Raw genomic sequence first — 266,379 nt, forward strand, 5'->3', positions numbered from 1 at the left:
AACTCCAGATCAAGATCCACCTCTGCATCCAAGCTGTCTTTTTTCTTTCTGTTGCCTTGACTATTGTGAAGTTAGAATTATTGAATGCACTCTGCAGGAGCCTGCTAAGATCCAGAACTTAGTCACTTATATGCTTATTAAATTTGAGTTATCTTTTCAACAGTTAAACTTTTATCATTTCATGTTTCTGCAACTTAGTTAGGAATTTTCTCGCTAGTTTGCCAAAGCACCGCAGAATACAGTGACTTTTATTATAAGACCATGGACCTTTTTTGTTATTGGTTTATTCCTGTACTACAAAAGGCTAGTTGATAGTATATTTTTTAATGTGAGATTTTTTTAAACATAAAAATGAGAATTCTATGTACACTATACTTATTAATACTATAGCTGGTTTAAGACAAAATCTTAGAATTATTTTTCAGGGTGGGGGGAAATGGGATATGTAAAAACTCTATCAATATTTGAGAATATGTGCCATCTACTGAATGCCCCCTCTGGTCTGTCATGATTGCTTCTGCTATGTATTTTCCTGGTTTTACATATGTAATATCAAAAATATTCATGATTTTATTATTAATATATTTTAAGCTTTAAAAGGCACAAGAGTATGTGTGTAAATGCAACATACAAATAAAGGCTGAGAAGAAGCAATTACAAGAGGAAAACACACTCCTTAGATGGTGGTTTGGAAAGATTAATTTAAATAAATTGGTCTTGCACAAAACCATAATGATAATTTTTCCTATAAGGTAAAGCATTTGTTTGTTAGACCAGTGGCTTTCAAAGGTTTTTGTTTGGTTTGCTCTAAGTGAAATCTTACATGAATATCTGATATATTGAGACGATAAAAGTGGAGCTGCTGTAATTGATTTTGCTGTCTGTCGAGTTCCCTGGGAGCAGACTCAGAAGAAATTAGCATGCAGGAAGTTTCTTAGGGAGCGCTCTGGGAGCAGCACCTGTGAAGGACGGAAAAGGAGCAGCATTCGGCAGAGAATTATGCGATACAGTCACAGCAAGGCCTCCGCGACTCTACGGGGTGCTCTCAAACAGGGTGGGCCTTAAGGATGGACCTATGCTGGGACAAGGGAGCTCTCTTCAGCCAAAAGCAATTCCCAGAGAAGGCTGACAGCTGGGGGCCATCATCTAGCAGTACCCCCAGCAGTGGTCAGAGTAAACCCTTGGGTTCTGAAGGGAGGATCTGAGCAGCACGACGCAGCATCCACTATAGACCCTATTCTTTTCTCACCCCACCCTCCTTGATACCTGAGTCACTTCCAAAAACCTCACTCTTTGGAGTACATTGTGAAAAGGACTAAATAATAAATTCATTGGTCAAGATGGATAAAAAAAATTAGGGGTATAGCCTTTAGTCTGTTGTGTTGCCTGTTTCTATTATGAGATTCAGGTCTTCAATTGTGATAAAGCTTTAGTTGACTGAACAGTTTGCCCAGGGTTCAAAAAAGGCTTGAGGGTATTAGGAACAGGTGAACAAACGATTGACAGAAAAGCCCATGACTTACAACCAGGAGCAGGAATCCATGAGATTGGGTATACGTAACCTACTCAGGTCAACATTTAAGGCAGTAAGTCCCTCAGGGCCTCACGAGGCATCAGGACAAACCATCATCGGGGCACGTCTTGGGAGCTGGGCAGGTTCAAGCCTAGATGTCGGTGAATCTGCTTTGTGTTCTCTGGCCCCTTTCCCAAGTTCCAAGCAGTTTTAATCCCCAAACTTTTGGAGCATATTTAAAATAAGATTTTTAATGGCAGAGCAGAACTCACTTGTAAGGAAACCATCTCCCCCTGCCCTCAACACCCTAGTGCAATGGAACTGGCCCTAATCATGACTTTCCTGTTTATTTTTAGTACAAAAGATCTCAGCAGCCAGATTTGGTAATTCAGTAGACACTTGAAAAGAGCTTTCTCCAGTCTGGCTCAGAATATTTTGGGGACCTCTAAGAGTAATTTTAGCTGCTATTTTTATCCCTGGAATCTTAGGAGTGGGCAGTATCAAGCAAGACAGTGGCCCCAAGCCAATTACACATTAAAACTATAGCAGTATTTAGGCATGACTTCCCCCTTTGGTTATAGGAAAATATTAGAACAATGTACAAACTTCAAATAGAAGGATGTCTTTATGTCAGACCTGAATGTATGACTTGGTTCTGCCATTGCGTAACTACAATTTCTATAAGTCATACCCACATCCCTTTAAACTCTGAGACCCTCATCTGTAAAACGGGGTAATTGTTATGACTGAATAAATTATTGCATGTCTTATTGTAGTGTCTCACACATAGCAAGATTTTGATAAATGCTAGTCATCATTATTAAATATAAACATTCACACATAAGAGAGGACATTCTTCGCTATCCACGGAAAGTTCATATGTTGAGAGACATAAAAGGTCTGATTATTTTATTGTTGCCAAAAGATAGATAAATACAAGGGAATTCTATTACAGTACTGTGCTCCCAATTCCTCATGACTGAAATCTGTGTGAGTTCTCTTATTAATTACAACTGTTAGTGCTTCATGAATCAAAATGATTCTTATCCATAAAGATAAGGAATGAAGAACCTAAGGAGTTGATGAACAGAAATGAAATGTGCTCTGGGCAGCCACACCTTCTCTGATGAAAAGCTGTTTTCTTTAAACACCTACTTACCACAATGCCGTGCATTTTCTGTTGCTCCCTTGCCTCAGTAAACTTAGGTGCAGAATCACACCAATAAATACGCAATTCTGCTACGGATTTGAACAAGTGACAAAATGAAATCAATTCTGAAAATCCTTTTCTAAGTTTTACTCCATTGCATAGGCCAAGAGTATTATGTTATACTCATAGAATCATAAACAGTATCTTGCTTTGATTCCACAGTGAAATTTCAGACTAATCTGTTGGTCCAAGTTCTGTTATGTTTTCAATATGGACTAAAAACGATTCACCAAGATAAATATAATTATACACTAGTACTCTCACATAAAACATCCAGTGCATGCCAATACACATGGATACAGTCTGGATACAGGGAGTCAGTGTACGCTAGCAGAGGTTATTACTATGTAGTCTTTAAAAGAGTATTATTAATATGTTGATGAAGTCTTATCTTTTTAGTCTGTGAAAACATGCTAAAAGTATATTATGATCTTAATTAACCTTTATTTTAGCAAATCTTCAATTACATTGTTCCATCCTGGGTTCCTCTTTCATATTTCCTTTTCTTTCAAGTAATTCTCTCATCCGAGAAGTGAAAGTTTCTCAAATCAGATGTTTACAGATACGAATGTTTTATAATAAGCTGTGGCATATCTTTAGTGCCATCTCCTAGCGCGTTTCAAAACTGGTTCTCCCACATTCTCCTTAACTGTCAGTTTATGCTTTCAGATATTTTTGTAAGATGCTCAGATAGAGCTGATGTTGGCCAAATACAGCTCTCCTCAGGCATTTCTCCCCTTTTCAAGCTGTAAGGAACATTTCTTAGAGCTCCACGCCTGGCTAGTGATCGTCACCCTGGCTCCCGTCTGAAATGGAAATATCCCTGCCCCTCCCTCCCTCACCATATCACCGACACCCAAGTCGAAGACACAGGCTTTTTTCCACTCACCTGGCTTGCAAAAGCCCTGGGCTAACAAAGAAGACATTATTTTCGTAGCGCAGAAAGATTTAGACACAAAAAGACCTGAACGTTAAGACTCGTTTTAAATTCCAGGCGCTTCACTGATAACCGTTTCCGTACTGGGGCTGGGTGCTGCTGTGCCGTCTCTGCCACAGCACGTAGGACCGGCTGCTGCCGAAACGCCCTCTTTCCCAGAGGAGTCACTCTCTTCATCAACAACTTCAGGCATGTTTATACCAGGAAAACGGTACGAGGGAATCCTTAAAGTCTGTCCAAACTTCATATTTCATATCTCTGTTGCCATCTAGTCGAAGAGCAAAATTGCAGCTCCACCCACCTGCCTCTTCTGCTCTCCTAGTGTTTGCTGCCCTTCCAGTGCTCCGCAGCGCTTTGTTCCCGGTAGAACTGTGTCCTTCAATGCGATCTAACCTTCTGAGGAGGCCTGGAGAACAGACCATGATTTTCATAGTAGGTTCGGCACATAGAACCACAGCAAAACTGGAATGAAACTTGCTGCGAGATGGCCTCTGCTGCCAACTTCGTTCTTTAAATACAGAGCAAGGGGAGGGCCGTCCGGTGGCCCAGCGGTTAAGTGCACACGTTCTGCTTCTGCGCCTGGGGTTCCCCAGTTCGGATCCCTGGGGTTCGTTGGTTTGGATCCCAACTGCGGACATAGCACCGCTTGACAAGCCATGCTGTGGCAGGTGTCCCACATATAAAGTAGAGGAAGATGGGCACGGATGTTAGCTCAGGGCCAGTCTTCCTCAGCAAAAAGAGGAGGGTTGGCAGCAGTTAGCTCAGGGCTAAACTTCCTTAAAAAAAAATACAGAGCTAGGAACATCAGTACGAACTCATGTTTAGCTTAATATAAACACAGATAGGTAAATATAGGAATAAGTAGATATGTGTTATACAAAGGGTTAGGATTGAAGGAGATTAGGACATGCCACCCCAAAATATGCCGCTTTGGAACACTGATTATTTTGAGCTGAAGGCACCTGAAAAACAGTGAATGCAGGGAGAGGCTGTCTCTGAACTCCCCTTATCTGCCTAAAGACAGATCCTCCAAGAGGAATTCAATCGTCATCAACCCCCTCCCTGGGAGTCTCATCAACCAGGGAAGAGATGAGACTAGAAGTCGACACCACAGCCAGACAAACTGTCACAAACCATCGTACCTCCCATCTAGTCTTCTAAGAGCCCATCATCTTTCCTAAAAATCAGGTACGGTCCCCTCAATTGCCTACAGCCCCACTCCCCTTCCCCATTCTAATGGTATAGAAGTTCTCAAATCTTACTGATTTGGGGGAATATTCACTTTTTTTTTCCTGTGACGCTCCTGTGCATGTAATATTGAAAATTAATAAATTTGTATAATTTGTTCCTGTTAATCTGCCTGTTGTCAATTTATTTCACAGGCCCAGCTATCGAATCTAGGAGGTTGAAGGGAAAGTCTTTCCTCCACTCCAGCATACACTCATATATTTCCAAGCTGAGAGCACCCACAAGTAAAAACACCCCAGAAGTCACCAGCACCAGGCCTTTGTTTCTGACACCATCCTCTAAAAACAGGAGCCCAGGCTCTCGGGAGAAGTGGCCGATTCTAGGGCTGGGCAGGGAATAGACTAGATGAGCCTGGGATATCCTGCAGTGCCAGAAAGTAAGGAAGTGCTGAAATATCACTCACACTCACACACACAGATGGGGTATAGGAGCCAAGTGAAAGAGCTCCCCATGACCAAAGCTGGGATAATTGGAGCAAGAAAATATGTAAAGTAGTATTGGATTGTAACCCAAAGTATAAAATAAATATCCCTGAGTTCTAATATAAGTAAATGATCAAATTAATAAATTAAGGGAGGAGAATAGACAAATCTCCCATACAGAAGAATTCCAAATAACATGTAGATACTGCTCTCTCCAAAAGGTGGAGCATAACTCCCCACCCCTTAAACGTGGGATTTACTTTCCAAAGAGCATAGTAGGGGGGTAACTGTATAGTGGAGAAGCCTGACAAACTCCACCTCAGCCAGGTCGTCAAGATTAATATCATGCGTGATAAGTCATGCTGACAGCACGGCCCCTTGACAGGATATGGTGAGAATGTTACTTTCCATCTGTGGTCTTCCTCTCCAGAAACCATAACTCCAGGCTAATCATGGGAAAAAACAGCTGAAAAACCCAAATTGAGAATTATTCTACAAAACATCTGACTGGTACTCCCCAAAACTGTCAAGGTCATCAAAATCAAGGAAAGTCTGAGAAACTGTCCCAGACAAGTGGAGTCTAAGGTGACATGATGATTGACTGTAATGTGACATCCTGGAAAGGATTCTGGAACAGAAAGAGGACATTAGGGAAAACTAAGGAATTCTGAATAAAATATGGATTTTAATTAATAATGTATCAATATTGGTCCTTTGTGAGAAATGTACTATACTGTAAGCATAAATTTAAGACGTTCACAATAAGAGGTACTGGATACTGGATATACAGAAACCCTATGTACAATCTTTGCAACTTTTCCACAAATATAAAACTATTCTAAAATTCAGTGTATTTTTTAAAAGAGTAACTTAACAAATTCCACCTGAACTGTTAGCCAGGTAGTAACTAGGTATTATCCCCTTTACTATAAATGTAATTTGTGTTATCAGCCAACATGCGTTTCTAATGGCTTCTGCTTTTTCTCATCCTCTTTTTTTAATACATTATTTTACAGCAATTTAAAATTCATGTTAACTCACTCTCCTTCGAAAAATTATTGATCTGTAACTTTCCGTGTGAGCATTTGACTGTTTCATAATGTTCCAGGGGTGGGGGAAAGAATAGGAACCTAAATGTCCTAATACAAAGGAATTAGCTCACACTCAAGAGAGCCTTTGAGTTTGACATATACTCCCATACTTCTGGAGGTTCCGGCTGGGTGTGGGCTGTGCCTCCAGCACGCCCTGGAAGCAGGCAGGCTGTGACAGCGACAGAGAGCCTGCTGGCTCAGAGGTCCTGAAGAGCCTCCACACTGCTGAGTATTCTGATCTGCTCAGGACAGACCAAACTGAAACACTGCCCCCATTCCCCACTGACCCCCCAGAAGCGTCTTAGCCTTGGAGCCAGTCTACCCAGGAGAGTCCCTAGGCTGGAAATATCCTAAAAAGTCTTTCCAGGGCTGCTTCCCAGGTTGGTATCAGTGTGGCCCTGTGGCCTCAGAGGACCCTGAAGAGGAAGCATGAGGCAGGGGCGGGGCCTGCAGCCTGGCAACCTCCGTTTGCTGTCACGCCTGGCTGTGGGGGCATCCTCAATATATCTGCACTTCCCTAAGAGGCCCTCTCAGGGGAAAAGAACAGGTGCTGGGTGCTTTCCGGAGTGTAAGGCTTACAAGGTTTGATAACTGCTTCTGACAGCAGCACCTGTTCCCCTCTCATTACGAGATCTTCTGGCTCGTGTGAATTTGAAAACATTTCTGCCTGAATATCTCCAGGATGCTCTCTCTTACTTTTTGAAGGTCGGCTACTCTACCTATCCAATGGTGATTATGAAAAATGTCTGTACATTGAACAGGTGACAAAACAGAGAAAAAGGAATGGCACTTGCAGTCTCTTGCTGACTCCTGCCCTATAAGAATCAGGCTGCTCCCTGGTTTCCTGTTTGTAAATGCTAATTTAATTTCACTCTCAAAAAGGTAAAAAACATTATCAGATAGGGTTTAAAGACATTTTGACTTTCGTTAAATATTATATTTAAATTAATTTGGTTATATTTATATATTAAATTTATATATACATTTATTATGAATATTTATTATATTTATTTAATTTTTTATATACACTTTCCAGGCGATATAGTAAGGTGTCAACAGTGGTGATCTCTGAGTGGTGGGCATTGTTTCTATTTAGCCATTTTTGCTTAGTTTATTTTCTACAATGCACTAATAATTAAAGGCTTGTTTTTAATCTATGCTAATTTATACATTCAGTGTATTACATTTCTCTGCCTTCTACCTGTTCCCTGCCTGGCGGAAAAGTGGTTTTTTAAAGAATAATCTATTTAATGAAATAGAAAAGTTGGAAAAATACATACTAAGAATGTTAATAAACTGAGTTTCTATCAATCAATAAAATGCTTCTCAAAGTTTTCCATGAAGTGTTGGCTTTCGAGATGGAAATTTCCCAACTATTTTCACTTGCTACTATAAAAATTGCATGAGTGGTCAGGCCTGAACACAGGTGAGAAAACGTGCTGATACCTGGATGACAAAAAGGATAATAAGACCCAGATGGTGAGCTGTTTTCTTTACACTGCACCTGAGCCATGGGGCCCGAAGTGCTCCAAAGGCGATGTCATAATTGATTGTTGGGAAAATAAGCTTCGTGTCACGGAAAGGTCAGATATAACATGCAAAACGATGTGAACTGAGAACTTGTTACTTGAACTGCCAATTACTTTGAACCTAAATTTTATACGTTATTTGTTCAACTGTTTTCATACCTGAGATCAGTAATGAAAGTTTAAATTCTGGAATCCCCGAAAACAGGCTTCAGAATGTCCCCTACCCCTGCTGCTCCTCCACTCCCACCATAACAGGACGCCAGGCAGGAGAGGAATAATTCCAAACCAAGGCCAGGACAGGTGCCTTCTGAAGCCCTCTTGGGTCAGCTGCTGGAGCAGTCCTGGGTTTTTTTCCCTCAAATTGGCAATAATGCTTATTTTAAGCTAACTAATCAAGTAAAGATCAGGACCAAAATTCTTATTTCTTAAGTCTTAATTCTTCCCTCTGGGAAAATTCAAAGTGCCTGGCAGACCTGCTCGGCGAGACTTTGCCACATTCTGGATAGCCTGAGAGTTAGGTGTGGCAGCAGAAACGAAACCTGGCCCAGCTCTCCAGGGACTTGCTAAATCTCAGGGTAATGGCCTATCCACCAAACCCTATCACTGCTTCTCGCATTTCTTTTCATGTAAACTTGTGTAGAACTTGTTTAAACACTGCAAACATTAAAAACAAGCTTAAATACAGATTTTTAGAACTTTTTATAACTTTTTTCAACATTTTTTCAAAACAACGGTCAAAGCAAAATTTTCTCATCTATATGTTATCCAGGTATTTGCATACGGAAAAGAAAGAACCCTTTGGGACATGATTTGTGACTTCACATGGCATTTATCTTCTGTACTGAGATGTTTTGTTTTGTTTTGTTTTGTTTTGTTTTAGTTTCTTGGCAAGATTTGGGAGGTCTGCTTTTTCTGTTGAATTACTCAGTCCACAAACACTTATTAAACACCCATGATCTGCAAAGCAGTGCAGGCACTGCACGCTCTAAGAAACAAATTATAAGGCCTGGTACTTACTATCAAAGAGTTTATAATCTAGTTTATATCAAATAAATCTAGTTATATCCAATCTAGTTATATCAAAAGTAAACATGAAAATTTTAATAGCAATAGCAAGAGATAAAAACAGGTTGTAAATTCAATTTTGTGGTTGAAAATGATGAAGTTAGAATACTACAGTTATACCCCACATCACGATGTTTCAGTCAACAACAAACCGCATATATGACGGTGGTCCCATAAGATTAGTACCATTTAGCCTGGGTGTGCAGTAGGCTACACCACCTAGGTTTGTGTAAGTGCACTCTATGATGTTCCCACAACAGGCTCCCCTAACGACACATTTCTCAGAACATATCCCGTCCTTAAGTGAAGCATGCGTTATATGGGGGAATGACATTAGCAAAATGCTGACATAAGAATTTCTAGTGCTTGTCCCCCCTAGAAACATCCATTTGAACAATTATGCTGCACAAAAATACCTTCACAAGAGCCAAGGATTCCAGGTGATGGATTACAGCACCTGGGTGAAGCACAGAAATAAGAAAAGACGCACTGAGGAATAGGAAAGAGATTCACATTATCCCATCCCTCTTCCCTGGAGCCAGGGCTCCTGAGCATGGAGAGTGACACCCTCCCCGTGGAAGCAGAGTGAGTGAGCACCCAACTTTACTGCAGACCCCAGAGCCAGCCCGCCCCAGCAGCAGGCTGCCTCCCTCGGCCCTAGGTGTCTCCCTGTGGTTTCCTGTGAACCCAAGCCCCTGGCTCACCCCAGTGCCTACTCTCTCCAGCAGCCCCAGGTGACTCCTGAGCCCCCAGGCAGCTCCTGCAGCATCAGTCTCCCGCTCACCCCTGTGCCTGCCAATTCTCAAGTCCCAGATGGCTCCTGTGGCCCCACAGGCTCTCCATTAGCCCCTGCAAACGAAGGCTCCCAAATGGGCCCAGCGCCAGGCCAACCACCACAGACCCAGGCTTTCAAGCTATCTCAGTACCAGGCTGGCTCCGCGCCCCAGGCCCCAGCCCACTCCAGTGCCAGGCTCGACTTTGCAGACCTAGACTCCAGCTTACCCTCCTTGGAGACACTAACCTAGTTTCCTCACCTACTGTTAGAAGTTAGAGGTTTAGCTGCTCTCCTATGCACTTCTGGAACCAGGAGCCATTGCCCTCCTCATGTAGAATGAAGACACAGGTATCACCAGGTAGGGAGACAACGGGATATCTGCATCTGGTTTTTTGTGAGCCCAGAACCACTCACATTCATAAAGCTGCATAAATCAGCGTAGAGCAAGGACTCTCTAACAAAATAAACCTGGGTCTAAATCCTAGCTTTCCGAGCTCCTAATTTCTGACCTCTCCGTTCTCTTTGTTATATCTTGTTGAGATGTTCTGAGGACTAGAGATAATGAGCCTGGTTTCTTATAAATGCCCGATACCAGATGGGTATTATTTTCTCAGTCCTTGACCTATTTGCTTATGTCTATATTACCTGAACTCCACCAGATTTGCTGTTTGCAACCTCCTAACAGCTCAGTGAGACCCAGTCTTGACTCCCTACCAGCCAGTCCTGAGCTGAGTCTGTCAAAGGGGGGGAGATTAAGAGCAGGTCCTTCACTTCAGAGTCACAGACAGATAGAAACCGAAAGGTGCACTGTTATTGAGCTATGTGCTACTGAGCCAACAAAGGTAGGCAAAGAAATATGATGACCTAGAATCTGTCTTCAGAGCCAGCCTTGATGGTCTAGTGGTTAAAGTTTGGTGCTCAAACACTTTGGCGGCCGGGTGGCAGAACCACACACACATGTTGTCATGCTATGGCTGCAGCTCACACAGAAGAACCAGAACAACCTACAACTAGAAAATACATCTGTGTACTGGGGCTGTGGGGAGGGAAGAAAAACTTCCTTGAGCTTCATTTGCCATTAGTCATTGCATCTCTCCCCTCAGGGATCTTTCTTTCTCATTCTATCAATCTTTCTGAACTAAAATCATGGCCTTACAAGCTGAGAGGGACATTGGAGACTATCTAGTTCAGCTGCGTCATTTTAGAAGTGAGGAAAGTATGGTTCAAGTTACTAAAATAACTCGCCCAAGTGAACCCAGCTTCCTCTGTTCCAGATCTGAGGTTACCACCTAGGTCTCGAGGCTCCTGGTCACAGCTTGTTCCACACCTCCCCTGTGCCTTCATATCACAGCTGAAAAAAATGTCTACAACTCAGTGATATGCTGGGAGAGTGCTTACAGAATTTTTTGTTTCTTAGTATACGTGATAAAGATTAAGGATGCATTAAATATGATTGTCTTTATACATTTTAAAGACAAATGTCTTTTAAAGACAAACGCAATTTTAAAGAGAAAATTTTAAAATTGTAACAAATATTTAGATGATCTGTTTTTTCTAATCCAGACAGTGAACATCTAATAATTTTGTCAAGAAATTTCATTTTCTCTAACACCATCACAGATGATCAAATGTTACAGAACTAAACTACTGGTAAGGGAAATGGTACAATCAGAAAATTAATTTTGTGGGTAAAAATCCTCCTATTGTGAAAGGATGAAATAGTCAATAGTGAAAGGAAGGAAGGAGTAGAAAATGCTTACTTATTTCAGAAACGGTTTAACTCTACTTCAGAAAGATTTCACAGTAAAGTATCAGGAACAAATTCCAGAAAGTCAAATTTATCAGTGCAAACAAAAGAAGAAATATTCGCAATTTCTCTGTATATTTGTAGGCTACACGATACTGAGAGTGAAGTCGTTAAACATTAAGCCCCTAGAAAGTGTTAATAGTATTGCACAGTCAGGATAATGATGCTCATGATTCTGCCCCATGGAGAAATCCATTGTTAGCTAAGCCTCCATCAAGAAATTAGTCTTTCTGCCAAAAGAAACAAAATTTAAAACACCTTCTTCAGGGGCTGGCCCCGTGGCCAAGCGGTTCAGTTCGCCCGCTCCACTGCAGGCGGTCCAGTGTTTCGTTGGTTTGAATCCTGGGCGCGGACATGGCACTGCTCGTCCCACATGCCACAACTAGAAGGACCCACAACGAAGAATATACAGCTATGTACTGGGGGGCTTTGGGGAGAAAAAGGAAAAAAATTACATCTTTAAAAAAAAAACAAAACACCATGAGAGGCAAAACGTTCCCTTGTGGGGTGACTAGAGATCTTTTACAGAGCGTACTGCAGAAGGAAACTTTCTTAGGAAGGCCAGTTATAAAAGTTCAATAGTCAAAGTGAATTTGGAACATACAAAAAGAGACTGATAATTCTATAAAATAATAGGAAGAGGATAGGCTCAATAGAAGTGGAACAAACAAAAAAGAAAAATAAACCATATTTGACGAGAAAGGAACCATTGTCTTAAACCATCATGATTTACAATTTTCACCAATACCTTAAAAAGGAGGAATTTAAAACACTCACGCAAGTGTGTGTGTGAGTATCTCTGGAAGATTATGCCATACAGTGATAACAGAGGTTGCTTCTGGGTAGGAAAACCGGGACACAGGGGAGAGAGAAGTAACATTTCACTTTGTATGCTTTTGAACCTTTTTTTTTTTTTTTTTGAGGGAGACTGGCCCTGAGCTAACATCCGTGCCCATCTTCCTCCACTTTATACATGAGACACCTACCACAGCATGGCTTTAACAAGCAGTGCCATGTCCACACCCAGGATCCAAACCAGTGAACCCCGGCCGCCAAAGCGGAACGTGCGCACTTAACCACTATGCCACCCGGCTGGCCCCTCTTTTGAACATTTTTATTTTGTTCTATGTGTATGTATTAACTAGTTCTTTAAAAAAAAGTGAATAATTGGGGCTGGCCCATGGCCGAGTGGTTAAGTTCCCGAGCTCTGCTTTCTCTGGTTCGGATCCTGGCTGTGGACATGGCACCACTCATCAAGCTATGCTGAGGCAGCGTCCCACATGCCACAACCAGGAGGACCCACAACTAAAATATATGATTATGTACTGGAGGGCTTTGGGGAGAAAAAAGGAAAAATAAAATATTTTAAAAAAAGTAAATAATTTTTAAATGCATATATATAATATATAAAAGGATGCATACCAACATGTTAATAGTGGTCATCTCTGAAAGAGAGAGACTGGTTGTGGTTTTTTTCTTTTGTATTTTATAGTTTTCAAATTTCCTACAATAAATGTATATTAATCTTATAATCACAAAAATTCACATTTTTAAATTTCTGTAAAAACATGGAAAAAATAATGAGTAACCAATGAATCAAAATAAATAAAACCAGTAATATCAATATTCCCACGTTATAGTATTAGTACTTGCACATAATTTCACTTAAGTCAACAATATAGAAAACTAAATATAGTTCTCATAAAGCAGTATTCATTGTCAACTAACCTCCTTTGTCTTCTTCATTAATTCCACATCTTAACCCACCAGGTTTTGGTAAAAATACTTGAACTAAGTGGTCCCTACCCCTGGATATTTGGGTATCTAGGAGGTACAAAACTGAATATGCGGCGCTCCCCAAATGCTTTAACATGGCTAATTTCTGCATACTACCTACTCAGGACTGGCCCTAGAGAAGCAGATGCAGCGAATATAAGAATAACGCACAAATTATAATTTCACGCACAAAATATCTTTAAAACTTTCATATCTATACCTGCTAAAGTCTTGGATGAATAGATGACATGAGAAAGTTTTTAAGTTTTTCATTATGAAATTTATCCAAAGAAAATATACAAATGGCCAATAAGCACCTGAAATGATACTCAACATCATCAGTCATTAAAAAATAAAAATGAAAATCACGAGATACTGGTTCACGCTACACACGTTGGTGAGGACGTGGAGAAAGTGGGACCCTCACATATGGCTGATAAGAAGGTAAAATTGTGCAGTGGTTTGGAAAGCAGTTCAGTAGTTCCTCAAAAAGTTAAGCATAGAATTTCCATATGACCCAGCAGTTCCACTTCTACATGTATACCCAAGAGAAACGTAAACACACGCCTACGCAAGAACTCACACGTGAACGTTCACAGCAGTATTATTCATAATAACCAAAAAGTAGAAACAACCCAAATGTCCATCAGCTGATGGATGGCTAAACAAAATGTTGTATATCCACACAACGGAATATTAGCCATAAAAAGCAATGTAGTGCTAATGCATGCTACGACATAGATGAACCTTGAAAACATTATGCTCAAGAGAAAGAAGCCAAACACAGAAGACCACACATTGGATGATGACATTTCTATGAAACGTCCAGAGATAGAAGGCAGATTAGTGGTTGCCGGGGGTTGAGGGGAGGTGAGAATAAGAAGTAATGGCTAATGAGTACAGAGTTTCTTTTGAGGGTGATAGAAACATTCTGGAATTAGTGGTGATGGTTCCACAGTCTTGTGAATATGCTAAAAACTACTAAAGTGTACATTTTAAAGAAGTCAATATTATGGTATTTGAATTATATATCAGTTATTTTTTAAAATTTCATCATGAGCTCCATGCCCAAGGTCAGTGTATCAACTTGGTCAAGTTTATTGACCCCTGGGGTAGGGTTAGGGTTAGTCTTTGGCAGCTTATATGAACATGACGAAAGTCTGATTTCTAATATCCATCAATCCACCTCCTTCTATATTTTACACACAGATTATGCAATCTGTATTTTAATTACTATAAACTAAACATTATTATGACTGATTTTAAAATTAGAATCCTTTTCAATATACTGCATACTGTAGTTATTAAATTTGTATGTGTTATTGAAATATTTCACTGAAAACATCTAAATCCTCTTGGTTTTTCTCCTGAGTTATTTGGTTATTTGTTAATATAATATTGTAAGAGGACAGTAGAATTGCTGAAGAACAGCTCTTGACCCCTTATTTCCCTCTTCCTCCCCTACACACATGGAGTACTCATGGTTTTAATTAAAAGTGTTAAAGTGTTAATTAAAATGTTTTTATTTAGCATCTCACTAGGAAATTTTTTATGCCAGTAGACTTTATCTTACAATACTGAATTAGTTATCTACTGCTGCATTACAAATTACCCCAAATCATAGTGACCTAAAACAAAAACACATTATCTCATGGTTTTTGTGGGTGTGGAATTTCAGAGCAGCTTAGCTGGTTGGTCTGGCTCATGAGCTCTCGTGCAGTTGCTGGAGCCGCCTTCATCTGAAGGCCTGACTGAGACGGGAGGATCCGCTTCTACAATAGCTCACCTATGTGGCTGTTAGCAGAAGGCCTCAGTTCCTCACAGCACACAGAGCTATTTGATGTATTCTCAAAACCTGTTAACTTGCTTACTCTAAAGCCAGTGACCCAAGAGAGAGAATGAAGAGAAAGCCACAATGCCTTTAATGATCTAGTCTTGGGAGTCACACATCATCATTTCCACTATAGTCTATTCATTAGAAGTGGGTCTCTAAGTCCAGCCTGCACTTAGGAAGAGAGGCATGAGCTCCACCTTTGGAAGAGAGGAATGGCAGAGAATTTGTGGACATATTTTTGTCTCCACAATCCCCTTTGAAACCAATTGATCAGCATGAGTATAATTAAAGCATTAAAAATAAACCTCATGCCTGTATTAATTTGGCTCCAAATTTCACTTGACTAATTTTGGAAGTTCTATGATAGGATTCTAATTCTTTCATCTGGAAAGTTTTCTCTCTATTTCATATATCACTATTTCTTTAAGAAAAAGTCAAGGATTAACAATAAAAGCAATTTGACAGAGACTATTAATTCTCATCAAATACGCATGTACTTCTGTATATTTCACACCCTTTCCTACAGTTAGTTAGGTTGGGGCCATATATCAAGTTCTGGCCAATAAACTGTGAGTGGAAGTAATAAATGGCACATCCATGCTGAAACAGGAGCTGAGTTGCCTTTTCCTCGCCCTCTCTTCCCATTCCACAGCAATCTTGAACAGCACGTGTTGCAGTTGGTGGATCTACAAGAAGGAAGATGTCCCATCATTATACCATGTTGGGCATGAAAAGTAAACACTTGTGTTAAGCCATTAAAATGTGCTGACTAATTTTTTATCCAGCATAGCATAGCGTAAAGTGACTAACTCATACTGGTAACACTTCAAATATTTAAAAGTACAATTCTGTTATGTCCTAAGCAAACGTTTTTATCCTTATTGGAAATTAAGATATTCCCTTTCAAGAGTAAATAAATGCAACTAACACTAGAACATTTAAATCCAGTCAATGTAGCCTCATGCTGAATCCCAGTTAACTGTGATCTCATTGTAGACCCAAAGAAAAATAACCTCCGGTACGAAGAAACTTTGAGGAAGAATTAATGATGGCAATTCAATCTCAAGAAAGCCCGGAGAGGAAGAGAAATGGTAAAAGAAGTTCACGACTTTACGTTGAATTCATGCTAAACTGAAACTTCATAAAGCTGAATCTAAGACTTAAAAAATAATTCATGGAAGAAAATACCAGTTAAATAAGCATATCCCTAATCTTTGGAGGCTAAAATCTGAGATAGATAATGTTTTACGTATGACAAGACCTAGGGCTGTTTACATACTAAACAATCTAAAAAACTGAATTCCTAAATCCAATGATTATCATTTAGAAATCTCATCTCGTGTGTCTTTTGGTGTAACAGAAGACAGCTGAATAAAGGACTGAAGAGGGGGCCAGGTCCTGTGGCCGAGTGGTTAAGTTCATGTGCTCTGCTTTGGTGGCCCAGGGTTTCGCCAGTTTAAATCCTGGGCACGGACATGGCACCACTCACCAAGCCATGCTGAGGCAGCGTCCCACATGCCACAACTAGAAGGACCCACAACTAAAAATACACAACTATGTACCGGGGGACTTTGGGGAGAAAAAGGGAAAAAAAATAAAATCTTAAAAAAGTTTAAAAAAGGAGTGAAGAGGATGACGTTGCTCGAAAGAACAAATGAAACAATTGGGAATTAAGAAAACTAACAACAAAGGAAAAGCAGGAAAGACTGGTAAATTGGTAAGAGAAAGGGGGAGCCAGATTATTTCAAATAAAGAAAAGTAAGTACTGATAATGAATTCAATCCCATTCAAAAAGAAAAAAGGACCAGTGAGTTTATTTCGTGTTTTGCCTGCAGGTGGCAGCTCCTGCTAAATGCAGAATGGGACGTTCCTGAGTGTTTCTGCACTGTCCTCACAGGCAACGCTGAGAACCGAACCCAGAATCCTGAGAACCAACCCAGGCTCTCACTTGAAAAGGAAAAAGAAGCCAAAATTGTATTTCAGTCACTTCTTAGTAAAGTACTAAAGTAGAAATTTTTCAAAACAGTTTTAATTCTAAGAAAAATACATAACAAATATCTTCCAGGGGTATAATAGAAACAAAATAACAAATATATGTATATTTCTTCCAATATAGCAATTCTCAGTTACTTCCTGAACTTCTTGGGGTTGTATCCTGTTTTGCTTTGTTCTCTAGTTTTTGTGAGTTTTGAATTGTCGGAACTCACTTGTGTACTCTAGGCCAGATTGAAATGCCAGGATTGGGCGATGGCACATAACAGATACCAATCATATAAAAAATGTTAAAGATGCACAAAGGCCACAGTGTATTTTTCCAAGGAGATATATATATATATGTATATATATGTATATATAGTATATTTCAAGGAGACATTTATATATATATATAAAGTGTCAGGAGGGGTATTGGAAGGACATGTATTACACACATTGATTCTAGTGTCTATGGAGGAGAAGGAATGGGATTAGGGATAGAAGATAAAAGGAGGAAAATAAAGTAGATTTAGATTTACCCTTAAGTATTTCATAGTTTTTGTTGTTTTGGTAATTAGCTAATTTTATTTCAATTTCCAATTGCTTGTTGTTAGTATATATAGAAATCTGGTTGATTTTTGTATATTGACCTTATATCCTGAAATTTTGCTGAATTCACTTATTGACATTAGCATTTTTTGTAGATTCATTGGGATTTTTTAGGGACATGATCGTATCATCTTTCAATAAAGACAGGGAATGCCAATTGCCTATCCGCATACCTATTATTTCTTTCTTTTTTTTTTTTTTTTTTTGTCTTATTTCACCATCTAAGACTTTGGATTTCATAGAAATGGTGAGAGCTGACATCCTTGCCTGGTTCTTGATCTTAGCAAGACAGTATTCATTCTTTCATTATTTTTTTATTTTTATTTATTTATTTTGGTGAGGAAGATTGTTGCTGAGCTAACATCTGTGCCAGTCTTCCTCTACCTTATGTGGGACGCCGCCATGGCATGGCTCAATGAGCAGTGCCAGGTCCATGCCTGGGATCCAAACCCTTGAACCCCAGACCACCAAAGGGGAGCGTGCAAACTTAACCACTACACCACCAGGCCGGCCCCACACTCTTTCATTATTAAGTATGGTGATATGATGATAGCTGTAGGTATTTTATAGACTCTCTTTTTCAAGTTGTGAAAGTTCCCTTCTATTCCCAGTTTGCTAAAAAATTTTATCATGCATGGATGTTAAACTTTATCAAATACTTTTTTCTGCCTCTATTGAAAGGATCTATGGATTTTCCTTTTTAGTCTATTGATAGGGTGAATTACACTGATTAATTAGTAAATATGAACCAAGCTTACATTCCTGGGGTAATCCAACTTGGTTATGATGTATTATCCTTTTTATATGTTACTGGATTTGGTTAGCTAATATTTTGCTGAAGATATCTGCATCCATGTTTATGTGGTATATTGGTCTTAAATTGTCTTTTCGTGAAACATCTTTGATCTTGCAATCAGAGTAATGCTGGTCTCATGAAATGACTTGGGATGTGTTCCTTTTTCTTCTATTTTCTAAAAGAGTTTGAGTAGAATTGGTGTATTTCTTCCTTAAATATTTGGTAGGATTTCCTAGTGAAGCCATATGAGCCTGGAGTTTTCTTTGTGAGAAGGTTTTTAACCACAAATTCAATTCCTTTAATAGATAGGACTATTCAGGTTACTTTCTCTTCTTCAGTGAACTTTGGTTGTTTGGATGTTTCAAGGAATTCTTCCATTTCATTTAAGTTATCAACTCTATCGGCATAAAGTTGTTCAAAACATTCACTTATTTTTCTTTTAATGTTGGTGAGATCTGTAGTGATATCCTTTATTTCATTTCAGATATTTGGAATATGTGTCTTTTCAATTTTTTTCTTGATTAGTCTGGCTGGAGGTTTACCAATTTTATTTATCTTTTCAAGGAACCAGCTTTTTGTTTTATTGACTTTCTCTATACAGATGGTCCCCAACTTACGATCGGTCAACTTACAATTTTTCAACTTTACAATGGTGCAAAAGCAATACGCATTCAGTGGAAACTATACTTCAAATTTTGAATTTTGATCTTTTCCCAGGCTGGCAATATGGATGCAATACTCTCTCCTGATCCTGGACAGTGGCAGAGAGCCGCAGCTCCGAGACAGCCGTGCAGTCACGAGGTGAGCAACCAACAGACTTACGGATCGTTCTGTAACCCATCCAGCCATTCTGTTTCCACTTTCAGTACAGTATTCGGTCAGTTACATGAGATATTCAACACTTCACTATAAAGTAGGCTTTGTGTTAGATGGTTTTGCCCAACTGCACGCTAATATAAGTGTCACAAGCACATTTAAGGTAAGCTAGGATAAGTTAGGCTGTTCGGTAGGTTAGGTGTATTAAATGCATTTTTGATTTACCGTATTTTCAAATTTTATGATGGGTTTATGGGGATATAACCCCATCATAAATCGAGAAAGATCTATCTTTCTCTTTTTCTTTCTTCACTGATTTCTCTTCTTATCATCATTTCCTTCCTTCTGCTTATTCTGTTCTTCTTTTCTAGTTTCTTAAAGTAAAAATTTAGACCATTGATTTGAGAATTTTCTTTTTTTTGATAAAGACATTTAATGCTAAACATTTCTCTCTACCAACTGCTTTAGATGTCTCTTTTAGGCCAAATATAGTTGAGTCTTGTTTATAGATTCAGTCTAACAATGTCGGCCATCCATTTGGGGTGTTTGAAGCATTTATATTTAATGTACTTATTTATATGATTGAATTTTATACCTACCACCCTGCTATTTATTTCCTTTTTCCTCAGCACTGGACTGTCATTGTTTCTTACTTGATGGGTAGCTTATGGTGGGATGGAGAAGGTTCTCATTTCTCCTTGGCCATTCTCAGCCTTAGACAGGCCATGTGTGCCCAGGGCCTTGGGTATGGGCTTTCCCAGTGTTCTTGCCCCTCCTTGCTCCAGGAATCAAATTCTTGGGAGTTTTGGACTAGAGAGAGTTTTCTGCCCCTCCTCCAGAAGGATACTGCTCTTCTTGTTACTCAGTGCAAGACTCACGGTTGGGGCAGAGAGGTTTCCTGCTTTTCCTTTTGCTTTTACCCCTCCCTCAGCAGTATTTTACCTTTGCCTGGACTCTGGGAGGGAGTAGAAGTGTTTCCTGCCCCTCCCCCAGCAGTTTACAGCTTTTGCTCTGCGTGTGAGAAAAGTCTATAAAGTGGACAGACTTTCACGTCTGTGTTCCACCGAGGGGCATGCTCTCAGGTCTCCTGGATATCCTGAACCCAGTCTTTCTTGTGAACATCAGGAAGAGGCCAATGGAAAAGAATTGACAAATGAACAAGGACTCTAGTATTCCCAAAGATCCTAAACTGTCACGGTAGCCCACGCTCAGCCTTTAAGGATTTGTTAAAACTTTAGCTGCTTTCTTTTTCCTGAATTTATGGTGGCAACATTTTCCTTCTGTGCTCTGTGAAAGGTGAGACAGATTGTATGTACCATTTCTCCTTGGAGGGACTTGTCACCCTTTAGAATTTATCTGTTTGCCTTACAATCTCAGATCTCTCTGATGGGCTCAATAAGTTATCATTCTGTAGATTACCTCGCTTTTTCTGAGTGTTTGGATGGGAGCAGCATTTTTTTGTAGTGGGGGGATGTGCAGGGTGATAGATGAAATACAACCAGCAAAATGCTGATAATTGTTAAATCTGAGTAGTGGCAAGTGGCAATTCATATTCTTTTTTTTCCTAGTCCTATATGTGTTTGAAAAGTTCCATAATAAAAAGTTTTTCAACAATTGTCTGAAGATTGAAACACTTTAGAGATTAGGTTTCACATTCTAGAAATTGCTTTATAATTAATATATATGCTAAAATAGAATAGTCTTTGATAAACTGTGTTTATAAAGTAAAGGATGTCACCTCTGAAAGCAGACGAACATTAGAAACAGTAGTGAGGAATTTCCCCTAATAGTTAACTCATAAGCCGTAATTATTGCACTTGCATCCCCTGACCTCTGCACTTAGCAGTCTTCTTGTTGGCCAATGTTGTTAACTTCACTCAGTGTACAGAAGTTATTTTTCTTGCCAGATGAACTTTGAGTCTTTTTATTACCAGCTATTACAGATACTTGCGCAGATTTCAATCCTGGGAGAAAGGATCCCAATGACAAAGAAATTTTATGAAATACTCCAGCCCTTAATAAAAAGATTCTCCTATTTCTTAAACCTCTCTTTTTTTTTTTTCTTTGCACCCCCAATATTCCTCAATTGCCAATCCATTCTCGGTGGTGTAGACCATCCATAAGGTGCACAGTGTGCGCCAGGCACTGTGGCAGATACTTTTATATATCTCACCTTCACGCCACACAGCTCCTCGCCCATTTCCACAAGTTCTCTTGTTGACCTCATCTGCTGCTCTGCCCTGAATCTTAATACTGGTGTCTCTAGGCCTGACCTTTGTCCACGGGTCTAATGCCACATTTCTGATAGATTTCTGGATTCTTTCATATTGTCCACCCTTGCCCCTCAAATTTGTTATGTCTAACATAGAAAGCATACTATTTATGCCATTCCAGCTGATTTTATATCATACCAAAAATTGTGCTAAAAAATTACCATAGAAAATATTACAATGTATTTCAAGTCACTCTATTGAAAAAATTGTATATATCTCAAACCCTATAAAATTGTATTTTTTAAAGATGTGACATTTATTGCCTATGGGATTGATCTTGCTAAAAGGAAAAAGAAAAGTCTTACCTTTTGAGAAAACAGCTAAAGAATCATCCCAATATATATTAAGTACTCACTATAAGCTGAACGTATGAAAATGTAATTTCTAAAAAGGATGGGCTCTCCAGAACATGGGAGAAGAGATCAATAAAAATCATTCTCTGGAGGCCGGCCCGTGGCTGAGAGGTTGAGTTCACATGCTCTGTTTGGTTTGCCAGTTTGGATCCTGGGCACAGACCTATGCACTGCTCATCCAGCCATGCTGTGGCAGCGTCCCACATAGAAGAACTAGAATGACCTACAACTAGGATATACAACTATGTACTGGGGCTTTGGGGAGGAAAACAAAAAGAGGAAGATTGACAAAAGATGTTAGCTCAGGGCCAATCTTCCAAAAAACAAAAAGGTAAATGTTGGATGTTTAAAAAAAAAAAATCAGGGGCCAGCCCGGTGGCACAGTGGTTAAGTGCACACGTTCTGCTTTGGCGGCCTGAGATTCACTGGTTCAGATCCCAGGTGCAGACATGGCACTGCTTGGCAAAGCCATGCTGTGGTAGGCGTCCCATATATAAAGTAGCAGAAGATGGGCACAGATATTAGCTCAGGGCCAGTCTTCCTCAGCAAAAAGAGGAGGATTGGCAGCAGATGTTAGCTCAGGGCGAATCTTCCTCAAAAAAAAAAAAAAAATTCATTCTCTGAGCTGACATTTACAATGTTAAAGTGTTCCCCCAAATTCTATCAGAAAGACTATAACTGCTCCTTAATTTTATCAGAGAGAATAAATATAAGGATAACTTTTGATATTTTTTATTCTTGTCTACAATGGTGTCATGCTATGCAACTGAAGAGTAATAATCATTATGAAGTCTAAAATAAGAGAGTCAAAGAGCAGTGATTTACCAGTATTTATCCACAAGATACCACAGCAGAGGGTATCTTGGCTGACCAATTCAAACATTTGGGTCAGACTTGCTGTGTCTTTTCTGTGTGTGTGTGTGCTGAGGAAGGCTCGCCCTGAGATAACATCTGTTGCCAATCTTCCTCTTTTTGTATGTGAGCCACCACCACAGCGTGGCCACTGACGAATGGGGTATGTCCGCTCCTGAGAACAGAACCCTGGCTGCCAAAGCAGAGTGCACCGAACTTAACCAGCAGGCTGCCAGGGCCAGCCCTTACTGTGTCTTCATAGTAAGAGACTCTTTTAGTCTGATGATGACTTTCCACAGGCTCACCCAGCCACTTTCGGTTTTTGGTGTACCAAGTGGCCTTTCTCACTGAGAAGAAATGCATTCAAAAACCAACTCCCAGATAACTGAAAAATTGAATTCCTGTGCCGCAAAGCCAAGACCTGGGCCTTTAATCAGAGGCAATTGACCCATTTATGACACAGCCCCTCCCTATAGCTGAACGAGTAGAGTCTAGTTTCTCATTCTTCCTCTACGCCTCACAGTCAGCCTCGTTTGTGAAAAATCCTGCTTGGTAGGACCTAACAAAGTGCTCCAATTTTTATTATAACCCTAGAATTTTGCTCTTTATTCCAACAGTAAATACATTTACTTTTGCCTGAAATACTTGAATAAATTTTCCATAAAATATATTTTAAGAAAAACTATCCATGTCATCAAAATACTTGAAAGAATTTGTAAAATAAGAAAAAAACCCATAATTTTGTTATTTTAACACATCCATTATCATTTTTTGGTCTTCTGGTCAAATTGCTTTATGAAAGAGTGACAACAGGTGACAACCCAGCGAGGTATGTATACAGTGGTAAGTTTTTCCTGTAAAGGGCCAGATGGTAAATATTTTAGGCTTTGCAGGCCTTACGGTGTCTGAAGCAGCTATTTGACTCTGCTTTTGTAGCACAAAAGCAGCCATAGACAATACGGAAATGAATGAGTGTGGCTCTACGCCAATTAAACTATTTTTATGAACAATAAAATTTGAATTTCATATAATTTTCATGCATCACAAAATACTATTCTTTTGATTGTTTTTTCAGCATTTAAAAACCTAAAATACAGTCCTGGCTTGTGGGCTGTAGGAAAGTGGGTAGCAGTTTGGATACCCCTGGGCCATAGCTGGCCAGCCCTGTTTAAGACCGTATCTCTAGTTTTGACCTTTGTCCTGAGCTCCACAACCACATTTTCAGCTTTTTCCTGTTCCTCTTGATCTGAACATCCCAACAGCACCTCAAACGAAATCATTTAAAACCTAACTCAGAAGATATGCCTCATCCACACCGTCTGCTTGTCTGAAATATCTTCCTTCTGTTCACAGAACACGGTCTCCCAGTTATCCAGACCTGAAATTTCAAATCATCTTAGAATGATTCACTACCCTTGTCAAGTCCTGTCCTGTCTCAAATATGTCTTCAATGTGCAATTCCTACACCCAGCATCTGAGTTCATGCCTTCATTACTTAGCCTACATTGTTGCCATGGCGCTGTAATTGGTTTCCATGACTCTTAGCATCCCATACTCCAACATGTCTAACACGCTGCTGTCAGAATAATCTTTCTAAAGTGCTGCTCTAATTGTGTCTTTACACTACACTGTTTTAAAACCCTGTGTAACTCTATTGCTTACCTTATTAAATACAAACTCTTCAACCAGCATTCAAGGCTATCCAAAACACTATCCCAAATATCTTTCCAGTCTTGCCTCACTCTGAACCTTTCTTTATTCATTCAACAAGCATTAACAAGCACGCATTAGGAACCAAGGCACTATACTGGATACAAGGCTGAGTAAAAGCCACACGACCTCTGCCTTTCCAGAGTTTAAAGTCTAGTTGTGGAGAAGGACATTAGTCAAATAATCACATAAAAGGTACGAGAATAGGAGTTGGCCCCGTGGCCGAGTGGTTAAGTTCGCGAGCTCCGCTGCAGGTGGCCCAGTGTTTCATTGGTTCGAATCCTGGGCGCGGACATGGCACTGCTCATCAAACCACGCTGAGACAGCGTCCCACATGCCACAACTAGAAGGACCCACAACAAAGAATATACAACTATGTACCAGGGGGCTCTGGGGAGAAAAAGGAAAAAAATAAAATCTTTAAAAAAAAAAAAAGGTACGAGAATAAAACTGGCATGGAAGAAGAACATGGAGCAATATTCTCAAAATACTGAAAGAAAAGAACTTCAAACCTAGGATTTTACATAAAACTAAACTATTCTCTACGTGTGTGGCTGAAACAAAGAAACTTTCAGGCATGTAAAGCATCAGAATGTTCATGTCATAAAGAGCCTCTTTGAAAACCCTCCCAGGAGAAGCGCTCCAGCAGTAAGAAAAACGCCTCTGGAGACTTCGAGATCGGTGGGAAGTAAGTCTACTCAAAACGTTGACAGGCTGGATCGTGGCGGTATTTTACAGCTGCATACGTTTGTCAAAGCTTACAGAGTTGGACTTGAAATTGTGCAGCTGAGGTATGTCAATTGTACTTCAGTAAAACTGGCAAATATTTGATGGGAAAAATTTTTTAAAGGTATACGCACAAAGTAAAAGAATAAAAGAAACACCTGTGCTGCCAACATCTAGGTTATGAAAAAAAATCGCATAAATAAATGTAATAACATGGCTGTGACTAGTGCTATGAAAAAAGGAACGGGGAGCCTCAAATGACGGTGTTTGGCCGAGTCTGGAGGGCGAGGGGACGCCTCCCTGAAAGAGTCGTGCCTAGTCTGGGCACTGAGAGTCCAGTGACTGACAGCCAGCAGTCTGCGGCAATGCTACGTGCCGGGGACTGTTCGACGTGTTTTACAGATATCATTAACCCATTTAATCCTCACAACATTGCTTTAGGTTGGTTCTTTTATTACCCATCCTGTGATATTGTGACTTTTAATAAGAAATAGACATTTGGTCTTCGACCTCGTTTCTGGCACACAGCTCCTAAACCCTTGGGATTTCCTAGGTGATGAGAGTGATAAAGGTGTCTTTGCTGTGAATGAGGTGACTTTTGGACCCCACCTAAGGATGGGAACTGGGTGCCAGGAGAAGCAACCACGCGATTAGAGGGCTGGACCGTTCTGTCCTACCCCCCAACCTCTGGGGAAGGGAGAAGGGCTGGAGAGTGAGATCAATCGCCACTGCTGATGATTTAATCAATCATGCCTGTGTAATGAAGCAGCCATGAAAACTCAAAAGGACAGGGTTTCGAGAGCTTCCCGGTTGTAAACATGTGGAGGTGCCGGGAGAGTGACAACCTGGGGAGGCATAGAAGCTCCAGCCCTTTCCCTGTGCTTTGCTCTGTGTATGTCTTCCGTCTGGCTGTTCCTGAGCTATATTCTTTCACAATAAAATGATGATCTTGTAAGTAAAATATTTCTCTCAGTTCTGTGAGCCACTCTGGCAAATTAATCAAACTTGAACAGGGGGTCAGGGGAACCTCTGATTTATATCCGGTCCGTCAGAAGCACAGATGACAACCTGGACTTACGATTGGCATAGAGTTAGAGGCATAGGCATTGGAACCTATTTGTAGCTAGTCTGTCTGAAGCACAGGTCCAGAACATTCTGTGTCCCAAAGAGGAAATGTAGCCAGATAATAGGTTATAAATCTAAGTAATATTCACAACATTATGATTATGAGAATCCATGCTTAAAAGGATTACTTTTGTTTAGATTAAGATCTCAGCATCTTCACATTAAGCGTGGTGTTAAATACATTGAAGCTGGGAAGGTTTTCTGATATAGGCGGTGGAGGACCTTTTCTGCTCAGCAGCCTCTCCTTTGGCAGACCCTCACCCGTTCCATATTCATATTTTCAGTCCGCGTAAAGCATGTAGGACTGTCATGACAAGAAAAAGCAATCAAAATACTTCCAGATCATCAGAGATTTCCTATCTGGTCACTAGGAGGAAAGGGGATGTCTTCTTTTTCTGGAAAAATGACAGGTAAGATGAAGTAGATTTGAAGCCAACAATAGGCATCTTCTTATGGTATTCTTTTTCTGAGAATGAGGTCAGGCAGAGAAGGGCAATCTCAGTGATGGAGAGAGATAAAGAGTCCTAAGGACATCATTTCAACCCTTGTATCTACCTGTGCCTTAAAGCTCCAGCTCCACCACTGAAATTTCCACATATGCAAACCCAAAAAATACGTCTTGTACTTAAGCTTGTATGAGTTGAGTTTCTGTTGTTTGCAACCAAAAGGTCTTGACCCCTACATGGGGGTAGTACATAACATTTATTGCTATTATTATTTAACAATTATTCAGCACCAGCAATACATTGTACAATATAAAACATATGTTTAGCATCACAATTCCTATCATCTAGGAACTTATCATTTAAATTAGGTCATGAAAATGAGAAAGATATTCATTTGCCAGGATAGACAGTGAGGTAACCAGAAAGGGAAAGATTGCAATACCACACTGACCCCTGACCTGCTTTTCCTCAGACCTTGCCCTTACCTGTTTGGAGGACAATCTGCAGTAATTTTGCTAGAGTAAGTCAAGCATGAGAAGGTAGAATAGTGTCCAACAGGAGGAAAACTAAATTGCCACATCCTTATAAAACTAGAATTATACAGCAGTAAAAATAAATGAACCACAGCTTCACACATTCACATTGATGAATCTCAAAAACACAATGTTGAGTGATAAAACAATGTCAGAATACTATAAAAACATAAACACTTAACAATATACCGTAAGAAATATATACCTATATGGTAAAACTACAATGAAAAGTGAGGAAATGATAAGATCAATACTCAAATCAGTAGTGACCTTTGGTAGAGAGAGGGATGTGATTGGAGAGGGGTACACAGGTATTCTCAGGGCCATGGTTCATGTTGTGTTGCTTAATGTGGGGTTCTCACACTGGCACATTAGTTTCCATTGCTGCTGTAACAAATTACCACAAATTTAGTGGTTTCAAACAACACAAATTTACTATCGTACAGTTTTAAAGTTCAGAAGTCTGAAATGGGTCTAATGGGGCAAAAATCCAAGTGTTAGCAGAGCTGAGATCCTTCTAGGATCTAGGGGCAAATATGTTTTTCAGCTTTCCATCAACTAGAAGCTGCCACATTCCTTAATTTGTGGCCACATGGCTCCAACCTCTGCTTCTGTCATCCCATCTCCTCTGATTCTGGACCTTCCTGCCTCCCTCTTATAAAAGCCCCCGTGATTACACTGGACCCACATGGATAATCCAGGATAACCCCCCATCTCTAAGTCTTTAACTTAATCACAGCTGCAAAGTCCCTTTTGCCATATAAGGTAAGATATTTACATGTTCCAAGGATTATCATGTGGACATTTGGAGGGGGCATGACACATTATTCTTTGCATTTCTTATTTATATATTATATGATTTGTAGTGGACACTGTGGAGTGCCACTCAGTTGTCTGTTCAGACATAGGGCACTCATTCCCCAGCTTCTGGAATAATTAGCAGCTCACAGATCCCAGTTGAGTCCTCTCCGGGAATTACCCTTAACCAAAAACAGTCACCTCTCCCAGGGCCTTGTCCTTTCCACAGAAGCCGCCTGCATCCCATGACTGGCAGATACAGGAGTGTAAGGCCTGGTCTCCAGAGCTGCTCACCTGCTCCCTCCTCCCAATTTTACTTTCTTGCCTCCTCTTGTGGGTGTTGATCCCGAGAGCACGTCCCAATAAACTCCCTGAGCAGAAATCTCCCTCCCACAATGTATTTCCTGATCTAAGATAATATTATTTTGTAAAGACAAAATATTTCATGATTATTTAAAAAAATTTTAAAGACTACATAGGGTACTTAGCCAGGAGTAAAATAATTCAGAAACAAAAATATGATGAATTGGAGTAAAAAGAAACTGGAAGCACAAAGTCCAGTTTAGAATACTGTAGATATCTAGGGGTATTAAATGCTTGGAGTGAGGAGTTAGCAGTGGATTTTGAAAGAATTAGATCAATCCAACATTTCAAAATAAATTTTCAATAAGAATTAGCAACTGAACTGTTCAGGAAGGTCAAGGTTAACTCTCTGAAATCGGACTTTCAGATTTAGTTCCAACTCTGCTTCCTAACCCCTCTGGGTGTTGTTTTCTTACTATGAAATGAGGTAATTGGCTGCTAATTTCTAGTCTAAATAGTTCTAAAAGTCTTTTAATCCAGCTATAAGAAATGCAATTTATACCAATTAGAAGACCTGAAAAATGAGAGCAGGAGTAAACCAAACAATTTGACTTTGGAAAAAACACTGAATCTTTTGTTCTGATGGCTACCGGGTACTCAACACGGTCTCCACACTCTGAAAGAAAAAGCATGGAAGAGTCCAGCCTCCCATAGAGAGTGAGTGATAATTTAAAATCTGCATTTAAAAATATTTTCCTCCCTACTGACAAAAATCTGAACAGGTCCTGACTTTCGTATTTTACTTTGTGTAAATTTCAAATATAATGTAGTTAAAGAAGATTAACTCAATATACCTCCTTATCTATTACTCCATTTAAAATACAGCCATGCATTGCTTAATGACGGGGATGCGTGCTGAGAAACCCATTGTTAGGTGATTTTGTTGTTATGTGAACATCATAGCATGTACTTATACAAACCTGGATGGCATAGCCTACTACACACCTGCTCTCTATGGTATTCATCTTAGGAGACCACCATTGTATATGTGGTCTGTCCTTGATTGAAACATCGTTATGCAGCTAATGACTGTATTCGTGTCGTTTTGTAGGCCCATGAATGAATGGATATATTTATGTAATGCCCTATGTTAGAATAGTAGCTTTCATGTCTATTATGTTAATAGAAATAGCAAGTAAAATATTCTGTACTGTATATAGCTACAATCTATGCGCACAAGTGAAGATTTATATGGCTAGGGAAAATGCATTCTATGAACTGGCTGATGTTCCCTGCCATCACCCAGCCATTTGGTTTAGACTCAGCCCTGGCAGCACAGGTCTAAACCACCTCGCGCTCACGGATTGGAAAGAAGTCTACGGTGGAGTAAACACTCGTTCATCAGCAAGTGTGTACAGGCCAGGATGTGTGACAGACACTACGCTCGCATCTGGAAATCCAGCCTTGGCTTAAAACCCCAACACGGCTTTAGGATTCAGGAGGTACTTAGAACTAGAAAAATAACCAACCCAAAGCCTAAAAACCAACTGAAAGGCAAACCAGTCAACCAATCTCCCAAGATCAGGATAAGCACTGTTTCAGACCTGCGCTTTTGTTTCCCACATCCAGCTTGATGTTAGCCTCCCACAGCCACAAAGAAAAAATTGTCTCAAAATCATATTTAGGCCCAAATCATAACTTTGCCACACGTTAGTTTTGCGAACATGGATGACACCTAATTCTTTTAACTTCAGCTTTCTCATCTGTAAACCTAATTTCCCTCATTGAGAAAGAAAAATGAAATAAGCAATTGAAAGTACTTTAGGATTCTAAGGGCTATGCAACTGTGTTTGTGTTCTTGGCAGAGCTGGTGTTGATGGTGAGGGTGATAGTGTTACCACCATATCCGTAATTATTAGAAGAAAAAGAAAATGATACAATAGCAGCGTGAAAGAGGAGGCTGGTGGCATGCTTCCTTTCCACTCAGTAAATGACTTGCAAAGGCAATCACATTAGAAATAGTATTAATACTGGTCTTAGAGAGAAATCAATCCACCTTCTAGGCAACCATCCTATTTAACCAGTGACCCTAGCCCTTCTTCCCAGATTTGAAATCCATAAAACATGTCAATCCCATAGGAAACAGTGAACCAAGCTATATGCCCATTCTCATAGGTACCAGACCAACAACTAAAAACTCCAAATCGTTAACTTGATCTTCTCAAGATTGTGTTTCTGATAATTGCAGGAAAGTGCTAGGGACGAGTTCATCGCCTCTCTTCTTGCTAATGGTTCTTGTCAAGGCCATTGGTTCAAAAGCATAACAGATTATAGAAAAGGAGGAGAGGAGAGGCTAACTTAGAATATTATAAACGACAGGAGGTTAGCTGTCAGTAACCTGAATTCAAATGCTCGCTCTTCCACGAATTAACAGTTTTACTCTGTATGAGCCACTTTGCCTGACTGAGCTGCTATGGCTACAAATGAATTCGTTGTTCACTAGTTTGTTGATTCAACAAAGGTTTCGTGATCATATAGTAAGTTCCAGGCAGGGCATTAGTTGCCGGGGATGCAGTGGTGAGCAAGTGCAGATACAGTGCCTACCCTCGTGGAGTTAGCACTAAAACCTGCTTCACTGGATTAATGTGAGAATGAAATAAGTTCATACACTTGGAAAGACTTGGAAGTATTTCATTGCAATGGACTACAGGTAGAATCCAAAAGGCCTTAGGGCCACCACTCTTTAATTGTTTAATTTTTGAAGCATTTAGGGAAGTACAGAGGATAACATAAACCTGTACGCCCCCATCCTTCGGTCCTGGCCAATCTTACCATTTTGCCTATTTTTTTTTTTTCTCTCCTTTTCTTCTACTTTTTCCTAATCTTACTTCCCTTCTTCCTTCCCGAGATGTAGGGACTATCCTGAATGTTGTGCTTATCATTCCTTTGTGGTTTAAAAAAAAAAAAAAAAACATTTACTACACAAACCAGTACCTGTAAGGCAGTGCTAGGTAGACTGGAATTCCAGATAAATTGTATTACACTGTACATATCATTCTGCAGCTTGTTTTATTTCATTAAAATTTTTCTTGGAGATTTAAAAAAATATCATTATAGTACTCGTTCATGCATTTTTCAGTGCTGTAGAGAAAGGCTTGGAAAACTTTTTCTGTAAAAGACCAGATAGAAAATATTTTAGGTTGAGTGGGCCATATGGTCTTGCAACAACTGCTCCACTGTTGTGGAAAAAAGTAGACACAGACGACACATGATAAATGAGGATGGCCATGTTCCAATAAAACTTTATTTACAAAAACAGGCAGCTGCAGGCTAGAGCTTGCCCACCGATGCTGTAGAGCAGTGGTTTCAACCCTGACAGAACATTAGTATTACCTGGGATGCTTTTTTGAAATACCCATGCTGGGTCCTGAGACTAGACTGGCTAAATCACATCTCTCAAGGCGGCCCCTGACACTGGTGGCTTTTTTTTTCTCCCTTTGGTGGTGATAATTCTATTACCCAAATGTGTTACTATATCTTTACAGTGATGCCCGGCAAAGAGCAAGCACTATATAATTTAGCTCTCATTTTTATTATAAACACAGATGTTGTGTGTCTGTGATGGAGGATGCAAGCTGGGTTTTAACAAAGTCATCCCATTAAATAAAACCGAAAATCAGCTGGAAAATGAAAAGGGCATCCTCTGGCTCCAAACCATCCATATAGGTCTGCCCATCCTCCACGGCCTCATGTTTGTCATAGAATGCTTTCTGTGCTAGAAGAACTTGCAGCATCTGCCCAGGGTCAAAGGTTACTGCTATCAACTGATTTCTCTCTTTCTCCACGGCTTTCTCAGAGTCAAGGTCCTAAGGAGGTTACAGTTCCCACAAGTGGCCATTCAACGGTGAATCCGAATGTGTGTCAGGCTGTAGCAAGTGGCCACAGCACTGGGGAGGGAGCCAGACTGGTACGGGGCTTTTGCTCCCCAGGGCACAAGTACTGCTACCAGGGGGATCAAGGCCCATTTTGGCCAGGAGAACATCGTAGAATGGGAGCTAGCACACGGGCTACACAGCAACCTGGCGTGCAGGCCTGTAGGGTGGCAGGCACCAGCACACACCCTCAGTGGTGCCCGAATGTTCCCCCCCTCCCCCCACCAGGGCCAGGTCATAGGCTCAGGCAAGGAAAAGGTGGGTCCTTTGGGGGACATCCAATGGCAGTGCCTGGGTGGCAGGATTTGGCAGACAGGCAGAGCCCAACCAGTCAAAATAGACACCAATCACAGGGCCAGAACAAGGTCCTGAGAGCCTCTTTCCGTGCCAGGCATTAACCTTCAGTTGCTGGACTTTAGAGAGATGGGAGGGAGGGTCCTAAGGGACACCCAGAGGGGTTGGGGCAGCAGCTATTTACCAACCAGTGTGAAAGGATTCCAATATCTTGACCATAGTAAAGGCCAAAGTTGTGTGACTTTCTAGATAGCAGATATGACAGATACCTTTATTTTGCTCTCACTATAAAAGAATATTTTAGCTGGGTATTGGTTTATTTTCTGTCAGCACTTTGAATATATTACTCCATGGTCCTCTGTTGTTTTTCTCTGTGTATGTGTGAAGAAGATTGGCCCCGAGCTAACATGTGTTGACTTTCTTCCTCTATTTTATATGGGATGCTACAGCAGAGTGGCTTGATGAGCGGTGCTAGGTCCACACCTGGGATCTGAACCTGTGAACCCCAGGCCGCCGAAACTCAACCACTCCACTACCGGGCGAGCCCCCACGGTCTTCTGGTTTGTACTGTTGCTGTTGAGAGTCTGTTGAGGGTCATCACTCCTATAAATATACTATATTTCTTCTCTTGGTTTCTTTTTAAGATCTTTATGACTTGGATGTTTTTCAGTTTTCATATGATGTGTCTAGATATGGATTTCTTTTTATTTATTTTCCTCAAGAATTGTATTTTCCGAATCTGAGGATTCATATCTTATCAAGTATTGATGATACTTCAGATATTATCTTTTTGAATATTTCCAAACCCTATTCTTTCTTGCTTCTCCTTCTTGAACTCCTATTATACCTGACCACTTGATATCCCAGTCTATTAAACTCTCTTTCATATTGCCTCCTTATATAGTAAATTCTGGGCAACTTTCTCAGAATTTCTTATTAGTTCATAAATTCTCTTTTAAAAAATGATTTTATTTGTATCAAGGTAATACATGCAAATGGTTTAAAATATCAAAGAGGCAAGAACTTTAACTTTTTTTACTGATTCCTTTAGTCATAACTTTCATATCACTAAATAACATGCTTTTATTGCCAGTTGTAGATTTTTCAGATATAGGTATTATTTCTGTTATCTATTGCTGCATAACAAACCACCCCAAAATTTAGTGGCTTAAAACAATTTATTATTCCTCACAATTCTGTGAGGTGACAGGGTGGTTCTTCTGCTTCACATGATATCAGCTAAGATGTTGGAGCACTGGAAGGCCTGGATGACCTCACTCACATAGCTGGCCCTTGGTCCCAGCTGCCAGCGGGGAGCTCAGCTGGAGCTGGGAGCCAGGGCACTCCAGCAATCCTCCCCACGGTCTCCCCAGCCTGGCAGCGGGACTCGCAGAGCCAATTATTAGGTACATGCACAAGTTGGGATTATTGTCTTCTTGATTAATTTATCAGCTTATCATAATAAAACATCCCTCTTTATCACTGGTAGTCCTTGTATCAACATCTAATTTGTTTCACATTAATATAATCACACTGGCTCTACGATTATGATTAGTGTTTGTATCATTGTATCTTTTTCATCCTTAGTTCAAAGTGCATGTCTTGTGAATAACATACAGTGAGGTTTTTTTTTTAATCCAGTTTGAATAAAAGTTCCTACCTTTTAATTGATATGCTTAGCCCATTTACTTTTTTTTTTTTTTGAGGAAGATTAGCCCTCAGCTAACTACTGCCAATCCTCCTCTTTTTGCTGAGGAAGACTGGCCCTGAGCTAACATCCATGCCCATCTTCCTCTACTTTATATGTGGGACACCTACCACAGCATGGCTTTTGCCAAGCAGTGCCATGTCCGCACCCGGAATCCGAACCAGCAAACCCCAGGCCGCTGAGAAGCAGAACGTGTGCACTTAACCACTATGCCACCAGGCCAGCCCCAGCCCATTTACCTTTAAGGTGATTATTTATATGTTTGGTTGAAATCTACCATCTTGTAATTTGTTTTTCATTTATCTCATCAGTCCTTCCTTCTGTTTTTTCTCGTCTTCTGCAACTCTTTTGGATTGAGTTCTTTGTTTACTTCCTTTTACCTTTTCTATTTGTGTGTGTGTATTTCCTTTGTTGTGTGTCTTTTAGTGATTGCTCTAAGGCAGTGGTTCTCAACAGGGGGCAGTATTGACACCCAGGGGACACTGGCAATGTCTGAAGAAATTTTTGGTTGTCACAGTGTGGAAGTGGGGATGACTAGCATCTAGTGGGTAGAGGCCAATGATGCCATAAACATCCTACAATGCACAAGACAGGCCCCCATGACAAGAATTATCTGGCTCAATATGTCAATAATGCTGAGATTAAGAAATCCTGCTTTAGGGATTACTATATTCATCCTTAATTTACCATAGACTATCTTGAAATTACATTAAACCACTTCTCTGCTAATATAAGAATCTTACAACTGTATATTTCAACTTCTCCCTTCCTTTGTGCCGTTATTATCACATATTTTATTTGTACAAGCTACAACTCCCACAGTACGTGGTTGTTCTATTTGCTTTATAAGGTCACTTGTTCTTTTAAAATTTTTAAGAAAAAAATAGTGGTTTATATTTATCCACATTTCTAGTGCTCTTCATTCTTCCCTATAAATCTGAATGTCCATCTGGTATCATTTTCATGCAGCCTGATGAGCTTCCTGTAGTATTTTTGTAATAAAAATTTGTGGCATTGAACTCTCTCAGTTTGTGTTTATCAGAAAATGTCCTTATTTGCCTTATTTTGGACAGATATGTTCCCTAAATATAGAATTCTAGGTTGACAGTTTTTTCCTCTTTCAGTGCTTTATAGATATTCCAGTGGCTTGTGTTTGTTCTGAGAAGTCAGAGGAAGTCCTTATTGTTGTCCTCCTGTAGTGAGTCGGTTATTTTGCCTGATGTTTTTGGGGTTTTTTATTTTTAGATTTTCTCTTTATCTTTGGTTTCCAGCAATTTGACTATGACATGCCTAGGTGTGGATTCTTTGTGCTTATCCCGTTTAGGGTTTGTTGAGTTTTTTCGGATCTGTGGTTTGATGTTTTTCATCAAATGTAAATAGTGTTTTTGCCATTATTTCTTCTTTAAATACTTTTTTTTTCTACCCAATTCTCTCAATCCCCACTCCTTCCCCCCCAAATTTTGGACCTCAAGCACAAATGTGTTGAACCATGTGATATTATCTCACAGGCAGTTGACACTCTGATTTTTTTTTCTAATCCTTTCCTCTTCAGGTTAGTTAATTTCTACTGAACTATTTTCAAGTTCACTAATCTTTTCTTCTGAACTATAAATCTGCTTTTAAGCTCAACTGATACATTTTTAAATTTTTGATATTGTATTTTTCAATACAATTTTTAGTCCTAAAATCTGCTTACTTCTTTTTGATGTTTCTCTTTCTCTTCTGAAATGCTACGTCTTCACCTGTTATATCCATGTTTTCTTGTATATGCTTTTACATTTTATAATGGTTGCGTTAAAGTTCCTGTTAATGGAGTCTAATAGCTGAGTCATCTCTACGTCTACTTTTATTGACTAATCTTTTTCTTGATTATGGTCTCATTTTTCTGCTTATTTTCATGTCCATTAAAAAATTAATTTATAGACATTTATGTAAAACAATAATGAAAACTTAAGTGTAATTTTTGCTTTGTTCTGATTATTCCCAGAGAGTACAAGCCCTTTCCTCAGTTAGGGCAAGGGTGACTATTCAGATTCTTCCAAAAGTCACTTTGAACAGAGTCAAGTGACAAATAAAAATGGCAAGCAATAGGATATATTGGAGTATACGAGGAAGCCATTTGGTATAAACCTAATTCGGCCTGACTTTGTTTTTTCCAAAAGGGCCTGACTGTGGCCATTGAGCATGCATTGTATATCTGCTTAGACATTTTGAGATGAAGATGCAACTTCCCTCCCCCTCCCAACGTTGGCATCTCCTTAAAGATTAAGCATCTTTCTTTAGGCTGGGAACTGATTGCAGCACTCATCTGTGACCGCCCAGCTCGAGGCAATGGACCTGCCACCCTGCGGGCTTCACTTAGACAGCAGGCCTATCTGCTGTTTCCATCAGTCGCTGTGGTGACAGAGCAGCCTCGTGACTATTGTAAAAGAGACGTTTCAATCATATGTGAAACATACTCTTTGAGGGTATAAAACCACCCTGTATACCCCCACTTCTTTGGAGTGCTCTGTTCCTTTGCAGAAAGACTCTCCTGGGTTATAATCCTCAGATTTAAGCTCAGAATAAACTCACCCAAATTTTCATTTATGGATTGGTTATGGATTATTTTCATCGACACAAGTCACACTTGGTTTTTTAGCTTTAATTCACCCATAATTAGCCTAACTACCAACGCATTAACTCTGTCTTTAATTTTTTAAAAATCTGAGGTGGGAGGAGGTTGGGTTACCTTCAGATAATTTTGGCTCATCGTTAGACTCAACTCTGATAGGGCCCACAATCCAAGCACTGTGAGGATGCAGAGGAATATGCGTTCAATCTCTATGTCCAGGCTTTCCTCCACTGCTGCTTTCTTGGCAATATTTGGGTGTGAGTGGTATACATGGAGGGGAGAATTGTCAAGGTGAGTAATTTATTTTCAAATCTGGAGCTTATTCTGGTTATTTATTGTTCCATCATGTTACCCCAAATTTAGCAGTTTAAACATTTGAAATGAAGACATTTAAATTGAAATAAAACAATACTATTTGAAACAAAAATATTTTAGTACATTCAGGGATTATGTGGATCAGACTGAAGGTGACACAATGGCAGGGAGCAGGAATCCTCTAGAGGTGGCTCCAATGACACGCCTGCTGGTTGATCCTGACTGCTGGCTGGGAACTCAGCTTGGGATGATCCAGAACACCTCCACATGACCCTTCCTCACAGCACAGCAGCAGTGGATTCCTTACATTGCAGTCAGGGTTGCAAAGTCATGTCTCCCAAGAGGGCCAGGCAGAAGCTGTATCACCTTTTATGACTTGGCCTCAGAATTCACATATCATTATTTCCGCCATTGTCACAAACTTGACCAGATTCAAAGCAAGGATCATGGACAATACCATTCGATGGGAGGGAGGCAAATGTCACATTTTTGGAAAAAGAATGTAGGATGGGAGATACTATTAAGGCCATTTTTGGAAAACTCAATCTACTGCAGTCTTCTTCCAGATTCCAGTGCATCCCACAAGCCCACAGGCTGTCTACATCTTGGTTGGTTTCTCCTCATCTCCATCTTTGGCAGGCTAATTCTCCAGCTGCCCATATTTAGTCCAGGTGCCTACCCCAGTAGAAAACTGCTGAGTCTTTCTGTTCATTCATGAATGCCTCATTTCTCTCTAAAAATCAGTTCATCCAGGCTTTCTTTTCTTCATCCCTTCTTGCTAACTGTATAGAAAAATATGATTTCAATTTTATTGAGGTTTTTTTTGTTGTTACCACGTGTCTTTCATGTCCTTCCGCATCTTAACTGGAAGCAGAAATCTCTCCACTAATGCTTAATTTCAATGTCTTTTTCATTCCTATTAGTCGTTTTATTTTAACTAACTATTCTTTTGTATTTCCTTGCTTTCTTTTTTATGACCTTAACTATTTTAAACATGCTTATTTTACAGTGTCTATCTGACTCTATTTTCACTCTTCCTGTGTCTGCCTGTGTCATGGTAGTTTGTTTGTAATATGTGATTGCAGGTTCATTTTCAGTTTGGTCTTATATCTATAGGAATCTTGTGCAACCAAGATGGAAGGTATATTCCCCCCTAGAGTGAATTTGTTCTTGCTTTGCAAGACATCTCAAGGGCATCATTGCCTCAACCACTTTCTGTGTTAATTTCTCAGCCTGCGGTTCCAAGACTCTGAGGCTATTGTAAATTCCAACTCCTTAACTAGAAAGAAGACAAGCCTTTTTTTCTAACCTAGATCACATCAATATTAACAATCCTTTTTAACTCCTGTCCTCTTTGCCCTGCTTTCTGATGCTAGAACTGGATTCTGCAGACTATCTTTCCCCTTTCCTGGCAGGTTCTATGTTGGGATCTTCCAATAACGGTACTGGAGAAACACTGCCAGGCTGGAAGAAGCAATTTATTCTTTTTCTGCTGTTCTGTTCTCCATATGGTGGCAAGTGGATCAGCAGGAAGGAGTCCTGGCAGTGTCTACCACAGTGGCCACACCCCTCCAGCTTCAGTGGTGACTGCCCCTACCCCTAGAGGTGGGTTTGAGGGTGGGCATCTTTCCACCTAGCTTCTCCTTTACCACAGTGAAGGGGCAGCCTGTTTCTATGTCTTCCACCCTGTCCTCAGAGGTCTCAGTGTCTACCTTGTAGGGCCTTCCTCTAAATGTCTAAATTCCTTCCCTGTTCACTTTTCCTCAGTCCCAGGCTGGTGGCTGCCCCCTGCAGTAGCTATATCTGTTAGACCTTAGAGTTTCCTTCTAGCATTAACCACTACTTACCTCCTTAATGACTCCTTGTGTTAAATTTTCCCTGTTCACATTACTAGTGCGGTTTCTGACCAGGAAAGAGAGATCTGGAACAAACTCCACCAGGTGGAAACACTCCTTATTAATCATATAACTGTTCTTATTAATCTCTGTCTTTGTGAAATGTAAATATTGGGTGAGCCAATAAGGAAGCAAATCACTTAGTGTGTATTGTACTCTGTGATACTGACCAATTAACAAAGATCATCACACTCCCAAAGGTCAGAATAAATGGGGCACTGGTGATTGAGCCAAAAATTAAGTAATTTCCCCTTCTACATTCCCCTTTATCTTTAAGCACGTCTTTGCATGCCTTTGTTCTTGGAAAATCACTTAAATGGTCCCTTTAGCTTTTTAGTTACACAAATGTAAAGTAAAGGACCAATGCAGAAATCAAGCCATTTGCCAGCAGTAATTTTAAGGAGCTAAACCACTCTGTACAATAGTGCAAAGGTTCTTTGCATTGCAGGCAGAGTTGGTTCATTTGGACTTTTTTTTTTTGGAGAAATGTTTGTTTTTTAAGTAGGAAGTTAAGCCGTGATGTGCCCAGAGTGTTACTTACTCTTATGGCAGTATGCTTGTGTTTAAGGCATTGTTGAGCACTAACGAGGCTTGGTGCACTCACCTCTTGACTTCGCAAAGAGGTAAATATGTACAAAAGAGCTAGGCAATGCTGGGTCAAGTGAAACCTGGACCGTACTATTGGTCTTTCACACAGTATTACTTAAGGCTGAATAAATAAGACTTTAGGAACGATAATGACACTGAATTATTGTGTCATGATGAGATTGTTCTATTGGTTCCCAGGACAAACATCCTAGGTGGTAGGCGGTGAGGTCTCCCCTCCCCATAAGTCAGTGGATATTCTCATTTCCAACCATCCTGGAAAGAGGCAGACGGTGGGACAGAAGGGCGTGAGAGCTGGAGAGCTCTTTCCTCTACGTAGGCCCACTTTCACAGAACCCGACTTCAAGTAGCAGAGTGGAGTGCACCTGAGTGCACGTCTAAGAGGTAGAATTCTGAAAAAGCTAGTGTTTTTCACAGGATGCAAGGGATGGACTACAAAGCAAAGAATAATTTGGTGATGAAAATCCCCGTCAGTCTGTGGATAATAAAAGCTAATATTTATATTACATTTATGGTATTATAGATAATTATAGCATAGTATATATAATACATTATAGGAATTATACTGTAACAATATTACACTAAGAACTTGCTTTTATATTATACTAAGCACTTGATTAAGTGTTTAATCATTTATCCTGACAACAAAGCCATAGGTAAACGTTATTATTGTCTCATTATCTCCATGCTACAGTGGTCACATCTAGCATCCTGCGCAAATTTTGGTAATCTAAACTATGCTCCAATAAATTAAAAGGATGAGTCTATGTCCATGTTTGGACCAGTGTGATCATGGAGGGCACAGAATTCTTCCCCTAGCGGGGGCCCCCTAACCACTAGAATATGAGAGTAGCAATTGATTTCAAAACAACCCAAAGTGACTACTAGCTGACATAGAAGGAGTTCTAAGCAAAGAGATTCAAATTTGGACCCACATAATCTAGAAGACAGTTGGAGGTACGGATTGCATGCTGATTGACTCCAGAGCACCTATGAGAAAAACTCTTCCTTTGACTTCAGAATAAACTACTAGAGAGAAGGGAACTATGAAAGGGATGGGGAAGGAGAAAGGGCCTGTTACCCGAAGGTGGGCAGGTGGGGTCTCTCTAGCTAGCTGATGTTAAGAGGCCATGACTGTTGACAAACTGTGTGTCTCTCACTGGTATATTGAATATTCGGCCTGGCCCACTGCCATATAAATGGATGCTCTGCATGTAATGAATTAAACACTCAAGTCTTATCAGAATACACTTGACTATTGTCTTCACTGATTTCATATCCATGCCCAAGTGTAGAGTTGGGAAGCAATACTGTACCACAGCAGGAGCACATGCCTTGCTCTCAGGAGACCAGAGTTTTCTTCATTTTACGCCTTTAATTCATTGTATGACCTTGGGCAAATCATGCAATTCTTCTAGGAGTCTTCTTTTTCACCTGCAAAATGAAGGAGTTCATCTGCCTTACAAACATCTCTTCCAGTTATGGGATTTCTTCCCACTAATTCTGACTGATAGCAGATCATCACTCAACTGAATGTACAAAAAATGTTAAAGCTACATTACAACGAAGATAAGATTCTTGATGTCAATTTGGTGAAATACTGCAGGATAAATTCCAATAACTCTTAATATCAGCTCAGGAATTTAACACATTTCTAGAAAAAAATTAAGTAGCTCAACTCAATTTATTATAATCTACATTCAAGTTCTCATCACTTTCTAAATGTCTGCATTTGCTATCACACTTAACTGAACTGGCTATCAATTAATCCTTTCTGTTGATAGGCCAGATTAACAAATACTTTTTTCTGAATACAGAAGTATTAAATGGGGGCTGGCCCTATGGCCGAGTGGTTAAATTCATGCACTCCGCTTCAGTAGCCCAGGGTTTTGCCAGTTGGGATCCTGGGCACAGATCTAGCACCACTCATCAAGCCATGCTGAGGCAGTGTGCTACATGCCACAACTAGAAGGACCCACAACTAAAATATACAACTACGTACTAGGGGTCTTTGGGGAGAAGGAAAAATTTAAAAATTAAACAAAAATTTTTTTAAAAAAAGTATTAAATGATCATCGTAAAAAAAATTGAGAAAACAGATAAGTATAAGAAAAAATCTCCCCAAATCCACATCTTGAGATAATTACTGTTAATATTTTGATATTTACCATCTAGCCTTTATTTTCTCCTAGGAATATGTGAAAGAAAACTGTATATGTATATGTAAGAATGTAGATGCTTTGTTTTAAACATGATTTGGAACACATAATGTATATAATTTTCTACCTGATTTTTTTCACACAACATTATTCAGCAGCATTTTGATATGTTATTAAAGTTTTTTCAAAAAACATTTGATGGTTATATAATATTTATAAGAATATAGCAGCAAATTTAACCATCCTTCAATTTTTGAGCATTTAGTTTGTTTCTGATTCTTGATAAATATTTCCAAATGACTTTTCAGAATGAGTTTCTCCCCAACAGTTCAGAATAGAATTTCACTGGACCCTCGCACTGGTTCCAAGCAAAGACTGAACATTTCATTGGTAAATTTTTGTCAATCTGACAAGTGAACGACTTCTCATTGTGTTTTGATTTGCATTGTTTTGATTCATAAAGTCAATTTTTTAATCATTTGTATTGATTCTGAGGATTATTAATATCCTTAACTCAGATCAGATTTACTTTTAATAAAGGTTTATAAGAATGCCTAAAAGAAAATGCCCATCAAGTGTGTACAGTTGCATTTTTTAAATTAAGCTTTTTCTTTTGAGATAATTCTGTCAAATGCAGTTGTAAAAAATAATATAGAGAAGTCACCATATGTACCCTTTACCCAGTTTCCCCCAATGATACCATCTTGCAAAACTATAGTGCAATATCACAAACAGGATATTGACATTGATACAACCAAGATAACAGGTTTCCCATCACCAAAAGGATCCATCCCCCACTCCCTGACCCCTGGCAACCACATGATCTATCATTTCTGGATATAATTTTGTCATTTCTAGAATGTTATATAAATGGAATTATAGAATATGTTAGCTTTTCCATTCAGTATAATTTCCTGCAGATTCATTTAAGGCGAGTGTGGATAGTATGTATGTTCTTTTTGTTGCTGAATAGTGTTCCATAGGATGACTATCCACAGGATTCTTTAAAAATTATAGTTGAATTTTAAAGACCATTTCATGAATATATTTGCCTAATTCCAGGGACTCAAAGGGGGAAAGGAAACAAAGTCATTATTCAGGAAGTCATTCAGTCATTCCACCAACATTCAGGTTGCAGACTACTAGGCCAAAGGTATCCCTACGCACTTGATTACAAAAACGACTAACACCCAAATAAGGTCAAAATTACCTAAGTAGCAGTGCTAAGATTGAAACCCAGGTCGGTCTAGATTTCAGGAAGCAAGAAAATGAGTAGCCCAATGAACACTTTATCGTTAATAACAATTTTCTAAAATGTAACAATTTTCCTAGGTTAAGGAACACAGGCTAAAGATGGACATATCTGGTTAGTAAACCAAAGCATCCCATCTACTTACTGGACTAGGCGTTTACTAATCCACGCCTTATACCTGATTTTAAGGCCAGCTACACACAAAAACCGAGATTTACAGGAGCGCTTGAGGAGGGCGCCGAAGACCAAGACGCGTCAGAGTAGCTCTCTCCTCCATCTGCCACGGTTCTGGGCAGCGCGCTTGGACTGGTAATGCTGGTGTCCCTGAAAAACCCTAGCTGTCTCATTTCTTCTGGACCTCAACCCCCCATCCTAAATTATCTGAAGATACGACTTTAAGCAAAACAAAATGAGGCCAGTACGGCACCATTAATAAGTCTCCCTACAACACTGACAGTTTGGGGATTGAAACGCAAACTAGAAGCCGGAGGAGAACAAATTCTCGGTGCGTTCAAAACAACTTCCATCGGTCCCTGACTCTATCTGCCACTTAGGTGCCGTATTAACGAAATCCAAGCGCACGCCGCCCAGAAAGCGCCCTTCACACCCAATGACTCCCGGCCCGGGGCTCCAGGTGAGCCGCTCACAAGCCTCCGGTACGGGCTCGAAGGCTGAGCCCTGACGGTGCGACACCAGTGACGCTCGGGACACAGCGGCGCGAACTGCAAGGAGAAAAGGAGATTTCCCAGCCGGGTCAAGGTCCAACAAAACACACGCCCACACCCGGGAAGCAGCCCGCTGCAGGGACCGGGGCTGACCCCGCAGCTGGCGGAAGTGACGTCAGGCCCAGTCGCCGGAGGAGGCGGGGCCGCCGGGGGCGCGCCCTATGGGGGCCCCGGAGAGGCGGGGGTGTGGCGGCGTCGGCGGCGAGGCGCCGGCCGGGTGCGCGGGAGGGCGGGGCCTGTGCGCGCCACCTGCGGGGACTGGCCTCCTCCGGCTGCTGGAGGCGGTCACTGGCGTCGGGCTGAGCGGCTGAGGCGAGCTAGGGGCCATGCGGGCGGCGAGGGAGTCGGGAGCCAGCAGCCCGGCGCGCTTCCGTCGCGCGGCGGCGACCCTGCGGCCGCTGGAGTAACCACTGCCTTTGTTCCGACGCCGGTCCCTCCCGGCGCCCCAGCCTCACGCCGCCGCGCTCCGGCCGGCCCGCCCTCGGTGCCCGAAGCCCCCTTTGGCTCGTGCCGCGCGGATGCGGCTGCCGGGCCTGGGGCCTGGGCTCGGAGCGGGAGGAGAGGAGGGGGAGCGGCGGCGCCCGGGCGGCATGCGATGGGGAACTGCTGCTGGACGCAGTGCTTCGGGCTGCTCCGCAAGGAAGCGGGGCGGCTGCAGCGTGTGGCAGGCGGCGGCGGGTAAGACCCCGGGGGAGGGCCCGGCGCCCTCTCGCTCCTCCTCCCCGGCCCCCGGCGGCTTGGGGGGCTGCATGGGGGCCGGGCAGGTGGTCGTGGTGGAGGCCCGTGTCGGGACGGGCCGCCCCGGGAGAGAGCTAGAGAAGGGGGCGGGGTGCGGCTCCTGCGGCTCCCGCCAGGCTCCCCGGGGCGCGCTGTCACGCGGGGAAAAGTCACGGGAGGCCTCATCGCCAGGAAGCCTGGGCACCCTCCCACGGACGGGCCGTGGAACAGGCTCCACGGCAACTCGGACACACCCTGCGCGGAGCTGGGGTTTCATGCCAAGGGTGGTAGCTCCCTGTTTGGTCCTCTCTGGCTCTGACAGCAGGTGAGAATCTGGCTCCAAAAAGTTGATGCCTCAGAGCCATTTCTCGTAGTCGTTTGAATGCTGGAGTAAAATAAGGTTTCAGACATTTGAGTGACTCTTTGATATGTACAAAGACGTGCCGAATTACAGGGTTTCCAGTGGGCATTCGGATTCTTGGTGCTGATAACAAGAGGGGCAGTGTGTAGCTTTGTAATATTAACTTTTTGGAATTTCGAGAGGAATGCGATACCCTGATTGCTACCCACAAGCTTTGTAATATGAGGGAAATCACAGTCCTTCCGAACCTCCCTTCTGTTGGTTAAAACTGGGATATGCATAAGTTTTTCTACTCAGACCAGCCATAGAATAGGACAATTTAATAATCCGTTTTTGTGTTTTTTATTTCATAGGGTATTGAAAGAATTAGAACACATCCTTTTGAAGTTGGCTTTGTTGTTGTTAGATATCTCCCAAGAATTCAGACTTAGAATTGGAAATCTGAACCAAGCCACTTTATGTAAGGAATAAGACATTAATTTTGCACTTTCTGGAACAGCTGCTAAGTTTTCAGAAAGTGTCTTCTTTAACCATTATTAGATAATAAGGTGTTCAGCCTACACAAATTGAAGCCAAGTGATTTGTAATTTGGATTTTTTGGTGATGCAGATCTTACAATATATATGACTCACTCATTCGTCATCAGGTATTGTGTCACCTCTCTGATACACAGTAGCTGAGGTTGTACCCTAAGTATCCCTCCAATGAAAAAGTAGACTTCAAGATTTTGTCCCTAGTTTAGTATTTTGGTTTCCCTGACTTAAGGGCTGCTACAGGCAAACCTGGCAGCTGTTTTATCTTGTCAACCAGAGTCATCTAATTTACTTCTGATTTTTCTGTATGGATGCGCCCATGTAATCAAGCGGCTTAAATAGGCTCTCCTAAGGACTAGATGCCACAAAATCTTTGGCGTTGTTAATGTTTCATTTGTAGTTGGTGAGTGTTAAATTCTAACTCTAAAAATAGGGTCCCATACTCTAATTGGGTAAGCAAAAATCATTTATGTTTGACTTTAAACCTCATTGTGTGGCGTCTGTGGGATTTTTGTTTTGTTCTTTTATGGTGACTTTACAAATTAATTATGTTTTCCTTATAGTGTTAAAATTGTAGATTTTACTTTCTGCAGCATAGAGAAGGGACGGGGGATATCAGTGAGTCACTGTGAGTGTTAAATGTCTGTAGATAGGCCATAAAAACATCATGGTTGGATCTGTATCTTCTGGTTGTGGGCAAAACTCCTTGAACAGACGAGTCCTGTTGCAGCAGTGAAAGTCTGTGGGTTGTGAACACTCATCTAAAACCATATAATGGTGATATCGATCCTGCTTGTTTTAATCCATAAATGTAGGTTTGGACAGTTCCTTTACTTGAATCTTCTGATTCACTTTGGTATTATTTTGGGAGCTTCTAGTAAACATTCAGAGACAGATGCATATAGTTCATTGTTATTTACAGAATAAGGTTAAACTTTGCCTCTCATTTTAGTTGCTTTTTTTTTTTTAATCACCCAATAGTTCTGATTTTCTTTCAGGTATAGGTCAAGAGAGTTAACTAGTAGTTTATGTAAAGGCCAAAAAGTTTAAGAGTAATTACGAAAACTTGATATGATTTGTATTTGTCACTGTAGTGACCACAGGTAGAAGAATCCTGGGCGTTCTTAGGCTGCTTTAAGCTGGACGTTGCAACAGTGCTATATGATCCAGGGCCTAGTTTCCTAGCCTTGTAGATTTCCCAGGGCCATCTCAGAGTTAGACCACTCACTTTCCACTATCTAATTTCAGAGCCAGAATTACCAAGTTTTTAATTTATAGAATATTAGAGAATTCTAGCATTTTATATTCTAGAGTATCTGTGGACTAGTCAAATATCAATATCAGTGTTGAGGGATGTCAGAAACGTTGCTACTAATGACGTTATTTGGTGATTAATGCAGAAGGAGTTTAATGTCTTTGAGGAATAAAATTTAGACATCTTTCTTCACTATAGGGAGTTTTGCCTACCAACACATTCTAGAGGGCTCCATCTGCTGGTCAGTTCCCCTGTTTTCTTGGGCAGTACTAGAAATCTTTTGTATAGACACTGTGTTCTTAGTTTTTTCTTGCTGAAACTGAAGACCCAATTATGTTTTGTTGTGCTGTATTTTAATTCCTATTTTTATCTTGTGTAATTCCACACACTGGTTCCAGTTAAGATATACTATAGTTTTATATAAAAGTATGATCATATTTTGTATCTTTCTAGATATTTCACATTTGTTGGCCTTTTTGGCTCCAGCAGCAAAGTTGCCTTCAGGCAATAGTTTACAATAATTTGCTGTTTCCTTACCTGGTAAAAATGATTTTAATAATAGCTGCCAACATTCGATTACTTCCTATGTGCCAGGCACTCAAGTAAGTACATTATCTTATTTGTTCCTCACCACAGTCCTGTGAGGAAGGTAAGTACTATTACATACATTATAGGTTGAAAACTGAAAGAAAGTGTCACATGCCCAAGGCAGTGGAGGTGGGATCGCAGCCCAGGTCCCTCTGATTCAGAGCTTTTACCTTTAACCACTAATAGCTCGTGGCTTTTTATTCTGTAGATAAATATTTGGTTGCTCGCTCTCTCAATGCATTATCTGGTACTTTGTCACCGGAACATCTTTTGCTTGTGTCTCAGCAACTTGGCTTCTTATTCTCTGTGAGAAGCTCTTCTTTTCTTGAAACTGTGCGCTTGATCTCTGCAGCATCTCTTTTATCTTCTTCTTTTCCTGTTCCTGTCCTGGCTGTTCCTATTCCCACTACTGGAATTTTCCTCTGTCTTTTCTCTTCTGTATTTAGTTCCCTTCACACATATACCGACTCCTGAAGAAATTTCTTCCATTCCTGTGATTTCACCCACCACCATTTCCAATCTCACATCTTCTGAACAGACCTTCTCAGAGGTTCAGCTCGGTATTTTCAGTTGCCTGCTGAAGAGATACACTTGGCTGTGCCAAGGCTTCTCAAACCAACCTATCTAAAATAGCTAATCTGTTCCAAACAGTATCTCAAATAGTGTGTTTTCTTTCTCCCAGATTTCTTCTTCCCTGCTTCATGTATTCCCTAATTCACTGAACAGCTCCATTCACAGTTTTCTAAGCTACAAACTTCATAGTCCTCTTCCTCTCTCTAATCAGCTCTTCAGTCTCTCCATAATACATACTGAACGTTTCCTTCCCTTACTTCTACCTTAAAGTTTGTCTTTCAGATCACGTGGTCACTGGCTTCTAGACTGCTCTCCCTATTGTCTCTCTCACACTTCAGTCCATCTTCCCTTCCTGTCATTTTAAGCTTGCAAAACCCATGCCGGATCATGCCATTCCCTTGCTTAACGACTTCCATCTGCGTCCTGTTTTCTGCATCTATATTGCTCAGCCTTTTTTTCCTTCTGTAACAGTTGATGAGTTGTGTTGCATTCAGTGTGCAACATAACGTCCATTTGTGTACTCAGGATTATGTGCAGTTCTGCATTTGGGTGAAGAGTTGTAATGTCACTCTTGTTCTCTCATTCAGAAATTCATGTCAATGCAAATAGTGAGAATCACATTAAAAGGAAAACACTGAATCTATTCTAATTTCAAAAAACTTATTCATAAATCTTAAAATTTAAACTTTTTTGATAAATGATAACCTTCCAAATGAGAGTAGAATCAAGTTTAAACTCCTGACAAGATAACCTTAATCTGTTTTACCAGTCTAATTATGTTTTCTAATTATATTTTCCCTAGAGTATAGAATTAAAATTGTAGATTTTACTCCCTGTGCACATGAGCTTGGCAGCATAGGCAGGGGGAAACCAGTAAAGTGTTCTCTGCCATTCTTTCACTTGTCCAATATCCTATATACCAGATAGACTATCCTTGTTCCTGTTTCCTAAAATACAGTGTTCTCACATCCTGTGCCTTTATGTGTGATATTTATTCTTCTTTTCCTCTTCTTGGTGCTGCACCTTTTACTTATCCTTAAATATTACTTTCCCTGTGAAACCTGCTCCAACCCCTGAGACAATATTATTTCCCTGAGGAAATAATATTTTCTGTAGCCTTAAATTGCTGTATATCAGGGATTGGCAAACTTTTTCTGTAAAGGGCCAGATAATACTTATTTTAGGCTTTGTAGGCCATAAGGTCTCTGTTGTAACCACTCAACATTGTTTTAGCACGGAAGCAACCATGGACAATGTAAACAAATGGATGGATGTAACTGTTGCGATAAAACTTGACTTACAGAAACAAGCATTGAGCCAGATTTGTCCCCTGGACCATAGTTTGCTGACTCCTGCTACATACCATGAAATGGATTGAGAGATCCTCAAGGTCAGGGACTGTGTCTTATCTTTCCCTCTCTCCACTCTCAGTATCTCATGTTTATTGAATGAATAGCCAGAGAATATTATTTATGAACTTGTAAGATCTAGAAAACAGTGTATTCTCTTATATGTTTTTTTTGGTCTCTAGGTAATTCCTTAACTTTGGCAAAAACACCACTCATTCACATAAACACACATCCTACCAGTTCTATGTTAGCTTACTTTTTTTTTAAAAAAAAAAAGATACTATATAGAGCACTAAGAATTTAAAAAATATTTTATCGCAATATATATTGCTAAAATATAGTAATAAGTAGTGTCATTGAGAGATTCATTTCAGTTTTCTACATGTTTGTCAGCTTTGAAAAATATACAGGTGTAGGATGTTTCTGTTGAAATTTCAGAAGTTAGGAAGGAAAACAGTAGTAGACTTAAATGGATTTGAGTTTCTTGAACATTCTGTGTTACACCCTTAAGACTCCCCAGGGCTCTGTTCTGAACCTCTCTCTTCTTCCCTCATATATTTTCCTTCCTTAATGTACTTTCCCTGGGTGATGGCACGAAAACACCTGACTTGACTGCTGCTTGCATGCTAATGAGCTCAGTTGTCCCAGTCTGAGCTCTGAAATACCTAATTGCCTGCTAAGTATTTCCACTTGGGTATCAAACATAACCTCAAATGCAGTTTGTAAAGTTGAGCTCATCTTTCTTATAACCCTTTCCTCCTTCTTTTTTCTCTTTTTTAAAGCCCAAGCCATTTCTACTACTTTGTGTCCTGCCTTGTGAGTAGTAAGACAGTGTATAGTCACCTAAGTCGTGAACCTGTGAATCATATTACACCCCCCTTTCACTTACCTCCAAATCCAGGTTGTCAGGTCCGTAGATGATACTTCCGAATGGCTCCTACATCTTTCCTACCTCTACACCCTCCTCGCTTTATTAGAGATCCTTTGGTCTTCTATATTTGTAGCTCTCCCCTCTTGCCAATACCCATTTGAGCTTGTGCCTCTCTAATCTGAAAACCAAAAAGAAACAAACACTAAACCTTACGTAGACTCTGCATCTCCCTCCAGCTATTACCCTACCTCCTGTCTTTTCCCTTTAACACTTAGAGAATTGTCTAGTATTGATATCTCCACTTCCTCACTTCTTGCTCAGTCTTCAAAGCAAGCTAATGTTCACTCTCCCTGTCACTGTTCCCCTTCCTTCCCCCACCATCATAACATTAAAACATCCATCCTAATCCAGTGGGTACTGTTAATCCTTACTGTACGTGATCTTTTAGCAGCATTAGATGCTGTTGACATCTCCCTTAACTCCTGTGACTTCACAGTCCCTACATTTTCCATCTGCCTCCCTGGGTATTGGCCTTAAATGGATCTATCTTCCTGTGAATGCTCATTTTCTTCACCTCAGTCATTAAATGTTGGAGTTCTTCAAACTTAGACTCGACTCTTCTACTGTATTTTCTTTAAAGAACAGCGTGCATATAGTCACTAACCTAGGAGTATCTTTGACACTACTCCCCATCATCCCACATTTCTAGTCATCCCCAAAACCTAATTTTTTTGTGTCTCCTAAATAGATTTTCAATCCATCACTTCGCTAACCACTGCCACCTTAGTCCAAGCTGTCATTTTTTGCCTAGATTTCCAGTACTCTGTGTTAAAATAGCACTCCTCCTCATTCACCATTTTCTGACACTACTTTATTTTCCTTCACAGCACTTTCCACTCCATGACTATAGACTCTGAGTGTTTGTTTATTTGTCTTTTGTCTGTTCCCCCCAATAGAGTATGAATTTCATGAGGTCAGGGACTTTGATTTGTGTATTCCTACATATCCAGTGCCCTGACACTGCTTGCCACATAGTAGACACTCAATAAATATTTGTGACTGAGTCGATAGACTACCAGCTGGTCTCCCCATATCTGTTCCTGACCTTTGTCAGTTTATTCTGCACTCTGGAGCCAGAGTGATCTTAAATGCAAATCTAGGATACAAACACAGCTTAAAAGTTTTTACTGGTTTACTGTACTTCTAAGATATTGACCAAAATCTTTAATGTAACTTTCAAGGCCTTGCATTATCTATTCCTTGCCTTCCTTTTTTTTTTTTGGTCTCATCTGTGTCATACTTTACTTGATTCCGTTTCTTCCCTTTTTGCTTGGACAACTCCTACTCACTCATCTTCTGGATGCCAGCTCAAAGTTTATTTCCTACAGAAGTCTTCCCAAAGCATCTCGTACCCTCAGGGATAAATCCTCATACCATCAAGAAACCGTCTTCCGGGGCCGGCCCGGTAGCACAGCAGTTAAGTGTACACATTCTGCTTCGGCGGCCCAGGGTTTGCCGGTTCGGATCCCGGGTGCAGACATGGCACCTCTTGGCAAGCCATGCTGTGGTAGGTGTTGCACATATAAAGTAGAGGAAGATGGGTACGGATGTTAGCTCAGGGCCAGTCTTCCTCAGTAAAAAGAGGAGGATTGGCAGCAGATGTTAGCTCAGGGCTGATCTTCCACAAAAAAAAAAGAAAGAAAAGAAACCGTCTTCCTTTTCTTCTCAGCACTTCCTCAGGTTATAATTATACCTGAAATAGTAGGATTATTTGGTTAATGTCTGTCTTTTGCTGTCAGTGTAAAGGAAGGAGGAGTCCATACCTGTTTTTGCTTGCTGTTGAATACTCGGCTCCAAGCTGCATGCCTAGTATGTAGTAGATGTTCAGTAAATACTTGTGGACAGAATTAGTGAATATGGTCTTGATTTTTTCATTGCCCTTTGCCTTTGCTACCCACTGCTCCCTGAAACATTCCTTTCCACTACTTGGGGGCCTGATTCCTCCTCTGGCTGATTTTTGATGCTCCTCATCTGAATATATCCTTCTCAGAGCATGGTAGTTGTTAATTTACCTGTGTGTCTTTCCTGTTAGACTGTAAGCCTCTTGGGAAAATACATTCACTTTTGTATTTTAAATACATAGCTGTGTCTGTCATTCAATAACCCAGGGAAGTAAGAATAATTAGAACCTTCAGTATCACAGACGTATAAGTGGCGACAGTTTCAAAGAAGTGGGTGGTCAACAATTTCAGTTGCTGCACACAGATTGAGAGGATGAATGATAAAAACTAAAAGACCTCTAAGATCCCTTCTAGTTACTGTTTCCTCTAAATCAGGCTCCTCTTAAAGGGCAGTGACTTGTTCTTTTAACCCATGTTTTCTGTCTTTAACATAAATTAGCAAGATTTGTCTCTTTTCTTCTGAGGTATAAAATACATTTTCTGAACATCCATTCTTACTAAATTTGCCTTCATTAGGGAGGGGCTTATTAAATAGTAAATATTATTACTTTATTATTACCACCTATGTTGATGCTATCTCTACCTGGAAAATCTGTTGATGGATCGTCCTTTGAGATTTAAATGATTAGAGCTCCATTGAAGTATTTGATGCTAATTGAAAAACAACGTGTCCGTCATCTTCACTGTAACAGTTTTTGCCAGGCATCTGATTTGTAACCTTTCCAATTTTTGTTCAGAAAAAGAGTCTTGGGAAGCTTTTAATTTTTAATAGACTTTGGAACAATTTACCATGATTCTTCGTCATTTATTTATAATGTCAAACAGAAGATATAGGAAAAGACTTTCCTGTTTAATTTTAACAAATATTATACAGAAGAATATGAAGAAAAGGAAAACTCCATTGTAGGATTTGTGGGAATTTTTCATTTGTCTTTGACTTAAGTCACTTTGGTATAAAAGAGTATTTACCTGCTATGCAAAATAACATAGAGAAGCATAAAATACTGCATTTTCAGTCTATTCTTGATGAAACTGGTTTTATCCTTAATAAAAGATCGTCTTGATATCTGCCTTGATAACACTGATAAATATATGCTCAAGAGTCTCCACTTTTATACCACATTACTTTCAGACTTCCAAATTCCTTTACGTGCCCCATTGCTCAGAGTGGATAGCCTGTCTTTCCTCCCTCTTTTCTATCCTTTCGATGTTTGAGTCCACTTTCACATCAGCAGCAGTAGTAGAAGGGATATACGGCAACTTAGTTTACCTCACTTTGAGACTGCTCTCGGGACATAAGGATTATGTGTAAATGAATGTCCATGGATGACTCTGGGGAGATCTAGACTGTTTAGAAAGAGGGAAAATAGACTTCTGTTTTCTTTAAATCGTTGTTTGTGGAACTATTTCAGCAGCTCAACTTTCACCACAATTAATACACCTGAATACACACATTCTTGAATAGAATGGTTATTTCTCACCTCCTCCTTCCCCCAGGGTATATGGCTAAGTTCCTGAAAGTAAAATGCACACGTGATGTGACTTTAACCATTTTCCTCACAACTCAGCTTTTTTTGATGTGATCCTGGTGTGTTCCTAGAGGACTCTTCAGGCTTGTCACCTCACTTTGTCTTTTAGCCTTTTCACCCCCGGCATTTAAGTCTTCCTTCTTGGATTTGCCACATTTACTTTTCTCTTGTACCTCCAGCCTGACTCCTCCTCCTTTACTGTGACATCTCCACTGGGATTCTGACACTCCTCCCCATCGTCTCTCATTTTTAATCTACCCATTTCTCTTACAGCACTCTAGTGCAGGCTGTCATCATTTCTTGCTTAGACTCAAGATTAATTGCATACATTATTCATGTATTCACTCTCTATGCATTTATCCCCACTGATTTCTCTTGGATTCACGTGGTTCCTGGCACTTGCAGGAGCAGCTGCTTTTGTGGACTCAAGTTTACTCCTCTAAATTGAAGGAAACAATGATGGGTTTATTCCCCTGTAGTCACTCTAAATACAGTGAACATTAAGTCTTTGATTTAGGGTAGTGCTTCTTAACTGGAATATTCATTCAGTATTCCCATTTTCATACAGGTAGCTCTGACTCATTCATTTCTACTCCTGTGTAGTGTTTCATTATGTGAATAGGCCATAATTAATTTATTCTTGTGTTGATGAACATTTAGATTATTTAGAGTTATTTTGCTTTTACAAACAACTTCAGTTAACATTCTTATCAATGTCTCTTTGTGCACATCTACAAGAGATTCTTTTTTTTTTTTTTTAAGATTTTATTTTTCCTTTTTCTCCCGAAAGCCCCCTGGTACATAGTTGTGTATTTTTAGTTGTGAGTCCTTCTAGTTGTGGCATGTGGGATGCCACCTCAGCATGGCTTGATGAATGATGCCATGTCCGTGCCCAGGATTCGAACTGGCGAAACCCTGGGCTGCAGAAGTGGAGCACGCAACCTTAACCACTCGGCCACAGGGCTGGCACCTACAGGAGATTCTTTAGGTATATATACCTAGGAGTGGGCTTCCTAGGTCATGGCTCATGCACATCTTTTTATTTACTAGAAAATGTCAAACTTTCAAAGTAATTATACCAGTTCATACTTTTACCAACAGTGGATTTTCATTGTTCTACTTCCAAACACTTGGTATTATCAGATATTTTTCCAATCTGTTAATGTGCAATGCTATCTAATATTTGTATTAAAATTTTATTGTATTCCTATACACCAACAGAGAATAGATATTTTAAAAATTACTGTCTGTATTAGCAATGAAAAATATAAGAAGTTAGGACTAAATCAATAATGGATGTGTTAGACTAAAACAGCATTTAAAAATGAAAAGCTAAAATAAATGGAGGAGAATATCGTCTTCATGGATAGAAAGATCTCAATTCAGTGCAATTCCAACAATTCCACTAAAACTTGACAAGCTAATTCCGACAATTTTTATGGAAGAGCAAAGGACCAAAGATGGCCTGCAAATTTTGAGGAAGGCAACTTGCCTATCAGATAATACATTCTAATTATTGAAACCCTGTTGTATTGGCACATGGCTAGACAAATAGGTGAGCAGAACAGTGTGTAATACCCAGGCTCTGTAAATCAACCTGAGGTGTGGTCAGTATCTTCATTTTTAACAAGGTGATTGTTATGTGCCAAAGTCTGAGAATGACTGCTTTACCAGAACAGCTGTTAGCACTAAACACATATCATTGGAGGCATTTTTATGTATGGTGTCCAGTTCAGGGACCCATACCTTTTCTTTCTTTCTTATCTCTACTGTCAGAGGTATAGTCTCTTGTCAGTAATAATAACATTAATTATATTGATTTTTGCCCAAGGGTGGGCGATGGATGCCTCCCTGGATTTACTGTTGCCATTTTCTCATGTTTTCTGTAATGCCGCCAACATTCACTCCTCTGAGTATCTCTGGTCCATATGAACTTGGGAGTTTTTTCATTGAATTACGTTATCATTTATAAATAAGATTAATTTCAGGTTCAATACCTTTAGTCAAATGTTACAAATATGGAAACGAGTGTGGTTCTTAGCTTCCTATTTGTAAGCAATTATGTTTATATAATAGAAAAATCTTAAATTGTTCTGTACTGATTTACTTTATGGTGTTTTTAGTAAATTTTGGGAGTTTTGTATAGTATGACCCACTTATATGCTAACAATAGGTCTACAAATGTAGGATGGCCAATCTCCTTTATTCTTAGATTCTTTTTTTTTTTTTTTTTTTTAAAGATTGGCACCTAGGCTAACATCTGTTGCCAATCATCCTTTTTTTTTTTAAGGATTGGCACCTGGGCTAGCAACTGTTGCCAATCTTTTTTTTTTTTTTTCTGCTTTATTTCCCAAACCCCCCAGGTACATAGTTGTATATCTTAGTTGCAGGTCCTTCTAGTTGTGGGACGCCGCCTCAATGTGGCCTGACGAGTGGTGCCATGTCCGCGCCCAGGATCCGAACCCTGGGCCGCCGCAGCGGAGCGCACGAACTTAACCACTCGGCCACGGAGACGGCCCCAATTCTTAGATTCTTAAGAAGTTAATGATGACAGTGTTAACCAGATTTTCTTTTAATTTTAAGTGTCATCAGATTTATTTATCCCCAATATTTAGTGAAAAACTTTATAGGAATAATATAATAAATGCTTTATGAATAGTACAAACTTATTTTTTCTTTTAAGAGTATATTAAAGCATATATTGCAAGCAGCATTACATATAAAATCAGCACACTTCAATTCCCACCTGGACCCACAGTGTTGGAAGGTGCACAGCAGTGTTTCCAACTGCAGAACTGGTTCTGTTGAACTTGGAGGGAGGAAGAATTGAGGAAGACCTGAAAGAGACTTATCTATGTTTGATCATGGTTATATGTTGAAAAGAGCCTAGTTATTGGAGTCAGATATTTTACATTCTTTTTATTTGGTACTAAGTCTTAAAAATGCAGTGTGTATTTGAAATAGCCTTCTCAATTCAGACTAGCCACATTTCAAGTGCTCAGTAGCCACAGCTACTGGCTATCATATTGGACAATGCAGATATCCAATAAGATTACAGTACCTCATAGGATTATTGTGGAAAGGATACATATAAAAATTAAGCTCATACTACATATAAAACCTAGTCCATGGGGCCAGCCTGGTGGCACAGCAGTTAAGTATGCACATTCCACTTCAGCGGCCCGGGGTTCGCGGGTTCGGATCCCGGGTGCGGCCATGGCACTGCTTGCAAGCCATGCTGTGGTAGGCATCCCACATATAAAGTAGAGGAAGATGAGCATGGATGTTAGCTCAGGGCCAGTCTTCCTCAGCGAAAAGAGGAGGATTGGCAGCAGATGTTAGCTCAGGGCTAATCTTCCTAAAAAAAAAACAAACCCTAGCCCATTATAGGTACCCAGTAAATGAGTCTCTCTTTGCTCTCCATTATAGTAATAGCTTGTTGTTATACTTTGGTTTTTGTAGTATCATATATAGTTGGAAACTTCATGTCAATAAAATCTTGACCTTTTTTTTCAAGTTGAAGAAAGCAAAATGTTAGTTCTCTAAACTAAGCAGCAGTAATCAAGAGCCAGGCCTTTGCAATAGACATTGCTGCTTTTAGTGATTTTGTTTTTTATCCTTCCTTCTAAGATTTAACTTTTATTGAAGGTTGTTGAAAATGTACTTTAAGTACTTGGTACCAAGTTGCTAGTTTTATACTATGATTCAATTTCTCTTTATCTTGTTTTCTTCTGCTCTTTTTTAGTGGTGCTCCCTTACACACAACTAAAACTTCGTTCTTGAAGAAAATATTCTCAACCAGGATGTGTATACCGTTATGGAATGTTACTGCACAGAACGTGGGAGACTGGAATGAGACAGTCCTGTGATTTTTCCTGTGGCTAGTTTTGTTGTCCCATTGATTCACAGTAGTTTAGTCTGAACAACCACATGGTGATTTCACCTTGTCCCAGGCTCTCGCCCTCAGTCTTATTGAATTGGATATAGGAAACCAAAAGGCAGGGGCAGGCCCCATGGCCAAGTGGCTGAGTTCATGCGCTACGCTTCAGTGGCCCAGGGTTTTGCCTTTTCGGATCCTGGGAGTGGACATGGCACCGCTCATCAGGTCACATTGAGGCAGTGTCCCACATGCCACAACTAGAAGGACCCACAACTAAAACAATATACAACTATATACTGGGGGGATTTGGGGGGAAAAAGCAGAAAAAAAAGAAAGAAAACCAAAAGGCAAATTTAGCAAGTGAAAACAAGAACTATAACTGTCCAGGAACTATATAGTGCTTGTATCTTCAGGTAAGGACATTCTTTCACTGTGAATGCAGAATAATGGGATGGAGGTGCTTTGTGAATATAGATTCAGAAACCCCTGGCAGCTCTGTGGAGCTCTCAGGAGGATATTGTCCCTCTCTGGTCAGTTTCCGTATACCCTGCACCAATCAAATGAGGTCTGGGGGATGGCTGTGGTCTTGGTCAGATAATGAGATAATCAGGGAGTCGGAGTCATGCAAGAGCATGATTGTCCTCACTGCTGGTAGGTATGTATAGAGGGGACAGAAATGGGAGACATTACCAAGAGCCAGCACCTTGACCACCTACTAAAGTTAGCTGTGTATCTGTGTATAGTTGGCACAGAACGCAGTGCTCTGCTCTTGAATATAAGTGTAGTGCACCAATTGCTTCCCTTGGTTTGGACAGTGTACCACTTAGCTTTAGGCTTTGCTTCAGCAGTGAAGTCACACTGATGGCTTGTACTGAGATACTTAGTATTCCTGAACTTTATTTACATTATTCAGTTATACCTGCAAGGGGAAGTAAATTCATCAGAGACAGATTCTTCATTGAGGGAAGAGAGTGATGGTTGCAGGGTGAGAGCATATAGCACTTTAAGCATGAATCCTAATGACAGGACGCAGGGCTGCTGGAAGGCTCAACTCATTTTTGTTGTGTGAGAAACGGGGAAAATATAAAAATGGGAGCCCTAGATGCTTAGAGAATTCAGGGTATTTTGTTTATACTGAATATGTTCCATGAACTCTTAGATTATGGAACAACAATACCAAGTCCTCTGTTTCTTAGCAATGATCTCTTATTTGGGTGAGGCTTTGGTTACTTTGTTCTGAGCTGCTTCTGGTTGTATTTGAGAGCCTGCACTTTTCACCCTCTACTGCCTCTGCTCGAGGCATCGTCAGTGCCCCAGTGATCTCTTAATGGGCAGTAAAACTGCTTTGCATCCATTAGCCAAGAAAGATTATACCAGGAAAAATAGCACCTATAATTTCATTGCTCTTTTTATTGTTTATGATAATAAAAATTTATTCATGGTAATATAGCACTCTCTTTTACTGAACCATCTGCCCCCTCCACACTCGCATATCACCTGATACTCACGGAGTATTTTGACCCATCCTAACCCCGGGATTCTTCCCAGCTCTTGAGGGAGTGCTTTCTCTCCAAGAAATCTGACACGTTAGGAACTCTCAGTGTGATTTTGGATCCCATCAGGGATGGGGAGTCCTCTCCTCCATCTATTTAGGCAGCCATAACAGGAACCACATTATAAGTGAGTCTTAGAATCTCCTGGTATCTCCAGTAGTAAAGGAGTTTGTCTCTGTCCTATACCATCTTTCGCAGAGTATGGATATATCTTTGGAGCATATATAAAAAAACAGGTGCTTATTTGAGTACATGTAAGTTTCACTAGTAGGAATGGAAAAGTGATTAAATTTTTTTATTTCAGCTTTATTGAAGTATAGTTGGCAAAACTGTAAGGTATTTAAAGTGTACATCATGGTGACTTGATACATGTATACATTGTGGAGATAAATTTCAAGTCAATATTTGGCCCTAGTTGGGAAAATTAATGTAATGGATTATTTGGTTGATGTGTATATGGTTTTTCTTTTTCTTTCATTTGTGTGGGCATGGAAAGAGAACAAAAAGCACCTAACTTTGTATAAACACATGGGATCCCACCATCTTGAGAGAACTACTCTTAGCATATTGGAATATATATTTTTAGATTTTTGTTGTTTTGCATGTTTAACAAAATTCAGAACATACTCTTTATACATTATTTAAGACATCAGTATTTTAACAAGATATTTTTCTTGATACAGTAAAAATAATAATACATTTTAAAACTTAATTGTATTTTTCTCTCTGTAGTAAATATAACAAAGTCATACTACAGGTTTAGTAAATAGTAGCACTAATAGAAATTTTTGTTGACTAAACTTTTAAGCTCATAACTAAGTTTAAAAATCTGGACTATTTGTATTGATGGTTCCTTTTTATAAATGTAAGATACTATATGTTAGAGAATTTAAAGTTGCTCTTGAGGAAATGTTTTTAATGCCACTATATTAACTCAGTTTTAGAATTAATTGTGGGGGCTGCCCCAAGGCCAGGTGGTTAAGTTCGCATGCTCCGCTTGGGCGGCCCAGGGTTTCTCTGGTTCGGATCCTGGGCACGGACATGGCACTGCTCATCAGGCCAGGCTGAGGCAGCATCCCACATAGCAGAACTAGAAAGACCTATAACTAGAATATACAACTGTGTACTGGGGGGCTTTGGGGAGGAGAAGAAGAAGAAGGGGAAAAAATGAATTAATTGTGATTTTTAAAGTTATTTTTCTCCCCAGATCCAGGTATTTTAGAACATGCTCAAGAGGTGAGCACTTAACCATAGAGGTAAGTAGAGTCATGAATCTGATTGGATAAAAGTACCTTCAGGAACAACTTTGTTTTTTATTAAGGGGGAAGGATCAGGACCTAAATTTAGTATGGACTATTTATATTTCAATATTATTGCTGCTAGTAAAGAGGGAAAGAATTGGGGTGGTGTGGGGAGGGGTGAATAGGGAGAAGTTTGCAGAAGATTAAGGTCCTATTTTTCTAATAGAATTGCTATTTCCGCTTATGAAGTGGTATTTTTGTTTTTTGTTTCGTCTTTTTTTCCATCCTACACAACCCAGGGAGAGCGTGCTCTTCCATCGGTCGTGGTTCAGTAAGCAGTGATTCTAGAGACAGGTGGCTGGCCTGCCCCGATGCAGAGGTAGCTGAATCAGAGCAGCAGGTTGATTTTAAGCAGCTGCGCCGGATGAATCACTGAGTTGCTTGTTCTTTCTACGTAAAAGACAGTAATAGACTCTGCCATTCACTCAGTCCCTACTGTGTACCAGCTGCTCCCACACACAGTTGATGAATGTCACTGCACGTGATTCTTGTGACGATTCTAGTGAATAGGTGGCAGTCACCTCATTTTACGGGTGAGAATTGGAGGCTTAGACAGGTGAAGAAGCTGGGCTGTATTCCACAACCTGTAAGTGGCAGGACCTAAATCCAGTCCTCTGCTGTGTGCCTTCAAACTTGAACACCTGCTTCCTTGCCTTCTCTATGAAACAAGGAAGCATGTAAACTAGGAATTAGTTTTAAAAAAAATCACAAACCAATACAAAAAATAAGTTCAAGATAATAAGTTTAGACAGTTTTAAGTCATCTCTTTAGGTTCTTGTATTTTCTAAACCTTTTGGATTCATTGTTTTCTCCATTTTTAAACAACAAAACAATATTAACAATAAAACAGTTTCCTTTCTGTCAAGTGGTTATCAAATTATTTATATTTAAAATACAAATATTTTAATAATAGCAATGACTTTCATTCTGTCATTTGGCATAATAGCATTCATCATGTTATGATTAAATTGTTCACGTATCTCTAGAAAGACTCTCAGCAGTAGCAGCTACCATCTCGTAGATTTTCAGTAAATAGTTATATGAATGAATAGATGAATAAATATAAACATTATGAGAGAAATTCTTATTTGGGTATCTTTTCAGTCCCTGTTTCTTGAGTAATTTTCCTCTTATGACATTAAGTAATTTGTTCTGAACACAAGTGAAGTGGAAAATTCCGGCAGTGTCGGTTTGAAACACCATAAGAAATATTCAATCAGGTGAAAGTTTTAGTTTATAAATTTCTTATTTATGTAGAAAATTGCTTTAATTTTTCTTTTTCATATAAAGTCATAAATTATATGCTTGTCTTGGCTATCTTTTGGACTGTTGAATATATCAAATGAACTAATGTTGAAAAAGACACGACTTATCTTAAAAATATAAAGATATTTTATTTTTGAAGTGAAAAAGTGACAATTTTTTGTGAGATATGTGCCTTAGACAAATATTCTCCCTAACACTTACTTTCTTGTTCTTTCAGTTTGAGAATCTAGTAGAAAGTGATGAGGTAAGTATTTCCACAGTAGTGCAAAACCTGTATTCGTTCTCATTAGTTCTAACAACTGTTTTTAAAATTTTTATTTTATTATCTTCTATTTTAGAACTTTTATTCTTTGGTTTTTGTTTTTACTTTTCAGTCCCTTACCATTTTCTTCTTTTACTAATTTATTTTAGTACATAATTCAGAATTTTCTGCTGTAAACATTTATAATACTATATACATATATAGTATACTATAGATAGTTGCATATATCAGTTACATATATTATATCAGAGAGATAGATATAGCAGGTTTTTTAAGCATTTTATAGAATTCTATAGCATTTAAAAAGGGATATTTCTAACCATTTGCCATTAGGTAGGTAAAATTCCTGAGCAATCCAGAGCAGACCCATTCTTTAACCATAGTTTTCATAGATTTCTGAAGGTAGAATTTATACATGTTTATTCTACAATCACTTTTGACTACCCATTTATCTTTTTTATCAGTTATTCCTTGTGTTGGCTTTTTGTATTTAATCTCATCTAAAACTCAATTTTTTAACCATATTTTTATTTTTTTATTTTTGAGGAAGGTTAGCCCTGAGCTAACAGCTGCTGCCAATCCTCCTCTTTTTGCTGAGGAAGACTGGCCCTGAGCTAACATCCATGCCCATCTTCCTCTGCTTTATATGTGGGACGCCTACCACAGCATGGCTTTGCGAAGTGGTGCCATGTCTGCACTCAGGATCCGAACTGGCGAACCCCGGGGCCCCCGAAGCAGAACGTGTGCACTTAACCGCTGCACCACCGGGCTGGCCCCTTAATCAATTTTAAGATGCATCCCAAGTACAGAAATGTTAAAATATGAAAAAAAAAAAGTACTTTTTAGAATTATGGAAATGTGGTGTATATTTCTTATGCACTGATATAGTTCAAAGACTTTTAGTTTATATGTTAATTTCCAACTTCACTCAACTAATTATATGAGTTTGTGCAAAGTACACAATACTAGTCTGAGTGTAAATTAGCATATTTAACAGTTCTGAGAAGAACTATTAAAGAAACTTTTAAAGAAAATTACTTAAACTTGTTCAACCAAGCATTTCCAAATTAATTTGGGTATAAATTCTTTTTGAAACTAGTAATACATATTTATTACCATCTGGTAGGACACATTTGGGAAACTCTTAGCCTTTTGTTTTCCCAGTAAAATTTCTCCCAAATATTTTAACGTTTCATAGAACCTAGTTTCTTTCCCTTTTTAAAGGTCACTTTAATTCCATGTATTTCTTAAAACAAGTGTAAGCAAATGCTTAACATGATATTTTTTAAGTTTCTGACAAGTACTAAATGTAAGAGTTCTTTCTCCCAGCATCATCTGCTTTTTAAAAGAATTTGTGGTTTCATGTGTTTTCCTAAGGTGCTTTTTGTTTGTTTGAGTTTTTTGTTTTTGTTTTTGCTAACCAGTCTTTCCCACTCATATCATATTTCATATTTGTTTTAGTTGGACATCATCCTGTTTTGTAGTGCTATTTCCTACATTCTTTTGGGCCGTTTGGAATTTTATTCCTGTTGTTACTTAGTCATATATTTTAACTATCAGATGTGAATAGCTTAAATGTGTAAGAAAGATGTCTAAATCCAAATTAGTCTTGAAAGTAGTTATGGTTTGCTTTGGAGGAAAAAACTGTAGGTAATTTCATCACCCTGTGAAAGAAAACAAACACAGTTGCTTCTTCTTATTTGTGGTAGTTAAGTTCTATAAAATTGCAGTGAATGCTGAATTAGTGACTACCAGAACATTGCTCCTTGGGGAAATACAGAGTTAGGTTCCTGTGAGCTTCTGGTCACAACATGTTTGTCAACCGATCAGTAGATAACCTTGCTTCACGTTTCTGTTTGACACCTTATTTTAATATATATTACTGATTTGTTAAGTTTGAACTTACAGTCAACAGCCTATAATTCATGCCTGAACGAAGTTTATCTAACACGTATTTTCTGTATAAGGCACATCACAACATTCTTCGGATTAGGAACATTAGACAGCACTACACATGGAGGTCATTTTAAACAGTGAAATTACCAAGAAAAGAGCACACAAATGCAGAAGACCTGGTGCTAAATAGACTGTGACGAGGATGCAGCACGAGAGCTGAAACGAGCAGGCAGAGCCTTACTGTGTTCTCCCTCAGCTGGGACTGTACCTATTGGGCAACTCAAATTTTCTGGTGCTCTCCGCAAGTCTGAGAATGACCACAGAAGTACAGGGAGTATTGGTGTTGATGTTACAAATAAATTTGAGATCATAGGTGAATTTGCAAATAGGGAATCTGCAAATAACAAGGATCAACTGTAAATGATGAGGGCATAGAGAATATGTTGTCTAGTACCTCCTGACCCCAAAAGGTCATTTCGTATAGAATACATATTTGTTAGAAAAAATTAAGAAATGTCCAGCAATTAGTTGTTATATAGTTAAGCCAGATGTTAAACTAAATTTTGCCTTGGAGAAATAGTAAAATTTTAAGGCGTTTTGTTTAAAACACTTTTAATAATGAAATTTGTTTACCATGATAAAAAGAGATAAGCAGAAAATATTGTGATTAAATAATTTTATTGGCTTGCCTTAAATAGAATTCAGCTAATGAAATTTCTTTAATTGTTTAATTAATTTTTGTACAGGGGGAAAGCCCAGGAAGCAGTCATAGGTAAGACCATTTTTTAAAAAAGAACAAAACAACTTCTATGTGAACTATAAGAAGCCCTCTGAGAGTCCAGGCTCCGTCATTTGCTTGCTTTGAGGCATTAAACATCAGGACCTTAGTTTTCTCTTTCTCTAAGACTGAGGCAAATAATAACATATCTCCAAAGATTGTTTCAAACATTGAAGAATTTAATGTACATAAGTGCCTAGGTTCTTCCTGTTGAACCTAAGTTTTTATGTATTTTTAGTTTTTTAAAAAAAATTTAATATTGATAAATACATTTCCTTGAATTTTTTAAACATTATCTCCCTTTTCCTTCCTTATGACATTCTAAAACTTGTTTTACTAATAACATTTTTTATCTTTCAATAGTAACTAGAACCTTGACACTCTTAATTTATTTAAGCAGCCTCTTTATATTTTTTTAAATTACATGAGCTACTTGAAAAAGAACCATCTAAGTCAAAAGAGAGTTCTTAATATCAAGAGAATATTTTCGTATACTGTTTCATATTTTCAATGTATGTTCTTTACCTTTCTTAGTTTAGCAAAGATTTATTAAACAACTCTCATGTGGCCAGGCACTGTGCTGAATGCTGGGATTTAAAAAGCAGACATGAGGGGCCAGCCCCATGGCCGAGTGGTTGGGTTTATGCTCTCTGCTTCAGCAGCCCAGGGTTTCGCCAGTTCGAGTCCTGGGCATGGACATGGCACCGCTCATTGGGCTGTGCTGTGGTGGCGTCCCACATGCCATGGCTGGAAGGACCCACAACTGAAAATATACAACTGTGTGCCAGGGGGCTTTGGGGAGGAACAAGGAAAAATAAAATCTTAAAAAAAAAAAAAAAGCAGACGTGGTTCTCTACATTAGAAGAAAGAATATCCTGGTATGGGAGATAGTCCGTGGAGATGATAATTTCAATGTGAGGTGGGAAAAGCGATTAAATAGCAGTTATAAACACACAAGGAAAACCTAGAGGAGAAACCCTTTGCCCAAAATGTGTAAGAGGAGGTATGTCCAGGTAGACTTCTTTAAGGAGATGCACCTGGGTTGATACTTGAAGGATTGGTAAGTGGTAACTATCCAGAGGAGGAGAGCATTCCAGATAGAAGAAATGGCATGAACAAAGTGGGAGAACTGCCTGGAAGGAGGCAGAGGGGGACTTTGTGGAGTGATGGAAATGCTTTGTATCTTGCTTTGGGTGGCAGTTACATGAGTGTATAGTTGTCAAAACTTAATGAACTGAACACTTAAAATTTGTATTTTGTTTTATGTAAGTTATATCTCAAAAGACCAAAAAAAAGAAAGAAAGAAAGCAAAAGCCCTAGGCAGAAGTTAGGGCTAGAGGAGCAGAAGTAGGAGACGTTAGCTTACACGGATCTGGTTAAAACCATGATAATTATCAAGATCACCTGCCTGAGGTTGGGAAACAGGAGGAAAACAGCCAAGAGGCAATGGACAAAAAGAACCAGGAGAGCATGGAAAGCCAAGGAAGGAGGTGGGCAGACAGACGGAATGGAGGGGATGGTCAGCACTGTCACATGAAGCTGAATACGATAAGGACTTAAAACTGTCTATTGTGTTTGGCAACATAGAAGCCATCACTTACCTTTGCTAGAGTTATTAGAGCGATGAAAGTGGAGGTGGACTGCTGTGAGTTGAGTAGAGAATGGGAGGTAAGGACACAGAAGGTCGAAGAAGCACAGTAGTTAAGATTAAGGAGCTGGTCTACTTGGGTTCAAATTCTAGCTCTGCCGCCTAGGAACTAAGTGACTTGGGCATAATCTGTCTTCAGCTTATTTCCCTCATATGTATGATCTCTATACCTACCTTATAGGGGTGATGTGAGGACTGACGTTAGTTAATATATGTAAAGCACCCACAAGAAAGCCTGACACATAGTAAGTGCTAGATGTGCTATCAATATGTGTTTAATTTTCAGGAATTTTGGCTGAAACGAGGAGAGAGGGAGCGGTAGCTAGAGATAGATATAGGTCGAATGAAAATGTTTCCTTCTTCCTTTTTTCTTTCTTTCCTTTCTTCCCTTCTTACTTCACATGGAAGAGAGGTGAATCCTAGGCTAAAGATGAAAGAGAGGTGCTAAGTGATGGAGCAATATCCCAGAGAACTCTCTGGAGTGGCGGAGGGAAGGTGGCATCACTGGTGAATGAATCAAGAGTATCAGTGTAGCAGGTGGCCTTGAACGAGTTAAGGAACGCCACCTCTTTAGAGGGCAGAGGGAAGAAGAGGAAGGGCAGACTCACGTGGGAGGAGGAGTGGCAGGAAGTTGAGGGAATTGATGTTTGATGCTCCCCATATCTCAAAGTGGGGAGAATTTAACTTCTAAGGGAAAAGTTCAAATGAGGAACTTAAGGAGTATGTGAAGGTTTCGAAGTAGTTAACATAGGATGTGAGAGGGAGTTGCCCATGTATAAGTACAGGGTTATTGCTGGGGCCTGAGGGCCAAATAGATGTTGGATTTTCTCTAGCAGCTCTCAGCAGAAAGGGCTAATCACAGAAATGATCCAAGGTCAGAGAGTGAGTAAGACTTATTGATAGGAGTGCAAGAAAGGGAGTATATTGATAAGAAAATACTTCAGGTTTGCCATGGTGTCCACGTTAGTTTAGGTGAAGTGAGGCCAGGAGAGGATCAGGATGGATAGACTGGGAGGAAAGGAAAGGATCAAGGGCCTGGGGTGGCCAGAGTGACTGAGCAGGATAAATAGTGGGAATGAGCATTGAGGGTCCCAGAGGGTGTGAGGGCTGGGATGGCAGTGTAGCTTACTGAAGTTTTTATTTTATGATGAACGTTTTGGGATATGGTCAGATGGCTGAAGCAGAGCCAAAGTGAAGGTAAATGCAGTCCACATTTCTTAAAAGTTGTAGTGCTAAAAAATACGCTGGGAATACATCATCTTATTCAACTTATATCCCAAATTATATCATGTTAGAATGTATGCTCTTTCACTCTCACAATTGATATTATAGCATCAGATTGCTTTAATACATTTTTTACAGTAAAATTTCAGAATTTCACTGGTTTTATGAGTGTTTTATTTGGACTTGGATTCATCAGAAGTTTTTTTTTATTTTCTTTCTTTTTCTCCCTCATTTTTCACTGTAAGGCCTCTTACTGAGGAAGAAATTGTTGACCTGAGAGAGAGGCATTATGATTCTATTGCTGAAAAACAGAAAGATCTTGATATGAAAATTCAAAAAGAGGTAAATAGTCTTTTATGTTGCTTACATATATGTTATCATAAAACCTCTGTTTATAGGGGAAAGTTGTCATTAAATAATATATTGCATATGATCAGTCATTGGACTTATAGTTAGATATATACAGATGGAAATGATTTAAAAGTCAAAAAGTTATTCCACCCTATTATAACTTGTTTTAATTTATCAGAAATGAGATGCTGCCCCAAAATAAAGATAATGCATATTATAAAAATAATTTTTTAATTCACAAGTAGGGACTCTGACAAGATAGATCCACCTTTGTGTTTAAAACCAACTTTAAAAAATTACTCTATTTCACAATAAGTATTTTTTTTGTCTTTTTGTTTGTCTTGCATTTATTTATTCTTAGTAAGTGAATCAGGTACTTCTAATGATCATAAGTGTTATATTTATTTTAATATATTTATGGAAATGGCCTGTAATTACAGTTTTGCTATTTACTAAACTAAATAGAATCATTCATATTCCATTATACATTTAAAAATAGTCTATTTAGTACCAATTAGTGATTTCAATAGCATTAACTTAAGCTACACAAAAGATGCTAATATTAGGCTAAAGAAAAAAATTGTGTTGAAATTTGATTTTTCAGTTTGATTTGATATACAATAGATTATCAGTAAAGCATTTTGGATGCTGTAGTGAATGGCAAGAACTCAAATGTAAAGTACTTGTAAAGTAATTTTTTAATAGCCTGATAGTAAAATTCAGGACATGTGCATCAATGAGGTGTGGACTTTGTGAAAGCTTCCTGCACTGTGGTGGACGGTGACATGATTGGCCTTAGTTTTAAAGACCTTGGAGTTATCAGAACCAAAACCATTAAACTTGTCAGGGTGATAGGCATTGGAACAATTGTTGAGAATGAAGGTCATTGCATATTCTAAAGAAAGAAACAGTTTTATCTTTATGCAAATTAGAGGCTACTACAGCTTCTGAAAAATTCTGTAATATATTTGATATCATTTGAATTATTTTGTAAAAAGAGAAATTGAAACGAGATATCACAAAAATTTCAAATTCTGTTATGCTTTGTAGAGATCATTTTTTTAATAATTTATTTTTTATTTTATAAATAGAGACATTTTATTTTTAGAGCAGTTAGACAGGTTCTGATTTTTGTTAATCCTTATTGTTTTGTTCATGCACAGTTAGCCTTACAAGAGGAGAAGTTAAGACTAGAAGAAGAAGCTTTATACGCTGCACAGCGTGAAGCAGCCAGGGCAGCAAAGCAGCGAAAGCTCTTGGAGGTGAGGGAGAGGCCCCCGCGCACGTCAGGGCTGCTCTTCTCCTGATTCTTTCCGACAAAGCTTAGTTGGCACTTTTTTCCCCCTAAAATCAAGGGCTTCTTGTTTAACCACTAATGTATTGATGCATATATTCTTAGGAATTTTAAAGGCAAATTAGTTGGTCTTTCATAGCCAGAAATAACATCAAATCATGTGCTTGATACTGAATGCTGTTTAGCTTTAATTTAGCAGAAGCTAATTCTTGTTTATCCCAAAGATGAAATTTAGTTTTCCAAAACCCAGACTTCTTTTGGGAAAATAAATATATTCTTAGATGGAAACATTGCAAAACCAGCCTTTAAATATAATTTCTGTAGCATTTTTGAGTTTTTGTTTTAACAGTTCCTTGAACTGCTAGAATTCCTTGTACTTGCTAGAATTGGTAAGCCGGGCAATTTTGCTCCATAGAAATAGTGTATTTTTCTTTTCTTTATTCTTGTGTCTTTAAGAGATTGGGAGGTTGAGTCTTGAGAAATCTTTGGCATATTATCAGAGAAGGCAACACATTTATCATATCTTTCGTGCCATATGCTCATATTGTATTACCATAATACCATACAGCTGTTAATAATAGACATTTCTGGAGCCCTGGCTAAGCGTCAGGAACTGTTCTAAGTAGTTCACATGTTTTACCTTACTTAATCCTCACAGCAGTCCTAGGAGATAGGTTGTGTTTTTAATCCCCATTTTGTAGATGAGAAAACCAAGCGACAGAGATGTTAAGTAACTTGCTTGATCCTACAGCTAATAAATGGCGGAGCCAGAGTTCAGGCACAGGATTGCTTAGCCAGTATCCTGCTTAGTATCTCCCTCCGTATTTGGCCTGTGTGAACTCGCCACGGTAGTGTTAACTGATCATGTCACATAGTAATTGTTGTAACTTAGAGAAACTGAAAAACCGTGTGTATTATATTGCTGTGTGATTTCTAATGTGACCTGTGCCCTTTATCTCTCTCTCTCTCTTTTTGGTATTTCAGCAGATTAATTAGATTATATGGGGAGTATCTTTTTTTTTTATAGTAAGTTCTAAATAGTGGGAAAGTTTAAAATTAACTCACCTTCTACTAAGAAATAATATTTTTCTGGGTATAATTTAGACACCTCTTTTTACTATAATAAATTCTCTTCTGCTCACCTTTTAAAGACCAGAAGCATTCCATATGCAGCATCTGTTTGAGTTCTCTTGAGTTTTTTCTTCCCTGACTAAATATTGGTATAGGAACACATAACAAGTGTATACAACATACACTAACCACAAAGATACTCAGATACCTGTACATACATTTGGTTTTCCCAATAGCGCCGTGGGTTTGCTGGGGCAGTATTAGTATTACAGCCATCTGTAGTTTACAGATGAAGAAACAGAAAGTGAAGGACATGCAGGGACACACAGCTAATAACTGTCAGAGCCATAACTCTGACAGAGTCTTCTGAATCCTTTGTTTTTGTTATTTCTGAATTAACTCATCCAGGTCTTCTAGATCTTTCGTTTTCTTGCTACTTATTTCACCCAGAATAGAACTTCATTTACTGTTTTTAGCTATTTCTTTCTTGCCCCTCATCTTTCCAGTTATTAGAAGTTCTTAGGTGTAATATGAATGTTGAGTACACCAATATATATTTGTTTTAAAAGTTATTTTTAGTAACAGTATGAATATTCTGACCGCTTAAGGATCAGAAACTGAGAAATTCTACTCATAATTAGAGGATATAGAAGGGAGCAGTGATGCATTTAAGGAAAAAGACTAAAATAGAATAACTTTTTAAGTTTTATTTTTCTAGAAACTAGAAAAAAATCCTTTTCAGTGTTGCATGAATGGTTTTAAAAAATATAATTTTATAACAGAGTGATTTTGTATTGCCTTATGTTTCCAAAGCAAGAAAGGCAGAGAGTTGTGCAGCGATACCACCCTTCAAGCAATGGAGACTATCAAAGGTAAACCCTCCCTTTGTGGTAGAAAACGTTATTTCCAAAGAGAACACAGGTCACCTGGATGTTTGTACACGTATCCACATTCATGTTCCCTAAAATAGTACTGCTTTTCAAAGACATTGTCTTGTAAGAATACTGAGCACATTTGCTTTCTTTATGTTGGAAAGTGATCATGTATTTGAATTGACTTTACTGCATTTTTAAGAGTGGCCACATCTTCCATATAGAAGATCATGCAGCAGCACACTGAATGCCTTGATACATTGTTTATGCCCGGGTCCTTTGTGGTTGCCTTAGCCCCTCTCTTGTTTTATAAAGTTATGCGTGATCATTTTGGGGAAGACACATTTCAGATGTCACCTTTCCACGAGTGTTTCCTGCTCACTCAGAGAACCTCATTCATGCGTCATTATGGTAAATTGTGAAGTTGGGCTTATGGCTGAGCTTTGGATTTTGACTTCAACATTAAGCAAAATCTTACTGTTTTTAGTTTACGGTTAGCATTAAGAAAATTAAGACCTATTTTCATTAGATTATTCAGTTGTACAGTGATTATGAATTTGTGTTGGATAGACCTTCAAGCCAAAATGCCTTCATTAACTTAAGCGTGCATTATGTTGCATCTACTGTGAATATATAAAAAATTTATTTCACTTTTATTACAGTTCGGGACCAGAAGACGACTTTGAATCTTGTTTGAGAAATATAAAGTCACAGTACGAAGTTTTTCGAAGTAGTAGTAAGTCTTTTAAAATATCTGTGTAGGTTTTAAGTTTACTTTATGCTACGTGAAACAGATAATTGGAGATCCTGGCTCTGTTTCTATAGAAGAACTTCCTACCCTTCAATTCGTGTTGCCCAGATAGGCCATTAACTAGTCCATAATTATACAATTTTATCTTTCCTTTTTTAAAAGGAGTTGGAGCAAAGAAAAATCTCAGGCTATTTCTGTAGATCCGTAGAGGGAGTCAAGCACTCCTTTTTCCATTTCTCTTCTGAACCCACCTTTCCCCTCCCACAAAAAGAGAAGATGGGAGGAAATAGTACAAAAGTGTACTTAATTTACTTATTACAAACTGATTTATAAGATTAAAATGTTGTTCTCCAAGTTTCTAGAGTCAAAACTCCTATGCTTTCCAGTAATGGAAGTATAGTTGTGGTTCCTTTTGAAAATACAGATTGCTCTTTATTTGTTTTATCATTTTTATTTTTTCATTTGTTCTTTTGTCCCTCTTTGAAATTGACTATTAAAAATATTACCTAGACGGGGCTGGCCCCGTGGCTGAGTGGTTAAGTTCGCGCGCTCCGCTGCAGGCGGCCCAGTGTTTCTTTAGTTCGAATCCTGGGCGCAGACATGGCACTGCTCATCAGACCACGCTGAGGCAGCGTCCCACATGCCACAACTAGAAGAACCCACAACGAAGAATACACAACTATGTACCGGGGGGCTTTGGGGAGAAAAAGGAAAAAATAAAATCTTTAAAAAAAAAAAAATATATTACCTAGAGTTCATCATATTTGAGAAGTTTATAATTCATTTAAATTTGCATGTTTACTGTGCTAGATGACAAAAAAATTAAAACGAAAGAAAGGAAAAAAAGCCCTTCATACTGTTCCTAACAGAAACTTAGTAATGTAATGATTTCAATAATTGTTTCTTAGGATGTTAAAGGGAATAATAATATCTGGAGAGAGACAATTACTGCAAAATAAATGTTTGTGGTAAAAGAGTACAGATGGCCACATTTAATTGTATTTGGTGTATATTGTAGGACTTTCATCAGATGCTACAGTTTTGACACCAAATACAGAAAGCAGTTGTGATTTGATGACCAAAACTAAATCAACTAGTGGAAATGATGACAGCACATCCTTAGATCTAGAGTGGGAAGATGAAGAAGGTATTTCATATTCACAATTTTACCTGAGTTAATTTAATACCTAATTTAATTCAATCTTTGTTAATTTCTAGAAATCTACTTGGTATTTTACTTTATTTAAACTGAAATGACTGGAAGGCCTTGAAAAATCAGCATAAAAATTTCTTAGACTCTTATTATATTAGTGATTATCATTTGTTGATAAATTGTTTAGAAAGTTGCTTAGTTCTTAATGTTTTTGGAGATTTAAAAATTGAATGATGGGGCTGGCTCTGTAGCCAAGTGGTTAAGTTCGTGCTCTCTGCTTTGACAGCCCAGGGTTTCGCTGGTTCAGATCCTGGGCGTGGACATGGCACCACTTGTCAGGCCACGCTGAGGTGGCTTCCCACATGCCACAACTAGAAGGACCCACAACAAAAATATACAACTATGTACTGGGGGGATTTGGGGAGAAAAAGCAAAAAAAAAAAGATTGGCAACAGTTGTTAACTCAGGTGCCAATCTTAAAAAAAAAAAAATTGAGTGTAAATTTCTCATTTTGCGGTTTTGTAATCCAGCCCATGATACTGCTCAATAAGAATAATCACTGCCCCCTTGTGGGCAATGTAAAGCCGAATTTAGTTAACTTTGGGTTCATTGTAAGTTAACAATTTGTTAGTCTTTCTGGTAGTACAAAAGGTGTAACACACACATGAGTTTGAATTTTAGCTGATATGTCTTCGTAGCTGTAGTACTTTAGGTAGATTTCTTAATCTCTCTCAGCCATAGTTTATTCATCACAAAAAGGGAATAATCAACCTCCTTTAAAGGATGATTATTCACTGTTGTATTCTCAGGGTCTAAAAATGCCCAACACATAACAGGCAGTCAGTAAATATTAGAACAAATGAATGAATAAATGTTGTGAGGATTAAATAAAATTTATATAAAACACCCAGCACAGGATGTAGCACATGGCAAGTACTCAAAATTATAGCTAAAATGTGGATTTTTTTAAAGAAAAGTCTATTTCACTGAATAAGGCCCAAGTTTTCATTTTCATCTTAAGAAATCAGTAATCCAAAAAGGAAGAACCAATTACAGAACATAGGGCTTTAAGAACAATAGTAAGCATTAAGTATTTCATAGAATTTTGAGATGGAATGGACCTTAGATCCTCTAAACAAGCTATTTGTTTTGTCAGTAAAAAAACAGATATACAGTGGCCTTGAATAACTTTACCAAAGATTGCATCAACTTCCTTAAATCGTCTTCTCAGCTAAACACTGTTTCCCCAATCTTGTATTTAGATTATTGCATGTTTGGATCCCAGTCAGCAGACTTTAAACTTATTTTTATTTTAGCATCTGTTCAATTTGAACAAAGCCTTTCAGGTTTTTCAATTCCTAATTCTGCATCCACGCTGTATGCTGATAAAATGACTTTTGAGGTTATTATGCAAGTCATTAACAGAACTATTAAACTAGACGAGATAGAAGACACAGCCCACTAGAAATCTGTTTATAGACTGCTGTGCAGTCCAGCTTCCTTTAGACATAGTGTTACTCAATCGGATACAAGCCCACAAAGTTATATTAGCATCCAGCTATGTTTTTATCTCGTCTATAGGGATAACTTGCTTTGCTGGGTTGAGTCTTTCTCATTTTTCAGGAGTGACAGACAACAGTGCTCAGAAATTTAAATGTTCTTTTATTATTGTAGGATCTGATTCTTTAAGGTCAGAAAACAAAATTATTAAATGTGTCTAGGGATGTTATAGTCTCTTTTCTAGTCCTAGATTTTAATTGTTACCAATGTTGATTCTGTACTTATAAATTCCAGTTTCTTTTCTGTCATCCCTCTCTTCCTTCTACCAAAACGACATTTTTTTCTTCCAAGATTTTTGATGCTTTCACTGTACTGACCAATTTCTTTCTGTTCAGAATTAGATCCAGAACAGTTTTCCCTAGAATTGTCGCTATTCTGTTGTGGTAGAGTCAGAATAACAGAAGAGCACCGACTTCGGAGCCAGACTGAATGGATTTAGATTCTTGCTCCATCACTTCTGTAGCTGTGTGACCTTGGCCAGATCACATTCCTTTACCGTAGAATGGGGGATAATGACAGCACTGTATGTAACTTCGCAGAGTTGTTGAAGATCAAATCAGCTAATGTATGTGAAGTGCAAACAACATAACTGGAACCTAGCAAATGCTGGAAAGGTATATGTTGTTAGCATTAGCATTAGAGTTATATTATCTCTGGGAAATGAAATTGTCCTCTGGGCAGGAAAGGACTTTGGCAGACACACTGATTTGGCCATTTAAGACTAATAGCAATTGAAGTCCTCCATCCATTCTGCTTTATTTATGGCACTTCAAAAATTTCACCTTAGTAGATGCTCAGTGTTGCATCAAAACTGTCCTTTTGTGAATCTACAGGAAGATATATTTATACTGAGTCATGAAGAAGGAATATCAGTTAGTTGATGAAAGAGATGGGAGACAAACAGGGAGAGGGTAGCATTCCAGGCAGATAAGTATAATGCAGCAGATAAGAATGTTACAAATAATTGCTCCTCAAAAATTTTGGAGATGTTAGAAAAATATTTCTAAGTGGTTTGAAATATATTTTCACTGAGGTGCTCAGACTAACACACAGAAAATATTGTTTACTCCATTCTTTCCTTCTATCTTACATTCAGTCCATCAGCAGGTCCTATAGCCAACAGCTTCAAAACACATATGCAGTATGAGAATCTGATCAAGTCTCATCACTTCCTCTACTTCCATCTGGTTCAAGACACTTTTCTCTCTCACCTGTACTATAATAGTTTTTTAAATACCACTTCTCTGCTTCCAGCTGTACTATCAGAATGCACTTGTAGGAAGGCAAGTCAGATCATGCCACTGCCACTTTTGACCATCCCAATCGATGAATTCCCAACTGCTCTTAAAGTAAATTCCAAACTTCACACAATGATCTACAAAGACGATACATCCCTCTTGGCCCTCATCTCATCCTTCCCTCCCCACATTTATGATGCTTTAGTCCATCTGGCTTGTTTTTCTATTCCTTCAGCATACAAAGCTCATTCTGGCCTCGGGTCCTGGAGTATTCTGCTTAAACTGTCTTCCCCCAAGTCTTTGCAAGCTTCCTTTCTTCTCATCATTCACGTTTCTGGACTCATTCAAGCCTTCGATCTTTATCTCCCATCCAAACTTTTTACCCTCTTTCTGGGTTTTATTATTTATGATATTTTATTATTAATATTTGAATTTACATTACTTGTTTGCTTGCCTGTGTGGGTGTATACACATACACATGCATATATATAGAAGCATGCAAATAAATAAAAGAGGAACAGAGAGAAATATTCTTTCTTCCTCAGCAGTATCTAGTCCAGTATATGCTTGATACTTGTTTGATGATTGCATAAAAGTAAACCGTGTGTTTTGAAATGGCTTTTTTTTAATGACTACACTTTGATGATATATAGATTGTAAAATCATTATTTCATTAATTTTATAATTAAATAAATCACTAGTATTTCCCTTGAAATATATCTTGAAAACTACAAAAAAAAAAAAAACTGTCCTTTTGTGAGTATTAATGTTTATTTTTCTCCAAGGCACATTCTAGTATTAGACCCCAACAGTTCCCCGTCTTAAGGGGAATTCCCTTCTTAACTGACTCTTTAAGTCAATTCACAGATCAAATCTGATTATTAAATAAAAACTCTATTGTTAAATTGGAAGTCTTTTAATTAGCTTTTTTAATCTTCACTGACATTTCTAATAATTCTGCCCAAATAATAGGAATGAATCGAATGCTTCCAATGAGAGAACGTTCCAAAACAGAGGAAGACATTCTCCGGGCAGCACTGAAATCCAGCAGCAAGAGGACCGGAAGTAATCCGACGTCAGCCTCCGAGGACTCCAACGGCCTAGAGTGGGAGAATGATTTTGTTAGTGCTGAAATGGATGATAATGGCAATTCTGAGTATTCTGGATTTGTAAATCCTGTATTAGAACTGTCTGATTCTTGCATAAAGCAATCTGATGCAGATCAACAGAAACGATAGAGTAAAATTGTGTGACCCTGTCCGTCGTTATGACCAAATGTTAAAAACCAACTAGAATGTATAAATGGTTGTGCTGAGCCTTCTTGTAAGACGGAGGTGAGAAACTGTGTTGTCTGTGCGCATTAGAAAGGGATGGGGATGGCAGGCTGGTCAGAATTGCTACAGAATCAAGTGCAATTGCTTCATCTGCCTTCTGCTTTTCAAAACAATTTAATGGTTCTGTCATGTTAGCAATTAAATTTATTTTAACTTTTCTTTATATCATTCCTGTTTACTGTTTGTAGTTTTCACTTTTTAAAAAGTTTTATTGATTTTACTTTGAATGCTTTCTTAAGCCTATTTCAGCAGCTAACTGTAAAAATATTAAGGCTGTTTGTGTTAATTCTCAGCAGATGTGAAGGGAGCATGAGGGACTGCCAGCTTCAGATTGAGAATAGTGTTCCCTTTTCCAACATTATTTATTCCTGTGACTTATTTAAATTTTATTATCTAGAAGTAAGCACAAAGATGACCCTAAAGAAATGCTGAAGTATCCGTTTCTTTCTGCACTTACTGCATATCCTATTATAATAATGTTGATTCAGTCTGAACAAAGAATAGGATATGTTAAAAAAGTGTTCAGTTTGGATATTTAAAGTTGGTAATCAAAAATAATATTTAAGAAAATATATATACTTAGGTTTTTCACTTCCTTTTACATGCCACTATAAATATGAATATTGACTTTGTTAATTGAAATACCAAATTTCTAGCTGTCATTTTTTTTTAATTCTATATTTCCAATCAATGGTCTAAGGAAGATTTTACACAGAACATATTCTCTGTGCATGATTTATTAAGAAAGGAAAACCTAAAAAGGTAATACGGGTATTTCGAAGTAAATAAAATCCTTTCTGGTATGAAAGGATCCATTGATTTTGTTAAGCTTTCCTTTGCCTTGTAATACAAGGTGCTTTAATGGGATGGAACTAAGTATATCAATATATATAACTGCATTTTGTGATAGACCATTAACTCTTCTTTTCTCTAAATTTTACATATTAATGTAAAAGGCCAAGGACACAAGACACTCCCTAATTGCTTGTCTTGATTTTGCTGGGGATTGAGTATGATTTTAGTAGCAAACTGTTTTTCAACTTTTCCTTAGTGTTTTTTTCTTTTCTTTTTCTTGCAGCAATGACAGTGCATGTTCTCAAAAACATAGGAAGGTCCAGATATAAATAGAAATGTAAAGTTCTTGCTGTACTTAAAAAAAAAATCATGTGGCCCTTTCAAAATTTGAACTACTAGGCAATGACAGCTGTAGTTTCATTTCCTTTTTTATCTCGTAGAAATAAATATGACACTTTAAATATGTAAATATATATGTAATGCTATTATTTCTGTCTCCTGACATAATTTAAATTGTAGCTGTGTCATTGGAAATATTTTAAAGGTAATCTATATTCACATTGCCTGTGTTATGCTTTTTAAAGTTTGTATACATCAGATGTATATTTTTGGTTTGGCATAAGCTATGATTGTAATTTTTCTTGGCATTTTGTTCATAAAGAATTTTTTGAAGGAATGGTAACTTCTCAAGGATTGTGAATAAACACATTTTTACATTTAAAAATAATAAATTATTTGATTATTACTAGTTTTACTCCATAAACATGCAATAATTCTGACTCCTAACTTATAAAATAATTATTTTACTAAATCTGCTGTGAAGACAAAAAGGGGTGACTTAGGAAAGCACAGGATAGAACTAAACTTGAAAATGCTTGTATTTTAACTGCTAAGAAAAGGATATTTTCTTGATTTATATGTTTATAAAAAACACTAGAAATAACATTTATTTATTCAGCAAATATTTGAGAACCTACTGTGTCTGGTAGGGTGTTAGGGACACAGTAGTAAAAAGACATACAAAGTCCCTGCTCTTTGCTTACATTCTGGTGAGAGAGACAGACAATAACACGTGAACATATAAATGAGAAAACCACGATCACAATTAGGAAAAATACAAGAGGATCGCATGCAGGGTAGCTGGGGATGAGTGACTCCTTTTGACAGGTCAAGGAGTCTTCTGAGATTTGAGCTGAGACCCAATTGTTGAGCAGGAACCAGCCAGGTCAAAACGCCTGGTGAAGCATGTTCTAAGGGACTAGCAAGTACAAAGTTCCTGAGGCAAGAGACAGTGAATAAAAAGACCAGTGGGACTGGAGCATCGGGAGGGAGGGCGAGTGCCATGAGATGACATTGGAGGAGTAGGTAGGGGCCAGATCATGCAAGCCTTGTAGGCCATGGCTAAGAGTGAGTTTTATTTGATATATAAAAGGAAGCCACTGACATTTTGGAAGCTGGAATGTACGGTGATCAGATTTGCATTTTTCAAAAACTCCTTTAGCTGCTGTGTAGAGAATGGGTTGTAAGAGGGCAAGAGAGGACATATGGTACTCCTAGCAGGACATGCTGTGGCATGGGATGATGATGGCTGTAGGAATGCACAGCAGACTAACTTGAGAGAGAACCCATAAGATTTTCAAATGGGTTAGATATGGGGGCAAAAGAAGGAGTGGGATCAGAGACTACTGTAGGCAATGCGTCCAGTGTGGTATCCTGGCGACCTTGCTCACTGTATATACCCACATAGCAACACTCAACCATAGTCTGACCCAAGTCTTTACCGAGAGCCCTGTGATCCTCCCTGGAAAATGCCTCGACAGGCAGTCTTAGAGGAGCGGTCACGAGGCCATTTATCATCTGCATCCCCATCTTGGAGAAGGCTGCCATGAGGCAGTTTCTCATCCAACTGCCTGGTTCGGTGAGGCGTGGGATTTCCACCTCACGCTTGCTCAGATACAGATGGAGGCTGATACAACTGCTGGGCTGGAATTTAGAGTTAGCTCCTCAGTGACAGAGCTACCCTCCACTTAGGTCATCCGGCCACCCTGGTTCAGTGTCATCCTAGGGACATCCCTAGGGATCAAGGATGCAGGACACTGACTGCTGATCTTACTTTTGCTTGTGTGAGTAATAAACTGTCTAAATCTATTTGAGCTCATTGTCTCCCTTCTGGCCAAATCTATGGAATTGTGACAGCCAACCTAGCAGCTGCAACTACACTTGACAATAACTTCTTGGTATCTGACTTAATGAACGTAGTGGGAGGAACAGGTCTGGGAGAGTGGAGGAAATTAAGAGTTCTGTTTTGGAAAGTTAAATTTGAGGTCTTATGAGAAATCTGAAGATGTCAGGTGGGTAATGGAGTCAGTCTGCAGCTCAGAGAAGAGGTCTAGGTAGAAGTTTAGGGGTCATTAGTAGGTAAATGGTATGTTAAGTCATGCTAGCTGAGATCACCTCGGGGAAGCATATAGGCAGAGAAGGCATATAAGCAAACTAAGGGTTGACATTTAAAAGTCATGGGTAGAGAAATGCCCAAAAGAAGTAGATACAGGAGGAACGCAAGGAACCAAAGAGTGTGATGTCACAGGAGCCAAGAAGAGAGGAGTCAGTGACATCAAGTGCCATGGGGGTGTTGAGAGAAAAGGACAGGTGGCCAATTGGCTTGGGAACATGAAGACTGTTGCATGGTATTGTTTTTACAAATGAAGAAATGGAAACTATGGAGTATCATAACAAGTGAAGAATAAAGAATGATCAGAGTAGACTATTTAAAAAGTCGCTGTTAGCACAAAATGGGGTAGCTGGAGGGGAATGTGGAGTTATGTGAGGGTTTTATTTAAAATACTAGAACTTCTAAAATGGTATGACCTGGAATTACACCTGCTTTTTTTTTTTCAATAATTAGAGAAATATGTTTTTTTGGTAGAGGCCAGAATTTTATTTTACTTTACGTAAAGATGTTCTAATCATAATTTAAGAACACAGATGTCTAAAAAAGACTTTATATCAATTATATAGCATTTACTTGGTACCTCTGGTTAATTATCTGACAGTAAAGGAGATCACAGAAGAAGTCAATGAAAAACACAGATTTCCCATATCTGATTCTTGTATCTGCAGGAAATATTAAAGCTGAAAGTGAAATTAAATTAGGAAATTGATATTAAAATACATTATTTTTATTAATATTGCAAATTATTTAAAGATTTTTTTCCTGACACCCAAATGTAGCAATGTTCTCTGTAGTTCGATAATCTTTTATATGTGACCATTAAACATAAGGACTGCTTTTGCTCAGTGCTATTCACAATAACATTCCATGTGTAACACGGTGGTAAGGATGCTACATACTGTGTCTCAGGCGATTTTCACAGAAACCCTATGAGGGAGACGCTATTTGAATCCTTGTTTTTCAGAAGAGGAAACTGAAGCTCAGAGTTAGTGACAAATTCCCCAGGAAATGGTAGAGAAACCCAGGCAGGGGGTTCAGAGCCCACACTCGACACTACACATGCTTCCTGTCTATAGGAATTAGATCAGTATTATTTTTGAGGGTTTCTTGAGGTTTAGGGGTTTTTTGCTTAGCTGTTAGAAAAAATCTGGCTAAACTAACTTCGGATGATTGAAAAGTTGTTTTATGATATCAAAAATGATATTATAAAAAGGCACTTTGACCAAAGGTGAAGTTCCGCTGTTTCACCTTATCTTGACTGTCTAACCTCAGAAGTTTTCTGTTTTAAAATGCTACTGCCTTGATTTTGGCTTTGGGGCAATGATTTCACTTAGAGTATTAAGAAAGCTGTTGTGTTCTGCTTCTCACTTTCTCTTCTGTGCAGATGCTAGCGAGCAGTGCTAAAATGGTTCATCTCCAGGCCCTCAGCGGCCTTACACCAGCAACAAATGTTGACACCAGCAACAGAGCAGAAATCACTGCTTTCCCATTTTTTTCACCAGGGTCCCTGGCCCTGAATTCATTGCTTAAGAGATACAAGGACAGATAAATATTTTCACGAAGGCTGAATAGTGGAATGATGAGTGATGATGCCCTTGGGCACCATTAGTACCAACTAGCAGCCCAGCACATTCCATTGCACTTTTCATAGTGCTCATCCTTGATCACCACCTGAAATAGAAGCTCTGATTGTTTCAGTCAGGGTCCAGTTAGTAAACTAGTAACCACACCTGATATTTTATTTTTATTTATTTATTTATTTATTTATTTTGAGGAAGATTAGCCCTGAGCTAACATCTGCTGCCAATCCTCCTCTTTTTGCTGAGGAAGACTGGCCCTGAGCTAACATCCATGCCCATCTTCCTCTACGTTTACACGTGGGACGCCTACCACAGCATGGCTTTTGCCAAGAGGTGCCATGTCCGCATCCGGATCCGAACCGGGGAACCCCAGGCCGCCAAGAATCGGAACGTGCGAACTTAACCACTGCACCACGAGGCCGGCCCCCACACCTGATAGTTTAACAGATAATTACCATAAGGAATTAAACCCCTTTTAGAGAACTGAAAAAGCAGACAGGGCCATAAGATAACATGGAAGCAGCTACTACATCAACACACACACATACACATGCTGTTAACAATTGTTAGCTCCTGGTAGCAAGATGAGAGCTAATTTTTCTACAAGATATATTGAAACAAACGTGACCATGCATGTTAGAGCCTAAAGGTAATGCTGCTTCAAGTCAGTCCGTGCATTAGATAGTAGAGACAGAATCTTCTAGAATACGCTTATATAATCATGATATATGAGATTTCACCATTGAAAAGCACCACCTTGTCATAAAGTTGCAGGTTCTAGAAGACTGCCTATGACTAACACTGGCACCAATTAATACGCCCCTCTACTTAAAGAGCCCAAGAAAAATCAATTTCCTGGGACAAATGAGTCCTTAAGGAGTGTACTGAGTTTCACAACTTAGCTAACAGGACCCCATATCAAACACTAATACTTTTGTTTGCCTCCACCCCCATCCACTGTGGCCAGTTTTACAGAAAATGCTTTTCCTATCCATGTGGTCACTGCCTGGAGCAGCCATTACTTAACCTAACCTGAGGAGAGTTGATTGGTAGAGGGGTGGGCACCTGACCGAAGCTGCCCCTTCACTGGAACTGGAACTGGGAGATCATGCTCTTTCGGTGGCTGATGAATAACGTGCCAAACCTGGGAGCCACTGGTGGCCGTGTGCCACCATGGGGAGTGAGGAACAAATGGAGAATGGAGCCGGTATGCACTGGGGGGCAGAGCTGGAGGTGTGACAGCCCCCAGCATGGCCTCTGCCTGAGGCCTGCCGCATGCCTCCCGTAAAGCAGTCCAAGAACAGTTCTCTCCTGGGGCCGCCTGGTGGCACAGCAGTTAAGTGCGCATGTTCCACTTCAGCAGCCCGGGGTTCGCCGGTTCGGATCCTGGGTGTGGACATGGCACTGCTTGGCACGCCATGCTGTGGTAGGCGTCCCACATATAAAGTAGAGGAAGATGGGCACGGATGTTAGCTCAGGGCCAGTCTTCCTCAGCAAAAAGAGGAGGATTGGCAGCAGTTAGCTCAGGGCTAATCTTCCTCAAAAAAAAATTTAAAAAAAGAAAAAGAACAGTAGTCTCCTTTCTTCAGAAAGAGTTTCAAGGGAAATGTTTGCAGAAGGAAACTTTACGATGTGCATGGATGCTGTTAAAGCTTTGAATTCATGGAATTTAAAAATTTGTTGTACATAAAAATCAAATAATTTAAAACTTGGTAAAAAACCTGAAAGATGATCATAAACACAGTGGTACATTCAAATGTTTATTGGTTTTAGATGCTGTGTATACATAAAGAGAACTGTATTCTTGGGAATAAGTACAATTCTATAGAAAGAAAATCATAGAAAATCAAGGTATTATTGCTCAAATAAATCATCCCATATTAAAAACACAACGACACACGTACAATACTCCAAAACATTATGCTGTGTTCCAGGACACTGATACTATAAGTACCAACAGGCTACAACACCAGTAACAACTTGCCCGTAGTCTTGACCTTGAAAACAAATGACCGTTGTGAAATAATATGACCAAACCAAGAGAGAGTTCCTTACAAACAAAATTAAAGCATAGGACTAAAGTCAAGCATAAAGTGAGAATAATATAACCTTACTCTGAGAACACTCTTCCTTCATCACAAAGGAGATCTCTTGTACAATAACCCTCACAGTTGTACCCTTAAAATAATTCTTCATACATCCAGGAATGCAACAGGAGACCAAATCGATGACTAACACAATTTACAGACTTCAAAAGTAAAATACCAGATCCCAAATTTGCCAGCACAGCAGATAACAATAACATACCACAGTAACGAAGGGGCACCGATCGGCACCGGCACACCACTTCGTAAGCGGAGCGTCTAGAAAGCGTTGTCTACAGAGCTCTACGTCCTTCATGATTGTCCTCTTAGCCCTCTGTGTTCACAGTTCATTTTCGTCCGTTTCCATAGGAGAAGTGCTTTGGGGGGAAGACCATACAGAATGGCAATACTCAGGTATGGGATTCTGTGGGGGCCAGTCGTTTTCTTGCAAGAGTGATCTTGGAGACAAAATAAACTCCGTCTCAAAAAATTCTAACGACACTCCATCTTCCTTCTCCATCAGGATCTGATAGTCTCCGAATCTGATCATGCACCTGTCGGGCAGGTCCACTTTATGCAGGAAGTCCAGCGTCCTGTTGTCCACAATCAGACTGGTCCTCTTACTCATATTTTTAATTTCAAAAGAGAGAACTGAGCTACCAAACTTTTTAAACAGCTGCAGAGAAAACTGAACTCGGGAAACCTGTCTGTCCTGAAAGGTATAATTACAGACTTTGGAACTTCGGCCAAATTTCACCTCTTCCCTGGAGGGGAGTTTCTCCCGCTTATGAAACCCTATTGATTGGAATATTCCATTTGGCTGCTGGCCAGGATGGTAAACAGTCATCTGGAGACAGGTTAGCATCTCTTCTGTGTCCGCGTCTTCGAAACTGGACATGATGCGCCCGAGAACCAGACCCACCTGCGGCAATCACACCTGCACATTAGTTTACTCCCACACTCTAGGCCCTGAGGGCTTTGATCCTCACAATTTGACAAAAATCTTCTGATAGGTGAGTTATTTGAACTTTAAGAAAACCATACCTAGAATACTTTCCATTAACTAGTAGATATGTGAAACCTTATACTAAGCCCCATGAGAAGCGGTGTATTATGTTTGCCTACCTATTTTTCATTTCTAGCTTGACAATAAAACCATACATATAATCCAGACAATAACGAGGAATGGTTGTTGATAATCAAGTGATCTGGGGGGAGCATAAAGAAACTTCCCTGCCTTTCTCATTTAAATAGAGTGATTTGGGCCCAGAGAAAACACGACAGCTATACTTTAAAATCAGGAATAAAGACTTCCTTTGGTATGAATGCCCACAGAGGATATACACATAAAGAAAACCTACAGTTTATTAACTGAATTACAACTAGAGGTATTATGAACTGTGAAACCTGATTAAATTAAAAAATGAAAAAGTTGTAAACAACTAATTACAACAATTATCCTTTATATCCTTGCTTAGGTTTCTAGTAGGTAAAGGGTTAAAAACAGTGACGATTTAGGGACCAGCCCGGTGGCGCAGCGGTTCAGTGCGAACGTTCTGTTTCAGTGGCTTTGATCCTTACAGAAATTGTCTTTATACAAGATCCTTACAGAAATTGTGTGTGCACACACATATGCATACATTTCTACACATAGAGAAAACAATTTCTTACACAAATAGGAATACTGTATTTAGTTCTAGATCTTGCATTTTTTCAATTAATACTACAAATAGGTGATTTTTCCCCACATCTACACATATAAACCTACTTCATTTTTGAACAGCTGCACAGAATTCCTTTAATCTAGTGTGGTGGGGAAATTATTCCAAAAGAACGATGCTGAGGGCCCCATGCATTCCTCAAAGACTGTATTTGGGGTTTGGGGACCCATAGTCTTTTTTTTAAGCTTTTTTTTTTTTTAAGGTATGTTTTTTGGTGAGGAAGACTGGCCCTGAGCTAACATCTGTTGCCAATCTTCCCTTTTTTTTCCTCCCCAAAGCCCCAGTACATAGTGTATATCCTAGTTGCGGGTCGTTCGAGTTCTGTGTGATGCCGCCACAGCACAGCTTGATAGGCAGTGTGTAGGTCCACACCCAGGATCCCAACCCTCGAACCCTGGGTGGCTGAAGCAGAGTGCGTGAACTTAACCACTCGGCAACCCGAGCAGCCCCTGGGGATCAGTAGTGGTAAGTGAAGTTAATTTGTAGTTTCATGGTTTTCTGTCTGCCATCTATAATAGATGCTGGTGTCAGAAGTAAACTGGTTAAAAAATGCTTTCTTTTTCTTTGTGTGCTGATGTTTACTTTTGAGATACAATCTTTCCTTCCATTTTGCAAAGTTATGCTGCTAAAAATCAAACTCTCAATTTATTCAACTATTCAACAAACGACACAGCAAAGCAAAATTTCTTTTTTTATGGATTTGGAAACACATCCTTAATTTTAAATTTACTTTCATAATAGATTCTTTTTGGACATTATTGCATCATATTGCATTACCTATGCAGACGAGATATCCAGCTATAAGCAGAAAAGTGAGAGGAACCCTCAAAACACTGGCCAAAGGGTGGTAAAAATTACTATGAAACCGAAGACAGTAAGAAAACACACAATGGGTAGACTTGGTTAATCCATCCTACAGTGTGATTTGAAGATTCTTCAATGATGACAATAAAGTCTCATTATTCAAGAAGCAGACAGCATGAAAGAAAATATAACAAACCATTAGATGATGCAATTAGCGGGTGACAAGAAAAGAATTAGCTGTTAACAAGTAAAGAGCTTTAAAAGGAAGAGCAAGAATCTGTCCATGATCTCAGCCTCGTTTAGGGTACACTGCCTTCATTCTAATTCATTCTTGGACTTTGGATAATCACAGTTCCGTGATGTGTTCTGGATATAGTCTTTTGGTAACACCCAATTTTGTTTTTGTGTTCTTTGTATAACTTAATAGTTTAGGATTCAGTCTTTTGAGCAAATCTGCCACCATGAAAAGTTTGCCTCAAACAGGCTCTTGTGGCTGGTACCCAGATACAGTATCCACTGCAAGGGAAAAAATTTAGCACACTGGTTTATAAATGAGTGGCTATGAGCGTCTTGATGTGCATCGTCTCTCAGGGTCTCATGGACTTCCAGTCCATAACTGTGACCCTCCGACAAACACTGAGAGACTGTACCTATCAAATATTTGCTGCCACTCCCTACCAGGCCTACCCCGACGGCTCTGCTCCTTTAGAAGGATGATACTTCCCACTCTGTTGACAGCCATGTCAATGAAACACGAATGGAAGTGACAAGGAAGCTTATTTCCAAACAGAAGCTTCCGAAGCCACTGCATAGTTTCGCCTTTCTTCTTTCCTTCTGCCACATTGCCAGTCCCCAAAATGAGCAGCTCAGCCTCGGTCCCAGCGCCATAAAGGACATGTAATGAGGGCAGGAAATCAACCCCTCTTCCTGTAGGTCATCTTTTCCTAGGCCATGAGGTCACCGGCCATGTGCAGTGGCCCGTCTTGTGAAAGTATGACAGACTGCAAACCTGACACTGATATGGGCTACCATCACCACGGGCCATCCTGCACCAGGTCAGTGCTGCCCCTTACACGGACTGTCTTCCTTAATCTTCACAATAACCCTACGAATCACCTTCACGTAGGAGGGAGCTGAGTCTCAGAGGGTTCAGCTAAGTAGCGCAGATCACGAAGCCAGTGTCAAAGGCAGCATTCAAACAGAACAGAAACGTATCCTCTCTTACCCACTGCAAACACTGCTCCCTGTTACCAGTTACTTCAGAAAATAGAGCAGTTAACCTGTGGAGAACAGGGCCACAGAGGTGCATTAAAACCAGCAAGCCACTAGAATCTAGCGTTGGGGAGGGAAATACACTGTTCCTGCTGCCTCCTAAGAGGAAGGGGCTCTGAAGCTCCAGGTTACCGAGAGCACCCGTTATCCTTAAGCCTGGGTGTAGGATGTTAGCGTGGACCTAGGAGTCACTAGTAATTGTGGCGGGTTGTTTGGGGAGCTCCCAAGTTGCGTCAATCATGGTCTCTGAACACAAGGAACTTAGAAATTAATCTATTCGTTCATTTCCAAGGCTGCAGGGTCCCTCTACAAAATGGCCTGAATCTATGACATTTCTGAGAGGTCAGCAGAAAAACAGAAAAGACGCAAACTAACAGAAAACTAAAGTAATAAACTAAAAAATTTTTTTTAATTACTAGCATGCAAATGCTCAAAAGCAGCTTTTTCAAATCTGTTTGTACAAGTTATCAAAGAAACAGAAGACCAATGAGCCTACCTTTTGGCAACAGCGGCCACCAATGACCGGGAAACGGGAGGGGACTTCACTGCAACTGTGCCTTTGGGATTTTACACCACGTGCACGTAAGATCTCTTCAAACATTTAACAAATATTTTCTCTACAAAATCACAAACCATCTTATTTTTATGCAATTAATGGAGTTGGATATTAGCCAAGTATCTTTAAAGTGGTAAACTGTGATATCTGACATCAGAAAGTTGGAAAACACTGTGATGATGTCTGACATGTAGGAATATCTGTGTTAACAAACGAACCACAATAAACAGATAAAGAAATACAGAAATGAAAACGAGCTCTGCTAGCAGGACCTTTATCACAGAAAGCGTAACACAGATGGCCTGGGCGCTCGGCTCTCCAGGGGCAGAAGAGGAGTTAACCCCTCCTGTGCTGGACCCGAGAAGGACACACTAAGCCGGGACCTCAGACCCGGAAGAGAAGCACTCAACTCTGCGGTCGGCTTCTGACTCCTCTCAAAGGAAGGAAGGGTGGAAGTGTGCAGAGGTGTTAGGTGCAAAAACATCATCTCCACCCCGGCTCACACTCCCATCCCCCACTCCTGCCATACACACACCAGCCACTCCTCCCAAGGCCCTGCAGAGCCAGTGAAGAGACATACTACCCTCCCCCTGCAGAAGGCTGTTTGGCCTTCAGTTGTCATGAACAAAAAGAGAGATTTTTGCTACAAGGGGACAGGTGTCCAAGCACTTCAACAGCAAGCTTGGTGCCCCTGGGTCATCATGCATGCCAACAGGTTTCACATGCTTTCAATTTGTTTTTTAACACAAGCTCCATTGTGTAACAATGAAGTTTGCTCTGGGTGATGTGTTAAGGGAGGCATCCCTCTAAAATTTTTATTTTCATTTCTCCTCAGCCCCCCACCCTACTGATACTCCCGAGAGAGTATGTCTTTGCCCTGTTCCAAGTGGAAGTTTCCTATTTTATCAAAGGCTCTCTTCCCTGACCAACACCCAGCACCGAGCTAAGGGGAGGGGAAAAGAAAAAAGCACAGCAGAAGACGCAGTTGTCCTCCTGCCTGACCCTGTCACCACTCATCTCCCTGCGGGACTGTGAAGACATCTGTGACCGCTGCTGTTCAGAAGCATCGATACTTACCAAAGTAACAGGTGTCGCAGCAGGAGCGGTGAGAACCAAAACAGCCGGAGGAAACCCTTAGGAAAGCCCAATTGTTCTCAGACGCGGTGCCAGACCGACCGGTACCCAATCAGGCCCGCAAAGCCCAGCTGCTGGGTGGCTGCAGACATCCGCCGTGAGGGTCAGCGTGGATTCCGGCTTCCAGAGGATTTGGGAAGTCGCTCCTTTCAATCTGAAAACTGCATAAAGTCCCAGAAAACAACAGATGACTGTATTTTCCTAATGAACCAGCCTCAAGCAAGCCAGGCAGGTCCAGGGGCACCCTCTGCAGAAGAGGAACACCACGCTCCAGGGAACCCGGTCCCCAACAGGTGTTCGGGCAGCGAGGGTGAAGGGCGTTGAGGATGGCGAGGCAGGCTGTGAGCGACACCTCCTAAGTGGAATTCTCTTTTTTTTTTTCCCTTTTTCTCTCCAAAGCCCCCCTCCCCCCCCCGCCCCCCGCCCCGGGGACATAGTTGTATATTCTTAGTTGTGGCTCCTTCTAGTTGTGGCATGTGGGATACCGCCTCAGCGTGGTTTGATGAGCAGTGCCATGTCCGGCCCAGGATTCGAACCAACGAAACACTGGGCCGCCTGCAGCGGAGCAGGCGAACTTAACCACTCGGCCGCTGGGCGGCCCCCTAAGCGGAATTCTTGTTTTTCGATTAGGAAAAAGCCCGGGAAAGCACAGAAAAGCACAAAGAAAACACGCCCCGTCTCCACTATTTCTCTTAGGCGCTTCCCCCACCGTTGATAAATATTTCTCTATTTTGCAAAGCTGGGATCTCGCCCTCTATCACTCTATCATTGTTGGGGCGCCCACGCGGTGGTCCCGCCGGCAGGAGCAGCGGGCGACGACTCTTCCCAGAAAATCCGAGACGCTCACTGACGGAGCTTCCCCCTTGGGCGACACACAGAACAGACAGTCCCCACTTCACCCCCCACCCTGTCCGCAGGTACCTGGGTCCCCGAGTCCGTGAACTTCCCAGAACCGCTTTGCACGTCGCTAATGGAGGCGAGCTGGCGGAGCCTCGTGGGGGATGGCCACCGCACGCGCCCCACGTCCGCACCGACTCCGCGGGGGCGCCTGGACCGGCCGCAGCCACCGGGACGCGGGTGGGCGCGATGGGGACGCGCCGAGCAGGGTTGCGGGGCCCGATGCGCGCTGTGTCCTCCCCGCGCTGCCAAGCGCGCCTCCCGGGAGCCCTCACCGCCGGGGACTGCGCGCCCGCCGGACTCCGCCCGCCTGTCTCCTCCGCTGGCCGCTGCGCCCACGCCCCGGATGCCCGGCCCGGGACCGCCCTCCGCGCTCCCGGCCCGTGTGATGCTGCGCAGTGACAGCGGCGGCCAAGCCTCCGCAAACAGGAGGCCGTTCCCGAGAGGGCGTGACTTACCAGCTAGAGTTTGGAAAGTGAATGGAGTCGCTTCAGCATTAAGCGCGAAACCCACTCCCCTCCGCCCCAAGTGTTGGCCTGGGACGCGGGTGGGAGGAGGCAGGAAACTGAACCAACCTACCAAGCAAGCCAGGTGCAGGGCACGCGTCATCTCATCTCATCCTCGCGGCCAGGAGAGTAGGTCTCCCTTACAGATGAGTAAACTGAGGCCCAGAGGGTGGGTAAGGGTTGCGGCGAGCAAGGGCAGAGGCAGGATTTGAACTTGCTCCAGAGCTCCAAATCAGCCTGCCGCTGCCCAGGATGCCCCCACCTGACACCCAGCAGCCCGTGCGCTTCCTCTCCCTCCCGGTCCACCTGGGGGGCTTCCTCACTCGACACCCGGGGTTTGGGGGTCCACAAGTGAAGGCTGGTACTAGGTACAGTGGGAAACTTCGCCCTCCCAGGAGTCCTTTACAGCTTAGCATGAATAAGGCGACACTGTTTTTCTGCCTCAGGAAGAAGGTTTGGAATGAACTGAGGGTGGAGAGAGCCCAAAGAGGGCAGGAGGGAGAGTAAGGACAAAGAGGATTGAGAATGGCGGAGGGGGGACAAAGCTGGCATTGACTGAGGTCATACTGGCCCGCCTACTTCAGCGCTTGGGAAACGGCCCGCCAGTTCTGGTAAACGTCGTCGGATGGGAGCCGCTCCTTTGTCTGGGTTCTGCCTTTGACTTCAGCAGAGGGCTTGTTTATGAGTAAGTTTCCCTGGCAATAAAATGACATCAACGGCTTGCTGCCTCGCCATCTGATAAAGAAGTTCTGGGGAGGGGTCAAGTTTTGAACTCTCCGACTGAGCTATGATCAAGAACCGTAAACATGAGGAAGGAAGCAAGAAAGGTGCACCTACAAGTGAGGCAGATTCCCGTAAAGCTGCAATTTCATTCGTTAATCAACATTTATAGCTTCTTCTCTGAAATAAGACACAGCCAGTGTTATCTTCTTTCAGCTGAAGAACGTTAGAGTGGGTGGAAGATAAGAGATGGAATTTGACAATACCAACAAACTCATACAATAATACTACCCAAAGTGGAGTTTCTCATTTCTAACTTTTAAAATTAAGATGTGAAAATGCTTTATAAACTGCCAAGGACTATTTAGGTGTTGTTAATAACACTAATAGAGAAAATACAACAATTGCTAAAATTCATGCTGCTGAAGATTATTCCGTTTTTCTGTTTCCCTCAAGATGGCTTCCTGATGACCCAAACGAGATTTTGAATGTCTTCAGTGTCAATCAGAATCCAATATCAATAGTGATTTTCTCCCTCTGACTGACAATTGGTTACAAGTGAAGGGTCCTAAAACGGAAAATGGTTTGTGGACGTTGAGAAATAGCCAAGAGCGCACAGTTGAAAAGTTTCTGTTCCTTGAGGCTTGAGGGGACTCTGGCAGTGGCTACGTTGCCTGCTCCATTTGTTTCCCCTCAAAGTAGTAACTGAGGCACAGACATTGGCAACCTTGATCACCTTGACTTGGTGAAAACTGACAAAAGCCCCGGAAAACTTCTAAAAGTTTGGATAGGGCCAGAACCAAAAAGAAATTTGGTCATTTCTGTCTGTAATTTCAATTTTCTGAGTTTCCTCAGGATCCACTGGGGATATTTTAAAAAGAAGCAATTTTAAATCACTAATACCTAAACTAGGCAAAGTAATCTCTGTTTCTGTTTGTATAAAACCGCCAAAAACATTTTTAAATGCAGAGTTTATTTTACAATTTTACTACAGATTTTACTTGTTTTCTTGTTATTTAACCCAGCCGTGGTGGTCTAGTGGTTAAGATCTGGGGCTCTCACCCCCGCCGCCCAGGTTCCTTTCCTGCTCAGGAAACCACACCACCCGGCTGCTGGTTGTCACGCTGTGGTGGCTGCGTGTTGCTGTGATGCTGAACGCTGCCACCCATGTTTCAAATACCAGCAGGGCCACACATGGTGGACAGGTTTCAGTGGAGCTTCCAGATTAAGACAGACTAGGAAGAAGGACCTGGCCACCCACTTCTGAAAAAAATTGGCCATGAAAACCCTGTGAATAGCAGCGGAGCATTGTCTGATACAGTGCTGGAAGGAGAGACGATGGCGCAGAAAGACCCGGCAGGGTTCCGCTCTGCTGTCCACAGGGTCGCCAGGAGTCAGAATCAACTCTATGGCACTAACACCACCTTGTTATTCAACGTCAAAATTTAAGCAAACGAAGTAATGGTTTCATTTATAGAAAGACATGAGCATCATTCTTTGATAATGTTGAAGGAACACACTAGGACTTTGTGCAGTGAAAGTGTACTAGATATTACAGGAAGGAGTTTATACAGATATTCTCACCTCAGGCTATGATTTTTCTAAAAACAAGCAAATTGCTAAAAGGCTGTGTGAAAACACTTCATCCAAAGTAACACCAGGCTGAGGAAGGAAAGCTTCCAGTATGTACTACCATCAGCAGGCTGCTGCTGAGAACACGCCTGCTGGAAATCACTTTTGAGGCTCTTTTATTTGCAGATTTCCTTTTCGAAAAGGAAGAAAACAATTTTATTTTATTTTATTTTTATTTTTGGTTTCAGTGTGCTTGTGTCTTTTTGACAAACCCATTCTTTGATCTGGAAGTGGCAAAAACATTCTCTTGTGCTCAGAACTGCTCCTGGGCTGCTAATGTCTCTTAAAGCAGATGGAGTGTGGTTAAACTCCCTTCCTGTGAATTTAACAAAGGTGTTGGGTGGCTTTTAAACTGGGTTAACTTCACTTGATATAGCCAAAGGCTGTCACTGTTGTTGGGGATACAGACGTAAGCTAAGTGCTTTCTGGAAGGTTTAAGTACTATTCCTAAGCTGCTAATTTAGGAAGAGATTAAAAGGAACCATTCAGAGAAATGGTATCCCAAAAGTCAGGGTAGAATTGTTTATCAAAGCAAAACAGAAGAAAACTCTAGGTGTGTATATTGTTGATACAAAAAAAGAGGGATTTACCGTTTGAACTATCAGTGATGAATCACTTAATTTAAAAATAATGTAAATGCTGACAACCCAATATATTGTCATCTAGCTTTGAACAATTTGAAATTTCCAAATTGTATTAATGTTAAAAAATAAAGTAAAATTTTGTCTCAGCTCTCATACTCAATTGGTGAAGTCCCTTCAGTAACTGTTCCCCTTACTATCGCCAACCCCCACCCCCGTGACATGGGTCACAACACGATTCCTCATTCAGTTACTTGGTTGTTTGGAACTATAAAAATATTTGTCCGTGCTAAGAATCTTAAAAATAATTAAACTGATGTACCTGAAAGCCTATTATATTTCACTTAAAATCAAAAACAGAGGATGCTAATTTGTGGTAATATGATTACACACTATAGAAAAAAATGAAAAAGTGTTGCTTGTTTGTGTTGCTCGCTGGTGATGGGGTTACAGAATGTTCGCCTTCTGCTGAATGTGCTCCGAACCCCTTGGATGCCTGCTCATCTAAATCTCCATATTGTCCAGCACAGATGCTCAGATTCCGAGTCACTCAGCCCAGGGGTACCCCATCACCGCTGATGCTGTCGACCTGTGAAAACATTCAGAATCCCCTGTGACATCTCTCTTAGCTCTTTTTCCATAAAAGTCTCCTAAATGGGAGACAGGAGGAAACCCAAAGTGTTGGGATGGGAATGAAGAAAAGTTAGTGAGGACTTCTCTTCCTCCCTAGGCCTGGAGTCAAGTGACTGCAGTTAAAACAATTTAGATCTATGTGGAAAGATCTGCCGGATGCACCACTCAAGAAAAAACCAAAGCGCAGAACAAAAGTCCTACCGTTTGTGGAATAAACATGTCTGTAAATGCATGTACTACCTGCAAAGAGATCTGAGACATGGAACAGATAACATTGGTTAATCTCAGGAAAAGAATTTGGAAGAGAGAGGGCAGAAGGTGGAGGCAGGGAGTTATTTTTCGCTATGTACTTTTTCAAACTGTTTGGACTTTTGTCTCATTGGCATGCATTATGGTTACACACCAAAAAAGCTTTTTCAAGAAGAGGCAAGTAAGAGAAGTCTCCCAAGAGAAAGGTCTCACTTAGTGCTTTAATGCCTCAATATTTTTCACAGAATGGAGGATAGCAATAAAGCTCAGACTCTTAAGATAGTGGTCATTTGGTGAGGAGAACATTGGAGGCCCAGAGACAGGGCATCTGGAGGCTGGAGGGAGAGGAGGGGTCAGTCTGTCTCGGACCATCTGTTCTGCCCCTCCCTGGAGACAGCTGTGGCAACGTTGTTGTGGTAGCAGAATTCTGAGATGGCCCCCAAGATTGCCCCCCTGTGGTGTACACAATTTGTGTAATCTCCTCCCCTTGGTGTGGGCAGAACCTGTGAATATGATGGGCTAACACTCCTGTGATTAGGTTTCTAATTACTTGTCTTCGAGTTAATCCAAAGGGAGATTATCCTGCTGGGCTGGACTGGATCATGTGAATCCTTCAAAAGGACTGAGCCCCTCAGGAAGTCAGAGATAGACACGCCTGCTGTCCTGGAAGCAGACATCCTCGCCAGGAACTGCCTGTGGAGACCACATGGCAAGGAACTGCGGGTGGCATCTAGGAGCTGAGAGTGACCCCCAGCCAACAGCAAGCAAGAAAATGGGCGCCTCAGTCCTACAACTGGAATTCTGCCAACAACCTGACTGGGACTTGAAGGAGGGCCCAGGCCTCAGATGAGAACTGCAGCCTTCTCAGCTCTCAGGTGCCCACACTTCTGACTGGCAGAAGCCTTGACATAATACATGGGTGCTGGGGGTTTTTTGTAGATCATAGAAGCTTTATTATGTTTCCGCTGAATTCTTAAATACTTATAACATCTATGCGTTAGTTATGCCACCATTTATAGACATTTAAGATGCATCTTCATTTATAAATATTTTACATTTGGTCCATGGAGTAGATAATTTAATGAGTGCTGTTTTTAGTTGCTAAATTTAAAGTAATTTGTTACGCAACAATAGATCACTGATATAGTTTTTTTGTTGGAGAACCTCAATGATTTATGAGAGTCCCCAATAGATGCTGGTCCTGGAGCCCCCATCACCCATTATGAGAGCCGGATGCTGTGTAAGCAGGAAAAGAAGGGCGGATATAGGGCGGGCCTTATTCCTACTGATCACATGTCCTCCAAACCAGGTGACTTCATCTTTCCCTTGTTGAGTCTAAGCTTTGTCAAACAATGCTCCTTATCGGTGTAACTCTTAGTAAAAATGAAAACGAAACCAAAAACCTCCCTTCTTTAATATTATATTTAAGCATTTAGATTTCATTTGCTAGTGCTCCTTCATTAATTTTCAAAAATCTAGTGAATTACTAGCATCCTAACACATAGCATTTTATACTACTAATGAGGGTCAGAAGATATGCATTATTCAATTTATAACACAATAATTTAATTTTCTTGTAAAATAAAATAGAAAATATTGCCTCGGAGAAATGCCATACCTGGAATAAATTCTCTTTCTATCCTCCGTCTCTGATTCTCTCTTTATGTTTACCATCATTGTGCTGCCAACTAGGTACATAATTCCGAGAAGAAAGTTCCAGAATGACATTCTGGCCATTATCCCCACAGAAATATCACTATTCCCTGCTGTTTGTGGCCTTCAAGTTTATTATGTAATTAATTATATAATAAAAGGGTTAAGGTGGTCTTGAGATCGTCTTGCTCCAACACTGAAGGACCTTCGGAAGGAGGGTAACCCCTTCCAAAAGTAGGCTCCACCTGTATATTTTGTTTAAGCCGGGCTTAGACGGAAAGATTCTCTTTCTACTCTACTTCTTTATCTTACCAGGATTTTAAAAAGACTCCATCTGCTTTCTGCCACCTCTCCACTGAATGTGTTCTTATTAAAACTACCGTTGACCTACTTGCCAAGCCAATGGACGTTTTTTGTCCTCATCCTCCTTCACTTACTTCTCTGCATCATTTAGGACCGTTGACCGCTCCCACTTCACTGAAATGTGGCCCAGTTACTCCGTCACTCTCGCCTACTTGGCTTTTAGGAAGGGCTGGCTTCAAGAGGGTGTGACCTCTGCAGGCCCACAGGGTCCCACAAATATTTCTTTCCTTTCCTTTTTATTTCCACTGTTGCTCTCATTAGTTAAGCCCAGTCATCACCTCTCTCCAGACCGTTGCACTAGTCTTCCAACTCATTTTCCAGTCTTGCCTTCTAATCTATCCACTACCATGATCTCTGCCGGGTACAAACCTTGTTCCATAATCCAACCTTCTAACTACGATGAGTGTTCTTTCTAAAATAATTACACTATTTTATTACTATATTCCTTAAATTTTTATATGATTCCCCAGTGCTTTCTTTTTTTTTTAATAGATTTCAGTTCTGATTTTTGTGTGTATGTGAGGAGATTGGCCCTGAGCTAAAATCTGTTGCCAATCTTCTTTTTTTTTTTTTTTTGCCTCCCAAAGCCCCAGTACATAGTTGTATATTTTAGTAGAAGGTCATTCTACTTCCTCTGTGTGGGATGCTGCCACACCATGGCTTGATGAGGGGTGCAGAGGTCCGGGCCCAAGATCCAAACCAGTGAACCCTGGGCCACTGAAGCAGAATGCACAAACTTAACCACTCTGCCACGGGGGCTGGCCCCTCCCTGGTGTTTTCAAGACAGAAGTCCAAATTCCTTAGAATGATACACAGAGCTCTCATATTATGAGCTAACTCCTACTTTTCCAGCTAATCTCTAGCCATATCTCCACCAATCCATCTATCACGGCGATTGCCTTGAGGGTATTGCTTATGTGGTCAGTCTGAATCCAGGGCACCAATGGAGCACTTGGCACAAAATAAATGCTCTGAACGTGCTATTTGAATGAATTAATGATATCAGCTTATTTCAGCGATTTATGTTCCATATTATAATACCTAGGGTATACATCTCAATCACTGACAATAGTTGAGGCTTGTGTTATTAGATTTCCATCTCAAGGAATTTTTATCTTTGAAATCTTTCTAAAGCTCAACATTGTGATTATAAATGAGACAGTGCATCTTTACGTTCCACGGCTCTGGGAATTCTAGCGGGAATCCCTCCCTATTGGAGACAGACTTAACTCTTGTCCAAATGGTACGGAAGATGAAAGTCTCCTTATTGTATTCCTCCATAAGAATGGTAGCACTGTCAGTACCCTTTTTTCTCTCTACATTCCCAACTATCCAGTGCCCTCTTTTAGGCTCTAGAATAGTCAGTCCTTCCTCTAAAGCACTGAATTTCTAACATTTTTCTCACCTACCCTCAAACAAAATTTTACAAAAACAATAACTGTCTCACACATTTTAAAGTTGCTATTCATCTTTTATCATAACTTTAAATAGTTGCAAAGGATCTAAATCAGATATTTAATAACTCTTTAGATGTATCCAATAAAAATTATACGTGCTAGTGATTTGATGCCCCCTGTCATCCATTTAAAAACACACATACAAGTTCTTGTATATGTACAAGTTTAACAACTGGAAATTTTATATTATTCCCTTATCTCCTTAAACATCTATTTCCATTCCACTTCCTCCATAGAATTTTCTCCTAATATTAAGTAGTTTATTTGCTTGAAAGTTTTATTTATCATATTTCTTTATAATATAAACATGTGGATACTGAAATTAAACATTTTTATTTCCTCTAGCCATACATTTTAACTATTAAATTTTTAAAAATAAGGAATTATCCAAGAATTATGAATTCATAATGGATTATAAAGTCAAAAATAAATGATATATTTTGATGAATAACTATTAAACAGAATGAAATTTTATGGAAAATGCATTTCTCAATGAGATTTATGAGGTTTTAAAAAATTGGTTCATGGATGAACGTTACTGACAGCTGGAATAAAACAGCATCCCACAAAAAACACATACATGGAAAAGAGAAAGTCTTCACATAAACAACTGGAGATAAAAAGAGTTTTGTTATAGCAAAGTCATTTGCTTATTTGAGCTTCTTCTAAGGTCATATATTAAGAATTATGTAACGATCTATGGTAAAAATTTTTTAAGTGGTCTAAATACTGAGTATTTAGTACTCTAGTACTAGTATAAATACTGAGTGGCTGAATGCTTGAGTGTTTCCTTTTTCTATTTTGCTGGAAAGTAGAGTTGCAAACCATTCGACTTGCCAAAGGATTTGTTACCCACTTATTAGATTCATTCACTTTCCCAGTTTTGGGGGAATATACCCCAAAGGCTTTGCCCAGACTTATCAAATTACTACTCATGAAATCTCTTCCTCCTTCCCCCAGGAGGACACTTCCCTAACCCAGCAGAGTCAGAAAGAATTGAGAAAACTAAAATATTGTTGACTTCAATGACTTTTCCAAGAAAATGTCGTCAAACATTTAAAAATCTTTTCATGTACTTTTGATATTTTTTGTCAAAATTTGTAGCTGCAGATTTCGATTGTTCAATCAAAGGACGGTGTCCACCATGTAACACAAGTAGACAGTGCTCGTGTCAAACCAATCCACCTAATGAGATTTTCTATGAGGAAAACTTTAACGTCATTTTTCAATTCAAAGAAGCCTCTTAGCATATGTGTCCTTGTGACAACAGCTCGCTTTTCCACTCTAATTCTAAAGTAGATGGAGTGCTGAATGGAGCCTTAACATGAGTGTGTCTTTTAGCAATAGATCTGAACAATGTCATGTTATTGCTTCTTACTGACATTGTCTTTCCCTGCTTCTGAAGGGGCTGAGTCTCCTTTCTGACTTAGTCCAAACATGATTTTCTTGCACTTTCTTTAAAAGAAGGATGCTTTCTGGGGCTGGCCCCGTGGCCGAGTGGTTAAGTTCGCGCGCTCCGCTGCAGGTGGCCCAGTGTTTTGTTGGTTCGAATCCTGGGCGTGGACATGGCACTGCTCGTCAGACCACACTGAGGCAGCATCCCACATGCCACAACTAGAAGAACCCACAACGAAGAATACACAACTATGTACCAGGGGGCTTTGGGGAGAAAAAAGGAAAAAAAATAAAATCTTTAAAAAAAAAATAAAAATAAAAAAAAAAAAAAAAAGAAGGATGCTTTCTGTGGTAATACCTTTCACCAAAGCGGTTCCTAAAGGGGTGTGTCTTGTGGTGGGAGCTACTGAAAGTCCCGGTGTTGAATTACACAATCATATTCTGAGATAGTGACAGGCTTGGTTTTCTTTCAAATTCCTGCTTCCTGTAACCGAGGCCGTTTATAAGAAACAGGACATTTCAGGGAAGTGGTGCTAGAATGAACGTTTTTCAGAGTTAGATTTGCTGATCTAAAAATGTCTTTCCTCTTCTTCAAGATACAGGTGAGTGTCCGCCTTTAAATGACAAAACGCAGTAGCTGTGGGTACAAAAGAAGGCATGATGTATGAGGAAGGATTTTCTCTTAAATTGTGACCCTGTTTCCACCTCCTGATCTTGCCTATATTTAAATAAATTTAAAGCTTTCAGAATATTTTCACTTCTAGAAACTCCACAGAAAGGGGACAGGCGGGGGCAGGGAACTACCTACAACATTAAATTTAGGTTATTATGAAGAGGACAAAAGGAACCAGCTTTTAGAAGGTTTTAATAACAAAGTCCTTACGTGACGGGGCTAGCTAGACCTGCTAGTGAACATCTGGCTTTATTTGTCACTGAATTGAGGTTTGATTAAAGCCTTAAAGAAGCCAGGATTACTTGTGTGAAAAATCAACCCTACGACTTTTGCCTGGAGTACATAGGTAGTGATAACAGAAATCTATCTCTTTAGTGATGGCCTCAACAATTTTGCCAGGAAACAGGCAGATAAGGCTTGAGTATTATTTTTCTCATCTGAGAAGAACTGGCAGGAATTCTGGGTGTGGAGAACCGTAGAGAGAAAGCACTTAAAAAATTAAATTCTTTGTGTTTCTATTTCAAAGGGTCCTTTCATTAACCAATTTTGGCATTTGAACTTCTGGCTCTCGATTGCTTTGGAAAGCCACAAATTAGAGCCTTTAGAATTGTTTGGGATTCGAAGCTGGGTGAGGGTGCAGAGACGCAGGATCAGAAGAGAGGGGACTTGATGTCACAACATAATGGCACCCCTGTTCTTAGTATTTGCTTCTACCTCCCCTGCCTTTTCTTTTCTTTTGACTTAGTGCAGCTAGTACTCTTGTGAGAAACAATACCTACCTTTGGTTGGCTGATACCTCGTGGTTAAGAACCTTTTTAATTCCTTACACGTACTCACCGTTGCTCTACAAGTCTATACATGATGCTCCAGCGTAATCTCCGTGCTCTGTCGTTTCTCCTCTTTCCTCCTTGGCCTGAGATACGACTGAACTGTCCAGAGCACTAGTAATTGTACCAGGGAAGCTCTGTGCCCCTAAGTCTAGGGGGTGTGTCAGCAAATTACATGTCTGTACAGTGTGTATGATTTTGGGTGCTGGTGGGTGTAGGTTAATTTACCGCTTGAGAGACGCTCCAGACCTAAACAAATGCCAAGTCTTTATATCCACTGACCAAAATAACTTACTTTTCTCTTCCCACTTCCTCCTTCCAAACTCTCAATCTGCAGCTTCAAGAGAAGCAAAATACTAAAAATTATTCTCACGATAGTTTACTCTCTGCTTCAAATATCTTTCGAGTCTTCGATGAGTCCTCCCAGTTCTTCTCCCAACAGGAATTTTATTGTATCCTCCACTTGCACGAGTAAAAAGCCGATAATTAAACTTAAAAAATATATATTTTAAAATAAAAAAGCCATAAGTAAGTCAGGATGGATATTAAAAATTCTCATATAAAAATAATACTGTGTAATGAGCTTGCCTGACATGTTAAGCTGTAACAATCTCCCCTTAAGTGCTATGTGATCTCAGTTTGGGCTTAAAACCTGGAATTTTCCTTAAGGTTAAGTGTGTGCATTTCCAAATATTTCTGAAATCCCATGGCTCCTTCTGTTCCAAAAGAATTTCACTGGCCACTTTCTCCGAACACAGCACATGCACTACCTTTATTGTCCTTTAGTTTATTTTAGAGAATAATGGCTTTTTAGTATAAAATCTTCATCGTAAATGCTTTTCTTTCCTGAAATTTTAAGTGTCTACAGGTTCAAAAACTCTTACAAGAAGGTGCATTCCAGCTTTTGTTGTGAACTCATTCTGTATTTTTGTTACTGAGTTTGCTGCCTCTCTCTATGGGGACTCTTTCTTTCTTGTTATTGACAGTGGCATCTATTTTTGCAACGTGTTGTGATTTGCTTTGTTTGTGGAGTTCTGTGGGATAGGCAAATTGAAAAGGAAGAATATTATCTTGTGCTATCATTCTGCTATGTCTGAAGAACAGAAAGAGACAATTGTAGCTTAAATATTCATTATATGTGAATGCAATTTTCCCAAAGTATGTTATACCAACTGCTGATTTTAGGTAACACACGTCCAAACTTTGAAAACTAGAGTTATGCGTTTAGTCTAATGTGAAATAAAAATATAATTAGCTTGTAAACCTATGATTTCATGGATATTACTACTCAGGAAGATGCTAAGTAAAAAGAAAGTGAACCAATTTACTATTGACTTTAAGGAAATGATTAAATAAATAATATTACAGGCAATATGCAGCTTTGGTAAAAAAATTGTGAAGGCAGCATGTAAATGGCTAAAGTTGTGGAAGTGTTACACTAATGTGTTTGAGAAGTGAATATTTTCTGAACCAGTGCAGTGTCTTTGAACTTCACCTGTCCTTGGCTATGGAGCTCAACAGATAACACAATCTGTCAAATTTCTTAAATATAGAACATACAAAATATTTGATAGATAAAGAAATGCTTTATTAAACTTTTTTGGATGTCTATTAGGACTATTTTTAAATTTTACTTATTTATTTATTTATTTTTATGAAGGTCATAATGGTTTATAACATTGTGAAATTTCAGGTCTCTGTAATTATTTATCAGTTTCTGTAATGAACTGCCTCCTGCTTACCACCAGTAGTCTAATTTTTATCCGTCACCATATATATGTGCCCCTTTACCCCTTTTGCCCACCCTCAATGCTCTTCCCCTCTGGGAACCACTAATCTGTTCTCTTTACTCATGTGTTTGTTTGGAAGGGACTTTAGAGAACTTAACAAAACCCCCTAATTCTAGACATGAAGAAATTAAGGTCTAGCAGGGAGAGGGGACTTGCGTAAGTTCACACAGCTGGTTTATGACAGATCCAGGATTAGAACCCAGGTCTCCAAGTATGCGATGAATGGAAAGAGCCCTCGCCTGGGAGCAGGAGACTTACTGTGCAGTTGGGATCCAACATGAGGTGAACAGATCACAGACTGCGGGGAATTCAAGAACAGGCAGTATTTAAAGATCTAAGAAGCCAAGGAAGTAGGACTCTCCTCCCCACCCTAAATGACACTCTCAATCTATTCACCAAAGCTATATAATGATAGTTAATAATAACATTATAGGTATCCATTATTCATTAATACATACTTATTGTGCATGTGGCACGTTCTGTACGGCAGTCTTTTTGCTTTCGGGTTTATATACATTATCTTATTTAATACTCACGATAGTTTTGTGAGTCAGGTACTATTATTAGTAGCGTTTGCTCAATAAATGGTAATAATTATTATTTCTACCTCTTTGCTATTGTGGGGGACTGGTCTTGGCCACGCCAAGATATGTCTCTTTGGCATGAGGATTATTTGAGGCTGAGTGCTTTTGATAAACTGGGACAGGGAAGGAGGCTCTGAGGGGTGGAACTTGCTTGCCCTTTGTTAGGAGACATTTACATTGTAAAGGAACTCTCCATCTGTAAAGGTGCCTCCCTCTCTGTACCAGGAAGAAGAAAGGGGATGACCTTCTCTCTAGAAACTCTTAATCAATGCCAAAGGCAAGGACTTAAATCTGCATTTTGCTTACTGTACTTGTGTGGTAATCTCCCATGATCGACTCCCCCTCCACCCCCAACATCCTCCTTTCTCGTTAGCTGAGATGATACTTAAGGTGAGGGCTTCAGCCATTTTGGCAAGTTGCTCAGCTTGCCTGAGCCTCTCCCATGTATACATGTTATAAAGCTTTGTTTAATTTTCTCCTGCTATTCTGTCTCATGTGAATTTAATTCATTCTCCGGCCTGACAAACCCACAAAAGGTAGAGGAAATGTCTTCCTCCCCTACACTATGCTAAGCTATTAGCATGATTCCGTGACTCTACCTCACGCTATCTACTTCCTCCATCTCTGATTCCAGTCATTTACTAGAACTGTACTGATCGTCTGGTCACCTCTCCTTTGAGTGAGATGACATACCTGCCAGACCACTCCACTGAAACCCTCCTTGTCAAAGTCACTGATAAACTCTACATTGCTAAATGCAATGGTCAATTCTCACTCCTTGTCTTAGTTGACCTTCCAGCAGCATGTGACACAGACCCTCCCTCCTCCATTGCCTTCCAGGACACGGCACTCTCTTGGTTTTCCTCCTACCTTACTGATCACTCCTTCTCAGCCTTTTTGTCTGGTTCCTCCTCCTCTTCTAGACGCCATTGTGTTAGTCTCGGGGTCTCTTCCCTTATCCATCTAAATCCACTCCTTGGCGATTTCATTCAGTTCATGGTTCTAAACACTACGTATTGGTTGACAATCACCAAATTTCTATCTCCAGTCCAAACCTCTCTCTTGAACTTTTCAAATGCATATTTTCAACTGTTTATTTGATATCTGCACTTGGTATCCAATAAGCATCACATTCTCACCATGTCCATATTGGACTCCTGATCGCCTCAGTTCATGACTCCACCTTTCTGGGAGAGTGAAAGGAAAGGCCAACTCTTAGGAGAGAAGTGCATCCAGAAGAGGCTGAGTGGGAACAGACAGGGTGAGCTGAGGGGATACAGCTCTTGGAAAAACTTTGGCCAGGGAGATTCCTTGGTTCCCTCATGTCCACCCAGCCTTTCACTTTGTGTACATGCAGCTGCAGCCTAAAAAGCTTTTCCTCTGACAACTGTGACTCGGGGGAATGACCGTGTTGAGACACTGTGGGGCTTCTGAAATCTATCTATTGCATAATAGGTGATGCTTTCCTGTTCTTTCACTGTGACTTCCTTCTTCATACATGGTGGCTGCTGGCTTTCGAGTGAGAGGTATTACCAGCCTACTGGATGCTTGAGCCCATAGGCTCAATCAAGAAGTATTTAAACCATAAAAGTCTTGAAGATTGTGCCATAGATATCTCTGATATATTTTTTAGGAATCTGGAGTTTTGAAGCATTTTACCATTCTGAGAGCAAAACAGCATTATTGTAGAAAATTTAGAGAAAAAATATGATAAAAAAGAAAGGATTACCCGTAGTCCCACTAAGACATAAGCACAATAAATATTTTGATATCATTGTTTCTCTGCATAGTTATAATATTTATAATGACAAAGTTTTAAAAAGTGTAAGTTTTCAAAATTTAACTAGCTGTAATTTGACTATAATTGAGCAGTCTGATTTTTGCCTCTCAATTGAGATGCCTAGGTGTATTCAGAAGTGATTTAGCAAAACATTGTACATATTTTGGTGGCACTTCTTTCACTCATGCCACGGTCAGGCCCTTTTGGAAAGACAAGGTGAGGCTGAATTAGGTTTATACCAAATGGCTTCCTTATATTCTCCAATATATCCTATTGCTTGCCATTTTTATTTGTCAAGACCAAAAGAGATTTGTCCCGTGTCAAATTTTTCCCTTGTCAAGCACTTTGGACACCATCTGGTCTGCCTTGATGTGACATTCCTCCCCCTTGTGTATCTAAAGTAACAGACAGTGATGACCAATTGTAACTTCACTCTCACGTGGGACTCAGGAATGTGAACTTCCTCTTTTCTTGACCAGATGTTTCTGATAGCAAGCATAAAACAATGCCTATGGCATAATGCGGGAAAAAAAGAGTAGAGATCATTCCTTATTCTGCCTATTCTCTTATTATAATAAAGTCCTCTGTATTTAATGTGTTTTTTTCTTAACTAGAAAGTTCTTCTAAATCAGAAGTGGATTTAAATCTAGTGAACACAGATTTTGGGGTAAGTTTTCATTATGAGACTTTTGAACTAAATACTCTTTTCCTAATTATATAGTTATACATAGTTTTGGTAGAAAATATGAAAAGAAGGGGGAAAATAATCAAAAAGTATTACTTAGAGGCAAAGACTTAATATTTTGGTGTATTTCTTTCTGTTTATTTTCCATTTATTTTTTAAATTGTGGTAAAATACACATAAAATTGACCATCATGACCATTTTTAAGTGTACACTTTAGTGGTGTTAATTTACTTGCACATTATTGTGCTGCTGTCACTCCCATCCGTCCACGGAATTCTTTTCATCTTGCAAAACTGAAACTCTGTAGCGCTGAGCAGTAACTCTCCATTCCTCCCTCCCCAGCCCTTGGCACCCACCATTCTACTTTCTGTCTCTATGAATTTGACCACTCTAGGTACTTCATATAAGTGGAAGCATGCAATATTTGTCCTTTCGTGACTGGCTTATTTCACTTAGTATAATGTCCACAAAGTTCATCAATGTTGTAGCATTTGTTGAAATTTTCTTTTTAAGGCTGAATAATATTCCATTATTGTTTGGTATGGATATGCCACGTTTTGTTTACCCTCTCATCTGTCGATGGACACATAGGTTGCTTCCACCTTTTGGCTATTCTAAATTGCTGTTATGAACATAGTGTACAAATATCTCTTCAAATCCCTGCTTTCAATTATTTGAGCATATACTCAGAAGCGGAATTGCCGGATCATACCTTAACTCTATTTTTAATTTTTTGAGGAACCACCATACTGTTTTCCATAGCAGCTACACCGTTCTATATTCCAACCAACAGTGTGCTACGGTTCCACAATTTCTCCACATCCTGGCCAACACTTTATTGTCTGGGGTTTTTTTTCATAGTAGCCATCATAATGAATGTGAGATGGTATCTTATTGTGATTTTTATCTGCATTCCCTTAATAATCAGTGATGTTGAGCATCTTTTCATAGGCTTATTGACCATTTGTATCTTCTTTGGAGAAACATCTATCCAAGTGCTTTGATTATTTTTTTAATCAGGTTGTGTGTATTTTTGTTGCTGAGTGGTAAAAATTCTTTATATATTCAGGATATTAACTCCTTATTAGCTATATTGTTTGCAAATATTTTTTCTTTCCAAGGGTTTCCTTCTCACTCTGTTTATTGTGTCCTTTGATGCAAAGAAGTTTTTAATTTTGATGCAGTCCAATTTATCTATTTGTTCTCTTGTTGCTTGCGCTTTTGATGCCATGTGCAAGAAATCATTGCAAAATCCAATGTCATGAAGATTTCCCTTTATGTTTTCTTCTAAGAGTTTTATAGTTTTAGCTCTTATTTTTTTTTTAGTTAATTTTTGTTTATGGTAAGGGTCCAACTTAATTCTTTTGCACATGGATATCCAATTTTCCCACTATCGTTTATTGAAAAGACTGTCCTTTCCTCATTGAATGGTTTTGCCACCCTTGTTGAAAATCATTTGACTACATATGTGAGAGTTTATTTCTGGGCTCTCTGTTCTATTCCGTTGGTCTATGTGTCTGTCTTTATCCCAGTTCCACACTGTTCTGATCACTATCGTTTTGTGGTAAGTTTCAAAATGAGGAAGGATGAGGCCTCCAAATTTGTTCTTCTTTTTCAAGATTATTTTGTCTACTTATGGTCCCTTGAGCTTTCACTTTCTTTTTTCGCTTTGCATCATTCCCATGGGGAAGTGGTGTGAGCTCCACCTCCCAGGTTGCCTTCAACATTTACGACCTGGCACAAGAGATGGGGTACACACTGCTAACCGAAATGCGAGCAAAAAACTGTGATAGCAGTGAATTCTGCCAGATGAGAGTCAGGAGAAGCGCTAGAGAGGTGGCATTATAATCTAAGACTTGAAAACTGACAACTTCATTAGGCAAAAATGGGGAAAGCAGCATTCATTCGTTCATTCGTTCGTTTGTTCATTTATCCACTCACAAACCTGCTCTGAGCTTCTGCTGTGTGCTGGTCACAGCCAGCTCCAGCTGTGTGCTAGGGATTTGAAAGAGAATGAAGGAGACACTGATCACCCTCAGGAATCCCAGTCTCTTGGGAGACAGTCAAGCAGCTGATGTATGGCAGAGCTTTGTGCCAAACAAGTGCTGGGGGGCACGATTCCAGGGTCCTAAGGGCAAGCGCACGGTGGCAGGAGCTATGCTGTGTTGCAGCAGTGCTGAGCACAGCAGGTGGACTCTCCATGCCAAGTTCAGACACTTGGACTTCATCCTATGGGCAACAGCAAGCCAGCAGACATTTCTAAGTAGAGAAGTGGCACAGTACGTTTTGCTTTTAGGAGGCTATCTGGCAGTGCGAGAAGGATGGAGCGTGGGAACAGGGAAAGTGACAGGTGGCAGCAAGACCAGTCTGGAGGCTAATGGTCCAGTCTGGTGATGGAGAGGACCTGGGACAGGCAGCAACAGGAGAGACTGAGAGAACACAGGCCTTCTTTATGAGGAGAAGTTGACAGAATTCGTCAAATGTAGGACGTGTGGTGAGAATACAGTAGGAGTCAAGAGAACAGCCTGAACGAAGACTCAGGTGACGGATGTGTTCAGGACACTGCATTATTTGCAGGTGAAGGATTGGGGAGCATTTCATAAATAGATAATGTTCCTTTGGATTATCAGTATTTCTTCCACATGTTTAGTCATTCTAAAATACTCTAATAGTTCCAAAGATTTTTTTCTTCCAAGTAGCTTAAATATGCTGTGCAATGCTATATACTATTAATTTGGTTGGCAAACTCTCCATAAATAGTACAAGTGTGATTTTTATCGTTGTTATATTGAAACATCATAGATGTTGAGACAACAGATTAGTGAACTTTTTTCTATAATGAAATTCAAAGAGATTAATGAATTTTTACTGGACTTCAAAAAAGATTATTGGTCAGGTAAATAATATGCATCAATATTTTAATGTTTCCCAGAAGTTTTCAATTTCCTTAGGTCATAAATAAGTCTTGTAATTTATTTAGATTTTTTTGTCCTGTAGAGTGCCACATTTGTTTTCATTAGTAAGTAAAAATATACATCTCGTTAAAAGTGATCCCCTCTTATGCCTGTGCTATAACATGCCACCAGAAGAGGGCGGCAGTGAGACGATACAGAACTAATTTACAGGCCCTTAAATTGCAGAAAGGCGGTAAAGACCAGGTGACTGACATAAACTTTTGTTGAGCTGACGTCTTAATTAACTGACTGGTTTTCTGAGCCGGAGACTATGACATAAACGTTGTCACAGAATTTCCAGAAAATCTGATGATGTGATGTCCTTATACTACAATAAGGTAATAAATTTGTGGAAATTTCTGTTAAGGTTGATGAGGATAGACACTAAGAGAAATTCTGAAAACTTGACATCAGTTTCGAGGGAAAACATTAGAGGATGAATTAAAAGTAAGCATGTTTCTTGTCACTTCAAGAGCATAAGCAGAGAATTTAGGTTTGCAGAGACAGTAAAAGGAATCTTATTTTCTTTGAACATTACAGATATTCCTGAAATAAAAAGAGATATTCCGAACTTATCAAATATACAGTAAACAATGCATAGGATTAAGTGATAAGAGAGATTGACCAGAGTCAGCCAATATCTCTTTTTGTAAACATTTAACAACAAATATTTTTTTGAGTACCTCGTATGTGCTTAGAATTATACCAGGTACTGAATATTCCAGGCTATAGAAGGACACTCTACCACAGGGCCCCAAATAAATTAGTTTGAGCTCAATCCCAAAATTAGAAATTAAGTGAAATTGAAAATAGGACTCAAGAACAACTGGTCTTTAAGTTATTAATACTCATTTATATTATGTGGTTCCTTTAACAAGAAATAAAATAGATAAGGTAACACTTACAGATTTATGAAAAAAACATTGCAAAAGAGTATTTGAGTATTGATATGCAGCAGTAAAACATGTTGTTAGTCTGAAGTGTGCCTCCCTGACCGTCTCGACTTGACTGACGCCACGTCAGCCCCAACTGCAGCTGAGCATCTGTCCTCACTGGATCCACTCTGACCCCTAGATCCCAAAGCTGAAAAACACTTGTGTAAACATAATCCCCTACCTCATCTTTTCATTCGTCTTTACTGGCATCTCTGACATCCCCGATTCCCAGTTTGCCCAGGCTATGAGCCCACGTCTAGCCCCTCTGGCCTTCCTCTGAGTTTAGACCCCTGAGCCAAAAAGGTTATCTATGTTTTTACAAGCACTTTAGACTTGTGTTTTGTTCCTTTGACCTCCATTGTATACAGTTCTCAGATCTGGGCTGAATCATCTCTCCAGGCCAGAGCTGACACTATCTCCAGCTGACTCTGATGGGATCCATTACTGAAGAGCCATAGCTGGGCTCTCAAAGATGCTCATCGATTCTTTTATTCCTCTTTAATTGATTGTCTTTTCAATTCTCCATAGCTCCTGTTTCAATCCAGGCTCCCTCTTTTCAAGCCAAACTCACTCCCATCCCCCCAACCTCCCCTATTTCCGTCTGTTTGACGTAGGATACTGGGCTATCCATGGGGAACTCTCAGATTTTCTCTAAATCATTGGCCATTCTTTCCTCCTTCCCTTCTGCCTCAGAGGAACAATGCTCTGTCTTGTATGCAAGCCCACTCCTGTTTTCTTGAACCAACCCCCTTTTACCTCTTTTGGAATTTTTCTCATTAGTCATATCCACCTTCTTTCATCTTTTTTCTTTCTTTCTTTTTTTTTTTTTTTTTGCCTTATAACATCTTCTCCTTAGCCTACAAATGTGTTTAAATCTAATGATTCTTATGAAACATTCATTTCCCTTGAGACTGTATTCTATCTTTTTCCTTCCCTTCACAGCAGTGCTTCTCAAAACAGCAGTCTATATTTATCCCTTTCATTTCCTGTTTAACATGCATCCATCAACTTCTTCTGATCTGTCCTCTTCTGAAACACCTATTTACAAGAGCAATGAGAATTTCCCAATAACCCAATCTAGTTGCCTCTACCCAGTCTTTACCCTGGGGCTTTGTGTAGAACTTGTGCACCGTGCCACGTCTCTACTTTCCTGGTTCTCAAATTTCTAGCTGCTTCTTGTGCAGACCCCTATTCCACTATTTGGCTCCTGGGTAGAGACATTCTCTAGAAGTTCATGTCTTCATCTCCTACCTTTGCCTCCTTTAATCTCATGTAGTGGCTTCAATGACCACCCCCGTGTGGATGATTCCTCAGTTCATCCCCAGTTCTAATCTGTCTCCTGAATTGAACTCACATTTCCCACCTTGTGTAGAGAGCTGTGTTTCTCTACAAGGTTCCATGGGCACTTTAGACAGGACTGGTCTGAACTCATCATCTCCTAGTGGTGTTACAGACACCCTGGACCACCTGCTGACTCCAGTCATGATGTGCAGGGTCCTCCTGTGCCTTTGCTCTTGATGTGTCTCTGTCTCACCCCTCCTGTCTGAAGTGCATCTCTTCACACCTCATTCCTTGTTCCCCAGACCCTGCCTCTGCCATTTGCCCACTTGTTGGAGTCCTACCCATCCTTCAATGTTCAGCTCATAGTTGGCCTTCTGAACAAACAATAAATTAGCCTAATCTCCTCTTCTCCACTCTTTGCCCATTCTTTGCTTGGAATTCAACTACATCTGATCTCACTCAGTCTTGTGTTTGATACACGTCTGCGTTTGTCCTCTCTATTGAACCCTGAGCCCTAAAAGTGCTGGGACTGTGTCTTTTCATCCTTCTAGCCCCTGCAGACCCTTGCACACAGCAGAAACCTGGAAACTTTGGTTAATTTGCATTCCTGGAAGACAAGTGCCACAAACCTTAATTTTTAAGGATTTTTATTTTTGAAGAGCATGGAATTCATAATATGCAGGCTAAAAATATGGGAGAACGTAGAAAGTAAAAAAACAAATTTATGTCAAATAAAATTGACATTTTTGCCTTTGTTCTCTTTCAGTTAAGACAGATTTTTAGGGAATTACATAAAATTTCACTCTGCAAGGGGCTTATTTAGGGATGATAGAATTCTTGGAAATTAAGATTAAGTTTCATGGTCTAGGATTTTATTTTACTTTCCTTAAAATTCCTAAGTTAGCCTGCTACTGTTTCGTGGTTGCTGGCAGAAGACACGAGACTCTTGGGTCAAAGACAAAGGCTTTACTACTCAGAGCACGGCAAGCAGCATGAGCATCATGTTGACATCAGCTCCTCACGTCCTGCAAGTCCCAAAGGAGAGATGCTGAGTGGTCCAGGTGGATGTGAGGGGGCTTGTGTTGCAGCCAAGGAGCACTGAGCTTGAGGAATCCACCGCTTTTATAGCAAGCCTGTTCTTTGTCCCAGAGGGACATTACCTTGTCCTTCAAGATGGCTGCATATACAATCCTGATAACTAGCCCTGGCAAGGAGAGATTAGTCTGGCATTCTCAACGCACCCAGCCAGAACTCGCAGTCATGTCCGCAGCCCATGGTGGATTACTTCTCTCAAAAACATTCCGTAAGAGTAAGAATTATGGTTATCCTGGCACATCAGAGGGGTTCAATAAATATTTGTCAAGTCAAATTAATTAATTTGAAGAAGGGGAACCACGAGCAACTGAAAAATGTCAAACAGGGTGAATCTCCGGACGGAAAAGTTCCAGATTTCAGACCTGATTCAGGAGGTAGACTCAGAAGCGCATTGAGAACTAGGACTTTGTAGACTACCCGGCTTTGTAACCAATGCAGTTTCTAAAGGCCTTACCCCGGGGCAAGTGAGTCTGGGACTCACGTGCAGAATAATCGCTGATCAAGTCCAAATAGCCCGGGGCAATTCCTGCAGCTCAATTAAAACTGCAGCAACTGCAGCTTTTCACATCCACAGCCTTTTGCCACATACCAAATTTCATTGAAAGTTTAAAAAAACTTTAGACATTATGCCCATTTGGGAGCTTTTACCAGAAATGATTTTTACTTTCTCAAAATGGTAAGTTAAGCTACAAATCAAAGTAGATTACGGTAACAAATTTGATCAGAATTAAACACTTCCTTAGAAATTTGTAGTTGAACAAATGAAATGTCTTCCGCTCTCAGGATTCTCTTGAAGGAAAGGAATTAGCCTGAGATATCCTGTCTGAGTGAAAAGTTACGTACCTGAGGCATCCAGGTCGGAAGTCCAGAGTCCTGAGGGGATTTATTTTCACACTGAAGATTCTAACACCTGTTTCTCGGGACCGCATCAGCCCTAGTGGCTAAAAACCTTGGGCTACAGTCATACAAAGTTTTACTGTCGCATGTCTCAACTTTTAGCCTCCCCACTCCCCATGTTTTCTGGATGTTTTCCAGCCTTTACGAGCTACTGCTGTGGGTCTCTGCTCTCCATCTGCTGCTCTCGAAATCAGAGACTGATTTTCTCCAGGGTTCAAATGTTTCAGGCAACCTTAGAGAATCTGAACTTTTAAGCAGCTAGAAGTTTTTCAGATCTTCCAAGGAAAGCCTTGTTTTTAAGATCCATAATGCCCCACCCCCATCCTTCCCCTCCCAAGGAATGTCACCCAGGTTCCCTGAGGCGAGGTTAGAGGGCTTTGGAGTAACCTTCTGTTTCACTCAGACTCAAACCCATGTCCCCAGATAGGCCTTATGTCTGGGAACCCTTCCCGACCTCAAAGTGAGTTCTCAGCCTTCCTGAGGCTCTTTCCTTTTCTGTCCTCAAGTTTGTGGAAACTTTCATCATCCTTCTTGTCTTTGAAAATCTTCCCAGTAGGGATGATCATCATTGCCCTCCCCAATCAGATCCTCCTTACTACCATCCCGTTTTCACAGAATTTGTTGCAGTCTTCCCTCGTGGCTGAGATTGTCCCATGCAGATCCCCGCCCCGCCTCCCTCCATCACCACCACCAGAGTCATCGTTGCTAAACCTGATTGGACCGGGGGTGGAAAGCCCATGCCAGAGGTAACAAGTCATGGGTTGTGCTGAGACTTTCTTTGAACTAAGGATGCTGAGACTGAGATGTTTGATTGAGGGCTTGAATCAGGAGGGCACGTAAAGCTATGTCAAGTGGGTCAGATGGGGATGTTCTACAGGAGGAGTAAAGCAGACCTTGTCTGTTCTGCCACCTCTGTACCCTTTCGCCTAGCGTGGCGCCTGACAGAGCGTGGGCACTCTGTGAATTTTGATGGAATGCATAATCGGACTGTGGAGTGTGAGAGAGACACAGAGAGAGAGAGAGATTACTACTGCCTCCTACAGCTTTCCGTTTCCTGGCTCTAATCCCTCATGAGGATCTTCTGCATTTCCTGTCTTTATGTCCAGGAGATATCCCTGTGTCCATCCAATAAATTCCCCTGTATGCTAAAGCTAGTTTGGGTGTGTTCCGTTCCTAACAGCTAAATTAAACCTAAGAATCTCTTAATCCAAGGTTCCCAGTCGTCAGTCTCTAAAGTCTTCTTGTCCCCAGGGAGCTATGGTTCGTTATGCAAACCAGACCTCTTGGTGGCGTGTCCAGAAATCACCAAATTCCAGACGTGGGAAAGCCTCCACTTTGCCTAAGTGAATCTCACCTTTTTGGGGACAGGGAAAAGAGTAGAAACCCAAATTCAACCGAAAATTTAAAAATTACCTCCCAAAATAAAGCTTGATGGTTTTCTTAAAAGGTAACCTCTGAAGAAAAATGTAACAAAAACTCCAACTTGAGGATTATCTTGGAGGGAGGCTCCCGCCCTGGGCCTTGTTGAGTGAATGTGACTTTACTTAAAGTCCACGGGGAGGATGAGGTCTCATCAGGAGACACTTGCCAAGCTGAGCTCCAGAAAGAGGAGGAGCAGGTCACAGCTTCACTCTGACCTCTAGAAGCTGTTGGACTAACTGGGGACGCAGGAGATTTCTCTGCAGCTCCTGGTTGTGCCCTCGGTTACCACACAGCACGTCGAGAAGAAAGGTTCTTCTTTCCTGCTCGGTAAAACACAGGGGCACAACCCCTGCCTGGGAGGGTCCATGCAGCCCTCAATGGGGGGAGGAGCTGAAAGAGCTGCAGGCAATCATTCTACGTCTGAAATATAGAAGAATAAAATCCTTGGCGGCAGGAGGCTGGGTTTGTCAAGAGCACAGGTTTGAAGTGAGACAGATCTCCGAACCAGCTCTCCGACTTACTAACTAGCTCTATGTCCTTAGTTAAGCTGCCTAACCTCTCTTACCTCAGATTTCTCATGCACAAAATGAGAATGATAATATTTCATAAATTTGCCCCATTAAATTAGATAATGACTGTGAGTTCCTAGGCCAGTGGTACCAGCAAAGTGCTCAGTAAAGGGTAGGGATGGTTAAGATTGTTAGTGCTTTGTAATACAAGCATTAATGAAAAGCATGTTATCTTTATGTTAACCAGAAGGGAGAATGAATTTTTTTAAAGTTGGGAAATGGCACTGAAACATACACGGACAGTTCCCAACTTACCATGTTTCGACTTCCGAGTTTTTGACTTTATGATGGTGCAAAAGCGATACACATTCAGTGGAAACTGTACTTTGAATTTTGATCTTTTTGCAGACTAGTAATGTGTGGTAGAATCCTCTCTCGTGATGCTGGGCAGTAGTGGCTGCCATAGCTCCTGTCAGCCCTGCGGTCACGAGGGTGAACAGCCGATACACTGACAACCCTTCTGTACCCACCCAACCATTCTGTTCTCCCTTTCAGTAGAGTACTCAATCGATTACACGAGGTATTCAACACTTTATCATAAGGCATGCTTTGCGTTAGATGATTTTGCCCAACTGTAGGCTCATGTAAGTGTTCTGAGCGCGTTGAAGGGAGGCAAGGATAAGCTGGGATGTTCGGTAGGGTAGGTGAATTAAACCTGTCTTCAACTTACAATATTTTCAACTTTTACTACGAGTTTATCAGGACGTAACCCAATCTTGAGTCAAGGAAGATCTGGGTTTATTAGCTCTCCTTTGCTATTACCTTTTTAACATAAATCCCTGTGTGGTAGAGAAGTGTAAAAGAAGACTCCAGTAAATATCTAACAAGACAATAACTCTGCGGTAGATAGCCATCACTTGTGGTATCAGCCAGCAGCGGCATAAACTCCTTAAATTTGAGGCGTGCAATCTTCTCAAGACCTTAAAAGCAATTGTAAACTGTGTGACCTGTAGATGGCGAACTTGGCTAGGGTGACACTAAGCCATGGCTACCCAGAGAAGAAAGCAGTGGTTTTTGTTTTGTTGACAGGAAGACTAAATAAAATTGATACATTAATAAAGGCTGTAAACGACACCAAGCCAAAAGAATTCTTTGCGGACACACGGGGTTCCTTCTTCCAAGGGGACTGTCAACCTGTCTGTGGAAGTGAGTCCACCCTCAGTCGCGTGTGCTGTTGGGAGACAGGCTGCGTTAGCTTCTGGTAGAAGTGTTTGGTTGAGCATTCGAGCTGGCTGCTGGTCACTGATACAAGAGAAAGGAAGATCAAGTGGGGAACATGAAGGGATTTTTTGTAAGTCTCTTGAGGGGTGCAGAAATGTTATCTTCTCAGAATATCCGTAGGTAACACTATTTAATTATCTGAACCCGTGGTACGTGTCCAAAGTATCCACATCTTTTGATCTATATAAATAATTATATGCTCCTTTGCTCACTGATTGCCACTGTTGAGTGTTTGTTCTGTACACTCCCCAAGGCAATCCTTTAGAGACCAATTACTATCCTTTATTGACATCATTTCACTGGCTGACAGAGATTTCTAGACCACTGCGCTGGGCATTCAGGCCTCCTAAGGGAACTCTCTGGTACTTGGTATAATCTGTGTGCCCTACTGGAGAAACACTTTTTTGTCCTTAAAATTCTACTTTGGGCTACTAGTTTTACCCGCTCAGATCACAACTACATATAATCTGTGAGTTTGTGGGAAGATTAGTGTGACTTTCCAAAAAGGGTCCTGCAGTGGCCTGAGATGTCTTGTGGGTTCTTTCAGTTCTGAAAAGGCCCACAACTCACCCAACATGATAGATTGATGACCTTTTGCTGCGTTATAAAGCAGGGTCACTGTCCCCAAAGTGCCTCTCAGCTTGTGGGTCAGGCGAAGGGACATCTTTAGACTTCTATGGTGCCTTGGCTCTGTCATTTTTCACAAGGCTGTAGTTATTGTCTACACATTGGCCTCCCCACAACTATGTGCTTCTAGAGTCAAGAAACAGTAGCATATTTGTCTGTTTATCCTTAAACAGATTGTGTCTGGCACATAGTAGGTTCTTATGAAAATGCTGAATGAATTAAAGAGTAAATATATGTGCTTGAGAAGAACAAGCAGGCAGGAAGGAGGAAAGACCAATTTAGAAAAAAAAAAAAGGAAGATCAGCCAACCACCTATAAGGAATTGTACCTATATTAGACAGATTGATTCCTAAGGTAGAGAAGAAAAGAACAGTAGATTGTGTCCAGCCCAATCCACTTTTTTTTACCAACCAACCTCTCAAGAGGTTGACATAAACTAACGTGCTGTTCACTATTTCCAGTAGAGAACACATCTCGCCAGAGATGACAATGTTTGTGTCCAGCCGACAGCCTTGCCCGTGCCCCATTTCATGTATTTCACATCTTCATCTATTTCAAAACAAAGAGAGTCCCTAGCTCTCATGATGAAGTAACCCTAGTTTTCAGGTAGCTTCTAAAAGCTTCTAAAAGATTGCGGTTACTCTAAGATAAATAGAGAAGTTGTCAGAAAATTCAGAAATTGTAGGATCTTATCTGAGTGGATTTGGATTTATGGACACCCGCTGGTGAAAGGCAGACCCAACAGGGCAAGAATGAGGAACAATCAGATATAAGATCCCAAAAGATAGTGCAAATAAGAGGAGTCACATGTCACCCCAGTGTCACCCATAGAGTTGATAATGGGGCATATGACATGAAATAATAGAGATAGTCGAGGACCTGTGGATGGTGCACAGTGATGGGGAGTATAGGATGGTCATATCTGCACATGGTAAGCACTCGATAACTGCTGGTTGAATGGACAGGCCACTGTGTGGCTGCTAAGGGAAGCCATGAACTGCTTCACTAAAGGTAGGGCTTATCTATCTACTTATATATTTACTTAAGTACATATGAAAAGGAGTGGAAGTGACATGCACTATTAACATGTACATAAACCAGTGCAGGAAGAGTTAAAGTGAAAAGCACTGATCAGAAACCGTTTAGAAGGAAGAAAGCAACGTCCTGGAAACCTGAGGTGAGTAAATCATTATAATGGGCTTAATGGGTCGCTCTGAGCTTCCAGTCAACCAGTTCAAAAGAGACACGTGCCAGATCGTGCAGTTCTCCGTCGGTAAAGGGAAGTTTACAAATTCATCTGGAAATGCACACTTATTCTTGGGACTTAATTCTAGAAAGAATTTATTGCATGGACACTTAAGAGAAAGAAGAAGACATTTGATAGTTTTGTGAAAGCTACACACATGTTATTCATGGGCTAAACTATAGAAGTAACTGCCATCAATATGCCCTATACGAAATAACAAAGTGACAAGGAGAGGGGGAAAAAAGCAATAGGTTAATGTATGACCATATACACTGCCATGCAAGCAAAACAATATAAATATTACCCGTAATGCCATTTTTGAAACCTGTTATGAGGCTAGATTGATAACTTCCTTCCTGCACTGTCAGTAAAGAGAGGAGGGCAGTGGGAGAGGTTCCACTCCAACTTCTCCCCTATGATTCCTGGACCCATGTGATCTGTCCTTGGGTGAAACAACACCATATATTGCTTATTGATTTGGAGCATATACCATTTTCTCTGGACCAGCCTCCCTACTTCATACAATGTCCTCCAGCTGGCTCTGTAACTAAGTCTTCAATAGACTATTGCAGTGCCTACTAGACCAGCTGCTCCTGGGTTACAGTAAGACCAGTGAATCCTGTGGGAATCTTAAAGCCTCCTTGGCCAGAAGCAATGTGGTATGGATTACTGAGGGTGAATTAAGCTTTCAGTAATTCCACAGAAGGTATAGCTAATAGAAGCATCGCAGGGAAGTCAAATCTATATCCAGAACAAATATCCATTCTAGTGAGAGAAACTGCTACCAAGTCCACGATGAAAGGGGTTCAATATAATCAGTCAACAGGAGGCTGGCCATGCCCTTCCATCCCCCATACTCGGAGCTGTACGGAGGGCTCAGCATAGGTCTCTGCTGCTGGCATTTGAGGCATTCAATAGCGGTGGTAGCCAGCTCTGCCTTGGTAACGGGAAGTTCTTGTGGTTGAGCCAATGGACAACCTCCATCTCTGTCACCAGAGCTGCTTTGTTCTTGAGCTCATTGAGGAATAGTAGTCATTCTGAGGAAAGAGGACAGCCGACCTTTGCAGTGCTGGTCTTCTCACCCATCTGATCACTGAGAGTGTCCTGTGCAGTGAGTCTTTTGGTGAGCACTCACGTGGGGCACAAGTATTCTCACATCATGCACCTCTTTTGAGAAGTCCATACATGCACTTCTACACTAAACCTCCTTGCCATCCAACCTCATTCCTTTCAACTAGCTCACCTTCAAACCTTTAGGATCTATGTATAAATCTTCACTGTGAGTACTTTTCCTTCTAGGCAAAATGTGCAATTAGATGTGCTTCTCAAAGTTCTGCTTGTTGTTCCTAATTTGTCTTTCTGATGGCTAACAATGAGGAGAACTCTAATGCTGCATCAACTTATTTATGGCTAGTGCCAGTATATTATGCATAATCATTAGTAAATCAGTCTTAAATCTTTTCTTCCCTGCCCATAGGGAAATCCCCTTTATGTGTGCGTCTAGGGAGAGGTGACATTACAGCAAAATTAGGTGCCATGAGAGTTGGATCCATTTGCTCATGAAACTTTCTTGTGCCGTTAGAACTTGCTCGAGTGTGATCTTGTGTATGCCACTTCAACTTGATGATGGAGAGCTGCTCTGCACATCCGAATTTAAAAATAGGTCAATCAAATAGCACCTAATTGGGAAGGACAGCTCAGGTCTCATCATCAGTTCATTTTCCATGGCCAGATATTCAGTCTCTACCAGGACCCAACAGTAAAAACCAGGAGATGTTTCTCAAGGAAAATAGTTATTTGTCAAAGAGATATGGGTTTACTCTCAATTCTAGAGGTTGTACTATTATTCTCTTATTTGGGAGTTCCATAGGCTCGATGGTCTGCCACTGACAATTTGTGTACATTAGATTTCCTGAGTCACAAGATCTAAGCGGCAAGAGTGGCTTATTCTTTAAAGCAAACTCGGTGAAGAATATTCTTTTGCTTTGGGCCTTTCTTAAATATAAAAGCCTTATGGTTTATTCAAGAAGTAGGAAGGAGCAACACCAATGGGATATCATTTTTCCTCTGTAATACTAAAATCCCACCAAATGTGTGTCCTCTTTCTTCACGGAACTGGACACAAGGTGAAGCAAGTCATCTCCCTCTTTGGAGAGGGTACCTCAGTGTCTGCCAGATCTCTAGACTCGCTGAAACATCAGTGAATGAGAAGATCTCTGAACTTTCATGGATTTTTTTCTTATCCTCAGTCACATATGTGTCTTACTGAGGCATCTGATGTATTTGCTATTTTCTGACCAAATTATGACAACCAATCCCACCTACCGGAACCAGCACGAGTCCAGAATCTCTGGTAAATGTACTCATGTTAGTAATTTTGACCCAAAGGAGCCATGTTCGTTTCTTCCTCCCTGGTCTAGCATTTCAGAAGTCATTTTCACACATATTCCCCCGGTTTCTGCTCATATAAATTGGAAAAAAATCATGTTTTGGGGGGGGTGTTTTTGCTGTGTAAGCCTGCTCCTCTGGGGATAGCTTGGTCAGACTCTGCTTTTGGCACTTGGCTGCCTCAGCCCTGCCATTTCAAGTGGAAGACACTGAAGGTCCATAATTCTTATTTTTCTTTTCCTTTTTTTTCCTCTCTTTCCTTCCCTCTTTCTTTATTCTTTTGAAAAACAACATATATCAGCTTTATTTTTATTTACCTTATTTTATTTTTTAACTTATACAATAAAATTGACCTTTAGTTTGGTCTTTATTTTACAATCTTAACACTGGGTAGATCTGCATAACCTACACACAGTGGGGATGGATAAGAAAGTATCTGGACGATGGAGAGCAGGTTCGCTGACAGAGTGGGTAAAGTGAGACTCAGAACGGTGTCGTTTAGAAACTGGAGAACTGGTTGTTAAACATTTACCACCTCTAAATTTATCCTGTTAGTATGTTTTTAACTAGATTCATTCGAGGGACAGTAGTGCCCCTTAACTGCAGTTTCACTTTCTGTGGTTTCAGTTATCTGCGGTCAACTGTGGTCCAAAAATATTAAATGAAAAATTCCGGATAAAACAACCCAATAAATTGTGCCCCGTTCTGAGTAGCACAATGAAATCTTGCGTCTTCCCTCCTGTCCAGCCTGGGAGGTAACTCATCCTTTTGTCCAAAGGATCCAAGCTGTATCTGCTGCCCGCCAGTTAGGCACTTAGTAGCCGTCTAGGTTATTAGATTGACTGTCGCTGTATCACAGTGCTTGTGTTCAAGGAACCCCTACTTTACTTAATAACGGCCCCAAAGCACAAGAGTAGTGATACTGCCCATTCATACTGAAGCCCAAGAGGAGCTGTAAAGTGCTTCCTTCAAGTGAAAAGGTAAAAATCCTTTACTGAATAAGGAAAATGAAAATCACATGGTGAGGTTGCTAAGGTCTGCAGTAACTTTTATTATGGTATACTGTTATTATTTTATTTTATTTTATTATTAGTTATTATTGTTAATCTCTTACTGTGCCTAATTTATAAATAACTTTATCATAGGTAAGTATATAGGAAAAACACAGTACATACAGGGTTCGGTACTAGCAGAGGTTTCAGGCATTCACTATAGGGGGTCTTGGAATGTAACCCCTGCAGATAAGGGGGTAGAATTGTATGGATGATTTGGGAACAAACGACGTCTTTAAAATAGTTAGTCTTTGAATCCACGAATATTATTTGGTTGTTTGTTCTTCAATTCACATCAGTAAAGTTTTCTTTCCTCTTATAGCTCGAATCCAGTTATTAAATTTATATATAGCAGTTTACATTTTGGAGATATGGGTGGGCAACATCTCTGTCTACTGTAGTTATCTTTTTTCCATCGTCTTGGTCAGGTATTAACAATAGTGTTATGTCAGCCTCATAAAATAAACTGGGAATGTCTTTTATATATTTCTATCCTCTTTAATAATCTTAATATCCCGGAAATCACACATTTCTAAAAGATTTGGTGGAAATTATGATATCATCTGATCCTGGCAACTTTCTTGGAAATAAAAGAAATTTTTTTTCACTTAGTCTTAATTAGATCTTAGATTTTTCTTCGGTTTCAAGAGTATATCAAACTTGTCCTAGGAAATAAACACTTTTATGCAAGTGTTCACATTTTTTAGGTGGATTTGTATATAATAGTCTCATGTTTCTAAAATCTTAACTGTTAACGGTGTTTATACTACTTTTCCCATTATGAAAGGTTTCTTTCTTCTTTTTTCCCATTAGATTTTCCTAAAAACCAAGTTATTGGCCTTTTCAAATAACTACCATTTTGGTTCATGTACTATTTTATAAATCATTATTTTAAAATTTTCATGTTTCGGGGCAGGCCCCATGGTTGAACGGTTAAGTTCGCGCGCTCTGTTGTGGTGGCCTGAGGTGTCGGATCCTGGGCAGGGACATGGCACCACTCATTAGGCCATGTTGAGGCGGTGTCCCACGTACCACAACTAGAAAGACCCACAACTAAAAATATACAACTATCTACTTGGGGGATTTGGGGAGAAAAAGCAGAGAAAAAAAAAGATTGGCAATGTTGTTAGCTCAGGTGCCAATCTTTAGGAAAAAAAAAAAATTATGTTTATTCACTCCTTCTGCTTCCCTAAGACTTAGTTTGTTGTTCCTTTTCTTTAATATGAAAACACAGTTTATACAATTCATTTCTATTATAAAAAATTGTCAAGCTGTGGATTTTGTTCTGAGTAGAGTTTTGGCTTCATCCCCTAAGTTCGAAGACAGATCGGAAAAGGACAGTGAGACGACTTGTGAGAGCTACGGAAATTTTCAAGTGGGCTAATTACACATTTAAATTTTTTGTTATTAATTTAGAGCTTTTCTGCATTGTGGTCAAATAATGTTTTCCTTTTGGGCATTTGTGAAGTTTCTTTTGGGCCTACTATATTATTAATTTTTATAAATGTTCGGTAGTAATACACCTTCATGCACTTATTATGAATAAGAGTTGAAGGTCTGCAATTTTAAAATTATTTTGATTAATAAGCTATTTTATGTCATTTTTTATTCTTAAGTATATTCATCCCTAGTGTTTTTTTCTAGGAAGACAGTTTTTGAGTAAAATATCATAGACAATTGTAACCATAGCCCACTCTCGACTTCTTTTCCTACCTTTAGTTAGAAATACGGGAAGAAGGTGACAGTAAGGAGACGATCAGGAAGAGGCACAGAGAGAGCAGGAAAATCGCACAGAGGTGCTTTTATAACTCTTAAAGCGGCACAGACACTGAAGGAGGGACACCGCCAGGAAAGGTATTTGCTAATGTCTGGAGGACTGCAATAAAGTCTTTCAGAGTGTGTTTTACCCTGGAAATGACTGTAGTACAAAAACAAGCAGAGAATTATACTAACTATAAATGAGACTTCTGTCCGAATTTAGGTATGGCCAGCATCAAAGGGAGGGACCGCATGAAAACTTATAGCAAAGTTTTCTTTTAGTTTCTGAAAGTGCCGAAGTGGCCCATGGCAAGAGAAATAATGGGTCACCTGCCTCACGGCTTAGTCACCCCAGAAGAGCAGGCAAAATAATGCCTGCCACATAGTAGGTACGTAACAAATCCAGGCCTATTTGGCTCCAAACTCTGAGTTCTTTCCCTTGTGCCACAAAGCTTTTCTAGCTTAGGCTTATGAAGAAAATGGCTAAACTAAAAAAGGAATGCTATCATGGGCTGTATTTCAACTTGCACACACTTCCAAAAATATTTGAAATTGGCTATAATGAGACACATAGATGTGTCCAGTACTACACCAAGGGTAAAGAATGCGGACCAAGTACTGAAGGACGTGGGTTAGATGGTTTGTACAGGGTTATCTAGGTGAAGGACACCCAGGGAACTGATGACAAAATGTGGCTCTGAGTTTCCCGGAAGTAAAGGCAAAAAGGGACAATAAAGTGAGGTTTAGATCCTCATAATCTAATAAAAAGAAATACACCCATTTGGCATGAAAATCGAAGTGTCTCCTGCTTTAATCACAGGAGAATTTACTCTGTAGTCTAAGTAAAATAACATTAAGCAGTATGATGGACATCTGCAATAGCAACGTTTACCAAATAATGATTTTCAAAATTACAATGTATAAGCCGATTCTTTTTACAAATTAATTACCATAAAATAAGAAAAACAAGTAAGACCAGTTTTGTTTATAGCATAGCACTTTCCTTTAAAAAAATAATCTAAGCATTATTAAGGGGATATCATCAGTAGGATGATGGACTTGTTTTCCTTTGTTTTTAACTGAAAAATATGACCTTTTCTGCAATGCTGTATAATTTTTAGTTCGTTACACTTTACTGAAATTCAATACTGGATTTTCTATTCTGCGGTTTAGTTGGATACTGTCAGCTGAGTCACCTTCGTCTGTAGTAAAGCAAGCTGCCTATGAATTACTGCATCTAAATGTTTAACATCCCATAAAAATACGAATACAAGCAAAAAGACCTGTGACCTCGCTGAGTCTCTTTCCCCGATTATCCAGGATCAGATTCCCCAGAAGATGTAGTTAGCACTTGATCCTTATCAACGGACCAAAAATACTTGGATAGAGTTCATTTTAATCTTAGTTGAAAAGACTGTGGATAGACACTTAGGAAAAAGTGAAATCAGCATAATTTCTCCTCTTCAAGCGCAGTCCACTTTCAGAGCAGTAGCACGGATTTCAGCCTCCTCATGATTCTCCTTGATGAAAACAGGAAGATTTCACAGCACAGAAAGCAGCGGTTTACAAGGCTACGAGGCTGGGTACAGACGGACGCACAAGAGAAGTCTGTTCATCATCTTCAAAGTGATGCAGCCATGACACGGCTGCTGCTGTGGCCACATGTAAGACAGCCCGTAGTTCTTTACAGAGGATTAGCCCAGCGTTGGGAGCATTCAGCGCTGGATTTCACGTAGAGTAGGATATGCTAATGAAATGTAAATGTCTACGGCAAACATTGCGTAATATCGCAAACCCTCGAAACTAAGCTTTGTCTGTTGCACAGTGGGAAACCCAACTTTATCATATCAGAAGAAAAAGTATAAAAGAAACGACCTTATACTTTTCTTCCTTAAGTATCTGCTTCTATAAAAAGAGAATTTAAATATATATACATGCATATTTATATTTAAACTAATTACAAAGTCAGTAGAAAAACCAAAGTTCAGTCATTCAAAAATATCTTAACTACATCTATGCCCAGGGGTGGATGTGAAATAATTCATCTTTGTGGAAAAGGATATACATATAACATGGGTTTTTTAAACACTATTTTAGGATTACAAAAGGCTTGCAGGGTTTCCCCCATTTCACCTTAAAATTTTTATTTGCAGTTTTTACGTTTTGTCTGTCTAATGTCCTTCTGCTCAATATTGGAAAATGCTGTATCTTTATCATAATTTTCCATATAGTGCTTTTATACTCCATAGGAAGCCAATATGAGATTTGATCACTTTCTTAAAACTGCATGTGTACTCAATTAATATTAAAGTTATTTTCACAGATCTAGAATTTGAGAACATATTTGGCCTTGGGAAGGTGAATTCATTATAAAGCTGTGATTTGCAACCCATGTAACTGTGTGTAGCATCTTGGAATCTATACACATGGTTCGGAAAGACTGAAATCTCTCCAAAGATTTCATCTCAATTGCTGGGGAATAAAGATCCCAGCAAACACAGTGAACCCAGTGCCTGTGGCTGGGTTTCCAACGCGTGATCTTTCATTAGTTACCAGCATTTCACGACACTCAACCAAGTAGCTTAGGTTCTCTCAGTGTTTGTTGGTCAATGGTGTGTGCGCGTGTTTCATACCTCAGTTTTGAAGGGTTTGTCTCTGTAGACACCGAGGAATGGTCATACATATTCATGAAAGAGGGCTCTTTCCAGGCCCTGCTACCACTGACAAAGCCTTAGCTTGTTTCACACAGCAAGCTGACTGGGCTTGTGTGTGGGGGCTGCATGGCCAGATTAGTGCAAACAGCAAGCCCACTCCTGCTTGTTAGGCCTTGCCTTCCTGACAATTTCCCCAATTGTCGCTTGTGACAAGGCTGTCATTAGGTGATGGCTTCTTTTGGCTATTTTCAGATAAAGATAATTTCCTTAACTTCCATTTTATTTGACAACAAGCAGTTCGGGAGAGAAAGGAAGTGCTTCAGTAGTTTATGGATTAGGGTTTTGTCACTTCAAAGGCATCTTTGATCTAAAAATATGTGCTGTACCAAATTCATTATGTCTTTCCTTAAAGAGCTTTTAAATTTATTGATCTTCTCTTCAATTCTTCTCCTTTTACGTCCGATAATGCTGTGTGAGACGGTAGTGTTGGGAAAGCCTAAGGAGAGAGGAGAAAATGCAGCCAACTGGTCACTTCTGTGGCCACGACAAGAACGGAACAACAGGTGCTTTTGTTTCATGTCAATTCTCTTCTGAGTCCCTCTGTAGACAAAGGCCCCTCTGCTGTTCATTGCTCCACAGAAGGATGATACGACCCACAGGAGAAGACAAAATTATATTTGGTATTGCAGCCTAAACAAGATAAAACCTTCACAATTTCTATGAAAATTGTGCCGGTAATTGTTTTCATCCTCACCATAGAGTCCACGGGTTTCAAAAGCCAGCAAACGAGGACTGTGGAGAAAGAGCAAGGGACTTCTTTGTGGACCAACAATTTGGCTTCCCCTAGAAGCAATCTTACATTGTGCTGAGGCTCAGCTGGCTAAAGTTCTTATAACGGGATAGTTAGAAAGTCATATGGAGCAGAAAACAATAGGATAAGAATTCCTACGTGAAAATTTGCTTTAGAAACATGTCAGGAGGAATGTTTCCCACTGGGCACTAGGTTCTCTGGTTGGGAAGGCCCACCTGCACTTTTGGTCCTCCTTTGGCTGTTGTTCTGGTTCTAAACAATTGTCACGTGGACTTATTGTGTTTTAAACAACATCTAGGACCAAGGGGTAGTTCACGTCCAAACTGCAATGATTAACCACTGTCTTCTGAAACGTCACACATAGTGACCACACGTTTGGACAGAACAAGCTACTCACTTCCATTTCTGCAGCCAGGAAAAGGAGGTGAGAACAAATGGCTTAATTTCTTTTATTTACTTATGCATTTTTTATTTGTATTATTTTGTTAGCCTCTTAGCAGACCATTTTTATACCTTAGAGATATCCAGATGCTTTTGCTAATTAGTGAGTTCATTTTACCAAGTCATAATTTCAAGATCTTATCCACGAAAGGAAATACGTAATTTTATTTTATTTATTTATTTTTTAAGATTTTTTTTTCCTTTTTCTCCCCAAAGCCCCTCGGTACATAGCAGTATATTCTTCGTTGTGGGTCCTTCTAGTTGTGGCATGTGGGACGCTACCTCAGCGTGGTTTGGTGAGCAGTGCCATGTCCGCGCCCAGGATTTGAACCAACGAAACACGGGGCCGCCTGCAGTGGAGCGCGCGAACTTAACCACTCGGCCACGGGGCCAGCCCCATGGAAATACGTAATTTTAAAGTGTGACCTTAGGTTTCTAAAATCAATAAACATTGTTTCTTTTGAAAAGTCAGTTTTCTGAATTTCCAAAAACTGATAGCACATAATCCCTATCATTTTGAAAGACTAGTTTAGGGGTTCAGGACTCTACCCATGGGCCCTCAGTACTCCTCTCCATAATGTCAGGATAAAAACAGCCCTCAAAGCAATGTCAGAAGCATTTCCCATGTGTTAGGTTATTTCATCCTTATTAAGAGGTAGATACTTTTATTAGCTCAATTTCACAGATTAGGAAAGTGAGGCACAAAGAAATTCAGTAACCTGCCTGTTGTCTCACATCCAGTAAGTAGTGGACCCAGACTTGGGTACTTTGGATGGAAGCCTCTGGTCTTCATGCTAGAGCCTAGAAGACATAGGGCCTGGAATGCCTAAATAGCCCTCTCCTCATTGCTCCTGGTACTGAACAAGGAAATGTTAGTTCTTGTCTCCCCTCCCATCCTTCAGCTCCCCAGTCCTGGCCACTTGTTCCACACAATCCAAGAAAATGGGATGAAACAGGGCAGGAAGTGGGACAGAAGTGCAAGGGGGACCGTGTCCTCTGCCTGGGTTTATCCAGTTTTCCTTCTGCCTGCTCGTTAAACACAGGAGGATTGATGTGGTAATATCCGATAAATTCAGATGGTAGGGTTCTTGGTTCACTGTGCTGTCTTTTCAAGGAATCCTCCATCCCTTGATTAAAGATCTCCGATGTAATTTCTCTGGACTTTGTTTTAACCGGGAAACCTTGATTTTGACTTTGTCATGAAATCAGTAAATACCACATTGGAGGAAGAAAGACGTGGATTTTGAGGAAGAATGTTTTGGGGAAAGATCTCTGTATTGTCCTAGAGTTCACCTGCTTTGTGGCACGTGAACGCAGCACATAAACTAGCAGGCAGCAGCCCCATCAGCCTGCCTTGGAAGAGACGAAAGTAAACCCCGGTCTCAAAGAGACGGCACTGAAACATGATATCAGCTGCCAGAGAGGGCCATCTCCTCCGGTCAAATGAGAAAAATCATATTATCCTCACTGGGGTATACAAATAGCTTGTAAGCCACATTCTCCATTTGAATGATAACAATAAAGTGCTAACCTCGCGGCTGCAGGCCAGCCTGATCCCATCTTCAAACACAAACACTTCTGCCTGGGTTTGGCTGGGGGCTGTGCAGCGGCCTCCCAACCCCCACCTCTCCTCCTCCCTGTTAATTGGCTGAGACCACCAGAATTTGGAGGACACAGATGTCACTGATAGTTTTCCTAGGGAGCACATTCATGCCCATCTGTTGCAGCCTAGAAGGCTGTTCATATATCCACAAGGCCTTCATTTAATTCTTGTCAGAAAGTAATGTAAATCCAGTTTACCTCAGAGGTCGCAGCCGAGATTTATGCCAATGAGCCCCCTGCAATTTACACACACTGTAGTTGTATAGGATGAAAAGAAAGCCTTTCATGTTGGTGCATATTAACAAGAAAGCCTGCCTTCCGAGAGGGGCTTTTTGATGGAGGCTTCTCCTGATTTTAATACAGCCGATGCCAGTTGGTATACCCCACTTTAGAAAAAGGAAAAAAAAAATCTAATCTTTAAACTAAAGTTTCTTCTTTTATAAGAGGTAAAAGAGAAAGAGAGAAATCCCAGCAAGTGGCTCTGCCATGTCTTTAATTATCCGTTATGAGGCAAAACTCCCCCTAACTTGGGGAAGACAAGAGTGTGACAGCAGAGCGTGTTGTGGCCTGAATTACTGCTAGTTGAAGTCTAGAGAGAATTCAGCTGTAAGCAATTGTCTTTCCACCATGGAAACAGCAGGAGTGACCAGTTGAATTAGTCTCTGACTTTTCAGCTGTCTCTTGCTAGTATATTTAGAGGAAATTATGGAATTTGATTAACCTTCTTTGGACCAGGCTGGGTGGAAATGGATGCATTAGTAAATTGGAGGAGTACGTATGTGATATATACATATATGTTTATAGAATTATTGTATTGGAAGTCTAAGAGTACCTAAAAGGACTTCCATTAATCCCATCTTTCTATGTATTGATACATTGAAATATTCAGGACTGTGTCAGTAGGCTGGAAGGCCAACGGTTTCAAAAATTTCACCCATGGGGTCAAGGTCTTCTGAAAAATCTAAATATGCCCTTATCAAGTATGTGACCTTCTGCAAATTGCTTAATCTCCGTTACCCTCAACCTTCTCATCTCTAAAGTGGGAATAATAAAGCCTATGTTGTAAGGTTTTGTGTCTGGGCTAACTAGCACAGTACCTGAAGTATAGACATATTTGACCAATGATGCTTTCCCTCTCCAACCCCTCCTTTCGGTGGTGTCTGTGACAGCAAACTGTGGACTAAAAACATTAAACTTAGTTCAAAAACTCTAAGCATTCAAATCATCAGACTACTTTTTCATATTTACAAAATTTTTAGAGAGATGAAGTTGGAGATTTTCTTCCCACAGTTTGGCATTTGTGTTTTAAGCTCTTTCACTTTTTAGTTCTGTAGAAAGTAGAACAATACAAGTGTGCTACATAGTTTTGGTAAAAGCAGGCACAGCTCCTCTACTCATTCACAGTCATTGCCCGATTTCCCAAGGCAGTGCTAAGAGGGGGCGTGCTTCTCGTGTGGTATAGACAGTGCTCGTTTACCCGTGCTAATGGCTTTGAAGTATTTGGTATGATTATTTTTGCACCACATTTAACCTTTTGTTTACATTTTGCTTAAGATATTATTGAAATTCGGTTGTGATTTTGAAGCACATACTAACAGGGAAATGCAGCACAGTGGCCGAGAAGTATGACATGATGGGGATGTAGGTGGAACGGGACTCTGACAAAAAATACAATGTGTTGTTGCTAACTCATTAAGCAGACGCTCCAAACGCCCGCAGTCGCAGTCTGGCCTTAATTACGGAATGGGATGAAGCAGCAGCTTCCCTTCACAGAGTAGTGGTCGCATGAGGGAACCGAAGCCCAATTTTGTTGGCTGTCTAAACCGGGGACTAGGCAGGTTTAAAATAATTGCTGAATGGTTGTTTCCTGTTTTTTGGAGTTCATTAAGACCATTCCTTTTTGCTTACAGACCTCAAAACAAAATCTTTAAAAATTTTTTATTACGAAAAATTTCAGAAGTGTACAAAAGTAGAGGGGGCAGTATAAGAAATCTAATGTACTTTTTTTTTTTTTGAGGAAGATTAGCCATGAGCTAACATCTGCTGCCAATCCTCCTCTTTTTGCTGAGGAAGACTGGCCCTGAGCTAACATCTGTGCCCATCTTCCTCTACGTTACATGTGGCACGCCTACCACAGCATGGTTTGTCAAGCGGGGCCATGTCCACACCTGGGATCTGAACGGGTGAACCCCAGGCTGCCGGAGCAAAATGTGCAAAATTAACCGCTGCGCCACCAGGCCGGCCCCTGATGGAACTTTATGCAGCCTCAGTATTTAATGATCTATCACGAATCTTGCCTGATTTATACTCTTACTTTCTCCCCATCTCCATGCCCCAAATATCAACTTCATATAATTCCATGTGTAAATCTTTCAGTGTTTCCCTAAAAAGATATGAACTCCTTTTTAACATAAGCACAGAACTATTATCTCACTGGAAAAAGTAACACTAATTCCTTAATATCATTTATTGTGACTTAATTTTAGCAGTTGGAAAACGGGGACTCTTTTTCTTTTTTTAAAGGAAGTTGATTGTTTGGCTCTCACCTTACAAATTAGTAATTTTGCTTCCGCAACACAGCAATTTTGTGAATAGTCTTTTGTGATGACTTTCAAGGTGGATTTACGTGGTTGGTATGTTTTGTGGTATGTAGTGGTATCTTCCTAGAATGAGATTTTGCCATTTTATTGAAAAATATAAATTGCATCATTATTCCACTCTTACCCCACCTTCAATGATGCATTTGGATAAGTGTTTTCTAAACTTATCAGCGTCAAATGGAATTATACATGGAAGGCCACTATATAAACCGGATGGAAATGACATTGCCCTGGGGTCATGCTGCTGACCACTCATTTGGCCCATTCTGTCCCCATGTGGGGTCTTGCAGGTTTTGATATGTGAAATGCTTTTTAAATAAATGTATATTATTTTCCCATTTTGATTTTAGAGCAAGACAAACTTGCTGTGTGAAGCAGTGTAAAGAATAAGAAAGGATTGCATACATAGCTGAAATTTTAAAAAATTACAGTACAGAACTTAATTTTTAAGCTTACTATCATTAAAAAGAATGTTTCACTTAAAGTAATTAATGTGTATTGTAATGGGAAAAATCACTGTGCTCATAAATAATGACCCTGCTTCTCAGTGGACTATTCTGGGGCCTCCTGGGAGGAGCCGAACGTGGTCCCTGTCAGTATTAATCTATAATGCAATCGCCACTGAGACCTCATCAGTTCTTTCCTCCCCCTTCATTGGTCCTTCTGGAATTATATCACAGCATGAATCAGGTCAAAATCAGGATACTTTCTCCCCAGGAAAAACACAGCAATTATTATTTCAGTGCTTTAAAATTTGAGATTCAAGCCCAACAGTTGTTTCTTTAAACAGACCGGAATTTACATTTCTGTCATAGAATCAACAATCTACCAAAGAAATACATCCTGGTTTTCAGTGTGATTATTGGTTTCTTATCCCAAAGGACCCAGGACACAGAGTGGTAAAACCACAGTGGAATGGACATCTAGAAGCTTGGGTCTAACTCTTGCAGATAATCCCTGTCAGTTGCTGTTTGAACTGGACAAATCACCGAACTTCTCACTTTCTTCAAACAGGATCCATGCTCCTTGCTACCTTCCTCATCCTCACTGTGATCTTATAAAAGCAAGATAATCACCCCAATTCTTCTATGTTCTTTTGCCAAGACCCAATATGCATGCCTTTCCTTCTGTAACAGTGGGAAGGATCCAGTGAATTCTCCAACTTGTCTAACTTTAAGTAAACTCATCCTGTGGGTCGGACTGTGGCTTTGGAATTTTTCTTGGGTTGGGTTACATATTTACTTTACTTCCCAATGAGGTTGTCTCTGAGGGTTGGAACTGTTTATTCTATTTCTTGGTAACCTTTAAAAGTGTCAAGAACAGTATATAATGGATACTCAGTAAATGCTTAACTACCTTTCAGGAGTTTCAAATACAGTACATATTATTTTATATTTTAAACCTCTAAGTTAGTTATGAAGGCCAAGCATTAAGGAAATGGTGGGAAACAAATAATTATTTTTTGCCAGTCACGAGTTTTGTAAAAGCTAATGTATTTCACTGCCTCTTTTGATTTACTCGTTTAAAAAAAAAACTTCTGTATCACTGTTAGTTCTATACTGGCAAATATTCCTTCATTAGCTAAAAGCAAAGAATAGAGTTAACACTGAGTCTCAGATCTCCATCCTCCTTATTAGAGAAAGGAGCAAATGAGAGCCCTTCCGCTCCAGGAGCTACCAAAGAAAGTGAGTGAAGTGGCTGAAAAACCATAAAGTTATCCCCCAAATCAGGTGATTGACCCGCTCAGCACATTTGCTCCGTGACTGAGCAGCATTTGACTCAATAACGGAACTCTTACACAAAGTGTAGAATCCTGAAATTCTGAAACTGTCCTCATTTTCCAAGTCAGCCCGATGCAATGACGGCCCGGAAGCTGCCTGCCGGTTACCGCGAGAGCAGAAGTAGGCCTGGCTTCTGAGCAAGTCTTTTTGGCTAGGATGAACCATGTTAAGGACTCTGCATTTGCATATACTGCTTAGGAGCCGCATCAAGAGGTAAGTAAACAAAAACTTAAATGTGCCATCTTTTCTTTATAGACGTTTTTTCCCCCTTAAGATCCCACAGGAGTAGTAAAACCCTGCCGTGCCCGCCTCGTCCTGCAGAGCCCCTTGCCGCTGGGCCCTCTGTAGTGGTCACTGCGTTGCAGTGCTTTGGCGTGAGGGTGTCTGCCCCACTGAATGATACGTTTGCCTTTGGGCACTCGAAGAGTGCGGCTATCCGAGCGATTCTCCGTCACAGTCGCCTGCCACTTGGGGAAACGCAAGTCCACAGTCCTTGTTCCCAGGCCAGCAGGAGGCTCCCTGCCAAGACCCATGGTTGCCAGTGACACCCACACACTGTGTGAATCACATGGCCACATGGTGGACTTGCATTATGTCAGCCCGGGAGTGTGGTCGGCCAATCCCGGTCTAGAGGCCGCCCCCAGGGGCCCCGGATATTTTAAGTATGAAACAAGTAAAGAACTTTGTGTGTCTCAGAGTGAAGAAGACGAGGGGCTGGAGGTGTCTCTGATCTGTAATCCAGTGGACGCTCCATTCCTTCCCCACTGCGAGCTCGCTTTTCTGACACCTCAGACAGAGGGGCGGCTGTGTGCTGGAGGCAAACAGCTGATGGAACCAAGGGGCCTGGGGTTAAGGTTTTTTAAAAAGCAAATAAAACTCACATCTTTCTTCCTGCAAATGTCTAACAGGTCATAATATTTCAGTTCTCTAACAGAGTTTCTATTTGTCAACTGAATGTGTATCTGGAGAATTATTCAGGGGATAATCCCATTATGACCTGGCTTTATACGGGAAAAATAGCAAGGACCTGAAGACTTTGCATAGCCAAGCGATTTTCTTCCTAAAAACCATAAACACTGATGAAGCCAACAGGGAAACCGAGTCCAAATAAGGTAAAGTAAGGAGAAATTGGATGACCCTTTAAAAAACGAAATTTTATTTCTTGAAAGTTTTATTGATATCAGTAACTGACAGCTATAAAGCACTTACCACGTGCTAGGCAATGTTCTCTGTGTTTTACATATTTTAATTCAATTGATCCTCGTAACACGCTGTGAGATTGGTGCTATGATTGTCCCTTTTTTACGGATGAGGGAACTGAGACATGTTTGCCAAAGGCTGCTCAGCCAGCAAATAGCAGAACTGAAATTTAAACCCAAGAACCCTGACTGCAAAGTGCATGGATTTCATTTGGCTGCCTATGGATGACTTAGACAGCAAAGCTGCGATTCTTCATATCAATATCTCCATTTTCCTCCCCCAGCAATTTCAGAACCCCCTCGTCCCTTTTCTCCAAAATAGACTGCTCCTTTGTGGGCTGTCTCTAACTTCAAAATCTACATGGTTCTTTGCAAAATAACTTTCTTGGCTGTGGGAATTATAAATACAGATTGGGAAATATTTTGTTTCAAAATTAACCTTCATCCTCACATTTGCTGGCATTGTCAAAAGCATATAATGCTTCACAGCCCCGGCAATTTTACATCATAGTATGCTGCACGCCTTTTCCATATACATACCGCACATCGTCTGGACTGGCGCCTACTTCGTCCCTGGAGACAGCAGCTTTGCCATCCTGACTGCAGGTGTAAACAGAGCATTTCGGTTGCCTCCTCTGATGCAGCACAAACTACTCCATTTCTTCATTTAAAGACAGTTCTCTTTTTAAGAAGAACTATGTCTCTTTCAGCAAAGTGATGCTTACTGTGCTTTGCTCCAGAACTTTGATATCTATTTAATGGGAAGCCAACTGTGTTTTGAGGACAAGTCAGAACCCCTGAATTCTTATTGTGATCTCTGCTTGGGTCTTTCAGCAAGTTACTCAACCTCCTTCTGCCTCTTCACCCCTCTTCATGGCTCAAATTCTTTACCTAGAGTTTGGGTGAATAATAGCTGCTTCCCAGAGGATACTCCTCAGATTAAAGGCCCTTCAAAGTTTATAAAATAATTTTTCCTGCTCTATGAATGCTTTCCAGTATGATGGCGGCTCTGGATTTAGGGACATATGGAGTCAGTATATGTGAGTACTCTTCTCTCATTTGGGATGCAGAAATGCAAAGAAAACTCTCCTGGGAGGACCATTTGGAAGTCATAAGTACAGGGGCCTTGAGCAGGACCAGATGGCAAGCTTGACTCACCTTGACCTGAGATGTGGCTCTTCTAGCCATGGGGGCCCGACTCATAGTTCGTCAGATGTCACCATGGCTGATGGAGTGGGTAACCGTAGCCGGAGAGAATGAGCAGCCGTCCCCTCACTGATGGCCCTTTCTTTTTCCTCTTCTTTCTTCCTGAGGCGGGCAGGTAACCCATTTGTGACCCGGAACACTCTCATTGCACTTTCTTGCGCAGTCAAGTTTGATAAACAGGTTCAGCTGCTGGGGACTGGAGAGGGTGGGGCCCAAGGGGGAGAGAGACTGAGGGAAGGGACAGCTTTGGCCTCTGATCTCTCATTTTAACAAGGTGTGGCCCTCAGCCTGGAAATCTTGATGTGAAAGAGCCATAGCAAAGAACTTCATTTTCACTTATAGAATTCCCTAAAATCTGTTTTTCTTTTTTCAAAATCGTAGCACACTCCTTCATTTTCTTTATAATTGGAATGAAAAGATAAATTGAATTTCTTGGCAATCTAGTGTTTGTTAAACCAATACTTCAAACTGCCTGTCTCATCAATTATTTCAGTAGCCTCTGCTTATTCATGGATTCCCAACACAAGGTGAGGCTCTCCTCCTTGAAATCTCTGCTCCCCTCAGTCCCCAACTAGATTTCTTTTCCTGGCTTCCACCTTCAACTATTCCAGATCCTACCCCTTGAGAAATCGCTGTGCAAGTGCCCCTCCTTGCTCTGAAGTGCTCTGTCTTTTACTGTCTCTCAATGGAATCACTGCTTCCAATCTTAAGGGCAGGAACTGATATTTATTACCTATTTTGCAATACTCCTAGATATTGATGCAATACTCCTAGACTTGGCTTTCCATTTTATCCTTTTTAATTTTTTCATTAAATGTCGGATAGATAAAAATTATAAAATAGATGTAATACACACAGAACATGATGAATACCCACAGATCAACCAATTTAAGTAAAAGGATGTACCACTTACTTTGAAGTCTGGTGTGCACACACCTCCCTCCCGTCTTCTTCAGTCTCCCTTCAGTAAGTCCACCATTCTGAATTTTTAGTTCATCATTCCCTTACTTTTCTTTGTAATTTTACCATATATATTTGTACCCTGTAATAATATTAATATTATTATTTATTAATATTATTATTAATAATAATATTGTTTAGCTATGAATAATATTGTTTATACATGTATTCGTCTGTGACTTGCTTTTTATATTTCTTTTTTTTTTTTTTTAAGATTTTATTTTTTCTTTTTTCTCCCCAAAGTCCTCCGGTACATAGTTGTGTATTCTTCGTTGTGGTCCTTCTGGTTGTGGCATGTGGGATGTTGCCTCAGCGTGGCTTGATGAGCAGTGCCATGTCCGCGCCCAGGATTCGAACCAACGAAACACTGGGCCGCCTGCAGCAGAGCGCGCGCACTTAACCACTCGGCCTTGAGGCCAACCCCAGTGACTTGCTTTTTATATTTCTAAGATTCATCCATGTTGTTATACATAACTGTAATTCATTCATTTATTTGCTTATTCTATTCCAGTGTCTGAATATACTTCAATTTTCTAATCCATCCTCCCATTGATGGACATATGGATTGTTCCCTTTTGTTTGCTTGGTATTACAAACTGTGTCACTGTGAACATTCTTATGCATGTCCCCTAGACACAGGTCTAAGAGTTTCTCTAAACTAGAATATATACCTAAGAGAAGACACTGGGTCATACTGTGTGTGCATCTTTGATTTTACAGGAAAATGCCAAACTGTAGGATCCAACAGTGGTGGATGGGATTAACTAACCCTGACTGTTCTTGACAATTGTTATTCAACTTAAAATTTTTTCCAATCAAAAAGTTGTGAATGGAGGCCGGCCTGGTGGCGTAGTGGTTAAGTTTGTGTACTCCACCTCGGCAGCCTGGGGTTCATGGTTTCGGTCCCCAGGCGCAGACCTACACACTGCTCATCAAGCCATGCTGTGGCAACGTCCCATGTACAAAATACAGGAAGACTGGCACAGATGTTAGCTCAGGGACAATCTTCCTCAAGAGACTGGCGACGGATGTTAGCTCAGGACCAGTCTTCCTCACCAAAGAAAAAAAAAGATGTGAATGGTTTTTCATTGTAGTTTGAATTTGTATTTCCTGATTACTAATGAGGGTGGACACTTTTCGTATGCTCATTGACCATTCATGCTTCCTTGTGTGAAGTGTCTGTTCAAGTCTTTTGCTCATTCTTTTTCTTCCATTTAGTTGGTCCTTTTCTCATTGATTTACGGGAATTCTTTATATATTCTAGATGGAAATTCTTTTCCAGTTACTCATGTAACAAATACTTTCTCCTAGTGTGTTACTTGTCTTTTGCTTTCTTTATGGTGCCATTTTACTAATCAGAAGTTCATCTTTCCAATTAATTACATATATCAATCTTTTCCTTTATGACTTGCTTTTTTTGCAAGTGTTTAAGAAATTCTTGCCTAACCAAAGGCCATGAAGATATGCTTTTTTAAGTATTTTCTTTTAGAATTTGCATAGTTTTGTCTTTCACATTTAAGTCTTTAATCTTAGTAGTATTGATTTTAAAATAACAGTTGACTCAATGCCGTATACTGAGCTCTGTAATAAATCAAGTTTCCCTGTGTATGTGGGTCTCTTGCTAGACTCCGTCTTTTATTTAGAAGGTCAATTTGTCTATCCTAGTGTCAATAGCTTTTGTATCATTTAATGTAATTTTATACTAATTATTGACATCTGGTATGACTCTCTCTCTCCTCCCTTGTTATTTTTCATTAGGAATGTCTTGATTATTCTTGAACTTTGTTCTTCCACCTAAACTTTAGAATCGTCTTGTGAGGTTACACACAAAGACGTGCAAAGACGCTCAGAGCTGTTGAGATTTTGAATGGAATTGCGTTAAAGAAAGATTAACTTGGGGAAAATCCATATGTTAATAATATTGAGTTTTCCAGGCCATTAACGTGGGATACCTCCTCATGTATTTAGATTTTCATCAATGTCTTTCAATGAAGTAAGTTTTATGATATCTTTCTAAAAGTTTTGCATATTTATTAGAATTATTCTTAAATACTTTATATATACATAAATGCATATATATTATTTTTTATTATAACAAAATTTCATTCCATTGTTAATGGTATATTTTTATTCAATTGCATTTTTTAGCCATGTTTTTGCTGATTTCAAGGATATTTTGCACAAGATTGGATGTATTGGCTCACTGAATGTTTGGTAAAATTTTGCTGGTAAAAGTATATGTTCCTGGTGTGTTTTCTGAAGATTTTTCAACTACTGATTGAATTTCTTTAAGATTATAAGATCATATGTGTTCTGTTTCTTCTTGCTTTCTTTTAAGTAAGGTATATTTTTACAGGAATTGCCCATTTTATCTAAGTTTTAAAATATATTCGTATGAAATGTTTCTAATATTCTCTTATTAGCTTTTTAAAAATCTCTACAGCATCTGTAATGCCTCCCCCAAGATTTCTAATTCTTTCTATTTATTTCTCTTTATCTCTCAATCAAATTTGCCAGTAGTTTGTCAATTTCATTGGTCTTTTGAAAGAATTTTATTTTGTTGATCTTCCTATTAATATTTGGTTTTTGATCTCATTAATTTCTATTCTTACCTTTATTTACTTTCTTATACTTTCTGTTAGTTTATTTTTTCTATTCATTTCCTTACTTTTGGTTATGTGAGCTTAACTCATTAACTTTCCATGTTTTTTTCTCTGTTATAAGAATTTAGGCTTTAAATTTCCTTCTATATTCCACTTTAACTGAATTCCACACCTTTTGGTATATAATTTTTATCATTCCATTATAATATGTTCTAATTTTCATAATGGTGACTTCTTTGACCTGTTAGTTATTTAGAAGAGTATTTCTTTTTTTTTAATTCTAATTTTTGTTTTTATAGCAGTGACACTGGATTATAAGATTATATAACTTTCAGATGTACATCATAATATATTTTGAATTCTGGGTAGATTACATCATGTTCACCACCCAAACACGAATCACAGTCCATCACCACACATGTGCCTAACTACCCCTTTGCCCCTCCTTCCTACCCCCTTCCCCTCTGGTAACCACCAATCCAATCTCTGTCTCTATGTGTTTGTTTGTCGTTTTTATAGAAGAGTATTTCTTTTTTTTTTTTTAAACACCCCCCCCCCCCCGTACATAGTTGTATATCTTAGTTGCAGGTCCTTCTAGTTGTGGAATGTGGGATGCTGCCTCAACGTGGCCTGACGAGCGGTGCCATGTCTGCGCCCAGGATCCGAACCCTGGGCCGCCGCAGCGGAGCGTGTGAACTTAACCACTCGGCCACAGAGCCTAGAAGAGGATTTCTTAATTTTCATTTATATAAGGATTTTTCTAGTCATCTTTTTTGTTATTGATCACCAACTTAATAGCATTTTGGCCATACAATGTTATCTGTATATATTAATCTTTGAAATTTGCTGAGGTAGCTGTTAAATTCTTATAAAAGTTCCAGGTGTGCTTGAAAATAATGTATATTCTGCTATTGTTGGGTATGTTCCTTCATAAACATCTGTAAGATCAAGTTTGTTTGTTAATTGTGTTGATCAAATCAATTATATCATTACTCATTTTTTTTTGTCTGCTTAATCTATTAGTTTCTAAGTGAGGTGTGTTAAATTTTCCAATATGATTATGTATTTACATGTTTTTCTTTATGATTCCTTCAATTCTTGTTTCATATACACTGAAGTTATGCAACTAGGTGCATACAAGTTTAGAACTGCTATACCTCTCTAGTGAAATGAACCATCTGTCATTGTAAAGGGACTTTTTATCTCTGCTAATGCTTTTTGTATTAAAGTCTATTTTGGCTGATATTGATAAAGCTATCTATCCCAGCTTTCTTTTAGTTTTTTTTCTGGTGTATCTTTTTCCAGCTTATTCTTTTAACCTTTCTGTATTCTTATGCTTTAACTAAATCCATGTAGCTATTTTTTTAATCTAGTCTATGTCTTTTTTACTGTAGCATTTTGTTCATTTATATTTATTGGAATTACTGATATATTTAAATTTATTTTCACCATCTTATTTTGTGCTTCATATTTATCCTAACACTTACTTTTTTATGTTCCACTCTGACTGAATTCCACACATTTTGATATGTAGTATTTGTCATTCCATTATATTTTCTAATTTCCATAATTATGATTTCTTTGACCTGTGAGTTATTTAGAACTTTATTTCTTAATTTTATTTTTTTGTTGTCTTCTTTTAGATTGTTTTGTTTCTTTTCACTTTTTTCCTTCTACTAGTTTCAAAGTTATATATTTTATTTCAACTTTTTGGGATTATCTTAGAAATTTTATCACAGTCTAAAGTTAATGTCTCCCCTCCTCCTGACCAATTCAAAGACCTTAGAACACTTTAAGGTCAATAACTCTCCTCCTGACATAAACGTTGTTTGTGTTTGTCTGTGTATTTTTTTAACCCATAAGACATTGTTATTGTTGTAGCTTTATGTAATCAATGTTTGTTTATATTTTACCAATAACTTACCACTTTTGTTGTTTACTATTTCTCCTTGAATCTCAGACCCTTCATCTGTGATCACTTTCCTTCCATCTAAAGTATATACTTTAGAGATTTGTTTAGTAAGGGACAACTGATGTTTATTTTTAAGTATTTTTATTTTGCAGAGTTTACCCCCCAGCATGTTGAAGATATGCTTTCATTGTCTTCTAGTTTTCCATTGTTGCTTTTAGGTAGCCAGCAATAAATCCATTGTTATTTCTTTGAAGGTAATCTGTCTTTTCTCTCTGGCTATTTTAAAGATCTTCTCAAGTCTTTGGTGTTCCCTAGTTTCATTATATTTCTAGATATGGATTTTTGTTTATTTATCCTGCTTGGCGATTATGAGTATTTTGATTATTGTTTTTCTTCTGTTTTAAAAGTTCTTAGTCATTATCTCTCCAAACATTTCTTCTGCTGCCTGCTCTTCTTCCAATCTAGGACTCTGATTAGACATATGTTAGGCCTTTTCCAATAATCTCCCCTGTTTCTTAACCTCTCTTTTGTATTTTCCATTCTTTTGTCTTTTCTGTTGCATTCTAGGTGATACGTTCCAATTTATCATCCAGTTCAAAAATTCTATTTTCAGCCTGAGCTATATTTTGTCAAATATATTCAATTCATTGAATTTAACATTTTTAATTATTATATTTTTTATTCCTATAAATTCTTCTAATTCTTTTTCAATCTGTTTGTACCTTTTTATAGTTTCTTGCTCTTTATTCATACATTCAAAATACACTTCCAGTTCAAAACACGTATATTTTATAGTCTATATCTGATAGTTCCATTGCCTAAAGTCTCTGTGGGTCTGATTTTACCATCTGTTGTTTCTGCTTCCACTCATTGCTTCTTACCTTGTGCATTTTGTGAGCTTTGACCAGGAGCTCGTATTTCTTAGTATTTTATAGGTGGGAATTATTTGAAGCTTGGATTGAAGTCAGATTCCTTTAGAGGAGATTATGTTTCATTCCACCAGTTGCCTGAGAAAAGTAGAACATAAGATTATTTTAAAATAACTTACTTTAAAATAATCATCAACTAGAGGTTTTGTGGACCATGTGGCATCACATTCTCAGGAAAAATTTTTGTTTTCCTCCATGAAGTAGCATGTTTTGCCACAGGCAGTTTTCCTGGGAAGTTGGGGGAGAGAATGAGGATTTATTTTTAGCCCACACTTGCACTGTAGTGCAACCTTTTAGGATCTCAGTTTTATTCAGGGAGGCAGTCTCCTCTTATACTTCCCACCTTGGTAGGCCTTTGGTTTTATTTCTGATCCTCCCACACTCAAAGATAGTGAAAACCAAAGTTTCAGCACACAGTGTTTGGCAAATACATTCAAGGAAGATGCTAGCTTCTGTGTTGGTTAACTTTCTGGGTTCCAGCTTTTTTTTTTTTTTTTTTGCTGAGGAAGATTCGACCTGAGCTAACACCTGCTGCCAATCTTCCTCTTTTTTTTTTGGTATGTGAGCCACTGCCACAGCATGGCCGCTGACAGATGAGTGGTGTAGGTCCACACTTTGGAACCAAACCCAGGCTGCCAAAGTGGAGTGCACTGAACTTAACCACTAGGCAACTGGGGCTGGCCCTGTGTTTCAGCTTTTACTTGGTTTTTGTCTTCTGAGTAGTCCTTCATGTCTTGCCATTCCATTGATGCATTTTAGAGGTTTTTAAATGCTTGCCCAGCATTCTCAGTTGCTTTCAGCAGAAGTGTTGGCCAGGGCTTATGGTCTTCCATACTGTTAGAAATAGAAGTCTACACTTTATGTTTTTGGTGACTTAGAAGTTGCCTTCTCCTTCTCCCTTTTTATGCAATTTTAAAATGCTAACAAATGGCTGTTACCCAAAAATATCTATTCAAGCCCCATAGTTGTTTTACTCTCCAATCAGATTTCCCTTTCTCCTTTTGTTTCTCCACTTCCACCACCAATCAGTACAAGAGACAATAGGGTCAGAATTTGTCTGTGGTTGCTCAGGGGAGGATGAAAGGGTGCAAAAGGTTGGACTGTCATTGCTGGGGTCTGATTGAAGAAACATCTTCTTGTCCTTCTATATAGGAGACCAGAATACATTTTCTCACAAAAACAATATGATAAGTGATTTTGAATGTAGATAAAAACTTATTTTTAGTATAATTATTCATGTACATATGAATTAAATGAGCTCTGTGAGCTTGCTTATAAATATAACCAACCATTAATTGAATTCCAATAAAGATAACTTAAGTTGAGCTTTTGGAATATAATTGTAATTGTAATATGCCTTCTGTAGTTCATTTTTTATGTGTTTATCTTTTATTCCTCTGATTATATTGTAAACTCCTTGATAGTACAGACCATCTCTTATACTTCTTTATGCTTGCCCACATCTTCATGCTTAGGGATTCTGACTAGCTTGCTGGTGGATATTACAGAGGTGGCAGCCGGTAGACCATGGCCTACCTTTGGAGTTCTTTTATTTTCTCTCATTCACCCCCTAATAGAGGGACTAATTGTCCAGTGAAAAAAACACAAAGGCCAAAAGAAATGGGGCTTTGAATAATCTCCTGATTTCTTTATTTTTAATGATGGCTGATTTATCAATTGTCCTATATATAGCTCAGCCACTCAGCTAAATTCTGGGTCATCAATAAAACTAAAGCATACATATGTCAAAATCAAATACAGAATGTATGACCACATGGCCGTTCGGCTGTGTGTGTTCGTGTGTGTCTCAGGGAGTGCATAATTCTACTTTGCGGGGTGTCTAGTGTTATTCTGTTGTCTGTATGTTTGATTGCTTTTTCTGGCCTCTTTCTATTTGACTTTTAAGAAAATATATATGAGGGGGACTTTAAAATAGAAAAAACGATCCATAGATTACAAAAAGTATTGGGAAACTTCCATTATTCAATTTAGAAATAATGTACAGCTCACAGGGTGCCACAGTTCAGGGGGGCAAAAACTGATATGTGTTGAAATTGAAAATGATTCTTTCACAAGTGAAGCTGACCAAAATTTCCAGCAGTCCTGTTGCCTGAAGGAAAATTTCCTGGGCTCCAGCCTCTGTTATGCTAACAATGAAGCATACAAGTCTGGACAGATGGTTGGATTCCAAAGTGTTTCTCATGTTACAGTATTTTCTTCCTGTTGTCTCTCCTAAATTCTACAGGGAAAGGGGAAAATGCTATAACTTTCAAAAGAATAAAGAATATCATCTTCAGTACATTCTGGGGAGTCACAAGTACCAAACATTAATTACTGTGGACATTCTTCTGCCCTTTTAAAAAGGCTTTCTTGGTTAAAATCTGATTGCTTATTTTGGACAATGTGATTTATCTTCCTTACTTTCTTTATTGCTAGAAATACAAAATATAAGATGTATTTATGTCTTTCCCTAGAAGATCTCTTCTATGATCCCTGTCCCAAAGTAGCATCATCCATTGGGTTTTGAGCTTTGGTGAGGCAGAAATTTGGGATTCATCCTTAAGACCATTCATATCCACCAACACCAATACTGTATTTGCTCCCCCAAACTGCTCTCAAATCTGTCCAATTTTCCCTTTCTCTAATACTATCGTCCTGGTCCAAATTCCTGATATCTCTCACCTGGATTATTGCAATAAGTACCTAACAGATTCACCCACAGTCACCAGACACCCTCTTCCTCCCACCTCCAGTACATACTACAGCCAAAACAGAAGGATCTTTTCCAAATGCATATCTAGCCGCGTTACTCCTGCTTCTAGTAGTTTCCTAGCACTCTGAGGGTAAACACAAAATTTCTCACCTGGCATGCAGGGGCCTGTACAGCCCCTGCCTACCCCTCCAACCTCACTGCCTATCAATTTTCTCCTTTTATCTCTAGTTCAGCCGCCCTGGCCTTCTTTCATTCCTTCTGTGGTTCCTTCTATGTTAAGGCTGTTCCCCACCATTTTAAGTTCATTAAGCTCTGTTCCTCTTTCAGACCTTAATTCAGGTGTCACATCCTCAGGGAAAGGCCCCTTGACCTGCCCCAGCCTTACCCAAATGGTTAAGTGGAGTCCTGTCCTTTGCCCTCACAAAACCACACATCTTCTCTCTCTTTCACAGCACTTCGACAAAGGGAAGACATTTATGATCTGGTACACCAGGAATTGGGGTTTCAAGTGAGGAAACAAAAGCAAAGATGTATATTTGTTTAGTAATCAACCTCTAAGATTCAAGCCAACATTTCTAAACCACAGAGAAAACTATATCTAAAAGTATTATGCTTGTGTTCTCAAAAGAGCCAGGAATTTTGCAGTAAATAAATGCAGCAATAGACAACCTAGTCTATCAGGACAGCTCTGAGAACGTAATTGAAGACCTGGAAGGATCTTAACAACGGTTCCCACCAACCTCTCAAACAACAGATGGGAAAAGTGAATCTCAGAGGTGTCATAAATAGTACAAGATAGAGAATGAAGTGGAATTAGCCCACAAATGTCTGCTAAGCACTATTATGTGTACTAGTATTCCTGTTTCTAGGTTCTCTTTTCGTTACTACATACTGTCTCTGCTTAAAACATTTATAGAAACGGAGCAGTTAAAGTTTATTTCAATTTGCCAGTATAACGGAAGACTGCTTCCTACCTTAAGAGGATGATACAGAACCAGTAAAACATTCCTATAAGCCTCTAGACAGATGGGTGATGTGCTGTTAAAATTATATTATAATGCAGTTTTATTCCTTTGTGCATGAGCTCTTCTTATTTTCTTATTCTACCTCTCTTTCTATGTGAAGTCCTAAAAAAGGATCCCAGGAATGAGAATCCCCTTCTCACTCTAATTTAGGATTTGAAGAAAAATGAGTGTCCCACTCACCCACACTTGTCCCAAGCAAAGTTTATTCTTAACCTTCTCAACAATCAACTGCATTTCTCAGTCTCCACACTAACTTTCCATTCTAGCCCCCGGCTGCAGGTAGGGTGGGAATGGGATGTCATTGCTACATGGCCTCTTGCTCACTCTAGTCCCCTGTTTAGCTCCCTGATCAGCCCTTACTGCTTAGTTCTTTAGTGAGAAAGGCAAGCTAATGGCCACCTTATATCACAAAACATTGACTTATAAACAGTTGAGCTAAAAGCAACGTTGAAATCCATTTAGCCCAACAACCCAATGAATGCAGGAATACATTCTGAAACACCTAACCAGAAAAGAGATTAAATTTATACTTATCTTCAAATTCTTCCAGCACTAACTCTTCACGATCTCACTTATGTGAATGCTCTTTCAAGTAACAAGGATTTTGTATTCGAGAACCCTGCTTGTGTTGCTCATCAACAAATACATGGTTATTTTAATGAAACAAACCTGGAGCATCCTAAAACTTTGCTTTGGCAGTTCTGTGTAAAGCGTGTGCATGTTTGTACGTGTATTTTTCTTGTTTTTTGGGGGGGAGGTTGTTTTTGGCTTTTTTAGCTGAGGGAGATTAGCCCTGAGCTAACATCTGTACCAATCTTCCTCTATTTGATATGTAGGTTGCCACCACAGCTTGGCTGATGAGTGGTATAGGTCTGCGCCTGGAATCTGAACCCTCAAACCCAGGCCACAAAAGTGGAGCATGCCAGAATTAATCACTATGCCATGGAGCCGACCCTGTACATGTGCTTTAAAACTCAAAGCATACAGAATGTATCAGGCAGGCTAGAACGCAAAATACAAAATTTAGATAACACAGTTAGCTTGTCCTTCATTTTCTGTTCCTGTTAAGTCACAGAATAGAAGAAAGATAGAAAAAAAGCCTTTCTTGCTGTTTCAAATTCAAAAACAACTTCTTAAAGTGAAGTCATTGGGTAGTAAAGCACATTTTACTCCAACACCAACACAATAATTTACTACTTTAATATTTTCCATGATTACTTCCTTGCATGGAGAAGCTAGGAGACAGAAGGAGTAGAGCCATCCATATAATTATTACTTTCTTCCCTTTCAGATTCTCTTGCTTTGGTAATAAAATTCTACATGCCTTACAAGAGGGTCTAAACCAGACAGCAGCCCCACTATCTGTTCTGGCAAACTCAGAAAGAGAATAGCTTCCTTTGTTTTGTTCACAATGTACGCTCTTTAATAAAAGAAAGACAAAAAGACTTGTTAATCAAATAACTTTTTGGCATTTATTTGTCAGGCATTTTTGTACTGTCAGTGAGTGATTTTGTTCCTAAAATAACTGCAATAACTTAAAATTGACTGCAATAGTGCCTTCCAATATACTTGTATTTACGTAAGAAATCTCTCAACGATATATACGTTAGATGGGAACATATGTAGATCCATCCTTCATATGATAGGGCCATCCATATGATAGATCTAGGAAACTGGATTTTCTGGGTTATCATTTCTGTATTTTATTTAACACTGTGCCTGACAGTGAAGAGCTTTAAATTTGGCATCTGTCACTGCCTATCTTGGTCCAAATTGTATGATGCTAAATACCTTAAAGAATACTGCACAGGGGAAATCAGGAGTGGGTTATGAGAGGTAAACTTCATATTACCATGTGCTTGTGTCTGAATATTAGCGCTGTTAGACAGATGCTTCCTCTAGACGTCCAGAGAGGCAGAAAGTGTGGTGCCATTGGGATCCAGAGGCACCAATGTGAAGTAGGCAGAAGATACATAAGTCATAGGGTATGCTAATTTCACTTGGCTCCGTGCAATTCCACTGACTTCACCGTGGATAACGGGGTCTGCCCCAGGACCCTCTCCCTTCTGCTCTCCGATGCCTTCGAGGTGCTGCCCATCGAGACCAGGCCTGGAGTCATTTCACGCACTCCCCTAATAAAGTCCTCAGGGGCTGTCATGTATTTTCATGTGTTTGCCCTATTATCTCTCCCTGCTTGAGTCTTACAGATAATTGATGACGCTTCAGTTAATCATCTTTCCCCCTCTTTTGTTCACCAGGTACCACGGCCTTGAAGGGACTCTTTTATTGAGAATCGATGTCTTCTCCTTGGTAATTGATCACCGTAGACCCAGGGACACTCGACTCATCATCAGGGGAGGCTAATCATCATGAATAATCAGAAAGCTGTAGTTGTGCTCCTGCAAGAGTGCAAGCAAATACTGGACCAGCTTCTGTTGGAGGCGTCAGATGTGTCCGAGGTGGATAAGAGCGAGGACCAGCGATGCAGAGGTGAGGTCCTGATTGGAGGCACTGGGGGGAGGGGCAGCCAGCAGGTCCACTCTCCTCTCCCCAGCCTGAACGACACGTTCTCATCTCTGCCCTATTTTTCTTCTCTTGGCAGATGACCACCAAGAGATGAGTGGATTTCTAGGGCATGAATGGGACATGAGCTGCGGGCGGACGGGCAGGGGAGGAAGCCCACTTTGTTGCAGTGAATTGCTGTCAGTTCTAATTTTAGGCTTCAGTAAACATGAGGCTACAAGAAACAGTTTAGTTCAAGAAGAACAAAGGGTCCAAGTGGGCTGGTGCACGTAAATTTCAATTATTAAAAAATTGAAGCAACTTCTGAATGGTGGCACGTACTTTTTTACAAACCAGGCTTTTGTGCCTCATCAGTTTCCATAGACCTCTACGGTTTCCATAAATATGTCATCTCATCAGTCCAATCTCTTTTTTTTTAATCATCAATATATTTCTCGTGTTATATTCACATGCCATTCGTAAAATAAATCCGCTCATACTCATAAATACTTTCTGCATCAGTATCAGGGTTTAAGAACTTGTCTTTTTGCTCATTTCATAGTTTGTGCCATTCATAGTTTCAGATGAGTCATCGTTTAGGAAGTTTCAGTCACAGAGTTTAGAAAGTTAAAGCAATTCTTATTTCTTCGTTAGCCAGTTTTAGAGAGGCAATCTTTTTTCCTTAGATTTCTTTTTAGCATTTGAATAAATTTTCCTGCATTTCTACAAGTGCGTCCCTTTTATGTGCTTTTAACATTTTCCTCTTGTATTTTTAGGGATTTGTTTTCCTTTCAGAAGTAAGATTCCCATACAAAACATCCACTCCGCATCTCCCTTGTTGTCCTTGTGACTATGTGATGGGGAAGGTTTTGGACTCTCTTTTTCCCATGTTCTTATATGCAGGTGCTTTTAGGTGCCTATAGAAGTCTTAATCTTCTGCAACCTGTCATTCATGTAACCTGCGCTCCTTTCAAGATAAAATGTCCTGTGTCCCGTCGTTTCACCACCTGAATTTAGGTATTTTCTTTCTTTACTAGCCACATACACCAGTGTGTGACTTGACTTGCCAGTTACACGTGCTGGTCATCCTGAGCACACACTGGCGGGTGTCAGCCCTTTGTCGGGTACCAGCAGGTACACAGCACCCCCAGTAATGCTCGAGTGCTGGTCCTATTTCTCCCCAGAGGCAGTGTGTTCTGTTCTGTTACTTCCACTGAAGTTTTTCTCTTGTCCTTTTACTACATCGCATCCTTTGTCTTTTTAGCCCCAATTCCTTTAAGCTTTGTGTGTCTCCAGTGAAGACTCTGAGCCCCCAGTTGGGTAGCATTTTCTTCCCAAGTACCACAGACTAGGAGAAATAATCAGTTTAGTTCCAGAGAAGGCAAATCACGGCTGCAAAATCACTCAGTTAGCCACGGGCCTTCAGGCAAGCTGCTTGGGGAAGTAAGTGCTCAGAGAGGAAGAGGTGGCTCTGCCCAGTCAGGGCTGACCGAGGGCATTGGCTGAAGCCCATACACAGGCAGGGAGGAAACTCCTAGGCTGAGCCACAGATAGTCACAGCATTAACGATCCCCTGGCTGCTGCATGGTCCACCGAGCGCTACTGGCACAACTGGATTCAGCCCGAACACAGGTGGTTTCTGAGCAGCTCCAGGGGGCAGGTGGTGTCACCACCAGCTACCACCACATGTGCTCCAAGAGAAACACATTAGTACAGGGTCGTTTATGGCAGAGGGCAAGCTAGCAGACTCCGACACAGACACTGTGGTTTTTATCCTTTCCCCTCTTCCTCTCAACCCCATCTTTTTCCCTTAGAAATTGTCCTTGCCAGCATGGGTGACTACCCCTAGCAAGTTCCTCAGAGATAGACAAGGAAATGAAATCCAAACATAGATATATTTTCAAAACGTGTTTCAGAGGCATCTTCTATTTCAGTATGCCCCGTGGCGTATCCACATCCTGGCATGACCTTAGGAAGAGGGTGGGGTGGAGGAGGTAAAACTCGGGTGTAAAGAATAGATTTTCTCCATCATTATGAAGAAATTTGAAAATATTTAAACTACTCAGTGCCGAAGTATGGTGAATTTCTAGGAATCCAGAAATCACATTTCTGTTGTCATTTGACTACTCGGTTGACTCCTGAGCTTGACCCTCATAGACAGAGTGAAGGAATAATTTGTCAGTCAAACTGGGACACCTCTGAGGGCAAACAGGAGTGCCTTAAACTAGGACCACCTAGGACGGTCCTAAGCAAATAGGACTGAATCGTCATCCTATTCCTACCTATTTAGAAATATCATTTAACAATTTTCCCCTATATATATATTGGAAACATTTTCAGAGGTTGAAACTATGTCAGCGATGGTACGAGAGCCAGCCTTTCCAGCAAATGGTGAGCACATAGGTCCCTAACCCTGCAGCTCTGCTTTCATTGGAGGAGTGCTGTTGTGCACAGGTGCTCAGTAGCTCTGAGCTGCTGAATGGGGGTGGGGGGATGACTTCAGGGTGATATTTGTAAGTCATCCTCAGTGGTCAGTCCAGATCCCTTATTGGTGTGGCCCATATGATATCCCCTCAATGCCAAGCAGTCCCTCCCCATCAGGAGATTTCCTTACGTTTCTCCCTTCGCTTCTTTTAGTTTTTCACTATCTCTGACATCTCTTTTTTGCCCTATTTAGTATGTCTCATGTAGACATAAGACTAATCCTTGTTTTACTCATCATGGTGTGATTTACAAAAGTGATAAGACATGATGACTGTCTTCAGGGATCTCACAGCCCATGAGAGGCCAGATGTGGCTACAGAACAGTGTGATGGACGTTGAAAGGCGCCTGCACATGTGGGCTTGGGAGCACTCAGGAAGGGCATCTCAATCCCACTGGGAGGTCATGGCAGGCTGACAAGAAGTGGCCATGGCTGCATTGAAAGCTAAACTCAGTGGGCCTGAGCTTGGTCATGAGAGGCTGAGGGAGGGCAATGCAAACAGCAAGGACGGGGTGTGCAAAACCATTGGAGAATCTTATGCAGGGCCATGGTCTGCTCCATCTTATTTTTAGCAAAACAGGGATCAGCGATGTGGAAGATGGAGTGGGTGGGGCGAGATAGGGAGCAGTGATTCAGACAAGAATTGTGGATAATGCAGAGGAGGGAATGGATTTTAGGATCCACAGGATTTGATAACCAGTTAGGTTTCGGGAGGAAGAGAGAGCAAAAGTCCAGACTGACTCCCGAGTTTTAGACTTGGGTGACTCAGAGAATGGTAGCATTCCTCAAAATAAAGAAGACAGAGGGAAACGTTTAGAGAAAAGGTAGCGAGTTCAGTTTTAGATAGGTTGAGTCTGAGATATCTGCAAAAAAAGCACCTAGATTTGTAGCTGGCAGTCATATATACAGGTCCATAATCCCTTATTCAGAACCCTGGGAGTCACGTGTGCTTCAGAATTCAGAAGTTTTCAAATGTTAAGAAGATAATATGGTGCAATACTATCTGTTGCATTCACATTCCAGCAGAAGCTGGGGCAGCATCTGTAGGCAAACATTAAAATTTTTGCAGCAAAACCTTTAAGCAATATCACTAAGTAGGACAAAGAAGACTATAAACAGCCTCCAGTCAATTCAAGGCTGGTTTGAGTGCCAATCTCTAGAAAAAACCTTCTAGTTTCCAGAGCGTTTGGGGTTTCCTAAGTTTGGATAGGAGATTGTGGACCTGTTTAAGTAGGCTTGGTGCCCATAAAGAGACTGAATATGTCTACAATGTGAAATAAAGTCATTTCAGAATAAATTGATACCATTTCCAGTTTCATTTGGGTTTTTGTATTCAAGGTCTATATTCAAATGTAGTCCACAGTGAAAGTACGAGGCGAGGTGCGATCCTGGAGAAGTAAAAAGAGGTCGTACAAACCGACTCTGCGTCGCCCAGCTGCCACAAGCCCCACATGCCATCCATCTCAGCCCCTTTCTCACTTTACAGGGAGAATAATATTTCCTTCATTCCTTTCTCTGATTCTTCATGCAGACATAGTCACGGAAGTGCTTTACTTCCTGCCAAAACCCTTTCTTAATGCCTGACTACCCCAATTTACCTGTAGGGCACAGCAGACCAGGGGGCCACCCTGACAGATAGCTTTGCGCTATTATTCTGTGAGTCTGAACTGCCAGCTTAGAGCAGCCAGCGAGAGGGAGGAAAAAAATCTTGGCTGCTGAGGTGCTTCATCATAACATTGGTAACTCAACTGCCTTTTCTTTGACTGCAATTTCCTTACCTGAACTCTGACCTTTTCAGCTTCACTCCCCAGCGAGTTAAGGACCCTGATCCAGGAGGCAAAGGAAATGAAGTGGCCCTTCGTGCCTGAAAAGTGGCAGTACAAACAAGCCGTGGGCCCAGAGGACAAAACAAACCTGCAGGACGTGATTGGCGCCGGGCTGCAGCCGTTACTGGTAGGAAGAGCCACACCACCTGTGCCTCTGACTCCCCCCAAGTGAGGCGTTTAGCCTCTAAGTGGTCTAATAGATTAAATTTCTTAGAAGCATCAGACAGCCCCTACCCTTATGGTCAGCTCTGCCAGATTGACTGATGTGGGGGAAATAGCTTTTAGAAAGCGTTGCTTGCCCATGAGATCGTCTGTTGGAAAGCCAAATCAAGGAAAAGTGAAGAAGGGTGGTCAGTGGGTCTATGGAGCAACCTGTCATCCTGACATATTTACGGATCCCTGGTGGGCCAGGAGCAGTAGTGTGATTCTGCCTTGCCTCATAGCATTTTTATTTTGAAATGCTCCTTTCTAAAAGTCGGGTAGCTTAAAAAATAAATTCATCCCTGTTTCATCAACGTGACCTGCTGTTTAAGCTGTCAAAGTCTGGCATGTCCCTTCCCAGACCCGGGATCCTCTTCTCACGATGCAGGCTGGTCAGGGAGCATCAAGTCAGAGTCACTGAGGCGCTTATGCCTCAACTCTCTTATTGCAAATTCATCAAACGGACACCTCCTCCCCGATAAGAGTGGGCCCCAAGAATAGCACCTGACCTCGCATTTAGGCTTGGATTTCAGGCTTAGGCCCTGGGGATGCCCCAAGGAGTGCCGCTGTCCTTTTTGGTAGCATTGTTTTTTACCTACATTCTCTCAGATGTTTGTCAAGGAAGGGAGTCTAACAGCTTATATGTATTTTTTCTCACATAAAAATATGTATTTGTCTGGAGACCAGGCGTTATAAGCAGTGACAATACCCTACAATTTTTAGTTTATCAGTTTACATGGGAATGTGTTCTGGGATCATAGATATATGTATAGATATCGTATAGATATCGTCTTCGCCTGTCAAAACAAAAATTCAGGAGGGATCCCCTGATCTAAGTACACATAACAGTATCTTTAGAAACAGTAAAACCCCCACCTTTCCCACCCATCCCCCCCAAAAACTCCCAAACAGACTGGGGTGAAGCAGACTGGAAATTGCAGGCAAAGAGAATCAGATCCTTGGAAGAGTGCAGTGGAGAGCCAGGGGGCTTCAATAAGCGTGCTTGGTATTAGCGGAGCACTGGGATGGATGGGATAATGACTGTAATTTGTACATCTCTATGCAGCGTGCAGGCTGCCTGCACAAGCATCACCACCCTTAATTCTCAAAATAGCCCCCCAGTGATTGTTACCTTTATCACCCCCATTCTACAGGTGAGGAAATCAAGGTGCAGGGAGATTAGCTCTCCCAGGGGAACAGACCAGTGAGTGGTTTGGCTGTGACTCCTGTGGGGCCCATTCCTCTGTCCCACTGACAATTCTCCCTCAGGAAGCCCCAGGTGAAGACCTTGACAGCACAGGTAGAAGCCCTGAGACCTGTTTACTCTGAAGCAAGCTGTAGGCTGTCCAGTAGAACTTTCTGCAATGGTGGAAACGTTCTCTATCTCCGCTGCCCAATGCGTCAGGCCCTGGCTGCATGTGGCCCTTGAGAACTTGAAAGGTGGCAAGTATGACTGCAGAACTGAGTTTCTAGTTTTATTTCTATTTTTAATCAATTTCTATATACACAGCCCCACGTGACTGGGGCTGCTGTTTTGGTGGACAGCGCAGCTCGAGGCAGTGAGGCTTAAAGGGAGACCTCACGACAAGGGCACCAGCATCAGCTGGAAACTTGTTGGAAATTCAGATTCTTGCACCGCCTGCCCCCTCAGGTCTTACTGGATCAAAAACTCAGGGTGAGGGTCTAGCAGTCAGTGTTAGACAAGCCCTCCAGATGATTGTGATGCGTGCTGGAGTTTGAGAACTGCTGTCTTAAAGAAGAGACCAGTGTGCCCAGTGAGGGGGGAAGGTCAGAGGGGCTGATAGGGATGTGAGTGGAGAAGGGGAGAGGAGGAGGGGAGACTCCAGAGTGAGGGCTGCAGGAGACAACCAGAGAAGTCTCTGTCCCATCAATGCTGGCAACCGTCGTCTAGACTGGGGCCAATGCCACAGAGCCAGTAGTGGCTTCGCCTGCTTGGAAAGGCCTGTGTGATTCAGCTCATGGCACCTAAGAACTTCACAAGGCTTCCGAGAAAGGCGAGAGCAGAACAGCTTCCCAGAGGGAGGGACCCCTGCTTTGACCTTTGGCGCTTAGAAAGTTCCTCTGACTTCCGAGTCTAGGCCGAGAGGCCGAGATGCAGCGCGCCTCTGCCAGCCTCCTCTCCCTCCATCCTTCAGTCCCCACACGCCCCTGCCTGCGCTCAAAGCTGGTTGTGACATTTGCTGAAAAACTGGAGACGGTCTCTCAAAACCTTCTTCTTGCTGCATTTGGGGCTTCATGTGAGTTGGGAGACAAGCTGCTCATAGTTGTTAGACTCTTTTAAGAGTCCATTTTATTCCTTCTACTCTCCCTCTATACATTGCACGGATCTCACAACGTGGGGGAGAAATAGAGGCGCAGAAATTTGCGTCCAGCTTACAAGATCACTCAGTGGCAGCTCTAAGAATCAGTCCATTAGGCTTTTTTAGCCCCTAATGTATTTAACCTGGGAGCTTTTAGAACTGGGAGCATCGTTTTATTTAGCTTACCCAGCAAGCTGTAAATTAAGCAACCACACCTCCTGAAGACTCTCAGGATGCTCTGCTATTGTGTCAGACCCCAAGTGCACAATCGCTACACCACTCTGTTTTGTAAACAGACAGAAATATAGCACCCTGTGAACTCATGCTACTTTTAAAATCTTAGCTTGTCAAAAGCATCACGAGTAAATTCCATGATCAGTTTTTATCCCATTATCCGTTACTTTCAATATTATACTTTACTGAAGCCGGATGACCGTGTTTTAATAATCAATTAATTGTGAGATTCTGTTCTCACATAAAAAATAGCTAAAGGCTGCTGAGTTTGTCTTTTCAGTTGTCTTATCTCTTATTGTTTTTTCATAAATCTAAACTTTCCATGATTTTTTTTAAACTCCAAATGAATCCTTCCCATTAAAAGTTTCCCCTCCATTTTTAAACTTAGCATTTCACTTGGAGTGTAAGCGCTGTGCCTTTAAGTTGTTTCCATGAAAAACAGCTCACAGTTAAGCATAGAGTTGTGCTCAGTGCCCGAGTTGGTGAAATGAAGGGTCATTTATAATGTTACTCTCTTAGGCTGAACTGAAGGAAAATGATCTGTGTTTTGTGCTTTGCTTTCTCTTCTCCACTGCCTCCCCCCTTTCCTCCCTCCCTCCCTGCCTCTCTCCTCCTTCCCCACCCCCAGTCTTTTCTCCTTTGGTGTGTGGCCACAGACAGAAATTTATGGCAGGGGCCAGCCTCCTTTACACTCCACACAAAGCTTGCTGACTTGAGAGAGTTTGTCTGCTCTCTCCCAGAAAAAACACCTGCAGTACGCGCCCCGAGAAACCTGGAGAGATGGGAGATTAATGTGGCTGTAATGGCCGGGCAGCATTCGGGCATTATGCCCTCTCCCCAGGTAGATGGGTCTTCCCGAGACGATACCAATTATTTATTGCTGAAACATCTGTTGATAACTGCAGCTGCCCTGTGGAACAAAGCATATCGCGGGGTCACAGGCTATAAAATCCTGAAATCCTACCTCATGCTAGTTTTAGACTATTCAGTGACACCCTCAAGTCCATGGGTTACCATCGTCTGTAACGTCTCATCGCGCTGTAGAAAATACTTTGTAAACACTGCGCTGCCTGCCCCACCGGCTTTGAAGTATTATTCCATCCTCGTCAGTAATTTATATTCCAGTGCCATTGTACTGTGGGAAAAAGAGGGGGAACCTTTTTTGTTTTCCATTTAATTGTATATCTCCTGACACTTTGACCTGTATTATTAGTATTAGTCAGAAAAAGGATTTTCTCCCTCTCTTATTTAAAAATAAAATTTCAAGGGAAAGTAAGCGCTCCTTCAGCTCTTTTCACTCAAAACAATGTTTACACTCTCAGAGGGAAAGATGAAAAGCACAAGCAATTTTTTTCAAGTGTCGGAGAAGGGCATTTCAGTTTCTGAAAGAGAACAGTACGGCCCTTATAAATATCATTCAGCAAAACCTTTGATGGATTTTTCGGAAAGTACTGGAGGCATTCCGCCTTCGCTTCGGTTCAGCTTGGTTTCGGGCGGGCGCGGTGGATTCCAACCAGGAAACCCGTCCTTGCTTCTGAGGTACCAGGGAGTGAAGGCACCAGCCTCCATGTGGGTGCCACCTTTTGTAACTTTTTCAGCAACTGCCACACTTCTAAAAAGGACAATTTCTACACAACTAAAAGAAAATATGAAAATAAAGCTTTTAAACAGGAGATGAAGGGCATGTCTGCCTTTGCATGTCTGTGGCAGTTGGGAGCTGACCGGGTTGCAGGGCCAGGAAGAGGTGTCTGATAGACGCTGGTTTTGAGCATCCCCTGCAGAGTTGGGGGTGCTGATGCTGGTGGGGGCCAGCTCTCCCCAGCCCTGTTTCTGTGCAGGGAGGGAGTCTGAGTTGGGTGCCTCACCTCTGCAGGAGACACAGGGTAAGTTTATAGGTTGGCAAGGACAGTCCAAGGAGACGAAGCAGGCTCAGCATGAGGATATTTTTTCCATTTCCTTTCCAACTTTACAACCGTGAAAATGAGTAACCTGATAACTTTTATTCCACAAATATTTTTGGAAATAACTGTGCGACCTTGCGGGGATTTGACAAGAGACCAGAAAAATAAATGATTAGTTGTTTTCTTATGCTATCGTGGGTGAAAAACCTTTGTGGATGAGTAAGGTTTGATAAGTTCAGTTTTCAGAATATTTTTTCTAATACGTTTCTTCAGACAATCTTGCTGCCTTTAACTTATCGATATTTTTATTTTGGGACTACTTAAATATTAACAGGCCAAGAATTAAAACATAAATAAACATGGCAAAATATAAGAGTTGGTCATTACAAGATTTCAGGGAAATGGTTTAAAAACATGCAGTGCGATTAACCTGGGAGCAGAGAGGTGGAAAAGGGTCTTTAGCAGAAGATAACTAAAGTGTGAATTTGTTAGGAAATGAAATGTCCGGTTGAAGAAAGATGTGGCGTGAGGACGTGAGGACGAGGTACGAGATGAGATACATCTATGGGAACAATAAAATTCCCTCTATGAATAAGCGCTGGGTTAAAATATGTCCTTAAAACTAATTTAAAAACCATTTACTTCAGGCGCCGGTTTTCATATTAATAATAGAGAATTCAAAAGCAGTAACAGGTGTTTTTTAGATTATGATTCTTTCAGCAACTGATTTTCTCATGTGAGGTTTTCATCTTTAACTATGTGCTTTGGGGCTTTAATAGCTGAGATCTTTTTTTATCAGGATGCAAAAATTGAAGTGAGTGCACTTTGAGTGTTCACATGTGCCAGACATTTGATAGAGACATTGAGAGAAATGCAAAAGAAATAGAAGACTTAGTTCATGTTCTGGAAAAACTGCCAGAATGAAGAGCTAGGGCAACTCTTTGTCAAAGGCTGCTTGTTGGAACGGTTCCTCCTATTTATTGACCAGCTAAGGGGGCAGGTGCTCAAGACATATTCTAATTCTCACAGGCTTGGCCATGTAACGGTTTTAGACAATGCAATGTGGTTAGAAATGACATATGCCAGTCCCAAGCAGAAGCTTTATAAGCCATTGTGTAGCTCAGCAGTTGGAAGTTTTCCTTTGCTTCATGAACACCATAGGAGCTACTCCCTCAGCCTGGATCCTGGACAGGGCAACAGGAAGCAGCAGCGTCTCAGAGATGGAGCCAGACTGCGCCAATGTGAAATGTGAACCACAACCAAAACACTTGGCTGTTGAAGGCCCTGAAATTTGGGGGTTACCACAGGCTCACCAAGTGTTATGGGTTGATTTGTCCCCCAGCAAAATACATTGAAGTCCTAACCCTCAGTGCCTCAGAAAGAGACTTTGTTTGAAAATACAGTCATTGCAGGTGTAATTAGTTAAGACGAGGTCGGACTAGAGTAGGGTGAGCCCTTAACCCGATCTGAGTGGCATCCTTGTGAGAAGATGGCTGTGTGAAGACACAGAGACCCAGGGAGCAGGCCGTGTGTGACAGAGGCGGAGGTCAGAGTAATGCAGCCACAGGCTAAGGATTTCTGGCAACACCAGAAGCGAAGAGAAAGGCAAGGAACCTTAGAGGGAACATGGCCCTGCTAACACCTTGACTTTGGACTTCTAGCCTCCTGAACTTTGAGACAACACATCTCTATGTTTTAAGCCACCCAATTTGTGGTACTTTGTTACGGCGACAGAAAACTGACACACCAAGTAGAAGCCAGCTTATGCACATGTGGAAGACAATGGAGTAAGAAAGCTCTCAAATGACTTCAAGATTCTCAGCCTGTGATCCTCTGCCTCTATAGAGAAGAAGGCAAAAGGAACCGCAGTCCACAGTCGAGAACAGAGTTTCTTCAAAGGACCATTTCAGCAAAAATAGTTTCTAAAAGACAAAAAAAAGGAGGTTCTAGTGTCTACTATGTTATTTCATCCTTAAACATGACTGGAGAAAGTAGATGGGAAAAAGCATGTCACTCTTCTTATTTCAGTTTTGGGTTGTAGTGCAGTCAACTAACCGTCTCCGTTTGGGTGTCCCAGATATCTCACATCCAACAGGTTGAAGACTGAACTTGTCCTCTCGCAACTCGCTTTCCCTCCACCAACCACATTTTATCCTCCTCCAGTGATCATGTATCAATAAACAGTACCATGGACCACGCAGTTACCCAAGTCAAGACCTAGGAATCGTCTTTAACTCTATCTTCTCCCTCAACCCTCATATCTCATTGGTAATCAAGCTCCATTAATTTTACTCTTAAATATCTCTCAAATGCATCTTTTCTTCTTCTTCTTCTTCTTCTTCTTCTTCTTCTTCTTCTTCTTCTTCTTCTTTTTTGGTGCGGAAGATTGGCCCTGAGCTAAGGTCTGTTACCAATATTCCTTTTTGGCTTAAGGAAGATTGTCACTGAGCTAGCATCCGTGCCAATCTTCCTCTATTTTGCATGTGGCATGCCACCACAGTATGACTTGATGCATGGTGTGTAGGTCCACGCCTGGGATCTGAACCCACAAACCTCAGGCCACTGAAGCGGAACACGCAAACTTGACCACTGCACCACAGGCCGGCCCCTCAAATGCATCTTCACTTCTCCAACCCTACGGCAACTGTGCTAGATTATATACAACTCCTCTCCCTACCTCCCGTCATGTCCTCTGTATCAGTAAGAATAGTAAGCTTAGGCTGCAGAAAAAAACAACTCCCAAATCTTAGAGTTTAAAGCAATAAAGTTTTGTTCCTTCCTCTTGCTATGTGTCCATCTGAGGGGGGAAGAGGAAAGTTCTGCTTTATGTCACTCTCCCTCAGGACCCAGCTTGAAGGAATATCTACCATTGAAATATTGCTGGTTGCCATGGCAGGCAGAAGGAGAAATGATGAATTGCACAGGGGCGCAATTCAGTGGCGCCTATATACTTCCATGGAGAAGTGGCCATGGGTCAAGGTAAGCCACGTAGCCACAGCTCCCTTCAAGGAGCCAGGGAAACACAATTCTACCATGTGCTCAGAAGGAGGAGACCCAGAAATAGATTGGCAGACAGTACTCATCACCGCCATGGCTTGCCAGCTTTTCTCCACGCTGCAACCAAAGCCGTCTCTCTAAGATAGCAATCTGACACTTTTTCTTGCTTAAATCCCTGGGTTGGGTGTAGGGGGATCTCAGTTAATTAAAAAATAAATAAGGGGCCGGCCCAATGGTGTAGTAGTTAAGTTCTCACGCTCCACTTCGGTGGCCCGGGGGTTCACAGGTTCGGATCCAGGGTGTGGACCTAGCACCACTTGTCAAGCCATGCTGTGGCAGGCGTCCCACATAAAACAGAGGAAGATGAGCATGGACGCTGGCTCAGGGACAATCTTCCTCACCAAAAAACATTGCTAATATAAATAAATAAATAAGTAACATATGTATCTTACAAAAGCACCTAATGCTAATCCTGAACAATAAAATCTTCTAAATAAATCTGGATGAGCATTTTCATTAAAGTGGTAGGATTACCAGTTACTTTTATTCTTTATGTTTCTTTGATTCTTCACAATATAAAGGAAAGGAATTGAGAGAGAGAGGAGAGTGTCTGATGATCACTTGCCTTTAAATCTGGACAGGGTCAAACGCTTGAACACCTGAGTGAGGAGGGTGAGGCTTGGCTGCGCCACTTCTCTAAGAGCAAGTGCAGATATGGAACCGCGCACATCTTCACAAGGGAGAGGCCGAGGTCATTCACTAAATGATGTGGACATGCATCTTTTCACTGAGAAAGTGAGGATTCGAAACGCAATGTGCTTGTTTCCGAATCTTTTCTCTTCCCATGTGATGGCCTGCTATAAGCTAAGTATCATGGTTCTGCTGTTCTGTTTTTGGAGATCACACTAGCACACGTGCGCACACATACACGTATATGGAATACACATACGTACATATCTATATAATTGATATTCAGGAACACGTTATTTTTTAATCAAATGATAGAACATCAGAGGTAGAGGGAAATTTAGAGATCATCTATTTCAAGCCCATCATTTGACAGATGGGGAAACTGAAATGCAGCGAGAGTAAGAGATGGCTCATCGCAAGTCCCACAGCCGGTGAGCGGGAACGACAGGACCACCACCCAGGTGTCCTGACCCTGGGCCCGCCTGTGCTCCCTGAGTCCACAAGATCCGTCCTTTCCATGGGCTGGTGTAGGACTGGAGCAGCCCCACCTCGTCCAATCCTCTCCTCCCTGCTGCCCTAGACCCACCCTCTGCCCCTCTGTCAATGTGATGCCACGTGTTTACTCAAAGCAGAATTAATTAAGACAGAAACTTTATAATTCCACTTATCAACATTTAAAACTTTAGTTTCCTCTGCAGGACATTATAGTTCTTCTTTTGAAAAGGAGGCAGACAAAATGTTCATCAAAAATACATTTCATTAAATAAGTGAGAATTAGGCTCCAAGAGAATGGAGCCTTTGAAGGACAAATAGTAGCCCTAAGGCCTATGGATGTTAAGACTTTAAGATAGAAGCTGACCGGGGCCGGCCAGTGGCCAAGTGGTTAAGTCCATGCGCTCCACTTCAGCGGCCCAGGGTTTCACTGGTTCCGATCCTGGGTGCAGACGTGGCACTGCTCATCAAGCCATGTTGAGGCGGCGTCCCACGTGCCACAACTAGAAGGACCTGCAACTATAATATACAACTATGTACTGGGGGGATTTGGGGAGAAAAAGCAGGAAAAAAGTTTTAAAAAAAGTTAAAAAAAAAAAGATAGAAGATGATTAAAATCACCAAGGACTTAAACCCTGCTCTAAAACTGTGCCAAAAACTGCTCCTTTTAATACTGTACTTTCAATACAATGGAAGATCAATTAAATGGTGACTTGTCCTTATAATTCTACCAACGAAACTTTGGTTTCCACGGAATCACGCATGTGAGTTACCCCTTTGATGAGGGCTAACCCATGACGTGAACTTCTTGTCTCCCCATAACGAGGCCCAGAGGCTACGCCGACCCTCGGAGGAGTTGATCCAACTAAGAGGAGAGGGCACAGCAACCCAGCTCAAAATGCACAAGACGAACAGGTTGAAGTGTTGGGCAGACAGAAGATAGCAATGACCTTCAGAAAATGATGAATCCTGGGGACGCATTTATTCAGTCCTGTCAGCAAGTAGGGATAACATCACCTCCCACATCTTTTTATTTATTTATTTTTATTGAACGATGATTGACATATAATATCCTATTCATTTCAAGCATACATCATAGTGATTCAATAGTTATATACATTACAAAACGATCACCACAATAAACCTAGCGACCATCTGTCGCCATACAAAGTTCTTACAATATTATTGACTAGGTTCCCTATGCTGGACATTAGATCCTCATAGTTACTTATTTTATAACTAAAAGTTTGCGCCTCCTAATCCCCTCCCACTTCTTACATGTTATGTAAAAAAGGAGCTTAAATAATAATATTATCTCTAAATATAGGCCTCCATATGTCTGACACTGTTTATATTAGGTTGAACATTAGAGTTGTGTCTGTATGTCAACAAACCTCAGATGCTGGCACTGTCATAGGATTCAATCTGATACATTCTTCACAACATATCATCTTGATGACAGCCCTGCAAAATAGGATTGATTGTGCCCATTCTGTAGATGAAGTGCTTGGCTCAGAAAGTTGAAAAGACGTTCCCAAGCCACGCTGCCAAGTGTGGCTAAGCTGGACTGTAACCCCAGACCTGCCTTCCGTGCGCCTCCCTCCGTCTGCCACATCCTTTCCTGATGTGGAATCACCCACCCTCTTATTAAACCAACTTGCCTCAGGGGGCAGAAACCAAAAAGTTTTAAGCTCAACAAATTCATAGATATTTGGAATTTGTCCTCTCTTTTTTAGGATGTGTTTGTACAGCACGAAAGAAAAATTTGCATTCTCCCCACTGATCGATCATTCTGAATCAGTTGTCTTTAAATTTTTTATTGCTCATCAGTCAAACTTGAGCAAGCACCCTGATGAACATTTATTTACTTAATAAATTATATGCATGTACTATGCATTAGTGTGATATATATTTCTATAGCATAGACTTTTAAGAATAAGACAAAGATTAAGTGAATATTTTTAAATAATTTTTTTTTTGGAGGAAGATTAGCTCTGAGCTAACTACTGCCAATCATCCTCTTTTTGCTGAGGAAGACTGGCCCTGAGCTAACATCCATGCCCATCTTCCTCTACTTTATACGTGGGATGCCTACCACAGCATGGCTTTGGCCAAGCGGTGCCATGTCCGCACCCAGGATCCGAACTGGCGAACCCCGGCCTGCTGAGAAGCGGAACATGCAAACTTAACCGCTGCGCCACTGGGCCGGCCCCTAAAATAATTTTTAAAATTACATTATTGGCATGAGAATCTCTTTGTTTATATTAAGATTGTAATTGAATATGTTTAATTAGTTTTTAAAATCTTGGCTTAGCACAGTGCTCTGAAGATGTGGCCAGCACAGTTTATTTCAATACTTAGTTTTAATGGCTGTAATAGTTGAAAAACGATGTCTCAAAGATTTGTAGATCCGAATAAAAGAGGTCAGCTGTGATTACCAATTCATGCTACTCATACTTCAATCCACCCACCAATTATGAAAAGTCATTTGTTGAAGTTCAACCTGCAAATTTCAACCTTCCTTAGTGCCAATTGTGCGTTTCTGCAAGGTAATCAGAAGACTTTTTTTTTTTTAAGGAAGATTAGCCCTGAGCTAACATCTGCTGCCAATCCTCTTTTTGCTGAGGAAGACCAGCCCTGAGCTAACATCCATGCCCATCTTCCTCTACTTTATATGTGGCACACCTACCACAGCATGGCTTGCCAAGCGGTGCCATGTCTGCACCCAGGATCTGAACCGGCGAACCCCAGGCCACCGAAGGGGAAAGTGCGAACTTAACCCCTGCGCCACCGGGCCGGGCCCCAGAAGACATTGTTTTTTTAACAAAGGATATCAAAACCCATTCAAACTCTGTATTTAGAAGATTTTTAAACAAGATTAAAGTTTCTCATTTGTGTGAGGTTTCTTTATATGTAACATTTTATTTTTAGTAAGAAAATCACAATGATGAAAACACTTCCAGATCTCATCATCTGAAAAATATTTTTCAAAATACTTATTGGATGGCGTACTGTTGTCAGCCACTTGTCATCACAGAAAAGGTTGGCAAATTTGGAGCATTTGTCGGTTTCAATTAGCAATAATCGCGCCTCCAAAAAACTTCATTGGCTGCGATACTGCCACTGCACAAAGCCAGCACTTGTCTGTTTATAAAAGAAGCATGTCTAAACTCTTTGCCTTTGACTACTCTTTAAAGAACTCTGCCGTGAGATTTTTGTAGGCTTCCTCCCTCTTGTTATGAACTTTTTGGAAGTATCTGTGATTTGTAAATAATATAATCTGTAAATCTACTTAACTGGATATAAATAAAGGGCAATACACTAAGCTGACAACAGTTGAATGAGTGAGTTCTCATAGTCAGCCTCTCCAAGAGGAGGAGTTCCTCCTGTTCCATCTGTGATCAGTAACCATTGGACATACAAGCAAAATAAGGGGCTGGTGGCCATCCACTTTTTAAAGTGTCAGTAAAGCTAACAATTTCTCTCTCATTGGTAAACGTCAGTGGAAACTTTTTGAATTTTCTTTATATTTTTAGATCTCAGAGACTGATTCCACAGATCTACCCTCAGTCTGTTCTCAAAAGAATGAGTGATTTATTGAGCATCTGCTAAGTGCTGGGCAGTTTACGTATATATTTTTTTAATTTTCTCAGTAATCTATGTGATACTATTATCCTTATTTTATATATAAGAAAGTTGAAAGGAAAAGTTAAGTAACTAACCCAAAATCAAGTAGTGCCTCAGTGCAAAGTCCCATTTTTTTCCCACTTTTCCCCAAATCTCCCTCCAGTAACTAAGCTGACCAACTTCCTCAGGAGAATAGTCTCAGCAAATTGGCTTCTTTTCCATATCAACGGATAATGTGTCACATTTTGAAAGTGTTTCCAACTCAATTCTGGAATTTTTAATATTTATTCACCTTGCAAAGACCGGAAGCAAGACATGTTTCTTTCATGGTCATTGGAAACCTCTTATCGTCCGAGGCATGAATTATTCCCTCTGGCATCGTATAAGAAATGGAAACCTCTGGGCCTTCTGGAGTCATTATCACGTAGAACTTTCAAAGGGCTTAGGTGTCAGACTCCTAATCTTCTCTCAGGGACCCTCCCATTTTATGACCTTGAGCACAAGACTGTGGCGTCTTCTCCTCACTCTTTGAGTATGGCCATATCTTTGTCTAATATGTTCAAAATGCACATAACTTAGACCTGTCCATGGCTTCAGTGACTGATGCCAGAGAATCCCAGTACTGCTCCCGGGGCTGAGCGAATCAGGCTTCCTGGGCTGTGTGTGTGCTGGGGTGGGAAGGGCAGGCAGGAGAGAGGGGAGAAGGCCAGCTTCTAACAAATATATATTCCCAGGTCCCGCTACCCAGAGATTCAGATTTAGTAGATCTCTGCCGAGATCCGAGAACCCGTATTAATAAGACATCACTATTGATTCTAACGTACAACCTGGCTGAAGCACCACTGATTTACTCCCCCTTTGAAGTAGCTTATTATTAATACGTTTGTAATTGAGCCATATTTTAAGTAAATTATGGAAGCTCATGATTGAAGAATATTACAGTGAATCATGAAGACTACTTTGTGACGTGGATAACCATTCCTTAAGTTGGCACTTCCTAGTTTCGTAGTCTGGGATTTTTTTTTATAGGAGGTTTCATTAAGCAAGGCTAACCCTTATTGATTAAGCATTTATTTCTTCTGTCCTTAGGTGAATGTGATTCTGTTGGATTGTAAGATTCTAAAGTGACAAAGCAGTTCCATTTCTTTCCCTAAGTATGCTTAGCTGTTAAAATTCCAGCAGGCATAAGTAAGCTCTTAATCCTTTCAGTGATAATTATTACTTTAAAAACAAGTAAAAATCCCTACATACAACGGGATCCCGAGGGCCCAAACAGTGCTCTCTGTACTATGTATCTGCTGCTATTCTCCTGTATCGCTTTGGTAACATGGTAACAATGACAGGCTTTACCATTAAAATTAAGGCAGTAAAGGTAGAAGTTAAAGAAGCTGACTTGGGGGCTAGTTTGAATCCCAGGGCTGTTCTTTATTAGCTTTGTCATCAGGGGCAACTTATCTAAACTGTTGGCTTCCACTTTCCTACCTCTATAATGATGGTAATAACCGTACCTATTTCATAGATTGTTTGGAGGATTAAGTAAGTGGATAACACAGGAAGGCTCAGAACAGTGCCTGGCACTCGATAAATAGAAGCTATTGCTATCCTATAAGCTAATTGACAAAAGGACGTGGCTTACTGCCAGATGGGATTGTTATAGTTATGTGGTAAGACAGATAAATGCTAAGATCAAATAGAGGAATCAAGCCTCTAACTGAATTTTGCTATCAGGACATCAGACAATGACTGTGGTGTCTTTTCAGGACTGTCCATTAACAGATGTAGGCAACCTTTCAAATGCAATGCAATTGGAATGCAAACAATACAAACAACTCAACATTTCAAATAGTATGATAGTGAATCTGCCAGTTTGAACTTCTCCCTGAGAGCCCGTGCCCCAATACCCCCAGATGCTCACACCACCCCTATTTTCAAAAAAAGGAAGAGGTAATCAATGATGTAGTTGGAGAACCCCAGACTGCAGGCCACTGATTGTCATGCTAGCCACTTCCTCTGCTACCACTGACAGACACTGAGAAGGAAGAAGCTTCAGATAGTGGTGAGCCAATATTCTGGATTGTTCCCTGGAGTGCCTTTGGGGCCCAGCCTGAGACTTCATAGGCTTAACCCCTGATGGAACCCACTGATTATTAAGAGTAATATCCACATAGAGTGGACTTAGCTCCCAGGAAACAAAGGAACACCCCACCACTAGTTACAAATATCTTTAAACTCTATATTAGATAAGAAGGACTTCTGCCTTTGACCTGACTTGGTACTCTTTAGAGAGGAAGGGCATCTCCCCAGGAGCTCAGGTGGTTGGGATATGGGAGAAGACTGCATCCTTTTCTCCATCAGATAACTCTTCCTCTGGGAGGAAGAGTTGACTTTTTGACTTGCAAACAATTCATTGACTCAGAATAGAATCCTATACTTGTGGGCTAAATATTAAATTTGTATTGCCATCTCTGACATTAATCTGTTCTATATTTTCTGTTAGCTACCCAGTCCTTTTAGGTGGGGATTTTCATCTTCAAAATGTTTACAGATCAGATAACACTGTGTCTGTCTTTGTTATTATTGTATCTCCAATGTCTATCAGATGCATCTAGAAGATGCTCAATAAATATTTTGTTGAATGAATGAATGAATTCCCACTAAACCATGTGCCAAGAATCATTCGCTACATTATAAACTTTCAAGTGCAAAGTTTTCCCCTATTATTAGGGTGAATTGCAATGATGAGTTTCCCCTTATTTTTGAGATTAAGTTCATGGGCCCCAAATGAGTTAGTTCTGCCCACAGCAGAGTTTTACATCAACTAATACAGACTTCTGATTTTGCTTCTCATTTTATGGTTATTTCCATTGGAAAGTCCATCTAAGAAAATATAGTTTTGCTATGATTTTATAGGCATTTTCATAGTTAGAAAAGAAGGAATAAGAATCTCAGTTTCTCAGACTTCTCTAACACTTCTTTGTTACTGCACCTAATTATGACATTGGCATCACTAATAAATGTTTTCATAAAAATATGGACTCTATGCCCAATGTTGAAAGTCTATATTTTTAGAGCAAGCTAGCTTGGAAAACAAAATCCCTTCTGTCTTCCTTATCATCTGCTTTGATCTTCATTAATTATTTGGTGTTTTACTTCCTGAAAAAACTTTGACCTATCAATATTTTCACTTAGGCCTTATATAACAAATAAATCATGATCTAAAAGCTGAAGCAGTAGTAAGTCAGCCATGCATGCATATGGGAAAGTAAATGAATCGGGGAGACACCAGAGAACCGTGAGCTACTTTATTTACTCAACAATTATTTGTTGAGCCGCTCCCCAAGGCACTGAGGACGCAGCAGGAAACAAGACAAGGTGCATCAGCATTGTCCTTCAGTGTAAATGAAAAGCTTACATTTCGGTGGGAAGATAGGCAATGAACAGGTAAACATAAAAACATACATAATTTAATATTGGAGGGTGATGAGTGCTATGAAGACAAATAAAGCAGAGTCAAGGGACAAGTGATTGCGGATAATACTATTTTAGAGGAACAGTCAGAAAAGACTTCTTTGAAAGAGTGACTGAGTCCAGATCTGAATGGGGGAACCATACACATAGCTGAGGGAAGAGCATTCCAGACAGAGGAAACAGCAAGTGCAAAGGCCTAAAGGCACATGCTGGACTTACTGGAGGACGAGGAGAGAGGCTAGAGAACGTGAGAAATGATGAGAATGCGAGGAGAGGTCAGCGAAGCCGTCAGAGGAAATATTATACAGGGCCTTGCTGGCCATGATAACAGATTTAAATTTCATTTTAAATGTGATGAGAAGCCATGTTGAAGTTGAGAGCAGGGAATTAGCATTATTATTTAATTTACATTTCAAAGGGATTGCTCTGGTTGCCCCGTGAGAAATGGGGGGCAGGATGAGCAAGGAGACCGAGGCGGCGAATGCAGAAATTCTAGTTAGGAAGTGCTTGCTTGTGTCAAGCAAGATGACAGTAGTGGCTGTGACTAAAGTGGTTGCTCTGGAGGAGATGAAAAGTGATCAAGTCTTGTACATATTTTAAAGGCAGAGCCAACAGGATTTGCTGATGGATTGGATGTAAAATAAGAGAAAAGGAGAAGAGTCACAAACTTGGAGTCAAAACTAATTTTGTTCTAAGCAAATGAATGAATGGGTTTTCATTAACTGAGATGAAGGACACTGACGGAGAAGCAAGTGGAGAAGAGAAAATAAAGAGTTCTATTTCAAACATGTTAAGTTTGAGATACCTAATTGACATCCCAGTTGGGCTATTGTCTAGGCAATTTCATATACAGTTGTGAATTTCAGGAAAGAGACTCAGGAAGGTATTTAAATTTGGGATTCATCCACAGAAATGATACTTGAGACCATGGGACAGTCTAAGAGAGCGTACCTAGAGAAGAGAAGCAGCCTCAGGACTGGGTCCTACGGTCTTCAACATTCAGAGGCTGGGAAGAGAAGGATGCTCCAGCAAGTAGAGTGAGGAAGAGTAGCCTTAAGTAGAGAGAAAACCAGGAGAGTGTGACATGCCAGAAGTCACATGAATAGAAAAGGAGGGATTGATCAACTCAGTCAAATGCTTCTAGGAGTTTGAATAAGATGTGGATTAATACATGGTCATTGGATTTAGAGGTTGTTGGCAACCTTGAAAAGAATGGGATCATGGAGTTTTGAGGATGAAAGCTATAGATTTGAGAAAGAGTGAGATATGAGGAAATGAAGACAGTGAGTTTAGACAGCTCTTTTTTTTTTTAAAGAACAACTTTATTATTTCCCACTCCTTTTGTGTTTGTTTGTTTGTTTTTGCTGGGAAAGATTCGCTCTGAGCTAACATCTACTGCCAATCTCCCTCTCTCTTTGTTTTTCTCCCCAAAGCCTCAGGACATAGTTGTATATTTTAGTTGTAAGACCTTCTAGTTCTATGTGAGCTGCTGCCACAGCATGTCTACTGACAGACGGGTGGTGTGGTTTTGTGCCTGGGAACCGGACCCAGGCCACCAAAGTGGAGCATGCCAAACTTTAACCTGTAGGCCATCAGGGTTGGCTTGAGTTTAGACAACTTTTTTGAGATTGGCTGTGAAGGGGGACAAAGAAATGGACAGGAGCTGGAAGGAGATTGCTGTGGACTGCATATTTGTGTCCCCCCTGCCCCCGTGGAATTCATATGATGAAATCTTAACCCCCAAGGTAATGGTATTAGGAGATGGGGCCTTTGAGAGGTGATTAGGCCATGAGGGTGGAGCCCTCGTGACAGAGAGATCCGTGGCCCTTTCCGCCATGTGAGGACACAGAGAAAAGACAGCCATCTGTGAACCAGGAAGCAGATCCTCTCCAGACACTGAATCTGCCATTGCCTTGATGTTGGACATCCCTGCTTCCAGAACTGTGAGAAATAAATGTCTGTTGTTTATAAGTCACCCAGTCTTTGGTATTTCTGTTATAGCAGCCTGACTAGACTAAGAGATATATGGTCAAGGTAGGACTTTTTAAGATGGAAGACATTACAATATGTTTGTGTACTAATGAGAATGATTCAGTAGAGATGAGGAAATTAATGATGCAGAAGAGAAAGAGGGTGTTTACAGGCATAATGTCCTGGAGTAAACAAGAAGAGACAGAATTGAGTATTTAAGTGGAGGTTTCACCTTAAATCTACCAGTAGGAGGGTATGCAGGAACATGGGTCCAATAGGTAAATTTCAGTAAGAGAATAAGGAAGGTCTCTTCTCACTCACTGTTTTCTTCGTGAAATAAACAGCAAGGTCATCAGCTGAGAGTGAGGAGGTTAAGGGGATTGTGGCAGCTTAAGAAGAGAGCACAAGGTATAAATGTAGCTGGGATTGCCAGGCCACGCTGAAGGCCAACTTCAGATTATGGTCATAAATTTAAAGTGTCATGGTTGTTTGTTTTTCTCCAGCCATATTCACTTGCTTGGGTAGAAGCTTGGGTTAGGCAGAGACTTATATATAATTTGAGGATTTAAAGTGACAATAAATACCATTCATCTTCTCCCCCTGTGTTTAGAATCATCTGAAAGACAGCAAAAGAACAACCTTTATTATTCTAAAATGGATAGGAGAATGTAGCTTTAGGTATTCAGACAAATGGGTTGGAAAATTCTTCACTCCAGACCCATCTTCTTGCTGGCAGGCCCCTTCCCTTATTGGAGAACAGGCCAGAATGCACCCTCTGGAGGCCGGAAGATTTGAAGAGAGATGAGAGGAAGGTCTGAGCCAGGTTTGCCACTCCCAGCACACTCATTCCACCTCCAGCAGGGAGGAGAGAGTGAGGGGTGGAGAAAGAGGCGGAAGGTCAGGCTAGCTCAGGGGTTCTTTACTCTGCCTGCACATTGGAATCACCTGGGGATCCTTGAAAGAAACCGATGCCTGGGTACACTTGCAGAGATTCTGATTTAACTGGTCTGGGGTGCCATCTGAGCATCTGGATTTTTGAAAATCCCCTAGGTGATTCTAATTTTCTCTTAACAATACATATGGTTGGAATTTCCAGACAAATAAGACAGAAGCAGAGAGTGGCAAAGGAGTCAAGAATGCTGTTTAAAAAGTCATTATGGGGGCTGGCCCCGTGGCCGAGTGGTTAAGTTCGCACGCTCCGCTGCAGGCGGCCCAGTGTTTCGTTGGTTCGAATCCTGGGCGGGGACATGGCACTGCTCATCAGACCACGCTGAGGCAGCGTCCCACATGCGACAACTAGAAGGACCCACAATGAAGAATATACAACTATGTACCGGGGGGCTTTGGGGAGAAAAAAGGAAAAAATAAAATCTTAAAAAAAAAAAAGTCATTATGTTGACGTACCATGGAATTTAAAGAGGCAAGTGAGGATATTAGGGGATCAATGGCACAGCAAAACGTAGTAGGGTCAGTGGATTGTGTGGATTGTCTCCAAAGGGTTACAAAATTGTTGGGCTATTGAGAAAACAGCTGGAAGAATATGAAATAAAGATCAGAGAAACAAATGCTTAAATTGAGATCGTGACGCTGCCAAAATGGTGAGTTCTAGAGTATGATTGCCTATGGGAGCAGGTGACTAAGGTTGGGTGTAGAACAAGATCATTGGACAAGGAGGCCGTGGCAAGAGAGACCAGTGTGCTGAGTGAATCATCAGTGTGGATGTTGAAATCACCAGGAATGATGACTGGAGTCATGGTGGCCATAGCAACCTGGAGGAGAGGTCAGGCATGCGGTCCCCGACTCCCAGGGCATGAAATTCACCAGGACCCTAGTTTGGTGGTTATCTGCTTGATACTGCTTTCTTTTTCTTCTAACAAACAGCCAACTCCATTGATGGCAGATTTGAGAGAGGGAGAGTGAGAAAGCAGGAAGAGATGACCCCGCGGCCAGCCCAGTGGCTTAGATGTTAAGTTCTCATGCTCAGGTTTGGTGGCCCAGGGTGCAGAGGTTCAGATCCCAGACGTGAACCCAGACACTGCTCCCCATGCTGTGGCGGTGTCCCACATAAAATAGAGGAAGATTGGCACAGATGTTAGCTCAATGACAATCTTCCTCAGCAAAAAAGAAGAAGATTGGGGGCTGTCCCCGTGCCCTTGTGGTTAAGTTCATGTGCTCTGCTTCAGTGACCCAGGGTTTCGCCAGTTCAGATCCTAGGCACAGACATGGCACCACTTGTCAAGCCATGCTGAAGCGGTGTGCCACATAGCACAACCCGAAGGACTTACAACTAGAATATACAACTATGCATTGAGGGGCTTCAGGGAAAAGAAAAAAAAAAAAGATTGGCAACAGATGTTCGCTCAGGGCCAATCTTCCTCACCAAAAAAAGAAAAGAGAGAGAGCGAAATGATCCAAAATGTTATCTTTAGGTATCAAGATAGAGAAAAAGACTATTAGTATTTTCCAGAAGTGCTTGAATCTGCATGTTTCCCTGGTAAAACGAAGGACATGCCCCTGAAATGTTAACCGACCTTGGCCATAAACCTTAAGAAAGTTCAGTTTTTCTTCTCTCCTCCTTCTCACATTTCAGTGGGTGGACAAACATGGAGCATGCCATGCCTGGTCTTCCATTGACCTTCAGTGGTCTGGTTTGATTGCTTCGACTCTTACTCTGCTTTTATTGTTGATGCATAACTATGCAGGCGTCAATCACTTTTCATTTGTTTATTCTGCTAATTCCTCACCTCAGGACATCTTCCCCCCTCTTTCTCCTGCCTTTTTCCAATCTCCCAATTTGCTATGCAGCAATAATTTCCCTTTACACTGTTCCTGCCAATTGCAATGCCAGATGGCTTCGGCTCTGAGTCCCCTCACCCAGCCCCCCTTGAGAACAGCTGCCATTGTCATTGCTGTGAACACATCGCGGCTTTGAACCCATAGCTGGGACCCAAATTTGATGCTCAGCACCGGGAGGGGCTGGTGCTAAGGCAAGGGACCATGAAAACAGCACATGCTTTTCCTTGCTGCTGTTCAGCAAAAGCTCTTAGAAAAGACTCTTTAGCATTTTTTCAATCATCTGTGTATTGAAATCTCATTGTGGAGTTTAATTCCTTTACCACCTGACTCAGCTTCCTAGCCATGAAGTTCCCTTTGTGCCACAAACTCAATTAGACCCCATATTTCCCATCCTGAAAACAGATGTGAAAAAAACAACCGTGGGGCGTGTGTGTACGCACGTGTACACATCTGTGAGCCTGTCTCTTTAGAAATCCAGCACACTCCCTTATCTACATCCATATATTTTTATTTAAACATCGCTCAACAAGAAAAACACGATTTGGTGACTACTTGGACCATATTCCCTTGAAGTCAGCCTCTGAGGAAAGATAAAGGAAGAGAATTCCTGGTCCTGCTTTCGCCTGAGTTATCCTATGTTGGCTCCAACCCTAAAATTCTGTTACTGTGACACTACCTAAAAAGATCATATTTTTGAGTCCTCTGTGATGGTGGGTCAGTCATGGGCCTGAAACCCCAAACAAAGAGAATCCTGAATCAAATTCCATGTCGACCAATATGCATTTCAAAGGCACTGCCCATGTAGTTGGTGGGTTGGGGTTTTTGTGTTGTTTTCTTTTTCTTTCTTTTTTGGGGAGTGGGGGGAGGGAGAGGAGCTCCCTTTCATGTTAATCTAAGTGTGCATAACCCAGGCACATTTTACCGCGTAGGGAAACTTTCCCTTTAGAGTCCCTCCCTACCACACACTCTGCCCGCCTTTCATTCTCCCCTTCTGAAGTCACTAGGGCTCCCCCGGTGTCCATTTGGGGGAGATTCCCAGGAGAGTGATGTATTCTGCTTTGCTGCTGAGGAATTTACTATCCCCTCCCTTGGCAGCAAATGAAAGTGGGTATTAATTTCTCAGAGTGCTGGGAGAAACACGAGAGGGGGCAGCAGGAACGATGCCCACCGAAAACCGCATGAGGCGCGCAGCACGCCACCGCCTCAAAAGAGGGCGAGAAAAGACAATGACAAGAAATCAAAGATTCTCCTGAGTTGACTTCCCTGCATTTTGCATCGTTAGGTTTTGGAGAGAGATGCGAGAGGTTCGGGCCCTGAACGGAGTTAAATTATGCAGCTGCGGGGGATGCCAGGTCCTCCAGAATAGGATGCTTCGTTTAGATTTTCCACAATGCTATTGAAGTGCTTATTTTCCTCCTGAAGAGACACAAACAGATGCAAACTTCTGTAAACACTTTAGAAATGAATTCAGTGAGTTTGGCCTCTCAGCAGTGCTCAATAGCTGACAGAAAAATGTCTAATTAGTGCAAGTGGAAATAATAGGGCCACTTGGATTCCTTCCATCCTCCTCCAAGTCTACTTTTCCAAGGAACTCAAAGGGCCTTTGTCTGGCAGGTCACCCTCTCTCAGGCTTTTGTGCTCCAATCTATTAAGAGTAGAAGGGCGAAAAATAGATTAGGCAATGTTCTCTGCTCAAATATACGGCGTGTTCGTGCGGGATGCAGAATGGGGTGTTTGCAGCATCAGTTTACAGGTGCTGGGGAGGCATTCCTCCATTGGCGACAGCCAGAAGCAACGCGCACGTGCGTGCTGAGCAGACTCCCTTTCAGGAACCAGACTTCCTTCACCAATTGCCATGCAGCTCATTTTCCTTCTTTTTCACCAGTTTCTAATAACATCACTCCTCAGCCTTGGTGAGGGCTTAAAGGAAATGAGTTTAGCCATTTTCTGAGATAAGCCTCAGAGATGTACTATGCATGATCTGTTATTTCCTTTTTACGCTATTGAAAATGCCACTGACATTTATTTCAGGAGCCTGTCTTTTTGCTTGTTGTTATTTTGTCATACAAGAGAGTGGGCACACGTGGACTGACTTTTTCCCTTTTTTGCGTAGGGCTCCGTGTCATTGATCAAGCGCCCACAGTGTGCCAGGCTCTGTGCCGAGCATCTGACCCACATTTCCTCTACTCCTGAAAAAGCACTGCAAATAGACATTGCCCACAGTTCCCAGATGAGGGAACTGAGACTCAGAGAGGTTAAGTAACTTGACACAGCAAGTAAATGGTGGAGCTCAGAAACAAACTCAGATACCTCTGGTTTCCTCTCAGACATTATATTCTCTTACCTCTAGAGGTTTCACTTAGATCATTTTTTTTATATCCCCCATGTCTCTAATTCCACATAATTTTTACTCTACCTTCATGAACTTGTGAAATACAGTTATAATAACTGTCATTTTGGGGTCAGTTTCTACTGATTTTTTTTTTCTCTGTAATATGAGCTTCTTTGATGCCCAGTAATTTTTGACTGGATGCCAGACATTGTGAATTTCACCTTATAGGATAGTGGATAACTCATGTGCCTATTAATATTCTTGAGTTTTGTTCTGGGACTCACTCAAGCTAGGAAATAGGTTGATCCTTTCCAAACTTGCTTCTAAATTTTCAGACTGAGCTAAAAGCTTTCTTACACTAAAGTTAATTTCATGTCACTACTGGAGTAATATCCTTCTGAATACTCTACCCCACGCCCTGTGAATGACAAGGCCTGCTACCCTGGCTGGTGGAAATACAAGCTGCATGAGGCCTGGGGTTGTTTCCTCTGCTCCTTTCAGGTGGTTCTTCCCCCAGCCTCAGGTGCTGTCTTTCCCTACATGAGCCGATCACTATTCTGCTGAAGACTCAAGGGGGACCCTCTGCAGTCTCTGGACAAGTTGCTTTGTGCAGCTCTCTCCTTCTGATGCTCTGCCCTGTGAACTCTGGCCACCATGGCCTCCCCAGACTCCTAGAAGCTCCATCTCCTCAACTCAGGAGGACTACCTCACAGAGGGTCCACAGGACTTGCAAAGTGTCCTTACAGCTCCGTCTGAAGCATGCCCAGTTGGGGCTATCCCTAAAAACTCCAACTCTCGTCACTGAATCATCAGTTGCTCTCATGGCACCAACTTTCACTAAAGAATTTCAAAACACTGAAATTAAAGGCCATCTCCTGGGAAGTTTTCTTTCCTTTCTCTTCTTTTTAAATACATAACAGAACGCTCTTTTCAATTGTTTCTCTCTACTTTTGTCCCTGTTTTTTTCTTAGAATCTTCTCATAATAATAAGGGGTATGGGTTCCTTAGAGCCACTGTTTGGACATAGTGAGTGGTCAGTTCAGCCATAGCTCCGAAGACCCAGCTTCTTATGCCCAGAGTTGGCCCTACTCAAAGTCACCTTGGTCAGACCATGGGGGGAAAGCAGAAGGAAAACTGACCTTTAAGAGCCTTGAGTTCCTCGAGTGTAGGCCAAGGATATGGGAAAATAGGAACTCTGTGCATGGTTCCATTGTAAAATGGTGCAACCTCTATAGAAAACAGTATGGAGACTCCTCACAAAATTAAAAATAGAATTCTATATGATCCAGCAGTCTTATTGCTGGGTATACAGCCAAAAGCAGGGTCTCAAAGAGATACTTGCATACCATGTTCATAGCAGCACTATCACAATAGCCAAGAGGTTGAAGCAACCCAAATGTCCACCAACAGAATAATGGATAAACAAAATGTGGTAAATACATGCAATGAAATATTATTCAGCCTTAAAAAGGAAAGAAATCCTGTCACATGCTATAGCAAGGATGAACCTTGAGGACATTATGCTAAGTGAAGTAAGCCAGTCATAAAAAGACAAATACTGTATGATTCCACTTATATGAGATATTTAGAATAATCAAATTCATAGAAACAGAAAGTAAAATGGTGGTTACCAGGGGCTGGGGGAGGGGGAAAAGGGGAGTTGATGTTTAATGGGTATAGAATTTCACATTCGCAAGACGAAAATGTTCTGGAGATCTGTTTTACAACACTGTGAATATACTTAAGACTTCTCACCTGTACACTTAAAACTGGTTAGGGTGGTAAATTTTATGTTATGTATTTTTTACCAAAATAAAAAACATAGAGCCTGGAGCTCCTTCCTGACCTTGACCTTTTTGATTTTGTGATTTTGGAAAGTTACTTAAACTCTCAGCCTCATTTTTCTTATCTTAGATTTTACAGTTACTATAAATTTAAATAAGACAATGTGTGTGAATATTTTGCACCAACTAGATGGTGCTACAAAGATGGAAACCATTATGATCATGGAGGAAAGGGTGGAGAGTGGCCTCGGGAGAACAGCCTGCCTCTAAGCATTGCACCCCAAGTAGCTACTACAGTTATCCCAGAGCTGAAGTGGGGTACCTGTGAGAACAGACAGCAGATGTCGAGCATGCACCAACATGCAACCTCAAAGAGAGGGGACTCTCGGTGGCTTGCTGAGTATCCTCCGAAGTACACAGCCATGAGCAGGACGACAGGAATAAGGTTACTCTTTCCACGCAAAAGCTTAAGGGAGCCTAGTAATGGCAGAAGCTGTAAGTTCTGCAGACAGCAGCTGAGGCTGCAAACCCAAAGACTGTTCATGAGTACCAGGCACAGGCAGGACTCTTGATCAGGCACTGGCCTTGTTAAGGAGAGCTGAGCATACACAAATCCATCAATTTTCTTCTCTGTCTATGAATTTACATTTTATGAATGTCAGATGACTAAGTTGTTCTCACCTTAAAACGCATTTTTCAGATTGGTGGTTTATTTGACAAACCTCAATAAGGTTTTGAGCATTTTAGTTTTAGTTAGGCTTTTTCGGTTGGAAGGAACAGAGGCTCACTCAAGCAAACTCATAAAATGGGGTGTACACTATTATAAAGATACACATGGGACAATGAAGGAGATCTGTAACTCTAAGAACGACACTCGCAAAGAGGTGGATTTGGATTCAGGGCCGTCATTCTTGGATCCTCATTCTGATGGTGCCCATAAACGTGGCTTAGCTACACTCTACTTTCTGCTTCTTTCCATCCTATAACAACTGGCAAGTTCCTTCTATGTTTCTTAGTTCAGATTAATAAATTCATTTTTTCAAGTCTGGCCACAGAGTCATGGGGCCAGGTCTCAGGTGGCTACTCTTAGGTTAGTCTCGAGCTGCCACTGGGGTTGGGCGATGGGGTCAAGGTCAAGTAACTACATATCCATGGCTGTTTCAAAGTCAGGGGCTGTGGGCAGAGCAGTTTCCTTTAGAAACGGTTATGTGTGTCAGGCAATGATTAATGTCTGGGTCTTGGGGAGTATCCAATAAATAATACCTCTCTTCCCCTCCTGGACTCTGAGCAAACTGAGAAATATAACACAAGAGTTAGGCAGACAAGAGATTAAATATTACCGTTAATTCTGATAAAGGCTAAATTGGAAGATATAGCTTCATATTAGAGCATGGGGGTCTGTTGGATGAACCCCAGAATTACGTAGACTTCCCCAGCTAGTCACAGGAATTACTGGGCCAAGCAGAACACCCCACATAGGGTGCATTTCTAGATAAGACTTATGATACAGAAGACTAAAGAAGAACCCCTGTTTCATTCAGACAGTTTGTTCCCAAGAGAAAAAAGAAGAGCTAAGCCATGCATGCCCAGTTTCTTCTTCCCAATGACCAGTCAGATTAGTCACTCCACCTCCCCTGGCGCAGAGTCGGCAAAGGAGTGGAGAGAGGCCAGGAGTGCTACAGTCATTGAGCTCCCTTCACATGAAGGGAAACATCAAGAGGAGAGAAGAGATATTCCTCCCTAACAATTGGCATCTCTATCACAATTGGAACAGTGATTGGCTTAGAACAAAAGGATAAATACAAGTGCAAATTATCACTTTCCAGACTTAATAAACACGGTAAGAGGTAAAAAGCCTCAACAAGTTAAGAAAGCGTCAATTTGAAAAGAGAAGGGTTATTGTGCTGGTGATTGGTAGGTATTCCTGACTGCTGATGAACACCTATAAATATGAATGTTACATTCTCCATGAGCCCTGCAGATCCCCATCTGTCTATCTATCATTGGACAGATGGATACATAGATACAGAGATACGTGGATGATGGATATCTCTCAGAAATCAAATCATGTGAATAAGTACCATAGATGGAACCCTCAAATGGGCCAGATGTAAAAGTTTAGGCCAGTTTTACTTATAGACATGCAAGTGTCAAATTAAAACTCAAGAGCCGTTCTAGCTCTTTTGAAAAGTAGAGATTACTCTCTCCCAATTTGAATGCACCCTCTCTCACGTTCAAGTGGTTAAATTAACCCCTGCTCAGCCCAGCAACTGCAATACTATTGATTGCATATATGACATCTACTAATGTTACTGTAAGTACCAGATAATTGATATCCAAGGCCTCCAGTCTTCCTAATATAGATAGGCCTCTACCACATGGGTCTTGAGCAAATCCTCGCTCTTAATCACAGGTCATGTGACCTCGGTCGTGTTATTTAACCTCTATGATTCTGAGGTTTTCTCTCTGTAAATGGGGTTAATAATAGAATCTCCCTCTTAGGATCGTTGTGAGGATTCAATGAATTAATACGTATGGAGCATTTAGCTCTGTGCCTGGCACCTAGTTTTGCCCAGGAAGTGTTAGTACGTAGAGTAATATGGTGAGGAAAGCAGTGTTTGTGTAGTAACGTTGTGGCAGGAAAATGGGCGATGCTTCCAACGCTTTCTAGGCTTCACATGTGAGCTGACATGCCCAGAAAATACTCTGCTTGATTTAGTTTCGCAAATGGAGAAAGTACTACTGGGTGGTAAACTCATTTATGCTCTTAGCTGCAAGACTTTGAATGTCTTTGGTATAACACCTTAAGAGACCAAAAGATGATGTCTTTCCATAAAAGTTTGACTTATTTATCTCTACTTCTCACTGTTTATGTCACGCTGTCATTTTATGTGTTTCCTTCTTTTTCTTGCTTTATTCATTAACTAACCATGATCATATAAATCAAATTTAAAATGTTACCTAAAATTCTATATTTTTCCTAATTAAAATGCAGACAATAAATGAAGCTGAGTATAATGAACTGATGTGGAAAGTTCTCCTAGATGTTAGGATGACTGAAAGAACCAAGTGTAATCTCCTTTATGAAAGAGAGAGAGGGAGAGAGAAAGAAAGGAAGGGAGAAAGGAAAAAAGAAAGAGAAAGAAGACAAGACAAGGAATCAACGTCTAACTATGCAAAAAAGGGTAGAAGAAGTTCTAGAAGGATCTCTCCAAAACCATTATCACGAAGACTGATAGTGGGGGGGAAGGGAAAAGATAAGTTAAGAGTCGAGAAAATAAGGGGCACCTTTAATTTTTACTTTGCGTTGTTTGAGTTTTTTAAGAACAAGAAATATGCACTGAGCCCTCATATGATTTTGGAAACGTAATGGAGACACTGAAATGAAAGCCCTGTTACTTTATCCCACCAGTGAACCGGACTCTTCCTTATTTTCTTCCTTTTGGTTCAGTCGCCTCCTAAAGCAGGTGTCTTCTCCTAGCTCGAGGTTTGGTCGTCCCTGTCTTCATACAAACACCTAGCAGACTAAGCGGGGCCCCAGGACCTGGTCTTCCCCGCGGGCGCCTTTTCGCGGGCTCATTTGTCCCCATGTCCCCTAGGCGGCCCTGAGAGCTTCCATCCTCGCCCGGGACGGCACCACCGCCGCGGCCATCGTCTTCCTGAGCGACCGCCTCCTGTACGGGCTCGACGCTTCCCGGCCGCTGCTGCAGGTCGCCCAGGGGCTCCACCGGCTGCAGCCCGCCGCGCCCGTCGCCCCGCAGCTGGTGATTCGCCAGGCGCGCGTCTCCATCAACGCAGGTAGCGCCGCGCCCCGGCCGCCGGGCCGCGCTGGACCAGGCGGGAGCCCCGCGCCCCGCGCACAAAGGCCCCGGCGCGAGGCGCGAGGCGCGTCAGAGCCAGGGGCGCTAGAGAAAATTGTGAAAGGGTGTGGAAAATACTAATTGGAGCTTTTGTCTTCTAACAAATCTGTCCTGCTGCTTTCAAACAGGGGTATCTGAATTGCTCTACTTCTGACCAAGAGCCTTTAGAAAGCAGATTAGAATTCTACTATTTTCTCTTAGCTCCCCGTCTCCTTTCTGTAGGGCCACTTGACTATGCTAACAATAGAGCTGACAAACCCACTGAAGTAATCTGAGGGGTCTTTCATCGCTTGGAACACCGGTACACTACCTGATTAGGCCTTAAAGTATCTTTTTTTTTTCCTTCTGTCACTTTGAATGAAATGAAAAAGGAGGCTGACATTCTAACTTAGGACATAATGTAGAGGGGTTGGAGGGGAGAGGGGCCTGCTATGCCTTACAGCGAAGTCCACTTCCATGGAATTCATGAATTATTTAAATTCCCGATAACCATGAGGGTTAGCAACTGTGTGGCCTGGTAGTCTCAGTTCCAAGAGCGAAGGAATAAAGGACAAAAACAGAAGGGAAGTTGCTCCTCCCAGAATCAGGACTGGCTCAGTTTTTTAATTGGTTTTCGCTATTGTTATTAACAGCTCTGGTCGTTAAGAGGTTAAAATATCTTTACTGCATTTCCTTGAAAAGGAACTGTACTAACTATCCTAAATGGGACAATTGCTGGATGCAGAGAGGGGCAGAGATAAAAGGACATGGGAGAAATGGGCTTCTGGAGGTTAACGTTCAAAAACCCAAGTTCCTTCTCTTTCCAGTTCTTGCGGCTGTGCGTAAATTGAGCCCGCATCTTATTACTACTTTTCTAGAGGAACTCGGGGACAGAGTGGAACTTAGGGAAAAGTTTCTTCCTTTAAATGTCCCTCATTTGGGACATTTCATAATGTTTGGGGTGTGAGGGAAACCTAACAGCTAATGTTGCTTCTGATGGCATCAGATGGCAATGATGTGTGAGCAGAGCATGGAGCCGCAGGGGTACGACCCGGGGCCGAACGGTGAGGGCCAGGCGTGCACAAGCAGAGTTCTGATGCTGACTCTCGTCAAGTGGAACAGAGTCAGTGCGGCCTGTTTTATGATATACAGAATTGCTGTGGGGTGACATGGAAATTGAGATCAAATGGTAAGCAGGCATGTTGCTAGCTTTGCTTTGATACAAAGTAATCTGAGCTGGTTGGTTGGTTGGTTTTGTTATTTCTCTCGTGTCTCTAACCAAGGTGGGCTAGAGCTTTTCTCCTGATAAGGTGTAAGCCTCGATGTCATCGTGAGCAGTATTCTCCTCTGCTCACACGTCTCGTGTCTAAGACAAAGGTTCTAGATCTTACTCTCCGACAGTTGGAGTTGTCTTTTCCTCAGAGGTACTCCCAGAAGCGCCACAAGAAGACAAACCCAGCCTCAGAGTTGAGGGCTTCTTTGTAAGCTTCTGGCCCCAGACGTCTCTTGAGCCTCCGCCTGCACTGGGGGTCTCAGAGGAAGAGGGACTTAGAGCAGGGGGTGTCCTGGGAAGAGAAGATGGTACAGTGAAAGGCTCTCAATGCCCAGCATTGGGGGCTCCTGGGCGGGAGAAATGAGAGGGATCCATGATACTTTAAGGGCAGGGACAAGGAAGAAAGGTAACATGAGGGACAGCACAGTCTTCCTGTTGTCCCCTCTGACCCAGCCCTTCCTGGTGTCCACTCAGAACACCTTCCAAAGGGCAAAGCTTTCAGCGTAATGAGATTTCAGAGGTAAGAGAGGATGCCCTGGCCTGCCCAGCTCACTCTTGCCTGAAATTAAGAGACAAAACCTTTCAAGGCACAATCAGAGATACGGGTTCAGACTTCCAATTCCGTCAACGTGGAGGACTGAGCAAGTGCAGAGTCTTCTCCCATCACATCAATATGGTGAATTAAAGATTTCTTTAAGGTGTCTGTAACACGGAAGGCATTCAAAGTCAGAGTGGGGGATTCAAAAAGCAATGGTGAATACAGAATTTGGTAAATGCACAGGTTAATCTAAATAAGATAGAAAGAAAAGGAAATTCTAGGGCAATATCACTTATATAATTTATAAGATGCAAAAATCCTAAAATATTAGCAAATTGATCAGCATTATATTAGATTAATAATAATACATTACAGTCAAGTAAGGTTTACTCCAGATACATAAAGATAGTTAATATATGTTCACCTAAATTGATTTGAAAAGTATTTTATAAAATTTTAAACCTAGTTATGTTAAAAATACAAATTGGGGGCTGGCCTGTGGTGTAGTGGTTAAGTTCACATGTTCTGCTTTGGCAGCCCACGGTTCGCAGGTTTGGATCCTGGGTGCAGACATATGCACTGCTCATCAAGCCGTGCTGAGCCAGCGTCCCACATACGAAATAGAGAAAGATTGGCACAGATGTTAGCTCAGCAACAATCTTCCTCAAGCAAAAAGAGGAAAATTGGCAACAGATGTTAGCTCAGGGCTAATCCTCCTCACCAAAACAAAAAAATTACAAACTGGAGTTAAAGATGTTATCAGTCAGGTGCAATCAGGAGGCAGAAATCACACCGTAATTTGAGCAAGGAAAGTTTAATATAATTATTAACTGTATCAGGGGATTAGAGTAATGAGGGATGGCTAGTGAGATGTAAAGAGAACTCTAAAGAATACAGGATAGGTAGTTTTAAGGAGCAGCCACTATCCCTTGGACTGAGCTAGAGCGCCTGAGAAAGAGCTCCCAACCCCACACCCAAGTACGCCTGCACTGAGATCCAGACCTTGTTGGAGAGGGCATAGTCATGGCTCACTGGATGGCAAAGAAGTCAAGGTTCCAGGCCACAGAACTCACTGGAAATCCACCCTCTTGGGTTCTGGGGGAAGCCGTCCACAGAGAGGTGACTTGGAACTTACCATAAAGCTGCCTTTATGGAATGCCAGGGGGAGACGTCCATGGGGAGGTGCCTTACTGGCGACACGCCACTGTGAAGTCGCTTGACAGGATGCTGGAGGGAGCTGCTTGCCTCTGGGTGCTGCTGACCTTTGCACACTGGGCAGCTGGGTGCTGGAGAAACTGCCCGTGTTGCAGTAAGTCAGGCACAGGAGAAGCCAGGAACACTGCAGGAAGCATGCATTAGAGAAGCTGTATGCACTGCAAGAGCCTGGCAAGAGAAGCATACAAACTCAGGAAGAGAAGCACCTTCCCCATGGGTCCTTCCACACCATCTAATACAAAGCTGGCAAAGGAGAAGTGCTTACAAGGTCCAGACCCATTACCGCAAAGCAGGCCATGAAAGGTTCATTTGGACCCGAAAGGCAATAAGTTGGTAATTGCACAAGAGGGAACTTTCTCAACTAGATAAAGGGAAACAACCAAAACCTTCAGCAAAACTAATGATGAAAAGTTAGGAGTATTCCTTTTAAAAGCAAGTCAAGAAAAAACGCATCTTGTTACCACTTCTATTCGATACTGACCTGGAAACCTTCCCAATGCAGTGAGAAGAGAAAAAGAAACAAGAGGTATGAAGATTCGAAGTGAATAAACAAAATTAGGATGATTTGTAGATAGTATGATTGCCCCCATAGAAAACTTGAAGAAATCCACAGATTATTAGAATTAAGAAATTCAGCACGGTGGGTGAATACAGTATCAGCATATGTTTAAATGCCCATCCTTATGTATCAGCAAAATCTGATTAGAAAACATAACTTTTGGGGCCACCCTAGCGGTGCAGTGGTTAAGAGCGCAGGTTCTGCTTTGGCAGCCCAGGATTCGCCAATTCGGATCTTGGGTGCAGACATGGCACCGCTTGGCACGCCATGCTGTGCTAGGCATCCCACATAGAAAGTAGAGGAAGATGGGCATGGATGTTAGCTCAGGGCCAGTCTTCCTCAGCAAAAAGAGGAGAATTGGCAGTAGTTAGCTCAAGGCTAATCTTCCTCAAAAAAAATAAATAAATAACTTTTAAGAAGAGAGAGCTTTGATAAAATGCATTCACACAGGTATTTCATGTTATTGCTCTCTTTTTGAATACATTCATATGAATGAATTTTAATCAGACCCTAACTCATTATTTCCGATGCTGATTTTATTTCTTCTTCCTTTTGACAAATATATGTTGAAAGCCTCTGTGTGGCGGGAATTACAGTAGGCCTTGGAGATACTCATAAAGATGATCAAGACGTGGTTCATGATTTTCAAGTAGCTCAAGTTAGGGGAGGAGACAGATCATAAACAACTACCAAAAAGTGTAAAACAATGTGGTTTAAAATAGAGAGAAAGTTAGAAAGGAAAGAAGGAAGAAGGGAGGGAGGGAGAGGAGGGGGAGAGAGAGAGAAAGGGAAGGAGGGAGAAGGGGAGGAAAGAAAGGAGGAGCTCAGCAAATTTAAAAAATTGGGAGGAAAAGGTAGGAAATTGGAAATACTGCTTTGTTTGAGGACAGAAGGAGACTGTGAGCAAAGAAAATTATATCCTGCATGGCCAAAAACAGGCCTCTACCAAACTATCATGTTGGACACTGATCTTAAACGCTGGTGACTCTGGGAAGCAGCTTAGCGCAAGAGAGAGTTCACATGCTTTGTTCAGATGGATGGGTCATGTTACCAGCCTCTGTGGGGCCCATTTCCTCATCTGTGAAATGAAGATCATAAAAGTCCTGTGTATACAGTAGTGCCTCCTCATCCTCGGGGATATGTGCCAAGACCCCCACTGGATGCCTGAAACCGAGGACAGTACCGAACCCTATATAATAAATATAGTATACTATATTTTTTCATACACATACATACCTACAATAGTTTAATTTATAAATTAGGCACAGTAAGAGATTAACAACAACTAATAAAATAGAATAATAATAACAATATACTGTAATAAAAGTTAGCCATAGATCTTAGCAACCTCAACATATGATTTTTTTCCCTTAAATTGAGAATTTCACTTTTTCACCTAAAGGAAGCACTTTACGGCTTCTCTTTGGCATATCCGAGTTGCCAGCATCACTCCTCTTGTACTTTGGGACCGTTATTAAGTAAAATAAGGGTTATTTGTGCACAAGCACTGCGATACAGCGACAGTGAATCTGATAACAGAGACAGCTGCTAAGTGACCAAGGGCAGGTAGCGTGTATACAGCATGGATCCACTGGACGAAGGGATGAGTTATGTCCCAGGAGAGATCAAGCAAGACAGCAAGAGATGTCATCAGGCTACTCAGAACTGCACACAATTGAAGACTTATGAATTGTTTATTTCTGGAATTTCCGTTTAGTATTTTTGGACCTCAGGTAACTGAAACTGCAGAAAGTGAAACCACAGATAAGGGGGGACTACTGTAATTTAGAACAATGCCCAGCATATAGCATGCACTTCATAAATGGTGGCTCTTACTATTATGACCTTGAAGGCAGGGACTCAACCTTGTTCATCATTCCATCTCCAGCTGTCAGCAGAGTCCCTGACACTTTCAAATATTGTTTGGATGAATAACAGACATTCACTGAGTATCTGCTATGTGCCAAGCATTGTTAGAGAGATACATGCGACAGAGCAGTGCATGCAATGGACAAGACCCCCTACTGTTTTAGAGTTTACATTCTGACCACAACAATTCACATCCCTCCCACGTGCGATCTAGTCTTACCCCTCCCTGAGTGTCATCCCGTGAAGGCATCCGGCCCTAGGTTCAGGATCTCGTCCTCTGAATCAAGTCTAGGGACAGACAAGACAAGTCTTCTCAAGTGCTGCTTCTAGGGCACAGAGACTTGTGAACTAAAAGTCAAGTTTTCTACCCTCCAACACAACCAGCATAAAATGGGGAGATAGCTTTGAACACTCCTGTCCAGAACAGAGGGACATGAGAGTCCAACAGCTGTCACTATGTCCATAGTCATCTAAAATCCAGCCAGACATATGTCCCAAGTCTTCCTTCTGGGGACGTTAAGACTCCCGTCCTCTCTTTGGGAGTGGGTCCCCTCAGCTCTTGGACTTGTCCTCTCAGTCATCCTTCCTTTTCCATGGGACATTTCTTGTGAACATTTCTCAGCCTGCTCCATGCTCATAGGAAGGTGGGGTCCCAGTTGGGTTTCATTTTGAGCTATCACTGCCCTTCTTAGACTAAGCTGATACAATTCCTTTAAATACGTTGTAGCCTTTCAATGCATTGAATTAGACAAAAGCCATGCCTACAATTATCTGTGAGCTCTACCCTGGTTTGAAAATCAAGGTGCTATGGAACAGAACCCTTAAGATTCTTAGGAGCTCTTTTGCCTGGTCAAGAGGGTCTGAGGTCTTGGCAAAGGGTTTAGTAGCCACACCCTTGATCTGATCTTGGCTACATCTTACTGCCAGTACCCGGGATTTGATCTTTACCCCTAGGTTTTATTTTGAAAATGTCTTACTGGCCGGAAAGGCTATTCTGGGCCTTTTATATTTCTTCTAAATCCTTCTTAAAAATCAAATAGTTCCTTCTTTAGTGCCCCTTTCTTCCCACACTGCATCCTAGGTGCTAACAGAGGTCAGTTTGGTACTTTCAGCCTCTTCCTGAGTATCTCCTTTCTAGATACACAACTTCATTGGTTATATTTTCTATTTTCCCCATTACTACTGGAGACCATGTTGCCCAACTTTCCACCACTTTATAACGTGTGCTGTCTTTTCTCAAACCTCCAGTAACAATTTCCTCACTGCCCTTTCAGTCTCCTCAACGTCTCTCAAGCTTGCACCCGACCCTTAGTTCCTCAGCCGGTGCTGGACACTCTGTTTCTGCTACAGTTGTATCCCGCTTTAGGCACCCAGTTTCTGTTACCTATTGCTGTATTACAATCCACCCCATAACTTACTGGCTTAAAACAATAATAATTTATTACTTCTCATAATTTTGTAGTTCAACTGGGCAATTCTTTTATTTTAAGTAGTGTTGCCTGAGAAGGTGAGACTGCTGGAAGGTCCAAAGTGGTCTTGCTCCCACAGCAGGCACGTGATACTGGCTGCCGGCCAGGAGCTCAGCTGGGCCATCAGGTGAGGGCCGCAGTTCTCTCCTGCCTGGGCCTCTCCTTGTGGCTGCTTCGGCTTCCTCACAGCATGGTGGCTGGGTTCAGAGTGGTGAAGGTAGAAGTTATAGATCTCTTAAAGCCCAGAATAGAAAGGTACACAGTGTCCCCTCTGCCACATTCCGTTGGTCACAACAGGTCACAGGGCCAGTTCACACTCGAGGAGAAGGGAAATAAACTCTAGATTCCACTTCTTGATGGAGGAATGGCAAGGTGACCTTACAAAAGAGCACGTGGGATGGAAGATATTGACGTGACCTCCTTTGGAAACACAACCTACCACAGCCAGGTGTATGTCTGTGGGTGCAATTTGAACTAGGCTGGTCAGGGAAGGCCTTATGAGACAGGGACATCTGAGCAAAGACCTGAAGAAGAGGGGGCGCAAGCCTTGGAGATATTTAGGAGAGACACATTCCAGACTAAAATAATTGTACAAAGACCCTGATGTGGGAACAAGCCTGGAGGGTTCAAGAGACAGCAAGGAGGCCACTGTCCCCAAAGAAGAGGGAGTGAGAGTCGGGGGAAGAATGCTGGAGATGATGCCAAAGAAGTCTCAGGGGCCAGGTCAGGTAGGGCCTAGAGGCACCTGGAAGAAGGGATGGATAAAAGGGTAAATTATTGCATTTCCTCCTTAGAGAACAACAGCTGTCCATAGATTAGGCCCCTCCTATGTGGTGGTCACCAAAATAAGTGAAAAGTTTAGAAAGACCCACCCTACCCCTTCCCCCATCAAAATCCCTTCTTGATAATTCTGTAAATAGTCCTGTTCATGCGCAACTCTGTTCCACTTCTTGAGGTGCGGTTCTCACAGCACGGAAAAACAGCCTTTTACAAGGTTTGCCTTGAGTTCTCAAGCCTTACTCTGTATCAATGAATTATTTATTCACAGGAGTGAGTTTATGTATTTATATATATGAATCTAATTGCCATTTCAGATCCTGTACAACTCCCACCTTGCCAATTCCTGAATTCATCTTGTTTCTCACTTTTATAAATGATGTACTTATTGATGTTAAACTCTAAAATAGAATGTTTCCAAGAGAGGTTATGGTCCCTGTTAAAACGTGTTAATCTCAGAGCGTGAACTCCTCATGGTATTTAAAACACATGTTCCAAACTAATTGTGTGGCGTGTGGCTGCTGGTTTTCAGGGAAACTTTTGAAAGCAGAGTATATCCTGGGCAGCCTGATCAGCAACAACGGAGCAACAGGTAAGGAGCTTTCATATCTCCACACGACCTTCTGCCTCTGTCCCCAGCAGCGTCCTAGTTTAAGAACAATTTACTGACGTAAAGGACACTGTAACTAGCCGTTCGCAGAACGACCTGGGACTGGCTCTGCCACTGATGAATGAAGTCACTTTGGCCAAGCAGCCTACTTCTCTGTGTCTCCATTTTCTCTAATCAAAAACAAAAACAATCAAGGCTTCTAATATTTCCCCGCTTCACTGTAGTTTGTTATCTAATGAGCCATAGTGTTAAAGCAGGTAGCTCTCTGGACCTCAGAAAGGGCTCTGTAGTGAACTTGAGAAGAATTTTGAATGGGAATAAGACTCTGAGTTCAGAAGAATACACATATGGCTTTATGTATTTAAATGATTTGGAAAGTAAATTTGATTTGCTACATAAGAACTTCAATAAGAACTTATTTTGAAACGGATTTCTTTCAATATTTAATCACATGTAAAAGGAATCAAGTCCTAATAGTTCAGTAACAAATCATCTAAGCCTTCAGATACCTTGTCTGAATTTCTGGGCATTTAAGTCAACACCTTTCCCGATCAGTTGAACACAATTTCCAGTAGACTCTTAAGCTCAATATGCTTGGATGTAAGGTCCCAAGCTCCAAGAAACTTGTAGATGTTTCTAGTGGGGAGGTAGTTTGGAATTTAAATCTTTTTTTTTTTTTTGAGGAAGATTAGCCCTGAGCTAACTTCTGCCAATCCTCCTCTTTTTGCTGAGGAAGACTGGCCCTGAGCTAACATCCGTGCCCATCTTCCTCTACTTTCTATCTGGGATGCCTACCACAGCATGGCTTGCCAAGCGGTGCTGCGTCCTAACCAGCTGATCCAAACCAGCGAACCCCAGGCCACCGAAGCAGAATATGCAAACTTAAGCTCTGTGCCATGGGACCAGCCCCTGGAATATAAATCATGACCACACACCCCTCCTTTGTGGCCACCATCACTAACCTACAATATGCACTCTTCTCATCTTCTACACCCTACATATGCATACACACACACACACACACATACAGTAGGATTAAAGGCTAGGGAGAAAATAAAGAGGGCAATGTGACAGAGAATAACGGGGGGGACGTGTAATAATAAATTAGACTCTACTTTTGGTGTTTCACCACTGACAGCTTTCAGGTCTCAGCATTCCCTATGCCTTTTGCCCCACGTCTGGACGGGCTGATTCATCAGTAAACCCTGGCTCAGCTTGCGGGAACCTTTACTCTGGCCCCACACTCTAGTCACAATAAAAACCAGAGCCACTCACTGCTCTCTTCATTCAAGTCAGACAGACCAGCTTGGTGCCTGCCCTGCTCTCCTCAGAAAGGCTCACTGTGTGAGTAGTAAATCTTTTCACACCCTCTTGGTGCCTATGTGGAGTCATCAGTTTTCACGTCCAAACCAATTTGGGGTGAACGGGATGTATCCCACCCTCCATGAGGCAACCCCAAGACAGTGGGGTAAGACTGTAGGTAAATCAACCCGCGGAGGCCATTGAGGCGACAGCATTGAGGCTGAGACCTGAAGTGGGAGAAGGAGCAGGTCTCCTCAGGAGCCAGAGGGAAGGGGTCCCAGGCAGAGGCAAGGCAAGTGCAGATGCCAGGAAGCCAGAGACGGCTGCCACTATCAGGAACACAGATGAAGCGGCATGCAGAGCACGCGTATTAAGGGGAGAGCTGGAGACCAGGCAGGAGAGCTCCCGTGAAGCCTTGCAGGTTACAGCAAGGACCTTACTCTAAATGTAGAGAAGAGACCGTCTCTCGAATCTGTATCCTGTGTGCTCCTGATGGCTTCTATGAAAATAATTTTATTTTACAGACTATTTCTTAAATAATTCAAGGCCAAAAATGCTTTTCTTTTCCCCTCCTTTTATTGTAGGTACCTGGCTGTACAGAAATGAAAGTGACAAGGTCCTGGTGCAGGCGGTCTGCATACAGATCAGAGGGCAAATTCTGCAGAAGCTAGGTACCGGCATGAAACATTAGCTCCTCTCAAGGCTCCTTGGCACAGTGTGGCTACGAGACTTTACTGTGGAATGTTCTTACTGTGTCTGGTTAAAATTGTTAATCCCCACTTCCCTTAGTTTCCTATAGAATTATATACATATAATTAATACTTTAAAATCCAAACTAAAGTGTTGGAAAATTTTTAACAGAGGATGATAATTGTTAATCGTGTAAATAGTGGAGATAATTATGTATATATTAATATATATTTGCATAATCTATAATAATTCCTACTGTTTCCCTGTGAAAGGGAAAACGCATCTGTATTAAACCAACTGGAAAACAGATTGCTGATACTCCAGCAGATCGTTGTCTGTTGATTGCTACCAGTCTAATCCCGCCCTCAACTTTCCTAACAGCTCAATGCATCTTCTTCCTGTATTAGTTTGCAAAGCTGTTTTCTAACACAAGAGCACAGATACTGGTGGTTTTTCCATCTCCCCCTTTTTTTCAGGGATGTGGTATGAAGCGGCAGAGCTAACGTGGGCCTCCATCGTAGGCTATCTGACACTTCCTCAGCCTGATAAAAAGGTTGGTTTTTGGTCTAGTGCTTTTTTTCTCCTTTCCTATGTTTGTGTGTGGATGTTTATCTCCTTACGGCACAATTCAGTTTATCGTTGAAGAGTTTTGTTGTCCTGTGTTTATTGAGTCTATGTGGGCGTAGGACGAAGAGCATTTGGTAACTTCCTCCTGTGTCTCGCTCTGTCCTCGCTCACTGCTGGACTCCTGGCACACATGTAGTGTCTCTAAATTCATTTGTAACTATTTATATATTGCAACTATTTATATATTTACTTCTACTATCCATTTGTCCATCTATTTCGTCGTATATTTAGCCTTTATCTGACTCCATAGCGAAGTCGAGATGGCCAAGTAGCTCATATATAAAGTCATTTTCCACAAGTTGAGTGAGCAGAGACATCAATTAATTGTTCACGTAGCATCTTTATTCAAGAAACTGAGAGGCGGTATTCGCTTTCCTACCTGGTGTTTTCATTCTCTGTATCTCTGTGGGTATCTTCTCCTCATGACCTGAAGCATTGGGTTGTCACCTTTCCCTGAGCTGTGTTAGCAGCACTCTTGCCTACTGTCCTTTTATGACTCAGACAGAATGGACGTGAGGACTTTTGCTGGGCCAGTTCTTCAGCCCTGGCAGTGTGTTAGGTTAGTTTTGGTGATCCAGCGAGGCCCAACTAAGAAATGGCTGCGTTTACTTGAGGTCCATGTCCTCAGGATGTGATGATCTTTCATGCCCCGTGGTATCTAGTTTAAAAGCATTTCTAGTGTCATAATTGTAATAATAAGCAATGGCTCATATGGAGAGCTAATTATTGCCTTTGCGCCTTGAGATGGAGTCCTGATTTGTTTTGTCTGTCTTTTCCTTACAGGGTATCTCCACATCACTAGGCACCCTGGCAGACATCTTTGTTTCCATGAGCAAGAAAGATTATGAAAAGTTTAAAAACAATCCACAAATTAACTTGGTAATTATCACTCGTCAAAACTAGGTGGCCGAGGGACATCACCTACAAAGTTGCCACCATTCTCTCGGAGGTTGGTTAGCCAATCCCACTGTCTTTCCGGGGTCAGGAAGTGGTGTCTCCCCTCTTTGGATAATGGGAGCAATCCCAGGGACAGTTCCTATGCTGTCCTATTTGGCTTTATTATCACAGCAGCAGACATACAGAGGGTACTGAAAAGTGACTGGTGAGTGAATGAAAGAATATCATCAAAGTGATAAATGCTTTGAATCCCACTTATTTCCTTTCAAATTATCCTGAAATTCAGTTTCCACATGTGAGCCATCTCAATGATAAGGCAAAGGGGTAATAATTTTAAAACTTTAATTCCCATCTGTTCAAATCAGAGCATCAGTCACCTGTCCAGGCTCTTATCCTTAATAAAAAGGATTACTAACATTTATACATGGCTTTACAATTCAGAAAGGTTGCGTGTATATGTATACGATCCACATAAAATCCTACCAGCTAAGTGGAGCTAAATGCATTGTTCCTATTTTAGAAGAAAATAAACTGAGGTCCAGACAATTAAGTGACCTCTGCAGTTTGCACAACCGGTAAGAGAGAGACCTGAGAGCAGAACTCAGGTCTCTGACCAGCCCACAGCATTGGCACAGACATTGAACTGCTTTCTGCACTGCACTGAAATTGCGATTTTAATGTTATCATCAATATTGCCATTTTTATTAAATACCAAACTGACGTTTGTAACTGTAGGCAATACTAATTATTGTAGCACAAGAACACGAACAACGTGCTGCTAGTAATCTGAATTTTAGCAACATGGTGCTTTTGCTCAGACCAAAACACAGGGAAAGGGTCACATCCTTCATTCAGTGACGTTGTCCCTGCTGATCATTAAAAGTGCAAACTGTCTTCCCACCCTGGACCTCCCTGACCGCTTCCCCACTTTATTTTCCTCTGGAGCACTTATCGCCATCTCAATTACTATGCATTTCACTTATTCTGTGTATTGGCCAATCTCTTCCCCTCAGTAGACAGTAAGCTCATTGCAGGCCCACTGTGTGCTTTCTCCTTCGTGTCTAGAACAGTGCCTGGCACGTGGCAGTACTCAATACATATTTCTAGAATGAATGAATGAGTCTTAATTGCTGTGAAATTGTAAATCAAAGGGCTCTTTGCCAAGAACAATGCAGAAATCATCAATCTGGCTGCAAAATATGCAGAGTTCCTGTGAACAAAGAGCTGCCACAATCCTCCGAAGAAACGTGTCTGAATTCTTTTGCACTGGCGGGCATTGTGAACTTGTGCACATATTAGGCCTCTGTGGGGTAGGGGTGGGGCTGGATAGTGTGTGGGTGCTGGGGGAGAGGATGGCCAACGCCCTGGGGTCCTTGGACTGACTTACTCTGTCTTGGCACTGTTTTGAAATGGTTATAATGAGGGGCCGGGTATCCCTCAGAGTCCTGACAGAACAGCAAAGGCATCTCCTAGCCTGTCTTTTGCTAATGGATAAATAATTGTCCACACTACACTTGGCTTCTGTTTCCTTGCAGAGCCTGCTGAAGGAGTTTGCCCACCACTTGCTGTCAGCCGTGGAAGCCTGCAAGCTGGCAGCCGCCTTCAGTCCCTACACGCCCCTCTTCGTGCTCACCGCTGTGGTAAACAGAGGGCTGCCCTCGCTGGACCTCTCCCCCTTGACACAACACTGGGAGGGAAAGGTCTCACCCTAAAGCAGGATTTGAGCACATCAATGGATAACCGTGATCAGGCCACGTGGAGGGAAAGGTCTTAGCAGTCAGGATGATGCATCCTGGTGAAAGCTAAGTTAACTCAGCCTGATGTTATCGGCTCTAGAACAATGGCTCCCCAGCACATCAGAATCACCCAAGGAGCCTTTTCAAAGTACATAATCCTGGGCTCTACCCTACATCCACTAAATGCAAATATCTGCGATTGGTGCCCAGAAATCTTTGATTTTAAGATACTGCCCAGGTGATTCAAATGCACAGAGGTGTTTGGAAGCCACTACTCTATTGTTTTGGCTATTGAATGATGTGTTTATATGTAGCAACCTTATTTGCATAGAGACACTTGTTATGTCCATGTCTCCTGTGTAGACTCTGTTTGCTAAAACCACCACCAGCAACAAATCCATCGTCTGTGATCAAAAAGTATCAGGGCCACAGTAGACTTGTGGTTAAAGCTGATTTCTTCCCCTTCATGCCAGCCAGTCACAAACATCCCTTCTCCTGATTCACCAAAAAGACCTCAGGTCATTAACTCAGTTTTTGATCGTGCATGTTTCTTAGAATATCTGTGGCACATATTTGTTATATTATATTTCTAATGACCGTCCTCCAGGAATGAAAAGGTTTTCCCCATTCACCTTCAGTTTCCAATTCAATGTCTGATTTTGTGTTTGGTATTTTCCTCAGAATATTCGTGGCACGTGCTTGTTGTCATACAGTAGTTCTAATGACTGTCCTCCAGAAATGAAAAATTTCTATCTGTGTGAAGCCAAAGAGGCCTTTGAAATTGGCCTCCTCACCAAGAGATGTGATGAGCCGGTTGCTGGAAAGCAGGAGCTTCACAGTTTTCTCAGAGCTGCTTTTGGTCTCACCACGGTGCACCGAAGACTCTATGGGGAGGCGGAGGCGGTGCAGGCAGCGAGCCAGCTCTGTCATGAAGCCATGGGAAAGCTGTACACTTTCGGCACCTCCTCCAGAAGTCTGGAGCGAGAAGCCCTCTCTCAGGACATCATGTCTATTATCACCCAGGTGAAGGATCGTTTGCAAGTTCAAAGCTTCTCAAAGTTAGATGACAAGTCTTATGTTCCAGAGGGCTTCAAGTGTGGGCTGGATAAACCCCTCTTGCATGGGCAGGTGGATTTCCAAAAAATCCTTCAAACCTATTCCCAGCACCATACTTCAGTGTGTGAAGTATTTGAAAGCACTTGTGGAAACAACAAAAATAAACAGAAATATACAGAAACAGGAGTCTGTATCACTGCTCTAAAAACAGAAACAAAAAACATAGATACGGTGAGTACCACTGAGGACAAACCACGTTTTCAAAAAGGCTTGGGAATATCTTCCTCCCAAATGGCTAAGAATGGTCAAGAGAGGCTTGGGAGAGTAGGAAGGAGAAACTGGACACATTCTGCGGCTTTTCGAGTCTCCTTGGACCAAGATGCTGAGGCTGAGGCTGAGGCACCAGACCACAGCGATGCTGGGGGAGCTGTTTTGAACAAGTCTCTGAGTGACAGCCAGAGCTCCAGCTCCTGGAGCAAGTTATCAAAGTTTAGTTCATCTGCGAGCTGGGAGGAAGTGAATGATCATGCTGCTGATAGGTCAGCCAGAAAAGAGCCTAGCAAAGAACATCTTGTGGACACTCAGTGTTCCACTGCCCTGTCTGAAGAGTTGGAGGTGAATGGGGAAAGCAGAGATGTGCATTCACTGTCTTCACAGCTTCAGAGTGTCTCTCTCCATGTGACATCCAAGGATGACAGTTTAGAGTCTTCCCAAAATCAACCACACAAACACATGCCCTTGACAGCCTTCCCTCCTCACAGCACAACAGGCACTTTCTTGGCCTCTGGTGCAGGGCATTTAGAAGGAGCTCCAGAAGGTATGCAGGAAGTCAGAAATATGGGATCCAGAAATACTTCTGCTCATTCCAGACCCTCGTTTGCTTCTGCTTCTTCATATTCTTCTGATTCTGGTTGGCCCAAGAACATGGCCACATATCCTTCAATCCAAGAAGAAGAAACCTTTGAAATAATTGATCAGTTTCCAGAAATCAACTGTAATGCCAAAGACAGGTATGGGGAAGAGAAGGGAGGAGAAATCAAAAGAGGCACAAGCCCTACATTTAAAGACAGCCCCTCCTGGGTTGACCCAGAAGGAGAAACAGCAGAGAGAGAAGAGGATATGCCCTTAGACTCTCACATGATCATGGATGATCCTCTGGGCAAAAGTCCCCTGATGGCAGGTTTCACTCCTCACTGGCCTGTTCAAAATCCGGACTCAGGAGAAAGTGGTGGCTCAGTCAGAGAGCTGGGCATCGACCCTGATGCCTCCACGGTGGATGAGGAGGGCCAACTGCTCGACAGCACAGATGTTCACCCCACGAGTGGACGTGGCTCTCACAGACTAGGTGCTCTGAGGCAGCCGCATGGTCAGGGAGCCGAGACCCCCAATTGCTCTGTAAGCAGCAACATTCCCTTCCCTGTGCTCGGCGAAGACTGCACTACTACCGAGGAAGGAAAGGAACCTGGACACGTGCTCAACTGCAGCCAGAACTCCAACTCGTCCTCAGTGTGGTGGTTGAAATCACCTGTATTTTCCAGCGGTTCTTCTGAGGGGGAAAACCCATGGTTCTTTCTGAATTCCAGTGGAAGTTCTTTTGTTTCATTGCCAGGAATGATGAGGCAAGAGATCCTTGAGGCTCGCACCCTGCAGCCTGAAGACTTTGAAAAACTCTTGGCAGGGGTGAGGCATGACTGGCTGTTCCAAAGACTGGAGAATACGGGAGTGTTTAAGCCCAGTCAACTCCACCAAGTACACAGTAAGTGCCACCTTCTCAGTAGCTACAGCCTCAGGAAGCATCTCTGTGTGTTTGAGGCCCTTTGAAGAGCTTGTTATGTAGGTCATTTAAAGCTCATTGGTGACCTAGGCCCCTGTTACGCCTTGTGAGCGTAAGGCAGGAAGAACTATCCCTCCACCCTCTAGGTCCTTCTGGCTGATCTAAGAATTAAATTGACACGAGACAGAATAACAGGAGAAAATCAAAGTTTAATAACACGTATACATGGGAGCACCCCAGGGAATCTGCATAACTTGCCAAAATGGTGAAAGCCACTACCTTAAATGCCATCTTTGACTAAAGACAAAGGAGGATGTTGGGGATAGTGGTTTGGGACTTCAAAGGGCAGGAAGCCAATTTACAGGGAGACGGAAAAGCAAATGTTTGACAAACACATGTTTGCTGGGTCATCTATAGACAATGAGATTCAAGAGAGAACTGTGATAAAAATGGGCTTGCTAGAGCCTCATCCTGGTGATTCCAATTTAATGGGTCTGGATATGGGTCCAGGCATCGGTGTTTTTTAAGAGCTCTCTGATGAGTTCATATAAAGCCAGTCTTGAGAACATCTGCTTCAAAGTATTCCAGTGTTTTGCCTGCCACCTTGAAGTCAGACTGAAATACAGATCAGGCTGTTATCAAAAGAAGCAAAATTTTCTACCAATAGGGTTTCCCTATTTACTGTGAGATTCCGCAGGTTCAGAATCACAGTTCTTAGCATTAGGTAACTGCTTTACCGCTACATCTGTGTGCCAACTTATGGGTGAAAAACCACTTTGGAGGAAGTGAGGCCCAAAGTCAAGGAAACAGAACAAACTATACATTTCCTCCTATCTTCTTCCCCCAACTCATTGCCCTTCCTGTGTGTGCACGCAGCTCACCTTCCACTTCCATCCCTAGCTTCTCTGAGTGAGTTGCCCAGCCCTGGTTACATCTCCCCCAGCCCCAGTCACCTCCAACCCCCATCCCCTTCCCCTTTATCTTACTCTAAGTTCTTCGTCTCCCAATTCTCCCGTTCATGCATCCATTATCACATCCTAGACACAGGACGTCCTTGTTCTGTTCGTTTTAAGTTGGATCCCACCATGTTGCATTTCCTCCTCAAGGTTCACGTTGGTCTTTCCACTCAAAGGGATGCTTTCCTGCTAGCACTGTCTTCCTTTCTCTGAGGTGGAGACAAGTCTTACTTTTTCCTCTGATCTTTTCCCTTTTCAGTTGAGTTTGCATCTTTGTACAGTAGCTGTATTTTCTCAAGTAATTCCTGGACTTCCCCAACTTAAGCAAAACAAGTAAGAGAAAATTAGGGTGCACTTTAATATGTACTCAGGATCCCTGGAGTCATCAGGAACCTCTGAGGGAGAATTATGTAATTTAATTCCATCTGTGTGATCTGGCACAGGGAGTACCCTCCATCATCTGGGGCCCCGACAATTAGAAGAGCTGCAAGCATACATAAGTTCTTCCAAGATGGTCTTTCGAGTTTGCTGTTTGAAAAGCTCTTAATTTCCACTACTTTCATGCAGAAACTCTGGCCTTATCTTAAGCCCTTGCCATCACGAACAAGAGATTTTGTGAATCTTCATTGTGTTTGCAAAGCTTTGCTTGGTGATTGGACTTTACTAACCTCTTACTAATAGTCATAGAAGAGGCTGAACTTGGAGAAAATGGATAAAGAAGTTGATGATTTCAGATGAGCTGGGTTAGGTTCTATGTCACTTCAACTTTGTTCATGAATTGTAACATCCTTTTGAAAATAAGATCCATTTTCATCTTATCTTTTTTCCAGATGCTCTTTTGTTAAAATATTCGAAGAATTCTGAATTGTGGACAGCCCAGGAAACTGCTGTGTACCTGGGGGACTACCTGAATGTGAAGAAGAAAGGCAGACAGAGAAATGCTTTCTGGGTTCATTATCTCCATCAGGAAGAGACTCTGGGGAGGTATTGCTCTAAAACACCCACATCACTCATGTCAAATGGGCTGATTTTGCCATTCTATTGATTAACCATTTGTAATATTTTGAAAGGGGTGAAAAAGTTGGCCAAAATGTGTGTTTTCAGATTTCTACTCCTTCCTTCTCCTCATTAGCTAATTAATAACAGTTACCACATATTGACCAACACTGTGTCGGCCATTTTGCATAGATACACGTGATCTAAAACCCATTAGGGAAACATTCTCATCCCAATTGTAAAGACAAGAAAAATAGAGTTGCTGGCGCTATGGCAGGCAAGAGAGGCTTAAACACTCTCCGTAAAAATGCTGGCAAAAACTCTAGCTAAACTATGAAAGCCACTCTTAAGTAAATGAGTGAGCCTGCAAAAAAGGCAAGGAAGTCATCTGAGGCCAGAGATGAAGCCTGTGCAGGGACATCAGTGACCACTGAACCCCTGAGACACCTCCACTGGAGTCCTGGGCAGGGGCGGATGAGGGAGCAGCCAGAGACAACAGTCACACAGGGAAGGGAACGAGTTCAGAGAAGACCCATAGAAAGCAGGGATTCAGGAGTGGCTATATCCTCAGGGGAAAGGCTATCTTAAAAGATCCCACCCCACTGAAGCAAAGACCCACTAAACTTCTTGTTTGGCCTTAGTTCTCAATGACAACTTTAAGCAAAAACTCACCTGAAAAATTAGTGACCACAGGTGGTCCTCATTGGGTTTGAGGCTGAATTTTACACTATCTGTGCATTTAAAAAAATCTGTAAGTCAAGAATTTTAATTTAAAGTAGACCCTGTTCTTTACCCAAATGCAAGTAATGTAAGAAATAAATAGGAAGAGAGGAGAAAAAAAAGAGACAGAGAGAGAAATTGGGTGAATCTTAAACAGTAGAACTACATTTCTTGAAAAAGTTGTTGATGATAATAACAGTAGTAAACATGTAAATGGACTTATCATGTGCCAGGCCCTGTTTTAAGTGAGTTATATAATAATTTAATTAATCCTCACAAAACACTGTGAGGTAGATATTATTATTATCCCCATTTTACAGATGAGGGAACTGAGGCACAGAGACGTTAAGAAACTTGACCCAAGTCACACATTGATGTGGTGGAGCTAGGTGTTGTGGGTGGAAAGAGTTTCTTAACATCTCTGTGCCCCTCCCCAAATTCATGTGTTGAAGTCCTAACCCCCGTACCTCAGACCATGATCTTATTTGGAAATAGAGTCATTGCAGATGTAATTAGTTAAGATGAGGTCATATTGGAGTGGGGTGGGCCCCTAATCCGCTATGAGTGGTATCTTCATAAAAAGAGGAAATTTGGAGATAGACATGCAGACAGGGAGAAAATTGTAGTTATGCTGCCACAAGGAAGGAAGTGTAAGAAGCTAGAGAGAGGTTGGGAAAACATCCTTCCCTGGCACTTTCAGAGGAAGCATGGCTCTGCTGACACCTTAATCTTGGACTTCTAGGCTCCAGAACTGAGAGAGAATCATTTTCTGTTAATTAAGACCCCCAGTCTGTGGCACTTTGTCACGGCAGCCCTAAGAAACTAATACACCAGGATACATCATGGAGGGTCTGAGAGGGGAAATATAAGAGAGAATAAGAGTCGTGGAAGATGGAGTGAGAGGGTCCAACACATCTGATCAGAAAAAGGTAGCAAAGCGAAGAGTAAAGAATTACTATTTGAATAGATAATTTCTGATAATTTTCCAGAATTGCCTAAATACATTAATCTTCAAATGTAGGAATCACAGTGAATCCCAAGTAGGATAGAAAGGGAAAGAGAGAAGAAACTAGAAGGAAGGAAGGAAGGCCATCATAAATTAATTTCTAGGTACATAGTAGCCAAACTTCAGAACCAAGGACAGAGAAGCAATCTTCAAAGCAAAGAAAAAAGAATTTGCTGCTAACAAATCTTTACCAAAGAAAAATGATCCCAGCAAAATGGTTCAAGCTGCCAGAAGGAACGACATCTGTTTGTGGATTGATGATCCTCTGGCAGAATGTCCAGGAGACGCTGAACCAGCACCCACAGAGTTTGCTCAAAGTTCTGAACTGGTTCAAAGCCTCTGCAGACCCAGGTGTCTCCACAGCACTTTCTGATCCCAGGAGTGTGAATGGCCAAAACTGCAGCCAACTTGGATTCCTTTATCTTGTCGGACTCAGAAATTTCTGCAGAGTTTTCTCTGGTTGAGGTCTATGACTGTGACAATTCCCTTTGATTTTTGGAGGTCACTCTGGACCCAAGTGAATTACTCATAAATTCACACCAACTTATAGCAACTGTAAACTGCAGTGTAGTAATTGCTGTTTTGCTCCCTTAAACACTTAGTTGTTTACTGCCTTGTATCTTTGTCCCCAACTATGCATAAGCCCTTGAAATATACAAATCATGTTTCACACTTTCTTCAAAACACTCAGCACTAGCTGAGTGTCATGCACATAATAGATGATGATGGAAAACAAGTATTTGGAGAGATGAAGTGATCATAAAAGGAAGGGAACGAAGGCAGCTTCTGATGGATTAACTGACCTGTGTAAGGTCACGCAGTAGGTAGTGAAAGATCTGGCCCCAGAGTCCTTGAAATTTCCAGTCCCCACACTGGCTCCCTTGGCGTACCAAAGAAGTCTGGTGAACTGCTACATTAACTGGACACTTTCTCTTTATGATCGATGTTGTCCCAGGTCAGTGTGTTAGTCAGAATTCTCCAGAGAAACAGAACCAATAGGATATATAAACACATATAGACAGAGATTTATTATAAGGAATTAACTCACACAATTATGGAGGCTGACAAGTCTCAAGATCTGCAGTTGGCAAGCTGGAGACCCAGGAGAGCTGACGATGTAGCTCTAGTCCCAAGGGGTCAGCAGGTTCAAGACCCAGGGAAGAGCGGATATTTTAGTTCAAGTCCAAAGGCAGGAAAAGACAAATGTCCCAGCTCAAAGGCAGTCAGGAAGAGGAATTCTACCTTACTTGGGAGAAGGTCAGCCTTTTGTTGTATCTTGTCCTTCAACTGATTGGATGAGGCCCATTCACGTCAGGGAGGGCAAGCTGCTTTACTCAGTCTATTAATTTAAATGTTAAATTCGTCCAAAGACACCCTCACAGAAACACCCAGAATAATGTTTGACCAAATATCTGGGCACTCTGTTGCCAAATCAATAGGACGCATAAAATTAACCACCAGTCAGCTAGATGAATTGTGTTCCATTGTTCCAATGGCTCTTACAAAATTATGTGAGTCATGAGAGGTCAAGATAATTAATAGTGACTGTGTAAGGCAGAAAAAGAGTAACATCTTCCAAGCGTTTTTTCACACCTCTTTTGATCGCCTCTCTCTTACTCTATCGTAAGATCACTTTTCATTTCTCTGTGTGGTTTTCTCCATTCATAGGTATGTTGGGAAAGAATATAAGGACCCGAAGGGGCTCTGGCACCACTTCATCGATGTGGAGAGGCAGATGACTGCACAGCACTATGTGACAGAATTTAACAAGAGACTCTATGAGCAAAACATTCCAACACAGATATTCTACCTCCCATCCACAATATTACTGGTGAGATTAAAGAAACCAAGGGTTTAGTTAAACAGGCCTATAAATATGTATTAGGTTAGATTTCTATTGCCAACCTACCATCCATCCACCTCCACCATCATTCTGCTAAAATCCAATAAACTCGGTTACCAGCCTGCCTTCTTCTGCTTTATCTGCTCCATCTACTTAGACAGACAGGTAAGAAATGTGACCTCTGGACCCCGAATGCACCATTTAGATCATTTAGATCAGATTAAATATCTGTTGTTCCTGGTTTCTGGTCCTACATGGTCAAGTTAGCATTTTTAGTATACTTTTCCTTTGTATTGTCTCTGCACTTTCAGAGAGAGAGAAAGAACCCTAAGATCATATCTAATACAGATTATCCTCTCAACATGATGCATAAATGCCTTGTTTAATATCTGTTGGTCCCCACTCCTCACAACCAAGGGGTTACCAAGCCATAGCTTAAACACCTTCAGTAAGAAAAAATTACTATTACCTTTTTACCTTCAAATAATTCTAATTGTTGGAGCTCTTAGATTTGACCCAAATCTGTCTTCCTCTAATTTCTACATTATTGGATGTGTGGATTACAGTTCTGCCTCTGGCACCACTGAGACCAGTTTCTCTTCACTAAGATGTCTCCTTAAATATGTAAAGGCAGCCATCCCCGCTGGCTTTTCTCTTCTTTGGATTAAGGCTACCCCGCTTCCCCAAAGGTGTTTGATCCTTAGCTCATTCACACCTAAAGGATTTTTTTACTTTGGCCAAAGACGTTCTTAGACCCATATTTTATTACTTATAATAACAATACCTTGCATCCATTTTGCACCTTTTCTTTATGTCAAGCAGCAGTCTGGGCGTTTAACAAGCATTAACTCTGACCTTTGTAACAACTCCGCAAGTCCAGCACAGGGCACAGAAATGCTTGAGCTGACGTTCCAACCCCGAGTCCCCGTGCATGGTCCAGCTGCATGCCCCGGCCAGCTAGCCCCTGGGGTAGGGCACTTCATGGCCTCATTTTTATGTGCACATTTTAATAAAAGAAGGAGAGTACTTTTAGGTTCTATTATGTGCCACATACCATGTTCAGCACTTTACATGCATTTTCTCATGTAATCCTTTCAACAATTCTTTAAGATAGCTATTATTATACCCACTTTACAAATAAGGAAACCAAAATCCAGAGAAGTAATAAAGCTCCTAAGTGGCAAAGCCTGGGTTCTGAGCGAGGTCTACCTGACCCCATGGCCTATAGCCTTCACCATTATGGTATACTGCCTCCTGTTTTTATTTTTCAGATTTTAGAGGACAAGACAATAAAGGGATGTGTCAGTGTGGAACCTTATATGCTGGGAGAATTCGTAAAATTATCCAATAACACGAAAGTGGTGAAAACAGAATACAAAGCCACAGAATATGGCCTGGCTTACGGCCATTTTTCATATGAGTTTTCCAACCATAGAGACGTTGTAGTCGATTTACAAGGTATGTGAAACTGTAAATTACATTTTACTTTTAGTGTTATTTATATGTAAATGTGAGGGCTTCAAACTAGCTCCACCAATCTTTCCTTACTGGATTGTTCAGTCCACAGGCCAATATTTGGAATTAAATTTATCAATTTTACTGTATGTGGCAAAAGATCTCTGAAAAAATGTCTAAAGCTTCCACAGTGTCTAAGGTGTCAAGTAATCACTGAGAAGATAGGGATTCTGTTGGGCTTGATTCTAGAGCGAATCCATAACACCTTTTTTATTTCCCTCACGTGGATTTGAGTGATGTCGGTTACCTATGATCACATTTTAATGTCTCCGAATCTTTTCACACGTCCTTTTCTCCAGCCTTTTACCCTTATTACAAGTGTGATCTTGGGTTTCATAATTGGGATCACTATGGAACAGGAAGTTGTATGTGCTTGAATCTGACTTAAGATCCGCATTAATATTTTCATTTTGTTTCAGTTCATCTAGTATTTTCTTTATCAGAATTAGCCAGTATTCTAGACTTCGTTTAAATGATCAGCGAGATTTATTACAATTATTTCTAGTAATGATTCTATGACCATCCTCCAAGGCCTTTCCATTCCCCTTCCACGCATTTATCATCAACCTCTCTCATATTACATGTTTCACTTACTTATATTGTTTAATTCATCTGTCCCCTCCACAAGAATGTTAGCTCAATGAGTACAGAGATTTTTGACTCACTTGTTCACTGCTATATCCTCAGCACCCAAAACAGTGTTTTTGTACAGTGCATGTGCTCAGTAAATATTTGTGAAATGAACAGATGAATACACAGATTAATGAATAAGGCACTAAAGAAACTTCTGAATCCTGAAAGAAATATTCAATATTGCGATTTTAGTAATTATACTAAGTCCATTTTATTGCTCTCTAATTCCTTGAAAAATGGTGGTCAGGGTATGTCATATTTGACAAACAATTACCCAATATTCAATTCTCCTTCTTAAACCAATAATTGGAATATGCAAGACCAAATACCTTAACAGAAATTTGTCAAACATAAACCACAGGATGGCCAAGTTTTTAAAGTGTCTGTTTAAGTATATATATATATATAATGTTTGTTTTGCTGAAACACTTTACTGACATTTCTAGAGGATTTAATTCTCAGACACGTTTATCTCTCTTTTAGGTTGGGTGACTGGCAATGGAAAAGGGCTCATCTACCTCACAGATCCCCAGATTCACTCTGTTGGTCAGAAAGACATCACTACCAATTTTGGAAAGAGAGGAATTTTTTACTTCTTTAATAACCAGCATGTGGAATGTAATGAAATATGTCATCGTCTTTCTTTGACAAGACCTTCAACTGAGAAACTAAATAAGTCATAGACCTTCTGGAGTGGCCATGCCATAGCTTAGGTGCTGCTCACTGAACACAGGTTCTCCTCTCCTTCTGGGCACACAGATTGTGTCACCTTGTCCCTTTGGGCTTAGGTGGAGCAATGCGACTGCTTCTGTCCAGTGGTTTGTGAGAGGAATCAAGAGTCATTTCAGGCCCATATTTAATTGCCAGTGCAAGACCCTGCAGAGTCTCTTTCCTCTACCACCACCAGCAAGACCACATCAGGAGGCAGCTGCCTATCATCGTAAGTCCAGCAGTGAGGACAACATGGAAAAGAGCCCCATGACCCACGATGGACACAAAGACAGATGAGAAATAAACTTTTGTGGTTTGTGGCATCAAGATTTCGGAGCTTTTTTCACTATCTATCAAGACACATACTACTGGTGTTTTTCTTAGTTATTTAGGAGTTCTTTACATATATTAAAGAATTCACACCTTGATGATATGAGCTCCAGGTTTTTTTCTTTTGTATTTTGACATTTGACTTTGTATGAAACTTTTTTCCATGCAGGGTTTGTTTTATATAGCTAAACTCATCAATCTTTTGTTTTATGGCCTCTAGATTACACGTCATATGTAGATCTCCCCTAATCTATCTTCCTTCCTTCCATCCTCCCTTCCTCCCTTCCTTCATTGCTTCCTTCCTTCCTTCCTGCCTCCCTTCGAGGAAGATTAGCCCTGAGCTATCTGTGCCAGTCTTCTTCTACCCTGTATGTGGGACTCCTCCACAGCATGGCTGACGCAAAACCTTAACCACTCAGCCACGGATCCGGCCCCAGGGTTTCTTCACTTTTAATCCTTCCATATTCTCTTCTAGTGCATTGACATTTGTGAAAGGTATGAGGCAACAGTGGTGCATTCTAATGGTCACGACAGTCTGCCACTTGCACCACACAGGTCAGCTTCTTCCGACAGGTTTGGGGAGCAGCTGCTCCATGGTCTTCTGAAAGGAACTTACCAAAGGGAGATGGTGAGATATTCCCTTGCTGCAGTTAGTCTTTGGGACTGCACTGGTACTCACTCTCCCTCCTCCACGATTCGTTCTAAATTTCTCTCCCCCTTAGCCATTACCTCCACAAGTCTTGGTGGCTGACATACATACATGAAGGTTCTAAATACTTGATTGTTCTACTTTTCTCAATTTGGGGTTACTGCACATGTCTGCTCACAATTGCAATTGGAGAAAATGAGCACCATTCAGATCTCTTGCTGTGGGGAGCAGAGTTGACCAACACCCCCAGCTTTCTGGATCCACCACTGTGTTCACAATGAAGTCATGCTCCGCCAGTGTGCCCTCAGCCAATGATTAAGCAAGGCAAGGATACCAGGCTCAGAATATTTCTAACAGGTGACTGCACACAGTATTCCCAGTGGGCTGACCAAAACCTTCTTCAAACTGTGCTGTGGTCGGAGCCTCTTCCTGCTGGATCCTCCTTGTTTGCCTTCTCCTTTCATGGCTGTCAGCCCTGCATGCTGGCCTCCTTGCATACTCCTGTTCCCTCCCACTTAGACTTTGCCATCATTTACCCCCCAAAATAGCTATATGTCTAACCCCTTCTTGGCATCTGCTTCTTGAAGAAACCAAACTAAAACATGTTTATTAAAGAAATGAAAAAAAATTCATCTTATTAACAAAATAAAGGGGGAAAATCATATTATAATCTCAAAAGATGTAGGAAAATTATTTAATAAAATTGAAAATCAATTCATGGTAAAAAAATTCTTTGCAAACTAGGCATAATGGAAAACTTTCTAAATCTGATAAAGGGTTTAAAAAAATTTTTTTAAAGAACAGCAATATCATAATTAACAGTGAAGGAGTTAAAATTTTCCATTTAAGAAAGGAAATAAATTTGTTCACTACCCCAACTCTATTCAACACTTGTGAAAAAATACAAAATATATACATTTTGGTCTCTGACTCTGGTTCTCAGCACAGAGCTCCTAAAACGCATGTAATCTCCTAACTTCTAAGAGCATTAGGAGTGTCTTTTGCTGTAATATTTGGTCTTTGACCATGGGTCTTGACACACAGCTCTTAAATCCCTTGGAATTTCCTGGGTGACAGGAGTGTCTTTTGTTCTAATGTGGTGAGTCTGGGGGGGCTCCTAGACAGCTTCAAGATGGGAACTGGTCACCAAAAAGACCAAACCATGATTAGATGCTTGGAACTTTGGCCTTACTCCCATCCTATGGGAAGGGGTGAAGGGTTGGAGATTGAATTAATGATTGATCATGCCTACGTGATGAAGCCTCCTTAAAACTCCCAAAAGTACAGGGTTCAAGACTCTGGTTGCTGAACACATGGAGGTACTGGGAGGGTGAGCGCCTGCAGAGGGCACGGCAGCTCTGCGTCCATGCCTCTTCCCCCATACTTTGCCCTACACATCTCTTCCATCTGGATGTTCATCTATATCCTGCATCATATCCTCTTATAATAAACCTGTAACAGAAGTACAGCCATCCCTAGGTATCTGCAGGGGATTTGTTCCAAGACCCCTGCAGATACTAAAGTTTGAGGATGCTAAACTCCCTTATATAAAATGGTGTAGTATTTGTGTATAACCTACGCACACCTTCCCACGTACTTTAAATCATCTCTAGATTACTTATAATACCTAATACAATGTAAATATTATGTAAATAGCTGTTATACTGTATTGTTTAACAAATAATGACAAGAAAAAAAGTCTGTACATATTCAATACAGATGCAACCATCATAGGCCTTTTGATCTGCAGTTGGTTGAATTCACAGATGCAGAACCAGCACATACAGAGGGCCAAATTGTAAGAGTTTCCCCAAGTTCTGTAAGTCATTCTAGCATATTATTAAACCCAAGGAGAGGGTGATAGGAATTCCAGTTTATAGCCATTCAGTCAGAAGCACAGGAGACAATATGGGACTTGAAATTGGCATCTGAAGTACAAGCAGTCTTGTGGGACTGAGCCCTTAACCTTTGGGATCTGATGCTAACTCCAGGTAGACAGTGCCAGAACTGGATTGAATTATGGGACATCCAGCTGGTGTGAGAGAATTGGTTGGTGGGGGAAAAAACCCATAAATGTGGTGTCAGAAGCGTTGTGAGTGTGGTAGTAATGTATGTGAGTAATGTAGAAACATGAAGAGTTTTTTTCCTACAGAATATTATAGAAGAATTCCATCTAATTAACATAGAAGGAATGACAGAATTAAGAAATCACCATGTTGCCTCCCTTAATGAAATAATGGGCCTGGGGAAAAATCATTGATAGCTGCTGAAACGATTAGGAGAATGGTTGATGGGGAACTTTGTAATGGAAGAATCAGGCTAATGCAACTTATATCTCAGTCAATTTTATCACTAAAAGCGGGACAATAAATCAATGATAAAATAACACTTTTGGGAAAATCATGGATTTTTATTGTGGACCCGGTGTTAGATAAAATTAGTGAAGTGATATCTTAAAAAAATACTAAAGACAAAAAAAAGTGGAAGAGGAAGTAAAAAAAGCTTGGATCTTTCTTGATAATGTTGAAATAGGGAAATGGGTACAAGAGGACTCATTATAAAAGTTTTTCTCCTTTTGTATATGTTTTTAAATCTCCACAAAAAATTTTTTAATGTAAGGTCATAGAAAGGAAAAAATACCAAGGGAAATTCAAAGAATGGGTAGGTAGAAATGATGAAAACCAAGATTTGTATAAAAAAATAATAATCAGAAGAGAATATAAGAAGGAATGTTCAACAGTGTAAATTCCTGTGGAAGATAGAATTGTGTATTAGGTAAGAGACTGAGGACAGTGAAAAGAGATTGCTGATGGCAAAAGGAGCCATTAACTGACAGAATGACCTTTTGGATGTTATAGAATAAGGAACAGCAAACTATGGCCCATGGGTCAAATCCTGCTGCCATGTGTTTTTGTAAATAAAGTTTTATTGGAACACAGCTGCACTCATTCAGGTATGTATTGTCTTTGGCTGATTTTGTGTTAAAATGGCAGAGTTGAGCAGTTGTGTCAGAAACTGTATGTCTCACAAAGTAAAAAATATTCACTATCTGGTCCTTCACGGAAAAAGTTTGTCAACCCTTGTTGTAGAAGATGAAATCAGGAATAAAGGTCAGCATATTTACATTTACAAAGAAATATGGGTATCTCTACCAACATAAAAGAAATGGAGTAACAGTGAGTGAAGAAATTGAAAATTGGAGGTGGTAGAGAAAGAAGTTGATGGAAAGCATATGCTAGAGCACACTTTTCTTTGTGAAGTCAAAAAGCTAGGATATGTACTGAGTGAGATGTGGCTAGCCAAGTCAGGAATTTGAAAGGAGGAAAAGATTTGAAACAATGCACATCTCTGTATTATAAAGGGCAAAAATAGTACTACAGAGAAGAATTTGCAGGAAATTACATTTTTTAAATCTTTGTTACTTATTTACATCAACACTCACATACTCAACAAGTAGCTTAAGAAACTAAATGTAATACTACTGTTGAAGCCTCCAATGGATCCATCTCTGATCTCGACTCTTCCTCTACCCAAGAGGAATCACTATCCAGAAATCATTGGCTATCATTCCTCTTAATGTTGTTACACATTTACTTTTACTTAATGTTGTTACACTTATATTTTGTGTAAAAGTAACAATAAAGAGCCAGCCCTGATGGCCTAGTGGTTAAAGTTCGGTGCTCTCACTGCCTCGGTGGCCCAGGTTTGTTTCCCAGTGGTGGAACCATGCCATCCGTCTGTCAGTTGCCATGCTGTGGCAGTGGCTCACACAGAAGAACTAGGAATTACAACTAGGATATGCAACCTGGGAAAAGCACTGGGGCTTTGGAGAGAAGAAAAAAAGAGGACGATTGGCAACAGATGTTAGCTCAGGTCGAATCTTTAAAACAAACAAACAAAAAGTGACAATAAATATCCAGTATTAGTTTTTTAAAAAATACTTTTAAGCTTTGTATAAATATAAAAAAGACCAGATAGGTTTAAAAAGAGCCAAACAGACTTTCTCAAAAATGAAAAATATTGTCACTGAAATTTATAACTTAACAGAAAAATTAAACAGCAGACTAGGCATCGTTCAAGAATAGATTATTGAATTGGTAGGGAAATGTGAAGACATTAATCAAATGTAGCACAAAGATAAATGGATAGAAAATACAAAAGAGTGAATAAAAGATTAGGAGGAGAGAAAAAGAGGATCTAACATCAATAGTGGGAGTTCTAAAAGGAGAAAAAGAGAATGAGAGAGAGGGAACCTCCCAATCAAGTGGAGAAAATGAGTCAAGGAGGGCATGATCAGTTGTGTCAAATGCTGCTGATAGGCGAGTAAGATGAGGACCGTGAGTAAACTGTTGGATTTAGCAATGTGGAGTCCCCTGGAGACCTGAGCAAATCTAGTTGAGTACTGGGGGTATAGCCTGAATGGAAAGGTAGTTAGGCTTCTACTGCTGTATAACTAATTATCACAAACTTAGCAGCTTAAAACAAAACACATTTATTATCTCACAGTTCCTGTGGGTCAGAAGTCTGGGCACAGCTTAGCTGGTTCTTTGCTCAGTGTCCCCCAAGGCTGTGATCAAGGTGTTAGTCAGACTATTTTCTCATCTGGAGGCTTGACAAAGGGAGGATGCTTTGCCAAGCTCATCAGGTTGTTGCAAAATTCATCTCCTTACAGTTGTAAGACTGAGGTCACCATTTTCATACAGGCTGTAGCTGGAGGCCTCTCTCGGCTCCTGGGGGCCATCAGCAGCTTCTTGGTATGGGAACCTCTCACAGGCCCTCTCATTGGCTGAGCTTCTTCAAGACCATCTCTCTCCTTTCCAGTAGGCCAAGAAGGAGTCTTATGTAACAAAACCTAATTAAGAGTCTATTCTATTGGATAGAAAGAAATCACAATTTCCCCTCCACATTCAAGGGGAGGGAATTATACAGGGTGTGATTCACTGAGGGTTACCTTAGAGTCTATCCACACAAGAGCGTTTAAGAGAGAAGAGAGGAAAAGAATTGGAGGAAGAGCGTATGGAACACTGTGAGATTTCCTGCAATAGGGAACAAAGAAATGGCATGGTAGAGAGTGGGAGAAGTGGAATGAAGAGAGATACGGGAGATTTTTTATAGTTGGGAAAAATTACAGCATAGTGATGGGAGAGTTAGAGAAGAGATTGAAGAAATGATGGTATAGGGGAAACAGAGTGGAGAATTGTTGGTGCAGTGCCCTGAAATAGGTGAGAGGGATAGAATCCAGTATACAATGGAGGGAATGGCTTTAGACTAAAGCATGGATAGTTTCCCCATGGCAGCAGGCAAGGAGGCAGAGGCCCGAGTGCAATGCACATGGGCATGAACAGGTGTGTAGGTGGAGATGAGTGGAAATTCTCCACTGAGTCCTTCAGTCTACTCTGCTTAAAATCACTCTTTCTCTGTCCCTACGAACAGAACCTTAATTGAGGTCCATGGGATCTCTGACTCTGCTGTTGCCCCACATCCTCCTCTGAGACAATGGCGATCTCTCTTAAAACAAATCTCGTGTCATCAACTTGCTTTAAATCCTACCATGATGGCCAACAGGCACATGAAAAGATGCTCAACATCATTAGCTATCAGGGAAATGCAAATCAAAACTACAATGAGGTATCACCTCACTCCGGTTAGAATGGCTATAATTAACAAGACAGGAAACAACAAGTGTTGGAGAGGATGTGGAGAGAAGGGAACACTTGTTCACTGCTGGTGGGAGTGCAAACTGGTGCAGCCACTATGGAAAGCAGTTTGGAGTATCCTCAGAAAATTAAGGATAGATCTACCATATGATCCAACTATCCCACTGCTGGGTATTTATCCAAAGAACTTGAAAACACAAAGGCATAAAGATACATGCACCCCTATGTTCATTGTGGCATTATACACAATAGTCAAGACATGGAAGCAACCTAGGTGCCCATCAAGAGACAAAAGGATAAAGAAGATGTGGTATTTATACCTGATGGACTACTACTCAGCCATAAGAAATGATGAAATCTGGCCATTTGTGACAACATGGATGGACCATGAGGTATTATGCTGAGTGAAATAAGTTAGAGGGGGAAAGTCAAATACCATATGATCTCACTCATAAGTAGAAGATAAAAACAATGACAAAAAAAACACATAGCATTGGAGATTGGATTTGTGGTTACCATTGGGGAAGGGGGGAGGGGGGAGGGCAAAAGGGGTGATTAGGGTCACATGTGAGGGGATGCACTATAGTTAGTGTTCGGGTGGTGAACATGATGTAATGTACACAGAATTCGAAATATGATGTACATCCGGAAAAAAAAAATCCTACCATGAAACACTAGCAAAAAAATAAGAAGGAAAAATAGGCAAAGGAGGTGAACAATGATTTACAAAAAAGAAATATTATTTTCACTCATCAAATTGCAAATAGGCTAAAAAGTAATACTTAATTCTGGAAAGATTGGAAGAAACTCTCTTATAACTGATGATAAGAACATAAATTATGACACCCTTTATGAAAGGAATTTGGCAATATCTAATCTCCATTCCAGGACCCAATAATTCTACTTCTACAAATCTCTAATGAGGAAATAATCAGAAATATGAACAAATGTTTATGTATGCAAGTATTCTATCATAACCTTACTTATGGTAGTAACAAATGAAATAACTTAAATTTTCAAGAGCAGCGGAATAGTTTTATATATTCTAATTTATCAATATGGCTAAATATTATTCATCCATTGAAACTGCATATTTTCAAAAATATTTACTTATATATAAACTTTAAAGTAAAAAAAAAATTTATAAAATAGCATTTATAGAATTGATCCCAATTTCAGTATATATGTATATGTAAATAGAAAAAAATAATATATAGTACATTGAAACATTCATTGTGTTTTTCCCTGGCTAGTGAATTTGTGGTAGTGGATTCTATTTTCTTTATAATCTATATTTTCCAAATTTTCTGCAATAAGCATGCATTACTTATATCAAAAAAATAGTATTTAATAAGAAATTCAAGTGATTCTCTTTTCCGATAGAAAGTTCACATTATTAGATGAGCATATAGGGCTTTCTCCTCTAGCCCATCACTGCTCCCAGTCTCGTAGTACACTCTCCAGAAACTACTCATGGTGTCGACGTGTAGTCCACCCCACCTCCTCCCCACCCCTGACCCCACAAGATGCTTTGTCACTTGGTGACGTTCTCATGTTTTTCTTTTACCTACAGGGACCATAACCCCTACATCTTCTCATCCTTGAAGACTCACCTCAACCAACACCTCTTTCAAAACATCCTCTGTGATATTGTTTATTCCCATTCCCTCCCCTCCACTACCTAGGTAAGCTATCCCTCCTTTGATCTCCCAAAGGAACTGTGCACCTATCACTGCACGGTTGTCATGGACGCTGTTATACACTTGTGTCATTATCTACACTATAGTTGAATTATAATTATCTGTTGTATTATTTATCTATTGCTGAATGACAATTACCCCAAAACTTAGAGGCTTAGAACATTTATTTATTATCTTGCAGTTTCCGCAGATCAGGGACGTGGCATTGCTGGGTGGTGCTGACTCAGAGTCTCTCTTGGGGTTGCTGTCAAGCTGTCAGTGGGGCTGCAGTCATCCGAAGGCTTGACTGGGGCTGGAAGGTCTGCTTCCAAGCTCTCTCCCATGACTGTTGGACAGAGGCCTCTTCCACGCTGGCTGTTGGTAGGAGCCCTCAGTTTCTTACCATGTGGCCTGTACACGCAACATCACAGCTGGCTTCAGCCAGAGTGAAAAATCCAAGGAGAGAGAGGTAGAAGTCACCATGTCTTTTATAACCTAGCCTCAGAAGTGACATACCATCACTCCTTCTATATTTTATTAGTCACACAGACTAGCCCTGGTGCAACGTGGGGGAGACTAAAAGGGCAAGAACACTTGGAGGCAGGGGTCACTGGAGGCTGTCTTGGTGATGACACTATCCCACCAACCTAAACAGAGCTTGTGCCTCTTTGTGCCCTCAGCACTAGCTTATTATCGTGTCAGCTTAACAGTTGGTGCTTAGTTGATTTTCATGTGCACAAGTGAGTAGATGAATGAGACGTCAATGCTGTGCATTTTATATGCTCAATAAGTCCTCATCGGCCAACTACCTCTTGCTACATAAGGCAAGAGGCAGTGAGGATCTCTGTCTCCATTACAGAAGTAAAGTGTTTTTGAGCTTTTCAGTCCTCAGAGAGTTATTCTGCAGCAAGGCGGGAGGTGGGTAGATAATTGGATGGAAAGTTGGAAGGAAAGAAAGACAAAATTTTCTCAGTCCACCTCTAATTTATAAGGAAAATTTTGTTGCTCTCTCATGTTTAAACTTTTCTAATTTCCTCCCCCCATTCTTTAATGTTTATTTCTCACAGCAAAATGGATACTGGGAAATTTTCAAATAACTTTTATAAAAACTCCATTATCATTCTTTGGTTTATGAAGTAAATAATTAATTTTTATTTTAATCTTTTGTGTGTAGCATTGTGAAATGACAATATATAAAAAACTAAGCTTCAGGAGTTGAGTTCAACTTAAGGAGACTTAATTTTTGTCTCTTCAGACATCACAAATGTCAGACTTTTGTTACTCTTTCAGCACTGCTATTGTTTTGAAGATGATGTTTGTTCTGTGTAGTTTGGACATACAGATGTCCTCTGTCCGAACAGTTCAGTAAAACTAGGTGTAAGTGTAAGAAGCAAGAGAGAGAGAGAGAAAAAAAAAATAAATCTCTTTATTATGGTGCATAAACCTTCAGTGTGAGGGAGCTTTGCAGCTGCGCAAGGAGAAAAATGCATTCAAAACCATAATGCCAGTGTGAATAATCCCTTCTCGAATGCTGCTCACAGACTGCTCCAGCTTTGTCAGGTGAACTTGAACCGGGCCATCAGATTTGCCCCCATTCCCATTGCACACTCTGTCTATCACCCGGGGGCATTCACCATCTTGACTGTTGTTTAAAGAGAACAAGCAATCCATCATTGAACCAGGGAGTCAGTTTCTCATAGAAAAGTAAAATCAGCATGCGACACTACTCAGCCCTAGCGTTTTGCAGATTAAAATGATACATGGCGACTCACGTGTTCCTAGGAAGATTAAGTCGGTTATCTTGTTCCGCTGCTCAGACAAAAGAATTCCCCTCAAGCAGTAAGTGGGGGCTTGACAGAAGCTGAAAAAGTTGGACTCAACTATACGGAGGTAAAATAGAGAATTTAACAAGAAGACAGAAAAGGAAAGTTACTTTACGTCTACGCACCCTCCCTGCAGAAGATGGTACAAAGAAGAATCGGTCCCGAAAGGGGAGCTGTTCGTTTGTACACGCCTCTGCTGTTTGAGGTGCCAATTTTATTACCAGAGATGGACACACAATTTATTGTCTGCCTGCCTCCACAATTGATTTAAATATGGTGAAATAAATGAGCAGCCACTGGCCCTGGGGCAGTTCACTTCATGAGAATAGGCTGCAAGTCCTGCAGCTACAGGATCGAGTTATTAGCACTGTTACTCCATTGTGTGGTCTACACAGTAATAAAATGCTAAATGAATCTCACACAGAAATGAGCTCACAATGGAAGCTTTAATTTACCAAGCTGAGGCAAATATTCACCATATTGCAGAAAACAGTATTTTTAAAATAACTGAATCTGTAGCGGCATATTTGTTTTTAAAAGTAATTTTCAATTTTACGCATGTTAAGGAGAAAGAATTCTGTGTTTTCTTTTAGGTTCTGTTGAATTTTAGGCAACACTGTTGTTAGAAATGGCTTCATTATTCACATTTTGCCCATACTTTGCCACTCCAAATTCCTTCTTAAAATACAGATCATTTTTCTGATCAAAGGGATTTAAAACCAAAGAATGCCTTATTTTGTTGTTTTTAATTAAATTTTCAAACATTACTTACCTATAACCAGCTGTATGTTCTATAAGTGTGCTGTAGGAGTAAATGACAGCGCTGGAATATGTAATTTTTCTCTGCCAAGAACAGACACCAGATTTAACCCTCTTTTCCTACACAAATCACCAAAAAGGAGAGGGACTGTTTAAACACTTTTGTTAGACATTTGACATGGTCTTTTCCAAATAACAGAAGGACCCACAGCGACTGGCTTTGAAGGGCTGTGTTCCCAACGTGTTTTCAATAGAGAACATTCTCTCTGGGCTGAGCACCTGGATCATGTGCAGTGTTCCCTTGGGCTGGACAGCAGTCACTGAGCCACCTGCATCAGAGAGGATGGTAGATGAGGGACAGGAGCCTCTGGCCAGCTGTATCCTTCCCCAGCCTCCGGGGCATGTTTGTGCAGAAGCCAGCTCCGGACAGACCAGCACACAGGCATCCATCTGAGTCGTCAGCCTCTTTGCCCAGCCAGAGACACGTTAGCAAGATCCTTCAATGGCTATAGATAAAGGTTAAGAGCGATGGAGCTCAGGAGCCTTTGAAACATGCCTCGTGCAGAGACTCAAAGCCATAAATTGTTCTGACAAAGGCAATTTAAAATACCAAAGTCCTAAGACTTTTGCACAAGCACCAAAGAAGATGACCCGAGATTGAGCTGGATATTAGCGAGAGCTCCATAATTCAGCATGACCTCAACAACCTCCCGCAAAATACATAGACCCGAGCTCCTCCCCTCCTGCATCATCCCATCCCTCCATCCTGGCAGCACAGCCTCTGCGCTGTCTGAGCTGAGCAAGGACACACACCCAACAAGCAAAGCTTATTCCTAAGCATCCTGAGACGACATGATCACATATAAAGGCGAATTAAACTTGGCATCTCTAAAACTGCATTGCCAGGTACAAGCTTTTATTACATTATTATTATATTCAGCTCTTGGTTACCAGAGGGCAGGGAGAAAATGCAAACAATCAAAAAGATCCATCCTTCATAGGCCAATAACTTTTTTTTTATTGTTCAGTGGCTACATAGTAGCCAATGATTGGCAGATAGACAGCTCCATATTGCCCTGGATGTCAGGAGAATGCCAGACTTTGTCACCAAGCACTTAAAACTTAAATTCAAATGCAGATCAAGATGAATTAAGTGCTTGGTCATTTGGGGTATAGCAACTGCTGTACTCCCTTGATGGTTTTGAAGATGCGCTCAAAATGCTGCGGTTAGACCCATCATCTACCAACCAGAGTGTATCTCAAATACTACAAAGATGAGCTGAAAAAGGCACTTGAGGAAAGTCAGTGTTCTATAAATTTAAAACATCAGTCCAGTTATCAAGAAAACATTGTTTTCAGGAAGCATTTCATAGTTCGGTACAGCTGACTCATGCAATTGCTAGAAAAGAGAGGAGACTCTGCTAAGACGTGTGCCTATTTCTTGCAGTACTTTTCCATTGGAAAGATTAATTATATATTCTGCTTTGTGGAAAAGGGCTTCTCTTCTACCCCTGCAAAATAACCCTAGAGTTATTTTCTCTTTCAATCCTAACAAAATCATGTTTCTTATGAAAAAAGGCAAGACTCAGACAGCCACAGGCACCTAAATCTAAATTCAAAAGGATGACCTGTAAGGAAATATATCTACTTTTTTTTTTTTGGAGAAAACTGTTTAAAAATCCAGACTATGAATGGCTGCTTCTCAGTTGAAGAGGTCACTTCGAGTGCACTGTCCACAGCATTAACTAGAAACGACCCTTGTCATCACTCTCAGCATGTGGGACAGAAGAAACAAATGAAAAGACACACCAGAAAGATGGTTTCTAGAATAGGCCACTTGGATAATAGATGAGATGCTGTGCTCATGGATCACGTGGCTCCCAAGGCATTGTTCCCACTGCGTGTTATAGTGTGCTGGGTGGCTTCGAGACACAAGGCCGCAGGGAACTGCTGCATCTCCTCTGGACAGCCACCCAGAGTGATGGACACATCTAACTTTAAAGTCTCCCAACTCACAACACTCCCTTAGTAAACTGCTTCACATTTGGATGTTGTATTTTCTTGATTACGTACTCCTTTCCATGCACATTTTTTAGGGGCATAAATCAAGGAAAATGTTTGCATCAGATGATATCTACAGAGCTTTCCCCCCTGCTATGTAACTGCTGGCTGGAAGGACATCACTGAGCAGAATGTGCTTTGTTCTCGCCACAGTAAACAAAGAGTTAAATGACAGAGCCAGCTGCTGGCTTGCCAGGGAAGTTGGAGAGGAAAGAGCTCCCTGCCTTTGCTTTTCTTCCCATATTACCAAACTGCTTCCTATATACCCCCAACCCCCTCCCCTCTTCTCCCTTCCCATATCCCTAAGGCCAAAAAGATTAAATGAAAAAGCAAGGACTTCCGACACTGGAGTAAGTCGTGGGGCTATGCCCACTTTCCGGTCTTTCCTCTTCTGGGCACTAACTTTTAAACACCAGCTGGTGGTCAGGTCCCTTCTGGTTCCACCTACAGTCACTCACATTAGGCCTCCTGGAAGGGCAGTGTTTGGCACAGTCACAGCTCTGCCACTTCCTAGAAGAGAGGCACGGGACCCCTCAGAGCCTTAGAGTCTCCACATGGACAGTGGGTCTAAAAAGACACCCTGGAAGCATAGTGAGGATCAGAGACAAGGCATGTGAAGGACTTAGCACAGTGGCTGGCACATTTTGGTGTTCAGTAAAGAATAGGGTTTTATTATCGTTGTTAGCCAAGCTCTTCCCCCAACGCAGTCCTGCGGAATTCACTTTCCCAGTCCCACACTCACTAGCTTCGGTGGCCAAGACTACGTGTCTGCATGTAAGCTCAGAATCTCCCCCAGACATGCGGAACAGCCTTGGTCCTGGGGAGCAGCAATTTCTGATCGGGGTGGGGAGAGAGGAATGCAAATAATAACAACAACAACAATAGTAGTAGAGTCTGCTCACGTGGTTGTTTACTGATGCTCATTCATCATTATTGTGTCACCTTGAAATATTATTTAAACCATATCAATTTGCTCTTTAAGTCAAAATAATATGGGAAAGTTCAACGTAATTAATATTCAAACATGATCCTCTCACTCTCCATCTCTCCAGCCTTGTCTCCATGTGGTCCCACACCCTCCCAGCCTTTCCTGACTGCAGTTCCCAAACACCACATGCCCTTCCACAACTATGCTTCCCAAGGCTCCGTCCTGCACCTGGCATAGCGTCCCCCGCGCCCCCTGGGAAGCTCTTACTTGTCCTTCAAGACTCAGCTCAAGCGTCACCTCCCAAGAGAGAACTTCTCTGACTCGTCTCCCCCCTAGTAACACACACACATGTGCTCATTCACACGAACACACCTCACGCACACACACACACAGGCGGGTTCCATTACACAGTCACAAACCCTTATGGCGGGACCTCAATTGCACAGTAATTATGAGTTTCTGTAACTGCCTCCCCCATTAGGCTATGAGCACGTGAAAGCAGAGACTGTGAGTTCACTTCGTAAGTCCCAGTGCCTGGCCTAGCACTTGGTTCTTAATAAGACCTTGTTGAATGAAAGAACTAAATCATTAAAAATCACAAGATTAATTAAGAGTGTAGTTTTATGATTGGTCCGTTGTGGTATAACTCTTGGTGTAATACAGTATTTAACATTGTGTCGTGCACAGAGCACGTGTTCCATAAATGGTTGTGAACTGAATGAATGCATGAATGATGGCAGGTGAAAAATCTCTTAATTAGATCCAGAGGGTCCTCTTTATTTGTACAATCCAAATAAGAAAGGCGTTCTCAGACACTGAAAAATACTATGCCGACATCTTTGTCTTACAAAAGACTCATCTGAATGATAATGAGTGTGGAAAATGGATTAGCTGCTGGGTGGACAGGCTTTTTTTGTTTGTTTGTTATTTGTTTTGTTTTTTCCTCTGGGTGAAAAAGTAAAAATGCTTGAGTGCTTCATCACTCAGGGAGATTCGGTCCTCTCTTATTTTCCATGATTTTGATTTTAGTGTTTTTCTAATTAAGAAAATTAAACTACTTGTAGTACATGAATTAAAATTGGTAAAAATAAGGATGGCTTCCAGTGTTGTATTAATGTTGATTTTTATCACTATTTTATATGTCTGCAATCAGATAACTCTGGAGAAACTGATTACCGTCAGTTCTTGGACTCTAGCCACGGGCATGATTATCTCCAGAGCACTATGCTACCGTGTGGCTAAAAATGCGTTGGTAGTCTACTTTTTAAGATAGTCAATAAATGTTGCCAACCCACGTTATATATATTATTACGTAATATGCTTCAGATAAAGCATGAACTATTTTAAAAATAAGCAATAGGGGCCGGCCCAGTGGTGCAGCGGTTAAGTGCGCATGTTCCGCTTTGGTGGCCCCGGGTTCGCTGGTTCCGATCCTGGCTGTGGACATGGCACCGCTCTGCAAGCCATGCTGTGGTAGGCGTCCCACATGTAAAGTAGAGGAAGATGGGCACAGATGTTAGCTCAGGGCCAGTCTTCCTCAGCAAAAACAGGAAGATTGGCAGTCGTTAGCTCAGGGGAAACCTTCCTCAAAAAAAAAAAAAAGAGATAAAGAAGATCTAATTTACTGGCCTTGACTCAGAAACCAGGTGTTTTTAAGTGCATTAAGAAGGGTATTTTTCAAGTTTCATGAATTAAAGAGCATGGGTTCTCCTTTAGCCAGAGCCGATAAGCATTACTGAGATTAAGGGCACATCATAAAGCTAATACAGGCACTTCAACTTCTGTACCCAAATGCTGCCCTCCTTTCCTGTTTTTATCCTCGTTAATCTCAGAGTCATTCTTCATTACCACCAACCGGTTAAAAGAAGATTAATAGTATTGCCCTCAAAGGTTTTGTAAGAATTAGAAAGAGCACAGGAGAAGTTGCTACAACAGTGCCTTGTGCAGAGTAGATGTCCCATACATGTTGCTGTTGCTGTTCTTTTGAGAATCATCATTATTATTTATCCACCATATTTTATTCTCTAAACCAAAGCAGAGCCACTGTTGTCAACCTTAGTTTTGTCTTCCACTTGAGCTAAGGCTAGTTCCTCTATGAACTCAAGTTGCGTTAATTCTTGTTTACTGATAGAATCTGCTTCCTGCAAAGTTACCTCCCCACTCATTCAAGTGTTATTTCATGCTATTTCCTCCATGTTTTCTATGGTTCAACTTCTGCTATAAGTTCATTCAACATGAAGAATCTTGCATCCTGATCATGAAAAAGTGCCTTTTCGAATGTCTCTTATTCTGGTGATACATGATCACAAAATTATTTATGATCAGGGCTGCAGCACTGCACAGCTCCAGGGGCTTCCATGCACCTGAAATCAACGTGTATTAATTTTCTGTTGCTGCGTAACAAACTTAGCATCTTAAAACGACACCCATTTGTTACCTCACAGTTCTAAAGGTCAGAAATCCTGGATGGTGTAGCTGAGCTCTCCCCTCAGGATCTCACAAGGCTAAAATCAGTAAGTCAGCTAGCTCTGTTCTCATCTGGAGCTCAAGCTCCTTTTCCAGTCCCGTTCCCATTACTGGCAGAATTCAGTTCCTTGCAGTAGTAGAATGAGGTCCCCATTCCCTTGTTGGCTATTAGCTGGGGATTGCTCTCAGCTACTCATGGCCACTCTCTGGTCCTAGCACAGAGGCCCCTCCACCTTCAAAGCCAACAACAGTCCACTGAATCCTTCTCATGCTTCCAATCTCTGACTTCTGCTACCAGCCGTAGAAAACTTTCTACTTTAAGAGGGGTCACCTGATTGAGTCAGGCCCTCCCTGGATAATCTCCAGATCTTAAATTCGACTGGCTTAGGACTTTAACTACATCTGCAAAATCCCTTTACAGCATTACCTAGATAAGTATTTGAATAATCAAGATACGAGAATCTTGGGAGGACATCTTTAGAATTCTGCCTACCATGCAATTCAAGTTCACTCCTCCTGATTCTGGGATACTGGGTTTCATACATGTTTCAAGGTTTTTAGTTGGAAGGAATGGACACTTCTTTAAGGAGAATTCATTTGGGTACACGTGAGATAGTAAGGGAAGTCTTCTCACATGAAAATCCAAGACCTAGAGCAGACATAGACCCACAACTGTGTTAGTAAACCTTTGCTCTGGTGATTTGCCATTAATATAACTTAGCCACTCTCCCTGATTGGCTCCTTTCTGTCTTTCAAGTTTAAATTTCTAGAGTTCTGCTCCTACTTAGGATGTAGAGTGTCAGAAGAGAAACATGGCACCCATCTCAGCAACCAGAAAAAGCTAGAAAATCTACAGATTTTCTGGAGCCCATAAGAGAGCTGATGTTACAAGGCAATCAAATGAACTAAGTTCCAAGGAATGGCAAGCTCTTCCAAGAAGATATAGGAAACACAAACTCTTTTTCCTTTGGCAGAGCACAGAAGAAAGAGATGACCACCATGGAAGCCAGTAAGAAGAAATCAGCTAAAAGTTTAATGAATTCTTAAAGGCCAAGTGTGGACTAAAGTACTAGTTTGGAATAGCTGAGAGTCCAAAACACAAGGGGACTTTGCCTTAATTCACAAGCTCCTTTCCACTGGAAGCTCATGAGAAAAACTACAAACAAACTAGAGTAGGCAGGCAGGAGGTGATCAGTGGGATGGGCATACAGGACATTTCTGGCTGCCACTGGGGCAGAGGTATGAAAACTCACCCACTGACCTGGATCCTCCTTTCATAAAAAGCAAAAAAGTCTGAAACTACTGGAGGAAGGGTCAAACCTATTGCTCTTAGGATACAAATAGAAGCAAAGCCCCGATGTTCCTGAGGAAAAGCAGGAAAGGCTCTTGGACTCAGGATCCTGCCCTGAGATAAGGAGAGGTGTACGACTTCTGGGAATAGACAGGAAATCCTTTCTATCCATGACCTACAAGTGAGAATTCAGCAGGCTTTGGGAGAAGAGGTAGCAACACTGAGAAAGCACTGTTCCTGAGAATCAGGCACAGAGAGTCTGCTGAAGACTGAAGCCACACCAAGAAAATAAAGATCTTCTCTTCCCCATCATGAGCCTAGCACACAGTAATAAGCATCAGTAGCTGACAACTGGAGGAGGACAAAAGACATGGAAAGAGACTCCTCTGTGGTACAGGCATACAGGGAGTACAGTAAGCTGAAGATGGAGCAGGAGCTATAAGGGAAAAGAACCCTGCATTGACCCAGGCCCACTCCACTCTAAGCATGGAGAACGGCAGCCACCACTGAAGGAATGTAAGCTTTCACTGCAGTGAAGAAAATGAGAAGAACAACGAAACCCAAACCCAGCCGAACTTCTGACCAGACTAACTCAACTCTCAACATGACAGCCCAAAAAAAGAAGAAGCATGCCCATTTCCAGATGTAAATATTATTCACCTCAGCTGCTATTGTTTTTATACAAATAATGTCAAGCCTTCATTCAAATGATACGATACTTTTAAAAGCAGGAAAAAACCAATCCATTCTTAAGAGATAAAGCAATCAACAGAACTAGAATAAGAAATGACTCAGATGTTGAAAGTATCAGTCAGAGACTTTAAAATAACTCTAATTAATATTTAAAGGATTTAATTAAAAAGATTGATAACATGTATGAACAGACAGGGAATTTCAGCATAGACATAGAAACTATTAAAAAAGTCAAATGAAAATGTTTGACATAAAAAAAAACATTATCAGAGATGAAGAATTCCCTAGATGGGCTCATCAGCAGGCTGAACACAGCTGAAAATAGAATTGGTGAATTTGAAGATAAATTAGTATCTACCATATAAAATGAAATGCAAAGTCAAAAAGAGAGAGAGAGAGCCACTGAGAGCTGTGTAGAGATACCAAAAGAACCACATACATGTAAAGATAAGAAGTATAGATTTCTTGTCAGAAACTATACAAACCAGAAGACAATGGAATAATATGTTTAAATTACTGGAGGAAAAAAAGTTAAACAGAATTCTATACCCAATGAAAATATCTTTTAAAAATGATGATAAAGACTTTCAAATAAACATTAAGTGAAAGACTTCATCACAAGAAAAACTATGCTGCAACAAATCTTAAAGGAATTCCCTCATGTAGGAGTATGATACTGGACAGAAACCTGAATCTACAAAAACTAAAGAAGAGTGCCAGAAATGTTAAAAATTTACTAATTAATTAATGATAAATAAATAAATTTATGTGTATATAAAAATGATTTTCTCATTTTTAATCACATAAAAAGATAATTGCGCAAAAGTTGTAATCGTAAATGTAACAAATAACTATTGTAAGTTTCTTACATTATATATGAAGTGAAATGATGTTATTTGAAGACAGACTGATAAATTCATGATAGATATTGTCAATCCTAGAGCAAGCATTATGAAAAAAATTAAACAGAAATATAATTACAAGTCAACAGCAAAGATAAAATGGAATCATAAGAAGTACTCAATCAAAAATAAAACCAAAAAAAAGGAAAAAGGAGAAACACAGAACACATGAGACAAAGAGAAAACAACTAGAAAGATGGTGGATTTAAATCCAACCACATCAAAAATAGTGAAAAGAGATACCACCAAACATTAATGAAAAGAAACTTGTAGGAGCCACGTGAGTATCACACAAAGTAGACTTCAGAACGTAGATTACTATCAGGGATACAGAGGGATTTTAATGGGGAGATTATTGAGTCTGTGGATCAAACTGGGAATCTAATAAAGGGCCTGACTCCATTTTTGATGTTTGATTGTTGACAGCTTTGAAGCCCCACCACTCCCCCTCACCTTTCTGCCCCACGTCCGGACAAGCTCACCAGAAAGCCCAGGTGCTCTCTCCTTTGGCACCAGCAGGAAGTTGAAAGCATGCAAACCCCAGCCCATGAAAAGCTCTCTCCCTCTAAACACCACGGAACCCTAAGCCCACTCTTTCAAGATATTTTAGACTTGCTTGGGAGCCTGCCTTCTCCCCAGAGAGGCTCATTACGTGAATAATAATCTTTTCATGCCCTTTTGGTGCATGTGTGACATCATCAGTCCTGAGATCCAAATTTTGGATGGGGCAGGGGAATCCATTTTGTATCTGCAGGCAGACCACAATAGGGGAAGAATGGAGTCAAATCCCAGTCTGGCATGTGCCAAACAAATATGCACCTTAACAGAACCTTAAAGCCTTGTCTCAACCATACTTAATGTGTTCATTGGTTCTTTTTAATTACCTGGGTGATACAAACTTACAAAATTTCGTACTCTGTTGTATCATATACGGTACAAAGGAAAAGGGCCTCCCTCACCCCACCATCAAATCCCACTCCCCAGTGGCTACTATTACTATTTGTTGTGCACCCTTTCATGTTTTTCTTTGCTCATATGAACATGTGGAGATAAATAAAAATATGTTGCTACTTTTATTAAAATTGGATGATTCCATACATAATGTTCTACAACTTGATATTTTCATTTATTAAAATATTGTGGACAATTTACCTCTTCCCAATTTTGCCCAAGGTAGACCTCCCCAGGAATAACGTAACGTAAGGCACTCCCATAGCTAATACAGCCCCCCTTGCAAAAGAGCCCTCCGAAATTATATACGTACACTTTAACCAAGGCCATCTGGAAAAATCCTCCACGTTCGTCTTTATTGTCTTACTCCGCACTTCCTGAATGCTGATCCCAGAACTGGCGCCAAGCTGGCTGCATCAGAATCATTTTAGTTTTTTAAAAAAAAATACAGATTCTGGGCTCCAGCTTCAAAAAGTCTCATCCTATAAGTCTGAAGAAGGAGGTAGGACTCTATAAAATATAACAAAGTGATTCTGATGATCAGCCATGACTGAAGACAATAGAACCATCAATGTTTCCTGGAGAGCGAATTAGCAGGAACAGTAGTGGAAGATGAGCTTCTGGTCACCCTGGCAAGTCAGTTCACTTACAATACCCCATTCTTTTATGGTGGTGTGTAGTATTCCACCACGTGAATGTGCCATGCCTTATTTAACTTATTCCCTACTGATGACAAGTTAAATTGATTCCAAACTTTCTATCGTACAAGCAACACTATAATAAACATCCGTGTGTGTGTGTATAAAGACAGAGAGAGCGAGAGAGTTTCTATAGGATGGCTTGCTAAAAATAGAATTTCTGGTTCAAAGGGCATATTCTTTTTAATTTTCGAAACACACTACCTAGGCTCCTCTCTTGCTGCATGATACATTATCAAAGGATTAAGTATTTTGTTTCACCTCTCCAAAGGATTCTATTAACTATAGCTATTAACTATAAATAATGCCACTCTGAAGTCAATGGAATGTACAATTATCCTAGAATTTTACTAATCTGAATTCTCCTTTGATATGTCACTAAAACTCATGTTATTTTTGAAATAACAAAAAATCTAAAGCCTGTATAATTTTTATACTTAAAATACTATGTACCTTTACTACTCATCTGTTTCAAGAAAATACTAAAATAACAGCCATTTGGGGGGACTGACTTTGTGCCAAGTACATTACATGTATTAGCTCATTTAACTCTATTTAAAAATAGGGAACTAAGGCCAAAATCAGGTGCTTATGACCATAGGGCTAATAACTATTAGAAGTGGGATTTGAACCCAAGCCCAGGCATGTAATATTAAAATTTAACTTTCCTATTTGATTGTGATAGAGCAATGTGAATGGAAGTTTGAGTATATTACAAGACTTATAGAAAGGCATTACTATTGCCTCTTAACTCTTCAAGCTATTGTGTTCATACAGAATATATTCTGAACCCCTAACTCCCACCTCATCTACCTGGCAATATTGTTGCAAGTATGCTTTTCTCAGCTTTGGCAGAGTCTCGATGCAGCTTGAAAAGATGAACTATCATTTAAAGAAGAAAAATGACTGTTTAGGCAGACCCATCTATGACCACATCCATCTATGACAGAGGTTGGGAGAAGGGTTAATATTTGAACAAACTACATATTTTCTTCTTAGCAAGAAAAAAAGGGTCATTGAGATATGTCTTAGTTGAGTATGCATATAAACAGCAATTTGGAACTGATTGTTCTTTGTCTATTAAAAATTCCTTCGCGGGGCCTGCCCAGTGGTGTAGTGGTTAAGTTTGCATCCTCTGCTTCAGCAGCCCCGGGGGTCATGAGTTCGGATCCTGGGGGTGGACCCAGCACTGCTCATCAAGCCATGCTGTGGAGGATTCCTACATACAAAATAGAGGAAGATTAGCACAGATGTTAGCCCAGGGACAATCTTCCTCACCAAAAAAAATTCCTTCATTCTTCAACAATAACTCAACAAATATTTATTGAGCTCCTACTGTGTGTGTTGGAGACACTGTTACAGATGTTGGAGATAGCAGCATTGAATAAAGCACACACACACACACACACACATACACACGTCCTCCAGGACCTTACATTCTAATAAGGGGAGACAACATAAACAAAATAAGTTAACAAGATAGTATACTTATTTGTTGAAAAGTGTGAGAAAAACAAAGGTGGCTGGGCATTTCCACAGTGGAGTACATCATCACTGGAAAAAGAGTGAAAAATCATATATGCCTTCAATACATAGTCTCTAACTGAATTAATATCTAAAAATAAGCTATAAGCTTATAAAGGAAAAAGATCATTTGTTCACTTGGATCTCTCAAAGTCTCTGTATCAGATAAGGAAAATCAAACCTTCTTACTGAAAGATCAATACTTTCATTACTTTTCATGAAGTTCAGTGACAGAGTAGTACACTTCATCCAGCCTTTGGGGAAAAAACTACTATTCTAAGATCATGCTAGGAGAACACTAGTTCCTAAGAAGGAAGCAAACTTCCCAGCCGCCATGCTTGGTGCTGGATCTTACCCTCTGCCCTCCACTCCTCAGCTCCCTGCTGCGGGGCCCACCCTCTCCCCTCCTCAGCAGACCAGACCATCATGTTAATAAGAGTTGATTTGTAAATAGCGTCTCCCTCAGCCCATCTCACCCCCCTTTGGCCAGGCTCCTACTTTTCTGCTCAATGGCACAGATGCGGCTTTGAGCTGACTGGGACCAGGCAGCTATTAGCAGCAAATCCAGTGAAGGAAATTAATGAAGGGGACAACTAATAAAAGACAGCTCAGGACAGCCGGACTAACTTGCTCCGAGCAGTAATTAACTTTTTTTTCTTTTTTTTTTTTTGCTCATGAAGGTAAATATGCCATCGGCACTGGTCCAGTCTAACTCTTCTTTATTAAAAAGGAGAGAGCAGAGCTACTATTCATGGAGAGCTGAGACTTAATCTGTTTTCCCCCCAAGAAGAACAATTTTAAATTACTTGTGTGATGTTTATAGATCCATGATACCCAATCAAGAGACACCTTTAAAGATGAAGGAGAAAGGAGGCAGATGAAGGAATATAAGTCTCTGAATAAACAAAACAGTCATCCTCTGCCAGGAAGCAGCTGAAAAACGAGAAATCTTTTTTAAAGGTTTGCTTTTCTCCCCCACCTAAAACGATTGGCTTCTGTGCAGTGCAAGGGCTGAACTGAAAACAAGATCGGATTCAGGGTGCGTGACAAGTGTTAGATGTCAGTGGTAAATATCAGCCTAGCTTGAGGGGCATGTCACTTGCCTTCTTCAAGCTTCCAGTTTTCATTTTAAAGACACACTTATAAAAGGCAACTTACAATTTGGTTTCTCCATGTATCTTTTGAAAATCAATACGGCTCTTTTAAAAATAAATCTTTCTGAAAATATATCAAGATAAAATTGTTAGGTTTTGTCCAAAAGTGTTGCTAAAAGCAAACCTATTATATTTCATAAAAACATTGAAAATCAGAGCTAGGAGAGACTTTGGAAATATCTAGTCTGACCTTAGGCCTCTCACGCTAAGAGACTTTCTCGTGGTCATACAGCCACTCAGTAACCAAAAGGACTCTCACCACGAATTCAGCCTCTTGACCCAAGCCAGTGCTCTGGCTTCACCAAAATGAAAACACTTCATCACATACTCTATGTTAATAAACTAATGATAGCACTTCAGTTAAATGTGTAGGTTAACCAGACCGTCCCCTTACAGGCTTGGGTACAACAGGATCAAATGACATTGTCATGGTGGGTTTTATCCGTGGTGACCCAGGAATCAATCTGCTCTTCAAACTGGCCTCCAGAGCTTATCAAACCACCTCGAGCGCATTCTGGATAGATTGGGGCAAAAACATAATTACCTGCAGGCTCTCTCAAGAATAGATTGCTTCATTCAAGAGGGACAAGTATCGAGATAAGAGGTGCCCTCCTGCAAATTTGCCCTCTATCAGTCAATAACACTATACAAAGGAGAGTACAGCTCCATATTATTAACTATTTCCTGCAAGATAGCAGAAAGGCTAGGTGTGGTGAATGATAAAACAATGCATGCTTACTTCTACGTAGGCAGGGTGGAGAAACAAAAAAGTTTATTAAAATGAGATAGAGGAAAATGGGCGCAGGGAAACTACACGCTTTAAAAATAAAAAGGGCTTTTATTATATAAGGTGTATAAAGCAGTCAAACTCATAGAAACAGAAAGAGCAGTGGTTGCCAGAGGCTGTGGGGGAGGGGAAACGGGAGTTGTTGTCTGATGTGTATAGAGTTTCAGTTTTGCAAGATGAAAACGTTCTGGAGATCCGTCGTACAACAATGTGAATATACTTAACACTGCTGAACTGCACACTTAAAAACGGTTAAGACAATTTTTTTTTCTTGAGGAAGATTAGCCCTGAGCTAACATCTGCTGCCAATCCTCCTCTTTTTGCTGGGGAAGACTGGCCCTGAGCTAACATCCATGCCCATCTTCCTCTACTTTATATGTGGCATGCCTACCATAGCATGGCTTGCCAAGCGGTGCCATGTCCGCACCCGGGAGCCGAATCAGCGAAAGTTGGGCCGCCGAAGCAGAACGTGCGCACTTAACTGCTGCGCCACTGGGCTGGCCCTGACAATTTTTAAAAATTGCTTTGAGGATAGCTATAGACTTCGCAGTATTAAAGCTTTCTTGCATGGCCAAAAATAAAAATGGCTTTTACAATACAAACTTCAGAGGTAAGCCACCAAGTTTCGGTCAAGAAGACTTTTTTTTTTTTTTTTGCTATAAATAAGTTATACAATCCTCAAATAAATATACATCCATATTAATCAGAATATGCTGTAATGATGCAATAACAACCACTGAATCTTAGTGGCTTTTAATTCATACGTTTTTTTCTCCCTCATGCAACATAGACTGTGAGCTTAGGTGACTCAGGAGGACCACTGCTGTTTATATGGTCACTCAGAAGCCCAACCAGCTTTAATATTTTGGCCTCACCATCTTAAGACAAGAAGAAGATAGACAGCAGATTGGGCCCTACCCAATTGTAAGGGGACTGAGCATGCCAAGAATGGTTATAACATCAGATATTGGTGGCATCTAGGGACATCCTCCTCAATGTCCAGCAGAAGGGCTTTGTCAGATGGAATGAAATGAAATAACAGGCTTTGAATAAGAGTTGCAGTGTTGTGTAAGGATAGTACCAAAGAAATTATGTTTGCTGGAACACGCAGGAATACTGTCTAGTGGATATGCGAGGCACCGTCCAGACAAGAAATAGTTCTACTCAATGATACAATGCTGAAGCACAACAGCTGATGACCGAGTGTTACAGGTTCAGTGCTACACAGTGAGGAGACTGTGTGGTGTCCTCGTAACTGCCTTGTTGAAGACCACTTTGAGACTCCTAATCCCTTCAAATACACTAACAAAATTTCTAAAATTCGAAAGTGTGCCATGAATACAAAAAGGTTGAGGAGTCTAATGTTTATGAATACTTTCCTTCTAGTCCTTTATCAAAGATGTCGTAACATCACTTATTTAGCTGTGGTAGGAAAAGGGAGCTATTGAAGAAAATTGAACTTTGGTCTCTTCCAGATGAAAAGATACAGAAATAGCAGTTATCTGGAGAGCTCTGACCAGAAGCTGCCACCATAAGGATTTGCTCCAGCCTGCTTTGTAATGGATTATCGGCATTACCATCATATACATGTTGTCATGGAAGACAGGAGTGTCCAAGAGATTCAGAGGGGCAGGAAGGTGAGGTGTGTCCCACTGGTGAGTGCCTTCACCTTCTGTAGGTTAGACCATTTTGCTCTGAAAAAACTCTAGGAAGTGTAGAAAACTCTCCCCAGTGTAGGAGAGAAGAAGAGTCTAAGATTCCAGAACAGTTTCACTCAAGTAGAACTGAAAGCCTTTTTAAATTACTTGCTCACAGAAAAATAAAACTCGTTTTTCACCACAGCCTGATACTTCCCAGACTGAGATGTTGTCAGATGGGCTGTCCTAGGTCTGCTGAACACGGCACGAGCTGCCTTTGCAGAGGCCAAGGAGCGTTCCACTGGAAAGGCCTGTCTGTGCACACGGCCGCTGTCATGCAGACGTGGTGAAATTATTTCCGTCTAATTTATGGAAAACACTGGACTTGAACTCAGAACTTTTGATGTGCTTTACTGCTCTCCCAGCAAATTATGTTTTCTTATCTATTTCCAAGCTGCTGCCACAGCAATTCTAAGAGCTAAGGAAAATATTTTTCATCATATTTTAGGTACCATGATATGAAAGAAGTATTAATGCATTAACACAACACTTTCCTAAAGTTTATGGTTAGACTTTCCTCCATATATTTTCAAAGGCATGTTCAAAGTTTACTTCATTTGATTTCTTTTCCAAAATTATCTGGAAAGTAAGGCAAGATAATAAATTAAGTATATCCTCCCATTGAATCAATTTTCTTGAATTTGTTTGCATGTGGTTGTTTCAGTAGATGTAAAAGGTTGAAAAAACACAAAATCAAATTAAAGTTATCCCAGAATCCCTCATTTTTTAATTATTTCAATGCAAAGCAAGATTTATGTATTGCAGAAAGAAAGCAATGGCAAGCCCTTGGGGTTACTCTTTTGTCACCCTGGCACTAGTTCGGCTTCTTTCTGCTATGCATATACCAAGGAGGCAATAAACCCCCTCGAGAGTCATAGAGTTGCCCCGGGAGCCCTGACAGTGTAGAGGGGCTTTTATGCCAAAATACAATGCACAAAGGGATCATAAACACATTTGAAAAGGAAGATGACCTCTTTGTCACAAGGAATTAGGCTTTATTGCAAGCTGCTGCCATGGAAACCAGCCCCCAGTTCTCTCTGCTTATTTTGAAGGTGCCTATTTCCATTTTACATAGACTTCAGCACTGTCACAAATTGTTGCTGGATCAAATAAACTAGGTGAAAGGTTTTGGTTCTTTGCTCCATTGTTCAATGTGTGCAGGTATGCCTCCAGGTACTGGAGTGAAGAGAACAAAGAGAAGGTGATGATGGAATCGTTAGAAAGGAAGGAGAAAGGAAGAGAACATTGGTGACACAGTCGGCTCTACAATTCGAGAAGATCAGGAAGATACACACACGTTGTTGAATCTTTGAAAGGCCAGCTTCAGTCCAAACAGCCTCTCTTGGAGATGTGTCCTTTGAAATAATTTTAACTTTTATAACTTTAACTTTTGCCTCATGATTTCCTACATCCCTGGAATTCAGTGTCTACTAAGTAACGTGAATCTAAAGCGCGGCCCGCAAAGTCCAACCACAATTGGAAAGCACGCTTCCACTGGGAGGAATCTGGGATCCCAAGTCCTTTTATAAGAAATAGGACTTTTGTGACAAACTTGACGTGAAGAAAACCTAATGCTTATGCAGTTACAGCCTTGAAAAGCAAAAGGAAAAGATAAGTAAAAAGGGAATTGATAATGAGCTGATCACTGTTGAAGCTCTGCGATCCAAAAGCTGGTGGCACACCTGAAGAATGGCCGGGGGTCAGCTCGGCGAGATGCGGGGGCAAGGGAGCGGGAGAAGGAAGGCGGCTCTGGACCGGCAGGTGCTTCTCCCATCCTCCTCCTTTCCCGCCGGCATCTCCCCGCCTCCAGCCCTCCGGGATCCCTGCGCTCAGGTCGGGGGAGGCTGAGCGTCTCTCCCGCAAGGGAGGTCTACACAGCTGGAGCGCGGAGCAGGCGCCTGTCGGGGTCCTCAGGAAGCCCCGGCCTTTCACGTGTCGTTCATAGTCAATAATCCAAGTTGACTTTCCCCTCTTCGCGCTTGAGTGTCTGGAGACGCCCAGTGCGAGTGAGAGCAGACAGGAGCACTCCCACCGCCCTCCCTCCTCCCGCCACCCTGGCACCCGGAGGAAAAAAAGTCGTTTGTTGTAGCGCACACACCATCAGGATTCTTTCCCACTCCATCCTCCCGACTCACGCCACCTTGCAGGGAAATAATAGCTCCGGCCACACTGGCTTTCCCCTTCTGCTTTCCGGATGACTGAATTTCTTTGCTCCTCTCTCGTATCGGGAACCTTCTGAAACTGCCCCCAGGATGCGTTCCCAAAGACCCCCCCCCCCGCACCCGGATTCCACTCGGGGACCAAAGAGTAGCTCACTTAGGCGTCCTCTTCCATAAGACGAACCCATCCAGGCTAGATAAACAAAACGGGGAAAAGAAAAACGAGGTGCGGGGGGGCCGAAGAGGACCACTCCTGCAGCCCTCGCCCCTCCCGGGCCGGGCGGACCCCTGCCGGGGCCCACTGCGAGCCACGTGGGGAGGCCTCGAGGGAGGCGCAGCGCACCCCAGTCCCCGGGGGCTTTGGAAGAGAAACTGCCGTGAACAATGAGTCCTGAAGGACAGGGAGAGGTGGAGCGGGGTGAGAACCTCGTCTTTCACCCCCTCCCTCCTTTTTGGGGACATTCCTTAAGTTTAATCATTAAAAGTGGATCCTTAAAAAAAGGAGGCAGCAGCTCAACGCCGCCGTTTCGGACAATCTGCCCCACACTGTCCGCGAAGTGAAAGATCTGGTTAGAGCTTTGTTGCTTCGCTACCAATAGCGGACTTGGGGACACCAAGCCTCCGATTTCTGGCCACATCAAAGCAGTGATTATGCAAATACCCATTTTTTTAGGAATAAAATGGAGGGGAATTATTTATCACACAATGAGCCCCCTGCCAGGGCGGGAAACAATAGATCAGACCAGATAGCCCTTCTAGCCCCGGGCTGGGGGAGCGGGAGGGGCTGAGGAGCCCTCACGTTTTATTGGTCTAACCTAATTTCACTAATTCTCTTTTCACACATTTTCTTTTGCGGATTCGAAGGCCGGGACTTTCACGCTCCCGGGAGCGCCCTGCATTGGCGCGATTCAGGGACTGCCCGCTTTATTTAATTAATACATTCAAAGCTCGCCTGGAGCCCGGGGCGGGGGGGAGGGTGGGATGAGGACGAGGCGCTTTTAACGCGTTCCAGGTGTCGGTGCCCAGAGTCACAACCTGCCCAAGGCTGTGCGATGCAAGGGGTGCCCCCGGCCGGAGGCAGCCCGGAGCCCCTGCGCCCCGGACCTCAGCGTGGCGCGGCTGGAGCGGGCCTTGGGCCTGGATGCCCTGCACGGATAATGGGCTCAATCCCGGCCTTCCCATGCCCTCGCCCTCGCCACCCATCTCCTGCCCCGACTCGGCTGGGCCGGGACCGGGCGCGCGGCGCACCCCGCGGTCGGCAGCCCGCCTCTCTGCTGCCCGCCGCTTGTTGACCCTCAAATGGACTTCTTTAAAATCTGGAGAGGGGAAAAGAAGCCTTAGCAAGGCCTGGGCAGTGCAGAACCAATGCATACAACCAGCACCCGGGCCCTGGCGGCGCCGAGGCCGCGTCTCTAACCGGGACAGGACCCACCTGCGCACCTTTCCAGCGCTGGAAAGATCTAGAAACTCTGGCGCTGTGAAGTGTCATGGGAAGAACATCTCCAGGGCCTTGTTTGAAACTTTTTCATCAGAGAGCTGCCAGAAACCGAGTGGCTTGGCTCAGTCGCGCACGAGCCGGCTTGGTGCAGACAGCCCGGCCCCTCCCAGCGCGGGCACTGGGTGGGAAGGGAAGCGGATGAAGACGAAGAGCGACTGTCGCCCCCCCTGCAGAAGCTGTGGCCTCGCCCTGTAGTTTTCATTATGGCGGGGGAGGGAAGAGGACGACAGGGCCCCAGCCCACAGGCTGTGGAGGTTGCTGTGGGGTGGGGAGGAGAATTCCCAGCGCGAAGTCAGGCAGAAAGAGCATTCTTAACCGCTTAAAGAGATAAGATGCCATAAAAAATAATTGCGTCAATTTAGTGTAAAATAAGGTCTGCTGTAGATGGGGTCGGCAAAGCCTGAGTGTAGATCACAGATGATAGACGGAATTCCTGCCATGTATGACGTGGTGCTGATGTGTAGGGGGACCTGCCAGCGCCTGCCCAGAGACCGGGAGAAACTGTAGGGGTGGCTGCGAGATTTAGCTAGGTTGTGGGTTAAGTCGTTAGCTGTATACCCTTACTCAAAGCTGTGATCATTAGACCATCTCCACATCCATGCCTCTCTAACTAGGCCATTAGGGTCACCTGTTTACGCGATCGCCTCACCAAATGAGGTTTCCCGTAGTCTTGGAAGAGTGACTGCACCTGAGGGTTTGCCGCCACAGACCTGTGCCGTGGACTGCGACTTCGCAAGTTTCCCAAAGAGCCGTATATCATCAGCATCGTCATCACTAGAAGAAAGTGGTATTTCTCCTATATTCACATTTATGTTTCTAGTGTTTAAAAAAGCCAAGCCAGCAAGCAAAGCAATTGTAGTGTGAGAGTTTTAAAACACTTTGGTTTGAGAAGTGAAATCCATGCCCCCCTCCAAGGGGCTTAGACCTAGGACGTGGTCAAGCTTCACTTGGTCATCTTCACCCAAGGCCAGTCAGATGTCACTCATTTCTGCTTTGGAGATTGAGGTGCAAGTTAGAGTTATGTATCTTGAAGATTAGGAAACCATTTTCACTTTTTCTTTGAAGTTCTATGTAATTATTTTGACAAAATTGGAAAGCTGAGCTATTTCTTTCAGATACTATTTTATTCCAGCTCCCTCTGAATATTTTTTTCCTCTGGGATTGTGCTTTTCAAACAACAAACTTGTTAGAATAGCTGATACAAAATCAGCTTCCAATGATGAATTTATGAGCCCTCAGTGACATCACACATGTTAGAGCTGGAAGGGGCCCTTAGTGATGACTATCCAATCTAGTCAGTTTAAGGGAGTAAGAAGTTCAAAGAAGCATAAGAACCAAATTTCTACACACTCCAAGATATTTCAACTTCATTATTTTCTAAAATCAGGGTTTCTGAACTTTGGAGCTTATCGCAACTTAATTATCATTAAAATCTCCCCCTCTTTTTTTTTATACTAATCTTATTTGCTGAGAAATTGATTTCTTAAAAACCAAGTTTGGTTTGTATTGAGGGTTACACTCTTATGTCAGTGTTTGTGTCTCAGGTATGATTCCGCTTCTTGTGATTTCTTTGACCTTATGTGTCAGTGAAATTCTACACATAGATGTTGGTGAAAAGTACAAGGACTCTATTCAATCTGATAGAGGGATAATTTCAGAAAAACACAACTCATTCTTCTAAAACCATATAAGTAGGAAAAAGTTTTAATACAACATACAAAAGTTACGAAAATTAGATATTTTATTTATAGTTTAATCACAAGAGCAATTTTCTTGTTCTCCAAGACGTAAATACATACTAGAATAAACTCTGTGGAATATACAAAAAATACATATTTTTCCCATGAAATTTTCTTTATAATAAATAGAAAGGAACACGTGTGTGGCTGATCCCAATAATGCTCCGTGTCTGCTTAGGTTCTCAGTCTGTTGATTTATTTTTAGTCCCTTGAAAGAATGGGGAAGTTCCTTCTCCCCTAAAAGGTCGAGATAAATAATGCATGAAGCCAATCCTCCCTCCTGATTTTTCCCTTTTCCTCCACATTTTTCCTTTTGATAGAGAGTTCAGCCTAAATTTCCACGCTTGCATTCAGTCATTACAAAGCCTACAAATTATACAATGACTTCTAACCTGGTCCTCTAACAAAACAACTTTTTCCCCTTATAAATCATAAGAGACAGATGGCAAAATGGAGAAGAAAAAGGAAAGAGAAGGACGGGACAATAGGCATTGTGACGAATCTGGGAAACAGAACAAAGTGCACATCAGAGGGAAGTTTGGTTTGACAGGTGAAATTCCCACAGCCCGCAGACAGCAATGGGAAGAAAGCAGATGCCAGCCATTGCAAATCTGTGGATAATATTATTACCGATAAAATCATTCAGATGCTAAGATAACGTTTCTTTCTACTCGACATTAACATCTCTATGTAGAAGCAAAGTTGGAGAGATCACAGGAACCAGTTGCATTCCCCCTGGGAGAGTCACACGAACTGCTCCGAGTCCTCTGGCGTTACAGAGAGGGGAGGAACGTCAGGCCCCACTGCAAACTCTTCAGACATGCCACCTTCATCTCTTCCCAGCATCCTTTTAGCCGTAAGAAGCGCCCCCCAAACTCCACCATCCTCTTTGACAATAAGCTCCATCACGCCTTCAATAAATTAGAGCCCGTCTGAAGGAAGGAAACCCTTAGCCAAGGAAGGCAACAACCGAGGAATCAGAACGGCTACATCTGCTCTGTGAAGTGAGATGGTTTCCAGGGCGTGGAAAGTGGGGGCAGGAGAGGGGTGGGTGGAAGGAGGGCTGGGTCGGGGACAGGAAAGGAAACCCACTAAGGCCTGGCCCGGGTAGCAGAGATGGCGGCTTTAGATACAGTCCCGGACTATGGGGAGGTGAGGTGCGTAGCGGTGCTTGTCGGGAGGCGGGGGCTGCCAAAAGTCCATGTCGGAACCCGCGGGGCTGGCGGGAGATAAAGTGCAGCTGTAGGGGGAGGTGGAGTTGGAGGACGCGGAGGAGGACGGCGCGGGGCTGTTGGTGCAGCTCCACGTGGAGGCAGGTGACGGGCTGTCTCCGCTGCTGCTCACAGCGGCGCTCGCCCCTCCCGGGCTCAGCAACACGGCCTCGGAGAAGAGCGCCCCCGGCAGGCCTGCGCCGGCGCCCCCGCAGTGGTCGGCCAGGCGCAGGGTCTCGGTGAGCGCCCAGATGTAGTTGTGGGCGAAGCGCAGGGTCTCGATCTTGGTGAGCTTGGCGTCCTCGGGGAAGGTGGGGAGCACCTCCCGCAGCGCGTCCAGCGCCGCGTTGAGGTTGTGCATGCGGTTGCGCTCGCGGTTGTTGGCCTTCAGCCTCCGCGTCTTCTTGATGCGCTGCACGGTCTCGGCCGTCTTGGCGCCGCGGGAGACGGCCCGCGCCCTGGAGGGGCGCCGCTTGCACTCGTGCGCCAGACCCAGCAGCCGCGCGGGCCGGCAGCCCTCGGCTCCGGCGGGCGAGCCGCCCCGCGCCCGGGGCCCGGCCTCCGCCCCTCGCTGCCGCCGCGCGCCGCCCGCCGCGCCGCGCTCCTCCTCCTCCTCCTCGTCGGCGCTGGACGACAGTGGGGTCAGGGCCGCCGAGGCTGGGGAGGCCGAGCCGAGCAGCACCAGCACGTCCTCCTCCTCCTTCAACTCCAAGGTCTCGGATTTGACGAACATCCTACCGAAGAAGCAAGGAGGGAGAAAGAACCAAACGAGGTGTCAGTATAGACGCAGAGGCGCCTTGTTGGGGTCACCGGGACGTTCTCCCGAAGGCGCCCGAAAGGACTGGCTCGGAACCTCGCCAAGGAAGAACAGTTAGGAAGGAACCCCCACCCCTGCTCTCCGAGCTCAGGAGCGCCCCCGGCTGTGGCTGTGACCCCGCTGCCAGCCAGCCGGGTCCCGCACTCTGCGCGCCGCCCTGGCGGCTGTGTTTCCGCCCGGGAAGGGACTGCGGCCCGGTGACAAAGATTCTGCTCGAGCCAAGGGCGATCGGAGGTGTTGGGACGGAGTGCGGGAAACACCCTTCCAGGTTGGCAGCCCCAGCCGGGAACTTACTTAGTTCGCGCTCTCAGTGCGCCTCGGCGTCGCTGCTGCTGGGGCGAGCGCGGCGCTTCTGCGCGCAGCCGGGGGCGCCGCGCGGCCTCCTTCTCCCCGCCGGGCAGCAGCGGGCCTGGCGCTACTGCGGCGCGGCGCCGCGGTGGCCCTTCGACCCGCGAGTCTGCCAAGAGCCCCGGCGGCCACGGCGACCCGCCTGGGTCTCGTGTGTTGTGGTGGTGGTGCGTGTCTGTCTGTCAGTCAGTCCCAGGCCGTGCGGCTCCTGGCACGCGACTCCCGGGCACTCCAGTTAAAGCGAAGCTGCTTGTGGTTCAGTGGCTGCGTGTCTGGCACACGACTCTCCTTAAAACCCCTTATATACCACCAAGAAAACAATCAGCGCTGCCCCCGGGGCCCCCAGCTCCCCCCACCCCCGGCTGCCGCCTCCTCCTCCCCCCTGTGCCGCTCCCCTTCTCCCCCGCTTTTCCCTCCCCCGGCTTACTCTTTTCATTGCATTATCATCATTCATTTCTTTCTCTTTCTTCACCCACGTCCCCCCTCCCCTGGCCCTGCCATCCATCCTCCTCCCATCGCCCCCGCCTCTCTTTCCCCCCTTTATCTAATCAGCATAAAATGGTTCTAAAGCTCCTGTTGGAGCTCGAGGCTGCGGTCGCAGCGGCAGAAGCCCTGGCGGCGGCATCGGCTCAAGCTGCGGCTGTTGTCGCCGCCGCTGCCCATTGTGATTGGTGGCTCGCGCTCGGCTGGAGCGTGCCGCTAATTTATTAATGAATGGAGGTCGCGAGGCGCAGCTGGCCAATCAGGGCGCCCCGGACTCCGGGAGGCCTGCGAGCCACGCGCACCGGAGCCCGCTCCCTTTCAGCGGCTCATTAGGGGCCGGGGCGCTGGGGGCCGGTGGGGAGACCGAGGCGACCGCCCCCGCCCCCGTCCTTGCGGCCGCACCCCACCCCGCCCGGCGCGCGCGCATGCACTGCACCCGGCGCTGCCGGTCCCCCTCGCTCCCGGACATCGGGATCCGAGGAATTAGTTAATGGGGGTCAGCATCCCGGGGACAGCAGACCTCTGGTGCTGCCGGGCGTCTCTTGGCAAAGCCTCTTAAGAGCTGTCTCAAATAGTAAACGATTTTAAAACGCTTTCATTCGGTTAAGGGAGGACTGGGGTGTGGGTGCCGAGCGGTGGGTACACCCTGGGCAAGCGTGTTTAGGTTCGAGGGAGACTAACGGGAGAGGGTGAAGGGAGAGGACGTTGGCGGATTCACAGAGGCGTCTCTTGGACGAGGAGATGGGGTGAGGGCAGTTGAGGCTGTGAGAATAAAAGCACTCACATGTTAGAGTTGAAAGGGACCTCCTCAATTTACCTGTGATAAACTGAGGCCCCGGGCACTGACACTGGTGGTATTTTCCCGGGTTAACCCCAGTTTACGGCAGAGCGTGGTAGGCAGGGACTTCCCGCCTGGGCTGCGGCGAGCAAAGCAGGAGCAGCGGGCGACTTGCAGCTCCGCTGAGTGAAGGAGCTGTGCTGACATTTCCGTGACCTCTGCTCCGCGCTGGGCGGCGTTGTAGGGACATGCTGCCGGTCCTCCCGGTTCAATAGGAAAAAAGCTGAAGGGCTACCGGACTTGAGAGGAAACTTGTTCTGAACTGCACGTCCGCCCTCCCTCTCTCCTCCCCACGCTCACGCCCACCGTCTTGTCGATGTGGCTGACTTTCCCCAAAGATGGAACCAGAGCCCCCAGAAGTATGTGCTGGGCCGAGAGTTAGACCGTGCGTGAGTAGTGGGGATGGATCTGAACTCCAGCAGACTGGAGAGGGTCCCTTGAGATCCTGTTTGCAAATTAAGTTTAAGCAAGGCGCAATTGGAATATTAGGAGTTGAAAGAGAAAAAGAACATTGTGTGCAGCTCTCTGTCTCATCCGGTTTGTAGGAATTGGAAACAAGTTGTATTTCAGAGAAGAGGACGACGAAAGTGGTTGTTAGTGTTCTGGCATGGCTTTAATGTTTTCTGCAGAGAGGTAACGAGCAGGATCGCAAGGCACAAAGTAAAGAAAATGGAAATTAAACCCTGTGAGACTGTCACCCGCCTCTGCTCTCCAACCTCCAGACTTTCCTCCACGATTTTCACTTTGCTACTTGATATTTGTGTTTTGCATCTCCTCCCCTTTTAAAATAAATTCGCTAAATTTAAAAGCATTATTTCCCCAGTTCCCTCCTCAATCCTCTCAGAACAGCTTGATTTCATTTGTTAGCGGTGCAGAAATTTCAAAAGAAAGAAGAGACTGTCTCTCTGGAATGCAGTATCTGCCTTGCTCCCACTTCTTTCGGTCTCTGTCTCTGTGTCATGAACCTGCAGAATCAGAAATTAATACAAGAGTTTGCTCAGTAGTGACAGACACCAGAACTGCTTTCCTTGGTTGCATGGACCCATTAGCATTATTTTATAGGTGGTGGCCACTGATACAAACAAACAAGTAAATACTCTTCACGATCCCCTAAAAGAAAACCCTCCAAGGCCTTGGCTAGCCTGGTACAGACTGAGGAACATGTGGGAGTGGATGCAGGATTTTTGTGTTAATTTGAATGAAACAGAGGATGAGAAGACTGGGTTCTGAGGAAAGGATCAAAGACTGCTAAAAATAAGTACTGGACTGATGGCAGGAGCCGTGGGGTATCAGTCTTTAGATAACTACATCTCACTGCAGGAGGAGCCTGCAAAGAAAGACAGGCCAATAGATTAGTGTAATAGAAAACAAAGGAGGGTTTCTGTTGGCATCAGCACAGACTGACCTTTTCGGACAGGTGGTTTCAAAATGTTGGTTTGGCTAGGAAGTGCTGGCTTGATTTGATGATAAAATATATTTGGAGGAGGAACAGAATTGGAATCCAGTTAAGTCGAGGCTTAAAGGAAAACCTGATGAGCTTTGTATAACCCTGAACAAACACCGAGATCAAGCTGGGGCTAATGCTCAGTGCTCGTCAAGCACACAATGGATTTCTTTAGTTGATTGTTAACAGTATTTGGGCCTCTGACTCCCCAGTTTTTATGTTCTCCCAAGATTTTATGTTTTTATGATGCATTGAAAGGGTACACACTTTCCTTTGTCAAAACCCAGACCTTCTAGGCTGCCTGTGAGTGAGGATTTAATAATGCGTATTTAAGTGTATCCTGTGCAGATATTTAGTAATGGTAAAATATTATCAGGGTAAATTGCACATTCCTGATTCCAGAAATTTCCTTCAAAAGGAAAAAGTATGCCAAGAAACTTAAGGTTGTGAACACATTCTAACATTGACACATCAATCTCTATGTAAATATAAAGATATCATGGAGTTTACAGAATTTTATTTTTAAAATAAGGGCTTCTTGGAGTGTATGCTAGATTACTGTGCAAAGTACAGGCATTTAAAAAATCACCCTCTCTGTCATCTTGGAATTCTGGAATTTTGGTTGTGTGTATTGAAGCGTCACTCTTGATAGCAGAACGCTTCTGGAAATATTTCTCACCATGAAGTGTATTACCTCAAAAAAGAAACAACCCTAAGAACAAAATAACAACGCTAGTGTGATCCAGAAACCAACCGTTCACAGCCAGTTGCAGAAATCTGTTTGTTCAGCATTTTGCTCGGTTTTGCTGAAAGAAAGCAATTTCGATTTGTACTCAGATTTGCAAAGACGTGACCAACACCAAATATCCTTAGCTGGACTCTTCTGGCACTCTTTTAACTTAAATAAATTCAAGAGGCACTTGTGTGGTCTAAAAGATTGTCCAGATGAACCGGGGCTGAAATGTTGCGCAGAGGGGGAGGGGAGCGTGTGAATAGCATCAGTGAGGAGGGGACCGAGGGCCGCTGCTGTCCACCGCGTGAACTGTCCCAAAGGGTCAAACTGTTCATCTTCAGCCCCTCTTTCAGTGTGCAATCCTACTTACGAGAACAAAAGCTCAAAGCGGGCAGTTATCAAGAAATGGGAGCACAATGATTTAGACTCATCCCCAAGCCTTAGAAAGAAAGGGGCCGAGTGCGTGTGGCGAGAGAAAAGTGACGCGAGGGGAGGGATGAAGGGGAAGAGATCCTTAGAAAGTCTTTGTTCCTCCTAAGAAGCTTGAACTTTGAGACGACCCAAAAGCCCTAAAGTTTAGGGTAGGTGTTGCTGTGGGGCCATAGGCTACATCCCATGCACACTTCGACCCCACAAGTGGCCAAAGAGGACAAATGGTCCCCGCGCCAGACTCCTGCTCTCGCAGGTGAATATGGGGTGGGGGTGGGGGGCGCTGTCCCCGGAGAGAACGAGAGCAAAGTTTGCCTGCCCAGCGAGCCTGTCTCCCGACTCACAGTCAACCACCCTGCCGGCTAGGGGAGGGCGCGTCTCCGCTCTGCTCAAGGGACAGGGTGACGTGCCTGCCAAGCGGGGCTTTGTAGCCTAAATCCTAATCCTCAACGAAAGGCGGAAAGATGGCGAGGAAAAGTTAGCCAATCCCAAACATCTTTAGTTCTCTGCTGGGGGCTAGAAACCCAGTTTCCCGAGCCGGGGAGGCCGCGGTGGGAAGGATCCGCTCTCCCCCTGCAGGGGGCTCCTCGCAAAGCCAGAGTTCGTCGTTGTGACGGTGAGCGCTGGGGGAGCTCGGAGTTTGGGGCCGTCCCCTTCGGGGAGCCCAGGAAGCCACGAGAAATAACCAAGTAAACTCACGCCCCACCTCGTACTGGAGCCCTGCACGGAATTCTCAGTCTCACCCTGGCTTTTCCCTCGGACCCTGTCCGGGGAGGATTCGGCGTCCCCCGAGTCCTGGAGAGGTCGGAGCCCGGGCGCGCGGCCGCCTCCCGCCCAGCCCCGCCCCGCCCGCTCCCGGCGGCTGGTGGCGGCGGCGGAATCAGCCAGCGGAGACGCGAGCCCGGCAGGGTCGGTCCCCGGCGCCGAGCCCCGTTCCCCCACCCTTGCCCCAAGGCCGCACAGCGCGCTTTGGTGCCGCAGACCAAACATTCGGGGACTTGAGCCTGACGCACAAGGTCGTCCTGACGGCGGCGAAGTCTGCCAGGCAGGTGCTAGGAGGCTCGGTTCCTTCCGCCGACCCTACCCTCTCCCACCCGCTCCGGGAACGCAGCGCCCCGCCCGCTTCTCTTCACCCCTGTGCCACCCGCTACCCAAGCGCCCTTCTCCTTTCCCACGAAGGAAAGAAATCACTGCAGGAGATTTTGCCAATCCTAGCCAGCTTTCTGATTGTTTTCCTCAGGTGAGGGGAAAAGAACAGCCGGCGCGTGAATGGGGGGCTGGGGGCCCACTAGGGAGAGAAGCCCCCCCCCCCCACGCAACACTCTGTGCCTGCAAAAAGGGACATTGGCTATCCAGGGGAAAGTGCAAGAAAGAGAGCACTAATCGCTGAACCAGGAGACAAACACGATTACCAGCTCCGAGCCTTGAGTCAGAAAGTCTCATAGACTTTAAGATGTTAATCCCCAGCATAATCCTTCCTTTGGCGTGTAGGAATAGTGCAGCCACAAGAGTTGTTTTGTTATTTATATTGGCGTTTAATAAAACTCAGCCAGTGGTGAATGGGCTGCCCACTCTCCAATGGTAATTAATTCCCTATTTCAGTGACCCAATTGTCCTGGGACAGAGCGGTGGGCCCGTCCCGGTGCCCTGGTCCCCCTTTGTGCGGATACACGGCCCTCGTGCTTCAACAGCTATGGAAACTCATTCTTTTGATGTCATTCAAGGAGTTTTCCTTGGGCATCTTCTAAACTTCAAGGACCCTTTTCTTTCTCCGTCTCATGAAAAGCAGTGTGAGCTTGACCACCTCTGCAGAATTTAATGATTTGGTGAAAGGGCCCTTTGGGGTTTGTATAAGGAGTTAGACGGAGAGAAAGGAAATTTGGCAGCCTGCTCCCTCGCAGGACAGTCCTGAATCTGGAAAACACAAAACTTATTGAGAGCAATGGATCCAGATCTGAAAACTGGTTTTTCCTCTCTTCTCCACTAAGGAAAAAGCAAAACCCCCCAAAACACTGAATTCTCTTCTGGAAATAAAGCTATTGTTTGTTGTTGCTGATATAAGGCTGAACTTGGGGGATAAATAAGTTCCAAACTTTAGCAGAGAACATTCTTTAATCTGTACCTTTGGGGAATAGGATATCAGTTTACTACTTTCACTCATTCGTTCAACCATCCCTCCTTCCTACATTCCAAATACACTTAATGAGCACCAGTGTATGCCAGGCCCTGTACCGACCCCCGGGAACGATGCCACGCAGGAGGCAGACATCATTCCTACCCGTGGAGAGCTTACATTCAAATAAGTAGACCAAAAAAAAAGTCACATAAATCAGAAAACTGTGTGTTGCATCGACACAAAAAAACTGTAATATAATAGAGAGTGTCAGGAGAGCACAAGGCTAGGTTTTATCTTCAGAGATCCAAAGGGATACTTTAGAGCCCAAAACATTTGGGGGCGACCCTAAGAGCTAACTTATTCATTCTTTCATTCCTCCAAATATTTCTCAAGCGCCCACTGTGTGCCAGGCGCCGTGCGGGGCGCGGAGTGCGCCCCGCCGGCGAGCAGACGGCCGCGGCCTGGACGGCCGGTCCCGCGGGTGATGCTGCGCTGGCGGACGCCGCGGGGTCGGGACTCCAGGCCGGGAGGGGGCGGCCGCGGCGCGCGGGCAGCGCTCCCAGCACAAGTAGCTCTTCTATGTCTTTATACGCACTTCCAAAAAAACTTCGCAAGTCACAGAAACAATTCAGAATTCAACTAAGAAAATACAGAGTGAACCATATGGCCTGGGTGGCTCGAGTCGGCTGCATTTTCCTCTAGACAAAGAAGGGATTGAGAGTTGAAGGAAAGGAGAAAAAAACCAACTTTCCGGCTGATGAAGCTGTTGTCTGGAGGCAATGATCCCAAATCTGAAGGCTTTATTCCGGCTCCGACGGAGACGTGATATGTCATATGATTAGCATCTTTCATATTTACAAGAGTGGTACGGGCTGCCAGTCTGGAGAGAAAGGCGAGAGAAAGAAGGGGGCATATGCTGAAATGGATTTAGCATTTGAAAGAGAGAAAGGAGATCGGATAAATACACTTAAACGAGGATTTCGTTTTACTCCTGTTGAGTTCTAATGGATTGTTGATTGAGATTTTAGGGGCCTGGAACCGAGGTGTCAGCAGTAATTTAAAGAAGGCATTCAGTCCCCAGCGCCTCTTTTCTCCTTGTCCCCCTCCCTCGCCTCCCGCCCTCTCTCATTTGCGCCTTCAAGCAGTCCGGGGGCGGAGGAGGCTTTTAAAACAAAACACAAAACAAGATCTTACAGAGGCCGAGGCCCGCGGGAGCCGGAGCGCCGAGGGGTCTGCAGGAGGCGCCCCTCCGGCCGGCGGCGCCCCGGGCTCCCGCTCCCCGCCCGCCGCACCTGGGCGTCCGCGGGGCGCGCGGCGAGGGCCTGGCGCCCTCTGCCGGGTCCCCGGGCCGCCCTCCGGGCCTCCACCTGCGGCCGCCGCGGAGCCGAACGCACGGGCAGGCCGGACCCTCCGCGGCGGCCTGCGGCAGCCGAGGTCCACAAGCGGCCGGCCTAGCCCCGGACTTGCGTTGGGAGGACTTCGCTGTTCCGCAGCTGGAAGCGACGCCAGGACTCGGTCGGGGAAAAGACCTGGACTCCAGACTGTTAAGAGGACCTCGTATGCGCTCCTGGGGAGGATACCGCGTCTGTACATTGTATCCTGTGGTACAGATAAATGTTTGTCCTCACGCGCCCAGAGCCCCTTTCCAGCTTCTCTCTCAGACTGCTGTGGCTCCCCTAGTATTTTTTTCTTCTCTTCCGAGTTGGAATTTGATGCTCATTTTAGTTAGATGGCATGTGTGTAAAATGTTGGGGGAGGGGGCTGCCTTAGGCCTCATGCCCTGGATCCAGACGCCCAAATTCCTGTTTCTGCTCCCCATTTTCATCTCTTTCCTGCTAAAATGTACTTGTCCTTAACTTGGTTAGGCAAATTGTGCTTTCCTAAGTGTCAAAGGTAACTTAAGGACTTAAATTTTAGCATTTTCCCTGTGACTCTTTTAAGCTGCCCACATTTGCCAACAGTGGAGACTAATAATAAATTACAGTACTGCCGCAACAAATAAAAAGTCCCGCAGACTTTAAAATCATATTTATGACAGATATTTAATTTCTGAAAATCGTGATACGATGCTTAGCGTGACCCCAGTTTGTGGACCATGTATGTGTGTATATATATATGTCTGAGTGGTTGGAGGGAAACAGGAACACATACATTCTGGAGAGAAAAATAGTCATAGTACTTATCTTTTTGCCATTGGGGAGTGGTCATTTAAATCTTCTTCTGCGTTTTCCAAGTAAATTTTGGAACATTTGTAATCAAGGATTGTTATTTAAAAACGCTGGTCTTCTGGAGAGTGCCTGGTCTTTCGCAGTCTTCGTCAGAGATTGGAAGTAAGTTCCAGATCAGAGATGGCTAAAGGGGGTGAGTTACATCACAGAACTCACCCACAGTTGAAATCGAGGCCCTGGAAGTTGACCGTTTGGGTTGACATGGGATACTGTAACTTAAAAACAAACACTGGAAAAACTTGTTCTTGAACTATAATATAAACATTGTTGTACTGGACCGAAACGTTCAATGCTAATTCTAAATTTTTAATTTTTGTTAAATCACCATTCTTGGGGTAGGCCAGAGAAAGAAACGCTCGTCAGTGCTATTATTTCCATATTCTGGGTAAATCACATCTAATTTTCCCAGAGGGATGAGGTTACCTCACAGGGCTTTGATGGATTCCCAAAGAAAGATTTTTTTTTACCAATGTTTTAAAGTAATGTTTTTCCTTATTTAATAATACTTGCTAACAGGAAATTTTTTGTGTCTAATCATTCCTAAATGTTTCTTCTTGACTTGTCCTCAGCGGTGATTAAAACCTGTCCTCTTTCATCCCCATGCTTGAAAATACGGCGTCTAAAGCTGCTATGTTAAAAACAATCAGGATCCAGAAAATGTTTAATTCTGAGTGTTGCTTTGAGGCTTCGGCTTTCTCTGACAGAAGCCGTCTTCCCCCTGAAGGAGGCGACTGTGGGTCTGTTTCCCTCTGCCCTCTTGCAGCACCGATCACCCCACTGAAACTGTGCTGTATTGTTGACTGTGCAGGAGACAGCAGCACAGAGAATAAGAGAAAGGCAAGGATTTGCAAGTGGATAATGGCATTCTTCTCAGCAAATTCTCTTTTTCTGCAGAGTTTTTATTTTTGAGGATTTGCGAGTTCATTTTTTCTTGAAGGAAGAAAAAGAATAATCTCACAATGCAATATTGTGCAGAAGAAATGAAGAGATATTTTCTAAAGTTTTTCATGGTAAATGTCTACTAAGAAATTCTGAAAAAATAAAATAGGTTAAAAATAAAAAATAAAACTCTGTGTCAACATTAACCCAAACCTGAACTCCTATTAATGCCCTAACTAGAACATAGCTTTCTCCTTTTCTTTTGATTTCCCATCTGGAGAGAATCTAATATGCCACTAAAAATTAGAGGAAAATACAATTTTATTATTTCCATGAATCTGGTGACCTCCCTACCCCTTATACTGCAAATTATCTGAGTTACATTGGATTTGAGATCCACACTATTTCTCAGAAATGAGTCATCGGAGGTTTAAGCAAGTTGTTGTGGGGCTAAGTGCGTTGTTTCTTAGGATAAATTGCTGGCCGCTCCCAAAGAATCACATGGGGTTTTGGTTTCTTCTCCAAATCTCCCTTGGGCTCTCAGTCTTATGAAATTGGTCTTAACAATGCTTACTTTTCTCCATGCTGATGCTTGGAAACAATTGATTTGTTAAAGTAAACTAATTAAGGAGTAGCGTCTTATTAAATCACAGCCTTTTCCTTCCCTCTTACTCCAAAAGCTCAAAGTGCTTTTTTCTTTCCTCACAAAATAGGGATGACATATACTAAGCCACACAGAATCTTAAAATAATAATAAATAAAAACATATATATATATATGCAGTCTAATACGAAGTCAGTAATACATTTCTTGCTTCCAAGCATTTGGCTAAGAAAGAATACCTAGATAGTGATTTCAATCACAATTTGCTAGCAACTGGAGATTCTCTCTAACTCAATATTTAAGAAGAAATAAATCTGTAAGTATAAAACACAGGGTGAATTTAGTCATTGTGGAGAAGTGAGTCAAAATGGAGGTCAACATGGCATCCACAGGGATGAGGACCATCTCTTTTTCCTCCTCCTCCTCTGCATTGATTAATATTGATTGGACAATACAAAATCCACAGCTGTGCGGGTCAACATCAGTGCTCTTGACAAATTGTCTTCTGAAGGAACAATTTCTTTTGCAGTTTTTTTCTCCACTTAGTCTTTCCCCATATGTTTCAGTTGCAGTGCCGTTTTCTGGAGTGCTTTCCTAAAGACTTATTTCATTGGATACCTGATGAAAACCAAGGAAATAGGAGCTGCTTCTTGCAGAAGGGAAGCAGACCTACAGTGAGTCAGGCACTGTACCAGGTAGGAACTTTCAGTATATTATTTCGTTTTGTCTTCCACAAATCCCAAGGAGGACATTATTGTCATTACCATTTTCACAAATGAGGAAACCATTGCCCAAGGTCACCCGTTGCCTAAAGATGAAGATCCTTATTGCAGTCTAGACCTGTCACAATGTGTACCCAGACTTGACAGTTCCAAGCCTGTGTGTCCTTTCCTTGAGTAATGTGTTGACGCTTATGAAAAGGAAAAGATTCTCTGTGGCCCACTCAGGGTAGACCATGGCTATGATTATGATGATGTTATCTAAAGATGTACAAACAAAATCTTGGTATAAATTCCTTATGTTTGTATATTGTATACAACCATGAAAACCAACAAAGTTTACAAATTAAAAAAGGCACAACTATAAAGGCAATTGCATCCAAATTAATATTAATTGATGTGATAGATTATATACATATATATATATATTTTTTTTTAACTACATAAAGACCCACAATGCAAATTTCATCCAACCAGTCACTGTGAAATTTCCAGTTTGGTGCCTTTAGTATCACGTCAGGTATTGTATGATGGTGCCCACCACTTTTCTATTTTAGATGTATTGATAAATCTTTGTACAGTGTCATTTGGCTGCCATTAGAGTCAACAAATAAAGTATATATTAAGTTGCCTTATTTTTTATTAGCTATTAAAGCACACACTTGGAGCCAACACAATCTAACATAAATGCAAATAGGGCACTAAAATCTCATGTAACCAGTGGCCACAACGAACCCTGTATCCCCATAGACACCTGCCCTTAGATCCATAGTTCCACATCAAAACTGGACCTACCCCATGAACTGACGGAAATGCCACCTCCTCAGTCCTTCAAGACATTCAAGGATAAAGACGTACCCTGGCAAGATTGAATGGGAATGTCCTTAATGCAACATTGCTGTGGCAGAGACTGCCAGTCGGCCTCTACTAGCCATTTTCTCCTTCTTCTCTAGAGATATGACTCCCATCTTTTAGCTGGGCACATGGCTGCCTACAATAAAGACTACATTTCTCATTTTCCTTGCTGCTAGCAGTGGTCAGTACAAACCCAATTCTAGCTGATGAGAGGTAAAAAGATGTGGTATTCACAGTTTACGTCTTTAAAGGTAGAAGCGTCCCTGCTGTCTCCTTTTCCTCTGCCCTGCTGCTTGGAACATGGTATGACATTTGGATCTCTATCTTGGCTCATGAGGAAGAAGAGCACAGTCTGGAGACGGTGGAGCAGAGATGCTGTGCCAGCTCTCCACTGCTTCTTTCCAAATTTGTGTGCATGAGAGAAATAAATTTTTACTTGTTTGAACCCCTGTTGTTTAGGGTTTTCTGTCACTCACAACTGAATCTAATGAGCACACGCTCCAGACTCCGGAACCCGGGGAAAGTACCAGAGAGAGGGAGATTTGCCTCTCTCTCAATCTTACCTTGATTCCTAGGTAGTTAAAGGTGGTAATCTTGGTCACAGAAGAAGGTGAACCAGGGAACATCTTATGTGGACCCTCATAATTCCAGATAGGACACCTAGAATACCCAGCAGATTGTGTAACTGGAGCCGAGCTGAGCAAGTGCAAGCAGAATGCTTCAATTTAACCATCACTAATGACAACCTTCCTATGTTTTGAGAACTTGAGATAAAATGAGAAGGTTCAATGCCCTTAGTAGCTGAGTGGATGTGGAATCATGCGGAGGCAAAGGTAACATTTCCCTGGGGGAGCAGGGAAGTAGAACCCCAACTTAGAAAAGCACGTAGCTGAATCTTAGAAGAAAAATGGTGTATTGGTCATTTGCTTATCTATTTTAGATGAGGTATAATTTATATAAAATAAATCACCCCATTTTCATGTACAGGTCTGTGAGTTTTGACAAATGCCTACAGACCTGTAACCAACACCACAATCAAGATATAGAAGAGTTTCATCACCCCCTAAATTTCCCCCAGCTCATTCACAGTCAGTCCCTCTCTACTCCTGTGATGCCTAGCAACCACTGACCTGTTTTCTGTACCTGCATTTTCTTTTTCCAAATTGTTATGTAAATGAATCATACAGAATGTAGCCTTTTGAGTCTGGCTTCTTTCATTTAGTGCAATGCATCTGAGATTTACTCATGTTGTGAGTATCAATAATTCGCCCTTTTTATTGCTGAGTAGTGTTTCCTTGTGTGGATGTACCACAGTTATGTATTCACAAGTAGAAGGACATTTCAGTTGTTTCCAGTTTGGGGCAATTATGAATAAAGCCACTATAAAAAGTCACGTGCACGTTTTTGTGTGAACTTAGTTTTCATTTCACGTGAGGATAGGAGGAAAATTGCTGGTTCATATGGTTAAGTGTGTATTTGTAAGAAACTGCTAAAGTATTTTCAAAGTTATTGTACCATTTTGTATTCCCATCAGCAGAATTCCACTTGCTCTGCATCCTTTTCAGCACTTGGCATTGTCAGTTTTGTTTTTGTCTCTGTTTTTGTTGTTTTTGTCATGTGTAGTAGTAGCTCACTGTGGTTTTCACTTGCATTCTCTTCACAAATAATGAGATTGAGCATTTTTTTTCATGTGCTTATTTGCCATTCCTATGTCTTTTCTGGTGAAGTATCTTTAAAGCCCTTGTCCATTTTATTTTCTATTTATTTATTTTTTTGCTGAGGAAGATTGGCCCTGAGCTAACATCTGTTGCCAGTCTTCCTCTATTTTGTATGTGGGACACCACCACAGTATGGCCACTGATGAGTGGTGCAGGTCTGTGCCAGGAACTGAACCTGAGGCCCACAGGTAGAGCACACCAAATTTAACCGTTAGGCCACTGGGGCTGACCCCCATGTTCATTTTTAAAATTGGGTTATTTGCTTTCTTATTATTGAATTTTGAGATTTCTTTATATATTCTGGAAACAAGTCCTCTATCAGACATATGGTTTGAAAATATTTTCTCTGTATATTCCTTCTCTTTTTATTCTATTAACAGTTTGTTTTGAAAAGTAGAAGTTTTAAACTTTGATGAAGTCATATTTATCAATTTTTCTTCTATAGATAGTGCTTTTGGCATATTATCTTAAAAATCTTTAACTAAATCAAGGACGCCAAGGATTTTCTTCCAGAAGTTATGTAGTTTTACATTTTACATTTTGGTCTATGACTTATTTTTGTGTATGGTACAAGGTATGGATTAAGGTTAATTTCCTTGCAAATGGGTGTTAATTGCTCTAGCACCATTTGTTGAAAACTCCCCTTTCTCCATTGAATTATCTTTGTCAAAAATAAGTTATCCTTATTTGTGTAGCCCTATTTCTAGATTCCTTATTCTCTTCCATTGATTTCCATGTCTATGCTTTTTTTTCTTTTTTTTTTTGAGGAAGATTAGCCCTGAGCTAATATCCACCATCAATCCTCCTCTTTTTCTTGAGGAAGATTGGCCCTGAGCTAACATCCATGCCCATCTTCCTCTATTTTGTACATGGAATGCCACCATGGCATGGCTGGATGAGCAGTGTGTAGGTCCACACCCAGGATTCAAACCTGCCAGCCCCAGACTGCCAAAGTGGAACACGTGAACTTAACCACTACACCAGCAGTCTGGCCCCATTGTTTTTCTTATTCTTAATTGATCTAACAAATAATAATTTATTCAAGATAATAATAGCAACAATGTATTCAGTTATGTGTGCCTACATATATATCTTATTAATATATATGCTTATGTCTGCTCATATATAAGTGAAATGAGTGACGGCAATGATACAAGGAATAGGAGGAAGGAATTAGGATTATTTTGTTATTATAAGGTACTCATACTACCTGTGAGCTGGTATAGTGCTATTTGAAAGTGGACTTGGATATATATTGCAAACTCTAGGGCAACCACTAAATAAAGTAAAAAAGGAAGTATAACATATTAAGAAAAGAGAGAAAATAGACTTATATAAAATGCTCAATAAAAACCACAAAAAGAAAAGAGTGGAAGACAAAAATAGAAACAAATATCAAAGGCAACAATAGTAATAAATATGGTAGATATTAATCCATTATGTCAATAATCACTTTGGATGTCAGTGGTCTAAATGCACCAATTAGACAGAGATTATAAAAGTGGATCAGAAAACATGACCCAATTATACTTGTCTATAAGAAATCCACTTTGAATATAAAGACACATATAGATTAAAAGTCAATGGTTGGAGAAAAATATACCATGCTAACACTAATCAAAAGAAAGCAAGAGTAGCTATATTAATTTCAGACAGAGAAGACTTCAAAGTAATGAAAGTTACCAGGGATAAAGAGAGGCATTACATAATGATAAAGGGGACAATTCTCTGAGAAGACATAATCCTTAACATGTATGCACCTAACAGCAAAGCATCAAATTACAGGAGGCAAAAACTGACAGAACTTCATGGAGAAACAGATGAATATACTATCATAAATGGAGACTTTGACACCCCTCTCTCAGAAATGGAAAGATCCAGGAGGCAGAAAATCAGTAAGGACATGGTTGAACTCAACAACACTATCAATAATGACATCTCTAGACTACTTCATTCAACAACAGCAGAACGCACATTTTTCTCAAGCTCACATGGAACATTTACCAAGATAGATCAGATTCTGGACCATAAAACATACCTTAACATATTTGAAAGAATAAAAATCATACAGTGTCTGCTCTCATACCACAATGGAACTAAACTAGAAATCAATAACAGAAAGATAACTGAAGAATCCCAAAATATGTGGATTTTAAACAACACACTTCTAAATAGCATACAGGTCAAAGAAGAAATCTCAAGAGAAAAAATATTTTGAACTAAATGAAAATGAAAACACAACTTACTATAATTTGTGGGATGCAGCAATAGCAGTTCTTAGAGGGGAATTTATAGCATTGAATGAATACATTAGAAGAGAAGAAAGATCTAAAATAAATACTCTAGTTTCCCCCTGGGAAACTAGAAAAAGAAGAGCAAATGCAATCCAAAGTAAGCAGAAGAAAAGTAAAAAGAAGAATTAGAGCACGACTCAATGAAATTCAAAACAGGAAATCAATAAAGTAAACTAAACCAAAAGCCAGGTCTTTGAGAAGATCAACAAAAGCAACAAGCCTCTAAGCAGACTAACTAAGAAAAAAGAGAAAAGACATAAATTACTAATATCAGAAATGAAAGAGGGGACATCAATACAGACCTAATGGAAGTTAAAAGGATAATAAAGGAATACTATGAATAATATTACACACACAGATTTGATAACTTAGATGAAATGGCCCAACTCCTTGAAAGCCACAGTCTGCCAAAACTCACAGAAGAAGAAATAGACAATCTAAATTGGCCTATAACTATTAAATAAATTTAATCAATAATTAATAACCTTTCAAAACAGAAAGCAGCAGGCCCAGATGGGCTCACTGGTGAATTCTACCAAACATTTAAGGAAGAAATTATAGCAATTCTCTGCAATCTCTTTCAGAGGAGAGAAGCAGAGGAAATACTTCCTAACTCATTCTTTGAGGCCAGCATTACCCTGATACCCAAACCAGACAGACATTACAAGAAAAGAAAACAAAACACCAATATCTCTCATAAACATAGATGCAAAAATCCTCAACAAAATATTAGTAAATGAAATCTAAAAAAGTGTAAGAAGAATTACATGCCATGACCCAGTGGGATTTATCCCAGGTGTGCAAAGCTAGTTCAATATTCAAAAATCAATTAATGTAATCCATCACATCAATAGACTGAGAAAGAAAAATCACATGGTCATCATAATAGATGCAGAAAAAGCATGTGACAAAATCCAACACCTATTCATGATAAAAACTCTTAGTAAACTAGAAATAGAAGGGAACTTTATCAACTTGATAAAGACTATCCACAAAAAACCTACAGCTAACACTATACTTAATGGTGAGAAACTCAAAGCTTTCCCACTAAGATCAGATACAAGGCAGGATGTCCCCTCTCACCACTCCTTTTCAACATTGTACTGGAAGTCCTTGGTAATGCAATTAAGGCAAGAAAAGGAAAGAAAAGGTATACAGATTGGGAAAGAAGATAAAAAGCTGTCTGTGTTCACAGATGTCATGACTGTCTAGGTGGAAAATCTGAAAGAATGGACAAAAAACGCTGAAACTGAAGAGGAGTGATGTCAGCATCACGGCGGAATGAACGCTTCCCTTAGACTCGCCCCTCTAAGAGACAACAAAAAGGACATTCATATAGCAACAAAGGACATTCACACAACACAAAAGATGTCTGAGAGACTCATGCAGCCATATGCCTGAAGGTGGAGGTCCTGGACCCCTGGAGGAAGTGGAAGGAGCTAAAGGAATTCCTCTCCCTCTTAAATGGCAGCAACCCTAGGACTGTGCACAGCTCTGAGAGGATGAGGAGAGGATTAGCCCTCTGCAGGAACACGTTTGCTCTCCAAGTCCCCTCACAGCCTGTGGGAATGCCCCTCCAGAGGTGGCTAAGATGTTGCGGGATGTCTTCATCAAGCCAGCACCCCAGAAGAGAGATGATAAAGTCAGAGCAAGAAACCTCTGGGATTGTGCAGGGGAAAGAAAGCACCCCTCCCCCGCCTGGTGCTCCAACTCAGCTGGTGGGCCAGAGCACCTGCACATACAATAGAAAAGCAGCAGCTCTGAGAGAGCGAGCCACAGATAGTTGTGGGCTCAGAATACACAGTTCTTAACCTCCACATAGTGGCATCAAGCGAAAGCTGCAACCAAATACTATCAGTGTGCGGAGGCACAAATGAATGCCATCAAACAGTAGGAAAAAATATATTAATACTCCAGACCAGAAGGAAAATGACAAGCACCCAGAAGTCAATCCTAAAGGCACAGAAATTTATCATCTAAATGACAGAGAATTCAAAACAGCTATCATAAAAAAACTCAATGAGTTACAAGAAAATACAAATAGACAATTCAATGAAATGAGGAACTTCTTCACAAAAGAGATTGACACTGTAAAGAAAAACCAATCAGAAATCTTGGAAATGAAAAACACAATAGATGAGATAAATAAAAATCTGGAATCCCTAAATAACAGAGTTGATATTGTGGAGGACAGCATTAGCAGCTTGGAGGACAGAAATATAGAAATGCTTCAGATGGCAGAGGAGAGAGAACTAAGACTAAAAAGAAATGAAGAAATTCTCCGAGAAATATCCAACACAATTAGGAATTGCAACATAAAGAGTATATGTATTCCAGAGCAGGAAGAGAAGGAGAATGGAGCAGAAAGCTTGTTCAAAGAAATAATAGTTGAGAACTTCCCAAACCTGGGAAAGGAGCTGGAAATACAAGTGGAAGAAACCATTATAACTCCTAATTTTATCAGTGTTAAAAGAGATTCTCCAAGGCATATAGTAGTAAAGCTGGAAAAAGTCAATGACAAAGAAAAAATATTAAGGGCAGCAAGGCAGAAGAAAATAACTTACAAAGGAACCCCTATCAGGCTTTCAGCAGATTTCTCAGCAGAAAACTTACAGGCTAGGAGAGAGTGGAATAATATATTCAAAATTCTGCAAGACAAAAACTTTCAAGCAAGAATACTCTACCCAGTGAAAATATCTTTCACATATGGTGGAGAAATAAAAACTTTCCCGGATAAACAAAAGCTAAGGGAGTTCATCACCACAAGACCCAACCCCCTACAAGAAATGCTCAAGAAGGCCCTCGTACCTGAAAAAAAAAAAAGAAAGAAAGAAAGAAAGGGGTTACAAAGCCTTGAGCAAGGAGATAAATCAGTAGACAAAATCAGAAAATTGCAGCTCTCTATCAGAACAGGTTAGCAAACAATTTTAACATTAAAGATAAAGGGAAATAAAACATCAAAAATAAATATAATCTTATCAATTTAACCACAAACTCACAAAAAAAGATGGAATAAGTTGTGACAATAATAACTTAGAAGGGAAGAGGAAAGTGATGGAATTGACTTAGTCTAAGGAAATACAAGACTATCAGAAAATGGATTAAGGCATCTATAACATCTTTTATACAAACCTCATGGTAACCACTAAATAAATAATCAGAAGAGAGACGCAAATAATAAATAAAGAGAAAACTAAGAAAACCATCATAGAGAACTACCAAACTGAATTAGAAGTCTGAAATACATGGGATGAGAAACAAAGGAAAGGCAGAAGAACTGGAAAACAGGTGATAAAATGGCAGCATTAAGCCCTCATATATCAATGATCACTTTAAATGTAAATGGGTTGAATTCACCAATCAAAACATGTAGAGTGGCTGGATGGATTAAAAAAGAAGACCCAACAATATGCTGCGTCCAAGAAACACATCTCAGCTCCAAAGACAAGGCTCAGAGTGAAAGGATGGAAGATGATACTCCAAGGCAATAGCAAACAAAAGAAAGCAGGTGTTGCCATACTTATATCAGACAAAGTAGACTTCAAGATAAAACAGGTAATAAGAGACAAAGAGGCACAGTATATAATGATAAAAGGGACACTCCAGCAAGAAGACATAACACTTATAAATATATATGCACCTAACACAGGAGCACCAAAGTACATAAAGCAACTTTTAAGAGACATAAAAGGGGAAATCAACAGCAACACAATAATAGTAGGGGACCTCAACACTCTGCTTACATTAATGGATAGATCATCTAGACAGAAAGTCAACAAGGAAACAGCAGACTTAAATGAAAAACTAGATCAGAAAGACTTAATAGATATACGTAGAACACTCCATCCCCAAACAGCAGAATACACATTCTTCTCAAGTGCACATGGAACATTCTCAAGGATAGACCATATGTTGGGAAACAAGGCAAGCCTCAATAAATTTAAGAAGATTGAAATCATATCAAGCACCTTTTCTGACCATAATGCTATGAAACTAGAAATCAATTACAAGAAAAAAGCTGGGAAAATGATAAATATGAGGAGACTAAACAACATGCTACTGAACACCCAATGGATCATTAAAGAAATTAAAGGAGAAATGAAAAAATATCTGGAGACAAATGAAAATGAAAAGACACCATGCCAATTCACATGGGATACAGCAAAAGCAGTCCAAAGAGGGAAATTCATGGCAATACAGGCCCACCTTAACCAACAAGAAAAGTCTCAAATAACCAGTCTTAAACTACACTTAACAGAATTAGAAAAAGAACAAATAAAGCCCAAAGTCAGCAGAAGGAGGGAAATAATAAAAATTAGAGCAGAAATGAATGAAATTGAAACCAAAAAAAAAAAAAAAACAGTAGAAAGGATGAATGAAACAAAGAGATGGTTCTTTGAGAAGATAAACAAAACTGATAAACCTTTAGCCAGACTCACTAAGAAAAAAAGAGAGAAGACTCAAATAAAATTATAAATGAAAGAGGAGAAATTACAATGATACCACAGAAATACAAAGGGTTACAAGAGAATACTATGAAAAACTATATGTCAACCAATTGGACAACCTAGAAGAAATGGATAAATTCTTAGACTCATACAACCTCCCAAAACTGAACCAAGAAGAAATGGAGAATCTGAATAGACCAATCACAAGTAAAGAGATTGAAACACAAATCAAAAACCTCCCCAAAAATAAAAGTCCAGGACCAGATAGCTTCTCTGGAGAATTTTTCCAAACATTCAAAGAAGATTTAATACCTATCCTCCTCAAAGTATTCCGAAAAATTGAGTAAAATAGACTCCTAACACAGTCTACAAGACCAACATCACCCTGATGCCAAAGCCAGATGAGGACAACATGAACGAAAATCATAGGCCAATATTGCTTATGAATATAGATGCAAAAATCCTTAACAACTATTGGCAAACTGAATACAGCAATACATTAAAAAGATCACATACCAGATCAAGTGGGATTTATACCAGGGATGCAGGGATGGCTCAACATCCACAAATCAATCAACATGATACGCCACATTAACAAAATGAGGACTAAAAACCACGTGACTGTCTCAATAGATGCAGAGAAAGCATTTGACAAGATCCAACATCCATTTATGAAAGAAACTGTCAATAAAATGGGTATAGAAGGAAACGACCTCAACATAATAAAGGTCATATATGACAAACCCACAGCCAACATCATACTCAATGGAGAAAATATGAAAGCCATCCCCCTGAGAACAGGAACAAGACAAGGGTGCCCACTCTCACCACTCTTATTCAACATAGTACTGGAGGTTTCAGCCAGAGCAATTAGGCAAGAAAAAGAAGCAAAAGGAGTCTAAATAGGCAATTAAGAAGTGAAACTCTCGCTGTTTGCAGACAACATGATTTTAGACATAGAAAACCCTAAGGAGTCCATCAGAAAACTGCTAGAAATCATCAACAACAACAGCAAAGTTACAGGGTACAAAATCAACTTACAAAAATCAGTTGCATTTCTATACTCTAATAACAAACTAAGAGAAAGAGAACTCAAGAATACGGTCTCATTTACAATCACAACAAAAAGAATAAAATATCTAGGAATAAATTTGACCAATGAGGTGAAAGACCTATACAATGAAAACTATAAGACATTGTTGAAAGAAATCAGTGATAACATAAAGAAACGGAAAGATATTCCATGCACATGGATTGGAAGGATAAATATATTTAAAGTGTCAATACTACCTAAAGCAATCTACAGATTAAACGCAATCCCAATCAGAATCCCAATGATAGAGGCCAACCTGCTGCATAGTGGTTAAGTTCACGTGCTCCTCTTCAGTGGCCCAGGGTTCGCTGGTTTGGATCCTGGGCGCGGATCTACACACCTCCTATCAAGCCATGCTGTGGCAGCATCCCGCATAGAAGAACTGAAGGACTTACAACTAGGTAATACAACTATGTACTGAGGCTTTGGGGAGAAAAAATAAAAGAGGAAGATTTGGCAAGAGATGTTAGCTCAGGGCCAATCTTCCTCATCAAAAAAAGCATACCTTTCAACAACAACAAAAAAAGAATCCCAATGACATTCTTCACAGAAATAGAGCAAAGAACCCTAAAATTCATATAGGGTAACAAAAGATCCTGAATAGCTAAAGCAATCCTGAGAAACAAGAACACAGCTGGAGGTGTCACAATCCCTGATTTCAAAATATACTACAAAGCTATAGTAATCAAAACAGCACGGTACTGGTACAAAAACAGGCACACAGATCAATGAAACACAATTGAAAGCCCAGAAGTAAAACCATACATCTAGAGGCTGGCTCCGTGGCCGAGTGGTTAAGTTTGCACGCTCTGCTTCGGCGGCCCAGGGTTTCTCCAGTTCAAATCCTGGGCACGGACATGGCACCACTCATCAAGCCATGCTGAGGCAGTGTCCCACATGCCACAGCTAGAAGGACCCACAACTAAAAATATGCAACTATGTACTGAGGGGCTTTGGGGAGAAAAAGGAATAATAAAATCTTTAGAAAAAAACCCAAAAAGCCCCACACATCTACAGATAGCTAATCTTTGACAAAGGAGCTAAGAACATACAATGGAGAAAGGACAGTCTCTTCAATTAACAGTGTTGGGAAAACTGGACAGCCACATGCAAAAGAATGAAAGTAGACCATTATCTTTCACCACACACAAAAATTAACTCAAAATGGATCAAAGACTTGAAGGTAAGACCTGAAATCATAAAACTCCTAGAAGAAAATATAGGCAGTACATTCTTTGACATCGGTCTTAGAAGGATCTTCTTGAATACCATGTCTACTCGGACCAGAGAAACAAAAGAAAAAATAAACAAGTGGGACTTCATCAGACTAAAGAGCTTCTGCAAGGCAAAGAAAACCAGGAACAAAACAAAAAGACAACTCACCAACTGGGAGAAAATATGTACAAATCATATATCCAACAAGGGGTTAATCTCCAAACTATACAAAGAACTCACACAGCTGAACAACAAAAAATACAAACAACCTGATCAAAAAATGGACAGAGAATGTGAACAGACATTTTTCCAAAGAAGATATACACATGGCCAATAGGCATAAGAAAAGATGTTCAACATCACTAATCATCAGAGAAATGCAAATCAAAACTACACTAAGATATCACCTTAAACCAAGTGGAATGGCTATAATCACCAAGACAAAAAATAACAAATGTTGGGGAGGATGTGGAGAAAGGGAAAATGCTGGTGAGGGTGCAAACTTGTGCAGCCACTATGGAAAACAGTATGGAGATTTCTCAAAAAATTAAAAATAGAAATACCATATGACCCAGCTATCCCACTACTGGGTATTTATCCAAAGAACTTGAAAGTGACAATTCAAAGAGACTTATGCACCACTAGGCTCATATTTGCAGCCTTATTTGCTATAGCCAAGAAGTGGAAGCAACCCAAGTGCCCATCAACTGACGATTGGATAAAGAAGATGTGGTATATATATACAATGTAATACTACTCAGTCATTTAAAAAAGACAAAATCGTCCCATTTGCAACAACATAGATGGACCTTGAGGGTATTAAGTGAAATAAGCCAGACAGAGAAAGACAAATACCGTATGATTTCACTCATATGTGGAAGATAAACTAACACATGAACAAAGAGAACAGTTTAGTGGTTACCAGAGGAGAAAGGGGTTGGGGGGTGGGCACAATGGATGAAGGGGCATATTTATGTGGTGACTGACAAGTAATAATGTACAACTGAAATTTCGCAATGTTATAAACTACTAAGACCTCAACAAAAATCATTTTTCAAGATATTTTTTTTCTTCTGCTTTTGCTCCCCAAATCCCCCAGTACACAGTTGTATATTTTAGTTGCAGGTCCTTCTAGTTGTGGCATGTGGGACACCACCTCAGCATGGCCTGACAAATGGTGCCATGTCCACGCCCAGGATTCGAACTGGTGAAACCCTGGGCCTCCGAAGCAGAGCTTGCAAGCTTAACCACTCGGCCACGGGGCTGGCCCCAATAAAAATAATTTTTAAAAACTGAAAGTAATAAATGGTTATAGCAAGGTTAATGTACAAAAATTAATTGATTTGTAATTAAAAACACAATACTTTTTACATTAGCACCCAAATGAATGAAATACTTAGGTGTAAATCTATCAAAATACAAGATCTATATGAGGAAAACTATAAAACTCTGATGAACAAAATCAAAGCGCTTAATAAATTGAGAGATACTCTTTCTTCATGCATTGGAAGACTGAATATTGTTAAGATGTCAGTTCTTTCCAACTTGACCTATAGATTCAATGCAATCCCAATCAAAATCCCAGCAACTTACTTTATGGATATTGACAAACTGATTCTACAGTTTATATGGAGAGCCAAAAGATCCAGAATAGCCAATACAAAATTGGAGGAGAAGAACAAAGTTGGAAGATGGAATCTACTGACTTCAAGACTTACTCTGAAGCTGCAGTAATCAAGACAGTGTGGTACAGGTGAAAGAACAGACAAAGAGAGAACAGAATAGAGAGCCCAGAAAGAGACCCTTACAAATATAGTCTACTGATCTTTGATAAAGGAGCAAAGGTAATACAATGGAGCAAAGAGAGTCTCTCCAACAAATGGTGTGGGAACAACTGGACATCCACCTGCCAAAAATGAATCTAGACACATAACTTACACTCTCCACAAAAACTCAATCAAAATGGATCATAGAGCTAAATGTACAATGCAAAACTATACAACTCCTAGAAGACAACGTAGGAGAAAACCTAGATGACCTTGGGTATGATGATGCCTTTTTAGATACAACACCAAAGGCGCAATCCATAAAAGAAATAATGGATAAGCTGGGCTTCATTAAAATTAAAAACTTCTGCTCTGTAAAAGACACTATCGAGAGAATTAGAAGACAAACCACAGACTGGGAGAAAATATTTGCAAAAGACACATCTAGAAACATTATCCAAAATATACAAAGAACTCTTTAAAACTCAACAATTTGAAAACAAACAACCAGGTTAAAAAATAGGCCAAAGACCTTAACAGACATCTCACCAAAGAAAATGTACAGATGAAAATAAGCATATGAAAAGATGTTGCATATCATTTGTCATCAGGGGAATGCAAATTAAAACAACAATGAGATATCACTACACAACCACACATCTATTAGAATGGCCAAAGTATGGAACGCTGATAACACCAAATGCTGGGGAGGATGTGGAGCAACAGGATCTCTCATTCATTGCTGGTGGAAATGCAAAGTGGTCCAGCCACCTTGGAAGACAGTTTGGAGGTTTAACTAAACATACTCGTACCATAAGATCCAGCAATCACACTCCTTGATATTTACCCAAAGGAACTGAAAATTTATGTCCACACAAAACCTGCACACAGATGTTTATAGCAGCTTTATTCATAATTGTCAAAACTTGGAAGGAACCAAGATGTCCTTCAGTAGGTGAATGGATAAATAAACCGTGGTACATCTAGACAATGGAATATTACTCAATGCTAAAAAGAAATGAGCTATCAAGCCATGAAAAGACATGGAGGAACCTTAAATGCATATTTCTAAGTGAGAGAAGCCAATCTGAAAAGCTACATACTGTATGATTCCAACCAAATGACTTTTTGGAAAAGGGGAAACGAAAAAAAGTTCAGTGGTTACCAGTAGTGGGGAGAGGGACAGGCAGTGCACAAAGGATTTTTAGGGCAGTGAAAATACTTTGTATGATACTATAATGATGGATATATGTCATTATACATTTGGTCAAACCCATAGAATTAGAATGTACAGCACCAAGAGTGAAGCCTAAGTTTAACTAGAGATTTTGGGTGATTATGATGTGTCAATGTAGGTTCATCCTTGGCAACAAATGTACCATTCTGGTGAGTGATGTTGATAATGGGGGAGACTGTGCATGTGTCGGGGCAGAGAGTATACGGGAAATCTCTGTACCTTCCTCTCAATTTTGTTGTAAACCTAATTGCTCTAAAAAAATTAAGTCCTTTAAAAAAAAATAAATTCAAAGGAATCTCCCAGAGTGTAGGAAAAAAGTCAAAGATATAGACAAGAGTAAGATAAGATACTCAGAGAATCAGTCCAGGAGTCCATCGTCTGACCAGGAGGAGTTTCAGAGAGAACAGAGAAAATAGACAAGATGAAGTTATCTTAGAAGTGAAGAACTGGTGAATAGATTTAAAACAGCAACAACTATTGTATAGTCATACAATAGAATATCACTCAGGATTAAAAGGAACAAACTGCTGATACATGTAATAACATGTATACACATCAAAAACATGCTGAGTAAAAAGCTCAAAAGAGCAGATACTGCATGATTTGATTTATACAAAGTTTTAGGGCAGACGAAACTAATCAATGGTGACAGAGTGGATGAGTGGTTCCTGGCGTGGAGGAGGGATGGACTTCATGGGATTTTTGCAGGTTAGGAAAATCATTCTGGTGGGAAGAGTGACTGGAGACAATGAGCTGAAGAGCTTATTAGGGCCATATAACTTCTGGGCCTGTGGGACCTGTGAGATCAGTTATCACAAATGTGTTGTGGCACCCATCTGCACATTAGTATAATTTTCTCTAGAGCACCCAGCAGTCCAGGTGTAAGAAAATGGAAAAGGATGCTTAGACTCATCCATGGTTAGAATTTCTTCAGCTGGAAAAAACTGCAGCAAAGAGCAGTGCACCAAGGCCGTTGAGAGTGGCATCCAGGCAGACAAGAAAGATAAAAGGAGGCTGACAGATTGGCAGAATAGTAAAGAGCTGGGAGATGAGAGATCATGATGAAGCCAGAAAGTGTGTGTAGGGAAGTGAGGGAGAGGCTGTGATCAGCGGCATGTTGGAGTAATTTAGGGTGATGACTAGTCCCAGGTGACATTTTAGAAGTATCGACAACAAGGAATGAGCTCTAAGATACGTTGTTCAGTGAAAAAGGTGATGTACAAGAAAGTGTGTATAGTAGGCTACCATGAAAAGGGGGAGACCATTTATCTGTGTTGACTTGTATGCAAGTAAACTATTTCTGGAAGGAAATACAAGAACCTTACATAT

At 41.3% G+C, this 266,379-nt stretch overlaps 4 protein-coding genes, 1 long non-coding RNA gene and 1 pseudogene across 26 annotated transcripts; 2 read left to right on the forward strand and 4 right to left on the reverse strand.

Moving 5' to 3' along the window:
- Nucleotides 1-37,368: 37,368 nt before the first annotated feature.
- On the reverse strand, nt 37,369-44,138 carry LOC123284580 (uncharacterized). The gene is made up of 3 exons (XR_011501841.1): nt 43,442-44,138; nt 41,220-41,319; nt 37,369-38,166 (listed from the first exon to the last, which is right to left on the reverse strand). It is a non-coding gene; the product is annotated as an uncharacterized lncRNA (long non-coding RNA).
- Nucleotides 44,139-44,199: 61 nt separating this feature from the next.
- On the forward strand, nt 44,200-77,637 carry AP1AR (adaptor related protein complex 1 associated regulatory protein). 3 transcript variants are annotated; one of them, XM_014840050.3, is made up of 10 exons: nt 44,200-44,699; nt 60,399-60,447; nt 61,976-62,002; nt 64,663-64,688; nt 67,812-67,908; nt 69,081-69,179; nt 71,096-71,154; nt 71,817-71,890; nt 72,924-73,052; nt 76,829-77,637. In XM_014840050.3, the coding sequence occupies exons 1-10, from the start codon at nt 44,617-44,619 to the stop codon at nt 77,092-77,094; spliced, it is 909 nt and encodes a 302-aa protein (XP_014695536.1). In that variant the 5' UTR covers nt 44,200-44,616; the 3' UTR covers nt 77,095-77,637. The 3 variants fall into 3 exon arrangements, with proteins under 3 accessions (XP_014695536.1, XP_070360687.1, XP_014695537.1); XM_070504586.1 differs by lacking the exon at nt 72,924-73,052 and having other exon boundaries at nt 44,219-44,699; XM_014840051.3 differs by lacking the exon at nt 69,081-69,179 and having other exon boundaries at nt 44,219-44,699.
- A 6,127-nt stretch (nt 77,638-83,764) lies between these two features.
- Nucleotides 83,765-91,743, reverse strand: TIFA (TRAF interacting protein with forkhead associated domain). 6 transcript variants are annotated; one of them, XR_011501844.1, is made up of 4 exons: nt 91,571-91,743; nt 91,065-91,146; nt 89,532-89,749; nt 83,765-85,023 (listed from the first exon to the last, which is right to left on the reverse strand). XR_011501844.1 is itself a non-coding variant. In XM_070504587.1 (2 exons), the coding sequence occupies exon 2, from the start codon at nt 84,997-84,999 to the stop codon at nt 84,442-84,444; it is 558 nt and encodes a 185-aa protein (XP_070360688.1). In that variant the 5' UTR covers nt 85,000-85,023; nt 89,532-89,669; the 3' UTR covers nt 83,765-84,441. The 6 variants fall into 6 exon arrangements, 1 of the variants encoding a protein (XP_070360688.1); XR_011501845.1 differs by lacking the exon at nt 91,065-91,146 and adding an exon at nt 90,944-91,060 and having other exon boundaries at nt 91,559-91,671; XR_011501846.1 differs by lacking the exon at nt 91,065-91,146 and adding an exon at nt 90,944-91,060 and having other exon boundaries at nt 91,571-91,643.
- Nucleotides 91,744-100,111: 8,368 nt separating this feature from the next.
- ALPK1 (alpha kinase 1) lies at nt 100,112-206,562 on the forward strand. Of its 15 annotated transcripts, none has more exons than XM_070504591.1 (16): nt 100,112-100,276; nt 133,417-133,561; nt 134,272-134,460; nt 148,154-148,385; nt 152,679-152,833; nt 181,120-181,318; nt 189,592-189,651; nt 191,556-191,642; nt 192,138-192,214; nt 193,072-193,167; nt 194,721-194,825; nt 195,603-197,733; nt 199,538-199,691; nt 203,098-203,260; nt 204,544-204,730; nt 205,904-206,562. In XM_070504591.1, exons 4-16 carry the CDS (start codon nt 148,265-148,267, stop codon nt 206,101-206,103), a joined length of 3,735 nt encoding a protein of 1,244 aa, XP_070360692.1. In that variant the 5' UTR covers nt 100,112-100,276; nt 133,417-133,561; nt 134,272-134,460; nt 148,154-148,264; the 3' UTR covers nt 206,104-206,562. The 15 variants fall into 15 exon arrangements, 14 of the variants coding, with proteins under 14 accessions (XP_070360692.1, XP_070360698.1, XP_070360689.1 ...); XM_070504590.1 differs by lacking the exon at nt 134,272-134,460 and adding an exon at nt 105,943-105,995 and having other exon boundaries at nt 100,133-100,276; nt 133,413-133,561; XM_070504589.1 differs by lacking the exon at nt 134,272-134,460 and adding an exon at nt 105,943-105,995 and having other exon boundaries at nt 100,133-100,276.
- On the reverse strand, nt 164,601-164,677 carry LOC123284855 (U4 spliceosomal RNA; annotated as a pseudogene).
- Nucleotides 206,563-238,453: 31,891 nt separating the features above from the next.
- NEUROG2 (neurogenin 2) lies at nt 238,454-239,520 on the reverse strand. The gene has a single exon (XM_044767374.2). It carries the CDS (start codon nt 239,518-239,520, stop codon nt 238,702-238,704), a length of 819 nt encoding a protein of 272 aa, XP_044623309.2. The 3' UTR covers nt 238,454-238,701.
- Between the last annotated feature and the right edge of the window lie 26,859 nt (nt 239,521-266,379).

This window comes from Equus asinus, chromosome 3 (assembly GCF_041296235.1).
Source record: "Equus asinus isolate D_3611 breed Donkey chromosome 3, EquAss-T2T_v2, whole genome shotgun sequence".
Classification (NCBI taxonomy): Eukaryota; Metazoa; Chordata; class Mammalia; order Perissodactyla; family Equidae; genus Equus; species Equus asinus.

What these genes read in the sequence shown, in the direction of transcription:
- AP1AR (XM_014840050.3), top strand. Translation starts at nt 44,617, where the DNA reads ATGGGGAACTGCTGCTGGACGCAGTGCTTCGGGCTGCTCCGCAAGGAA. An exon ending in GTGAGCACTTAACCATAGAG is followed by an intron (nt 60,448 to 61,975) that starts GTAAGTAGAGTC and finishes TTGTTCTTTCAG; the next exon opens with TTTGAGAATCTAGTAGAAAG. An exon ending in AGCAATGGAGACTATCAAAG is followed by an intron (nt 71,155 to 71,816) that starts GTAAACCCTCCC and finishes CTTTTATTACAG; the next exon opens with TTCGGGACCAGAAGACGACT.
- TIFA (XM_070504587.1), bottom strand. Translation starts at nt 84,999, where the DNA reads ATGTCCAGTTTCGAAGACGCGGACACAGAAGAGATGCTAACCTGTCTC.
- ALPK1 (XM_070504591.1), top strand. Translation starts at nt 148,265, where the DNA reads ATGAATAATCAGAAAGCTGTAGTTGTGCTCCTGCAAGAGTGCAAGCAA. An exon ending in GCGCGTCTCCATCAACGCAG is followed by an intron (nt 181,319 to 189,591) that starts GTAGCGCCGCGC and finishes GCTGGTTTTCAG; the next exon opens with GGAAACTTTTGAAAGCAGAG. An exon ending in ACAATCCACAAATTAACTTG is followed by an intron (nt 193,168 to 194,720) that starts GTAATTATCACT and finishes GTTTCCTTGCAG; the next exon opens with AGCCTGCTGAAGGAGTTTGC.
- NEUROG2 (XM_044767374.2), bottom strand. Translation starts at nt 239,520, where the DNA reads ATGTTCGTCAAATCCGAGACCTTGGAGTTGAAGGAGGAGGAGGACGTG.